The 268873-nt window shown below is 46.3% G+C and overlaps 5 protein-coding genes across 8 annotated transcripts; 2 read left to right on the top strand and 3 right to left on the bottom strand.

The window, feature by feature from the left end:
- Positions 1-16237: 16237 nt before the first annotated feature.
- POFUT2 (protein O-fucosyltransferase 2) lies at positions 16238-51129 on the bottom strand. The gene is made up of 9 exons (XM_065413225.1): positions 50978-51129; positions 49830-50080; positions 42282-42426; positions 36805-36915; positions 28705-28771; positions 21686-21811; positions 19785-19965; positions 18614-18737; positions 16238-18387 (listed from the first exon to the last, which is right to left on the bottom strand). The coding sequence occupies exons 1-9, from the start codon at positions 51127-51129 to the stop codon at positions 18234-18236; spliced, it is 1311 nt and encodes a 436-aa protein (XP_065269297.1). The 3' UTR covers positions 16238-18233.
- Positions 51130-58098: 6969 nt separating this feature from the next.
- YBEY (ybeY metalloendoribonuclease) lies at positions 58099-72893 on the bottom strand. Of its 3 annotated transcripts, none has more exons than XM_065413361.1 (5): positions 72820-72893; positions 71433-71668; positions 66254-66385; positions 61050-61118; positions 58099-58373 (listed from the first exon to the last, which is right to left on the bottom strand). In XM_065413361.1, exons 2-5 carry the CDS (start codon positions 71640-71642, stop codon positions 58287-58289), a joined length of 498 nt encoding a protein of 165 aa, XP_065269433.1. In that variant the 5' UTR covers positions 71643-71668; positions 72820-72893; the 3' UTR covers positions 58099-58286. The 3 variants fall into 3 exon arrangements, with proteins under 3 accessions (XP_065269433.1, XP_065269432.1, XP_065269434.1); XM_065413360.1 differs by lacking the exon at positions 72820-72893 and adding an exon at positions 72633-72699; XM_065413362.1 differs by lacking the exon at positions 72820-72893 and adding an exon at positions 72296-72517.
- Positions 72894-75487: 2594 nt separating this feature from the next.
- On the top strand, positions 75488-151430 carry MCM3AP (minichromosome maintenance complex component 3 associated protein). The gene is made up of 28 exons (XM_065413441.1): positions 75488-76734; positions 79692-79912; positions 80421-80499; positions 85593-85740; positions 87116-87312; positions 90022-90161; positions 97889-98086; positions 98329-98597; positions 100693-100855; positions 101651-101811; positions 107018-107259; positions 108131-108321; positions 109486-109586; positions 112895-113026; positions 114989-115102; positions 117610-117762; positions 129484-129681; positions 130056-130124; positions 131921-132055; positions 134555-134708; positions 135776-136034; positions 136451-136548; positions 138353-138743; positions 139146-139403; positions 140904-141033; positions 143741-143935; positions 150464-150614; positions 151272-151430. Exons 1-28 carry the CDS (start codon positions 75519-75521, stop codon positions 151428-151430), a joined length of 5922 nt encoding a protein of 1973 aa, XP_065269513.1. The 5' UTR covers positions 75488-75518.
- Positions 151431-166377: 14947 nt separating this feature from the next.
- On the top strand, positions 166378-251866 carry LOC135885431 (2,7-anhydro-N-acetylneuraminate hydratase-like). The gene is made up of 14 exons (XM_065413121.1): positions 166378-166462; positions 167820-167936; positions 186900-186984; positions 191615-191688; positions 200186-200245; positions 201815-201922; positions 215530-215586; positions 218632-218762; positions 220931-220985; positions 230069-230161; positions 238039-238173; positions 238805-238906; positions 241318-241482; positions 251482-251866. The coding sequence occupies exons 2-14, from the start codon at positions 167844-167846 to the stop codon at positions 251629-251631; spliced, it is 1308 nt and encodes a 435-aa protein (XP_065269193.1). The 5' UTR covers positions 166378-166462; positions 167820-167843; the 3' UTR covers positions 251632-251866.
- Positions 251867-255148: 3282 nt separating this feature from the next.
- Positions 255149-260298, bottom strand: LOC135885674 (small ribosomal subunit protein bS16m-like). 2 transcript variants are annotated; one of them, XM_065413567.1, is made up of 4 exons: positions 260209-260298; positions 257392-257422; positions 256779-257039; positions 255149-255434 (listed from the first exon to the last, which is right to left on the bottom strand). In XM_065413567.1, exons 2-4 carry the CDS (start codon positions 257402-257404, stop codon positions 255319-255321), a joined length of 390 nt encoding a protein of 129 aa, XP_065269639.1. In that variant the 5' UTR covers positions 257405-257422; positions 260209-260298; the 3' UTR covers positions 255149-255318. The 2 variants fall into 2 exon arrangements, with proteins under 2 accessions (XP_065269639.1, XP_065269638.1); XM_065413566.1 differs by lacking the exon at positions 260209-260298 and having other exon boundaries at positions 257392-257443.
- Positions 260299-268873: the final 8575 nt, after the last annotated feature.

Genomic DNA, 268873 nt, shown 5'->3' on the forward strand with positions numbered 1-268873 from the left:
CAGGACAAGAGGCAACGGATTCAACTATGGCATAGCAGATTTAGATTAAATCTCAGGAAAAACTTCCTAATTGCAAGAACAGTAGGACATAACATAAGAACGGCCATATTGGGTCAGACCAAAGGTCCATCTAGCCCAGTATCCGGTCTTCCCACAGTGGCCAGTGCCAGGTGCTTCAGAGGGAATGAACAGAACAGGGAATCATCCAGTGACCCATCCCCTGTCACCCACTCCCAGCTTCTGGCAAACAGAGGTTTAGGGACACCCACAGCATGGGGTTGCATTCCTGACTATCCTGGCTAACAGCCATTGATGGACCCATCCTCCATGAACTTATCTAGTTCTTTTTGAACCCTGTTATATTTTGGCCTTGACAACATCCCCTGGCAATGGAGCAAACTGACAAGGGAGGTCATGGAAGCCCCTTCACTGAAGATTTTCAAAAGGAGGCTGGAGCCATCTGTCTTGGATGGTTTAGATGCAACAAATCCTGCATCTTGGCAGGGAGTTGGACAAGATGACCCTTGTGGTCCCTTCTAAGCCTGTGGTTCTATGAGGGCCTTTGTAAAAGAGGAGCAGAATTGTCAAGCACGGTTTTCATCCCGGAGCTTTAAGTTCTTTTAGATACCCTGGGCCCAGGCCATGGAGATCCCCTGAAGGATCAGGGCCAAGCCATTGAACTCGATTTGGTATTCTATGGGAAGTCAGTGCAGGGAACGGAGAACACATTTGATGTGCTTGTGGTAGCCTATGTTACTGAGGAGTGTTTTCCTTGCAGAATGCTCATGATTGGGGGTTGGACAGCTTTGGAAATTTCCCATGTGTTTAAGGTGCCCATGCAAAGGGGTGTGATCCCCAATCCGAGCAGAACTTCTCTGAGGAACTGCTTGGGGATGAACTTAGTGCTCTTTTACTGTCTGACAAACTGCAACCAAGACACAAGGCACGGGGCTCAGACTGGATGTGATGTAAATGTGCAGTAATTAGCTGCTATTTAGCGATCTCTTTGCAAATAATCTGTGAACAGATCCTGATTCCTGCCATTGTATTAGCTGTCTATAAGTGTTTGCAAATTGTTTGGGTGCCCCACTCCAGCCTTGCTTTAATCTCTCCTGCTAATTATTTGGGATCTTATATTCAAATATAAGCCTCCTCACTGATAAGCTGATCAGTAAAAGTGACAGGATCTGTCTATGGATCAGACGTGACTTACTTTCTATACAATCAGCAACTGAAAAGGTCCTATTTTGTGCATGTGTAAGACTGAGTCACAACCAGAAACAATGAACAGAACCCATCTGGGGCCGGGGGGGCGTGAATCCTCTTAGAAATGGAGTCCTCGAGGTGATGGTGGGTCTTAGGACAGACTTGTAGCCAATGATTTTATTGTTCATTTATTGTGTGGTTATGATTAACTAACATGTTGTTATGTCATATATAAGCATTGTACGTTAAATAGAGTTACATTGTAGGATTATAGAAGTATAAGATTGATTAATAGTTAGAAGGGATAATTATGTATTAGGTATCTAAGTAAGAAGGGCTGAAATGCAAGACCTGTAGGCCTGCAAGATTTTAGCTTAGCTATTTTAGACCTTGAAGATAAGAAATGCTTGACATAAGTAAGTGACTAAAGAATGACCCTATGCCACAAGATTACATGAAAGGATGTACCAATGGGTGATATTGCGAAAAATTAACAGCAAAAGTAATTTTTTGCTTACAAGATACCTGGTAATCACATTTTCCTAACAGATGCCCTAACACAGGATGAACAATGTGCAGAAATGCTAATGAGGTCTACTCAGAATCACACTGTAAAAAGAGGAAAATGGAGCTCCCTATGGAAACTCCAGCAGGAACCATCCCTCAACCGATGATCAATCCATGAGAGCCCATCAGACCCTAACACTATCTAGGAGGATGTGAGTATAATTATATTTGTAACTTGTGCATAGGTGTGTATAGAATTTCTATATGGTTGGGTAATCATAACTTTAATAAAACTTATAAAATAGACTAGACCTTGTATTTGTGAATGTATATGTGTTCCTAGAGCCTCTAACTCTGAAGCAAGTAGCAGAGGTGACTTTCACTCTCCTAAGCTTGAAACTGTAGCCACCAGCGCCGAACCCACAGTGATGTAATACCACATTACAAAATTCGCTTTAAATAAAAAAAGGCTCCAGACTCCACCTTCCAAAGGCAAGCCTCTGCTCCTGCTCCATGGGAGCAGAACCAATCATTCAATCTTGTCACCCCGGGCGTCACGCAGACTCTTCCAAAACAAGACAAGTGCCTTTAAATGTTCCTAATTCAGTGCCACCCCTGCATTGTCTTGGCACCTCTTGCAGGCCATGTGAGGTCCTGACAGGCTCACTGACACATGGAAGGGTCTCCGTTCCCCTCCCAGCACTGCCAGTGCTGATCAAGCATTGGTGGACACTGGTTAGCAGGATCAAATACACTTGTTGTTGTACTGAGCAAGACTTGCACTTCATACACTGGTGTAAAGATTTTAAGTGAGGCTTTAAGTGTGGTGGCTAAGGGCAGTCAGGAGGAGACTACCAGTTTATTTTTTTCTGTTTGTGAGAAGACTGAAACAAAGTAGGCATTGAGCAGCTCTGCCTTCCTATCATCTTCCGTTACCAGCTCATCTTCTCCACTGAGCAGCCAGCCCACACCTCCCTGGTCTTTCTTTTTTGTCTGACATATTTGTAGAAGCCCTTCTTCTTGTCTCTAACATTCCTTGCCAGCTGTAACTCATTCTTTGCCTTGGCTTTCCTGATTTTGTCCCTACACACTCACACTATTCCCATGTCTACTTCCTTGGTGACATGACCCTCTTTTCATTTCCTGTATGGATCCCTTTTGGTTTTTAGAGAGCTGAAAAACTCCTTGTGCAGCCACATCGGCCTCCTGTGGCTCTTCTTCTTTCCTCTGCGTCAGAGCAGCTTGATATCGAGCCTCTAGTATTACATCTTTTAGGAACTGCCAGCCCCCTTGGACTCCTTTTCTTCCTAATGGTTCTTGCCATTGGAGCTTGCCTACTGTTTCTCTGAGTTAGACAGATTTCAACCTTCTGAAGTCCAGTCTCCTTTGTTTGCTGTTCTCATGTCCTCCTTTCCTTAAGATCTTGAATTCTATCAGGTCATGATCACTTCCTCCCAAGTTCCCGACCACCTTCACATTCGCAATTAATTCATCCATATTGGTCAAAACCAGATGCAAAATGGACACCCCCCTAGTTGTTTCCTCAACATTCTGAATCAGAAAGTTGTCCCGTACACATAGCACCCTTTATCTTGTACATGTTGGTTTGATTAAAACATCGCTATTCATCACCCTGTCATCCTGACCATCTCTTTAAGAGGGGTCAGTGTGTCCCTGAATCATCTTTGGGGAGTGTGTTTACACCATAACCTTGTATTATTATTGTTATTTTGATAGATCTTTGTTTGGCCTGCACAAGGACTTGGGGAGGACTAACTCAAAAAGTACCTGCTCATCCACCAAGAGATAGGATTCCCAGTCCTGTCTCTGTGCTATTTGATCACTGAGAAGAGTTCAGAAGGGCATTGGCTTGGTGGGTGGGGCTTAAGCTCCATATATGATACTGATTGGTGAGAGGTAGAGTTATTGCAGAACTTCCCACTGTGCCCCAAAGGGTTTGCGCGCGCACACACACACACACACACACACACACACACACACACACACACACACACACACACACACACACACAGTGTTTTCTCAACCAAACTTAGCAAGAAAGGCTCAAAGCCAAGCCTGAGACAGTAATGGGAAACAGGGCTGGGAGAAAACGGTGGGACTTGTGAATGGAACTGTGATGGACTCATGTACTTGGATTCTGGGCAGGGAGAGGAGAAAGGCAAAAGAAATGATCCTGCCAAAGATTGTTGGCTGTAAGGAACGATCGACATCCTCTGCCCCAGCAGATCTCTTGGTGACAACTGCATTGGAGGCAGAATGGGTGCAGTGCGGTCAGCACAACAGAGCAAGGGAGAGACTCAGAAAATGAGAGAGGGCACACGAGCACATGTTGGACATGGAAGGCAAGCGTGCACTGGACAGGAGAGAGATGGGGCACATGTGCTGGATGGGAGAGAGAAAGAGCTATCATGAGCATGCACCATCAGATGGATGAGATCAAGGGGGAGTGTGCCTGAGAGTGCATCGAAGAAGGAATATAAGAACGTAAGAATGGCCAATCTGGGTCAGACCAATGGCCCAGGTAGCCCAATGTCCTGTCTCCCAACAGTGGCCAATGCCAGATGCTTCAGAGGAAATGAAGAGAACAAGTGATCCATCCCTTGTCGGCTGGTCCCAGATTCTGGCAGTTGGAGGTTTAGGGACACCTGGAGCATAAGGTTGCATCCCTGACCATTTTGGCTAATAGTCACTGATGGACCTGTCCTCCATGAACTGATCTAATTCTTTTTTTTAAACCCAGTTATACTTTTCATCTTCACAATGAGTGCCACAGGGAAGTGTGAAGAGGTACTTCTGTTTGTTTCAAACCTGATGCCTATTAAAGTCATTGGGTGACCCCTGTTTCTTGTGCTATGTGAAGGGGTAAATAACACTTCCTTATTCCCTTTCTCCACCCCATTCATGATTTTAGAGACCTCTATCATATTACCCCTTAGTCATTTATTTTCTAAGCTGAACAGTCCCAGTCTTATTAATCTCTCCTCATACAGAAGCAGTCCCTGTCCCTAATCATTTTCATTGTCCTTCTCTGTACTTTTTCCAACCCTAATACATTTTTTGTGAGATGGGGCACCCAGAACTGCACACACAATTCAAGGTGTGGGCGTACCACGGATCTATATAGTAGCATCATGATATGTACTGTCTTCTTATCTATCCCTTTAGTAATGGTTCCTAACATTCTGTTAGCTTTTTTGACTGCTGCTCCACATTGAGCAAATGTTTTCAGTGAACTATCCACAATGACTCCAAAGTCTCTTTCTCAAGTGGCAACAGCTAATTTAGACCCCCTCTTTTCATATGTATAGTTGGGATTATGTTTTCCAGTTTGCATTACTTTGCATTTAACAACACTGAATTTCATCTGCCCTTTTGTTGCCCAGTCACCCAGTTTTGTGAAATCCCTTTGTAACTCTTCATAATGAGCTCTGGATTTAATTATCTTGAGTAATTTTATATCATCTGCAAACTTTGTCTCCTCACTGTTCACCCCCTTTTCCAGATCATTTATAAATATGTTGAGTGGCACTGGTCCCAGTACAGATCCTTAGGGGACCCCATTATTTACCTCTCGTCACTGTGAAAACTGACCATTTATTCCTAGCCTTTGTTCCCTGTCTTTTAACCAGTTACTGATCCATGAGAGGATCTTCCCTTGTATCCCATGACTGCTTAATTTGCTTAAGAGCCTTTGGGGAGGGACCTTGTCAAAGGCTTTCTGAAAGTCTAAGTACACTATGTCCACTGGATCACCTTTGTCCATGGTTGTTGACCAACTCAGAGAATTCTAGTAGATTGGTGAGGCATGATTTCCGTTTACAAAAGTCATGCTGACTCTTCCCCAACAAGTCATGTTCATCTATGTGTCTGATAATTCTGTTCTTTGCTATAGTTTCAAGCAATCTGCCTGGTACTGAAGTTAGACTTACCGGCCTGTAATTGCCAGGATCGCCTCTAGAGCCTTTTAAAAAACTTGGTGTTACATTAGCTACCTTCCAGTCACCTGGTACAGAGGCTGATTTAAGCAATAGGTTACATACCACAGTTATGAATGAGAGCGCCCGAGGAGGAGAGCGCATGTGAGCACGTCGGAGGAGGGACAAGAGCAAGGAGGAGCGCAAGAGAACGTATTGTTGTAGGAACGAGAGCGAGCAATGGGGAGAATGCACAAGAGTGTGTCGGAGGAGAAATGAGAGTGAGCGAGGGGGCATGCACACAAGAGCGTGTCGGAGGATGAATGAGAGCAAGCGACAGGGAGCGTGCACGAAAGCGTGTCGGAGGATGAATGAGAGCAAGCGACAGGGAGCGTGCACGAGAGCGTGTCGGAGGATGAATGAGAGTGAGTGACAGGGAGTGCGCAGGAGAGCACGTTGGAGGAGGAACGAGAGGGAGCGCGCAGGAGAGCGCGTTGGAGGAGAAGGAATGGGAGCAAGCGGGGGGGAGTGCCCACAAGAGCGTGTTGGAGGAGAAATGAGAGTGAGTGAGGGGAGCGGGTCGTTGAAGGGCTGAGATGATGACTCCACAGGAAACACATGTAATATATTTATTACTCCATGCGATCCGTGCCAGAGTTACTGCCCTGGAGCCTTCTATTTATGGCCCATCTGCATGGCCCATTCAATCGCTTGGCCTCTCTGCTGAGATGGACAGCAAAGGGCCCATTAGCATTGGCTCAGCGACGCAGTCGCTGTGCGGAACCAGACCAAGAGCTCGCTGCAAAGGTGAGGAATAATGGAAAGGCAGAGGGGGTGCTGGTCACAGAGATGTGTCACAAGGCAAAGCCCCAAGGGTTATGGCTAGGGCCCTACCAAATTCATGGCCATGGAAAACACATCATGGACCATGAAATCTGGTCTCCCCCTGTGACATCTGGTCTTTTTGTGCGTTTACCCTATACTATACAGATTTCATGGGGGAGACCAGCAGTTCTCAAATTGGGGGTCCTGACCCAAAAGGCAGTTGCAGGGGGGGTCACAAGGTTATTTTAGGGAAGTCATGGTATTGCCAACCTTACCTCTCCATTACCTTCAGAGCTGGGTGGCCGGAGAGCAGCGGCTGCTGACTGAGGGCCCAGCTCTGAAGGCAGCAGCGCAGAAGTAAGGGTGGCAATACCATACCACGCCACCTTTACTTCTGCGTTGCTGCCTTCAGAGCTGGGCGGCCGGAGAGCAGCGGCTGCTGACTGAGGGCCCAGCTCTGAAGGCAGCAGCGCAGAAGTAAGGGTGGCAATACCATACCACGCCATCCTTACTTCTGCGCTGCTGCTGGCGGCGGCTCTGCCTTCAGAGCTGGGCTCTTGGCCAGCAGCCACCGCTCTCCAGCTGCCCAGCTCTGAAGGCAGCGCCACCGCCAGCAGCAGCACAGTACAGAACTCCCCTCCACAATAACTTTGCAGCCTCCCCCAACTCCTTTTTGGGTCAGGCCTCCTACAATTACAACACCATGAAATTTCAGATTTAAATAGCTCAAATCAAGAAATTCATTATTTTTAAAATCCTATTGTACGGGGAGACTTTGGCAAACCAGTAAAGTGCCTGAAACCACTATGGCTTATTGTTAAAAGCAACCTATTAATCAGTCTCAGCTTGACCAAGGCAGGAGGGGAGGGGGTTTGGGGTGCCACAGAAAGGGCAGCTTGACCCCACATCCTTCCTGATAAGAATTGTGTTGAAGTTGCTGATACATGCATTTTAAAAGAGCAGGATGTGCCCCAGGAATGTCTATTGGGGTCTCAAGGCTGCAAACTCTGGAAAAACCCACCCCTGGCTAATCAGTAATCAGAAGGAGCCTCTTGCTTGCCCATTGGAACTGCTTGCTTAACAAGTTTTCTTTAAGGGACATGTCATTCTATTACTAATATATAAATAAGGGGAAAAGTTTGAGGTAGTTGGACTCTTTTTGGACTCTCCCTCTGGATACATCTTGCGGTCCCCACTGGCAGTCAGAAGATTTGGCCACCGGAAGCCTGCCGCTGTGTCACTCGAAAGCCACACTCAGCTTTGGTAATTATCAAGGGTTGGGGGTGTTTTACTAACCTGTTGCAGATGTGTGTAAGTGCTTGAGACTAAGTAAAATTTAGCTTTAAGTGAAAGCACTCTTGCGTTGTCCTGTTTGTGCTGGCATCTATCGATCGGACAACCGTGTCTCCCCTGATTTATTTCCTGACACCTCCTTGCACAGAGTAAAAGTTATCAAGAGCTTTGGGTTGAAAGAACCCCGGGTAACACTATGACTGTGAAATTGACCAAAATGGGCTGTGAATTTAGTAGGGCCCTACTTATGGTCCTTACTCAAAACTGTTTTGTCATGGAAAAAGGGGTAAACAGTGATGTGGCAAAATTTGCAGATGATACAAAACTACTCCAGATAGTTAAGTCCCAGGCAGACTGCAAATAGCCACAAAAGGATCTCTCAAAACTGGGTGACTGGGCAACAAAATGGCAGATGAAATTCAATGTTGATAAATGCAAAGTAATGCACATCAGAATACATAATCCCAACTATACATATAAAATGATGAGGTCTAAATAGCTGTTACCAGTCAAGAGAGAGATCTTGGAGTCATTGTGGGTAATTCTCTGAAAACATCCACTCAGTGTGCAGCGACAGTCAAAAAAGCTAACAGAATGCTGGGCATCATTAAGAAAGGGATAGATAATAAGACAGAAAATATCATATTGCCTCTCTATAAATCCATGGTACGCCCACATCTTGAATACTGCGTGCAGATGTGGTCGCCCCATCTCAAAAAAAAATATATTGGAATTAGAAAAGGTTCAGAAAAGGCAACAAAAATGATTAGGGGTATGGAACGGCTTCCGTAGGAGGAGAGATTAATAAGACTGGGACTATTCAGCTTGGAAAAGAGACGACTAAGGGGGGATATGATAGAGGTCTATAAAATCATGACTGGTGTGGAGAAAGTAAATAAGGAAGTGTTATTTACTCCTTCTCATAACACAAGAACTAGGGGTCACCAAATGAAATTAATAGGCAGCAGGTTTAAAACAAACAAAAGGAAGTATTTCTTCACACAACGCACAGTCAATCTGTGGAACTCTTTGCCAGAGGCTGTTGTGAAGGCCAAGACTATAATAGGGTTCAAAAAATAACTAGATAAATTGATGGAGGATAGGTCCATCAATGGCTATTAGCCAGGATGGACAAGGATGGTGTCCCTAGCCTCTGTTTGCCAGAAGCTGGGAGTGGGCGACAGGGGAGGGATCACTGGATGATTCCCTGTTCTGTTCATTCCCTCTGGGGCACCTGGCATTGGTCACTGTTCGAAGACAGGATACTGGGCTAGATGGACCTTTGGTCTGACCCAGTCTGGCCGTTCTTATGTTTTTATGGGAGGGTAGGGACACCACCACCTGTCAAAATAAGTTTGGCAAGTAGCATTCTCCCTAACTATTTCTGGGGAAGGGTTCCGCTCTATTGCTGCTAAGAAAAAGACCTTACTGCTGCAGAAGAAGCAGAACTCATGGGGGTTTTTTCTGCTGGGCTGATTATTATTATTTTGCCAGTTGTGCTGTTCCCTTCCTGCCTCTTATAGACTCATAAACTTTAAGCTCAGAAGGGACCATCAGGATCATCTAGTCTGACCTCCTGCACACTGCAGGCCACAGAACCTCACCCAGCCACTCCTGTAATAGACCCCTAACCTCTGGCCGAGTTCCTGAAGTCCTCACATCATGGTTTAAAGACTTCAAGTTACTGATAATTTACCATTTAAACTAGTTTAAACCTGCAAGTGACCCATGCTGCAGAGGAAGGTGAAAAATCCCCAGGGTCTCTGCCAATCAGATCTGGGGAAAATTCCTTCCCAACCCCAAATAGGGCAGTCAGCTAGACCCTGAGCACGTGGGCAAGACCTTACTTTTGCAGGCAGTAACAAATTGTCAATGGCAGATTCCATCCAGTTCATTTTTTAGCTCCTTAATGCAATGAGGAATCTAAACAAGTGCCCAAAATACTGTTTGGGTGAAGGTGGGGAGAAAAAGCTGAAGACAAGTGCCCTGTAAACTGTTCAGGAACATTTGTAGTTTATTCAGCCATTTGTGGAAAATGTATCAGAGCATCTTTGCTGAATGACGCCATCCCTGCCTGAGCAGCACGTCCAAACCAATGAGCCAAAAAAAATAAAATAAATAATTTAAAAAAAAAGAGTGTATCTGAGTTCATGGCTATTCCAGTTCACTGCTCAAAAGGAGTAATTCTCTGCACATCACATGGGAAGGAACTTCAGTCTCTTGTGTGATTTGGTTTTTATCTGACTGGGGTCAGAAATCCATTGATGTAAACACTAAAATGCACTTTCCCAAGGATCCCTGAAAAACTGCAATATTAAAATGTCAGCCATAAATACAATCACGCAGGCAATTGCTGTACCATTACAGCACAAAAAGCATCAGTCACAGATCTAATCACGCAAGCCAGCACTGTACAATTACAGCATAACTGCCATCCGTCGGACACCGTTGCTTAGGCTAATTCCATATTATTACTGCATAAAAACATCAGACATCCAGATCCGAGCACTGCAGCATTACGCAGTCCAGCAGGACAGGCCAAAGGCTACTCGCTAGGAAAATGCTTTTGGCTCTAATACCATCTGCACTAGATACTCACCAGAGCTCAGTGGCGCAAAGCTGCTGGTACGCCCCGTCCCCCTACGGTTTTCACCCTTGAAGACAGCAGTCCCGAGGCAGAATGTGAGTCAGTCCCCTTTCCCCTTCGGCTGGCGCAGGCCACCTGTGTGGGAAGCAAAGACCTCAGAAAGAAAAGCCAGCTCTGGGCTGGTTGCCATTTTTCATCTCGAAAAGGATTTTTTTTTTTTGTCAAAAACGACTGTTTTTGTAAACAGGAAATTGTGTGTGGAAAATGTGTTTTCCTTGAAATTTTTTAGGCTTTGAGCAAAACAAAAAACAACACAAAAAAGCAGAGACCCCTCCAGAATGAAAAATTTCCAGTTTTAACCAAAATGGTTGAGGAAAAATTCCTATGAAAACCATTCTCTTTTCATCCAAAAGTTTGCACAACAACCTGCCCCCCCCTCAGCCCCCACATGTTCATTCAACCAGCTGTAGCACCAAAGACTCCAAGCCATGCCTGAGAGCACTGGGAAACCAGGCTGGGGGGAAGCACCCCACCCAGAGGGAGGGAACGTCCTGCCAGGCCATGGCTGCAGAGAAGCAGAATTACAGCTCAGCAATTTTCTCTGCTCTAACTGTCCCATCTATGCAGGACTCTCCTCCTGAAGAGACAGCAGCTCCAGGGCATCCCAAAGGAACAGGAGAGGGAGTGGTGCTGGATCCTGCTCAAGAACATGGTTCCTTTCAGGCCCTGTTCCTTCACAGCCCACTTACACACCTCCACCCCCCACCCCAATGCTCTTCGAGTCCTCCCAGCCCACTCCCTGAAGCTCTGTTAACACCTTTGCAGCTGCCCAGCGGGGTAGCAGTAGAGCTGCCCAGAAAGGGGCTGCGACATGAAGCGTGTCTCATGGCAAACTCTCTTAGCGCTACTACTTCCCAGCGCTCTCCCTCTCAGGAGATGTGTACTTAGGTTTGTTTTTCCCGGGTGTCCCTGCACTTTCCCCCGCTGAATCTAACTTTTCTTTTCAGCCCGTTTCCGATGTCCCAGCTCTCTGCGTATTCTCTTTTGTCTGTACTGGGGCGCAACTCCTCCCGATTTACTGTGATCCGTGGGGGTCATTTATGTCGTGGGGAGAGGAGTTACGTCCAAAAGGGCCAGGGAAAGGCAACCGGAAAAGAAGGAAACTGCAGGGTTAGAGCATGCTGTCTCCCAGCCACAACCAGGCCCACCCTGAGAACAGGTGCCAGGGCCATGCAGGCTAAAAGGGGGCATGGTCAAGAGGGCAGGGGAGGAGTCGGGGGACAGCCTCGACAAAGGACACATATCTCCCCCGAAGGAGTGGATGAGCGCTCTCCAGTCCAGACTACTGCTGCCCAAGTTAATGCTACAACACATGGACCAGCCTGCTCTGGGGGCTCCGGAAACATTCTTGCTGCAATCTGGCACTATAGCTGCTCTGAGACTCTGAACAGCTGGAGCAAGATAGCCACAAGCACCCTCCCCACCCATCTATAGATAGCTCTGTGTGTTGGCCACGTGTGTCCGCAGATTCTCCAACAGCACACCATGGAAATGGCCACCCTCATGCAGGGGTTTCAGCCAGTCCATGGCTTGTTCCAACAATTTGTGAAGTATTGTAATTGAAGGACATCAGTCTCGTCATGCCTTTGGCATCCTGCTTCCATGTCTGACAGCTCCAGTGCTATTCCTGTGGTGATGTAACCATAGAGTGACTGTCTCTCTTTTGATCATCAGTGCACTCCAGTGAGTCCAAACACCCTAGCCAGAATTTTCAGCTGTCTCATCCCTCTGAAAATCAGGCCCCTCTAAAAGTCTCTCTGCGTATTCTCTTTTGTCTGTACTGGGGCACAACTCCTCAGGTGGGCACCAAAAATGAAGACACCCCAAATCACTAACATTTCTGAAAATCTTGGCTACTGGTAACAGCTGAGGTCTTCAGATCCAACCCCCTCTCCATCAGCCAGATGATACACCCGGAGAGTTCACATGAAAGCTCCACAGCAGCTGCTACAAATGCACACAGGGCAGGTCCATTTGTAACCCAGGACTGTATACTCAGAAGCACGAGTTAGCACATAGATTGGAAACTCCATGGCAACGCCACTAGGAACTAGGATAGTTCTCAACAATGCCACTTCATTATCTCTTGATCGCTGGATGCTGAGCTCCTGGCACTGCTGTAGAACATCTCAGATGGGAGCGTGGAGTGTTATATGTTCAGTTCTTATGATCAGCAGAGTCTATACTAGTCCCTGTACAGTCTCTAGATAAATTTGACCAAATAGTGCATCAAGAGATGTTCCAGTCCCAGCAGCTTTGAGGTGTCAGGTTTACACTGTAGGCCAGAGCAGCCGAACAGGATTTTATGCAGAAGAGGCAAAGCACCCAGGCTGTCTTCAAGCTGCCCCCAGACCTGCACAGGACATTGTAACTGACTACTCACAACTGCAAAGTGTGTGTTGAGATGGGTTGCATTGGCGTGGGTATAATCCTTCAACATCCTGGAGGTCTGTGTTAAACTGTGTAAATGGTTTGTGAGCGAGAAGGAATCTAATGGTCCCACTCCAGTCCCTGCTTTCCATACCACAGCATCACCGTACTATTCAGCATGACTGGCACTCCCTGCTCAGGAGAGGGTCATCTGCAACATGGGGTCATGCTGTAGAAGATTACAGCAGGTGAGTTCCAGCTCTGCCAATTAGCTGCATCGAGTGTTGTTAGACCCTCCAACTGATGAGAATGAAGCCCATTCATAAATAACAATGTTGTAACAAATTCATCCACCTACCCTTAAACACTGAAGATGATTCTATTCCACAACCATAAAAAAAAAATGCAATACAGAAGGGTATATGCCCTGGCAAAGAACAATTAAGTCAATGTCCATGAGGTGGGGTAAAGTCCACCCAAGGACATTCATGCACTCTCATATATTGCAGGTGTGAACATGGTATGTGCTTTCTTCACAGGATGTTGTACTAACAGCATCACACACACATCTGCTGTAACAATGAAGGCTTATTATGCTCTAGTACAGATGGGACCTCAAAATCACCATGCTAAGACGTTCTGCTTCCTATGTCTAAATAAACTGAGCAGGATACGAGATTTAAGTCTGATTAAAGTCACTGGCATGTACTAATTACACCAGCATCATTAAAACACCACCCTTAAGGTTTTTACGCTGAGCCATCATCCGTATCTGAGGTGCTGGTTGAAATGCAAGCAGTTGTTACTGCTCTGTGTACAGACACAGCTCAAAGGCAGTTTGATCTCAGACTGTCTACTGTCACCACCTTGTGGCAAAAAGACTGTATGGCCATTCACTGGTCTAAAGCAACCACACAACCCATTGCACATCAAATCATTTTTAGGGGAGCGATATTCCACTGGCCCCTGTCTGGTACGTTTTCCTCAAGGCTTTTATGGGATTACTATTCCTTTTATGGTGGTGGTGAGTAAAAGATCACAGATTAGATTAGGGTTCCTTTCCATTTTTGTATCTTCCTCTGGAGTAACTCCCTTGGAATAAGGATGCAAAATGTTAACTGGTTAACCGATAAGCATCAGTATTGGTAAAGTATTCCAGTTAACATTTAAGCTCCAGCTGCGGGACTCTGCTGCTGCCCCACCCCTGGGGTCCCAGCTGCCAGCCCTGCGCCCGGGGCTGTGCGCGGGGGGCCAGCCGAGTCCTGGGCGTGCGGGGGGGTTCCAAAGAGGATGGAGCTCGGCTGTTCTCAGTGGTAGCAGATGACAGAACAAGAAGCAATGGTCTCAGGTTGCAGTGGGGGAGGTCTAGGTTGGATATTAGGAAACACTATTTCACTAGGAGGGTGGTGAAGCACTGGAATGTGTTACCTAGGGAGGTGGTGGAATCTCCATCCTTAGAGGTTTTTAAGGCCCAGCTTGATAGCCCTGGCTGGGATGATTTAGTTGGGGACTGGGCCTGATTTGAGCAGGGGGTTGGGACTAGATACCTCCTGAGGTCTCTTCCAACCCTAACCTTCTAGGATTCCTTGACCCGTGGCAGCAGCAGAGCCCCGGGTGCACAGGGTGGCAGCCAGGACCCGTGGTACGGGGCCAGCAGCAAGCGGAGTCTCGGGGCATGGGGGCGGGAGCCAGGACCCCGGGCATGTGGGGAGGCAGTGGAGCCTAGCGGTTAAACTTCTAAGTAGTAAAATTTTAATAGCTTAAGCGTTTACTATTTTTAAACATTAAACAAGAACAGGCATAAAGGCTGATTCCACAGTCTTCTCAATAGTGGCATTTTCATTATTTTAAACTTGGTGGTGGATATTTTTGTGCACTTTTCCCTTCCCTTTTATATTTTCAGCAATGGAAATTCCTACTTCCATTTTTCCCTGAGTGAAATGCAGAGAATGAATTAACCTTTGAGCTGACATTTTCCTACCCATCACAGAGGAGGAGACGGTATGGACTGCAAGAAGCACAGCTGAGTTTTGGGACTAAGTTTTCTTGTTTTGAAGCCAACTGTGTTGGCAAAGCACCTCCGAGGTGGAAACACGGTGCAGCCTGCTACATGGACACATCAGTGTAAACGTATTTGGTTCACGGCTGAAAACCACCCTGTTTGTGTACTGAAATTAGCTACTGAGGCAGAACATATCCATTATAGCAGCAACTCACAGCCTGTGGCTCTGGGACCACATGGACTGCTTTAGCCCTGCATGCAGCTCTCATTTTGAGTTGAATGCTTCCCATGACAACTGTGCAATGATGCGCTCCATCAAGAATGCTGGCTAAGTGCGTTCCACCTGCATGTGCCGTGGGAGGGGCAGGGAGTGAAGACACCTGCTCTAATAGGTTAGTTCATAGAACACTGCCAGATTATCATCATCTACACTCCGCATTTGCAGAGGGCTCCTTCCTCACTGCCCAGCACCTTGGATAGCCATTCACACCTGTGCAGCACGCAAAGGGACCATAAATGGCACCAAGTCAGAAGGGGGTAATGGCAGCACGAGGAGCCAGGCAATCACAACTCTGCCACCCTTGGATGGTGCAACAGCTTGTTAGCTCTTCTAAGTGGATTGGCTCTGCATGAGAGCATATGACTTATAGTCCCTTCCTGGCCTTAAAACCTCTTATAACCAACATTTTGAGAGGGATAGCTCAGTGGTTTGAGCATTGGCCTGCTAAACCCAGGCTTGTGAGTTCAATCCTTGAGGGGGCCACTTAGGGATCTGGGGCAAAATCAGTACTTGGTCCTGCTAGTGAAGGCAGGGGGCTGGACTCGATGACCTTTCAAGGTCCCTTCCAGTTCTAGGAGATAAGGTATCTCCATTAATCCAGGGCAGAGAATTTCACCCAGTCAGTCCTGCAGTGAGTCTAATAAGTTGAGGTAGAGCATATTTTTAAAAAGACACATCTGATCTCAATTTAAAGACTGCAAGTGACAGAAAATCTACCACCTCTCTAAGTAAGTCGTTCCAATGATTAATTCCCCTGTCAAAAGTTTGCACCTTAATTCAGTCTAAACTGTCTAGCTTCAGCTTCCATCCATTGGATCTTGCTCTGCCTTTGTCTGCTAGGTTGAAGAGCAGGGCCGGCGCAATCCATTAGGTGACCTAGGCGGTCGCCTAGGGCGCTACAATTTGGGGGGCGGCGACCGCGGCAGTATTTCGGCGGCGGAACCTTCCGCCGTCTCTGTGGGGGGCGGCATTTCGGGGCAGGACCTTCCGCCGCCTCGGGCAGCAGAAAAGCTGGCGGCGTTCCTGTTGAAGAGCCTTCTACTAGGTGGTCAGACTAGATCATAATGGCCCTTTCTGCCATTAGAATCCATTGATCTGACATGACAGAGCTGGGTACGTCACGTGAGGGAACCAAGAGCAGTAAGAAACATGGAAAATTCACATAAAAGATACTACAAAGTGTTTTATTTTTGATAAGAAATTGAGGTATACAGTTATAGGTATGCTTTGCACAGCACGCAGGCTACATGACAACAATGTCCAACTCAGCTGGAAAAGGCACTGCTTGGCCACAAGCTTTGTTTTGTCACTGGAAAGAAACCCTTGCTGTACAGAGATACAAATAAATAGCTGGTAACAACACAGGAGGCCTGAAATTACTCACTTTATGAGGAGACCGTACAAGTTTTTCTGCACACAGCACAGGACAAGCCTGGCTGGCTGGCTGAGAGCATACAGTAAGATTCCCAGGGAGAGCACAGGAGGGGGGTATTACTGAGCCCCAGCGGGCAGGCGTTAGACATGAGAAGAAGCCCAATGGGACACAGGAAGGAACCGAGAAAAATGCTGCTGAAATCATGAAAGAGGTGGGGGGTGGGCGAAGGGCACAGTAACAGCACACTTGACAACATGAGGAAGAACCCATTAACTGCAGGGTGTTCTGTTCAAATTTAGAGGAAAAACATACTGCTGAACTCTGAAAATTACGGCTCCCCTTTTTCTTAAACAGACCTATCGGAGACCTCGCAGAACCATGAGCCAGATTAAAATTGCAAGACAGAAGTCTACCTGATGCACACCATGAACAAAATATTGCATGTAGCCGACTCTGAACAGTGAGAGTGTCAAAGGCTTCATATTTGTGAAGTGTTTTCTCAGACGGCCATTGCACTCTCCTCTGCCCACGCTGCAGTTAATGGAACAGCTCCCCATGCCACAATGGCTGACAGAAGGGGGTACCCCACTACTCTGCTTCCATGTGCCCTTGCTGAGTGTGACATTTCAGTCCCAAGGGAGAGTGTCACCTGCCTGCAGCTGTACAGGTTCACTTGGGAGATTTGATGGTGACGCAGAATTAAGGGGAAGAGCAAAGAGTCCGATGACCTTTATAATGGCTGGTCAGTTTTAGCATGTCTGAAACCAGGGATGAAGTCACGCCCTGTAGCGGTTCCAATGTGCACCAGGCCAGGAGTGGAGGGGGAGAACGAATATGCCATTCTGCTCCCCTATGCAGCTGCAAAATACCCTCAAGCCTGAACAAGCAGCTCCACGCTTTGAGAAGTTCTTCTTGCGAAGCAGGACACTCCCCAAATGCTGTTTAGATTGGCCTCGATTGGAGAGAGTTTAACAGGGGAGAGAGGTGCTGAGGGACAGCTCTATAAAATGAAGTGTCCTGTTTAGAAAGCATGTGCACGACAGGCAGTGCACGCTTTCCCTCGCAGCCCCACTAAACAGAACCCAACCAGCTTTGGGGTTGCCAACCTAGTTCAGTCTTTATATATTTTAGCCACTGACCTCTCTGCCAAGAATTGCTATTAAAGGTGCTAGCTGGGACACTGGTCTGTGTTCTGGTAAAAATACCCTTTATTATGAATATGAAATGCATTTTTGTACCAGTTTGACATGTTAAAAAATTACTATTTGATTTTCCCTCCAGAACTGCACATTCTGTGCACAATCTGCAGCCCTCACAAAGTGCAGGTTACAACACCTAAATGTCCTCCTTGTAAACAGATAATACTACAGTGAGACAAATAAAGCTTACAAAAGAAAATAACCACCTGAACATAGGAATGTGGTACAGACTATAGCTATATTATAGATACTTAAAAAACAAACATTGAGTGAAAACATTTTTGCTGCCTCCTAAAACAATGCTTGGCCTCTTCAATCTAAATTAAACATTTAGAGAGTGAGTATATTGTCCTGGCATACCAGCTATACCAAGAACCGAATCCTTACCTCACTTCATTTTGACCAGTTATATCAGTGCCTGGTCAGGAGAATGACCATGGTATTGCTACCCAGTTGTGCTTAAAACCCAGACTCAGAGCTAACACCAAGAAGAGGAGGAGGAAGTGGTAGCTTGGCTAGAAAGAGATGTTTCCTGTGAGTGTTCTCTTGGTTTGGTGAGCTCGCCACTTACTGCAGTCCTTTGGAGTGGTTTTATTAATAAACAATTTTCCAGTGGGTTGGCTGTTCACAGTTTCTCTCTTTCTCACCACAAAATCGGTTGTAAGTGGTCTTAGGGTCAAATCCCAGGATCTCCCTTTCCTCGTGAATCCGGAAGGAAAATGTTGAAACTGAGGTGCCTGTAAAATACCTATGAAGGAAAACAGAACTGGTTATTGGAGAAGGGTTTCTTTTTAAGATAAAAATAATGGCCTTATCAATGTATAATCTGTTTATAATGAGTTATCTGTAATCAGAAACACAGACATTACTGCATCTCATTCAGTCGCATTATTTAGGTTTGCAAGATTCAATAATTTTAAAATCGGACTTCACATACAAACCTAACAGACACGGACAAAAATCAAACTAGCTACCTAGCATGTGCACAGATCCACTGGTCAATAATTGCTATTCCTCCATCTTTGTAGAGTTCTAGCTCCTCCCAAGTGGGTTCAAACCTCACCATCTCAGGCAGTAATTTCTTGAGCTCTTCAGTCTCTGAGAGAAAAAAAAAAATACCATAAGCCACCCGGCACAGTACCGTTCGAGAAAGTGACTAATTTTGTCCTATACCTACATTCCACTGAACAGCTGGACAAAACTGGCAGAAAGATTACAAAGCAGAGGAAGCTCAAAACTGACCTAGGATTTGTAAAACACTTCTTGCTACATGACTGGGCGGTTTTGGGGACAGGTGCCAATGAAGGCGTGTTAGACACACATTGCATGGATGAGATAGCAAATGCTGATGGAGTGAGGGGGCCTGGAATTGATGGGCCTGGGAAACAGGTGGTACCACTAGTCTCACTTTCTAACCCTACAGAAGCAACAGACGGAGAATGATTGCACATCTAGGTTATATGCCACAATGGCCTCCCCTCTCAGTGCTTTTTTAATGTCACCCGTGGAATCATATAAAGAAAAGTTGCAGTGGAAATGGGAAAGAAGAGGAAGAAAAGACAAAAATAGCCACCCCTTACCAGGAGAGACTATTAAAAACAATGTGAGAGGTTTTCCTGTGAATTTAATGCATATGAAAGGTGCTACTTTGACTGGTCTGGAAAAAGAGTCTTATGCTTTCCCAGAACAGGTACAGCATGGACAGAACCTCCCTCCTTTACCAATGGGCCTCATCCCTACCCATAAGAGGCCAACACTATGGCTGATGAGAGTTCAATCTCCTCACCCATATACTCTGATCTCCCAAAGCTGCCGGTTATAGCTAGTCATGATGATAGCTATGTGGACATCTGCTCCTGGGAACTGGACCAGAGCATCACGCTTGTTTCATGCAGATGGCCAAACACCCTGCATGAAACACCCAGTGACTATTTTCTAGGCACTACCTATTTGGGCTGGATTTGAACGGTCAGCATGGAGATGAAAGGCTCCAGCCTCCCTTTTAATTTCCTGAGCTGTTCAGTCTCCCAGGAAGGCTATCAATATTCAATAATCCATGAACATGAAGTGACAACTGTTGCCACAATGACCAATCTCTATTGTGAAGTACGACCAAGGATTAGGCAGGGTTGGAAAGCTGCATACCCTCCACAATGGCATCAGTAGCTATGAAAACTCTCTTAAGTTTATGCTTCTCCATGAGGCTGCGGATTTTCTTCACTGCTCCATGAAGGCTTGGTACATCTTCTCTGTGACCCCAGATGAAGTCTTTTCTTCTGAGGTGAACCCCAAGGTATGGCCCGCCTACAGCAGTGCCCAGCTTTACCTGTCAGAGAACAATCAGCACATGGTGTAATCAAAATACGCTGGTATCAACTCGGAATGAAAAGGGTCTTGAGTACATGAACACTTGCGCTGCAGTATGTAAAGCTTTGTGTTAATCCAACTAAAGCGAGGTGTTGTAAGGTGTGTCTTGACAATATTTTGTAGCACTTACAGCTGATTACTGTGTTTTGATATCTGGCAGCAATGAATAAATAAAACAGGCAAGACGGAGAGAGCGGTTTATAAAGATCTCAAATTTATCATCCAAGAGGGTCCTCATTAGACTAAAGCAGCGACTGACAGTTCTGAAGAGAACATTGCTCCATCCAACAATAGACAATAGGGAACAAGCAGCCCGTCATGGAAGTGGGTGTGGCAAACTGTGCTCAAAGCGGCACCCTGGGATCCCCATATTCACCACTGTCCTAGAACTAGGATGTGTTCTGTACAGCGTATGCCTTGCGAGGTATCATTTTAAAAGGCTTGATCTGTTGACCATTAATATCCTGTGGATTGTGTGTGCTGTCAATGTACGGGAAGTTATGGAGTTTTGCTGTGTGTGTGTTACTGAAATATGTTGTGAGGCTGGGAACACCCACAACCAGCCTTTCAGGTGCAACAATGGAGGAGCCAGATGCTGCTGACAGCTCATTAAAGGACTCCACACTTCCAAGGACTATCGCAGGAACCGTATACAATGGAGACTTCTCAGAGATAGCACAGCGACAATGGAGACTGCTTCACTCACCTCATAGCAAAGGATCTTCCCAGCAAGCTGGAAGAAACTATAAAAGAGGGGAAGTGACATCACTACTTGGCCTCACTCCCCACCAACTCAACATGTGGAAACATCTGAAAGACTGAACTGGGGAGGCAGCCCCAGGCTAAAGGAGAGTTCCAGCCTGTGTGTGGAGATCTGTAACCTGCTTGTATGATCTATCAGGGTGAGACGGCCGGATTCAAATCCTGCCTAGTTTATAGAACACAGATTGGGATTTTACTTTTATTTCTTAGGTAACCAACTTTGAGATGTACGCTTATTACTTATAATCACTTAAAATCTATCTTTCTGGAGTTAATAAATCTGTTTTATGTTCAGCATTTTGGCTGAAGTGCTTGGGAAATCTGCTCAGGAACAAGAGCTGATGCATGTCCTGTCCACATTGAAAGAGCGGTGGACTGGGTTATAAACCTATACTGGTCAGGCTTCTGACCAGAGCAGGTCGGTATAGCCCTGGGGTCCTCAGCTGGGGAGCTGGGGGAATTGGCTGGAGCGTCTCTATTGTTTGTTCATGTGTGGCTAGGAGAAGCATTCATGTAACTCAACTGGGTGTGGCCCTGCCCGTGGTTGTCTGTGTAAGTGCAGTACCTGGAGAGGTTTGCAGCTTGTCACAATATCACAGTGTGAGAGGGACCCCAGGTTGGTAAGCCAGAGGGCTCAGCGGTAAGCCAGTTCCAGGTTGCACCCAGGGAACCCATCACAGTGGGATCATATGAAACCTTGCAGTGCTGCTCTCTAACACAGAGTTCAGTCAACTGACTGGGCAAACTTCATCCCAGAGTGGGGAAAACCTTGGAAGGGCAGAGAGACTACAGGTGCTGAGTGCTAGAGTCATCACATTCATAGTTACTTCCCAATCCCTCTCAAAGTGCAGACAAAATACTAAACAAATCTATTGGATACATCTGTTACAGGAAAAACAGACTACAAACTACTTTACCTTCATCTGTGTCCAGTCCTCATTGTAGTCTGTCCTGTCTGCCTCATCAGTGGAGTGAAGGTATTTCCTCCTAAACTCATCCCCCACCACACGCAGGTGTTTAGCAAACACCATACTTCGACGGGTCTGTCAGGATGAGAGGAGATACTGAGTGACTGTCTGGGAGTAGGGAGAGAGCTATAAACACGTGCATGTGAGAAGCTGCTTCCATTTAGAGCTCCTGGAATGGGGTTACTTTTAACACATTCCAGCAATGCTGCAAGGTAACAATTTCCAGCATTTAAGGGTACTTTTTACCAACCTGTGGGTAAGTGCACTTACATCCCATATACACAACTCGTCACTGCAGGAGTGTTTCAAAAGTGCCTTTTAATAGCTAGACCTATAAACTGGGGAAAGAGTAGAGATTTATCTACCTTGTAGTTTAAATTTAGTAATTTTTAATTTTTGAATAACACATTTCAAAACAGATCAAGTATAGTATTTATTTTACTAACAAATGTGTGATCAGCACCCAGCCAATGGCTAGTGCATCTGTTACACAAGTGTCCATAATGTTTATGTTCCTTGTGCCAGCACAGGGTCTGTCAGCCATTCCCCATGGTAGCAGAAAGATCTAAGTGTTAACACACTGGTCATTAAACTAGGAAAGCTCAATTTAGAAATAGTTTTCAGTGAGGTTCCTTTTCATTAAATCCAGTTGAAAAGCTGGTTAAGTAAGTATTCTGAGGACACAAGTGATTTGTCCAGGGTCACACAGTGAGTCAGTCAGTGGTTTAGATGGGATTAGAACATACATAGCTCTCCCTTCCTTACTCTAGCCACCCCACCATATGGCTGCCCTGTTAAGTGAAGGCGGCATTTCTGTATCAGATCAAGTACAGAAGTAGTGCAGCTCATCTTTTGGAAAGAAAAATGTGGAAAGACCTGTTAACTTGCAAAATTACTACTGGAATTAAACAGGCTCTACGAAACATGCCTTTAGCCCCCCAAAACCCCAATCACATTAAAAGGGAAACTGGCAAAACTGAAGTGCTTCCCCATACCGGAGGGTATTAATACATTTCAGATGTGTTTGGTGATACAGTTACCATCTGGAATCGAGGCAAAGCGGAAGCATCCTTGTTAGTACAAGCGTACAGTACTTAGGAAATTCTCTGTTACTGACTTCAGTTAACCACAATAATCTGAAGTTTGATCAAATTCTTGATTTACAAGCACAATGATTTTTTCCCCATTGAGCAATGAACATTGCATGAAGATGCACCGAGGATGTTTGAATTTATTTTCAAGACAAAAATCCATTGGCACTTGGCATAAAAGCTTCTCTTCTCTCACCAGAGTGGTGAGATTCAGACAGGACTAGTCTAACCCCGCAGGCTGCCCTGAGTAAGGGACCGTGGATAGCTGCACTACTCCAGGAGCAGAGCGAGAACGGCCTGGCATTCTGACGAACAGTCGCTCAGGCTCTCTTTTCCCCTTGCTCTAGCAGTGAGGGGGGCTGGTACTGCCTCCCTTTTCCTGTTACAGCTGACTGCCCTGAACTCCAGCCACAGTAGTGGGCTGGGCACACAGAGAGAGCAGAGCCAGGGCTCCTTCCCCTCCATACGCCCTGCTCGCAGTGTGGAGAATCAGGTGAGTAGCCCCTGGGTGAGCACTCTGCTAGTGCTTCTAATGGAGCACGATGAAACAGCACTGCCGGGGGATTGTTCATGTGTGTGCCCCGCTCACCACACCACCACCGAGCAGCAGCCTCCAGTGCCAGTTTTTTCTCCACCTGTTATTGCAATAAATAATTAAGCACAACACAAAGCTGAGACACAGGCCAGCACAAAGCGGAAACAGAGTGTTTTACTCCAAGAGGCATGCAAGACGTATACATAGAAGTCAATGTAAACATCCCCCCACTGGCTGTGGCAGTGCAATACATCAGTGAGAGAGACTGATTAGAGAATCTGTGGCCTCCCTACTCCCACTAACGATGCCAGTGCTGTTATATCTCTGGCACTTGCATATTACATTGTGACAGCTTAATTCTGTACATACAGCACTCATGTACTGGGAGATTAATTTATCAATGATCACATGGTATGTGTGTGCTCTCAGTGTTACAAAATACATAATAGAGAAGAAAAAGTGTGAACCTTCGCTGTAGTAATTTCAGAAGTTCACCTCCTCTGTGTAACTGGTTATTCCTCGTTTACTAGGAGTATTCGTTGCAGACTTGTGGACATTGTTAGCAGTGCAGTCATCTTTGACACCTAACCTAGCTTCTTTTCTCTTTCCTTCTAGTTTGCTAAGGTCTTTAAAAGAATTCCTTTTGTTGGGCTGCTCTCCATTAGTGAACATGCGAAGGGACTCAATCCCACCAATGTTCTACTTCAACACCTTCCAAAAGAGGAGACCACCAAAAGGGCCAGAGCCGGAGATTGTTGGGTTCCCCAGAATCATCTTCAGGAGAACTCCCTGCCTCCATATTACCTCTACGGCCCAAGGACTGCCTTCATGGGATAGCATTTCTCTTTACAGGACTAAACACCGTTACTTCTAACCCACCTTGGGACGTCTTTCCTGGTACAGCACCATATAACCCACCCTTCAACCACTAAGATCCTTCAAACTAGAGTTTCCGGCAGCAAACTCTAACCAACTTCCACTGAAGTCAACAAGCGTCTTTCCCTTGACTTTAATGGGAACTAAATCCAGAGTTGTGAAAAAAAACCAAGTGCATATTATTCAAGTGTCTCTTCTCTGACCCCCTTGTTTTTGAAAATTAATGGAGATATCCCATCTCCTAGAACTGGAAGGGACCTTGAAAGGTCATTGAGTCCAGCCCCCTGCCTTCACTAGCAGGACCAAGTACTGATTTGGCCCCAGATCCCTAAGTGGCCCCCTCAAGGATTGAACTCATAAGCCTGGGTTTAGCAGGCCAATGCTCAAACCACTGAGCTATCCCTCCCCCCTAAAACAACATCACTGAAATATTTACATGAACATAACATATATAAAAGTATTTTGAGACTAGAAACATTAGACTCCAATTTCAATTTGAAAAAGAAAGCTATTCTAAACGGTTAAAAAGGACATGATGAGAATACTAAAGTTCTCAGTCATGCCACTTAGGAAACAATAAAGCAACGAGGAGTCCGGTGGCACCTTAAAGACTAACAGATTTATTTGGGCATAAGCTTTCGTGGGTAAAAAACCCACTTCTTCGTTGCATCTGAATAAGTGGGTTTTTTACCCACGAAAGCTTATGCCCAAATAAATCTGTTTCTCTTTAAGGTGCCACCGGACTGCTTGTTGTTTTTGTGGATACAAACTAACATGGCTACCCCCTGATAATAAAGCAACTGTACCTTCCAGAAGCCCAGAAGGAAACAGGAATGGGTGGAGTAATGAGTGACTGGAGACAGCAGGGTGACTCATTGATAAAATCAAATGTCATTGGATGTTGAAGAGGGAAGTGCGTGGAGTTGCATTGTTGGGGATGGGGGGCTGATTTGTTACAATCTAGAAACATCTAGAAGGTGGGTAGGGCGTCTGTTACCATGGTTGCTATACAAAGTGGGCGAGTCATCTTACTTTCCAGTCTTCATGGAGTTGTATTTATTTCATAGTAGTGTCTCATTTCAACTATAGTAAACGTGAAAGCTGCTGATCAATACTGCAAATGGGTGATTAGTGTTTAGGGATCTTCATATCAATGAATTAATTTATCTGACTCAACATGCCTATAGATGAAGGAAGTGATTGGATGACTGAAATAATGAAAATAGACTATTTTTCTAAGTAATTCTTCTAAATGGAAACATTGTCAAGACACGTCACTCTGCAAGAAAAATGAAGTAAACTCATTTCTTTGGATCCTTCATGATCAGATGTGTCACTTAACAAAATCTTGGCTATTGAAGTGGAAGAGCACAACACTGATGATTCTGATGATTGTGCAAGTGAGACATTTACAATACTGCCATCATCATCAAAATGTAGCCACAATTATTTAAGTCCCTGATGCTGGTATTCCAGCAGCTCTTCAATGTTCTTCTGAAACCACCCTCAGCCTCAGGGATGGATGACTGAAAAAAGGATTGATGCCCCAGTTCTCAGGGAACTCTCAGGAAGACTGTGCGACTGTATTTGCATTCAACGAGTAAGTTGAAATATAAGACTAGCACAAGGAGGACTTTCATCAAAACACAGCACACATTTTACACAACCAGGGACTCTACAGAGAGCACTACACTTACAAAAGGAACTGAAGGAGGTTTGGACAAGCTGCTGACACTACTGTCACAGGTTTCAGAGGGGGAGCCGTGTTAGTCTGTATCAGCAAAAACAACGAGGAGTCCTTGTGGCACCTTAGAGACTAGTGGGTTCTAGCCCCTGAAAGCTTATGCCCAAATAAAGAAGTTACTACTGTCACAGTTGCCATGCAATTCTGCCTTGACCTAATTAACTGGAATCACACAAGGATAAAATCAAAAGGCATTTCAAAGACGCTATGTAACCTTTCCATTGTTTAGCAGGTGCAACTGATCCCAAATAAAAAGGTGACAGGAGGAGCCCAAAACAGGATGAGGAGGATGGAAAAGTGCTGATCGAATGTAATCATTAGTTTCCTTTTCTTCCATCATTTAAAAGTGGAGATCCAGATTTCTACCTAGAAACTACGTTAGCTAAGATGTTTGTATCTCACAAGTTTGTTGCTTCAAAATGGTGGAAAACTGTGTGAGTAAAATCACAGAAAACTCGTAAAAGACCTGCATGCCTGCCTAGCCAGCACACAATTTATCATGCAGGTTTTTAGCACTTAGCGAGGTCAACACTTGGTAACAGAATATAGTAGGTGCAGAAAAAAAAATGATACACAAAACGGTGGTAAGTATCAGAGGGGTAGCCGTGTTAGTCTGAATCTTTAAGACTAACAGAAGTATTGGGAGCATAAGCTTTCGTGGGTAAGAACCTCACTTCTTCAGATGCAAGAAGTCGGTGGTAGAAGTTTTTCAGATGCAAAAACGGTGGTAGAAGTCTAATTAGTTAGCAGATACGAGAACCTGTTCTTTTTGTAAGATTGCAGGCTCTTTGCTTTGGCCAACATGTACAACTTTTTATGTGTGAGAAATAAAGCAGCTGATGATGGGAATCACATAATATGAGTTTTGTGTTCATTGCATAGTCATCAGCTGGATTCTGTTGGTGAAAAAAAAAAAAAAAAAAAAAACCTCTTTGGATGAGGCTCTTAGCTATTGAAATGTTACGAGCGCTAATACTTTGACTGTTGTCCCATTTACAGGACCTGGATATCTGCGCTGTAACCCACACACAAGTTCAAATCTCATGCACTGGGATCATTTTACACCTCTTCTATATTTTGCTACTGTGATAAAACGAAGAAACAACTTCAAGTCAGATGTTTTATCACAAGAACAGATACTGTCATAAAAAAATTATAAAATTATAAAGCAATTTATTCAAACAACTGCCCAGCCATAATGGGACAAGCATTTTAAAATTTTTAACATTTAAATTTAATATTTTTATTATTTGCATTTTAATACTAAATTTCTTGATGACTGAAAACATCCTTTGTTACTGATTGTATTATATATGGCAAATATTGTTGTACAGTATTTTGCTGCATAAAATAATCTTCACAAATTCTCTGTCTATACATATATATGGAGATATACCTATCTCCTAGAGCTGGAAGGGACCCTGAAAGGTCATCGAGTCCAGCCCCCTGCCTTCACTAGCAGGACCAAGTACTGATTTTGCCCCAGATCCCTAAGTGGGCCCCTCAAGGATTGAACTCACAAGCCTGGGTATAGCAGGCCAATGCTCAAACCACTGAGCTATCCCTCCCCCCGTAGACATCTATATCTAGGATATCAGCTGGAATTAATACAGCTAGAACCACTACTCCAGAAGCGTAAGGGAATTCATATGGTAAACATCTCTCTAATTAAAATTATGGTTATTAAAAAAACTGTTTAAAATAAGAACATTCTCCAGCAGATTATGAATTTTGATCAAGCAAATTTAGGCCTTAAAAGTCTATAATGCCTGTATCAGAGAAGATACATTATGACACAAATGGGTTTTATGTCCTGTTTTTACAGATTAGTATTCAGTCTTAGAAATTATGATCCATCCACATCTCTTTATTATGGGGGAAGTTTTCCCTCACAAGTAATTCAAGGTTTACTTTTTCTGAATTACCCAAGAAAATAATTTGTTAACTGAGCTGATAGGACTACTCATGGGTTTAAGTCAAGCGCCTGTGTGTTTGCAGGTTCAAGGCCTAGGATCATAATTTGTTTGCTCTCTCCAGCAAGCTCACCTCCTCTTGAAAATTAGAAAGCAACTGTAATCATCTGTAAACCAAACCTGGATAGATTTTTTTTAACTCTAACTCATCTTCAAGATCTAAGAAATTCATGCACCCATACCAGCTGAATTGTACTCTCTGAATTGTGTACATAAATCTAGTTCAGCTTCACAAGAAACAGGGAAATAGAGAACATTCAGTCCATCACAGCAAAACCACTGATTCAGTGATAAAAATCTTAAACTTCCAACCTTGATGCCTCCTATTAAAAGGCTATTGTTTGGAATTTCTGAAACCCTCGGGGTTGACCTAACTCTACTCCCGATGAAGTCAGGAATTAGGCCATTGTTAAGCATTTTGGAAAATCCCACCTGAAATGTTTACAGTCTCAGGCCTGTACCTGTAAGGAGCTCTGTGATCAGCACCCTACTGACTTCAACTGCGCTCCAAACAGGAGCAGAAGTCCACTCACAGACAGCTCCTTGCAGGAGCAGGTGAACATTCTATGTCGAATACAGCAGCTACACATCCTGCTCCATCAGCTGGCAATATACAACGTGCAGATCATCTACGAGATTGGCTGCTTCTCGGACTTCACAGCAAAATCATTAGCAACACACACAGTCAATACTAGGTTTTTATTAATATCAAATAGAAAATCTGGAGAAGCTAATTAGAAAATACTCACATTCCAATAATCTCTCCCTCCGTAGTGGTCATGAAGGAGGTTTTCAGCTCTGTCTAACATCACTGACCTGTTAAAAATGGTCAAGTTGAGTACAATTCCCTTAGAAATATAACTTGCATTACTATGTTTCCTTATACAGTAGCGAGGGAAGGAAAGACTGCCTGCCCTCTGTGTGCATAGTAAACATTGAGAGTGAAACACTTTCCTCAGCAGGTTATATTTACAGTAACAGGACCCTAAGCCTATTTGGTATAAGGAAGGCATTTCCAAATTGTGGCCCAGGGACCACTAAGGGCTGTCTTGTCACACAGTGCTGGCTCTCCTCATTATTGACTGCTAAAATTAATTAAGGTAATTAAATATAAACTCTCCTAATATTATGTCCCATTTAGGCACTTTACTCCTGGGGGGATTCTTTGCCAAAAAAATTAAAAATTCTGCATATTTTATTTGTCAAAATAATGCAATATAATCACACCAGTTTCAATTGTTTTGGTAATTTATTTAAATTACGATACAGAAAAAAAAGCCACAATAACTATTCAGCATTTATTAAATACATGAAAGTTAAGTTACAAACACTTGGTAGCTAATACCCTGCACTCCAGTTATAATCCTGGATTTTCATTTAAATTATATTACAGAACACCAAACGGGAGGGAAGTAGAATCTCATTTTAAATTGCTCAGACTTTCACACATGAAAGTCATATTGTCCTGGACCTGGCTTTGGGAAGTGTTGCTTCTAATAGTCCCGACATTTTATGGACTGCTTGGTAAATGTTTTATTTGCCCTCAAAGTCTTTTTTTTTAAATGGGTAAATAAAATAAATCCTGAGCTTTAAACTAACCCTATCGTGCCACTTTGGCACAGGAAAAAAGTGAGAAAGCACATAGCTCTTCCGAGCTGATTCCCTTACTCTGGCAATGTAGGGATGTCATAACTATAAAGGGAAGGGTAACAGCCCTCCTGTGTACAGTACTATAAAATCCCTCCTGGCCAGAGACTCCAAAATCCTTTTACCTGTAAAGGGTTAAAAAGCTCGGGTAACCTGGCTGACACCTGACCCAAAGGACCAATAAGGGGACAAGATACTTTCAAATCTTGGGGGGGTGGGGGGGGGAAGGCTTTTGTTTGTGCTCTTTGTTTAAGGGGTTGTTCGCTCTTGGGACTGAGAGGGACCAGACATCAATCAAGGCTCTCCAAATCTTTCTGAACAAGTCTCTCATATTTCAAACTTGTAAGTAAACAGCCAGGCAAGGCGTGTTAGTTTTTATCTTTGTTTTCTCAACTTGTAAATGTACCTTTTTGCTAGAGTGTTTATCTCTGTTTGCTGTAACTTTGAACCTAAGGCTAGAGGGGATTCCTCTGGGCTCTTTAAGTTTGATTACCCTGTAAAGTTATTTTCCCTCCTGATTTTACAGAGATGATTTTTACCTTTTTCTTTAATTAAAAGCCTTCTTTTTAAGAACCTGATTGATTTTTTCCTTGTTTTTAGATCCAAGGGGGTTGGATCTTGATCCACCAGGAGTTGGTGGGAGAAAGGAGGGGGATGGTTAATTTCTCCTTGTTTTAAGATCCAAGGGGTTTGGATCTGTATTCACCAGGGAATTGGTGAAGAGTCTCTCAAGGCTACCCAGGGAAGGGAATTAGCATTTTGGGAGTGGTGGCAGCGGACCAGATCTAAGCTGGTAGTTAAGCTTAGAAGTTTTCATGCAGGCCCCCACATTTGTACCCTAAAGTTCAAAGTGGGGAAGCAGCCTTGACAAGGGACCTTAAAACTTTTACAGGTTTTATGTTCCTGGGGGAACTGACTAAGTATGGCAACAGTTATCTAACAATAGGAACATTAACAATGTTATTAAGCAGGCAGACTGCTACATTTCTGCCTCAGAGAATGAGAGCAATTAACAAACAGGCAGGCTGCTACATTTCTGCCTCTGGGACAGAGCCTTCCTCCTGGATAATAAAAAGACCTACCCCTCCTACGCCCCCAGCAAGCCCCAGGAGAAAGCAAGAGGGCAGAGTCTGGAACAGACGCGCTGCCTGGGCTGCCGGGGAAGAGGCGCGTGTCCCACCCCCAGATTTCTTTTGTATTTTTCTGTGAGGGGGGCACAGAAATATGCAGGCCATGTGAATTCTGCGTCCCCACAATTCTGTCAGGAGTATCATGTGTGGTCCCCTCATAGCCCTATGGCGGCTACTATAAGCGCTACTCCTAACAGAATTCTGCGCCTCTGTGGGAGGATTGGGGGGGGTGTCTACATTTGTGGACAGGGTAGGGAGTGAGCCACACACATCTCTCTAAGGTACAGTCTATACTCTAAAAACATTTGTGAGCCCCTTGTGTGACAGGACCAGCCCTCCGGAAGCAAACAAGAGAACATCTCCAATGCAGAGAGGATCTGGCCACCCTTGTACATTTTAAAGGGACACTGAGTAAACTACCACTAAATAACTGGACAAATTCAAACTGGAAATAAGATATAAATATTTAACAGTAAGAACAATTAACCACTGGAACAACTTACTGAGGGGCGTGGGGGATTTTCCATCACTGATCATTTTAAAATCAAGATTAGAGTTTGGGGCAGCCAGAAATATATGGGAAGTAGTTTAGGTTTGTAGAATGAGCACACTAAGTCTGATCCAATTCCCACAGAAGTTTTTCCACTGAGTGGGATTTTTCTACTAAAACGATAAGCAGGTAAATAGTTTATCTTAACATTTAAATTTGAGTCATTAGGTATCAAAGTTAAAATCCAATTGAGCAGTTCACATCCCTGACAGTCTTTGTTTTAGGCCTTCGACAAACTCAGGAAGAGAACACAGCATCATTTCTGCTTGGCTTACATTTGAAAGGTTGTCTTCTGAACCATAAGAGGCAGATATTTAATTTCAGTTTTTAAACAAAAGTTGAGATTCTGGGAACAATTCTGTGGCAAAGTGGTAGTGTCTGTGACAAAATCCATGACTGCAGAAACACACGGGGCCACAATTATATATATTTTAACCTGTTCATAAACTTATGGTAAGGTTCTATTTTAGCTTAAATTGACCAAGTTTTGTATCAGCCCAAAGGTGATTTAAAATAAACTGGAACAAAAAAATCTGTGAGTTATGAAAGAGTAACAAAACAAAACCAATCACAACCTCCCCCTATTTCCTGCTATAAACAAATGTAAGATCTTTGAATATTACATGGCAGCTGACTTTTACAAGTTTAAATTTTGTGGCTGACTAGTCCTTACTTAGGATTCGTCTCCCAGCTAGTTTGAAACAAAGTTGTATAAAACTAAAAAGATGTTAGACACATAGGTGACAATTTCAAGTTATTATTTACAGTACTACATAACAACATGCATCATATCAACATTCATTAGTTATATAGGCATGGTTTTGTGATGTTACTTTGTTGTGAACCACAGGTGCATAAGATTTCAAATACAGAGCCGTAGAATCTCATAGTAAAATCAGTAAAGAGTTTAGTTTTAGTCTTACCATTTTCAAAGAAAAAAGTGAAATGTGTTAATATAATATTGAGGTTAAAATTGTAAACATCCTAAAGAGAGAAAACACAAGAGTTAAAGCTCTGCTTGTACTACTGGCTCACATAGGACTTATGGAGTATTTTGGATTGCTAATTATGCTGTTAAAGCCAACATGAATACATACAGAACCAGTTCTGTCCTTTAATACTTCTATGCAACTCCCATCGCAGTCTGGGGGAACTGTACGTATTTATCTACACACAGAAGGAAAATGTGAAGATGAAAGTTGAGAAAAGCCTTGAGCCTTACTATATTTATCTTTACATTAGTGTGTCCTTTTATGAACTGCATGTCTTTAACTATGAGATTAAAGTAAACTCATCCTGTGTGTGGTAATCTCATTGTACAAATTCTACAACTACTGTTACCTCAACAGCAAAGCCAATCAGAGATGTCTCTATGCAGGATCACTTACGTTCTAATATTGCCCGGTTATATCTAAGGGTTATTAGTAAACTTATTGTGCATGTTGATCCAGGAGGTGCCTGGCAGCATCCACGATAGTTAAATCACTATCTGTGGTGCTTCTTCATGAGTGCCTCTTACGGAGGAGGAGGATGGCCTCCTGGATAAGGCACTCGATGGGAGGCAGGAAGACCTGGGCTCCATTCCCAGCTCTGCCACAGATCCTCTTGGGCAACTCATGCAGTGATATTTTCCAAAAGTGGCCAGTGAGTCTTGGTGCTAACTTTGAACCTGCTTTGAACTCTGCAGTTCCAACTGATAAGGACAGGAGCAGCAGGCGTTCTACACCTCTGAAAATCAGGCCCAAAGCAACTCAAGTCAGCCATCTGAAAATTACCATTCATTTTTGAAAATGTTGATCTTACTCACTGCTCAACTGTTGGTCAGTAAAAATGGCGATAGTTATGTTTCTTAACTCCCAGGGTTGCTACAGGGATAAATTCATTATTTACCAAGTACTCAAATACTGGATGATGGTGGCTACAGAAAGGCCTATAAATAAAAGACAGATACACTATTGCTATTATTCAATATAACTGAATACTTAGCATCAGGAAACCCATGCCTATGTCTTGTCAGCTTGTTAGGAGGGGAGGGAAGGAGAGACAGTTTTCACTTTACTTGTGAAATCAGCAACATACTGATAATTGTTGAGTCAGCAATGTCCAAGTAATATTTGCCTTCTTGACTCATGGCACCTCATAGAACATGGTCAGAGGGATGAGACAACCTGCTCCCACAAAAGAGATGGAAGATGAAGGGAGGGGCAGTAGAATCTGGTTGGGAAAGAGGCACTAGGTGAGGGCAGGTTAAGCACTGCTCCTGGGAGCTCAGGGCAACCACATGGAAAGAAACTGGCCCTGAGCTTCCTCCTGCTCCCCTTCTGACACATCAGTCTACAGTGCTGCTAACCTCAGCTGTCCTCCAATCAGGCTACTGCTGGGAGGACATCATCTACTGCTAGGAAAGAAATGGACATGAATTTCTTGGTCTGCCCAGCCCCATCTCTAATGGTGGGCGGGGAGGAAACACACCAAATCTGAGATATTGCATCTCTGCCTCCCAAGCCTGCTGTGTTAGTTCACTCCTGACAGCGGATCAAACGGCTACTGCAAAGACAGCTGAGGACAAATGGAAACAAGGTGTATATATATACACCTCAACAGGGAGAAAAGGAAGGAGCTCAGGACTGCTGCTTTGCACAAGTGCCTCAGAGGATGTTCCCAAATTATGGCTACCTCCTCTTAAATGCTACAATCAAGGTGAGTGCAGTGAGCAGGGCTGAGAAATGAGGCAATAATATCACGAGTAGTAAGTGTGTATTCAGATTGTAAATTGTCTGTGGGCAGGGTATTTATCTCCTTGTTCAGTACAATGCCAAATATGGTAATGACGCCCAAACAAACAGCAGGAACCAACACTATGGAAAAAAATATGTGCATTTTTAGTCTTCAAGTCAGCTATAATTTGGAGTTCTGATAATAGAAATGTAGAATATTGGGTTGGAAGAGACCTCAGGAGGTCATCTAGTCCAACTAAACCATCCCAGCGACGGCTTTGTCAAGCCAGGCCTTAAAAACCTCTAAGGAAGGAGATTCCACCACCTCCCTAGGTAACCCATTCCAGTGTTTTACCACGCTCTTAGTGAAATAGTTTTTCCTAATATCCAACCTACACCTCCCCCACTGCAACTTGAGACCATTGCTCCTTCTTCTGTCATCTGCCACCACTAAGAACAGCTGAGCTCCATCCTCTTTGGAACCCCCCTTCAGGTAGATGAAGGCTGCTATCAAATCCCCTTTCACTCTTCTCTGTTGCAGACTAAATAAGCACAGTTCCCTCAGCATCTCCTCATAAGTCATGTGCCCCAGCCCCGCATCATTTTTGTTGCCCTCCGCTGGATTCTCTCCAATTTGTCCACATCCTTTCTGTAGTGGGCGGCCCAGAAATGGACACAATACTCCAGATGTGGCCTCAACAGTGCTGAATAGAGGGGAATAATCACTTCCCTCGATCTGCTGGCAATGCTCCTACTAATGCAGCCCAATATGCCATTAGCCTTCTTGGCAACAAGGGCACAGTGCTGACTCATATCCAGCTTCTCGTCCACTGTAATCCCCAGGTCCTTTTCTGCAGAACTGCTGCTTAGCCAGTTGGTCCCCAGCCTGTAGCAGTGCATGGGATTCTTCCGTCCTAAGTGCAGGACTCTGCACTTGTTCTTGTTGAACCTCATCAGATTTCTTTTAGCCCAATCCTCCAATTTGTCTAGGTCACTCTGGACCCTATCCCTACCCTCCAGCATATCTACCTCTCCCCGCAGCTTAGTGTCATCCACAAACTTGCTGAAGGTGCAATCCATCCCATCATCCAGATCATTAATGAAGATATTGAACAAAACCGGCCCAGGTCTGACCCCTAGGGCACTCCCTTGATACTGGCTGCCAACTAGACATTGAGCTGTTGATCACTACCCGTTAAGCCCGACGATCTAGCCAGCTTTCTATAAACCTTATAGTCCATTCATCCAATCCATACTTCTTTAACTTGCTGGCAAGAATACTGTGGGAGACCGTATCAAAAGCTTTGCTAAAGTCAAGATATATCATGTCCACTGCTTTCCCCATATCCACAGAGCCAGTTATCTCATCATAGAAGGCAATCAGGTTGGTCAGGCATGACTTGCCCTTGGTGAATCCATGTTGACTGTTCCTGATCACCTTCCTCTCCTCCAAGTGCTTCAAGATGGAGTCCTTGGGGACCTGCTCCATGATTTTTCCAGGGACTGAGGTGAGGCTGACAGGTCTGTAGTTCCCCGGATTCTTTTTTTTCTTTTTTAAAGATGGGCACTATATTTGCCTTTTTCCAATCATGTGGGACCTCCCCCAATCACCAATTGGCCAACTCCCAATCAGCCAATCACATCAGCCAACTCCTTCAGCACCCTCGGAAGCACTGCATCCAGCCCCATGGACTTGTGTATGTCCAGCTTTTCTAAATAGTTGTTAACCTGTTCTTTCACCACCGAGGGCTGCTCACCTCCTCCCCATATTGTACTGCCCAGTGCAGCAGTCTGGGAGCTGACCTTGTCTGTGAAGGCCGAGACCTAAAAAACCATTGAGCAGCTATTCAGCTATTTCCACATCATCTCTCATTAGGCTGCCTCCCCTATTCAGTAAGGGTCCCACACTTTCCCTGACCTTTTTCGTGTTGCTAACATACCTGTAGAAACCCTTCTTGTTACCCTTCACATCCCTTGCTAGCTGCAACTCCAATTGTGCTTTGGCCTTCCTGATTACACCCCGGCATGCTCAAGCAATATTTTTATACTCCTCCCTAGTTGTCTGTCCAAGTTTCCACTTCTTGTAAGCTTCCTTTTTGTGCTTACGCTCCCTGAAGATTTCTCTGTTAAGCCAGGCTGGTCGCCTGCCATATTTGCTATTCTTTCTGCACATTGGGATGGTTTGTTCCTGAGCCCTCAATAAGGCTTCTTTAAAATACAGCCAGCTCTCCTGCACTTCTTTCCCCCTCATATTGGCCTCCTAGGGGATCCTGCCCATCAGTTCTGCTTTTCTGAAGTCCAGGGTCTGTATTCTGCTGCTCAATTTTCTTCCTTTTGTCAGGATCCTGAACTCGACCATCTCATGGTCACTGCTGCCCAGGTTGCCACCAACGTCTACTTCCCCTACCAATTCTTCCCTGTTTGTGAGCAGCAGGTCAAGAGGCGCACGGCCCCTAGTTGGTTCCTCCAGCACTTGCACCAGGAAGTTGTCCCCAACACTGTCAAAAAACTTCCTGGATAGTCTGTGCACTGCTGTATTGCTCTCCCAGCAGATGTCAGGTGATTGAAGTCCGCCACGAGAACCAGGGCCTGTGATGTGGAAACTTCTGTTAGTTGTCCGAAGAAAGCCTCCTCTACCTCATCCTCCTGTCTGATGCCAGACATTTTATAACACTTCTAATGAACTATACTTCTCCAGTGAGGAGATCCCATCATAGTGTAACATGCCAGAAGCTGTGGCCACCTTTCTCCTAGTGTGTAGACAGGTTTTCGAACACACACAAAAATAACATAGAGGCAACTCACCGTGCTGAAGTGTTTTTCAAAAGAACAGGAGCTATGATAGAGGCTGATCCTTGGACAGACAGACAAGAGACATTTAGGCCCCGTGTTTCCTCATAACCCCAGAACCATCCCCTGTAAGACAGTAAAAAAGTCTCCAATTAATAGATCACCATTTTAAGATGAATTTGCTGTGTACAGTAAGTTTAGTTAGCAGCACATCCTAGAGGAAAAAACAGTCTTTGGTCTCAACAAAAATGGACATGTACTCCTTAAAAAAACATAATATCTTTATAATCTGTACGCAATAATGATTGATTTAGATCTCTTGATTTTCAGAGTATATTTTGTTATTACTGGGGTTAAAAAAAAATCAAGTGAAAAAATGGAACAGCTTTTTTCCTGATCAAAAGTAACTATTTGTAGAGCTAAAGTTACCAGGTTTTATATGAAAGTAAGTTGGTAATTTCTCCAACAAACTAAACAAAAGCATCTCTAACTCATTAGAGCATAAGAACAGCCAAGTGGTCCATCTCTTCCATCTGTGGCCAATGCCAGATGCTTCAAAGGGAATGAACAGACCAGGGAAATTATCAAGTGATCCATTCCATTGTTCAGGCCCAGCATCTGGCAGTCAGAGGTTCAGGGGCACGCAGTGCATGGAGTTGCATCCCTGACCATTTTGGTTAATAGCCATTGATGGACCTATCCCCCATGAACTTATCTCATTCTTTTTTGAACCCAGTTATAGTTTTGCCCTTCACAACATCCTCTGGCGACAAGTTCCACAGGTTGACTGTGCGTTGTGTGAAGTACTTCATTTCATTTTAAACCTGCTGCCTATTAATTTCATCCTGGTTCTTGTGTTATGTGAAGGGGTAAATATCACTTCCTTATTCACCTTTTCCACACCAGTCATGATTTTATGGACCACTATCATAGCCCCCCATTAGCTGTCTCTTTTCCAAGCAGAAAAGTCCCAGTCTTTTTACTCTCTCTTCATATGGAAGCTGTTCATACCCTTAATCATTTTTATTACCCTTCTCTGTAGTTAATATACATCTTCCTAGAGATGGGGAGACCAAACTGCACACAGTATTCAAGATATGGGAGTACTAGGGGTTTATATAGCAGCATGATGATATTTTCTGTCTTATTATCTATGCTTTTCCTAATTGTTCCTAACAGAGGCGGCACCAGCCTCTTCCCAGTCCGGGGGCTGAGGTGGGCTAGACAGAAAATCGGGGAGGTGCACACGAGGCCCTGCCCCTCTTTGGGGCCCCACCCGCTGCGCCTCCTCAGGTAAGTTCCGGCCACCCTCCTCCTCTCCCCCCCAGTCACCGGCCAGGGCTGCGGCTGCTCCTGAGCTCCCTGCCGCCCTTCGATTGCTCGCAGCCAGTAGGGAGGGAAAAGCAGTAATCACAGAGGCGGGGCCCAGGAGCCCAGGCTGGAGAGCGTCAGTTTGGGCAGCTGTGGTGAGCCCCAGACCCTCCACGTGCCATGGGCAGCATGCCCTGGCAGGCATAGACACAGGCCAGGCACTGTTCTCAGGCACCCCGGCCCCCTGCCTGGCCGTACTCCTGTACTGTTGCTAGTGCTGCCACCTTCAGAGCTGGAAGCCCAGCCAGCAGCTGCTGCTGCTCTCTCCGCTCTGCCTTCAGAGGTGGGCAGCCGGAAAGTGGCGGCTGCTGCAGGGGGACTGAAGCAAATGTTGGGGTGGCTATAGTCCCCACAACCCCCGAAGATTTCTCTGTTAAGCCAAGCTGGTCGCCTGCCATATTTGCTATTCTTTCTGCACATCGGGATGGTTTGTTCCTGCAACCTCAATAAGACTTCTTTAAAATACAGCCAGCTCTCCTAGACTCCCTTCCCCGTCATATTGGCCTCCTAGGGGATCCTGCCCATCAGTTCTGCTTTTCTGAAGTCCAGAGTCCATATTCTGCTGCTCTCCTTTCTTCCTTTTGTCAGGATCCTGAACTCGACCATCTCATGGTCACTGCCTCCTAGGTTCCCATCCACTTTTGCTTCCCCTACTAATTCTTCCCTGTTTGTGAGTAGCAGATCAAGGAGCACGGCCCCTAGTTGGTTCCTCCAGCACTTGCATCAGGAAGTTGTCCTCAACACTCTCCAAAAACTTCCTGGATTGTCTGTGCACTGCTGTATTGCTCTCCCAGCAGATGTCAGGGTGATCCCACTTCCCCACTTACCTCCGGGCTTAGGTCACCATCCCCCAGCGAACCTAGTTTAAAGCCCTCCTCACTAGGTTAGCAAGCCTGCCTGTGAAGATGCTCTTCCCTCTCTTCTTTAGGTGGATTCCATCTCTTCCTAGCAATCCTTCTTCCTGGAACAACATCCCATGGTCGAAGAATCCAAAGCGCTCTCTCCGATACCACCTGCGCAACCACATATTTACCACCACAATGCGATAGTCCCTACCTGGGCCTTTTCCTTCAACAGGGAGGATGGATGAGAACACAACTTGCACCTCAAACTCCTTTATCCTTCTTCCCAGAGCTACGTAGTGTGCAGTGACCCACTCAAGGTCATTCTGGGCAGTATCATTGGTGCCCATGTGGAGAAGTAGGAAGGGGTAGTGGTCTGGGGGCTTTATCAGTCTTGGCAGACACTCTGTCACATCCTGAATTCTAGCTCCAGGCAAGCAGCACACTTCTCAAGTTTCCCGGTATGGATAACAGATGGATGACTCCATCCCCCTTAGGAGTGAGTCCCCGACCACCACCACCCGTCTCCTCCTCTTAGGATTGACGGTCGTGGAACCCCCATCCCTAGGACAATGCATCCCATGCCTTCCTGCCGATGGGGTCTCCTTCTGATCCCTTCCCTCTGATGACTCTTCCAAACCATTCTCTGACTCATGGTACTCTGACATAGAGCCTGAAAACTGTTGCTTAGCTCAATCTGCATTGGGGGTACATGGGTTCTCACCTTTCTTCTTCTGGAGGTCACATGCTGCCAATTTTCTTCCCCGTTCTGCACTCCCCTCTCTGATTCTTCAGTATGCTGTGCCTGCAGGACCAAACGCTGACTTCTATCCAGAAAAATCTTCATTTTCTCTGATGAAACGCAGGATTGATACTTGGGTCTCTAGTCCTTTAACCTTCTCTTCAAATATGGAAGATCTCTTTCTTGAGTGGTAACAGCTAATTTAGACCCCATCATTTTGTAGGTAGAGTTGGGATTATGTTTTCCAATGTGTATTGCTTTGCATTTATCAGCATTTAATTTCATCTGCCTATGAGATCACTTTGTAACTCTTCACATTCTGCTTTGGACTTAACTCAGTTGCATTCCATCATGTTACTCTATTCACAGTCTAGACTGATTTCTAAACAATAATCATATGCAGCGGTTCTTTTGTGACTATGGCAGTGGCAGAGGATGGCTCAATGACTAGCACAAGGCCTTTTGTTTGCAAGTTGGCTGACGGACAGTACTGAGTGCAGCTCATCCCAATGACCAGTGACTCGGCATCTCAAAAAGCCACCAAGGTAAGAGAGTGGTAGCTAACGGGTGGAAGTTTCCATAATGCATTTTTTTCAGGTTTCAATCTAGTTTTGTAACAAGGAGTTGGGGAAGCCCACAGTTCAGGTCGCAGTCCTAGCACCCCTCCCCGATACAAACCACCAGAGGCACCTCTGCTGTCACTGAAAGAGACACTTGCAGATTATTATGTACCACACAGAGCCAAAGGAAAATAGACTCAGATGCTCATCTCTAGGCCGCAGGGCTGGATACCTGCTACTCACATAACAGGCATAGTATACACAAGAAAACGAGCGTACAGTAAAGGGCTTGATTTCAGATCTGTTCTAGTAGACTTCCTGTGTTTTCTGGGGAAAATGGAGAGGCCTTCCTCCTGACAACCTAGATCGCCTTTTATCCGTAAAGCCCCTTTATTAGTAACTGCACAGCTACCTTTCCTAGTGACTAGACTCCCAGAGGGAATAAGGTGTTCTCTCTCAACTCCTGAATCTTAACTTCTCCAGGAGCATCTAGGCTGATGACAAGTGGTGTCATAGTGATGCTTCAGGACTAGGAGAACCCTCCAGGACTTTACTTGTTATAAGTAGAAATCAGGTTTAACGATAAAAACAGATCCTTAATTAATGAGATCTGAAATATATGACAGGAAAACAATTCAGGAATTGCACAACTAGAACTTTTTACAGAATTTGACAGAAACATAGAGATCCCATCTTGCTTGGAGTTTGTAATCAAAAGTACTGTTTGTCATATACAGATGTCACAATATATACTTGATATAATCCAGAGGGATAAATAGCTCATACTGAAAATATGACAAATAGTGATAGTGCATCGCAGTTAACTCACGCGATTAACTCAAAAAAATTAATCGCGATTAATCTCACTGTTAAATCATAGAATATCAATTGAAATTTATAAAATTTTTATGTTTTTCTACATTTTCAAATATATCGATTTCTATTACAACACAAAATACAAAGTGTACAGTGCTCACTTTATATTATTTTTTATTATAAATATTTGCACTGTAAAAATGATAAAATAAAGTATTTTTCAATTCACCTCATACAAGTACTGTAATGCAATCTCTTTGTCGTGAAAGTGCAACTTACGAATGTAAATTTTTTGTTACATAACTGCACTCAAAACCAAAACAATGTAAAACTTTAGAGCCTAGAAGTCCACTCAATCCTACTTCTTGTTCAGCCAATCGCTAAGATAAACAAGTTTGTTTACATTTGTGGGAGATACTGCTGCCTGCTTCTTATTTACGTCACCTGAAAGTGAGAATAGGCATTCGCACGGCACTTTTGTAGCCGGCATTGCAAGGTATTTATGTGCCAGATATGCTAAACATTCGTATGCCCCTTCATGCTTCAGCCACCATTTCAGAGGACATGCTTCCATGCTGATGATGCTCATGAAAAAAACAAATGTGTTACTTAAATTTGTGACTGAACTCCTTGGGAGAGAAAAAAAACAAAATCCAAAACAGAATTAAACAACTGAGCACAGACCTTGCCCCTTGAGATTCTTCTAGAGGGTGTCAAGAGCAATAACACATTGCTTTCAATCAGGAACTGTGCTAGAAAAATATATTTCCAAAGTGCCTTTTCCAGGGTCAGCCTCACCTGTTCAAAGTGTTTTCCCCCTGAAAAGCAGGGGAAAGAAAAACCACAATCAACTAATATGGCAGCAATAAGAAGACTGCTGTACTGATTTTCCTAGGTGTCCTTATAAAACCTGTAGGAAATATAAATTTTCATCCTGCTACCACTATTGTACTACTTTATGCTGTCTCCTACCATTCCTTCCCCTAACCAAAACAACAGCTTCAGTGCTCTTTAAAAATGTAGCAAAATCATCCTCAAGCACCCAGATACTCATGAGCAAGTTCAATAAACAAACCAGACTGCATGTGGAAGGAAGGCAAATGTCTCATTGACTGAACTAAATGGGAAAATGAAGGAGTCACATATCTTGTAAAATATTACCTGTAGTATTCATGTTTGTCTTTTGAGTACATGAGCTGATCAATGCATGGCCTCTCATCTATTTTCTCTTCCCAAGTTCCTTCTTTCCATCCTTCTGCATAGCTTTGTAGGACATATACCTGGTCTATAAAGGGTCCACCTGACTCTGAATAGGAAGCAAAGAGAAGTAACTATCAGCATGTAAGTGTACTTGATTTATGTATATAGCAGCATTGCTTCCAGTTTCCAAGTTCTCAGGTAAAAAGTCTTCTTCCTAATCTACTTTAGCCACACAAGCTTTCACACAGATTGCCCTTTTCCATCAAAATTTAGGAGTGTGGGTGTGGGTAGAAAATATAACTTACACTGACAGTCTCCATACAACCTTGACTATGGAGGGCCAAATTCATCTTTGTTGTAACTCCACTGAGGAAAATGGATTTACTCTAGGGATGAACTGGCCACAAAGTCTCTTCTGTGCATCCATATTTTTTTTTAAAAACAAGCACAATGGGACTCCCAGAAGAAGACCGGCATGTCATTCACCTAAGAGATGGTCTTCAGAGCACGCATGTGAGAACTGAGCGCAGGCTGGCCATGCTGTTTGCAACAGGGCTGCTCCCAAAGGCCAGCTCAGTGAGTTTTCTCAGAAGGGGCCTTGTCCAACTCTCCCTGAAGTCAATAAGAATCTCTCCTTTAGCTTCCACAGGCACTGGATGGGCTCTAGTACTGTACTAGGAGTAAGTACAGCTGCTACCAGGTAAACTGGCTTATTTTTTCCTAAAGCTTTATTATAAAATATGAACATTTTCAGAGTTGGTCTCTTCCATCCCTTTGCTCTTACCTTTAATATTTTCCTCTCTCCTTCTCCACCCACTCCCCACAAGCCCGTGTCTTCTCATGCCAAAGTCTGGAGTCTGAGTCCTGATCACTCTTTAAATATAAGAAAATTTCCAGCCCTGCCATTTTCACGTGTTTAAAGTCCTAAGGGCTATTACGTTGTACTACGAAGTTCAGGGAAATTTGGCTATGTTTTACTTAGGAGTGTAAAACAATGAAAGTTTAATCTTTCAGATGTCTTCTGGGCTTTTACAGTTAAAGAGTGGTCTTGTTTTTTCAAACCAATGTGATAAAGTCAGTCTGTAATTGCTTTTACTACAGCATTTTAAAAAAAATATTTAAAACTATTTAGACTTGGGCATGGAGGATGAGGATCCTATTTCATACCTGGAATTATATATGTTCATTAACATCTCTTCACGTACTTACAGTAATTAAGTCAAATATTTTTATAAGACACTCAATTTTGCCAAGGCCTGAAATTTGACCCTCCTTGAAATTGTCATAACTTCGTGGAGGGTAGATTGTCAGTAAGACTGAACTCAGCCAAAAAGCAATTCATCATTCAGAAAAGCAGACTTTGACTCCCTCAGGGAACAGATGGGCAGGATCCCCTGGGAGAATAACATGAAGGGCAAAGGGGTCCAGGAGAGCTGGCTGTATTTTAAAGAATCCTTATTGCGGTTGCAGGAACAAACCATCCCGATGTGTAGAAAGAACAGTAAATATGGCAGGCGACCAGCTTGGCTAAACAGTGAAATCCTTGCTGATCTTAAATGCAAAAAAGAAGCTTACAAGAAGTGGAAGATTGGACAAATGACCAGGGAGGAGTATAAAAATACTGCTCAGGCATGCAGGAGTGAAATCAGGAAGGCCAAATCACACTTCGAGTTGCAGCTAGCAAGAGATGTTAAGAGTAACAAGAAGGGTTTCTTCAGGTATGTTAGCAACAAGAAGAAAGTCAAGGAAAGTGTGGGCCCCTTACTGAATGAGGGAGGCAACCTAGTGACTGAGGATGTGGAAAAAGCTAATGTACTCAATGATTTTTTTGCCTCTGTCTTCACAAACAAGGTCAGCTCCCAGACTGCTGCACTGGGCAGCACAATATGGGGAGAAGGTGACCAGCCCTCTGTGGAGAAAGAAGTGGTTTGGGACTATTTAGAAAAACTGGACGTGCACAAGTCCATGGGGCCGGATGCGCTGCATCCGAGGGTGCTAAAGGAGTTGGCGGATGAGATTGCAGAGCCATTAGCCATTATTTTTGAAAATTCATGGCGATCGGGGGAGGTCCCGGATGACTGGAAAAAGGCTAATGTAGTGCCCATCTTTAAAAAAGAGAAGAAGGAGGATCCGGGGAACTACAGGCCAGTCAGCCTCACCTCAGTCCCTGGAAAAATCATGGAGCAGGTCCTCAAGGAATCAATTATGAAACACTTAGAGGAGAGGAAAGTGATCAGGAACAGTCAGCATGGATTCACCAAGGGGAAGTCGTGCCTTACTAACCTAATTGCCTTCTATGATGAGATAACTGGCTCTGTGGATGAGGGGAAAGCAGTGGATGTGTTATTCCTTGACTTTAGCAAAGCTTTTGATACGGTCTCCCACAGTATTCTTGCTGCCAAGTTAAAGAAGTATGGGCTGGATGAATGGACTATAAGGTGGATAGAAAGATGGCTAGATCGTCGGGCTCAACGGGTAGTGATCAATGGCTCCATGTCTAGTTGGCAGCCAGTTTCAAGCGGAGTGCCCCAAGGGTCGGTCCTGGGGCCGGTTTTGTTTAATATCTTTATTAATGATCTGGAGGATGGTGTGGACTGCACTCTCAGCAAGTTTGCCGATGACACTAAACTAGGAGGCGTGGTAGATACACTAGAGGGTAGGGATCGGATACAGAGGGACCTAGACAAATTAGAGGATTGGGCCAAAAGAAACCTGATGAAGTTCAACAAGGACAAGTGCAGAGTCCTGCACTTAGGACGGAAGAATCCCATGCACAGCTACAGACTAGGGACCGAATGGCTAGGTAGCAGTTCTGCAGAAAAGGACCTAGGGGTCACAGTGGACGAGAAGCTGGATATGAGTCAACAGTGTGCTCTTGTTGCCAAGAAGGCTAACGGCATTTTGGGCTGTATAAGTAGGGGCATTGCCAGCAGATCGAGGGACGTGATCGTTCCCCTTTATTCGACATTGGTGAGGCCTCATCTGGAGTACTGTGTCCAGTTTTGGGCCCCACACTACAAGAAGGATGTGGAAAAATTGGAAAGAGTCCAGCGGAGGGCAACAAAAATGATTAGGGGTCTGGAGCGCATGACTTATGAGGAGAGGCTGAGGGAACTGGGATTGTTTAGTCTCCAGAAGAGAAGAATGAGGGGGGATTTGATAGCAGTCTTCAACTACCTGAAGGGGGGTTCCAAAGAGGATGGAACTCGGCTGTTCTCAATGGTGGCAGATGACAGAACAAGGAGCAATGGTCTCAAGTTGCAGTGGGGGAGGTCTAGGTTGGATATTAGGAAACACTATTTCACTAGGAGGGTGGTGAAGCACTGGAATGCGTTACCTAGGGAGGTGGTGGAGTCTCCTTCCTTGGAGGTTTTTAAGGCCCGGCTTGACAAAGCCCTGGCTGGGATGATTTAGTTGGGAATTGGTCCTGCTTTGAGCAGGGGGTTGGACTAGATGACCTCCTGAGGTCCCTTCCAACCCTGATATTCTATGATTCTATGATCAGCACTTGTGGTGGGTTTGTTAATTATATAGACACTTAGAATCCAGAAGGGGACAGACAACTGTCCTCTGCCCTTGCAAAGGCATCAACTAGATCTAATAGGACATTTTCATATCTACTTACAATGATTTATTGCTGTACGTTATTTAGCTTTACTGAAAAGGCAGCAGAGTGAGCACAAAACAAGACCCAATACCTACGAGTGTCAGGACAATGATGGAGCGGACTTGTTTTGAGCAAGAAAGAGTATACCTTTTTCCTCTCAACTGCATAAAGATAGCGACAGTAGGGAAAGACATTTCCAAAGAAGTAACCAAAAAAAAAAAAAAAAAAAAATCACAAGCAACGAAGGTAAAACACAAAAATTAAAACCAATGAACACTGTGACTTTTACTGAAATCACATTAAAATAACACGTGTCTAGAAAATAGCACAAAAATTCAAAGGCAAGTTATGTGGTGGGACTGAGGATCTATTGTACGCTGTGTGCCACAGTGGAGAAAGCCTCCTGAGAGGTTTTATTCGGGTAATGCCTACATGAAGGAAGAGTCCAATCAGCTTCATTATAGCATAAAGTTATTACACTTTTGCCTCGGTATCATCACCCCTAACTTCATCTATCGCATTCACTCTGACCCTACAACAGTCACCGCACCTGGTGGCTGAACTTTGTCCTCACCCACAACTATTTCACATTTGGGAACATGTATACCTTCCAGTCAGCGGCACTGCTATGGGTACCCGCATGGCCCCACAGTATGCCAACATTTTTATGGCTGACTTAGAACAACGCTTCCTCAGCTCTCGTCCCCTAACGCCCCTACTCTACTTGCGCTACATCATCATCATCTGGACCCATGGAAAAGAAGCCCTTGAGGAATTCCACCAGGATTTCAACCATTTCCATCCCACCATCAACCTCAGCCTAGACCAGTCCACACAAGAGATCCACTTCCTGGACACTACAGTGCTAATAAGCGATGATCACATAAACACCACCCTGTACTGGAAACCTACTGACTGCTATACTTACCTACATGCCTCCAGCTTCCATCCAGACCACATCACACGATCCATTGTTTACAGCCAAGCTCTAAGATACAACCGCATTTGCTCCAATCCCTCAGACAGAGACAAACACCTACAAGATCTCTATCAAGCGTTCTTAAAACTACAAGACCCACCTGTTGAAGTGAAGAAACAGATTGACAGAGCCAGAAGAGTACCCAGAAGTCACCTACTACAGGACAGGCCAAAGAAAGTAATAGAACGCCACTAGCCATCACCTTCAGCCCCCAACTAAAACCTCTCCAGCGCGTCATCAAGGATCTACAACCTATCCCGAAGGACGATCCCTCACTCTTACAGACCTTGGGAGACAGGCCAGTCTAGGGTGACCAGACAGCAAATGTGAAAAATCGGGACGGGGGTGGGGGTAATAGGAGCCTATATAAGAAAAAGACCCAAAAATCGGGACTGTCCCTATAAAATCGGGACATCTGGTCACCCTAGGCCAGTCCTCGCTTACAGACAGCCCCCCAGCCTGAAGCAATTACTCACCAGCAACCACGCACCACACAACAAAAACACTAACCCAGGAACCTATCCTTGCAACAAAGCCCATTGCCAACTCTGTCCACATATCTATTCAAGGGACACCATCATAGGAGCTAATCACATCAGCCACACCATCAGGGGCTCATTCACCTGCACATCTACCAATGTGATATATGCCATCATGTGCCAGCAATGCCCCTTTGCCATGTACATTGGCCAAACCGGATAGTCTCTACGCAAAATAATAAATGGACACAAATCAGACGTCAAGAATTATAACGTTCAAAAACCAGTCAGAGAACACTTCAACCTCCCTGGACACTCAGTTACAGACCTAAAAGTCGCAATTCTTCAACAAAAAAACTTCAGAAACAGACTCCAATGAGAAACTGCAGAACTGGAATTAATTTGCAAACTGGACACCATTAAATTAGGCTTGAATAAAGACTGGGAGTGGATGGGTCATTACACAAATTAAAAACTATTTCCCCATGCTAATTTCCCCCCCCCCCACTGTTACTCACACCTTGTCAACTGTTTGAAATGGGCCATCCTGATTATCACTACAAAAGTTTTTTTTCTCCTGCTGATAATAGCCCACCTTAATTGATTTGTCTCATTAGAGTTGGTAAGGCAACCCCCATTTTCATGTTCTCTGTTTGTGTGTGTGTATATCTATCTATATATACTTCTTCCTACTGTATTTTCCACTCCATGCATCTAATGAAGTGGGTTTTAGCCCACGAAAGCTTATGCCCAACTAAATCTGTTAGTCTCTAAGGTGCCACAAGGACTCCTCGTTCTTTTCACTCTGTCACAAACTCTCAAGCTTTAACACTTCCCATCACCGTGTCAACCAAAGCACACCTACCGGACTGAAATGAAAATATGCTTATTCCAGTATATCTTAGAAAGCCATCCTTAATAATTATGATGATAGAAACAAAACTCTACTATGCCACTTGGAAAGACCAAGACCCTTCACCTTCAATTCCCCCCTGGGGAATGGAGGGCTTGTTCAGCAGCATAACACACTGAACCTGAGTTGGGAAGAGAGCGTGAATTGCACCAACCCCTCCACACAGAACAGGATTACCTGGGATTTAGGCAGATGGAGTCAATTTCACTCAAAGTGAATGAAAGCACAAGATGTTTTCATGTTTTACAAACAGCTCGGGCAGGGGCACACAGCACCCCTTTGTGCTCCCTTCATCCCGAATCACCTACCTGGCCATTGTTCTGGCCCCCAGTGTAAATTAGAACAGACTCAAACACACACAATGACCTGTTTTGGTCATATGAGCTTCTCTGTAGTTACATTTTAGAAAGAGAGGAAAATCAGGTTCTGAACTTACCGTGCCTGTTGAAAGTCACCACTTCTGAATGAGGTGATAACAAGATTGTCAGTTTTCTTCTCTCCGGCCTTCCTTGGCCCTATACTCTATATAACACAGGTACTCCTGTTTAATTCAAATTTGCTTCTCATTTCTCAGATTAGTTTCATGGTGACTAGCTTGAGGATACTAAACTGACAGAAGTGCAGCAGGGGCGGCTCCAGGCACCAGCGCTCCAAGCGCGTGCCTGGGGTGGCAAGCTGCAGGGGGCGGCCTGCCGGTCGCTGTGAGGGAGGCAGTCAGGCAGCCTTCAGCAGCATGCCTGTGGGAGGTCCGCCGGTCCCGTGGCTTCGGCGGCGGGTACGCCGAAGACGCGGGACCGGCAGACCTCCCGCAGGCATGCTGCAGAATCCGCATTACCAGCGGACGTCCTGCAGGCACGCCACTGAAGGCTGCCAGACTGCCGTGCTTGGGGCAGCAAAATACATAGAGCCACCCCTGAAGTTCAGTTACACTAACAGTGCTCTTTGGGTTAGAAACAGATCTTTCTTTGCAATGACACATGGTAACTTGTTAGAAGTAAGTTTTCCTACTGTCAAATATAAGCATCCGAGAGGAAACTTACACAACTTGCTCAATCATTGAGCAAAGATTTCAAAACTCCTCTTTAGGGCTGGTCTACACTAACCCCCCCACTTCGGACTAAGGTACGCAAATTCAGCTACGTTAATAACGTAGCTGAATTCGAAGTACCTTAGTCCGAAGTTACCGCGGTCCAGACGCGGCAGGAAGGCTCCCCCGTCGATGCTGCGTACTCCGCTCGCCGAGCTGGAGTACCAGCGTCGACGGCGAGCACTTCCGGGATCGATCCGGGGCACTTCCGGGATCGATCCGGGATCGATTTATCGCGTCTTAACCAGACGCGATAAATCGAACTCAGAAAACCGATTGCTTACATCCGGACCCGGATGTAAGTGAAGACGTACCCTTAGAGTAGCAGAAAAAGTAATACTGTACACACCTTGTTCTAATGCATTCATAAACAGAAAAACCTGTGAAGGAAACACATTAAAGATTTATTAACCCCTCACAGGTAGTAGAATAAATGTACTTTACCTGCAAGAAACTGCTCATACTCAATAACAGGGATGTTTTTATTGAGGCTTGGAAGATCAAAGAACTCAGACCAAGGGATTCGGACCTGATGAATGTCAGGACTCTGCCAGTGATAAAGACGTCCCCAAGGAGGCAGGACCAATACCCAAGCTTCGCTTTTCAGCAAGGTCTTTAGAAGAGAGGCAACACGAATATAGACATCTCTGCGTAGATTGAACCCTTCAGGAGGATTTACATCATACAAAAGATACCTGGAGAGAGTGAGAAACTAGAATCACTTTGGGGAGGCTTCAAGCATTTACACAGAGAACTTATCTGTCGCTATTTTGGAATCACTTTACTAGGCTCCCCATTTCTCTCTTATGACTCCTTACCTCCAGGGCAAAAGAAAGGGTAGTTTGGGCAATATCTGTAGAAGGCTGCAATATACTGCCTCAGATAGAAACAAAGTCAAAATTTCCTCAGCTCACCTCAGTAAGGGGGCAAGGAATCGAAGGTCATTAACAAACGTGAATCAGAGCTGCACGGCACAAAGCGGTGTCATGACCAAGGCAAGTGCGCAAGTATCAAGCAAAAGATTCATGGGGGCATTTGCCTCAAGAGATTGTGCAGCAAGGAGATTGGGAGCCAGAGCTGCTGCCCAGGTGTGCTGGATGACAGGAGGGGTGAAAACGGAGGTGGCAGGAAGGCGGCTCTCCCCAGCGAAAGAGGACTGGATCGCTGCACCTCGCACTGTTCCCAGTTGCTCCAGCCAGCCTTGCTCTCGCCATAGAAAATGGCTTTGATGCCGGGCTGTAGCACCACCCCCGGCAGCGACACCCCAGCCCTGCCAGGCGCTCGCAGCCGCGCTTTAGGCAAACGGGCACCCAAAACTAGCCGCCCAAATCCTCCGGGCGTGGCCTGCTCTGCTGAGGCGCCCGCAGCTCGCCCAGCGGGACCAGCGCAGGGGCGCCTCGGGGCCCGGCCTGCCGCGCCGGGGAGAGTCCCGCACCCCGCGGCCGGGGGCGGGTCCCGCCTGCACAGGCGGCGCGGCGCGGCACAGCCAGGCCCCCGGGGGCTCCCGGCCCGGCAGCGCCTCACACTCTCCTCACCGGCGGCGGGGCTCCGCGCCAGGCCCCCGGCCCGGCAGCCCCGAACACTCTCCTCACCGGCGGCGGCCCGCGGCGGCGGCGGCGGGGAGCGAGGCGGCGCCGTGCCCGGCCTGGAAGGCGCCGGGGGGCGACTGGGCGGCCCGTGGGAGGCAGAGCGCGGCGGCCAGGCCCAGCAGGAGCAGGAGGCGGCCCGGGCCCCGAGCCGCCATCTCCGGGCAGTGGGAGGCGCACGTCCGGGGCCGGGCTCCGGGATGCGGCGCCTCGCTCGCTCTGAGGGGCGGGCTCCGGCCGGGCTCCCCTGGGGAGCGGGCCGGGGCCGGGCGGTTCGCGGCGCTGTGCGGCCCCTTTGCCTTGCCCCAGGTAACAGCGTACAGGACACGGGACTCCTGCCTTCCCCCCCGTTCAGTCCGGGAGACACGGGCCGCCCTTCCCCGCGCAGCCCGGTTTGGTCCTGGGACGTGCGCGCGAGGATCGGGGGGTGTTTGGGTTGGGAGGAGGCAGCAGCAAGAGGCCGGGGCCTGTTTGCCTCACCCCAGCAGCCCTGCGCGGACAGAGCTCCCCCGCCTGCGGGAGCGCACCCAGAGGCGCTTCGGACCACGTCCCGTCTTCCCACCCCCCGGCAGGGCTTGCAGCGGTGGGCTCCAGCCACCTGCCCGTGGCTTGTTAAAATGTTGTTGAAACAGTTCCCCTGGGGGCAAAGGCCAACACGGCAAAGGATCAGCCCCCAGGCACGGCAGGGATAATAATCGGGAGCATAGTTCGCTTGCTGTGGCCTACATCATAGGCCTGGAAGGGACTTCCAGCGGTCTAGTCCAGCCCCCTGCTCTGTATTATGTGACCTGGGTCGCTGGAGGGGCTATACTGAGAATGCTCAATCAGGACAAACTGCAAAGAACAGGTATCAGAGGGGTAGCCGTGTTCGTCTGAATCTGTAAAAAGCAACAGAGGGTCCTGTGGCACCTTTAAAACTAACAGAAGTATTGGAGCATAAGCTTTCCTGGGTAAGAACCTCACTTCTTCAGATGCAAGTGAATCTGAAGAAGTGAGGTTCTTACCCAGGAAAGCTTATGCTCCCAATACTTCTGTTAGTCTTAAAGGTGCCACAGGACCCTCTGTTGCTTTTTGCAAAGAACAGGGCAGACAATCCCCAGAAATGGTGGTATATTCTCATAATTAGACTCACCAAGGCAGTAACAAAACAGCTTTTCCAATACTATACTGCTTACCAAGGAGCCAAAATACCGTTCCCTTTAAGCAATCCAGCCTTTGGCCCCCACCCAGACAACCAAGTCTATATAGTGAGGGTTACTTAAAATCTATTCACCATATATAAAGTTCTACCAGCCCCAAGAGATCAGACCCATTACGCACCAGGGCAATGAATATTTCAGATCTTACCCCAATACATGCTTATAGCCAATTCTTATTAACTAAATCTAACATTTATTTTAAAAGAAAAGAGAGTTACTGTAGAAAGAGTTCTATTCCTCTCCAGGGGAGGGAACTCCTGTTATTAGGAGCAGCCAGGGAATAGTTATGGGGAATTCAATCATTAGAAACAGATAGCTGGGTTTAAGATGACCAGGAGAACTGCATGGTGACTTGCCTGCCTGGTGCGAAGGTTGTGGATCCCTCAAGACATCTAGATAGATTTATGTGGTCGTAGTACATGTAGGTACCAATGACGTAGGGAAGGATAGGAGAGAGGTCCTGGAGGCCAAATTTGGGCTGCTAGGTAAGAGATTGAAGTCCAGGAACTCCATGGTAGCTTTCTCTGAAATGCTTCCAGTTCCACGCGCAGGGCTAGGCAGAACTGCAGGGTCTCACTATGTGTATGAGACAATGGTGTAGGGAGGAGGGGTTTAGATTTATTAGGAACTGGGGAAACTTTTAGGAAAGGAGGAGCCTATACAGGAAGGATGGGCTCCACCTAAACCAAAATGGAACCAGATTGCTGGCATTTAAAATTAAAAAGGTTGTAGAGCAGTTTTTAAACTAAGGTCTGGGAGAAAGCCAATAGGAGCAGAGGAGCATGTGATGATGCAGATGATACGAAACTATTCAAGATAGTTAAGTCCAAAACAGACTGCAAAGAGCTACAAAGGGATCTCACAAAACTGGTTGACTAGGCAACAAAATGGCAGATGAAATTCAATGCTGATAAATGCAAAGTAATGCACACTGGAAAACATAATCCCAATTATACATATAAAATGATGGTGTTTAAATTAGCTGTTACCACTCAAGAAAGAGATCTTGGAGTCATTGTGGATAGTTCTCTGAAAACATCCACTCAATGTGCAGTCGCAGTCAAAAAAGCTAACAGAATGTTGGGAATTATTAAGAAAGGGATAGATAAGACAGAAAATATCATATTGCCTCTATATAAATCCATCATATGCCCCGATCTTGAATACTGCATGCAGATGTGGTCGCCCCATCTCAAAAAAGATATTTTGGAATTGGAAAAGGTTCAGAAAAGGGCAACAAAATGATTAGGGGTATGGAACAGCTGCTGTATGAGGACAGCATAGTAAGATAGGGACTTTTCAGCTTGGAAAAGAGATGACTAAGGGGGAATATGATAGAGGTCTATACAATCATGACTGGTGTGGAGAAAGTAAATAAGGAAGTGTTATTTACTTCTCATAACACAAGAACTAGGGGTCACCAAATTAAATCAATAAGCAGCAGGTTTAAAACAAACAAAAGGAAGTATTTCTTCACACAACGCAGAGTCAACCTGTGTAACTCCTTGCCAGAGGATGTTGTGAAGGCCAAGACTATAACAGCCTTCAAAAAAGGACTAGATAAATTCATGGAGGATAGGTCCATCAATGGTTATTATCCAGGATGATCAGAGATGGTGTCCCTGGCCTCTGTTTGCCAGAAGCTGGGAATGGGCGATAGGGATGGATCATTTGATGATTCCGTTGCATCTGAAGAAGTGAGGTTTTATAAATCTGTTAGTCTTTAAAGTGCCACCAGACTCCTTGTTGTTTTTGATGATTCCCTGTTCTGTTCATTCCCTCTGGGGCATCTGTCAGAAGACAGATACTGGGCTTAATTGACCTTTGGTCTGACCCAGTATGGCCGTTCTTATGTTAAAAGATCATTGTACATAAAGATATGAATAAAGTTCTTAGGTCAGTTTCATAGCAGAGCAGGTGTTGCTGCTGATTCATAAAAGTCCTTTTAGAATCAGTTCAATTGATTATAGTCCAATAGGCAGTCCATGTGTAGAGTTTGTTCAAATTCTTCCAGAAGAATTGCAGGGATAATCCAGAATAGATCTAGAGACCTCAGTCTTGGGACTTAGACTTCCCCTGACAAAGTTTTAGCAGATCTGAGCTAGTAAAGATCAGGCCTAAAAGATCCTTTCTAGCTGAAGTTCAGATGATATGCCTTTTGGCAGCAAATGATCACAGCAGCCATTTCTTGGATGAAGAATAGGTAGGGCCTTACCAAATTCACAGTCCATTTTGTTCAATTTCATGGTCATAGGATTTTTAAAATAATAAATTTCACTATTTCAGATATTTAAATCTGAAATTTCACAGTATTGTAACAGTAGGACTCCTAACCCAAGACAGGGTAGAGTGCGGGGGGCCACCTCACTCTCTGCACTGCTGCTGCTGGCAGCGCTGCTGCCTTCAGAGATGGGCTCCCGGCCAGCAGCTGCCACTCTCTGGCTGCCCAACTCTCTGAAATCTGGTTTCCCCTACAATAGTCAGATTTCACAGGGGAGATCAGATTTCATGGTCCGTGACATGTTCTTCATGGCCGTGAATTTGGTAGGACCCTAAGAATAGGTAATGTACATTGTTGCTTTGAAGTACATCTCTGTTTCCTAGGCATACACCAATAACTAGTTGCATTAATTAGCATAAGGCTATTCACCATTCAAACGTTCATAGGTAGTTTACTACAAACTTCAAAGAGAAATAAAGACACATATTACACCACAAGTTCCATCTAATTGTTAATATCCCTTTTTGATCTCTGAATCAATAGACTATAGTAATGAAATATTTTAGACAGGAACAGAAGTTTAGCATCTACAAGCTAAATAGATCACATTGTTAAACTTTAATAAGATATAGGCACACAGACAAATACAATTAGTATCTACTTCTGATTCTCTATCAAGAACTCTAGTTTGTTAACTATCTATAAGGAATGGCCGTTTACCATTTCAGTACTCTTCTAAAATATTCTTACAGGTTGTTTTCAGGTCACACAGCCTGCCGGTTGCTTAACACTTGCTGGCTTAGCATCATAATTATCTAGACCATCCCTGACAGATGTTTATATAACCTGCTCTTAAAAACCTCAAATGATGGAGATTCCACAACTGCCCTAGGCAGTTTATTCCAGTGCTTAACCACCCTGACAGGAAGTTTTTCCTAATGTCCAACCTAAACTTCCCTTGCTGCAATTTAAGCCCAGTTTCTTGTCCTACCTCAGAGGTTAATGAGAACAATTCCTTACCCATGGCACTTTCAAAGTGCCAGACTGACTGGAAAAGGGGATATGACTGTTCAAATTTTTAAAATATGCTAAAACTGTAAAATAATGGATGTATAGGTTTGCATTCCTTTGGCCTGCTATCAGTAAGAAAGACTATGGTGTTAGTTTAAACGCCATGCCCATTGCATTGTTTTTGTATTTTTCTTAAAATAATAAATGAAGTAAAGCCCCTCATAGAAGACCTAATCATTTTTGATCATTTTGTTGATCTTGGAGGTGATTTTTTTTTTTTTTTAAATGTAAGGCTCCGCCTAAGGGCTTGGCTACACTCAGTGCACCTCTGTAACGCTTCTATCTACGCCTACCAGAGAGTTTCTGCTATCAGCCCCCTCCATGAGAGGTGGTAACTATGTTGAGGGGTGAAGCCTTCAGCCCCATGGGAGTTTGGTCGGTATAACCGCGTGGCTCAGGGTGGTGGTGATGCAGTTATACCAACATAAGTCTGTAGTATAGATCAGGGCTAGGGAAATGGAGCCACACTTGCTTGGCCTTCAAACCACTTTTCATCTACGTTGCTCTAGGTAATACAATTTTTCACCCATTGAACTAATCCCATTGTTTGCTGTACTGTTGACTGCTCATTTGTTAATTGACAAAGAGTCTATCATGTAAATCAAAATAGACTGCAAAAGCCTGAGGGAGCTAACACTTTTCTTACCTATTGTATAAAGAGGAAAAGACTCACTGATTGTGAAACATCGTTAATTCAAGTACAATACTGATGAAGTAGGATAAATAAAAAGCCTAAAAAAACCAAACTATTTTGAAAGGCACTGATTCTGCAAGATGTTCTATGCGCGAGGACTCGTGCCCATTGAGATCTACACGGGCACTGAGATGTGCCCAGGTGGAACAACTTGCAATATGGCCCAAGATTCTCTCTCCATGGATCGGAAACAGCATTAGTAGCTTTCTAATGAACTGTGTTTGAACACGGTTCTTGCTGTAAGGACGTTGACAATACAAATCGCAGTGTAGACTGGACCTTAGATGCTGATCCTGCCAGTTGCTCGTGTACATGCAGACTGCAGTGCCTGCACAGAGCTCTCTGTAAGATCTTTAGGGCAGGGTCCATGTCATCTCTGTGTTTCTCCAGCCCCTAGCACAGTAGGAGCCCATTCCTGAACGAGGCTTCCACATGCTTACCACAAAATAAACAACAGTACTAAAAGAAATTTTAGTTTCAGGGGGAATAAAAGTGGAATGTTTTTGAAGCTAGAGCCTACAGAGAGCAACTGTTTTTCAGTGCCCAACTGTAAAGGAAGGTCAGTTCAAGTGGCTTTTATTTGAGAAATATACACTGACACTTTTCAGGGTTACCCGAGCTGCCTGGGGTGAATCACTACCTCACAGCAGGAGGGGGCCCTGTCTGTGGTCCAGCAGAGGAAACTCTCCCCAGCCACTGTTGCCTGGCAACACAGCTGCTCCAGGCTCCCCGAGCTCTGCTCTTCCCCTCTGCAGGCTAGCAAATTTACACACCCTGCTTTGTTGCACTTATCTTCTGGACACCTGCAATGCACACCAATCCCCTGCCTCCATGGACATGGTGTACCCCAGTTCACCACTTTTATCTTAGTTCAACATGCTCCTTAGCACAAGGCACTAAGACACCAAATTAAACCCGAACAGTGTTTAAGATTAAGATTCAAAATAAAGGCAAGTAAAAGGACTTGGAAACATAAAGTTACCAGTAAAAAAAAAAAAAAACGCCTAAGATGCAAACTATAGCCTGTACTTAACAAGTTACTGTCCAGTCCAATAAAGTATTTCTCACCCAACGGTTAATCCTTCGTGCTTGTCCAGCCCAGAAAGCTGAGATCTACTGTTCATGAGACACACAGCCCTGTGTGTTACGTACACCATATTTTTAGAAGATTTCCCATTGTGTGTAAGACAGTTATATTATTCTAAACAGGGTCCAAATGGGCAACGCATTATTCCATAGGAGGGTCCATGAGTGTCCAGAACTAAGATTTGATACATGCAGCTAGAGACACGTTCCCAGGTGCAAGTTAGTAGGAGAGATTTTACAACTGTGAAAAATAAATATTCAAAAGAAGTGGATGCAACAGTACTACTTCCCGCAAAATTAGGACCAGACTGCGATACCTCAGTCATGTTAACTAGGACATTATTCCATAAATAGTCCTACTGAAGTCAATGGGACTACTTATGGATAAAGATGCTAGGTGCTTTTTACTTTGAATAAGCAAAGATTTTGGCCCTAAATGAGTTAACACACTTACCTGAGGTCAAGAAGAAAATTTCTTGTGGAGCTCTACAGCAACTCATGCATGAAATAATGATTTAAATCACTGTTACTTTTATATGTCTACATCAACCTCGAAGGAAGACTCTCTGGGTAGCATCTTTCTCATCTTAAGTCTTTTTCAAAGCCAACTTCAGATATTAGACACATGACTATATTTGAACAATTTAATGAATTGAAACTCAGATTCCATTTTTCTACCCTCTTTCCCACTAAGGATATGGTGGGAGGAGGACAGCAGTATAAAGGAGTAAGCACTGTAGTTTTCAGCTGCTTCTGTGGGTCTCCAGTAGATACTTCAACATACATTTGTGTTGTTTGATATTGGAGTCCATTGCTGGTTACAAGTTACATATACAACTGCACTCTGCTTGAGAGATAAGCTGTTTGGCTGAATTTTATTACACACTACAATGTAAGGCATTCTGTTGACACTATATGAAGTTAACATAGATATCTGTTAAATAAATCACTTAATACTTAAGTTAGTTGTATCCATGCTACTTGGTTTCTTAGTAGAATAAGGATTTATTTTTCTGGGTCTTCTTTCTTTTTTTTGCGACGTGATCAGAAATGGTTTTTAGTCAGTGGCTGGAGGTTTGCACCGGTGATTCCATTTAGCTCCTCAAGAATTTGTTTTTCCTTCTGATACATCTATGAGTGGGGGGGGAAAATCAATAAGTATGCTCATTTTCCCTTCATGTACATTCTTTATAATTTTAAGCATTAGACATTAAAGTGCTGTTCTAATCCGAAAAGTAAACTATGTAAAAATGGCAACTTCTTTAAACAGATCTGCCCGTGTGTGAATTCAAAGTCGTACCAGATGAGTTATGGACAAAAGTAACCGCAGAGCCAACACAGTTCAGATGAAGTTAGCTAGATTCTCTTCATGCAACTGGGCTGCACAGGTGTCACATAGGACATAATTTCACCGGCAGAAAATAAGTACTGTGATGACCAAATGAGAAGGAAAGAGCCCAGTTTGAGTCTGCAGAGCTAGCAGTCAGGACACCATGTCTTTGCCTGACATCCACCCACCCATCTGATACAGAATCAGTGAGACACAATAAATCCAGAACCCACTATGCCAGATTTACAGTCACATTTCTGACCAGAACTGCACTTTACAAGAATGGGCACTAAAACTGCATCATGCCTTTCCTTTTAAACCCTTGCTTACATGAGAAATGTTACCTAGGAACTCAATAAGACGTCTCACATGAGCACACAGAGATTCACATGGATAAGCATGTACAGGACTGGGCTCTTACCCAGACCCTTTCATTCAAGGATTTCAAAGCACTTCTAGTGCTCAGTCCTTCCAGATACACAGTACCCTTGTGGGGTGCTGACTGTCCTTAGTTCCCACTGATTGCAGTCACATTTAGCTATGGTTCATTAAGAAAACTGGAGATATGCCTGCAAGCATGCAACCTCTGCCTATGATCTTGTCAGCTCTCACAAACCAAGCTAGGCTGAGCCTGGTCAATAATCGTATTTGAAACCAAAGGAAATCCAGGCAGTGGTGGCTACTTAATCATAGAATCTCAGGGTTGGAAGGGACCTCAGGAGGTATCTAGTCCAAGCCCCTGCTCAAAGCAGGACCAATCCCCAACTAAATCAACTTCTGCTGCAATAGGCGATTCTTCCCCCTGAGTAAGTATCGAACTAACACCCCAAATTGGAGTTAGGGCATTAGGCTGTTGGAGGTCCCAATTTTCAGAAAAGATGTAAAAAGCAGGCCCTGATTAGATGGGCTATTAAACAGCTCATAAGGCTTTTTCCACAAGAAAAAGGTGTGAATCCTGATGTTCTGGCAAGATTCCAATGTGGTTAATTACACCTGCTTATGGGAGGTAGTATACATATTCCAGTTGTCAGAACAGGGAACGGCCATACCGCGTGTGGCAAGGCACCTTCCTTGTCTCACCAACCTCATCACTTCTCCCTTTGGTGAGATGGGCCTGGGTTAAATCAACCCGTCTGCCGCACTGGGGCAGTCTTTGTCTTCCCCCTTCTGTGTTCCTTCGGCCGTATTTTCTGAGTAGGTCTAAGGGGTGTTCCTCCAACAAACAGAAGGGACTACTTCATTAGACCCTAATACAGAGGGAGATACCTTCCCCGCCTCCTTGTTGGGGTGGGGTATCATCCTGTGGTTTGCCCCGGGGAGTCAGTCCTTCCCCTGACAGGCACTCAGGCTTGTCTGTTTCCCCTACGGGAAGGAGCACAGCCTCTCCTCCTGGAGATGCTTATTTCCCTGCTGCCACTAGGCTAGTAACAGCCTGCATGTGTGTCTCAACAGGGAGGGGTAGGTGGGTGGGTTTGTATCTCTCAGCAGGAGAGGGGCTTTAAAAGGTCTCAAGCAGCCCTTAATTGGAGTCAGGTGTTCCTAATTGACCTGAGGTAACCCCTTCTCAGCTGATAGGGAAGAGGGTCTTTAATATTCTAGAGTTTACATATCTGCCTTCCCACACCCTCTTGCAGCCATCCGGCCTGACTGTCACACTAGGTTCTGTTCTCCACTCTAAGTAGTCTTCTGTGTGAACTTGCACAAATAGTTAAAACTCTGTCTGTTTTTACATTTGTAAAATGAGGAGAACACCTCTAAGATGCTCTGATGGAAGGCTATACATAATTGCACAGCATTAGTTCCTAAAATTCCAGCTACAGTTTCAATTAGATATTTTTAAACCACTTCCTCTCCTAACGTATTGTAGCCTTGCAGTTATACGGCTGCTGCGCGGATTCCTGCCCCATGGAGGCACAGTTGTGTCTCCACAGTTAAGGTTGAAAGAGTCCATACTAAGGCCTGTTTTTGAACCCGCTACCCTTTTAAACACAGATGTAGTTCTTGAGGATTCTCTAAGATGAAAGGCACTATTAGAACTTTGCACTATTACTTTCACGGTTTGAATGTATGTATGAATGACTGGCTGCAAAGTGCCCCTGAGAGCATCAGGATTAGAAGGTTATACAACAATATGTACGAATAGTCAGGAAAATGTCTCTGCATTTACAATAAGGTTTTGAATTTGATGTACCATCACTGATGTACTTTGGGCATTCTTAATATATACACCTCTACCCCGATATAATGCGACCCACTATAACACGAATTCGGATATAATGCGGTAAAGCAGTGCTCCGGGGGGGGGGGGGGGGAGGGGGGGGGAGAGAAGCGGGGTTGCGCACTCCGGTGGATCAAAGCAAGTTCGATATAACACGGTTTCATCTATAACGCGGTAAGAGTTTTTGGCTCCCGAGGACAGGGTTACATCAAGGTAGAGGTGTATATATATCTCAGCTTAGGTAAGAACATCCTTTTACCTGCTCCCACTCCGCTTCTGTGTTGTGCTGGTATCCCAGCAAATGGCACAGTCCATGAGCTGCAGTCACCTGTCCAAGGAAACAAAAATGGTTTTAGTATTTTACAAATCTCTAAACATTTATTCATGTGTGCATCACTGTAGTAGGTAGGGGCTACCTTGCAATATTTAGCACAGTTCTTCACAAAGAAAGTGACAGTAATAAAGTTAACTACTTTTACTAGCCAGTACACGAAGATCAATAGTCTAATGCACATGGTCCTTGCATACCTTGTACTGAGATGGGAAAAGGGGGCAAGAGCAGAAAAACTACAAGAATGACTAACTTTAATCTTCTGAATATAGTCTAGCTTTCTCATATGTTGTCAGCTATATATATTCTATTGCTTTTGGGAAACTTTCAGAGGAAAACCAGTTAATACTCCAAAAATTACAGGAACAGGTTATATCTAAAGTCACCAACCAAAAGAAAACAGAAATTCCAGAGGACGGTGTTTGTAATAATAGACTCCTCTGACAAGTCAGCCACAAGTTTGTCTTCAACCTCTTGTAATCGAAAAGGACATTTTCAAATGGTAAAATACCTTGTCTATGGTCAAGTCCAAGAAAATACACCTGCTGCTAATCAAAATAACCAGATGGGTCACTGGGAACACAACTCCATCTCCTGCTCTAATCTTCAAAAGTTATCAGTCTCAGCAACTCCACTGATTTCAAATGGAACTATGCCCGCTTACGGCACCAGTGGATCTGTGGCCATTTTCAGAGGTGCTGAATAATACAGCTCCCACTCACCTCAATTAAAATTGTGGGCACTCAGAGCCTTGGGGACAAGGCAGGGAATTGTTCTATGACTTCAGTAAATCAAACTTATGTCCCCTGGCAGAAGATACATGAGGGTACACAAGAATAGGTTTAAATAAAGAAGCATTCTTGCCTTCAGCATCCCTTTCCTCTTTGGGGCAAAACTCACCCTTTTCCTCTCTCCAAAACAGAGATGAAACAGTAAATAAAAAACAGTTTTAAAGAGATCAGAAAGTTTAAGGCTTATGTCTACACTACAGAGTTTTGTTGGAAAAAGTTATGCCACTTTAATTAAACCGCTATTGCATGTCCACACTATGCTCCTTGTGTCGGCAGAGTGCATCCACATTAGCAACTCTTGCATAGACAGAGAGCAGTGCATTGTGGGTACCAATCCCACTGTGCAACTGGCCACAGGGTGCTTTGGGAAGCGTTTGCAATGCCTCATGGGGCAGGTACAGCATCACGTGATGCAGGTTTCTCAATCCCATCCTTCCATGGGCATCCTACTAGATTGCCAGCTGTTTTTCAACTGAAGCGTGTGTGTGTGTGGGGGGGGGGGGAGACAGAGTGTGTGTGTTGGGGGAGAGTGAGTGTGTCGGCATGCTGTCTCTAAGTTCAGACAGCTGCCAGAAGCAACCAGCCCTGAGGCAGGGTAAGGACGACAGGTGCTGGCCGCTGCTTCCCACAGATCCCATTGGCCGGGAACGGCGAACTGCAGCCACTGGGAGTTGCAGGTGGCCGTGCCTGCGGACGGTCAATGTAAACAAACTGTCTCGCGGCCCCCCAGTGGATTACCCTGATGGGCTGCAGTTTGCCCACCACTGATCTACACTGACACTTTGTTGCTTTAAGTTTGCCGTAAAAAACTTTATGCCTCTCATCGAGGTGGTTTTATTTTGTCACTAAAACAGGGCAGTTTTGTTGTCAAAAGTGGCATTGCAGTGTGTACACTTCCACTGTTTTGCCTCCAAAAGCTGCAGAGTTTTGTCAGCAAAAGGCAGAGTAGACAAGGCCTTAGACTGCAAGAGCAATTGGGGACCTGCAGCAAGGACTGAAAGCCATTACACTCTTTCTATGTTTAAAAGGTGGATCAAACTTATCTTTAAAATCTTTAAAAGAATCGCGCTAAGTCCCTGAATTCCATATCCATGATTTTATTGCCAGAAGGTACCATTAAGATCACCTAGTCTGACCTCCTGTGTAATAGGCTACAGAATTTCACCCAATAATTCTCAAACCAAGTCCATAAGTTTTTGGTTGAGGTACAGCAACTTTTTAAAAACAGCTCTAAATCAAGATTGAATGTCAAATGATCCACTACATCTATTGTTAAGTTGCCGTTAACCAAATATGCACCTTTGTTCCAGTTGGCATTTCTCTAGTTTCAGCTTCCAGTCGCTGGATCTTGTTATGCTTTTGTCCATTAGATTATAGAGCCCTCTACTAACAACATTTTCTCTTCTCTGTGTTAAGCTAAACAGATTGAGCTCCTTGAGTCCATCACTATAAGGCATGTTTTCTAATTCTTTAATTATTCTTGTGGCTCTTTTCTGAATCCTCTCTAATTTACCAATATCCTCCTTGAATTGTGGATACCAGGACTGGACAGAGTATTCCAGCAGCGATTGCACCAGTACCAAATAGACAGGTAAAATAACTTCTTGACTCCTACTAGAGATACTTTTATTTATGCGTCCAAAGATTACATTAGTCCTTTTTGCCAGTGTCACACTGGGAGCTCATGTTCAGATGATTATCCACCAAAACCCCCTATCTTTTTCAGAGTCACTGCTTCCCAGGATAGAGTCCTCCATTGCATAAGTGTAACCTACATTCTTTGTTCCTTGATGTATAAAGCTAGGGCTAGCTCACAAGGGGAGGAATAGCTCAGTGGTTTGAGCATTGGCCTGCTAAACCCAGGGTTGTGAGTTCAATCCTTGACGGAGCCATTTAGGGATCTAGGGCAAAATCAGTACTTGGTCCTGCTAGTGAAGGCAGGGGGCTGGACTCGATGACCTTTCGGGGGGGGGGTCCCTTCCAGCTCTATGAGATATGTATAGCTCCATATATTATTTAAACGTAAATGTATATAACATATTGTTTGTTTGTGCCCAGTTTACCAAGTGATCCAGACCAGGCTAAGAGGTCAAGTCACCTCAGCCCATCTTATTCCACAGCTAATATCTAGAGATGCTTAGCCCCCATTACTTTCCTAGTTTTTCCAAGTTATATTTTCTTGTTATATTGTATTTAAAAATAACCCCTATATGGACAAAGAGAACCAGGAACAGGAACAGTCCTGGTCTCCTTAGTGTGGAAGTTACTTTAATTCAGCTCAGAGAAGCAACCGCTCCTGGGTAAGTTATGGCAGCTGTTGCTTCTGCTCCTTCATGGGAGCAGTTTCTGCTGTTAAGACTATTGGTGAGACATGCTTGCTGCTCAGCCTCTACAGTGAATCTAGGGAGTATAGCTCCTAAACGGTCTTTTAATTCCCCACAACTACCCCTCACTGTAGATTAATTCCCAGCCCTCAATGCAGCCCAGGTGACACTGGCTAAACAGCAGTTCTGCAGAAAAGGACCTGGGGATTACGCTGGACGAGAAGCTGGATATGAGTCAGCAGTGTGCCCTTGTTGCCAAGAAGGCTAACGGCATATTGGGCTGCATTAGTAGGAGCGTTGCCAGCAGATCGAGGGAAGTGATTATGCCCCTCTATTCGGCACTGGCGAGGCCACATCTGGCGAGGCCACATCTGGGGTCCAGTTTTGGGCCCCTCACTACAGAAGGGATGTGGACAAATTGGAGAGAGTCCAGCAGAGGGCAACGAAAATGAATAGGGGGCTGGAGCACATGACTTATGAGGAGCGGCTGAGGGAACTGGGATTGTTTAGTCTGCAGAAGAGAAGAGTGAGGGGGGATCGGATAGCAGCCTTCAACTATTTGAAGGGGGGTTCCAAAAAGGATGGAGCTCGGCTGTTCTCAGTGGTGGCAGATGACAGAACAAGGAGCAATGGTCTCAAGTTGCAGTGGGGGAGGTGTAGGTTGGATATTAGGAAAAACTTTTTCACTAGGAGGGTGGTGAAGCACTGGAATGGGTTACCTAGGGAGGTGGTGGAATCTCCATCCTTAGAGGCTTTTAAGGCCCGGCTTGACAAAACCTTGGCTGGAATGATTAAGTGGTGTTGGTCCTGCTTTGAGCAGGGGATTGGACTAGATGACCTCCTGAGGTCTCTTCCAACCCTAATCTTCTATGATTCTATGACACTCTCCTGATTTTATTCATCACTTGTAAGTTTTCTTGACTTAAGTTCAACCTACCCTTTGGTTATTCACAAAAGTATTATTCTACCACTCAGTCTTTCCTCCAAAGTTGTAACAGCACTGAACACAGTTACCAGAGACATCCTAGCCACATTTAAGAAAAGACTGCAATTGGAAATGTATTTTAGCATGACTTTGTGCTTACATGGAGCATATACATTTAAATTCCTTTACATCAGGGGTGGGCAAACTACGGCCCGCGGGCTGGATCCAGCCCATCAGGGCTTTGGATCTGGCCCACGGGATTACCACCCCTGTGGCGCCGCGGGGCTAAGGCAGGCTCCCTGCCTACCCTGGCCCTGCATTGCTCCCGGAAGCGGCGGGCACCACGTCCCTGCTGCCCGGGGTGGGGAGGGGGGGGAAGAGAAGGGCTCTGCACGCTGCCCTTGCCTGCCGGCACTGTCCCCCACAGCTTCCATTGGCCAGGAACGCAAGGATGTGGTGCTGGCTGCTTCTGGGAGTGGCGTGGGGCCAGGGCAGGCAGGGAGCCTGCCTTAATCCTGCTGTGTGCCGTTGCCACCTTGGAGCCCGCACCCCAAACCCCCTGCCCTGAGTCCCCTCCTGCACCCCAACCCCCTGCCCCGAGCCCCCTGCCCCAACCCCCTGCCCTAAGTCCCCTCATGCACTCCGCACCCCACCCTGCACCCCAATCCCTTGCCCTGAGTCCCCTCCCGCACTCCGCATCCCCTCCTGCGCCCCAACCCCCTGCCCTGAGCCCCCTCGTACACCCCGCACCTCTCCTGCACCCCAAGCCCTTGCCCTGAGCCCCTTCCTGCACACCGCACCCACCCTCCCACACCCCACATTCCCTCCTGCACCCCAACCCCCTGCCCCAGCCCTACATTCATGGCCCTGCATGCAATTTCCCCACCCAGATGTGGCCTTCAGGCCAAAAAGTTTGCCCACCCCTGCTTTACATTATAGGTTTGGATTCAGGACATTTTTCTGTAGATTAATCTTTGCAATGTCCATAAACTGGCAAAAAAACCTCCCCACCAGTGAATATTAGCATTGTTTCAACCATGGTTCCCAAATCGTGTCTGTGATGAGAAATCTGTATTAGTAAGCAACACTTACTGTAAGAATGCTGTAGTAATCCTCCCCATTTTCTTGGCACTGTTGATAGATATACTCTACTCCTAGGAAAACATCACCGAGATTGTATTCGTCTCGAAAACTAGGCTGAGGCAGCTCACCTGCTTTCAGATTCTGAAATACAGAAGCCCTTCCAAAAGTTAACAAACGCGAGAATCTGGTTAGACAGAGTACTTCTCATCCTCAAGGCTTCCCAAAGTTGTTACAAAGTAATGAGCTAGGCACTGGTACAGCAAGGTGGTTCATGCAAATGGAACCTTAGACACTAAAGGCTTTTTACTGACAGAGGAAATTAGCTAGGGGCTCTTTAACTTCCATTAGAACAGTAACCAGAAATGGACAGAAAGGGACTTTGATTTGACTGTATGATCCAAAGGATGAATCACCAAGCTGTGAAACATTTGCTATGTTCAGTCAGCCAATATGTATAGGTCCAGCACCTAGTGTAAAATTTACACATGTCCTTGACTTGCTTAGGGTAGGCCGACACATCCCATGGCAGCAAGCCTCCTAGCCTAGGTTGACAGACTTGGACTAGTGGGACTTGTGCTAGCATTCTAAAAAATAGCTGTGTTACTCCTGGGGGAATCCTGCGCCAAAAAAATTAAAAATTCTGCACAAAATATTTGGAAATTCTGCATATTTTATTTGTCAAACATAAGAACAGCCATACTGGGTCAGACCAAAGGTCCATCTAGCCCCGTATCTTGTCTTCCGATAGTGGCCAGTGCCAGGTGCCCCAGAGGGAATGAATAGAACAGGTAAATCATCAAGTGATCCATCCTGTCTCCCATTCCCAGCTTCTGGCAAACAGAAGCTAGGGACACCATCCCTGCCCATCCTGGCTAAAAGCCATTGATGGACCTATCCTCCATGAATTTATCTAGTTCTTTTTTGAACCCTGTTATAGTCTTGGCTTTCACATCGTCTGGCAAGGAGTTCCACAGGTTGACTGTGCATTGTGTGAAATACTTCCTTTTGTTTGTTTTAAACTTGCTGCCTATTAATTTCATTTGGTGGCCCCTAGCTTTTGTCTTATGAGAAGGAGTAAATAACAAATCCTTATTTTCTTTCTCAACACCAGTCATGATTTTATAGACCTCTATCATATCCCCCCTTAGTCATCTCTTTTCCAAGCTGAAAAGTCCCAGTGTTATTAATCTCTCCTCATACAGCAGCCGTTCCATACCTCTAATCATTTTTGTTGCCCTTTTTTGAACTTTTTCCAATTCCAAAATATCTTTTTTTGAGATGGGGCGACCACATTTGCACGCAGTATTCAAGATGTGGGCGTACCATGGATTTATATAGAGGCAATATATTTTCTGTCTTATTAGCTATCGCTTTCTTAATGATGCCCAACATTCTGTTCGCTTTTTTGACTGCCACTGCACACTGAGTGGATGTTTTCAGAGAACTATTCATAATGACGTCAAGATCTCTTTCTTGAGTGGTAACAGCTAATTTAGACCCCATTATTTTATATGTATAGTTGGGATTATGTTTTCCAATGTGCATTAATTGCCATTTATCAACATTGAATTTTATCTGGCATTTTGTTGCCCAGTCACCCAGTTTTGTGAGATCCTTTGTAGCTCTTCGCAGTCTGCTTTATACTTAACTATCTTGAGTAGTTTCGCATCATCTGCAAATTTTGCCACGTCACCTTTTACCCCTTTTTCCAGATCATTTATGAATATGTTGAATAGGACTGGGCCCAGTACTGACCCCTGGGGGACACCACTATTTACGTCTCTCCATTCTGAAAACTGACCATTTATACCTACCCTTTGTTTCCTATCTTTTAACCAGTTACCAGTCCATGAGAGGACCGTCCCTCTTATCTCATGACAGCTTACTTTGCTTAAGAGCCTTTGGTGAGAGACCTCGTCAAAGGTTTCTGAAAATCTAAATACACTATATCCACTGGATCCCCCTTTTCCATATGCTTGTTGACCCCCTCAAAGAATTCTACTAGATTGGTGAGGCATGATTTCTCTTTACAAAAACCATGTTGACTCTTCCCCAACTAATTATAGATTCATAGATTCTAGGACTGGAAGGGACCTCGAGAGGTCATCGAGTCCAGTCCCCTGCCCGCATGGCAGGACCAAATACTGTCTAGACCATCCCTGATAGACATTTATCTAACCTACTCTTAAATATCTCCAGAGATGGAGATTCCACAACCTCCCTAGGCAATTTATTCCAGTGTTTAACCACCCTGACAGTTAGGAACTTTTTCCTAATGTCCAACCTAGACCTCCCTTGCTGCAGTTTAAGCCCATTGCTTCTTGTTCTATCCTTAGAGGCTAAGGTGAACAAGTTTTCTCCCTCCTCCTTATGACACCCTTTTAGATACCTGAAAACTGGTATCATGTCCCCTCTCAGTCTTCTCTTTTCCAAACTAAACAAACCCAATTCTTTCAGTCTTCCTTCATAGGTCATGTTCTCAAGACCTTTAATCATTCTTGTTGCTCTTCTCTGGACCCTTTCCAATTTCTCCACATCTTTCTTGAAATGCGGTGCCCAAAACTGGACACAATACTCCAGCTGAGGCCTAACCAGAGCAGAGTAGAGCGGAAGAATGACTTCTCGTGTCTTGCTCACAACACACCTGTTAATACATCCCAGAATCATGTTTGCTTTTTTTGCAACAGCATCACACTGTTGACTCATATTTATGTTCATCTATGTGTCTGACAATTTTGTTCTTTACTATAGTTTCAACCAGTTTGCCCGGTACTGAAGTCAGGCTTACCAGCCTGTAATTGCCAGGGTCACCTCTGGGTCCCTTTTTTAAAAATTGGAGTCACATTAGCTATCCTCCAGTCATTTGGTACAGAAGCTGATTTAAATGATAGGTTAGAAACCACAGATGATAGGTCTGCAATTTCACATTTGAGTTCTTTCAGAACTCTTGGGTGAATACCATTTGATCCTGGTGACTTATTACTGTTTAGTTTTTCAATTTGGTCCAAAACCTCCTCTAATGACACCTCAATCTGGGACAGTTCCTCAGATCTGTCACCTAAAAAGAATGGCTCAGGTTTGGGAATCTCCCTCAAATCCTCAACTGTGAAGACTGATGCAAAGAATTCATTTAGTTTCTCCGCAATGGCCTTATCCTTGAGTGCTCCTTTAGTATCTTGATTGTCCAGTGGCCCCACTGGTTGTTTAGCAGGCCTCCTGCTTCTGATATACTTAAAAATGTATTTGCTATTACTTTTTGAGTCTTTGGCTAGCTGTATTTCAAATTCTTTTTTGGCCTTCCTAATTACATTTTTAAGCTTCATTTGCAAGAGTTTATACTCCTTTCTATTTTCCTCACTAGGATTTAACTTCCACTTTTTAAAGGATGCCTTTTTGTCTCTCACTGCTTCTTTTACTTTGTTGTTTAGCCACAGGGGTACATTTTTGGTTCTCTTACTATGTTTTTTAATTTGGGGTATACATTTAAGTTGAGCCTCTATTATGGTGTCTTTAAAGTTTCCATGCTGTTTGCAGGGATTTAACTTTTGGTGCTGTACCTGTTAATTTGTGTTTAACTAACCTCCTCATTTTTGTGTAGTTCCCCTTTCTGTCACCTCACTAACTCCTGAGCCCATGCTCCAGTCTGTCCCCCCCACTAGCCATTCTGAACCCCAGTAATCCTGTGTGCCCCACTCTGTCCTAACCTGGCTCTGCAGGCAGTGTGCTGTGAGGAACTCTACTCCTGGGGGAATGCTGGAGCACTGGGCATAGAATGTTGTATTTTCCTGCATAAAATACATTTTGCCTAAGAAGTGCTGCAGTCCTGCATTTTGCCCACCAGAGGCTGCTGTGGCGCCAGAACAGCCGGCACGAGCGCAGCGATATAGAGGAATTCTGTGTGTCCGCAGATGTGCAGAATTCCCCCAGAAGTACTGTGTCGACAGTGCTTTGAAGTTGCAGCTTGGGCGGAAGCTCAGGCTCGGAAGTCTATCCCACTTCCCTAGGCTTCAGAGCCCAAGCTCCTGCCTGAGCCACAACTTCAAAGCACTATCTTTAGAGTGCTAGCATGAGCTCTGCTAACCCAAGCCCGTCAACTCGGACTGCAAGGCTAGCTCCCCCAGGCTGTGTAGACATCCCATTAGAGGCCAGAGTTCTGCTAAATAAACACCACCACCTTTAGACGTCAACATAGCACAGCTACTGAAAACTAGATCTGAATGTGGCAAAAACCGAGGAATTCTTTAGCTAATTATTGTTTACCTAGGAAATATTCTTGCCACTCCTATGACCCTAGGTGAGCAATTATACTGTTCTCATGTCAGCAGAAATCAAATGGGATCCAAAAGTGTTTAAACATGTACATTTGATGGAAAAGTTACATTTCCAATGCCTTCTCTCCCTATCCCTAGTACCTGATGGTAGCCGAATGTGTGAGCCTGTACCTTTTCCCTTTTAAATCTTGACTGCTTTCCATAAGAGAGCAACAGAAAGACATTTCGTTATTATCAACAAGTTACCTAATGTAAATAATCAAATTTCTTACTGGTTACTTTGAAGATTTAAATAACACTGACCAAAAAAGGCAAAAAAGCAGGAACATAAGAATGGCCACACTGGGTCAGACCAATGGTCCATCTAGCCAAGCATCCTGTCTGCCAACAGTGGCCAGTGCCAAGTGCTTGAGAGGGAATGAACAGAACAGGTAGTTATCAAGTGATCCATCCCGTTGTCCACTTTCAGCTTCCCAGTAGTGACACTTTAACTGCTGCCAGCTGCCTTGTGGAAGTAGAATTTCTGAAATGCTGGGGAACAGGCAGTGTATGTATAACTTGACTCATGGCTCTGTTTTCATGCATTTATGGAGCCATGGAAGGAAGAACGTATAAAACATCTAATGAGGATTGCTGAAGATGGTTTCAAAGAAGATAACCTCTGAGAGCCCTGAAACAGGTCCCAAATCACCATCAAGTTCCACAACATGTCTGGGATCCCCTGAAGCACCGTGTCCTAGTGTATCAGCACAGAAAGCCACTGCAACGAAATATGATATCAAATTACTTTAGGATTTATTTAATAAGGGTTATGGTACTTTCTCTAACGGCTTGCAAAGAAGTCAGTTGTGTCAGGCAGACCAAGAAAGTAGCTGTGGAAAGGAGAAGAAAGGGAGGGGGAAAAAAATCAATTTTACCTCATGAAAAGGGAAGGAAAGCACATCAGTGGGGACATTTTTTTGCCTGTAGGTGCTATTGAGAAGTTGAATGTTTCTGTTATTAACACAGATAACGCCCAGGTCGAACTGCTGCACGTCCAAAATCTTCTGAAGGATTTCTATTCTTCTGCGAAGTGGAATTCGCCTGAGGGGGATGACTTTCTGCAGATTTCGAATGACTAAACTCATCTCATTAGAAACTATTCAAGGGGGCCCTGCAAATTAATTTTAAAAAATGAGTATTAGGCAATGGTAGCAACTAATAATCCAGTAGCAGCTATGAGACACTATTGTTGCTTTAGGATCTGTGAAAGGGTAGACAAAGATATGGTGGAGGGTAAAACACGTAATTTTAGAAGCCAGTTGCTTTGATCTAGACAAAACAGCCTATATAGCCTATTGCCAATCATCTGAACCATCCAAACCCCTTACCATTTCAAATCTAGACCAAATCAGTCCTATCAGTAACCAATCTGTTCCGTCACATACATTAGATAAGCTAAAACTAGCAGACAGCTGTCTACCTCACATTGGCAATCTCAGTAAAAATGCTGGAGCATACGTCAGGAGGCTGAAACAACCCTCTCAGCTTAGAGAGGGACCCTCCAGGCCGGGCTTAAAGTACATAAACTGCACAGTACAAGGAAGGGTTACATGGCTCTCATCCATGGTTACACCCAAGTCCATTGGATAAAGAGAGGCCTCCTGTATAGTGCTGTCTATGTAGCAGCTTTCACATCTCAAGGAAGATACTAGAGGGGGATTCAGAGAAGGACAGAAAGAATGATCAAGGGCCTGGAAAAACTTGTCTGAATTGCGATTGAAAACGCGAGGTCTGTTACCTTCGAAAGGAAGCAAAGAAGAGGGGACAGCATAGCAGTATATAAAATCACACAAGCAAAACATGATGGTCAAAACACGAAGAAGTTGTAAACTCGGGCCCGCTCAAGTTAGGAGATGCCAACATGAAGGTTGTCTGGGCAACTTTCACTCCGCCCCTTTGGGCACATCCATTGTGATGTAATCGTTAACGACAGGACCCATTGCCCCCTCCCCACCTCGGCTTCATGCCGGGCCTGGCCCGGAGCTGCCCGGGGGGGACGCAGGCTGTTGAAGGAGCGGGAGTGAACAGGCGGGCAGCAGGGACGGGCTCCGGGAGGAGAAGAGGCGTTACAGCACCTGAGGCCGCCCTGGGAAAGCGGCTTCTGTCCCGGCCCCGGAGCTCGTGCGTGTCACTGCACAGCCCGGCGCCGCTGGCCCCAGCTGGGCGCCCCGGGGGCGGGTCTGCAGCAGCAGCAGCGCTGAGCACGCGGGGCCCGGCCAGGCGAGGCGCGCGCCGCCACCCGCCCCTGCAGCTCGCGCTCACCGGGCGGGGCTTCCGGCGGACGGTCCGGGGCAGACCCGAGCAGCACGGACCGGAAACGGGTGAGTCCTGGTCCCGCCCAGCTGGTGCGCACGCGCGGAGGAGCCATCCGGTTTCCCCCCCCGCACTGCGATGGCGGCGGCGGCGGCTCTGCTGGTGACCCGGCCTGGTGAGATTGGGGGCGGGGCCTGGGACCGGCTCCCGCGGCGCGGTGATACCGAGCCCGGTGCCTCCCCTCAGCGCCCGACCCGTTCCCCTGCGCCCCTTCCCCTGGGCACCGCCCCCCGGGCCCCCTTCCCCGCCTGTGGGCACCGGCCCCCATTCCCCGCCGCCCGCGGGCACCGCCCCCGGCCCCCCATCCCCTGCCCCCATTCCCCTGTCCCCGCCCTCCTTCCCCGGCCCCCCGCCTGTGGGCACCGCCCCCGGTCCCCCATCCCCTGTCCCCGCCCCCATTCCTCTGTCCCCGCCTGTGGGCACTCCCCGACCCCCATCCCCTGCCCCCAGCCCCCCTTCCAATGCCACCTGCCCGGGCACTGACCCACCTGCCCACAGCCTTTGTCTATGTGCATCACCCCTCCCCCATCCTCATTCCCTGGCTCCTGCCCACTGCCCCCATTTCCCTGTCTGCAGGCACTGCCCTATCTCCATTCCCTTGCCCAGGCACCAACCCCCCTCCCCCAAACCCTATTCCCTGGCCTCTGCCCACCGCCCCCTGGCCCCATTCCCCTGCCCAGGCCCTGTCCCTGGGCACTGACCCCGCCCCCCAGACTCCTTTCCCCTGTGTCCAGGCACAGTCCCCATTCCCCTGCCATGAGTTGCCTCTGTCCCAGTAAGGGTCTGGGGTCTCTCATTTGGCTACATGTGAATTATTGCTATTCTTTGTTCACTTTACACCTGCTGTCTCTGAACAGGCAGTTCCCATTCAGCTGGGGGGCAGCGCTGAAATGAAAGTGCAGGTTAGGCTGCGTGGGCAGAGGACTACAGATGCACCTTTGCAGTTTGAATTTATGGCTTCTGTAGTAGGTTCAATCCGGACGCCAGGAATTTACGGAAAATGATTTTAAGCCCCCAAATTCAGGTGTGTCCACGCTGCTAGGTCTGGCTCTGTCCCATATGGAAAGATGAGTTTCAGAGCTAGGGTTTTAGTTCTGGCTCAGCTGTAGCCTGGTTGTTCCTTGGAGTGAGTAGCTACGGTATATTATTCTGAGCTTTTTGCTCAGACTTCCTTCCTTTTTCTTGTGCAGCAGTCTCTTGAAGGTAGTGCATAGGAAATGGTTCAAAAACTAGTTAATCTATTCAGTATCAGTAAGTGCAATAAAATTAAGCATAACATTTTCAGGGAGGGGGTAGAACCTAAAGCTAACACTGTACACTAGATTTTTTTTAAAGGCAGATAGTCACAAAGCCTTTACAGTCCAAAGTAGGGGAAAAAAATCCTTTGAGTCAGCACTGATGTTAACAAATTAGGGCCTGATTGTGCATCTGGATCTGTATGGGCAGAACCTCCTCATGGGTAAAAGTGCCTGCAAGGATGCAGGTGCGGGATCAGGGCCTTAATTGTACCATAATGGTCACATGTATAGTAGATAAATTCCACCTTATGGTTTAAGAAGGCTAAGGTATTTAGAAAAGTAATTGAAAAATAAGCAAAATACACAGAATTGTTCCGGTATATCAGAATTGGGAATCCTATAAGGAAAGCGGTGGTGCACTAGACTACAAAGGAATAAAGGGAACAATTAAAGATGAAAAGGACATTTCAGAGAAGCTAAATAATTTCACCACAGAGTATGTTAGGGACATATCTATCCTGACCTACTCTCTTCAGGTAATAAAGAATAAAGCATTGTCAGAGACTGAGCTGTCAAAAGAAGAGGTGCTGAAACAAACTGATTAAATAGCATCAAGTCATCAGGACTGGATGAGACATCCATGAGTTCTGAAGGAAGTGAAGAATGAAGTGACTGAGCTGCTAACAAAGCTATGCAATCTATTATCACATTCAGCTACTGTGTCACAGGACTGGAGAATAATACCTATATTTGAAAAAAGCAATAGAAGCAATCCTAGTGAACCTTACTATGGTGCCAGCTTAAATGGCTGAAAAGCAATTACAGACAATTTTAACACACCCATGAATATGATACAGTAGGGGTGAAATGGTATGCCTTCTGTAAAGGGAAGTTCTCTCTCTCCAATATATTCAAATTGTTTGAGGTTATCAGCAAAATAATGGATAAAGAACTGGTAGATTAGGACTTTCAAAAAGTCCCTCGCAAGACAATTAAGAAAACTGACTAACCATAGGATGAGAGAAAAAGTTATAGAGTAATAGTATTTAAGGCCAGAAGGGAGCACCAGATCATCCACTTTGACCTGTATAGCACAGGCCTCCATAAATCCAACAACCGTTATTTCACAGATTAGAAACCACAGAAGAGAGAAAACAAGATGTAAGAATAAATTATTTTTTTAAACATAGTAAAAAGTTAATAGGATGTTGCAAAGATGTAGGATAAAGCAATTAATAATTGTCTTGGCTGAACTTCCCTATTATAAATGGAAACCAATTAGAAAATGTAATGTAATGTTACACATTTGTATTTCAGATTACTAGAATGACTGGCTGGAAACTGAAAGTTAACAGATGTTCGAGGCGTGAGCTCTCTTTGGCAGATACTCACTAACTCCTACTTTTGAAGATGAACCCTAACAGTCCTTTTCGCGGACAGCAGCCTGCTGTTTTCCCAGCACCTTCTAATAGTTCTGTAGGAATGTTTCAGGCTCAAACACCATTTCGATTTGGTCAGCCCTCTATGTTTGGACAGAGCAATGGAGGATCTGTACAGAACCTTGGGTTTGCCCAGCCATCCAACTTTACTCAGCCTTCGGGATTAAGCCATCCCACTTCAGGGCAAACCTTGGGATTTGGGCCGCCCTCTGGGTTTACACAGTCTTATGGTCTTGGACAACCTACACCTTTTGTGGCGTCTTCTGCACCAACTACCTCCTCTGTTGTTGGAAACCAAGGATTCAGTTTTAAACCACCTACTAACCTTGGAACATTTCAGAATGCTTCTAACTTTGGAGTTACATCTGGAGAAGTTTCAAGTAGTGGCTTTGTGGGATCAGAATTCAGCTTTAAAACACCAGAAAATGCAATATTTAAACCAATCTTTGGTGCTGGTTCCGAGCCAGAGAAAACACAAAGCCAGATCATCCCAACATCTTTCACATTTTCCCATCCAGTTAGTAGTGGGCCTGGAGTACTGGCCCCTTTTGGCCTTTCTCAAGAGACCAGTAGCTCTAGTACCAGTACAAACTTCAGCTTTTCAAAACCAGCTAGCAGCAGTAATTTGCCATCTTCCTTTGCCTCTTCTGTACCAAGCAAAACAGTAGAGGATGACAAAAAAGGAACAAAGCCGCTCTTTGGAAGCCCTAGCAGCAGCTTCACTACTTTTTCTAGCTCATCTGGGTCCTTGGATTTAGGAGGAAACTTCCAAGTCAGTATAGCGACTAAATCAGAACATGACGAAGCTCAGAGTGAGCCACTTGTCAGCCTTGTAAAAGGAATGAAAAGAAAAGAGGAACGAGATCGTTCCCCAAGAGGGCGGGATTATGATGTTGCAGAGGAGTCAGAGATTGTATCTAGGAGCGGTTATCCTCCAGATAAGCGGCCTGTTCGATTAAGCCGGCCACGTGGAGCAGCTGGCTTGTTTAGCCGAACATTGCAGGATATGATAAAAAGCAATAAAGATAGTGGACGTGTTAAGAAAGAGTCGAAAAGGGAAAGAGTAGAATCTGGAGAAAATGAACAGATGTTGGGAGCAAGTAAGTCTCTGTTTGCAGCGCCACGGCTCTCAGCACCATTACAAGAAGGAGATGGTAAAGAGAAAACCGAAGCGAAAACTACGGAAGGTAAGTGCTAGGAATCGGCACTATTCAATAAATCGGGTAGTGGAAATGAATGCACTGGCAGTGGAAGTTAACAGGATGGCTTGCTCTCTTTAAAGTTTTGCCTTTCCAAGGGATTTTTTGTTTTCCTTTTTGGAGACTTAATGATTTCATTTTACATCCTACCCTGGAGGTGCCCTTTGCGATTGTTGCTCTTGTGATTAAAGAGGATTAAACAGTGCATGCTTTCAGATACGTCAGTGTTGCTTCTAAATTGTCTGAGGTGGTCACTGTGAAGACAGATACTTCTTCCTTTGGTTAGTCAAATGTCGGTGTAGTGGAGGCTCACCTCTGTGGCATTAATTAAGTTAATTACTCTTCTCAGGGGTTGAAAATGAGTGACATTTAGTAGAGGTTGTGGGTCAGTAAGGAAAACATGAGCTACAGTTTAAAAAATGGCATTGAGAAGTGTATAGGGCACACATCATCTCTTCTCTCAACTCCTTTTGTGGTTGCTATTGTATTTAAGCCAATCCAGGTATATGTTTTGCTATGCTTAGTTTATTTAAGCTGATGCATAATTGTGCTGCGCTTTAGGCAGAAATTTCTGGATAATGTACTTGGTGTTTGATTTTTGTTTTGCAGGGTTGATTGTTTTTCAGAGTTCCTTCTTGTATTTCTTTCTCTTGTCTCGCAGTCTCCTTTGTGTACTTTTATCTCACCTTCTTCTTCTCCCTCGTGTTCCCACTCCATGTCAAATTCATATGGTTCTTCCATCCAGTTTTCTCTTTTCGTTCAGTATCTCTCTTTTGCTTTCTTCCCTCCTCCCTTTTCCATTCCCTAATTACCTTATTCCTTTACCTTCCACCACCATCATCATGGTTCTGTACATGCTGTTTCCTCATTCTGGGGATTCAGGAGAAAGAAAACGGAACTCTTGCAAGTCTTATCAATACATACTTCTTAACCCAGGGGTTCTCAACCTTTTTCTTTCTGAGGCCCCTGCAACATGCTATAAAAGCTCCACGGTCCAGCTGTGCCACAGCAACTGGTTTTCTGCATTGTCAGGGTTCCCCCCCCGAACTCTGGGGTACAGATATGGGGACCCACATGAAAGACCCCCTAAACTTATATTCTACCAACTTAGGTTAAAACTTCCCCAAGGCACAAATTTCTTTCCTTGTCCTTGGACGGTATTGTTGCCACCACCAAGTGATTTTATACAAAAATTCAGGGAAGGGTCACTTGGAGTCCCTATCCCCCCAAAATAACCCCCCAAGCCCCTTCACCCCCTTTCCTGGGGAGGCTTGAGAATAATATACCAACCCATTGGTTAGCAATGTGAGCACAGACCAAACAAACCCTTGTTCTTTAGGACACTGAAAATCAATCAGGTTCTTAAAAGAAGAACTTTATTATAAAGAAAAAAGTAAACGAATCACACCTGCAAAATCAGGATGGAAGATAACTTTACAGGGTAATAAAAGATTTAAAACACAGAGGATTCCCCTCTGGACTCAGTTTCACAGTTACAAAAACAGGAATAAAACTACCTTTGTAGCATAGGAAAATTCACAAGCCAAAACAAAAGATAACCTAACGCATTTCCTTGCCTACTTACAATTTTTGTAATTTTAGATGGATCGTTCCAGGTATATTTTCCGCAGATGTTGTCCCTGCTTAGCTTCTATCTCTGACTGGAGAGGGAACAACACAAAGAGAGCCACAAACAAATCTCCCCTGCCCAATTTGAAAGTATCTTCTTTCCTCATTGGTCCTTGTGGTCAGGTGCCAACTACATGATTTGAGCTACTTAACCCTTTACAGATAAAGCAATTCAGTACAGCTGCCAAGGAGAGATTTTATGCTACCCTTATCTCTATGTTTATGACATGCATATAAAAGCCCAGGCTGGTGTTAGGGGGTAGCAAGCAGGGCAATTGCCCGGGGCCCCATGCCACAGGGGGCACCGCGAAGTTAAGTTGCTCAGGCTTCAGCTTCAGCCCTGGGTGCCGGGACTAGGGGGCCCCGGGCTGCAGTCCCATGCGGCAGGGCTTCAGCTTTCTGCTCTGGGTCCTAGCGAGTCTAATGCTAGCCATGCTTGGAGGACCCCCTGAAACCTGCTCGCAGCCCCCCAGGGGGCCCTGGACCCCTGGTTGAGAACCCCTGTCTTAACCTTTGCACTGGCACCTGATAATTGGCACTTTCTAAATATTTATATAGTAATTCTGTGTAACCTTTCCATCCCCTCCTACCCTGACACCCCCAAGCTTCCCTGGAAATTCAGAGATGTCTTGATTTCCTCCTTTGCAAACCTCCCCATCTCTTTCCTTATTCTGTCTCTCTTCTTCCCTTCCCCGCTTTCTTCTCCTCCACTGCCTTCTTCAGTAATGTGGCTTTTTGTAACGAGGACTACATCATAATGTATACTAACAGTGGGATGTAAGGCTGCCTAGCATTTCCTGAATTTTGAGTGCTTCACTCTGCAGTCTTAATGTTCTTTTAATGTAGCTTTTTTCTGAAATATACATTTCACTTTGTTAGTTTTGTGACTTTCCATATGCACAAGAGAACCTAACTGTTTACATCTTAATTTATTTACTCTCACTTCATAACCAGCTGTATGAGATTGTGTATTGCATAGTCCATTTTCATGGCTCCACATAGCTGAACAATATTTTTAAAATACAGAATTGCACACTTTGCCAGTTGTAATAAAGGACTCTTCGTTACAGGGGTTAGTTAAAGTTGCCATGAGGACTTTGAATTTCCTTGCTTTGCTAATTCAAAATTTCAACCTTAACATTGAATTATGGGAGTGTTTTCATTAACTAATCTAGTGTAAATATGGGCTGCAGGTGTCAGTACCCCCTGCTTAATGCAAACTTCTGACTTAACGTCTGTGCTGTTGAGATCCAAAATGAGAAACCACAGGCAGGTCTAGAGACTGATCTCGGGACTCTTTCAACACTTTCTCTCAGATTCCGCTATTGTGACTCCTTCACGTCGAAATCGAAGCAGCGAGAGTGTGGACAGTCTCGGTGGCTTATCGCCAAGTGAACTCACAGCAATCCAGTGCAAAAATATCCCTGACTACCTTAATGACGCAAATGTGCTCAAGAAGCATTTTGGACAGACGAAAGTCCAGCGCATCCTTACCAGGCGCAGCAAAAAGCTGGCTATTATTTACTTTTTTGATCATGTGAGTATTTAACGTACATTTAAAAATAGATGTGTAGTATCTAAATCTTTGTTTGGGATGTGTACAGCCATTCACTACAGTGGAGTTAACGGATTTCTGCTCTAACCAATCAACATCTAGAGACCAGACTATATTCTAACCAGTAAAGGTGATCCCATCAGATCAGGATTGGGGTATATTGATGGGACAGCATGGGGAAGCCTATGTTGCTAGCACATGCTGTACCTGTTCTGTGGTCAAAAAGAGGCCTTCAGTCTCAAGAGCTATCAGCCTGATACAGTACTTATTAGGGTACCACAGAATTCAGCTTTATGTGACCTCCATCACAAGGCAATCTTCTGCTGGGGCAGTCTGCTTGCCACACATGGCATTCGGGCTTTTAGTGACATCTAGGGAGATCGTTGAACTCCCGATGAAACAAACAAACATATCTTTGTACATGCTGTGTAGACTTCTTTACATCTCGTTCCGATGCTAATTGTCCCTGGTATTGCATGCTGTTTTTCAGGCCTCTGCTGCTCAGGCAAGGAAGAAGGCAAAAGGGTTACACAAAGATATAGTAACATTTTGGCATAAGAAGAAAACAAGTAAGCTTTTATTTTCTGTGTTTCTTCTAGGCATGATATAAGAGGGTGACAGTCAGTTGATTTCAGTGGAGTGGCACCTGTTTGCACCAGATTGGAATTTGGCTCCAGAAGTAAAACACTGTTTCTATGGTTGTTTCTCCCTTTGTGATGGGCACCAAATGCAAAGGGTGTGCTTATGTACAGCATCTGATTTTTACAGTCTGTTTGTAAGAAAATAAGATGAATGTACTTGGAGTAAAAATTCAAAAATAAAGCAATTCTTGGTGGTGTCTGCTAACCTTCAGCTTTTTAAAGTCAAAAATTGTTCATCAGATGATGATTATTAAGTGAGAGTGGTTTTCTTCCAAGCACCTATTATTAAGACTCCATGTTTGTCACGAAGGTCATGGAAAGTCACGGATTCCGTGACTTCCCATGACCTCCGTGACTTCTGCAGCGGCCCGTGGGGCTGGCCCGGGAGCTGCCTGAGCAGCTCAGGCAGCCCCTGGCTCAGTCGCACCAGTTGCTGCTGGGGCCGTCTCGAGGAGTTTTGGTGTGGGGGGGGGCTCAGGGCTGGGCATTGGGGTGCAGGGCAGTGCTTACCTGGGGAGGTCTCTCTGGAAGGAACTCCCCTCCCTCCGCTCCTAGCTCCAGGTGCTGCCTCTGTCCACAGACGCCATCCCCCGCAGCTCCCATTGGCTGCGGTTCCCAGCCAATGGGAGCTGCAGAACCGGGGCTTGGGACGGAGCGGAGGCAGCACGTGGAGCTATGAACTGGAGGTCTCCGCTTCCCAAGAGCTGGGGAGGGGGAACCTGCCCCCGCCCTGCCAACCCCTCCAGCACCTGCGGAGGTGACCCGCACCCCTTCCCAAGCACCCGCAGCGCCCCCAGGGCCGTGCCCCCTCTCCCCACAAGTTTTAGTCAGGGGTATATAGTAAAAGTCATGGACAGGTAGGTCACTGGCTGTGAATTTTTGTTTACTGCCCGTGACCTGTCCATGACTTTTACTAAAAATATCTGTGACGTAGCCTTACCTATTAGATATCTAATCTGCTGTCCTCCTACTTCACTTCCCCCTCCACCCCCCCTTAAGGATTAAATGTAGGTCTTGAATTTAACTGTCCCACTTACAAGCTATAATGCCTTTATAAAGCATCCATGGATAACCAGGCAATTAGGCACTAGCTGTAGTGAATGTTCCTAACATTGTGGTTTTATGAGTAGCAAGAGCCTCATGCTGCAAAATAAACTTTTTATATTGGTTGGGTAAAATTTTAATTTGAGAACTATCTGCATAATAAAAGAGATGGTCTTTTCTCCTTCTAGTATCCTTGCAAACTAGGAACCATCTGGAAAGCTGACTTCTGGGGCAGATATACTCTCCCTTGCTGAATTTAATGTTTGATGTAAGGTTACATGAGGAGCCATGGTGCTGAGTTCTTCAGTTTCTTTCCTGTCCCTCCTTTCCTCATGTTTTGCCACTTAGTTATGTCTTTCTCTTTTAGTGTATTCTGTTAAAATAAGTGTTTAAATGTAATAGATTTGTATGGGTCTGTCAGACGCGAGTCGTAATGAACAGCTCCCCCCCCAGATGGTGGTCCAGTTTGGAAGTATACCTCCCGTGTTAACTTTGTTCCCATGGAACAAAACACTCTAGTTAACCCTATTGTAAACATACTCCTAGGATCTGAGTATCACTACACGGTACTCTGCACGGGGTTTCTCACAACACATTTTTTGGTGGCCTCTTTGACAATTTTTCCTAAAATACTTAATTAACTTTAGGAAAAACAAATAAATATTCACATATACATGTCTAAATCATTATCATTTATCTATGTAGGGTTTGTTTGGGTTTTTTTGCAGACTCAATAATACAAATAATGTACAGTTGTCTCTATTCTTTACTGGACCAAAACAGAATAGAAACACAAATAAGGTGCTTTGAACATTCTTATAGATTCTAGGACTGGAAGGGACCTCGAGAGGTCATCGAGTCCAGTCCCCTGCCCTCATGGCAGGACCCAATACTGTCTAGACCATCCCGGATAGACATTTATCTAACCTACTCTTAAATATCTCCAGAGATGAAGATTCCACAACCTCCCTAGGCAGTTTATTCCAGTGTTTAACCACCCTGACAGTTAGGAACTTTTTCCTAATGTCCAACCTAAACCTCCCTTGCTGCAGTTTAAGCCCATTGCTTCTTGCTCTATCCTTAGAGGCTAAGGTGAACAAGTTTTCTCCCTCCTCCTTCTGACACCCTTTTAGATACCTGAAAACTGCTATCATGTCCCCTCTCAGTCTCCTCTTTTCCAAACTAAACAAACCCAATTCTTTCAGCCTTCCTTCATTGTTCATGTTCTCAAGACCTTTAATCATTCTTGTTGCTCTTCTCTAGACCCTCTCCAATTTCTCCACATCTTTCTTGAAATGCGGTGCCCAGAACTGGACACAATACTCCAGTTGAGGCCTAGCCAGCGCAGAGTATAGTGGAAGAATGACTTCTCGTGTCTTGCTCACAACACACCTGTTAATGCATCCCAGAATCATGTTTGCTTTTTTTGCAACAGCATCACACTGTTGACTTATATTTAGCTTGTGGTCCACTATAACCCCTAGACCCCTTTCTGCTGTACTCCTTCCTAGACAGTCTCTTCCCATTCTGTATGTGTGAAACTGATTGTTCCTTCCTAAGTGGAGCACTTTGCATTTGTCTTTGTTAAACTTCATCCTGTTTAACTCAGACCATTTCTCCAATTTGTCGAGATCATTTTGAATTATGACCCTATCCTCCAAAGCAGTTGCAATCCCTCCCAGTTTGGTATCATCTGCAAACTTAATAAGCGTACTTTCTATGCCAATATCTAAGTCGTTGATGAAGATATTGAACAGAGCCGGTCCCAAAACAGACCCCTGCGGAACCCCACTCGTTATACCTTTCCAGCAGGATTGGGAACCATTAATAACTACTCTCTGAGTACGGTTATCCAGCCAGTTATGCACCCACCTTATAGTAGCTCCATCTAAGTTGTATTTGCCTAGTTTATCGATAAGAATATCCTGCGAGGCCATATCAAATGCCTTACTAAAGTCTAGGTATACCACATCCACCGCTTTTCCCTTATCCACAAGACTCGTCATCCTATCAAAGAAAGCTGTCAGATTGGTTTGACATGATTTGTTCTTTACAAATCTATGCTGGCTATTCCCTATCACCTTACCACCTTCCAAGTATTTGCAGATGATTTCCTTAATTACTTGCTCCATTATCTTCTCTGGCACAGAAGTTAAACTAACTGGTCTGTAGTTTCCTGGGTTGTTTTTATTTCCCTTTTTATAGATGGGCACTATATTTGCCTTTTTCCAGTCTTCTGGAATCTCTCCTGTCTCCCATGATTTTCCAAAGATAATAGCTAGAGGCTCAGATACCTCCTCTATTAGCTCCTTGAGTATTCTAGGATGCATTTCATCAGGCCCTGGTGACTTGCAGGCATCTAACTTTTCTAAGTGATTTTTAACTTGTTCTTTTTTTATTTTATCTTCTAAATCTACCCCCTTCCCATTAGCATTCACTATGTTAGGCCTTCCTTCAGACTTCTCGGTGAAGACCGAAACAAAGAAGTCATTAAGCATCTCTGCCATTTCCAAGTTTCCTGTTACTGTATCTCCCTCCTCACTGAGCGGTGGGCCTACCCTGTCCTTGGTCTTCCTCTTGCTTCTAATGTATTCTTGTCTTTTTTCTTGTTGGTTTCTTTTTTGTTTGTTTTTTGGGGGTTATTTTTTTAGACTTGCTAGCTATAAGTAAGTCTGCTGTGAAAAGTGATATTTGTATGTTTGTTAATATCACTTTTCACAGCAGACCTACTCAGCCCCGGCAAGCCCGGGGACAAATTAACCTTTGGATGGGGAGGAGGGTACAGAGGCAGCGGGAACTGGGGCACTGGGGGAGGCTGCAGGGGTCATAGGTGATGTGGGGGGTAAGCTCGGGGACAGAGCCCCCCCACCACATAGCCAGGGAATGGAGCCCAAAGCCCCACACCCGGGACTGCCTGGGGACAGAGCCCAAAGCCCCGTGGCTGGAGTCTGCTGCCCGCCGCCCCAGAGCTGAAGCCCAACCTCACCACTCCCGGGAAGGTGGGGAACTCACTAACTGCCTGCTCCTCCAGAGGGAGGCGGGGCCCAACCACTGCTAGTGGCCCCTGGGGAGGGGCCGCTGCTTTGCCCCCCGCTCTCCCAAACCACTGCCCAGGAGGCTTAGACCGCAAGAAAAGCCCCTGGTGACCACATTTGAGTAACGCTGGGACAAACACCAGTACCAAAAGTATTGCCTCATCATTCCACAGCCCTAAACTTCCCCACAAAAAACGAATGCAAACTGCTGCAGTGTTGTCTTCCTGAAGCTCTGAGAGTGCTTACTTGCCCATGCTCATCTCATTATGTTGTTAACTTTGGAGCCTGATTATGAAAATGACTTCATCTTAAATTATTTCACTTCTGATCATTTTAGCAGAACAAACTAGTTAACATACCAGATGTGTGCTGCTGCTGCCAAAAAGCATGCACATGGGCCCCATCTTTCCACCAAGTTCAGATTTAAGTTCTGAGGACACATGTGCATCCAAGAATGAGTCTGTACAGGTAAACCTGATTATCCAAATGTCTTGGGAGACTTCGATAATCACAATTTCTGATAAAATTCATATCTGTACAAATTTCTGATTTGGGAAACATCCAAAATTTGGTAAATCCAAAATTCAGATAATCAGGCTTTACATTTGCTGACAATCTGCCAAACAACTACAGTTATTGCTAAATAAACCTTTTGTCGTTTCATATTGAACTACATAACAGTATGGATTGTAGTGTCTCATTCTGTCAGTCTGCATCAGAACCAATAAGTTTCATAGTCCTACATTGTGGAATTGGATTCGTGCATGACACATCATCTAATGCAAAGTAGCTTGCAAACACTGTATAAATTCATATGACTGTGACTTCTAAAACCATAAGGAAATTTAAAACAAATTAGAACACATTTTTTCAAGAAGTAAATTTAAAAACGTTAGTTGCATGATTTGGCAAGTATCTGACCTCACTTGGTATATTATTCAGGTCTTGGTAAGGAAGAATTTTCATCTAAGGAGAAGAAGGCAGATGAAGATGAAGGGAGACAAAGCAAAGAAGAGCAAAACTATCAGCATTCCCCTCTTCGCAAATCTTTAATAAGACCCTCCACCAGTAGCAACCTGTCTAGTAAAAGGTATGTTCATTTCTCTAGGAGTCTGGCTGATAGAGACTTTTTCCATGACAAGGATTTCCTATCAGAATGTGTGTCTAGTAGCCACAATCATTTTGTATTGAATAAACAAGAACAAAAATCAAAGTTCCCATTTATTCATGGCAGTTTTGTTTGCAGCTTCTGATAAGTTCTTTTAACTGTATTGTATATTTATTGTTTACCTTCTCTGTTGTTCATTCCAGTTGGAATGTGAGTGTACTTAGGAGCCTCTTGGTCGTGTTAAAATTTAAAGGTTGAGACATATGTTGAACAGATAATTTTCCCTTATATGTGCAGCAATGCTTCTGATTTCATGCATGATTTGGATCTTAAGATGCTTTATTTAATTTGCCTGTTAAGTTATATATCTGTGGCTTTTTTTCCCAATGGGGCCTCACACTGTTTTGGCTGTAAGACCATAAAGCAACTGCTCTTCTGTTCTTTTCATTTGTAATAGGCTTAGATAACAACCACTATAGTTAAGATTACAAACCATTATAACTTGTGTTTTCAGATGTTCGTAGCTTGCTGAAGTTTTCCAAGCTTGTTCTCTTCCCAAAGGTGAATTTTGCTTAGCTATTTCAGCAAAATCCCTTCAGCCACTTTTGTTTTGTGGGGTGAGAAAAATAAAATGTTGTACATTAAATGATTATGGCAGTTCATTTTGCTCAGCTGCATTTTAAAACTTGAAGCTCACCATGCAAATAAATCTCAGTTGTAAATACTGTTCTAATTGTTTATAAAAATCAATCGTTGGATAATCAATTCTTATAAAATGGTTGCAGGATTGGGCCTTTCATAGTCTCTTGATATATTTGTGTTGGTATGGAGTATGGCCCTAATGGAACAGCCTGTTGTGTTTCTGGGGAGCATTCCAACATGTAAGATACCATCTATTCAAGACCAAATAGTCCGTCAAGCGATTTGACTAGCCAAACACTCTAGTTCTTTAGTATTATACAAAAAAGTTTATCACAAGCAGGAACAGATACAGACTACCGTACTGTATACTGATATAAAACTGCTGTAAACATTATGTCCAATGGCTGTCCAAATTTGAGATTTTTTCAGAGCTGTCTAGGGGATTTAGATACATAACTTCCACTGAAATTAATTATGCATTTATGTAAATGAGTTGGCTAAATGCTCAAGACTACATTGACAGTCATAACTGTAATGTACAGAAGTATAATATTGCTGACAGCATCACATTTCCATAATAGTTTTAGACAACAAAGTGAGATGTACGTTAAGAGTAGAAATCCAAGCAAACTTATATTCTCTTTGACCTGCAGTCCCTCTTATTTTCACAGTGTACAGTAGTGTATCACTGATCAAATCTGTTGTTTATTTCTAGTTCTCCAGCTAAGAAATCTGCTCTTACAAAGTCGCTGCAGTTTGAGGCAGACCCATTTGATTCTGGGACTGAAGGGCAGAACTCTGAGAGTTTGGCAGTATCAGCATCCTCTCTCAGTAACCTGATAGGCTCAGTGGCAGAGACCTCTGAAGACAAATATCGCCTTCTGGACCAAAGGGATAAAATCATGCGACAAGGTAACATTTGTAATTATGCATGTGTAGATGAGGATTATCAAATTGTAGGAACTAGGAAGGAATTCTTTCTCTGTCAAAATGTAGCCTTTTTCTATGGCATCCAGTATTGGCCACTACTAGAGGTAGGACCTGATGGGCCAATGGTTTGATCTGCCATAGCAAATCTCGTATCCTACTTTTCACTCTTGAGAATCCAAGTTTAAAATAAGACACTACAAATCTAGAAGTTCAACATCTATTAAGGTGCATCTTAGGGGAGCCAGCTCAACTACTCGAATGACAATAATATACCTGAGCTCAGATCCCAAGAGGGGAAACTTTTATCTTTATTTTTCATTTATTTTGTTGTATTTAATAAAACTAGTTTATGATAAAAATTACACATTGCTTCTGAAACGTTAGAATGTTATTTTATAATTTTGTAGAGTTTTTTCCCATTAGTACATTTTGTATTAGCTAGATTCTTATTAGGCTTGTCTGATGAGATCAACACAATCTCTCTATCATTTACTAGGCAGTAAAGTATTATGAAATCTGCTTACATTATTTAAAATCTTTTTTCTGCTGGAAAGGGACTCGAGTCGGGTAAATGAGTGTAATGTCTGCGTATGAAACCAATGAGGTTAGACTGGATGCTCAGATACCATGGTGGATGGGTGTGCTGCATAGAACAGCCTATAAAATAGCATGGTTTTCCCCTCCTGTCAGGGAGACTGATCTGTTTAGGTAGACTTGTTTCACATAGTCCTTACAATGTTCTGTGCGTCTTTATTGCACGTGAATATCTGTTGTGACGAGTAAGTATCAGACAGTATCCCTGTCAAAAGAATGTTTATGCATACTTTATTGACATGTACTGTATAAAAGAGGCATTAGTTTAGGGATATTTTAATCATTTCTCAAAACACGGAGTTGTATGGGAGCTAACTTTTGACTGCAGCTACAAGGCTAGAGTGCATTGAAGGAGTAAAGATATGTATTACACAGATTAGAAATTGTAAGAGAGTCCATTCTTAAAAGCCTATCTTTCATATGTCAGAAGGAATCAGGGGATTCCGTAGGGAACTATCTAGATGCTATGTTTGTAGTTTCATATTAAACTTGTTTCACTACTGTACTTGTGTGATGTTACTGGAGTAAAAGTCTTAGCAAATAGGCACTAGTTTTTTTGTTTGATGTGGAAATCTTACATTGGTAAGCAATAAATAGTCAGCACATGGGTGTATAGTGACATGACTCTAAAATTAATTTGGAGCCATGCATTGAAATCCCTGTACTTTGGTTTACCTGATATGGATTGAGCTGCTTCATGGTGCTATGCAATACCAGTATCTTTCTGGTAGCGCCATTAGTTTCTGAAAGATCTGCACATTTAAAGAAAAAGCAACCTGCATGTTTTTAGTTACAAAGATATCCTTTTGAAAGTGGATTGTTACAGTACTGAGTGCAGACAGTGAAAAATGTCTGTGTTGCTGAAGAGTTTAAATGCAGTAAAACTGCTGAGTAAGGAGTATGTCGTTCAAGTGGACTCTGCAAGGAGAAGGGGTATGTTGGCATAGCAAGATTACAGGAATGGGGAGCAGGACAATGGATCAAGTACTACGTGCTTGGCCCTAAATTACAGGGTTCCCTGAGGCAGAGTGACTACTCACCAATTTCTTATGCATGTAGATGCCTTTTCCCTTAGATCCTTTCTATAATCTGGCTTTGCATGGGGGGAAGATGCATAATTTAATTTTAAGAGTGGTGTGAGCTGCCATTTCTCTCTCTGTTGTGTCAGCTCTGCAGCCTAATGATTATTTGAATATGACCTATTACTCAACTAATCATATCAAAAACATCCATCTGCCCTTGGATTTTGTCTAGAGGAGTGGGTCTCAATCAGGGATACATGTATCCCTGGAGGTATGCAGAGGTCTTCCAGGGTGTACAACAACTCATCTAAATATTTGTCTCGTTTTACAACAGGCTACGTAAAAAGCACTAGCGAAGTCAGGACAAACTATGCAGTGGCTTGTTTTTACTTTACACTACAATACAAGTACAATATTTGTATTCCAATCGATTTATTTTATAATTACATGGTAAAAATGAGGAAGTAAGCACTTTTTCAGTAATAGCGTGCTGTGACACTTATGTCTGATTTTTGTAAGCAAGTAGTTTTTAAGTGACGTGTAACTTGCAGTACGCAAGACAAATCAGACTCCTGAAACGGGTACAGTAGTATGGAAAGGTTGAGAACTACTAGTCCAGAGTACCTCTACCCCTTTTTCCCCCACATGTCCCAGTCTGGGCCTCCCAGTGGCTGCGGGGGGCCGTGCCTGCGAACGGTCAACGTCAGCAAAATGTCTCGCGGCCCGCAATGAGATTATCCTGATGGGCCGTATGCAGCCCGCGGGCCACAGGTTGCCCACCGCTGGGCTAGATAGAGGAATCCTCTGTCAGGTCACTCGCTGTTTGTGGCTGAATGATCTTTATAGACTGTAAGCTCCTTAAGAAAGTGACCATGTTACCCTCTCTGTTTGTTCAGTACAGTGCACTGTCAGCACTCTCCTAATAGTAAATAATAAAGAGTGGATGTTTGGGCTCCTGCTGGAACACGGCATACCTAGGGCTCTAGTCTGATTTGATTATACCTGGGTGATGTCCATCAGCTGGAAACGAATGAGCAGGGCACTTAACACTTGTTTTTGTTTAACACCTGTTTAGCTCGAGTAAAAAGGACCGATCTAGGCAAAGCTAAAACATTTGTTGGAACGTGCCCAGACATGTGTCCTGAAAAAGAACGCTATATGAGGGAGACGAGGAACCAGCTCAGTATCTTTGAAGTGGTCCCAGGATCTGACAAGGTACCAGCCTCTATGTACTGACTGCTGCTGTTGTGATTGTTTATTTGCTGTCATTGAATCGTCAGTTAAGCTGTCAACACTGTGCAATATATCTCTGGTTAATTCTGATGAAAATTTCTAGGGACCAATGACTCTAGATCCCAGAACTTAAATACGAACTGGATTTTTTACAAAGAAATCCCATGTTTGTTTGTAGACGCACAGATAGGAACACCCTTTCCAAGACTGCAGTATAGGTATATAAAATTCCCCGTTAGAGGGGGAAGCTCTCTTTTAAATTGATAATAGGTTATTGTAACAATTATAGACTCATAGGTGTGACAGGTTGTCCCCTCTCCCCCGGAGTGCCACCTGATGTACTGGGGTCCCACTGAGCCCGCCCGTTCCTCCAGCCTGGGCTCCCTCGCTCTGTCCTGCTGAGCCAGGCCCTCAAGCCTCCTCTAGCACACACATAAGTAAGGCAACACCCAGCTGCAAAAGGACACAGACACAGACACTGAGAACTGCTCTGTATGGGAAGACTCAGTTCAGGGATTGCCCAGAACTCAAGTGCACCCCCCCCCCCCCCCCAGGAGTGTAAACCCAAAATTGTATTGTCTTGTGCTGCACCCAAATCTGTACAGTGTAAGCTCATGAAAATCACCCCCTCCCTCAGTGTGGAGAAAGATGTGCACAGCTTTTTGCTCCCCCAGTTATGAATTGCACAAACTGGTTTATAGGAAACAAAAGCAAGTTTATTAACTACAAAAAACAGATTTTAAGTGATTATAAGGGATAGCAAACAGATCAAAGTAGATTACTTGAGCAAATAAAGCAAACATGCAAACTAAGCTTAATACACTAAAGAAACTGGCTACAAGAAGTAATTTATCTCCCAAAATGTTGTTTTAAGCAGGTTGCAGAGATTCTTGAAGACCAACTTCTTTTGCTTGCAGCTTAGAATTCCAGATATTCACAGACCAGACGCCTTCTAGCCTGGGTCCAGTTCTTCCCTTCCCCAGATCAGTCTTAGGTGTTCCCAGCAGTCATCTTGGGCAGGGATTCAGTGAAGAACCGACCCTGATTACTTCACTTCCCTGCCTTAAATAGGATTTACATGTGGCCGGAATCCTCTGTCTCTGTGTGATTTCCCCCCTCGGTGGAAAAATGCTAGTAGTCCAAGATGGAATCCAGTACCAGGTGACATGATCACATGACGCTGCAACCTCAAAGCAGCATCCCAGGAAGCCTCTCAGGAAGGTGGGAGATTAGCATCTTCAAAGTCCTATTGTCCTCCCTAATGGCCCATTGACTAACCAGCCAGACTGATTGCATTTTGTCTGGTGGGTGTTCTCCAGGTGCAAACACAGTTATAATTGTTACATAGTCAATATTCCTAACTTCAGATACAGAAATGATACATCCATACAAATAGGATAATCATAGTCAGTACATAATAACCTTTCCAATGATATGTCACATGACCCATCTTGCATAAAACATATCTTAGTTATGCCATATTCATATCATAAATATATCTCCATGAAGAATATGGGGCATAGTGTCACACAAGGGTTAGAAGGGACCGCAAGGGTCATCTAGTCTAACCCCCTGCCAAGATGCAGGATTTGTGTGTCTAAACCATCCAAGACAGATGGCTCCAGCCTCCTTTTGCAAACTCCAGGGACGGAGCTTTCACAACCTCTCTAGGCAGTCTGTTCCATTGTCCTTTTTTCTTAGTTAGAAACTTTTCCCTGAGATTTAATCTAAATCTGCTATGCTGTAGTTTGAACCTATTGCCTCTTGTTCTGGCCTCTGGGAGGAGAGAACAAGTTTTCTCCATCTTTTTTATGGCAGCCTTTCAAGTATTTGAAGACTGCTCTAATGTCCTCTGTTAATCTCCTCTTTTCCAAACTAAACATACCGTGTTCCTTCAGGTTTCAGAGAGGTAGCTGTGTTAGTCTGTATCAGCAAAAACAACGAGGAGTCCTTGACTCACCTTAAAGACTAACAAATTTATTTGGGCATAAGCTTTCGTGAGCTAAAACCCACTTCATCAGATGCATGGAGTGGAACATACAGTAGGGAGGTATAAATATACAACACATGAAAAGATGGGAGTTGCCTTACCGAGTGGGGGGGTCAGTGCTAATTGTAACATTCAAAATGTTACAGTGTTAATTGTATCATTCAAAAACCAGTAGGAGAGCACTTCAGTCTCCCTAGACCAGGGGTTCTCAAACTGGGGTTGGGATCCCTCGGGGGGGTCACGAGGTTATTACACGGGGGCTCGCGAGCTGTCAGCCTCCACCCTAAGCCCCGCTTTGCATCCAGCATTTATAATGGTGTTAAATATATTAAAAAGTGTTTTTAATTTATAAGGGGGGGTCGCACTCAGAGGCTTGCTATGTGAAAGGGGTCACCAGTACAAAAGTTTGACAACCACTGCCCTAGACACTCAATAACAGACTTAAAAGTGGCCATTCTTCAACAAAAAAACTTCAAAAACAGACTTCAACGAGAAACTGCAGATCTGGAATTAATTTGTAAACTGGACACCATCAAATTAGGCCTGAATAAAGACTGGGAGGGGCTGGGTCACTACAAAAAGTAATTTTCCCTCTGTTGATATTCTTCTTGTCAACTGTTGGGATTAGGCCACATCCACACTGATTGAATTGGCCTCGTTAGCACTGACACCCCCCCACCCCCCGCACACACACACACTTGGTAAGGCAACTCCCATCTTTTCACGTGTTCCTTCAGACTTTGCTCATATGGCTTGCATTCTATACCTTTGATCTTCTTTGTCGCTCACCTCTGGATCCTTTCCAGCTTCTCTACGTCCTTTCTATACATTGCTGACCAAAATTAGACACATTTCTCCAGCTGAGGCCTAACCAGCACTGCACCTCCCGTGACTTGCATGCTATGCCGCTGTTAATGCAACCTTAAATTGCATTTGCTTTTTTTGCAATAGCATCACACTGCTGACTCGTGTTGAGGTTGTGATCCACCACAACTCCCAGATTCTTCTCAGCAGTGCTGCTGCCAAGCCAGTTATCCCCTATTTTGTATTTGTGCATTTGGTTATAATATATCCCGATCCGTTTTTATTCCTGTAGTCCAAATACAGCCGCTTTGTCTTGTCGGTGGTGTAAGCAAGAGCTCATTCATCCCACTGAATCTGACCAAGACACACGTGTGAGTCTCAGGAGAGCATGGGCTTTTATACACCATTTCATTCTGGGATGAATGCTACTTTTTCCTGATGTACTTGACAAGACACCCTGCTGATTTGGGGATGAATTTCTCCCTTCTCAAAACAGTTCTTGCTCACCATGTTAGCACTGCAGCCTCCTCTTCAGGCAACAAAGAGAAGTGCTGTAGCTGTGACTGAAGCCACTCTGGATATTTTAGGAGGAAAGATGGTTTGTGGTTCACGCACTAGACTGGGACTCAAAAGATCACAGTTCTGTTCCTGGTTCTGCCACAGACTCCTTGTATGACCATGGACAAGTCACTTAGTTTCTCTGTGCCTCTGTTCCCCACCATTAAAACAGGTACAGTAGCACTGCCCAACCTCACAGGGGTGCTGTGAGAATTATCCATTATCATTTGCAAAGTGCTCAAATACTATAGTGGTGGGGACCATACAAAAGCCTTTATATCAGGGGTCTCAAACTCAAATGACCATGAGGGCCACATGAGGACTAGTACATTGGCCTGAGGTCCGCATTACTGACACCTCCCCCCCCCCCCCCGCTGCCCTTGGCCCCGCCCCCACTCCACCCCTTCCATGAGGCTCTGCCCCTGCCCCGCCTCTTCCCACTCCTTCCCTGTCCCCATTCCAACCCCTTCCCCAAAATCCCCACCCCAACTCTGCCCCCTCCCTGCCCCTAGGGGGTGTAGGAGGGGTGTGGGGTGTGGTGGGGGCTCAGGGCAGGGAGTTGGGGTGTGGGGTGCAGGAGGGGTGAGGGGTACAGCAAGGGTGCAGGGTGGGGCAGGGGGCTCAGGGCAGGGGGTTGGGGTGCAAGAGGGGTGCAGGGTGCAGCGAGGGATCAGGGCAGTGGGTTGGGGTGCAAGAGGAGTGTGGGGTGCAGCAGGGGGCTCAGGGCAGGGGGTTGGGGTGCAAGAGGAGTGCAGGGTATGGCAGGGGGTCGGGGCAGGGGGCTGGGGTGCAAGAGGAGTGTGGGGTGCAGCAGGGGGATCAGGGCAGGGGGTCGGGGTGCAGGGTGCGGCAGGGGGTTCAGGGCAGGGGGTCGGGGTGCAGGGTGCGGCAGGGGGCTCAGGGCAGGGGTCAGGGTGCAGGAGGGGTGCAGGGTACGGCAGGGGGTCGGGGTTCAGGAGGGGTGCAGCATGGCGCTCAGGGCAGTGGGTTGGGATGCAGGAGGGGTGCGGGGTGAGGCAGGGGGTCGGGGTGCAGGGTGCGGCAGGGGGTTCAGGTCAGGGTGCAGGAGGGGTGCAGGGTGTGGCAGGGAGTTCAGGGCAGGGGGTCGGGGTGCAGGTTGCGGCAGGGGGCTCAGGGCAGGGGTCAGGGTGCAGGAGGGGTGCAGGGTACGGCAGGGGGTCGGGGTGCAGGAGGGGTGCGGCATGGGGCTCAGGGCAATGGGTTGGGATGCAGGAGGAGTGCGGGGTGAGGCAGGGGGTCGGGGTGCAGGGTGCGGCAGGGGGTCAGGGCAGGGGTCAGGGTGCAGGAGGGGTGCAGGGTACGGCAGGGGGCTCAGGGCAGGGGGTTGGGGTGCAAGAGGAGTGTGGGGTGCGGCAGGAGGTTCAGAGCAGGGAGTCGGGGTGCAGAGGGCTCAGGGCAGGGGGTCAGGGTGCAGGAGGCGTGCGGGGTGAGGCAGGGGGCTCAGGGCAGGGGTCAGGGTGCAGGAGGGGTTCAGGGTATGGCAGGGGGTCGGGGTGCAGGAGGGGTGCGGCATGGGGCTCAGGGCAGTGGGTTGGGATGCAGGAGGGGTGCGAGGTGAGGCAGGGGGTCGGGGTGCAGGGTGCGGCAGGGGGCTCAGGGCAGGGGGTTTGGCTGCAGGAGGGGGTTGGGGGGCAGGATCTGGCCCAGCGCGTACCGGGGGCAGGGCAGACAGGCAGGCAGGCAGGGAGCCTGTCCTGCCCCCGCAAGAGGCTGGAAGGGGGGGTGGAGGGGCTGTGCGTTTCTGTTGCTTGAGGCACTGCCTCCAGCAGCTCCCATTGGCCGCGGATCCCTGTTCCCAGCCAATGGGAGCTGCTGGGGGCGCTGCTTGAAGTAACAGCCCCACACAGCCCCTCCGCCCCCCCTTCCCCATGTTCCAGCCTCTTCCCGGAGCTGCGCAGGGCAGGGCAGGCAGGCAGAGAGCATGCCCTGCTCCCGGTGCACGTCCGGCCGCCGCTCTGGTAAACACTAGGGGAGGGCGGGGGGGCTGCGAGGGGCTCGCGGGCCGCAGAAAATCATGGGCCACGGGCCGCGTGTTTGAGACCCCTGCTTTGTATCAATAAATTAATACCATCAAGTCAGTAGTTATGGCACTGCCTGCAGAAATGACAGATGGGGGACAACTGGTATAATATACAAACACTAGAAGTTTAAATAGTAAGATGGGTGAACTGGAGTGCCTAGCATTAAATGGAGATATTGATTTAATAGGCATTACGAAAACTTGGTGGAATGAGGCTAATTAATGGCACATGGTAATACACCTCTACCTCGATATAACGCTGTCCTCAGGAGCCAAAAAATCTCACCGCGTTATAGGTGAAACCGCGTTATATTGAACTTGCTTTGATCCACTGGAGTGCGCAGCCCCCCCCCCCCCCCCCCCGAGCACTGCTTTACCGCATTATATCCGAATTCGTGTTATAGCGGGTCGTGTTAGATCAGGGTAGAGGTGTACCAGTGTACAAAATATATAGGACTGACACAGTAGGTCAGGCTGGTACAGGAATTGCACTATATAAGAACATAAGAATGGCCTGACTGGGTCAGACCAAAGGTCCATCTAGCCCAGTATCCTGTCTTCCGACAGTGGCCAGTGCCAGGTGCCCAGAGGGAATGAACACAACAGGTAATCATCAAGTGATCCATCCCCTGTCACTCATTCCCAGCTTCTGGCAAACAAAGGCGAGGGACACCATTCCTGCCCATCCTGGCTAATAGCAATTGATGGACCTATCCTCCATGAATTTATATAGTTCTTTTTTGAACTCTGTTGTGGTCTTGGCCTTCACAACATCCTCTGGCAAGGAGTTCCACTGGTTGACTGTGCGCTGTATGAAGAAATACTTCCTTTTATTTGTTTTAAACCTACTGCCTATTAATTTCATTTGGTGACCCCTAATTCTTGTATTATGAGAAATAGTAAACAACACTTCCTTATCTATTTTCTCTACACCAGTCATGATTTTATAGACCTCAATCATATCTCCCCTTAGCCGTCTCTATTCCAAGCTGAAAAGTCTCAGTCTTATTAATCTCTCCCCATGGAGAGAGGTAAATAATGGTGTCCCTCAAGAATCTGTATTGGGATCTGTGCTGTTCAACATATTCAGAAATGATCTACAAAAGGGGTGCACGTTGAGGTGGCAAAATTAGCAGGTAATGCAAAATTACCCAAGATAGTTAAGGCCAAAGCAGACTGCACAGAATTACAAAGGGATCTCACTAAACTGGGAGACTGGGCCCCAAACTGCTGGATGAAATTCAATATTGATAAATTCAATGTAATGCACGTTGGGAAACATAATCCCAACTATGCATACAAAACGATGGGGTCTAAATTAGCTGTTACCACTCAAGAAAGAGATCTTGGAGTCATTGTGGCTAGTTCTCTGAAAACATCCACTCAATGTTTAGTGGCAGTCAAAAAAGCTAACCAAATGTTAGGAACCATTAGGAAAGGGATAGGTAATGCAACAGAAAATATCCTAATGCTGCTATATAAATCCATGCAACACCCACACCTGGAATACTCTCTGCAGTTCTGGTTACCTGATCTCAAAAAACATACATTGGAATTGGAAAATGTGCAGAGAAGGACAACAAAAATGATTAGGGGTATGGAACAGCTTCTATGGGAAGAGAGTTTAAAAAGACTTAGACTGTTCAGCTTAGAAAAGAGATGACTGGGGGGGCATATAATAGAGGTCTCTTAAAATCAAGAATGGTATGAGGAAGTGAATGGGGAAGTGTTTACTTATCCCTTCAATGAACAAGCAGGGTTAAAACAAACAAAAGGGGAAGTATTACTTCTCACAATGTACAGTCAACCTGTGGAACTCATTGCCAGAGGATGTTGTGAAGGACAAAAGTACAGCTGGGTTCAAAAAAGAATTAGATACATTCATGGAGATTAGGTCTTATCAATGGCTATTAGCCAAGATGGTCAGGGACACAGCCCCGTGCTCTGTGTATCCCTAAACCTCTGACTGACAGAAGCTGGGACTGGATGTTGGGATGGATCACTCTAAATTGCCCTGTTCTGATAATTTCTTCTGGGGCACCTGGCACTGGTCACTATCTGAGACAGGATACTGGGCTAGATGGACCATTGTTCTGACCCAATATGTCCATACTTAAGTAAAAGATACTGTTCTCCACAGCAAGGGTTGATAGTGGTTTGGCCACTAGTGTGGACAATGTCAAACTCTTTTTCAATAGCCTACTCTGTTCTGAAAGTAGATATTTGGCAATGGTTATGTTAACACAGTCAACTTAATACTCAGGATTTTAATATACACTCTGTGTTTCTTTGATTGCTTTCTTCCTGCTCTCTCAGGTAAACCATGCAGCTGCAATAAAGGAATACAGCAGGTCTTCGGCAGACCAGGAGGAGCCTTTGCCCCATGAACTGAGACCTTCAGAGGTGTTGTGCATGACCATGGACTATTTAGTTACCCAAATCATGGACCAAGGGGAAGGGAATTACCGAGAGTGGTATGACTTTGTATGGAATAGGACACGTGGAATAAGAAAGGTAACCCTTGGCACTTGGACCCACTTGACAGCTAGAATCCAAAATACACCTGTGGCAGTTTAAAAATTAAACAAAAAGTAGAAAAGAGACTCATCTTTTCAAAATTAAAGAGTTTTGTCTAGAATGCTTGTGTGAACAATATAAAAGATGAATTCCAGCTGGAATTCAAAATGACTTATTTATTTGGCTAGGTTTGTAACTATTGCTAAATTTACAAATGTTTTGTTTTGCTTTTTGGCCAGGATATAACCCAGCAACATCTCTGTGACTGTCTAACAGTATCCTTGATTGAGAAGTGCACTCGTTTTCATATTCATTGTGCCCACCACTTGTGTGAGGAGCCCATGTCCTCTTTTGATGCCAAGATCAACAATGAGAACATGACTAAATGTTTGCAGAGCCTGAAGGAGATGTACCAGGACCTGGCTAATAAGGGTATTTACTGCAAGAGTGAAGCAGAGTTCAGAGGCTACAATGTGCTGCTGAATCTCAACAAGGGGGATATTCTCAGGTGAATTGTCAGCTTGTCACACTTGCCTCATCTTCTGCCTTCGGAACATTTTTATAACATAGAATTCATATTTAGAAGATCTTAGGTGAAGGCTTTACTGTTACATTTTCAAAAATACAAATTGTCATCATGGAGATGTTACATTACTATATATATTCAGTTTTTGCATTTCATTTCCTGTAACTTAACTTTTGAGAGAGCGGAGAAGAAACTGTTTATGCGCTAATCTTTTTAGCATTTGAATCATTCCCATTAGGTGTTTGTTTTTCCTCTCACTGAGGCAAATGTAGCGGGTGAAGGTCACTTTCAGGGTTCCCTCTAAGCTGTGCACTCGCACAAGAGTCAGTCAAGTGCCGCGCACATCCGGCGACTTGTGTTCAGGTGCCCCTTCCCCCTGCTGCTGCGCTTCTCCTGCCCTCAGCCTTGGAGCCTCTGGCCAGCTGCTTGTTGTGCAGGGGGACAAGGGGGGGCGCTGATGTCAGGGTCTCTCCTCCCCAACTCCCCCCGCCCGTGTACCCCATCTCTGCAGAAGGGGGAGGGGAGACAGAGCTCAGGAGTTAGAGGGAGCTGCTGGTGGCTGCTGCAGTCTGAACGAATACACACACGCTTGCTCGCTCTCTGCCTCTTTCACGCCCACTTCCCAACACATACTTGCATTGTTGTTGGTACTTCTTGGTACTTCCTGCAATGCACATATATTCTCTGTAATTTTACTCTTTCAAAGTTCGGTTATTTTAGTTTTTTGACTGGTCTGTGCATTTCATCATTTTATTTCTCTCTTATGCTTAAATTTAATTCTTTGAGTAGTGAGTTCTAAAATGCCTAACTTGTCCTGGCTGGAGTAATTATCCTATGGTAACTTTAAAAAAAAGTATATTATATCTAGGTTTTTGGTTTCTACTGGTGGCGCACATCCACACATTACCTCGATATTGCGGCACATAAAATTTATTCTGCACATGGATAGAAAAAATTAGAGGGAACGTTGGTCACATTCACACCTTTCCTGGAATTAGTTTTCTGTATGTCTGGGTTAGCAGGTCAGCATCACATTGATTTATATTGTGATGTCTGTATCATTGCCAATGAAAACTATAGATTTTTACATGTAAGCTTAGAATTTGCCAAATATCACAGAATGGAACAAAAATTACAGAGAAACCCTAAAACTGCTGTCTCTCTGCAAGGTTTTTAATCTGCGTTTTTGCTGTGTTAAGGCACTGGTTGTGGGTAAGGTGTGGAGATTGTGTGTGTTCTAATGCAAGCCTCGTGCATCCTGACCACCCCAGTGCAGGGTGGACGGGGGAAATTTGCAGTGATGTCATAAAACAGGCAGGGCTTCTTTACTCTGCAGATGCTCAGTGAAGATGCTCAGAACTTATTTTTCAGTTGCCTAAAACATATTCATTTTCACTTCACTTTCTTTCATTAAGGACTATTTATGGGACAAATTTCAAACTTCAGCCATTTTTCCTGCAGTATGTCGTAAAGTGTTAGCTTATTTTAGTAAAAAGAAAAACTCGTATTTTTACCAATCCCAAACTGAGTGAATGGAATTTACTAAAGTCTTCTTCCTCACCCAAAAAATACCTAACCTTTGAATATAAACATTTGAATAAATGTCTTTTTGAATATCGAATTACTGAAATAAACAGCCCTATTTTAAATGCATCAGAAAAATATTAAATTTCTTCAAGTGCTTCAATACTACCTTTTTTTTTTTTCACCATGTGCAAGTAACTCAAAAGTCACCTTTTGGGCTGAGAAAAGCACGAAACTTTAGTCATGGGATTCTTTTTTCAGAAAGTGTCCAAATACATACATTTTATAATGAATTAGCTTCCCCAACCATAACAACAATACCATTATGTTAATGCTAATTGAACTATTACATAAGAGCATAAATGATGAAAGGATACTGCTACTAATTTAATTTACATGCATTAGAGTTATGCTATCAAGGCATCAAGACTATCTTTAATTGTGTGAGTGTTTTAAAAGTGGCCATTTTTAAAAATACATTCACAGAGATCGCTGTTGAGCTAAGGTCATTAAAGTTTTGGTGAAAAAACTCCCATCTTTCTTGTCTCAACAGAGAAGTGCAGCAGTTTCAACCTGCTATCCGAAACTCAGCTGAGGTCAGATTTGCAGTTCAAGCCTTTGCTGCATTAAACAGCAATAATTTTGTAAGGTTTTTCAAGTTGGTGCGAGCAGCTTCCTATCTGAATGCCTGTCTCTTACACTGTTACTTCAACCAGGTAAGAAAAAGGAGTTTGTGTGTTCTGTACCAGTATCTAATAATACAGTGTGGGCCAGGGTTGATTCAAAGAGCACCAAGCCCAATGCATATCTATTAAACCCTAATAGTTCTGCCTGCTGTATTCTTTAAGAAAAACCTCAGATTTAGAAAGGAAACAAACAAAATGCCTTTCCACCACAATGCAAAATAGAAAAAGCATTAAAATACAGGATTTGCTTTCAGAGTGAGTGCATAACCATTTTAAAATTTGATATTCTTACATCCCACAAAATATGCAAAATATGGAACATATTTTCAGGGTGTTCTTTTTTTATTTTGGGGTCTCATTTATTCTTATTATTTGTACTGTCATAGTGCCTAGAAGTCCAGGTCATGGACCAGGCCCCATTGTGCTAGGCGCAATACAAGCAGAGAACAAAGAGACAACCCTTGACTTGTTTTGGGAAATGTCAGTGCTCCAGTGTTGGAAACCCTGAGGCACTTGTGCTAGTGCATGAGAAACCAAAGAAAACACTTGTAAGGGGCCAGGCGTGGTTCACTATCCACAATGAGTAAAAGCTAAAAAGCAAACAATGCAAAAAGTGAAAAGAAAATTTAAATATAAACAATTCTTTCCACTTGAATGATTGAAGGTGATGGTAATGGTAATGTATAATTTTTCAAAACTGATTTTCCTATTGAAAGTGCCCTCCTAATTTTCTAGGTGTGAAGAGCAGCTCTGTCTAATTCATATTTTCTGAGGTCTTCCAGAAGTTTAACAGCTATTTGGCTTTTTTTTTTTTTTTTTTTCCAGATACGCAGAGATGCTCTCAAGTCTCTCAATATTGCCTACACTGTGAACACTCAGAGATCCACTGTCTTTCCTCTGGATAACTTGGTTCGCATGCTACTGTTTAGAGACTGCGAAGAAGCCACTGATTTTATAAGTTATTATGGCTTGAGTGTGTCCGATGGGTAAGAGCAAGGAGAGTTTGTATTTTTGTTAGTGCCCAAAAACTTCGTTCAGGGTCCTCTTGTGCTCGCTGCTGTACAAACACATCTTTGATCCAAGATGAGAGCTGCAGCTTGGCAACAGGAAAGCGACATGAGCTAAATCAAGACTGGATTTTTTTTAAAGATCTGTTCTATTTCAAAAGGAATTATTTTTGGGGAAGTTTTGTAGCCTTTGTTATACAAGAGATCAGACAGGCTGATCACAGTGTAGTCCCTTCTGGCCGTGAAATCTATCCCTTCCAGTGATGCTAGAGCTAACAAGGCAGACTACTTTGTCACATTACTACCAGTGATGGTTAGTAAAATATGCAGAAGATTGTCTCAAAACCTCAGCTGCATGAATTGAAGGTAGGGTTACCATACGTCCGGATTTTCCCGGACATGTCCGGCTTTTTGGTCCTCAAATCCCCGTCTGGGAGGAATTTCCAAAAAGCCGAACATGTCCGGGAAAATAGGGAGGCATGGTAAGGGGACCGCCTCCTCCCTGGGGTTCAACTTTCCCGGCTCCCGCTGCTCTCCCCAGCGCAGCAGCTGCCGGAGCCCAGGAGGAGGCGGCTGCGAGCTGGGATGCCGCCGGGTGGCGCCGCTCGGCCAGGGCCGGGGCTGGGGGTGCTTGGCCGCTGGCCGGGGCTGGGCTGGGGGTGCTCGGCCGGAACCGGGGCCCGAGCCGAGCCGGAGCCGCTGGGGCTGGGGCTGCTCGGCCAGCGCCGCTCGGCCAGGGCTGGGCCGGAGCAGCTCGGTGGGACCGGGGGTGCTCGGCCGCTGGCCGGAACCGGGGCCGAGCCGAGCTGGGCCGGAGCGACCAGGGCTGGGGGTGCTCTGCCAGGGCCGGGCCGGAGCTGCTTGGCTCCAGGGCTGGTGGGGCCGGGGGTGCTTGGCCGGCGGCTGGAACTGGGGCCCGAGCAGAGCCAGAGCAACCGGGGCCGGGGGTGCTTGGCCGCTGGCCGCAACCGGGGCCCGAGCCGAGCCGGAGCGACCGGGGCTGGGCGTGCTCGTCCGCTGGCCGGCGGCCGCAACCGGGGCCCGAGCCGAGCCGAGCCGGAGCGACCGGGGCTGGGCATGCTCGTCCGCTGGCCGGCGGCCGCAACCGGGGCCCAAGCCGAGCCGGAGCGACCGGGGCTGGGGGTGCTTGGTCGGTAGCCAGAACCGGGGCCCGAGCCGAGCCGGAGCGACCGGGGCTGGGGGTGCTTGACCGGCGCCCCAGGGCCCGAGCCGGGCCAGAGCCTCTTGGCCGGCCGCCGGAGGGAGCCGCTCGGCCGGAGGGGCCGGACTGGGCCACATCTCCTCGCGCTCCCCCCAGCCCCAGCTTACCTGCTGCCTGCCTGTTTCAGGCTTCCCGCAAACATTTGATTCGTGGGAAGCAGGAGAGGGGGAGGAGCAGGGGGGCGGAGTGTTCAGGGAGGGGGTGGAGTTGGGGCAGGGAAGGGACGGCGTTGGGGCAGGGAAGGGGCGGTGTTGGGGCGGGGCCGGGGCCCCTTGGAGTGTCCTCTTTTTCAGGGGCTCCAATATGGTAACCCTATTGAAGGTGACTTGCAGCTCTAAATGAAATAACTATCCAGTCACTTGTGGCACCTTAGAGACTAACAAATTTATTTGAGCATTAGCTTTCGTGGGCTACAGCCCACTTCATCAGATGCATAGAATGGAACATACAGTAAGAAGATATTTATACATAGAGAGAACATGAAAAGGTGGAAGTAGCCAAACCAACTGTAAGAGGCTAATTAATTAAGAGAAGATATTAGCAGCAGGGGAGAAAAACTTTTGAAGTGATAATCAAGATGGCCCATTTCGGACAGTTGACACAAAAGTCTGAGGATACTTAACATGGGGAAATAGATTCAATTAGTGTAATGACCGAGCCATTCCCAGTCTCTGTTCAAACCTAAGTTAATGGTATCTAGTTTGCATATTAATTCAAGTTCAGCAGCTTCTCGTTGGAGTCTGTTTTTGAAGCTTTTCTGTTGCAAAATTGCCACCTTAACGTCTGTCACTGAGTCATTAGAGAGGTTGAAGTGTTCTTCTACTGGTTTTTGAATGTTATGATTCCTGATGTCAGATCTGTGTCCATTTATTCTTTTGCGAAGAGTCTGGTTTGATCAATGTACATGGCAGAGGGGCATTGCTGGCACATGATGGCATATATCACATTGGTAGATGTGCAGGTGAACGAGCCCCTGATGGCATGGCTGATGTGATTAGGTCCTATGATGGTGTCACTTGAATAGATATGTGGACAGAATTGGCAACAAAGTATCCTCACACCTTCGTGTCAACTGTCCGAAATGGGCCATCTTGATTATCACTTCAAAAGTTTTTCTCCCCTGCTGTTAATAGCGTCTCTTAATTAGCCTCTTACAGTTGGTTTGGCTACTTCCACCTTTTCATGTTCTCTGTATGTATAAATATCTTCTTACTGTATGTTCCATTCTATGCATCCGATGAAGTGGGCTGTAGCCCACGAAAGCTTATGCTCAAATAAATTTGTTAGTCTCTAAGGTGCCACAAGTCCTCCTGTTCTTTTTGCTGATAAGGACTAACACGGCTGCTACTCTGAAACCTATCCAGTCACTGTTACATTCTGTGCTTAATGTTCCTAATAACCAAAACACACGATTTGTGTCATTAGAAACCTTCAGAAAACAGGCTAGGATGTAAGGTGGGACTTTCCAGAGTGTTTAATGTTGGCCCTGCTGCTGCCATTGAAGTCGGGGCAGTTTTACCATTGACGTAAATGGAAAATAAGTTAAGCCAATGCTGAGCACTTTGGGAAATCCCACCCTTCATATAGGGACATTGGGGCATTAACTACATAATCCTAGAGTGCATTTGTTTTTATAAATATATGTGTTTGAAGTTCATCTTTTGTAGCACCGTGTGCTATGGGTGCTGTGAAGGCAGCACGCTCAGCCCTTGGAGGGAGCGCTTTTCAGTGCTGTTCAGTAACTCTGGTGGCTGATCTACTGTGAGCTGGGCAAGGTGGGAGAGAGTTCTGCCTTAAAGCTGGAGGTTGTATAGCAAAACTAGAAGGATCTACATTAGGGTTTTAATGTGGTTTAGCTTGCTTCAGTCAATTACTGAATTAAGTTTTAAACACATCTGCATTGCAGGTTTGCACCAGTTTAACTAGATCCATTTAAAATTGATTTAGTTACACTAGTGCAACTTTTGTAGTATAGACAAGGCCATGAGAACTAGGGTTTTGTTTTTTAAAGTAAGCCGAGATTCTGGCAAGTAAGATGGCAATCTCAAAAAACAAAAAAAAGGGCGGGGGAGAGAGGGGGTTCTGGGTTGCCAACCTGGTGTTACTCTGCCTCATCTGAGCCCTGGTTTCACTGGGCTAGCACTTGGATAGGGTACACGGTACTGTATATGCTTTTTTCATTTTAAAGACCTCTTTGGGCTGCGGTAGGGGAAGGGCATGCCGTATGGCATGTAGTGTAATGAAAGGCACTGTGTTAGGTACACAGCCCAGTGGAAAAGTTGCCTTTTCTTTTTTAGTCTTTTCTGAGGCTAGGACCCCTCCAATGGGAGAAGTGAATTTACAGTCAATATCTAAGAACTGCAAAAAGTGCTTTTATATTCTGAGACTACTCCTGAGGGCATTCTGCACCAAAAAATAAAAACTTCTGTGCACAATATTTTAAAATTCTGCAAAATTCTGCAAGTTTTATTTGTCAATAAATAAATGCAGAGGCTCCAGCATGGCAGTGGGGAGCACAGGCCACTGGCTGCACAAAGGTGGGAGATCACCCTGTAGCCCTTCCACCCCTGGGACACGGACTCAGTGGTGAGGCTGCACCCAACCCTGACACAGCAGAAGGCCTGGGTCTGCCCCTCAAACATCCTAGGGCCCTGCCCCTCTGCACCAGGCACACCAGGTGTGGGGCAGGCAGGCTCAGCTAGTCAGGATCCAAGTGTGGAAGGGCTCAATGAGGGGGGATCCAAGTGTGGGATGAGAAGATTCTGTGTGGGACAGTCTGAGTGCAGGTAGCTCAGTGGGGGGCCTAGGTGTGGGGGGATCTGGATGCACAGAGGCTCGTTTGGGGGAGTTTCAGGTGCAGGGGCAATGGGACTCTGTAGGGGCTTTCAGGTGAAGGTGGTTGGGGCTCAGCAGAGGGATCTGGGTGTGGGGGAGTCTCAGTGAGGGGGTGTGTGGGTGCTGGTGGGTTGGGGGTCTGGGTGCAGCTAGTTGGTCAATGTCATGGAGGTCTGGATGTGGGGGCTCATGGTGGTGCAGAGGGTGGGGCATCAGGGTGGGGGTTTGAGTGCAGGGAGCTCAGTGAGGGTGCAGGGGTGGGGGTCCAGAGGCAGGGGATCTGGGTGCAGGGTGGCTCCAGATGCAGGGGTTGAGGTTCAGTGGGGTTGGGGTCCGGGTTTGGATGGCTAGCGGGGTTCTGGATGTACCGGGTGAGGCTTGGCAAGGGTGTCTGGATATGGGAGGTCCGGATGCATGGGGGTTGAGTGGCTGGGGGAGCAGCTTCCCGTACAGTTACCCCTCCCCCCACAGCTGAGGAGCGATGGGGGCAGGAAGCAGGAGAGGATGCTGAGCTTCCTGCATCTGGGGGAGGTTTCTGGGGTGGGTCTGACACAGCCCCAGCCACTCCTTGCAGAGGAAGAGGAATTCCCATGCTCTCCTGCCTTCAGCCCAGCCAGGACTAGCAGCTGATCCTGGCTCAGGGTAGGAGCCACCACTGGCTGGGGTGTCTTCAGCCCCGCAGTGATTTACCTGTCTGACGGCTGCTCCGGGTGCCTGAAACAATGTACTTGCGCTGCTAGGGAGTAGTATGTGACTGCTCTTTGTTTCCCTGTCAGAAAGTTATTTTTCTGCAGGGAAGCAAAGAAATCTGTGGGGGACATGAATTCTGCGCACGTGCAGTGGCACAGAATCCCCGCAGGAGTACTGAGTGTGGAAGGCTTTCATCAAAACCACTTGTTGTTTTATGTTTATCATCCACTGTCATATTTTAAGCTTTTTTAGTGAAACAAAACAGAAATCTTCAGTGAAGTTAATTGTATTTTTTTTTAACAATTATAAAATCAGGTGCGTGAAGAAAAGTACAATAATAAATCTGAATGTTTTACGTCATTCCCTGTGTCCTCCAGGATTTGTACAGGCTCCAGCTGTCACAACATTGATTGTCTCCTTGTTTGTTTTTTTCACTAGTTATGTGGAGCTGAATCGCTTAGCTTTCCTGGAGTCTGAAGGATTGCCCAAACCAAGAAAGTCATTGTTTGTTAAGCAGAAGCTAACTGCATCCATTGGAGAAATTGTAAATGGAGGAGCATTACCTCCAGTAACTCGCCATGTACCTGTATGTAGCTTCAATGGGCAGAACAAGTACACAGGAGGGAGCACTCCTGGGGAGCCAGCCAGCAGCATCCAGAAAGCCAGTGTGAATGTGACAGGTAAGAGCAGGTGGACGTAGCCAACCTCTGAACTGCTGCTCAGAGACCTCAGGTCTCGTCAAATTTTGTTTTGTTGGTTTTTCCCAATTTACTTGGGTTAAAACTGTGTGAATTTTTCATGGATGTTCAATGAAATAGAAACCACAACTTGCTTCAGTGGCTGCTTTCCCCGTGTATTCTAGCAAACAAGCTTTGTGGCAAAAGTGTCATCAAAACAGCAAATGTATTAATGGAAATCAAATTTTGAGCTCCCCACCATGAATGTTTGTAGTGAAACTTGATTCTAAAAAGTTTCACAGAAACCATACCTTGTTTCCAGTCCGAAACTAACCAACAAAAGTAGACCCTTGAATCCTGAACATGTGCAGCAAAATGCTTGTGAATGATTTATAAACTGAGAATTGGTTCAAGAATGTAATGAACTTGCAGACAAGTTGCAAAGAGGAAATGAGGCCCAGTTTGTTAAATAAATGTTACGATTATTTGCCCAGTTCTAAAATGAGTAAATATTTTGGGTTTACGCTTTTGCTGTATCAGACAGACAAAATACAAAAATATCACATTGATTAACCATAACCACTTAAACCAGGCTGTGTGTGTAAGAGAAGGAAGTGTGCACGTGTAAGTGCCAAGCTCATGCCTTCTTAGTCCTTGTATCATAAATAAATTCTCAATACAGTGTGTAATGTGATGCAAACTAGAATGTCTACAGTTAATTACAGTGCACTGAGCCTTCATAAGAGCTCATTTTTATGACTTAATGCGATTTATCAAACAAGCCAACTTTTGAAGAGAATTACTTCAGTCAGTTAACAGTTATGCAGACTGCTGCTGTTCTGTTTTTTGTTAATGGCTGGATGTTTTCCTACAGAAGGAAGGATAGAAGAGAGAGGTTTGGAGTCTGAAGAGACACTGATACAAGTCCAGCCTCCAGCTCAGCCTTTGCCTTCACTGTTACCTCGTCCTCCAGCACCATTGCCTCCTGCAGCACAGTTCCCCTTTCAGCCGATTGTGCAGCCTGAGCTTCCACCTTCAAAACCTCAGCCTATGTACACAGACCTGGTAAGAGACCTTGCTCCTGGGAACCACAAGCTCTGGAGAAATGCATATTGAATATTATTTCAGTTGCCCTTTTGTTACATAACTGTCAATACTGGAGTTAGACAATTTCTTTCCTGTTTCTGAATCTTTGTATTAAGATAATAGAGACCACAGAAAGTCACCTGCTCCAGATAATTGTTATCTCAAACGTTCATAAGCAAAGGGAAACTTGGGTACAGTTTCATTGTGGCATTTGGGGAAACTTGGTTCCAGTTATTAATGGGAGCCGAATGTCTGATGAGCCATGCTGAAAATGTCACCTACTACTATGACCTCGTCAAAACTCTCAGGCTAAGCAAGATTGCGTACGGTCAGTGTTTAGATGGGAGACCTCGAATGAAAACTTACGATGATGCAAAAACTACTGATTGTGATTCAGCAAGTGGCACTTTTTTTTAGTGAATCAAGTACTAAACCAGTCCCCAGAATAGCAGTGTGTCATCTTCTAGATGAGACCTAAAACAGAGGTCCTTTTCGCAAGAGTAGGGGTGTTGACTTTGAGTTATGGACACATCCCAATTTGGGTGATTCTGTGCTATGTGCCCTCACTTCCTCCTGCAGTTTTAATTGGATTTGGTGGCATTCTTCAATGAGTATCCGAAACGGTTGTGTAAAGCTGCACGGTCTAGTGCTATTGCTGCTGTGCTCCACCTCAGAGGTGGCTGCATTTCAGTGAAGGGTAAGACGAGTCCATTGAAATGAAAGTAGCTATTTAATTAAATTAGATTCGTTTTATTAATAGTAACCATTGAAACTGTACCCCTTGGAGAAAAATTTGTCATACATAAAAATATTACATTTGAGATATTAAGAAAAATCAATTATGTTTTATACTCTTTTTTGCAGGTTTAATTCAGGAGTTGCTTTTCTTTTTTGGGTGGGGTTAATGTTTTACACTTCTGTTATTTTGATAGTGACGGGGAAAAATGGCATAGTGGGGTTCCATATTGTTTCGACTTCCAGATTGTTTGCTCTGTTTACAAGTAAAAAGATAGGTTTTCTAACTGCCAGCCACATACATTCACCAGTTCTAAAGATTCCTTCCCCCAAATGACACCTATGTGCAATGCTATATAAATATCAAACACTCAGTCTCAGTATTTCCTCCTGTATGTATCTTTGTAGGACATTGCAGAAGTGTTGGAAGGCCTGGTGCATGAAGTTCTCAAAGGAGAGTGCAGAGAAATCGGCAAGACAGGAGCAGCTTACGTGACTGCAGCTATGTGGTAAAAGCAATTATTATTACTATTATTGACATTTTAGGGGCCTGTCACCATCTAGGTGTCACTTTGCCTTACTAGCAATTAGCTGAAGATGGCAAACTGTCATTTATATTGGGGAGGGGGAGGTGTCCAAGTGGCAGGATATTTTCATTTTATTTTTATTTAAAGTGATAATGTCAGGATTGATAGGGCCAGTATTGGTCCTCTCCCCATGCTTAAAATGACACTTTCCTGAAATGTATCTTGTGTGTATATTTAAAAATAAAGCATCTTGATAGTCCTTCCAGACTGTAGGCTGTGATAGTTCTAAGGTCCAAGTGATTAGGCTGAGTGAAAACCATATGCAGTCAGTCCACTAGTCTGGAAAGGACTATTGGGTTAACTCCATCCATCCATCCAGGGCAACAGAGGCATCACATTGATCAAAATTCTCGGTTGCCAAACAACTTTCCTACATAATCCAGGCTACTGTGTTTCAGCTCCAGTCTGCTCTTTCTATTGCCACAGAAGTAGCTCAGTTTGCTGGTTCTGCTTTGATCTGATAGTGAATGCTGTGGACGTTGGGGAATTCTTCAGCACTCCTTCCCTTCTTTCTCTTCTCGTCCTCCTTTCTTCTGCCCCACGGTCGCTGAGAACCGTGGGAAGTAGGGAAAGACGTTTGGAGGGGTCCAAGCAGCAACCCCAAGGCAAATCAGTAACTTAGCAGGCACTAGCTCTCACCCCTGTGGCCGCAGTCTGGCTGAAGGGGAACTGTGGTGCCCACTACTCTCCCCCCAAAATATGTTGTTGGCAGGGAAGATGCCCAGCTTCCCCCACCCCCCTTACAGTTCTGTTCTGTCAGTGCTTCCCAGCGAGCAAAGGTTCCTTTGATGAGTCCTTATTTGTTGAGGAATCACAGAAGAACTACACTTTTTGGAAACCCAGGTCTTCATCAAAGTTCTATTCATCAAACTAGGTTTTCAAAAATCATGTTTGAATGATCTCTGATGCTGCTCATTGTCGTTCTCTAGGGGAGGGCTGTCCCCTCGGTGGCTGTGCCAGCGCTCAGGTTCAATGGCCAGACCATGTCCGCGTTAGCCACCCACTTACTGGGTCACCAGCCGGCCTGCAAACAGAGCGCTAGTCTTGCTGCACATGCACATTTCACTTTCTGGTTTGTCTGTTCGGGTCAGTCCATGTTGGAATAGTGAACTTTATTAGATTTTCGTATTGCCCGCCCAAAGGGGCAGCAGGTACCATGCACTAGCTGATATCAATTCTGAGTGGGTGAGCTCAGCTTGGGGAGGGTCAGAGTGACAGTTTGATCACCAGGTATGGGCAAAAAAGTTAGCAAAAGCAGGTGATTTTGTAAACATGCCTTTTTAGAGACCGTTGTGACAATCTGCTGGGGTTCTCAGAACTGAGAGCCACTGGATCACCCCTCTCAGCCTCTGTAAGCGAGAGCTTTGCTTCTGCTGAGGGATGTGTCCGCTCCCTGACACACCAGCCTCTCTGCTTGCCAGCCAACTCTTCAGCACTCTGCCAATCCAGGCCATGCCTAGCAGGTAGCCAGCAGTGAAGCCCAATTCTTGAGTTCCTCAGAGACGTCTCCCTGTAGTGCTCAGACCCTCTCATTGTAGCACCCACAAAACCTTACCAAGTTTGCTGCTCCTTTAAAGAGACCGTGCCAAGTAGCCTATTACCTTAACCAGAGTGAGCAAACACGCTGTTTCTGTCAAAGCACTGAGTTGGTTTATAGTAAAAGTAAAGTAAGTTTATTAATAACAGGACAGTTTCAATGATATCAGGTAGAAGGAATAAAGATAGAAATGGTTACAAATAAACAAAAGTAAGAATACACTTCTAAGACTTCTCTATAACTTAACACATTAGAGTCCTTTGTTCAGAGAAGTTTTCTCTCACCACTCCTTTCTTCCAACATGACTGATCAGTTTTTTAGCCAGGACCCTTCACAGAGCTCAAAGTGCTCGGTTCCTTTGTCTCCTGAGGTGAAAGATAACTTAGGGGTTCTCTTCCCCTCGTTTTATAGATCAGTAAACCTCTGAAATGTATTCTTCTGAAAGGTCTCCCCAGGTAAAGTTCCTTTTCCCTGCTGTGTGTAGATGCCTTGCTGTGTGGTGGAGGCTCCAGGCTGGTTCCTCCCCTGCTGGGGAGTTTTTGCAAATGATCTCTTTCTGCAGCCATACCTCGTTTGAGATGGTGGCCTCTTTCCTTTGACTGGAGAAAACGTTTTTTTCAATTCCCTCTGACATGCCTGGTTTAAACACGTTTTAGTCACATTTCCAGCACATCTGTGAAGTTCTGTGTGGGTTAACTGCACATACACCATTCAAGTATATTAATGACCTGTGAGTTATTAGTTTTCCGGTGATATATTACAATGCCACCTGTTGGCTAATTGTCATGACAGTAGTATGTCATCTCTCATTAGGGTACTCTGAGGGCACGTCTTCACTACCCGCTGGATCGGCGGGTAGCAATCGATCTATCGGGGATCGATTTATCGCGTCTAGTGTAGACGCGATAAAATCGATCCCCGATGGCTCTGCCGTCGACTCCGGAAATCCACCACGGTGAGAGGCGGAAGTGGAGTCGACGGGGGAGCGGCAGCAGCCGACTCGCCGCCGTCCTCACAGCCAGGTAAGTCGACCTAAAATACGCAACTTCAGCTACGCTATTCACGTAGCTGAAGTTGCGTATCTTAGGTCGACCCCCCCCCCCCCCCCCCCGTAGTGTAGACCTATTAGGGTCATAGCTGTATCACAGGAATCCCTTGCTCAAATGATTCCAAAATTTGGAGCACTAACCCTGCCCTGTATTTTAATGAGGCACAACATAATTCAAGACAAGCATGTGGGTTTTAGAGCACTTACAATAGTTGTCTTGTAAACAGTGACTCAACCCTAATTAAAGCAGAACTTCAGCTTCTCTATAATGAGATCCCTAAGGGTGAAAGAAAGAGATTTTCTTACCATAAATGGTCATCTTATTACAGAAAATCCACTAGTCCTTACTTCTTCCCACCCTTGTAATTGTGGGCTGGCAAGTTATAAATTGGATCTGATATGCAGTAGCCAGGAATGTATCTGACAAGCTGAGTGCCAAGAATTTTGATCAGTCAGTTGCCTCAGTGGTCCTGGATGGGCAGTCAACCCATTCATCCTTTCTATTGAGTGGGTAGTCGTCTTTGCTATCAAATCAGTGTTTGATATGTCTGATTTAAATAGATTTAGGAAACAAAAATGGGTCTGAGCTGGAGTGTGTCGTTAAAGGAAAAGAAAAACACAAAACCGCTGCCTTTCTTCATGCAGTGCCTCTGATGCCACCGTAGAGGAACTCTTGACCGAAGTAATGATGGAGCTTCTCAGGCAAGTTGCAGCAGATGTAGTCAGTGCAGAAAGAGAGCGAGTCAAAGAGGAAAAACGCAGAGCAGAAGAAGAGAAGTGAGTAGTCTCGTTTCTTACAGATGTAGTAAATGGAAGATCAGCAGGTGAAAACTTGAAGGACTGGATGGTTCAATGAACTGGTAATGGGTGTACTCACTAGGGATGGAAATATTGGTTAAAAAAGTTAACGGTTAAATGATTAAAATTATTTCATTTAACCAGTTAACCGTTAACTGAGGTAGCGGGGGGATTGGGGCCAATGCGGCCGGGGCTGGGGTCCGGTGCGGCACGGCCGGGGCTGGGGTACCGCCCGGCGGCCCAACACAGGTTAACTTTGGTTAACAGGTAAACCTAATGCTTACTGGTTAACCTTTTACATCCCTAGAAGTCACCCTTACTTTGAGGTCGTCAGCATGAATCAAGTCCCAGGATAGTCATCAGTCAGATGGCTTCTTTCTGTTAAAAAGTCTAAATTTACCTAGGAGTGTGTGTCTTTTCTCTTCTTTATTTAACTCTTCTCTAATATATTTTAGCTGTAAATTGTAAAAAGATCTTTTTAAAAAAATATTGTTTTATTGTATCTCTTTTTAAAACTGATTGAATCAGAGCGATACTTAATAACGACACCCAAAGTGAAGAATATGGCTGCCACGCCCCAGGGTGAGCTCTACCCTTGCTCCCTCACTAGTTCCTTCCTTCCAAGTGACAGAGCTAAGCAGGGAACCCTGCCCTTCATCCCAATCTTAGACTGGGTCCACAGGTCACAGTACCCCTGCTCACCAGCTGTGTTCCCTCAGCAGGTCCAGCTGTGTTTGGCACCTGCTGTTGACTTTGCGGTGGGAGCCTGTGACCACTATGAAAATGCAGCGACAGAGAATAGTTGTTGTTTTTTTTTTTTAAATATTATTTATCCATAGGAATGAAATAAACAGAGGATGGGGTTAAAAGAACAAAAGGCCTATCTACATATTATCTTACCTAAACCTTCCTTGAAAGTTTAGGTGGTCCCACTTGTCCCAGACACACACACACACACACGCCCCCCTCCAGCCTTAGGGCAGGACAAAGCAACACAGTCTGCACTCCTGTAGCCTCCACCTCTCAGTCTGAGCCTCAGTCAGTGTCTCCCCCTGAATTCGCAAGCAGTCTTTTATCTATTTCAAAGTCCCTTTATTTGACCTGGGACCCCGGGCATCTTGCTGAGGCAGGAGGTTGCAGATAGACTTCCAGCAGTAGATTCACTGTCTTGTCTGTTAAACACTGGCAATGGTCTTCCTTCCTGGAGATGTGTAAAACTTCACAGCATTGAGTTAGCTCTTTGTCTGCCATGTAGCAGATAGTCTGAGAGTAATTGTATCTTTCCACCCTTGGAACAAATAACACAGCAAAGGTTTTGCCAAGTACCTAGGGATGTTCTGGCACTCCTTTTCTGGATAATGTATCTACAGTTACCTCTTAATGATTTTGTTTCATATATTCATATAATAAGCATTCCCATAAAGAAACCAACATACAGCATTCGTAAAACATTACAGAGCAGTTTCTCCTTGTCCCATGTACCATATGTCTCCTGCCTGTAGAACACACTGGGTGGATATGCAGCGGGAGTTCTCATGTGCCCCCACATACCACTGTCACCCCAAAACTTCTGAGTGTGAAACTGGGCCCTAGTCCTGCCACTTCCTCCTCCCTTCTGGCTTCTAGGGGGTGAAAAGGGTGGCAACCCCTCATCTCTCACGGTGCCAGCTGCCCTGGCAGTGGCTTAGGAGTTATCTCCCATTAAGTATTGTAATGGTGCAGGGGGACAGGTCTCACCCCCTACAAAGCTGGTCGTGCTGCAGAACATTTACCTCTGCTACTTTTAGAAAGAAAAGCATGAAAAATTGGACTAGCCCAATGTGGAGGTTAATTATTCTGTTTCAAAATTATCTGTGGTGTTGATATGGCATGTGTGTGTTACAGATCATCAAACAGGTTTTGCCAGTCCTTATTTGTGTATAATTTGTTTCCATCCTTTAGGCAGAAGCAGGAAAGAGAACGGTTGATAAAACAGTTGAGCCATTCACTGGGTGCAGAGCTGACAGAAGAAGTAATAAAGGAAGGTGTTCAAGAGACTTCAGCTAGTGAATTAAAGTAAGTGCAACATTAGCTATGTAGAGTGCACAGTATGTTATATAACACAATGCCTGCATTGTAAACTTCTTTCCTGAGAAAGTAAGACTCTGGCAAGCAGACATCTCGCTGCTCCTTTTGTTGGACCCAATACAGGGTGAATGGAACCATTGTGAAGAACATCATTTGGTTAAATTTTCAAACAATTAATCCTGTGCCCCACCCAACTCCCCTCGGTTCAGCCCCATCCTCAGTTCAGTCCCCCAGCCCCTATCATCACCACCCCATTAATTCACCCTCCCACCACTCACCCTGTCTGCCCAGAACCTACCATTAATTCAGCCTTCACCCTCCTCACTTCAGCCCTCCTGCAGCCACCATGCCATAGTTCAGTCCTCCCAGCCTCACCTCTGCTCCTTAAGATTCTTCACCCTTCCCAGGCCTGGGGGGGTTGCAGTGGGATCCCCTCTCCCACTTTCCACACTGGCAGGGGAGCAGCCGCCCAGGGCTGACAGCTACAGCCCCGGCCGCGCCCCTGGCGGCTGACAGGATTTCTAAATAAAATTAAGCCTCATTTTTAGAACTCTCAAATGTGGGGATTTTTTCCCCCCAATTGATTCAGGGCTTGTCTACACTGCGATGTTGTTGACAAAACTTTTGTCTTTCACGGGTACTTAAAAAAGCCCCCCCATGAAAGACAAAAGTTTTGCCGATGCAAGTGGCAGTTTGAACGCAGCTTTGTCGCTCCTGCCGACAAAGCTACTGCCGCTTGTGGGGCTGGAAGTATTTTGTTGGCAAAAGTGCCAACAATATACCAACAGAGAGCGTTCACACACGCTGACTTTTAGCGACAAGGCTGTGTCGACTCAGCCTTGTCGCTAAAAGCTGCGTAATGTAGACAAGCCCTCAGTTGCTTATTTGAGGTTTGGCTCTCCCCCTCTTCTTTATACCTCAGATGAAGTTTCTTTTCCCTGCTGGGGTGTCTCTCCCCCCACCTCCACTTGTTAGCTTGATAACTTTGTTTGTCTGATATATAAATGAATTCTCATTGTCTTTTAAAGTACTTTGGGATTAACTACCCAGTGGAGAAACCACATTCCTTTGTTTGTCCTGTTTGACTGTAAACCCATTTTAAGCATGTGTTGCAGCTGAAAAAAATCCTGACATTTGAGAGTTTTATATCAAGATCATGAGTGAGGTTTAATTTCACTCAGGGCTAGTCTACACTGGCAACACTAAAGCGCTGCTGCGGCAGCGCTTTGACGTGCCTTGTGTGGTCGTGGTGCAGCGCTGGGAGAGAGCTCTCCCAGTGCTCTAAAAAAACCACCTCAACCGGGGGTGTTGCTCCCAGCGCTGAGGCACTGTTTACACTGGTGTTTTACAGCGCCGCAACTTGCTGCACTCAGGGGGGTGTTTTTTCACACCCCTGAGCGAGAAAGTTTTAGCGCTGTTAATTGCCGGTGTAGACAAGCCCTCAGAAATCATGACTCTTGTATCAATTAAGAGAGTTGGCATGTCTGTAGTTAGGTCCCACTTGTGCCAGGCTCAGGGTTAGGAGAGAGAGCCTACAGTCTCTGCCTTATTCTGTCCCCTGCTCTGAGTTCACAGGCAGGCTTTACCCATTTCAGAGTTCCTTTGTCTGTCCAGGAACCCCTGAACCTGTTCAGTCTGGTCAGTGCTGGCGTTAGGCATAAGCAGACTAAGCAATTGCTTTGGGCCCCGAGCAGCTCAAGGGGGCCATCTATTCGGTTTTTGTTATTATTACGGGCTGGCAAAAAATATTCCTGCTTAGGCTCCCCAATGGGCTAGCACCGGTTCTGAGTCTGGTACCATTATGCATCTCACCAGGGGATTGGAGGTCAATTTCCAGAAGTGCATTCAGTGCATTGTCCATTAAGCACCAACAATTAACTTAGTTATCGCCTGTATGTATGTGGAGAGCTCTAGCAGGAATTAACCCTTAGTGTTCTATAGAACAAGCCTCACCACAGTACTCTAACAAAGAGAGATGCTTTTATGAACATGGTGTGTAGTACAGATCTCCCATGCTCTTCTTCCACAAATCAGCACTGACTGGAAAGGCAGTGGCCATGAGTAGAAGAGGATGAGTTAGAAGTGGAGGAAATATGAGGGGATGATTAGGATTCTGGATGGGTACTTGGGAATGTGTGTGGGGGGGGGTTGTGTATGTGTCCTTGAACAGGGACTACAAACCCCTTTGAAGACTAATACTTGCATTCTTTCCAGTGTAAAGGCCTTGAATTCCCCACCCCCCTCACAGGTGCACAGCTTCTGTTCCCCTAGATAAGAAAGGTCTATGCTTTTTCTTTTCAAAGGAGAAACTTACAGAAGTCCAGTGACTTAGAAATCTAGTGGCTTCCAGAAAGTGGAATGATTTTAAATGACTATTTATCTGTGCTAGAAACACCTACCTTTTCCACTACAGCTGTTTTTAGCATTTACTGTCATGCGTGCTGCTTAGTGAGCATTTCTGCCTTGGAATCTCATTTTGGTTCATTCTGCACCAGGTATGCTTTGGAAAGAGACCGAAAAGCCCGCATTGCCCGTTGCTCAGAGGAAGTCTGTGCTGATGTAATGCAGCTGTTTCTGGAAGAGGAGATTTTCCAGAGTGCCAAGGAGACCCTCCAGGAGCTCCAGTGTTTCTGTAAATATCTGCAGCGGTGAGTTGTCAAACCATACCACAGACACTGTTCTTGAGAAGACCATCAAGTGGTCTCTAACAGGATCAGTGGTAGCATTTGCTAATCCGAGTATACGGTTTCTCTCTGATAGTCCCTATTAGGTGCTTTCCAGACAGAGAAGAGGGAACCCAGTCCCTGCCTGAGGCGCTCCCAATCTAAGGAGAGACAAACAAGTAAACAGAGGTTGGGGAAAGGGGAAACAACACGTTAGATTAGACTATTTAACAAGCTCTACGTCCGGGGATCTCAAACTGGGGGTCGGGACCCCTCAGGGGGTTGCGAGGTTATTACATGGGGGGTCACAAGCTGTCAGCCTCCACCCTAAACCCCGCTTTGCCTCCAGCATTTATAATGGTTATAATGGTGTTCAGTATATAAAAAAGTGTTTTTAATTTATAAGGGGGGGGGTCGCACTGAGAGGCTTGCTATGTGACAGGGGGTCACCAGTACAAAAGTTTGAGAGCCACTGCTCTACGTGGACAACAGCTTAAATCTATCTGGAAACTCATGCTGGTACAGAATTTAGTAGCTCATGTTTTACACTGTTTATCCTGCCAGGAGCACATGATACCAGTGTTTTTTTGGTTTACATTGGCTAATTATTAAGCACTGATTAGTATTTAAGACTTTTTTTGGGGGGAGGGGGTTAATAAAGCTCTAAATAGCCCAGGACCTACTTATCCAAAAGCTGTCTCTTTCCCTGTGCCATATTGCCAGATCAGTGGGGTGCTGGCTTGGAGCCTCACTTAGACAAGAGAGGGTGGGGGGTGAGACGCTTTCTAGGGCCACCCCCAGAACCATAAGCCTTGTGTTGCCCCCACTGCCTCAACAAGGGAGAGTTTTGCTGGAGTTTAAACTGTGTGTCAGCTCCCTGCCACACCAATTTGTCCTATTCCCCAGAAAACTCCTTTGGACTCTGCCAGTCTTAACCTTGCCTTGTGGGTAACATTCGGTGAATCCCAGTTCCTGAACCTCCAGGAAGAGCGTTCCTCTGTAGAATCCACTCTCTATTGCTGGACATTCACAGAAATTACCAAGTCTGCTGCCTCCAAAGAGAGTACACCCACCAGCCTGTCAGTCTAGCTGAGGACCCACACTTTAATACACTGCACTGAGATGGCTTATAAAACCACACACACGTTTATTAATAAAGAACTTGGATTTTAGTGATACTAAGCAAGAGAAAAAGATGTGGTTAAAACAAAACAAAACAAAACAACAATGGGAAGTTTCTAATATCTAAAACTTGACTTTAGCAAGCTCCAATCTTTACGTAAGCAGCTTTCTCAATCGCATCAAGCTCTCAGCAACTCCAGCCCCTCAAGAAGGAGGATTAGCTGTTCACAGAATCAGGGGGCACTGATCCCTTTGTTCCATCAGTGTTGGATAACAAATGAGGAGTTCCCTTTCTTCCCTAAAAACCTTTGAAATATATTCTTTGAAAAGTAAACCCAGACAAAGTTCCTCTCCCTTGCTGTATGTTCTTTGGGGAGCAGGCACCAAGCCCTTTCTTCATCCTCTGGTTAACTTGCTTTCTCCATTGTCTTGATCACTTTATTTACCTTAGAGTCAAATATCCTTTCATTGTCCTTTGCTTGTAATCAAGCCATGCTGTTTTCTCATCCAGGGGTTAGCATGATCCATGCAGACAAGTAAATCCACAATCCTTTGTCTAGGGCAGGCTTGTTTATCAGCTGCCTCCACACCTTGTTTTATGAACGTATTCCCAGCACACACACATAACTCCGTATACACAACCCATACATACATCGCACCCTGATATTCATGACCAGCGTGTCACCGGTTTACATATGATACCTTACAAGACTCTGTTTAACTATTTTGACAACAGTGTGAAGGCGCCGTTTGCCGGTAGCCATAAAGGGACTCTTAGCGTCACGGGGGGGTGGCAGGGCCTTCTTTGTGGAACTTTGGAATTCCCTCACCCCAGTTGGAAATAGCCCTGGGGTATTGATCCTTCAGGGCACACTGCGAGGCCCATCGGCTTTCCTGCACGTGAGGGAGACTGTAAAGATCTCATAGACTTTAAGGCCAGAAGGGACCATCACAGTCACCTAGTCTGACATCCTGCATGTCGCAGACCACCAAACCTCACCCGCCCACTCCTGTAATAGACACTTAACCTCTGGTTTAGTTACTGAAGTCTTCAAATCCATCATTTAAAGACTTCAAGTTACAGAGAATCCAGCCTTGACACACTAGTCCAGGGGTCGGCAACCTTTCAGGAGTGGTGTGCCGAGTCTTCATTTATTCACTCTGATTAAAGGTTTCACGTGCCAGTAATACATTTTAACCTTTTTAGAAGGTCTCGTTCTATAAGTCTGTAATATATAACTAAACTCTCATTGTATGTAAAGTAAATAAGGTTTCAAAATGTTTAAGAAGCTTCATTTAAAATTAAAATGCAGAGCCCCCCGGACCGGTGGCCAGGACCCGGGCAGTGTGAGTGCCGCTGAAAATCAGCTCGCATGCCGCCTTTGGCACGCGTGCCATAGGTTGCCTACCCCTGCACTAGTCTAAACCTGCAAGTGACCAGTGCCCCCTGCTTCGGAAGAAGGGGAAAACCCCTCTCTGCTAATCTGACTTGGGAGAAAATTCCTTCCTGACCCCAAATATGGGGATCAGTTAGACCCTGAGCACGTGGGCAAGACCCACCAGCCAGACACCTGGGAAAGAATTCTCTGTAGTAACTCAGAGCCCTCCACATCTAGTGTCCAGTCACCAGCCACTGGATCTGAAATACGTTCTCAATGGATTGTGTGAAAGAAGATGACTGGGAAGATTACTAGGGAAGGGTCAGTGCTCCTTGTTATGGACTGAGGGTGTAAATACAAAAAAATTATTTGTATATTGTCAGCTCAAATGTTTTGAAACTGATTTAATGTAACAGACAAGACGAAAGCCCGTGCTGTCACGCAGGTGTAATTTCTAAAGTGTAAAAATGCCACTAGTAGCTGAAAATTTAAGAATTGGACAGGAACAGACCCCAAATCCCAGTGATGATTGAGCCTGATGCTATTCTGAACAAAAAAAAGCTCTCAACTGTGCTTGTAGCTATTTCCATCACTGCGCATAGATGTTCTAGTTTACAGAATAGCAGACCTGGAATCTTAATATATAGATAGTCTAACTTCTGATAAAGCATCTTTTAGGTAGCATGTTCTATAGATTTTTAGAATTCCTTTCAAAAAATATTTAAGGTGTATTATTTTCAGCAAGAGGGAAGCTGTTTTATAATCCAGAGGAAAGCAATTAAATGGATTATACACCAAATGCTGTACAAGCACAGAGTAAACACTGAAATTAAGAAGAATATCTAAAGATGCAATCGGAATAGAATTCTCACTTCTGGGAATCAGCTCCTTAATGTGTGACTGCCAGAACACTCTAGCTCTTGTGACTTTTAACTGTTGATGTTAGTGGTAGCAAGTCAGAGCAAAAACCAGGCCCCCTAATTGTCAGTGTGTGCCACCCTGTCCAGGTTTTTGGTAGTGGGTGACTTACTGCTGTCATGCTGGCATAGCCAATGTATGTTATGGGACAACATTAGTTCTTCAAGTACACGTCCTTATAGGTGCCCCGTCATAGCATGTGCACACACCTGTGCACTCTTGAGTGGAGACTGGAAAGTAGTATTTGCAGGTCTGTGCCTGTGTAGAATGGCACCTCCGTGCTCTGAGTGAGGGCATATTGGGATGCACAATCTTGCCATCACTCAGTTCTTTCTCTACCACCTGCAACTTGAGATGGAGACTACTGACTGTTGTATTTGGCTTCCCGCCTTAACTTGTGCATTATTGTTTTACTTCTTTGGTTTGATCATTCTTTCTTTGAATTATTCTATTTCCATATACCTTTATTTCACTTCACTTCACTTTATTTTGTGTTGGTTGGGAAAGCTCCATCCCCTCCTTTTCATTTTCTTTGATTTTGTGTTGGAATATAGTTGCTATGCCCAAGACCCCAGGGTTTAAGGCCTGTGAGACTTACCAGAGGTCCTTTCTCCGCAGCGATGGACATTCCAGCTGCCTGTGGTGCTTGGGGAAGCATGTGTTAGCTCCCGAAGGATCTGCCTCCCTCCTTGTACATTGGCCTCTATGTCGCAGACATAGATACTGTTGCTGCTTTGTCTGCAGCCCCAGATAATAAGACCTCAAAAAAAAAAAAAAAAAAAAAAAAAGGAAGCATTCCTCTCCCAGGAGGAAAACAAAGAAGAGGGGCAGTCTCCCGGATATGTCCTGCTTTCAGGAGACCTCTCATTCCTCTAAGGCTCTGACGGAGTCCAGTACTGAGGTAGAAGCCCTGTTTGAATGTGCTTATCACAGGAGCAATTACTGCCGTGGCACCGTCTGCTCCCTTGCAAAATAGCGAGATCTACAGGGCTACCACTCACACCCCTTTGAAAGGGGACTGGACACTACAACTATCCCAGTAGTGCAACAGCGACCATCTCATCACCCAGGACCAACTCTAGTTTTGGATGAAGGATTTCCGAGCCCTCCACTTTTTTTCTAGGTTCCTTTCTTCAGAAGATCTTATTATCTCTCATGAGCCTGAATCGCCACTTATAGGAGGATCCACCAACTCCACCTCCATGGTAGTGCCACAAAAACAGCACGTCGGGATTGACTTACACCTCCAACCTTTGTTACTGATTAGAATATTGGAGCCCCCCTCCCCCCCCCTTCCCGCTTAGTTCAGGGGAAGACTCCTTGGCCTCAGAGATCTCAGGACAGGGATCCATTCGGGTACCATACTACCCTACCTCCATGAGCCCCTTGCATGAAGATGGGCCTGGGGAACCTTCCAGAACATCATAGACCCAGAGGTTATGACTATCATTGGCATCCCTTCCCTTATCCCTCTCCCCAGTGGGACTACTGGTACCTAAGAGGCCACTACGGCGAGCAACTTAATATAATGTCTAGGAAAAAGCACAGGTACCCATCAGTACCATACCAACTACCAGCTTCTACAGAAAATCCTCTAGTACAGTGCACATTGGTACCATGCTGCTCTCCATTATCAAAAGATGTATAAGAGGAACAGGAGCCTCAGACAGAGGAGATCCCTCTGGAAAGTCATCTTCATATCCAGATGAGGTGGTGGTGCCACCACCTCCCTCCTATGCAGGTGATTTTAAGACATTCCAGGAACTCATGAAAAGGCTAGAGAACTCCCTTCAGTATTCCACTAGAGGAGGGGCAAGAGTCCAAACACTCCCTGGTGGACATCCTGAACATCAATCCTCAGGGAAAGGTTGCCTTACCTATCAATGAGGCACTGTTATCTCATGCATATATAACCTGTGGTAAATACCTACCACAATTCCACCGACCTGTAAGCAGACGGATGAGAAATACTACATCCCACCCAAAGGAACAGAGTGCTACTTCTCCTACCCTAACCCCAACTCCCTTGTGGTGGAGGCTACCAATGAGAGGGACTGTCAGATTCAGTGTAGGCCCTCTCCATCAGGTAAGGAATCAAAAAGGCTGGACTTCCTGGGAAGGAAGAGCTATTCATCAGCCACTCTCCAATTTCACATTGCCAATTACCAGGCCTTAATGGCGAAATATGACTTCAATACGTACTCCAAGTATACACATTTTAATGAGCATTTGGCACAAGACCAGAAAGATTCATTTCAGTCCATTATCACTGAAAGACAATTGGTCATCAAAACTTCTCTGCAGGCTGCATTAGATGCGTCTGGTACAGCTGTCAGGTCCATGGCCACAGTGGTGCTCATGAGAAGAGCATCCTGGCTCCAATCCTCAGGACTTTCAAGAGAAGTTGAAAACACAGTGGAAGACCTTCCGTTTCAAGGGCTCTTTGGTCAGTATACAGACTCCTCTCTCCATACTTTCAGGGACCCCAGAGTGACGTTGTGATCACAGGGGATTTGTGTGTCTGCAATGAGAAGAGAGTTTTATAGATCCCAAACTGCTCAAAGATTGAGACCGTTCTACTACAATCAGCGCACCTCCCACCCCTACTTCTACCCAAACAGTCTAAGAAACTTTTGACACCTCGGTTGGGGCATCAAGTATTCTACTCCAATAGATCACCGATCATGTGAGTACCTTCCCCCCTTTGGAAAACAACTATCTTCCTGCCTGAGACAAGTGCATACAGGAAGTTGTCAAAGTGGGCCATTCTATTCACTTCCATGCTGTTCCTCCTTCTCACCCCCCTCTCTTCAGGGACCCCTCTTACAAGGAACTCTTAAAACAAGAGGTCCACTCTCTTCTTCTGGGAGCTATAGAACTGGTCCCACCAAAGTTCTTTGGAAGAGGGTTCTATTTGAATTACTTCCTGGTGGTGGTCCCTACTGTATTCCACTGCGGGAATGTGCCCTTGCTCCACCTCATGGTTTTGTTGGAGACGATAAAGGGCAGGGCAGACCAACCACGCCCTCAGTTCCTTCTCACCACCGCATGGTCCAAGTTGGAGCTGCTACTGTCCTCTTGTCTCTCTCTGATGCACTTAAAAAAAAAAAAAAGCCATTTTTAGAATTGTAAATAGTTGTTGTTTTTACTGTAGGTTTATTGTAGTTTTCCCTCGGGAATCCAGAATGCACATCAACATTATGGAGCTTCAGGCAGTCCAAAGAGCATGTTGCGCATTTCTTCCATCCATGCTTCCATCATGTCCAATAACAGCACCACCGTTTATTACATCAACAAACAAGGGGGCACGAGGTCGTCTTTGCTCTGTGTGTAAGTGATTTGTCTATGGGATTGGTGCCAAGTGCCTGTTGTTGGCAGCCTATCTTCTGGTGACTCAGAACATAATTGGAGAGTCTTTCAGCAGGAAATTCATGGCCAACCACAAATGGGAGCTCCACGACACCTTAGAGACATTTTCACCTGATGGGGGACTCCGACCAGGGACCTTTTTGCATCCTGCTCCAACAGCAAGTGCATCACGTACTGCTTCAGAAGTGGTCTCTATGCCCATTCCCAAAGTGATGCTCTCATTCGCCGCTGGTCGGACCAGATCAATTATGCCTTTCCCCCATTACTGCTGCAGTCACGAGTCCTCCACAAGATCAGGTGGGAGAGAGCACCGGTTATTCTGATTGCCCCATTCTGGCCATGCCAGTTCTGGTTTCCCCACATGTCAACGCATCCCCTGCTTCCCCTGCCATCTTTCCTGGAATTGCTCATGCAACACACAGGCAGGATCAGGCATCGCGATCCGCAGATACTTCACCTCGAAGGTTGGTTTTTGGATGGGATCTTCACTAGAATGGGATTGTTCGCTGGCAGTACAAGACATCCTCTCAAGCATCAGGAAAGAATCCATAAGGCGTTCCTATGGGCCAAGTGGAAGCACTTCACTTCTTGGGCCGCACAGAGGAGTCTTGCCCCCAACGATGTGGACATTCCCCTTCTTTTGGACTACCTTCTGTCCTTGAAATGTCAGGATTCTCTCTCAGTTCTGTCAAGGTCCACAGAGCAGCTATCACCGCCTTCCACCCCCACTTGGAAAGTCACTCTGTATTTACCCATCTATTGACTACCAGGTTTTGGAAGGGTCTCCTCAGAAGCTTTTCACCAGTTCAACCTGTTGCTTCTCAATGGGACCTCAGCCTTGTCCTCTTGACATTAATGAAATCACCCTTCAAACCTCTGGCCTCGTGCTTCCTGTCTCCCCTTTCCATGAAGTTCACCTTCCTGATAGCTGTTACTTCTGCAAGAAGGGTGGGCGAACTGGGGACCATGATGGTGGACCCCCCCTTTAACCATGTTGGATAAGGACAAAGTTTCCCTGTGCCTGCACACCAAGTTTGTGCTAAAGGTTGTATTCTGCTTTCATCTCAACCAACCCATACGCTTACCTGCTTTCTTTCCGAAGCCTCATGTGTCAACAGAGGAGTAGCACCTTCACTCCCTCCCGGAGTCTGCAGGGCCTTGGCCTTCTACCTGTAAAGGACAAGAGAATTCAGGAAGTCCCCCTAGACCGTTTATCGCTATAGCTGAAAGGATTAAAGGGCAGATGATCATAAAGCGGATATTCGGGTGCATTACGCTCTATTGGTTATCGGAACTGTCTCCATCCCTTGCAGTGAGAGCCCATTCCACAAGCATGCTCACATTGACTACGGCTGCCCTGCACGATGTACCGCTTCCAGATATATGTAGGGCAGCCACATGGAGTTCGGTGCATACCTTCGCTGCACATTATGCCTTGGTGCAAGACTTAATTTTCACGCGGCACTGCTGTGCGTCCCTGTTATGGCCTCTGTCCTTCATGGCCTTTGAGACTTTTTCTAATATTTTGCCATTTCGTTTACTGCTACGGAGTTCAGCTAGCACTGATTCGTCTCCCCATATGGTGAGCAGATCCCGTACCTCCCATTCGGTCCATGCTGGAGCTCTTTTGCGATCCTGGGACTCCATCATGGTTACCTGTGCTGATGAGCTCTGCGTGGTCACCTGTGCTCTCCACGCTGGGCAAACAGGAAATGAAATTCAAAAGTTCGCGGGGCTTTTCCTGTCTACCTGGTCAGTGCATCTGAGTTGAGAGTGCTGTCCAGAGCGGTCACAATGAAGCACTGTGGGATAGCTCCCAGAGGCCAATAACGTCGAATTCCGTCCCCACTACCCCAAATCCGACCCGCAAAGGCCGATTTCAGTGCTAATCCCCTCGTCGGAGTTGAAGTAAAGAAACCGGTTTAAAGGGCCCTTTAAGTCGGAAAAAAGGACTTCGTTGTGTGGACGTGTCCACACTTAATTCGATTTAATGCTGCTAAATTCGACCTAAACTTGTAGTGTAGACCAGGCCTCTGTGACAGACACGTCATTTGACATGGCTGTCCTTTGTTCAACCCTTCCATTCTCTTTCTCGCACCCTTCTCCGAATTAGGCACTGTCACTTGAAGAAGAAGAAGAGGAAGTTATTTACTCGTAACTGGAGGTTCTTTGAGATGTGTGGTCCCTATCTGTATTCCACTTTCCATCCTCCTTCCCCTCTGCTGCGGATCTGTTTGATTTGCGGTGGAGAAGGAGCTGAGGGCATGGCCACTCCACCCCGCCCTTTATCACCTCAGACAAAACCATGAGGCAGAGCAAGGGCACATGCATGGACCAACAGACAACTTTCCAATTCTCCAGCTCTGTCCTCAGTGGAATTCAGATAGGGACCACACATCTCAAAGAACCTCCAGTTACAGATAACTAACCTCCTCTTCCCAAGAAAGGCAGAGGGTGGAAACCAATCCTTAACCTCAGGAACTTGAACATCTATGTTCTAGCACAACACTTTAGAATGGTGACACTAGCCACCGCAATTCCATCCTGAGTTCCAGGAGACTGGTTCGCTGCCCTCAACCTTCAGGACGCCTGCTTCCATGTAGGAATCCACCCTCACACAAGCATTTTCTAAGATTCATGGTAGGGGCAGATCACTGTCAGTATCGAGTTTACTCCTTCGGACTCTCCACATCCTTGAGGGTGTTCACAAAGATTCTCTGAGTGGTAGTCTTACAGTTTGACTTGTCTATGTCAGTGGGAATAGCAGTGTTCCCATATCTGGATGACTGGCTTCTCAGGGTCCAGACACCTCAAGAGGTACAGGAGGCAACATCCAGGGCATTAACCTTATTCCAATCTCTGGGCCTCTGCATCAACCACAGAAAGTCCATACTGTCTCCTGTTCAGAGAATAGACTTTATAGGCACTACCTTAGACTCCACAACAGCAAGAGCGTAGCTACCCAAAGAGCGATTCTTCACCCTATCCAACCTAATCTCAACATTACATTGCAGCCTGCCAACAATAGGGGGGACCTGTCTACAAGTCTTGGGCCACATGTCAGCCTCCACATATGTGACTCCCAACATGAGGATGTACCTCAGATGCCTCCAGATATGGATAAGAACAGAATACACCCCAAACAGGCAGTCTCTCCAAGCACATCACAGTGCCTTGGAAGGTGTTGAACTCTCTTACATGGTGGAAAGATCCACAGAAGGTCTTGCATCCAGCACCTTTGAAAACCCTCACAACGGATGCATCTCTGTTGGGATGGGAGCTCATCTACAGGGAGACACAGCACAAGGCAAATGGTTGGCACAGGAATCGGTGCACCTTATCAATATCTTGGAGCTAAGAGCAGTATGATATGCTTGCCAACACTTCCTTCATGTCCTACTAGGTCACTCAGATTAATACTAGACAACAAGGCAACAATGTACTATGTAAAGTGACAAGGCGGAGCAAGATCCAAATCCTTTTGTTCAGGGTCGCCAAGGTTGTGGAAATGGGGTATTGCCCATCGGATAGAAATATCAGCAGTCTATCTCTGGCCTCCAGAATACAATTGCGGACTCCCTGAGCAGATACTTCTGGCAGGATCACGAGTGGGAGTTCAAGGACTCTGTCTTTTGCAGCGTCTGCCAGACCTGGTATATACTGTACCAGGGTATACTCTTTGCCACCCCAAACAATGCAAATTGTCACCTGTTCAACTCCAAAGGATGTCACGGTAATGGATCTCTAGGAGATGTTCTTGGAATACCATGGCCCTTCTTTATACCTGTTCACCATTAATTCTCAAGACCCTTCTCAAGCTGCATCAAGAAGGAACAAGAGCTATCATCATAGCAGCTGCTTGGCTGAGACAGGCAGAGCCGTCCCTAGGTTACTGCAAATCGAGGCGACCGCCCAGGACCTGCGCTTCGTGAGGAAGCGTGGGGGGGGGGGCAAGGAGGAGCCCCTCTACCAACCTCCTCCTGCCCCCAGCGCCTCCTGCCTGCCTGCGGGCCCCACTGATCAGCACCTCCCACTCCCTCCCAGTGCCTACCACCAATCAGCTGTTTCAGCGTCTGGAGGTGCTGGAGGGGAGGGGGGAGGGGAGGGGAGTGGAAGAGGCAGGGTGGGGTCTCCAGAGAAGAATCTGGCCTTCATTCTTTGGATGTAATGAGATCCCTTGCCTTCTATCTGAATAGGGTTAAACCATGCTGCACCTCTCCTAGACTATTTGTGTTGATTTTTGGATTGGATGAAGGGACAACCAGTTTCCACACACGGACTGTCTAAGTGGGTTTTGGGTTGCATCAGGGCTTGTTATGGGAATGCAGGGTTACATGCCCCCCTCAAGAAGTGACAGCACATTCTACTAGAGCTCGGTCCATGTCCTTAGCTTGACTGAAAGATCTGTAGGTCTGCTACTTGGTCTTCTAGCCATATCTTAGCCAAACACTGTGCCATCTTCCCTGCTTCCACCTTTGGTGGTGCAGTCCTTCAAACTGTCCTGGACTTACCTCCTCAGCACCCATCTCATTGAATTCCTGCTTGGGAGTCTTCTACAGTGGAGAAGGAACTGAGTGGTGGTGGGCTCACACCTCTCTAAATGCCTTCACTCGCCGCATAAGGTGCTGTTCTGCATGGGCCTGCAAATGCTACTTTGCCGTCTCCAGCCAAGAGCGCACAGGCACATGCCCATCCTGTGGAGTGCCCATAGGGACAAAACATCTTGAAGAACTCAAATTACTGTAAGGTAAGTGATCTCTCCTTTTCTACTTTGCACTGCTAATAAACCTAAGGTGCCAAAGTAGCTCCAGCAAGTTAATAGTGAAGAATAACTCTGAACAGAAAATCTGTGAAAATAATGTGAGATTTAGCAAGCACCATTCATTAGTATAGCATATACATATTTTCTCTTTTAAAGATGGAGGGAAGTGGTAGCAGCGCGGAAGAAGCTGAAGCGTCAGATGAGGGCATTCCCAGCAGCTCCCTGTTGTGTGGATCCGAAAAACAAACTGAAGGCATTATCCCCCAGTGCAGAGTGTCCTATTGCTGAGGAGAACCTAACTAAGAGAATTGTAAACCTAGGACACGCAGGAAATCTGGGAATCTCCTGCACCAGGTAAGAGCACTCTCACAGCTAACCTGAAATCTAGTCAGTTTCAAAAGGTAAATTAAAATAATTTCACATGATCACAGGTTCCTGACCATATAAATTTTGTTTTACAAGCACATCTGTTTATATCACTTGTCCTGTGAAGGACCCTCACAAAAAAGACACTGGCTGTACACATTGCAGTCAGACACACACGAGAAACAAACTGAAAACCCGGAGAGAATTTTTCTCTGATCTTCTTCCATTGTAGTAAGTCTCCGAAGTGTTCTGGCTTGCTTGGTGCACAGATGAGCACTCATAGCTCTTGCAGACCTACACGTGTTATAGAGGGGACTCAACACCTTTGATACCTCCTGACCAGACTTCCTCTTTGTTTCCAGGTTAAGATGGCTGAGAAACAGGACGAAGCACCAAATGAAAGTTCAGTACTTTTACCAGCAGTTGCTATGGTAAGTTGGAGTTTCATTAAAGCTACATTAGTACAAAGATGCTGTGTGCCCTGAAAATGTTGGTGCAGAGTGGTGAATCGGTCTCTGGCAGACTTTTCAGACTAGCCCCCATGAATATATGTAACTGAGGGTGGGTGAAGGGTGGATCCTCCAAAATATAATAACCCTGATCTTGTGCCTGTACCTGTAGAGTGTCTGACTGATACTGGGAGAGTGTGTGGAGTGGCAGATGGGGCAGAGTCTAGTGTGGCTCATATGCAGAGAGCAATAAGTGAGATGTGGTCTCTGGCCTGTAACCTAAGTGCAGAGGACCATCAGATCTTTGTCTTCAGTGAACTGGGATTGTAGTTTAAATGCTGGTAAGTACTGTAGACTTCTCTGGGAGAGAATAGTGATCTGAAGCCCATAGTTGAAGGTTAGACAGGTAATGATGGTTGCGGAGGAGGTGGGCAGAATTTCCTTAGTTTTAGGAGGCCATTTCTTTATGACTTTGGTGTCTAGAAACCTGCTGTAGCTGGAGACACCACTGCTCCGAGCAGAGATAAACCAAGGAGAGAGAGCACTTACAAGTCTAAAACCAGGATCCCTGCCAGTCCGTGTGGATATTTTAAGAAGTCATTAACATGCAGCTGCAGACATCTGTAACTTAGTACATACAAGGTGGAATTCGTGAACTCTATGATGTTCCCCGCTGGTTGACAAAAGAGAATTCAGTAACTCCCAAACTAACTCAACAAAGTGGACAAAAATAATCAAAGCTTTTCATCCTTGCTGAGGGGAACAGAATAAATCAAGTTGGAGTTTGGAAGCAGACTGCTTCCTGAGACATGGCAAAAAAGCTAGGAAACTTTTCCAGATTAGTAAATGACGTTTTGAACAATCCCAAGATTTTTGTCCAGTTAGCCCCAAAACTTACCCAAAAAATTCTTTTCTGCAGCCAGATCACTCATGAAATTTCAGACAATTTGACATGTGGTGAAATCTGAAATGATTGAGGGGGTGAAAAATGATAAATATAGAACTTTGATAGGATGCTGGAAAGTTGGATCAGTGAGTTTAAAGGCTTCTTTACTGGTTCCTGGGAAAATTCCATAAACTAATAGCCAGTTTTCTCAATGTTGTTTGAAAGGATGCCAAAAGAACCTACTCATTCATTGCATTCTCTAAACCCACAAGCACTTGCCTGTGTGGGCTTCTTATGAACTTCAAGCCCTGGCTTGTTTACAACATCAAAGTAGTCAGGCACAGTGGGGAAGAGAGTGGGGGTGTGCATGTGATCCCGCAAAGCAAGACAAATCTTGTGGGCCAGATTCTCAGCCGGTGTAAATCAGTGTAGCCCTTGAAGTCAACTGAGCTGTGGCGATGTACATCGTCTGAATATCAAGTCCTGTAGGTCTAACTTTAGACTTCCTTGCTTTGAATGTCCATGTAACTCCTTGTAACTCCTTTATAGAAAGCAAAACGTTTTAAGAAAGCATTTACATTAGCTCTTAATTTCATCAGACTGTAACTGCATTCATTGATTCAATGTTCACAGCTTCAAAATGTTGCTTACCTTAGCACGCAGCTGCCCAAACAGCCACACTGACCTTTCAAGAACATGAGATCTGCCTATAGTCCATCTAGCCCAATACCCTGTATTCCAACAGTGGCCAATGCCAGGTGCTTCCAAGGGAATGAAGAGAACAGGGCAAAAATCACCTTTTTTTTTAAATCTAGTTTAGGGCGAAAAGGAAGAGTAATTAAAAAATTCAAGATATTTAATTATTTTTCATATACTTTTCACTCTCTTTAAGTGATGCAGCATGGACACCCCTGGATCTGCCTTCACTGATCCTTGAACATATTCCAGTTCAGCGAGAACAGATCTTTTGGAAGGTGCTCTTGGTGTTGCCAAGTTACGAAGGATGTCCAGCAGAGGATCCCAGCCAGTAAGCAGAGGAGCCAACTGGTGTTTCCTTGCATGTCATGGAGACAGAATGGAGGCAGGGATGGGTTTGTACTGTCACTGAAATGTAGCTCCCCATGTCCTGGGTAGAAAGAAAGGCAATGAATGACAGGACAAAGGGGTGAAATATTGGTCAGTAGAATGTCCCCGATTTATTTAGCTAAATCTTCAATGTGTTCTAGCTCCTTTCTAAAGTTAGTAACTCTGCTGCAGAGAGGTGAAATTCCTTACCCTTTGCTGGCGATGGACCCACATTCCCTTTCTCACCCCTCACATCCTGTCATAGATAAATATCTCCATACCCTAGGACTGTTGTTACATACCCCATACATTAAAAGAACATTAACATTGCAAAGTCAAGCACTTGAAATCCAGGAAATGCGAGAATTGAGAACTTTAATCCTGCTCCAGGTGTGTATGGGTTTTGACGCAGTCTTGTCCAGCTTCACATAGGAAGTCTGTGGCAGAGAGCGGGAGTAGAACCCAACTCTCTTGGGTCCAGTCCGGTGCCTTCAACCCAACAGAATCTCCTCACAACTCTGTGCCCCATTCACTGTCCACCCTGTGCACTGAATGAGGCAGGGGTCTATGGAACAAACATGGGATTGTTGGTAAGACTGTATCATAATGCATATGCAGAAGGGGGATGAATTAAGGTGGCATGGGAAACCTTTATTTTGACATTTACTAACTTGGAGTGTTTGACTTTACAACATTAATGTTCTTTCATTATAGTTTTCTGTGATATTTTCTGTTGATTCATTCATTCGAAGGACAGAAGGAGCCATCATGATAATCTTATCTAACCGCCTATGCAACACATGCCATAGAATTTCACCCAACAGTTCCTGCATCATGCCCAGTAATTTGTGGTTGAACCTGGAGTGTATCTTTTAGAAAGATAGCCAATCTTGTTTTCAAAGCTTTAAAATGATGTAGAATCCACCGGGTCCCTTGGTAAGCTGTTCTATTGGTTGATTGCCGTCCCTGTTTAAAAAAAAAAAAAAAATTAAATTGCACCTGTATGAAACGCATATGTAATTTCCTACCTTTTTAAAAAAGTTAACTGTAAAAACAGAAATTCCATCATGTGGGACAATAGCAACCCCATATTGACCCCTGCAATGGTCATCAACGAGTTTGCAAGCAGGACAGTTGGATTCACAGCATGGGCCAATAAATGGTAGCAGTAATAGTCTGTTATCCCCTTTATGAATCAACCACTAGCAGGAGATGTATGACTCTAAGAGCCCTTACTACCGAGGCATACAGTGCACTGACTCTCAGCAGGCCAGCGAACTCACTGCACCCAACACTCTGCTGTCATGATACTTATCCAAAAGGTATTGTGTTAAGGTATCGTCTGAAGGCTGGTGATTAGTATAATTGTAAAATGCATGTGTCAGTGTATTATGTGAAGTTATGAACTCCCTCTGTATGATGTTACTAGAACACGTTCAAGACCAGATTGTCTAGTCCAGGTAAAGGTGATTAACAGATCTGGCCCAGACAGAGAAATGTAGGTTTACCTCAGTTTATATATTACAGTATCAGTAAATGAAGCCAGCGGAGGGTTATCCTGATTCTGAGACAGAGAGTTAGCATAGTTCCTGCACCCAAGAGAGAGACAGGAGACTGAATCCGCGGGAGGCCTTCCTGACTTGTAAAACAAAGCCAGTCCCTTTGGGAATGTCAGCAACAGAGAGAGACTCCATCTTTGTCCTTCACCTTAGGAGACAAAAAAACAAGCGATTTGATCTCTCTGATCTTCCTATGTGATGTTGGCCAGTAAAAGCTGGAAAGGGGTCTGTGTGTGAGAGACATCTTGAACAAAGACTATCTTTCCAGATTAAGTTTAGTCTTTTAGATGCGTGTTTGCTTGTAACCATTTCTACCTTTATCCCTTTTACTCGGTATCATTTAATCTATGTTCTTTGGTTGTTAAAATATTTTGCTTTCATTATAACTCATCGGTGTTGGGGAAGTTCAGTGAAGTGTGTGCTTCGGAAAGCTGACAGGTTGGAGTGTTTCACTGTCTATGAAGAGGCACAAATTTCACACTTTTTCTGGGACTGGTCCCTGGAGGAGGACGATTTTAGTAGCAAGCTTCCAAAATGTTCAACTGATCATGTGCAAATGGCAATTTTCAGAGGCTTATAACTGAGATAAATCTGGATGGATTTTCCTGGGGACCTGTAGGACTATCTCCCTGCTAAACTTCAAGTTGGCAAAGCTACCTATTTTCCCCTAGCTTCATTCACAGAAACAGTTGAGCCATTTTGCATGAACAAACAAACAAACAAACAAACGTGAGGCAGACATCTGGCATGGAAAGTTTTAACCCAAATAATTAAACTTTGGCAAAGTTGTAAGCAACTGGAAATTGGGGTTTATAATGGAGAGTGGTCGCTTAACTATAGACTTTGCTGCGAGTGCCACTGATCATATCAAATGAAAAAGATGGTTTCTTTTTTGTTCACAGGGTACTAGCGGATTGGTTGAAAGCCAAATTTATGGGAGATAAAAGATCGAAGGATATGATCTCCAACACAGAGGAGAGAGTCCAGACACTTGCACTGTTTAACTCTTTTGGAATGCAAGGAGATCGGGCTGTTTGTGTCAACTTGTGTATAAAGGTATGTTAGAGCATTCTATTAGCTGTGTGCTGCTTCCTGGTCCCATCACCTCTCGGATGCTAAGGAATGCTTTGCCAAGGCTATCAGTGTGTGGTGTCATCTGCAAGCGCATCACCATTTACAAAGTCGTATCAGTCAGGGAGTCTCAGTAGTTCATTTTTTTTAACCCTATTCAAAGCTTTATAGTCCGGTTTAGCAGAATTCAGTTTTTATTTTTTCTTTTGTAATTTTGATGGATAATATCAATGTTTATTTTAAAGCTTTTAAAAAACAATTTCATCTATTTAAATCTTCACAGTTGTGGCAAAATATGGGGGCTCAGGCAGTGGGGGTGGACAGACAATAATTATTTATTTACTGTAGACATTGAGACTTAAAACTTTATAATCGTTAAATGCAAATTTTCAGCATAATATTTCAAAATTTTAGCCTTAAACTCTAGTAGGTTCTCAAGCAGCATTTTTCTTACTTGTCTATCTGTAAATTTTGATTATGGATGGAAATATTTTCCCATTGGTTTGTGTACAGCGAAATCTATCTTTAGAGACATTTATCGATAAAAATATTATTCTAAATTGTATCTTTTTGTGAAAAATGGTTTGAAATTGAATTTTTTTATTTTTTGTTTTCCCTATTTTTTCCTTTCCTTTTCCTCTTTTTTCTTTTCTGTTGTGATTTTTCATTTATTTTTTTTCAGTCCTTTTCAAGAATTGAAAAGTACTATGTGATTGGATAATGAGGGTGCCAAATTAAGGTTTCACGGGCAGCTTTAATCCTGGTGTTTCCTAGCTTTTGAGTGCTTGACTTGGCAACCTAAATAAAATTCCTTTTATGAAGTTTTTATGTGATATGTGCATGTGTGTGTATGTGTGTGTGTGTGTGTATATATATATGATGTGCCATTATTCAATGTCTCGCTCATTTTTCTCTCCCTCCCCCACAAGCTTTTTTTCCCCTTCCCATAAAGTTCCCAGGAAGGAGCCTCCCATCAGAAACGCTATTGCTAGCTTGGTCTTTGAACCCCTCTTGTTTGTTGTAACTGAATTGTCTCCTTTGTGCTTGCGCAGGTGGCCCATGGCACCCTCAGTGACTCGCAGCTTGATGTGGCTGAGGCACAGAAGGATCTGCTTGGAACTAGTGGTCTTGTTCTCCTGCTGCCCCCTAGAGTGAGGAGCGAAGATATGGCTGAGGAGGATGTTTACTGGCTTTCAGCTTTGTTGCAGTTGAAACAGCTCCTTCAAGCGAAGCCTTTCCATCCAATAGTACCTCTGGTGGTTCTAGTCCCTACGCGGGGAGAAGAGGCCACAGAGAAGGAAGTAGAAGAGGGTGTGTGATTTTCTGTGCCTTGAAATAATTATTAATATTTAGGATTATGCCCAAGGCAGAGAATGAGCAATAAATGTGTTCCTCCAAATGCAGCATTTGGCTAAGAGCTATAGATGTGAGATGGAAGGATCCTCTGATCTCTAACACGAATCCAGAGAGCCTTTGGAAAGAGACTGTAAACTGAAAAGGAAAACCAAGTACTAGGATTTTTTTTTTCTTCAAGGATTTCAGTTTTACTTTGCATGTAATGTTTTGTTGCTACAGTGTGGGAAAAGAATGGGGCAGTCAAGAGAAGTAGTAAATCTCTGCTCTCAATGGGAATAGGCTGAATAGGAGAATTTCATTTTTTTTCTGCTGTTGTCTGTGTATGAATAATGAAAAATGCTGCTATTTCAGCTATTGCTTTTCCTTTAAAGGTTTGATGCTGCAGGATTTGATTTCAGCTCAGCTTATTTCAGACTACATTATTGTTGAGATTCCAGATTCTATCAGTGACTTGCAAGGCACCAACAGGGTAGGAGCAGTAGTTCCAAAATTAAATATTCAAAAGCTTATCCCTAAGGTCTCTACTACCTCAGTTGTTCACATCGGGTGAGGAATGTTCTCCACATGGTCAATAACTCTGCATTTTAAGCTACCCCTCTGAGTTTTGTTTTGTGGGTTGTTTTTCCCATTGCTAAAGCTGAGCTTTATCATAGTTTGTGCACAGAAGACTGAGGTCCTACTGAACCAACCTTTGGCCAGAGTGGCTAGAGTTATGTTTCAGAAGATATTGTTATTTAAAATATTAGAAAATAGCACAAATATTTTCAGCTAAATATTTCCAGCCCCAACCTTAACTCTGCCCATCTGCCAATATTCCTGCCTGTCCTCTACGTGTGGTCTGGAGACCATATGTATGGAGTCTGTCTTCAGTGGCAGGATAATATAATCCACAGCTGTCTCCACCTTATATTGGCAAAAGGGGGTGTCTCTGCTATTTAACCAAACAATGTTATGGTGGATTAAGGGCAAACCTTTGTATCATAGAATTGTAGGAGTGGAAGGGACTTTGAGAGGTCATCCTGTCCAGACCCTTGCCCTCATGGCAGGACTAACTATTATCTAGACCATCCCTGACAGGTGTTTATCTAACCTGCTCTTTAAAACCTCCAATGATGGAGATTCCACAACCTCCCTAGGCAATTTATTCCAGTGCTTAACTACCCGGACAGGAAGTTTTTCCTAATGTCCAGCCTAAACCTCCCTTGCTGCAATTTAAGCCCATTGCTCCTTGTCCTAGCCTCAGAGGTTAACAAGAACTATTTTTCTCCCTCCTCCTTGTAACAACCTTTGATGTACTTGGAAACTGTCAGTGTTCCTTAGGATTTGCATCCTGAGCTGGAAAGGATCCTGTGCAGGTCATGCTCAGCTGATAGTTCTGCATACTCTGTTCACCTCCCAATACCCTCTACATTGAATGGGAGAGGTGCTTTTGTCCTTCTCCCCACACAGAGGAAAGGGGATCTTGTCTGGCCACTTCCATAACTGAGCCTAAAGGAGTCAGAATGTACCCAGTACATTTCCTGTTCTTCCCGTCTGCGTTTTACATAGATTAATAGACTCTGAGTCTAGAAGGACCATTAGTCTAAACCTTCTCTGTAACACAAGCCAGAGGAAGCCACCCAGTGGTTCCTGCATGAAGCCCAGGAGCTTACATTGAGCTAGAGTGTGTCTTTAGGAAAGACACAACTCCAAGTGACAGAGAATCTGCCCCAAACTTTGATGATCTGCCTCAATGGCTAAATTAACTTTTCATAACATCTGCACCTTTATTTCCACTGTGACCATGGCTGAGTTCAACTTTCAGCCATTGGATCTCATAATGCTTTTGTCTTCTAGAGCCCTTTGCTATCAGATAGCTTCTTTCTGTGTGGGGAATTTCAGACTATTCCAGTCACCAGGGCCGAGGTTCAGGGAGTCGAGCCATGCTGCCTGGAAAGCAGAATGCAAAACCCCATTCTGGAAATCATCAGTTGGGAACAGTCACTAATGGATTCTGTGCCAATATCTGTTTTCAGCTCTGACCATGGTGTGCTTGTGTGGGGTGGGAATTAAGGTTGTTTCATGGAGGTAGAGTAAATTAATGGTGCTGCAAAATTTAGCAGTTGCTGCTGTGAATGTCACAGTTGTTGCTGTGGGATTTGTTCGCATTGTACCACGGAGTATGAAACCAACGGGGCTGCAGGATTGAGTCCTTAGGGTCACTAGTTAATATTGAGCAGAGCTTCTGCAACGGCCTGGCTGACTGGTTTGTCCTGTCAATGTTTGTGCCATAGCTCTCCGAGGCAGTGCGATGGCTGCTTTCCCAGTGCCCCAGCTCCCCACAGCTCGGCTGCCAGACCCTCCAGCAGTTCATCGAGGATGGGGTTAGCCGTGAGTTCAGCGGGCGCTTCTACCATGACCAGCGGGAGAGACGTTTGGCCGGCCTGCCCTCCCAAGAACCCAGTGCTATCGTTGAGCTGTACAACAGCGTACTGCAGTTCCTGTCTGGGGTGGTTTCCTCCGAACAGCTCTGTGACCAGTCCTGGCCTGTCACTGAGTTCGTGGAGCCTGGCGGCAATAAGCTGCTTCCTCACCTCCAGTGGAACACACTGGATCACCTGGGCTGGCTGAGGAAGGCCGTGCTGTCCTTCCAGATCCCGCACATGGACCTTCCTCCTCAAGGGGGTATGTAGTTCGCACTGGCAGAAAGCTGCATCTCAAGGTGCTTTAGTATCAGGATACAAAGTCTGTCCCTTTGCCAACAAATGTCTCTCCCCTTACATTTAAAATGTGCTTCAGCCTTTTTGTATCCAAATCTAGCCATAAATCTCATGGTTTGTTCTGTACCCTGAGTGCATGCGTTTCCTGCATTATGCACATTAGCCTGATCATGATCTTGGCTCAGTCCTGGAGGGAGGGGATTGCAGCAGGTTCAGACTGCGGTGTATCAGCATAGCTGAGTTTGGGAAAGCCTTCCCGCAGTGCGGTGGACTGGCCATTGCTGCTCCTCCCTGACTGTAATACCCAGTCCAAACAATCACTCGGTGGAGATTATGCTAACCGGTTGCGTATGCTGTCTTTGTTCAGCTCCCTGGCGTCCTGTCTGCTCCATGATTTTCCAGTACGTGTCCCAGATCGCCAGCTCTCCCCAGACCCAGCCGATACTCCAGTCTCAAGTGGAGAACCTGCTGAGCAGAACCTATTGCAAATGGCGGGGCAGGCTGTTTGCCAGCTCAGAAGATGATGGACCTGCAGTTGACGAAATCCCCTGGGATGAGATCTTTGCGCTGTGCATTGATCATAAACTGAGAGACTGGAAACGCCCCCGGCTGCCTGTCATACCAGGTATTCAGTGTTCTGAGGTGGGCTGGTCTGTGCTTTGTTACATACTGCTCTCTTGTTCTGTTACACTTAACACCGCGTTGCTTGTGGACCCATCCCCATGGTATCCAGAGGCAGTGTATAGCATTAGCATGGCATGTTGTCTGGGAGCTCAGTAGTTTGAGCATTGGCCTGCTAAACCCAGGGTTGTGAGTTCAATCCTTGAGGGGGTCATATAGGGATCTGGGGCAAAAATCTGTCTGGGGATTGGTCCTGCTTTGAGCAGGGGGTTGGACTAGATGGCCTCCTGAGGTCCCTTCCAACCCTGATATTCTATTCCCGCTGCTCTCTGCGGTGGGATGATTGTGGGTGTGTCTGCATTTGCTGCACATCCATTGGCCAGCCATGGGACTTGCTCTTCCTGAGCCCATGGCAAGCTAGAACTCTGCCCAGCATTGCTCCTCATGCTTGCATGGAGGAATATGTCCAGAACCTGTCCAGTCCAGTGCAAATCTGATTAAGCTATAAGCCAATTTTGGCCTCATACACTTAGCTCCATTCAGATTAGCAGAGGTTCCATGCACCTTTCTGAGGGCAGAATTTGGCCCCAACGTTGAAATTGCCAGGCATTGTTTTGCCCAGTGACATTGTTCAGCTCTTGCTCAGACCTGTAGCCAGTGACCTTTCATCTACCATGCCTCCCTGAAATCTGACTCCTGGGTTCAGGCACTGAGGATGTGCTCTGAGAATCGATGATGGAGATATAATAATATTAGCACACCCTTAGAATTAGTAGTATCACCGTTTTGCCGTATTCCAGCAAACAGAAATAAGGACAAAATGTGGATGGTTGTTCAGTGTGGTAAGCGAAATGCAGAAAGAATGAACTCATTGGTGTGCTGTGGGGCCTAGGTGTGAATATCCTCCCTGAAAGGTGTGCAGGCTGTTGCAAATAGAGCAGGCTTGAGAGGCTGATGTGTCTGCGAGTACACGGCCGACACATCTCAGCCTAAGGTTCAGAGCAGGTAGGTAAACTCTGGCCACTTGCTAGTTTTAGATAAACCAGTAAAACCTGCTGCTATGAATAAGCATTACTGGCGAGAGGAGTTGAGGCACAAATCTCCTTGGGCCGACCTCCTTCCAGAGAAATTGCAGATGGATTCAAAGTAAAAGGTGTTTTCTTCATGAGAAACACCAGTCTACATTTCAGTGTAAAAATACCTGTTGCTGAATTGAGCATTGATGCCTTGCACACGGTGGGGTTGGGTGCGCTGGGATGTTAAAAGTGAAGATAAAGCAATATTTTACAGTAACCCCAACAGTCCCATCTGGAATTGCCTGGATATTGAATCAGGCCCAAAAGGCACACCACTGCAAGTTCTGTCTATTCCACACATCTAACTCCTCGCAATCTTCAAAACTTAAGGCACAGTTTCCATGAGCTATGTTTTAATGTTGTATTTCTCTTGACGCTGAAAGCCTGTATTGATCCTGACTTGATCTTTAATGTTTGTTTGTCTATAGAAGCAGTGAGTGAAGATGGCCAGATATATGTCTATTTCTTTAAGGAACATTTGAAAACCTTCACTCTTCCTTTTTCATGGGAGCGGGCCAGACTGCAAACACAGAAAGAGATCCAGCAGGGACACACAAGGCAAGATGATTTTTTAAATTTGTCATGATAAATAGCATGACTATATCTTCATAAATTGTACTGACATAGCTATTTGAGTAGGCGCCGTGCAAACTGGGAAATTGCACAGGATCTTCAAGGTTGCATAGGGTGGTTTTTTTGTTTTCCCAATGCTCTTCATATTTCTATAATGAAAAATGGATACTTTCTTTGGAAAGACATACTACATTACAGCCCTATCCAGAAATCACAGTGCAGACTTGTTAGGTTTTTCCAAAGCTTCTCTCATGTCTTATGATGAAATAGATTAAAGCATTTTAACTCCTACTAAACATGAAATGATTTACTTCTGGCTGCACAAAACATAGAGGAAGATAATGTTAATTAGGGGGTCTGGTGACATTATACACCACGGAGTAATAGCCTTGATAGAGTGCTAATTGTATGTCACTATTCTATCCAATGTCAATCCGTTACATGTCTGTTACAGGCTCTGCTATGTGTAAAGGAACCGTCCGTGCTGTCTTCTCCAGCAAAATGAATTACAGGTTGTGTCTTGCAGCACCAGACTCTTTGGCCTATTCAGAAGAGTGAATGCCTTTAATGAAGTGTTGGAAGGCAGGATGCCATTGTGCTGTTTGTCAGCCTGGGTCAAAAGCTGCTTTTTATTCACATCCCTTATTTTAAATGCATTTCCCAGCAGTTGCGTCCCAGAGGAGGCTCTGTCCCTTGCTTGCAGGGTGGAGTGGGAAAGGCCCTTTGATAAGAAAAGAGCCAGAGGAGCTGACTGTAGGAGCAAGTGTGTCAGGGGCACAGAGCTGGTGTCTGGGGTGGGTGGTATCCCTCTAGAGGAGCGAGCCCCTAGCAATCTGCTCACCACTGTCTTGCTGTCTCCAGAAGGGATAGGATGAAGCCAGGGGCTAGCGTTTCTCGTCAGAGCGCTGGCTGCACTCGGGTGTGGTCTACACTACAAAGTTAGATCGATGCATGGCAGTTGTGCGTGTGCCTATGCTGAAATTTGTCTCTCACCAGTGTAAGCACCCCATTACGCTGACATAGTAACACCACCTCCCTGAGCGGCGTAGAGTCACGGTCAATGGACTTTAGTCAACACAGTGCGAGTGTAGACACTGTTACTTAGATCAACCTTCACTGTCCTCCAGCAGCTGTCCCACAATGCCCCCCACTGACTGCTCTGGTCACCATTGTGAACGCCACTGCCCAGGGGTCACGGAGACAGAACCTCCACTTCCCCGCCACCATTTAAAGCCTTGCAGATTTTTGAAGTTCCTTTTCCTGATTGCCTGGTTTAATGAGCACACTGAGCAGCTCTCCATTGTTGAGTTCAACTACCTAGCTGACCATGCTGGCTACATGCTCCAGACTCGCTGCTGCCTGGAGTAGTCAGGAGATATTGGCTGTCCTGCGCCTGTCAGGAGAAGAGGCTGTGCAGGCATAGCTCTGAACCGGGTGAAGAAACATTGACACCTACAAGCAGATTGCTCAGGGGATGCAGGAGAAGGGGTATGACAGGGACCAGCAGGAGTGCCGTGAGAAAGCCAAGAAGCTGCAGCAGGCCTACCAGAAGGCCAAGGAGGTCAACAGTCGATCCAATGTGGAGCTGCAGACCTGCCACTTTTACAAAGAGCTGCACGTCATACTTGGCAGAGACCCAACCACCGTCACCTCAGAGCATCCTAAATATCTCCAAGGAGCCCAAGTCATAGGCCCTTGCTGTGAACAGAGAGGAGGAGGTGGTGGTTGGTAAGGAAGAGGAGGAGTGTGCGGGACAGGCGACCACAGGATCCAGCTATGCATTGAGCCAGGACCTGTTTTTGACTCCACTGCAGTCCAGCCAATTGAGCCTGGGTGAGCCTGATGCAGGTGAAGTGGCTCCATGAACGCCACCAACAGCCTTGAATTGGTTCGCCACAGCCATGTGTCCTCCAAGGAATTGTCCTGGGGCTTGCGGCTCTGCAAATACTCCAGGATCATGCGTCCTGTGCTCGCAATGCTCATGACAGTAGTGCAGAGCTGTGCGGGCTCCATGCGTCTGTCAGAGATGACAGACAGAGAGAGGCCACCCGGGTTTCTGGCATTTTGAAAAAAAGAGTGCAAAAATTATAGGAAACGGACAATATTATGGAACAGAGACCGTTGCAAACTGGGAAGCAGACCCCTGCGTGGCTCATTGAGGCCCCACCATGCATTGCCAAAACTTCCTAAAAGACAGTGCGCTGAACGGTGGCGAGTTGCACACTGAGGTACCCACCCATGGTGCCCTGCACTCTGCATCGACACAAGCACTCCTGACGAGTATGTGCACCGCCAACAGATGGCGCCAAGTTCGCATACGCACGAGCACTGTACTAACCGTGGGGGCTGAATGCCAATGTAACTTGAGTCAGAATAAGTTTGTAGTGTAGACATGGCCTCAGAGTCTAAGTAGCATGCGCTGCCTCAGGTATCTTTCCTTAGATGAAACCCACTCCTGAGTTGGGGCCTACAGACTCCTTGCCCCACTCAGATCCCAAGTTCGCTTTATTTTCAGGGCCTAAGTGGCATATGGGTTATGCAGAGGACTCGTGCTGAACCCTCCGTACAGGGGGATTTCATCCCCAGCGAATGTGATTGTTTCCTTAGTTCCTGCTATTTCTGAATTCCAGCCAGCCAGGAGCGTACTGGCTTTGGCTTTCCTCCCTCCCACTAAAATACTTTCCTCTTCCAGGTCAAGGATACGCTCTCCTCAGTCATTTGCAAAACATTATCCCATTTTGCTGCCTCGAACCGAGCGTGTCGGCCTGGGGGGTCAGGAAACGAGGATTCCCAGTGCAGCAGATCTAACGCACGTGGCCTCGGCCCAGGAGCGCCTCCCAGAGCGCCTGGCTGCTAAGCTGGAGCTGGAGAAGAGAGAGCACAGGAGGTAAGTGACAGGAACTGCACAGACCTTTCCTAGCAGACTCATTGCTGGCTCGGCAGGGTGCTGGGGTTCATGAACAGAGTGTTGGCGTCTCTGTTGTATGACGCTGAGCTTTAGTGGTTTCATGGAGGAACCCAGATTATTGCTGACAATCTCTCCTTTGCGTAAAGTTGCTGTGTCCTCCTTCCCCCTCCCCCTCCGCTCCTCAGCTATCCGAAACAGGGCTGGTTCTAGGGGCAGGCAAGCAGACCCTGGGCACCAATTTCTTGGGGGTGCTCAGCTGTTTTTTCCCTTCAGCTGCTTGGGAGGTGGGTGCCAAAAACGTTTTCTGCCCGGGCCAGCAAAACAGCTAGGGCCGTTCCTGATCAGAAACATAATCATGTGGGCACTGTGGGGTTTGAGGTCCAGCTAATGGCTGTCACCAACAGTAAGACCATCGGTACTATAGCAAGGCTGAGTGCAGCAAAAGAGGAGGAATTTCCATGAGCCCGTAGGGTACCAGGAGCGAAATCATAAAACTTAACCCAGGATTCTTTGAGAGGTGTGAGCCTACCAACCAAATCTCAGCACGAGCCCTCATGCTATTGCATGCAGTTCTGCCAGTCATCAAGCCAGGCCTTCAGCTCTTCTTCCAGCCCTTCTCTGTAGCTATGGGAACAGTTTGACAGCTGAGGCTGGATCCCAAAGCAAGGCCCTCCACAATGACGTGTCCTCACCTTAGTGGGTGAAGCACTAGCGCTGCTGTGTCAGACACAGGCAGGGGTTGTTTGACCAGTGAGAGCGCTCCATGCTGCATATCAGTCAGTTGGAAGGGATTTCTAGGGTAAAGGCAGAGTGCTGTGTACATTGCCCCTGTCACTTCACCTTGCCATGTGCAGTTCCTTGCCTGTGAGATCAGGAGAAGATTAATGTATCTCCCAGTTGTCTCCCACTGATCTTTTCTGTCTGGGATCCTGGAACAGGTTAGATAGTACATTGGGCTGTTTCCCACGTTTAACTGAAGGGATCCATTTCTCTAGAAGTTCCCAGGATTTGGCATCTTTCATTGCTTCGAGGAAGCCAATAACTTGAGCTCTGATCTGATGGCTAAGTAATACCCCAAGAATTTGGATTCCTCCAGTGGCATTGCTAATCCTGATTCTGAGCCCTGCTTTTTTGTTCTTCTGGAGTGACTCTACCCAGCTGAGCTGATGGTTGTTGTGTGTTATTTGCTAAGGTTTGCCAAGTGAGGTGTTACTCTATATAGTTTAGGATCTATTGGTATTAAAGCTTGTTGTATGAGCATCTGTTCTAGGATCAGATGTTTTCCCTTCCCATCTTATCTACCTATGCTGGCGTGGACAGTCAGTGTCTCTGGAGTATGCTGTCTACCCCTGCTCGGCCGTTGGAGTACTGATTGGATTGGTGCCTTTTCTCAGGATGAGTGGGAAGAAGGGGGGTGGTCTTCAGATTAGCCGTTTTACAGGGGATTTTTTCCTTGCAGCTTTGTCTGCAGTGCGCTTTGCTTGAATTGAGCTACACTGTGTGTTCAGAACATGATGGATGGAATGATTGATTACAAGCAGAGCCCACCCTCCTCGTGCGGTTAACTCTGCTCTCATCCCTGCCTCCTGGATCATTTTAAGGGGAAGTTCCCACGTTTTTCTACATCAGTGTTTCCATCATGGTCTGTAAACTAAGGGGTCAGAGGCTTCTCTCTGAACTTCATCAAACAGGAATGCATTGAATGGGGTCTCTGTAACTCAGGGTATGTCTACACTACGGGATTAATCCGAATTTAGATAATTCGAATTTGGGAAACAGATTGTATAAATTCGATTGTATGTGGCCACACTAAGCACATTAATTCGGCGGTGTGCGTCCATGTACCGGGGCTAGCGTCGATTTCTGGAGCGTTGCACTGTGGGTAGCTATCCCATAGCTATCCCATAGTTCCCGCAGTCTCCCCTGCCCATTGGAATTCTGGGTTGAGATCCCAGTGCCTGATGGGACAAAAAACATTGTCGCAGGTGGTTCTGGGTACAGCCTCACCCCTCCCTCCCTCCCTCCCTGCATGAAAGCAACGGACGGCAGACAACCATTTCGCGCCTTTTTTCCTGGGTGAACACTGCAGACTCCATACCACGGCAAGCATGGAGCCCGCTCAGCTCCAGACAGCAGTCATGAACATTGTAAACACCTCGCGCGTTCTCGTGGAGTTTATGCTGAGCCAGGACCAGAAAAACGAGGCGAGGAGGCGGCGGCGGCGCGAGCGCAGCGACAAGCGTGATGAGGACATGGACATGGACACGGACACAGAATTCTCTCAAACCGCGGGCCCCGGTGCTTTGGAGATCATGTTGTTAATGGGGCAGGTTCTATCCATGGAACGCCGATTCTGGGCAAGGGAAACAAGCACAGACTGGTGGGACCGCATAGTGTTGCAGGTGTGGGATGATTCCCAGTGGCTGCGGAACTTTCGCATGTGTAAGGGCACTTTCATGGAACTTTGTGACTTGCTGTCCCCTGCCCTGAAACGCCAGAATACCAAGATGAGAGCAGCCCTCACAGTTGAGAGGCGAGTGGCGATAGCCCTGTGGAAGCTTGCAACGCCAGACAGCTACCGGTCAGTCGGGAATCAATTTGGAGTGGGCAAATCTACTGTGGGGGCTGCTGTGATGCAAGTAGCCAAAGCAATCACTGAGGTGCTGCTACACAAGCTAGTGACTCTGGGAGATGTGCAGGTCATAGTGGATGGCTTTGCTGCAATGGGATTCCCTAACTGTGGTGGGGCGATAGATGGAACCCATATCCCTATCTTGGCACCGGAGCACCAGGGTAGCCAGTACATAAACCGCAAGGGGTACTTTTCAATGGTGCTGCAAGCACTTGTGGATCACAAGGGACGTTTGACCAACATCAACGCGGGCTGGCCGGGAAGGGTTCATGATGCTCGCGTCTTCAGGAACACTACTCTGTTTAAAGGGCTGCAGCAAGGGACTTACTTCCCGGACCAGAAAATAACCGTTGGGGATGTTGAAATGCCAATAGTTATTCTTGGGGACCCAGCCTACCCCTTAATGCCATGGCTCATGAAGCCATACACAGGCAGCCTGGACAGGAGTCAGGAGCTGTTTAACTACAGGCTGAGCAAGTGCAGAATGGTGGTAGAATGTGCATTTGGCCGTTTAAAAGGTCGCTGGCGATCGCTACTGACTCGCTCTGACCTCAGCCAAAGAAATCTCCCCATTGTTATTTCTGCTTGCTGTGTGCTCCACAATCTCTGTGAAAGTAAGGGGGAGACCTTTATGGCAGGGTGGGAGGCTGAGGCAAATCGCCTGGCTGCTGATTACGCGCAGCCGGACACCAGGGCGATTAGAAGAGCACACCAGGAAGCAGTGTGCAACAGAGAAGCTTTGAAAACCAGTTTCATGACTGGCCAAGCTACAGTGTGAAATTTCTGTTTGTTTCTCCTTCATGAAAACCCGCCCCCTTTATTGACTCATTCTCTGTAAGGAACCCACCCTCCCCCTTCCCCAAGCTTGCTTTCAAACCAAATAAAGTCACTATCGTTTAAAAATCATTTATTCTTTATTCATAGATTATAAAAAGAGGGAGGGAACCCGGGTAGGGTTTGGGAGGAGGGAAGGAAAAGGCCATTGAAAAATGGTTAAAAAAATGACAGCCTTTTGCTTGGGCTGTCCACTGGGGTGGAATGGGAAGGTGTACGGAGCCTCCTCCCCCCCCCCCCCCCCCCGCGTTCTTACACGTCTGGGTGAGGAGGCTATGGAACATGGTGAGGGGGGTTATACAGGGGCTGTAGCGGCACTCTGTTATCCTGCTGCCGTTTCTGAAGCTCCACCAGACGCCGGAGCATGTCTGTTTGCTGACGCAGCAGCCCCAGCGTTGCATCCTGCCTCCTCTGATCTTCCTGCCGCCACCTCTCCTCACGTTGGTCCCTCCTGTCCTCACGTTGGTCCCTCCTGTCCTCACGTTCACTGGCTTCTTTCCTATACTTTGAAACCGTGTCCTTCCACTCATTCAGATAAGCTCTGTCACTGCGGGTGGATTCCATGATTTCTGCGAACATGTCGTCTCGCGTCTTCTTCTTCCGACGCCTTATCTGTGATAGCTTTCGGGATGGAGGAGGGAGGCTTGAAGAATTTGCAGCTGCTGGAGGGAGGGAAAAAAGGAGAGAATTTTTTTAAAAGATACATTTTGCAGAACAATGCTTATACTCTTTCACGGTGACCAACACTATTCACATTACATAGCACATGTGATTTCTGTGCAAGGTCGCATTTTGCCTCTTAATATTGAGTGCCTGTGGCTTTGCTGCTAGAGATCACAGACGCAGGTCCGGGCAACAGAATTCGGCTTGCATGCAGCCATGGTAAGCCATTGTCTTTCGGCTTCTGCGCCCTCCTTTTCCACATACCAAGCAAAGCCCGTTGAGTGCTGCGGTTTTCCTGTTAACCTTCAGCAGCAGAAAACAAACTAACACCCCCCCCCCCCCCCCATCCAGTTCTCTGGATGATCGCTTTATCCCTCCCCCCACCGCGTGGCTGGTATCAGGGAAGATCCCTGCTAGCCAAACGCGAAAAGCTCTGGGCCAATCACCCCCCCCCCCCCCCCCCCCGCGCTCGCCTAACTGCAGGGAAGGATTTCTTTTCAGCCACAGGCAAACAGCCCAGTAGGAACGGCCACCTCTGTCCCCTTAATTAAATTCCCGTATTTCAACCAGGTTACCATGAGCGATATCACTCTTCTGAGGATTACACAGCAAGATAAAGAACGGATGTTGCTTGAATGCCAGCAAACACCGGGACCATACGCTGCCAGGCTTTGTCAGGCAATCATACCAGATTACTTGCTGCAAGCATGGCGTGGTCAAGTGTCCTACCATGGAGGACGGAATAAGGCTGCACTGCCCAGAAACCTTGTGGCAAGGCTTTTGGAGTACCTCCAGAAGAGCTTCATGGAGATGTCCCTGGAGGATTTCCGCTCCATCCCCAGACACGTTAACAGACTTTTCCAGTAGCTGTACTGGCTGCGAATGCATCCCAAGTCCTCAGGGCAAAGTAATCATTAAAAAACCTTGCTTTTAAACCATGTTTTATATTTTAAAAGGTAAACTCACCTGAGGTCCCTTCCATGGGGTCATGGTCTTGGATACTGGGTTGGGAGGGTACTTCAGTCAGGCTGAGAAAAAGATCCTGGCTGTTGGGGAGAACGGAGTGCTGGGTGCTCTCCGCAAGCTCCTCCTCCTCCTCCTCTTCCCCCTCCGCAGAATCCTCAGGTGTAGCTGATGAGATTATCCCCGCCTCGGAATCCACGGTCAGAGGTGGGGTAGTGGTGGCGGCCCCCCCTAGAATTGCATGCAGCTCGGCGTAGAAGCGGCATGTCCGCGGCTCTGACCCGGAGCGACCGTTTGCCTCCTTTGTTTTTTGATAGGCTTGTCTGAGCTCCTTGACTTTCACGCGGCACTGATCTGAGTCCCTATTGTGGCCTCTCTCCATCATGCCCTTGGAGATTTTTTCAAAAGTTTTGGCATTTCGTCTCTTTGAACGAAGTTCTGATAGTACTGAATCCTCTCCCCATATAGCAATCAGATCCAGTACCTCCCGTACGGTCCATGCTGGGGCTCTTTTTCGATTATCGGCCTGCATGGTTACCTGTGCTGATGAGCTATCTGTGGTCACCTGTGCTCTCCATGCTGGGCAAACAGGAAATGAAATTCAAATGTTCATGGGGCTTTTCCTGTCTACCTGGCCAGTGCATCCGAGGTCAGATTGCTGTCCAGAGCGGTCACAATGGTGCACTGTGGGATAGCTCCCGAAGGCCAATACCATCGAATTGTGGCCACACTAACCCTAATTCGAACTGACAAAATCGATTTTGGCGCTACTCCGCTCGTCGGGGTGGAGTACAGAAATCGATTTTAAGCGCCCTTTATTTCGAACTAAATGGCTCCGTTGTGTGGACGGGTGCAGGGTTAATTCGAATTAACGCTGCTAAATCCGAATTAAAGTCGTAGTGTAGACCAGGCCTTAGACTGCAAACCTTCAAATGGAGACATGCAGAGAATCCCAAATCAAACGCCTTCTGGATTGGTAGGAACAAACTCACTTATAACACTCAGGCCTGATTGAGTCTCATTAGTTAATTTTGGGAAATGGTCACTTAGTTTGGAATCCAACAAGCTACTGTTTTAACTGATTTTCTTTCTGCATATTGCCATTTTCAGGAGCCATCTGTTAGATTTAAACTTCCTTTGAAAAAACTGCCTAGGCTCATGGCAACTGAGCATCTATCAATGCCGTCATGATTTAAAAAGAGAAACGGTGCAGTTACCCCTTTCCTGAGCCATGCTGGGCTCCCTGAACTTCTGATTTGTGTAGTGTCACTGGGGCACTTGGGCTGTCGGTCAGACCTGATTTCCGTTTGTGCTTACATCAGCCCAGAGAATGGGCATGCTTTGGGCAGAAAAGCACAAGGTGTATAAAGCCGAGCTGCAGTTTGACTTGTGCCTATGACCTTGTTTCTTTCTAGGTTTGAGGAGCAGCTACACCAGTGGTTAGCAGAAGACTCCGAGCAGCTCCCATGCTCCTTGTCTCTTCCCCTCTACCTCCCTCAGAGCCTGGTCTGTACACCTCAGGTTATCCATCCACTGAGTGAAACGCCCACGTCTCCACGTCCACAGGTAAAAAAACAAGAACTTGCCATGGGAATAACAGATGTTTTTCATGGTAGAATTTCCAAGTCTGTGAATTTCTGCCTGCCCGGGAGATGGGCTCCAGCTGTCCTGGACAAGTGGGCTGCTGTGAGCATATTTCCCAGAAACACAGGGCAGGCCTTGTGTTTATATGCGATATTAAACATGAGTCCTTCTGATCAGTCCATCACATTGTCGCTGGCCCCTTTGCTATTGTGCATAGTAACAGTGAGCTGAGATGTGGCACAAGAGAATCAGCCAGCCAACACTCCGCTCCACCGAGTTAAAGGGGGGAGCTGGGTTGTGAGAGTGCTAGCTAGGCCCCACCCTCCTGGGAAGGGAAGTGCTCGGCAGGGACGGCTCCGGCGATCGGCGGCGGCTGTTCGGCAGCAGGTCCTTCGCTCCTAGAGGGAGTGAGGGACCTGCCGCCCCCAAATTGCCGCAGGTGCCGCCCCTCTGCTTTGGCCGCCCCAAGCACCTGCTTGTTAAGCTGGTGCCTGGAGCCAGCCCTGGTGCTCGGCCAGCACCCTAGGAGAGGCTGGTTCCGAGGTCAGGCTGTCTCCAGAGGTAGCAGAGGGCTAACTTTCCCTTGTTCCTGTTGGACAAGTGATTCTTTGACAGTAGTGCATCTTTCCCTCTGGACAGGCTGGAAGTCATGTGGAGCATGGGCATCTGGTGGAGGAGCCCGGCACCTCTCTGTCAGACAGACTGAAACGCTTACAACGGCTGATCAGAGCTAACAAGGAAGAGGAGATTGCCTGTGAGCTTCATCTATCTACCCTGCTGGACATGGTGGATGTTTAATGGGGCCCAAGCCAGCATGTAGAGCAAGAGACCTCACGGCGAAAGATTGTCCAGGATGTGGGGGTCAGACAATCAATGTCCCGAAGCAGGTGCCTATGCCAGAAACCATGCCTCTCCGCCAGGGAGGAATCGTGGCAACATACACTGGACAGGGATGGATCTTGTGCACCAGTCCCTCCCCTAGCGGAGGGGGTAACTATCCACAGTCCCTCGCCTGCCCAGCCCTGCGTTTCTTGCAAGCCCATGTCTGGGTTTTGCCTGATGTCCTCCAGCGCTATAATTCCTTCACACCAAGCTGCCCTATCCCACAGGTGGGGAAAATGGTTGCATCATGACAAGCAGTGCTTCAGGCTTGGTCTGTACATTAATGTTCTCTATATAAACTCCCCCTCGCTTGCGTCCCTAGGACAGCCCCAGCAGAGAGGGGTAAACTGATTGCCGTTCAGACGCTCAGTACCTGCTCAGCTTCACCGCTGTAAGGGAAACAACGCAGCCCGCCCCCTTCTTTGACTGCCAGACTCCCTGCACTGCCAGCGTCTTGGCTGGGCTCCCTCTTGATAGTATAGTAAGGCTGCTAAGAAAACTGTAGGCCACCAGGCTGGCAGAGTTAACACTTTAGCCTGGGATTGGATTTTGGTCTTTGCTGAAATGAGAACAAGAAAATACTGCCAGTGGGTGTACAGGAAGAAGAGCCATTCTGCTGGAATCATACAGCTCAATTTGGTTTCACTAAAAGAATGTTGTAAGGTAGGTTAGTCCTAAAGTCAGTGAGGATCCTTAGGTAGAAGAGAACAATGTGACTCTAATCTAAACACCATCAGAATATAGCTAGAAGTCACAGGCTGAGCAGTTTTGTAGTCTGTGGAAGTTGTTCTGTTCTAGTATGCTTGTTTTTTATTCACTGTTCTGTTGCCTTTTGAGCCTCCTAGCTGCCCACGAATATTTCCTCCCTGTTTAAGAAACATTTGGAGCATTGTTCTTGTTCTCAAGAATCCATAAGATTCCTGGACTATTGACTCTGAATAATGCTCCATGCCAGGGGATTCTGTACTTTGTGGCCTACGTTTCGTTATGGTGACTGTTTATGGCAGATATGTACTGGAAGAGCTGCTCCCCTCTTGTGTGGAATAGTGTACTGCTGAGAACCGAGTGCCTGGGATTTTGTTTTTAAATAGCACAGGGGCACTGAGGAATTCTTTAGCAGCTGCTGTTTCTCAGCTTCTCATGAGGTTCTTGTTTTGAAAGTTGCATCGTTTTTATTTTAAAATAAAAGTATTATTTGCAGTGAACTCATGGGACAGTGTGTTTTATGACAGTATTCTAATGGAAGGGTTTGTTCATGTACGAAAACCAGATTGTTTCGAGCTTGGATTGATCAGGTATCCAGAAACAGGGGTAGCGACAGGTTTAGCAACGAGCAGCTTCTCCTTCTTGCTCACCAAGCAGAAATCAGTTGCCTATTTAAACATTTGTATTTAAAATTCTCACTGCTCCCCAAGCATTCACCCCCTGCTCCCAAGTCCCCACATTTTTCCCAGTCTCTCTTTTTAAAGTAAAGCTTTTTATTTGTCCTTAAAATGCCAATAGTAAATTTGGTTTTATCTTTTAAGCTAAAGATCTGCTGATAAAAATTGGAATATGAGGCTTTAAAAAAATGTAAGGGAGGTTGTGCTCGAAGGCTGTTCTTGCTAGTAAACTCTTCCTGCAGACCATGGAGCTAGTTTTGAATTATTTTTGAAACAGTCTAAAATGAAATTAACCAGTCCACATGCATTGTGCTCTCAGCAATGGCTCACGGGTAATGCTGTGGTTGATCTGCTCTGCATTTACAGTTAGTGTTGTAAGACTGTAAAATGGAATCAAGAAACCTGGGCACTGTTTTTGAGATCATGCTTTCAACTACGTACCAATGTAACCTTTCTATGTATATAATAAATTTTGAATGGCTTAAATTATATTGTCAAAATTTATCACTACAGAAAAATGCTTCGTACTCTACATCGAATGGATTTTCTTTGCATTGAAGACTTGCAGTGTCTACACTAGAAATGCTGCAGTGACACAATTGCAGTGCTGGAGCTGTGCCGCTGAGTGTAAACGCTTCCTACAGCAACGCAAAGGGTTCTTCCTTCACTGTTATGAATCCATCTCTCTGAGGCTGTAGCTAGAGCGATGGAAAAACGACCTAGCAGTGTCTACACCAAGGCTTAGGTTGGCTTTACTACGTTTCACGGGGTGTGAAATTTTTCACAGTCCTGAGTGATGTTGCGAAGCTGACGTAACTTTGCAGTGTAGACGAGACCTTTGAAAAGATCCCCCAGAGTTTTAAGTGTGTTGACTATGCCTAATTGCTGAGAGATGATAAAGCAAATAAGTCTCTTAGCATATATGCTGCAGATGTTTGTGTTGCTGTGTTGGGAAGTAAAAGGGAAAGCTGGTCCAGCTTTCCCATCAATTTTCAGGACTTGATAATTGATATTTAAATAAAAAATAACCTAGGACTTGTCCGAAAGCCCCCCCCCCTCCCCCCCCCAGCCCTGTGTCGGCTGGACTCCTCTGGCACTAGAGACCTCCTGGCTTAGCCTGAATTGTTTCCCAAATATTGTCAGTTACGTTTCTGTCTCAACTGGTGACGTTTTCAGGGTTCCTAATGCTCACCTGAGTTCAGGGGAGTGTGAATGGTCAGCTCACTCTTCCAGTGTGACTCCTGATGTGAAAAGCACCTCTGTAACTGATACATTCGTACTCACAGTTCTGTCACTGCGGAATTAGTCGTGTCTGTTTTAATTTAGTGACTAGCCATTATTACAGCTATTGGCTTCTGTTAGTGCTGCGGAGTAACACAGTTCAGAAAAAGTGAGCTGGATTCTTTTCTTCCACATGCTGCTGATGCACAGTTGCTCACTAAGCTAAAAGCAGTTGTGTCTGTGTAAAGCATTAACATCACTGGGTAATTTGGAGACAGTGGGGTTGCATCTCAGGGCCTGATTTGTCCTCCATTACGTTGGTTACTGATGACAAGGAAGGAGAAGAAGTGAGCCCAACTTGACTCCCAGAACCCAAGCTGTGGCTAGCTGGCAGTTATGAAAACCTTAGTTTTGAAACCATGTCACTTTGTATGGAATGCTCGGAGAGACTAACATGGCTCCCCACGCACTCTGCCAGATCTGCTGCTCTTGTGAGACTGAGCCCATGGATAAAGCCTTCCTAGGTGTTGCCATCATCATTGTGAACGTATCTACTTGGAACAAGTTTGCACCTGCACTGGTTGTACTTGTTCATCATTAACTGGTACAATGCCAGCACCCCGGCAATGGAAACTGGCCAAGCAATGCTTATGTGCCAGAGTGACAGACCTCTTAAATCCTGCTGATAGTTGGAAATCACTGCATTGAATGGTTCCCAATTGCACGTGCAGTCTGGGTGCACAGTCATTAAAGAAGGCTGATGCAGCTCTGGAAGGAGGGCTGTGTGCAAGGAGGACAGGCGTAAGAACACCCAGCCCAGAAACTACTCCCCATTCTCTCCAGCTCTGGTAGGAGCACACGGAGCTTCTGAGCCCTGAGAAGCACCGTACTCAGCTGGAGAGGATAAACTGAAGGGACCTGAGTAAAGAGGGGGAAGGTTTGAGCACTCAGCCTAAAATCAAGATGTTGAGAATAAAAATCAAGGAACTGAAGGACATGAAGAGAAGAAATTCTTTATTTGCTTATACACCAATGCTAGGAGCCTGGGTAACAAACAAGAGGAATTAGAATTAGAATTGCCCATTTATGAGCATACATTTTATCTAGTTGGTGTTACTGAAACTTGGTGGGATGATTCCCATGAATGGAATGTTAAAATCAATGGCTATCACCTATTTAGGAAGGATTGATTGGGCAAAAGGGGAGGGGGAGTGGCACATTGTCAAAAATGACATTACCTTTTTCCATGTCACTGATAACTCAGAAGAAAATTATCTAGAATGCTGATGCATCAATGTCCTAACCGATAAAGCACAAGATTGGGTACCAGCTGGCATCTACTACAGACCATCCGATCACATCAGAGAGCAGGATAACCAGGAGTCTGTACTGGGACCAGTGCTGTTCAGTATAGTCATACATGATCTGGAAAAGGGTAAACAATGAGGTGGCAAAATGTACACACTATACAAAATTACTCAAGATAGTTAAGTCCAAAGCAGACTGTGAAGAGCTACAAAGGGATCTCACAAAACTGGTGACTGGGCAACAACATGGCAGAGGGCATTCAGTGTTGATAAATGCAAAGTAAGGCACATCGGAAAACATTATCCCAACAAAATGATGGGGTCTAATTAGTTGTTACCATTCAAGAAAGAGATCTTGGAGTCATTGTGGATAGTTCTCTGAAAACATCCGCTCTATGCACAGCAGTAGTCAAAAAGCTACCAATGTTAGGAAATATTAGGAAAGGGATAGATAATAAGACAGAAAATATCATATTGCCTCTCTATAAATCCACGGTACTCCCACATCTTGAATATTGTGCACAGATCTCGTCACCCCATCTCAAAAAAAGATATATTGGAATTGGAGAAGGGCAACGAAAATGATGGTATGGAACAGCTTCTATATGAGGAGAGATTAAAAAGACTGGGACTTTTCAGCTTGGAAAAGAGACGACTAAGGGGGGTATGATAGAGATCTATAAACTCATAATTGGTGTGGAAAACATGAATAAGGAAATGTTATTTACTCCTTCATATAACACAAGAACTAAGAGTCACCTAATAGTATTTATAGGCAGCAGATTTAAAACAAACAAAAGGAAGTATTTCTTCACACAACTCTCAGTCCGCCTATGGAAAACTTTGCCATGGGATGTTGTGAAGGCCAAAACTATAACATGGTTCAAAACAGAGCTAGGAGGATAGGTTCATCCATGACTATTAAGCAGAGTGGGCAGGGATCGCAACCCCATGCTCTGAGTGTCCCTAGTCTCTGTTTGCCAGAAGCTGGGAGTGGGCAACAGGGGATGGAGCCCGTGATGACTACCTGTTCTGGTCATTCTCTGAAGCACCTGGCATTGACCACTGTGGGAAGACTGGATACTGGGCTAGATGGGCCATTGGTCTGACCCAGCATGGCAGCTCTTATGTTCACACACAATTGCTGTGATCAATCCATCCCCCAAGACTCATCTATACCTGAGAAGGGAGAGGGTAGTTTTGGGTGCACTTAATCATCTCAGAGCCATTTTATTGATCATTTGCCCTCTTGATAGCTGGTATAAATGCACCCCTTGCTGGTGGCAATTTTTCTCTCTGTTTGCCTGCCTGGAAACATCCACCAAAGTAATTCTGGAAGTGTTGTAGTGTTGGCCTTCAAATGGTAAATTTGGCATAGGAATATCTCCAGTGCATTTATAACCTCATCAGTGACGGTCTCAACTGTTCCACCACCTGCACAGTGAGGGAGGAGAGTCTTCTGCAGCTGAATCATATGCCTGCCAGTAAGATAATTTGGTCTTTTCTAGCCAACCTTCCAGTAGTGTCTCATCCTGAAAGGGTGCAGTGTCTTTTTTTTAATGGTCCAAGTGATAGGAACACATCTCTGAGGGACACAGCAATTCTGTTTCCCAGCAGCAGGCACAAAAACAGAATCTTGCTGAAGACTTGGGTAGCATGTCTCAGAGAGCACTACAACATCTGTGTCTTGTGCAAAACTCTAGAGTTCAGTATCACCTCAGGAGGGATAGCTCAGTGGTTTGAGCATTGGCCTGCTAAACCTGGAGTTGTGAGTTCAATCCTTGAGGGGGCCACTTGGGGATCTGGGGCAAAATCAGTACTTGGTCCTGCTAATGAAGGCAGGGGGCTGGACTTGATGACCTTTCAAGGTCCCTTCCAGTTCTAGGAGATGGGATATCTCCATATATTATTAGTGGCACTGATGGCATGCAAGATAATTTCAGTGTCAGTCTCCTCATGGGAACTATGAAGAAACTCCACTGAACAGTGCAAGGCAGCAGATACATTGTCTTGCAATGAAGAAATTCTTTGAATAATTCTTCACATGCTGGAGCATTTTCCCTGCAATGTATGTGGTTAACTTGTCCTTCGTGCGAGTATGAGACATTAGTTTCTTCATTGTGACACTGGAGATGTTCATAGAGTCAATGATTTTGTATTGGACAGCTGCAATACCATGGAGTCTCTTCTTTCTGGTAACATTTTTAATTTATTCCTCTGTATTCATGTCAAACACAAGGTGGACTTCATCATAGGTCCAGTATTTTCTTCATAGCCATGTCATAAAGTGTTCAGCCAAATCTCAGAATGTGTTCACAGTTTCTGATTTGTCAAGAGCTTGAGCTCAGCCATACCATCTATGATTGCTATGATGAAAGGCCTCTACTGGCATAAGATACTGGTCACGTCAGTAGGTGCTGACTTAGGAAGATGATGCAAGATGTGCATTAGTTTGTTTTTTGCCTGGCACATATTCATTGTTCTGTTGCATTCGAACATCAGTTGTGATACCACAGAACACTTGTACTTTCCCTAAGTCTCATATAAATCAACATCATGCTGAGCTCTGGACACAATCACGAGACAAGCAAACAATGACACGTCTGTGATTAGCTGTGTCAGAGTCCCTTCCACCTTCATTCTGACTTTCCTCTTTGCATTCGAGCACAGCTTTAGTCTGTTCTTCTTGAGTGGAGCTCCTAGACTGACAGAGCCTTGGCTAATACCTTTACCATCTGCTGTATCAGACTTACTTCTGTGATAAGGTATTGGAAGCAGAAACTATAAACCTACCTTGACAAGGTCTGGGGGAATGTGCATCCCTTCAGTCAGGTCCATGCAGCGAAGAACCTGGTTTGCAGGTGTAGTCAGTGGAGGAGCCGATGCATAAGCTGCACGAGGAATTTGCTACATGATTTGGAATGAATTCTTCAACCAACAGCCACTTGTAGCAGTAGATTACACATATGCTGCACTGTTGTTGTGAATGTGTTGGAAACCTCTTGTGACCAATGTGTTACTGATGCCAAAAACTGTAAAAATGTACAATGTGTATGACTTATGGGAAAATCCTCAAACATGCTGAAATGGTACATGGAAACAAACTATGTAACAGAAACCCTTATACTGATGCTGTTTGGTTCAGTAAGAACACCCTTTGCATTAGAAAGCCTAATAATGTTGAGGTTTCTCAGCTAATGCCCATCCACACTCCTAAAACTTTCCATAGCAGAAAAACCATTACAAGCTTGGACTGCTGTGCAAAAAGGGAAACTGAGGTACAACAGCTCACAGCCTTCCTGGCTGAATGCCAGAGTAAGTGCTCTCTGAAGAACATTAATGGCTATGATAAGTCAACACACAGACCAAACCCTGAAATCACTGAACTGTTTCACAAAGTACAGACTGTTTTTAACTTGGACCAGAGCATGCATCACTAATTTGGCCTTACAAAGAATTCAGTATAAACACAGCTCCTGTCAAAATTGGAACGTACTTAAGGTGTATCCAGGAGCTCTATTTACTCCCTTCTACACCAATCTCGTGTTAGGGGTGTGACGTTATCTAATTAAAATATGACCATGCAAATCATTGTTGCTACCACTGTTCTATAATTGCAACAAATCTTATACAAAGTGTCATGTATGGCCAGAAAGGGTTAAGCATCCGGCAGGATAATTGACCCAGAGTCACCCATTAGAGAGAAAGGTATGTAAATAGTAATTAAGGCCATTCCATGGTAGATAGGCTAGAACTTTGAAATGCAAACCTATATTGTTAGAAATTAGAGGTGATACTAATTGTATGTGTGTACTGTACTCATCTCTTGTTTGATGCTAACCGTGTAAACAGACAGTTCCTGTCTGTCACTGTTGCTATTGATTCAGAGATCAAAAGGACATGTTAACATTTAGATGAACTGTAAACATAGTAACATCACTGGGTTCATCTCTCTTTGAAATGTGCAGCGAATCACTTGAGAATGATGGAAAACGGGCAACACTGCCTTGTGTTAATCTGTGTGGTAATTACCGGCGAAGTTTAGGAAATGGATCTACTTCAAAAGTCCCCATAATTGCCTATTGTTCGCCGAAAGACTCCGAGCTGTCATGAGAAGGCTTGAAACTGAATAAAGATGCCTGGGGTCCCAATCCTTTTTATCTCAGATCTGCTTGATGCTTCATACAGGGAAGCTTAAACCCAAGACTGAGCTCTCCAGTCCTAATCTGGAATCACCTTGAATATGAACATTGGACTATAACCTCTGGACTATTTCTGACAGAACTCTTTGTAACTACAAAGTTAATCATCTCCACTATGGATCTAATCTCAAGAACTGTACTCCTATCTGTATGTAGACTGATCTTTTAACCAATACATGCTTACAGCCAAAAGAAGAGAGTGTATTTGGGTAAAATCTGGAATATTCATTAACCTGGGAGGTAATGTGTCCGATCCTTTGGGATTGGTAGAACGTTTTTATCTGATGAATAAGATTTTTCCGTAATCCTCCTCATATTTGATTTGGGTCTCTGAGTGGCTGGGTTGCTTTAAGGCAGTGGTCACCAACCGGTCGCTCACGATCGACTTGTCAATCCTAGAGGATCTCCCAGTCGATCGCGATCTCCGGCGGTGCAGTGTGACTGCTGCTAAGGCAGACTCCCTGCCTACCCCGGCCCTGCACCGCTCCCGGAAGAGGCCAGCGTGGCCCCAGGGGTCTCTCTCCACGCACTGCTCTGGCCTGCAAGCACCGCCCCTGCAGCTCCCATTGGCCGGGAGAGCTGCGGGGGCGGTGCTTGCAGAGAGGGGCAGCATGCGGAGCCACATGGCCCCTTCCGGGAGCGGTGTAGGGCCGGGGTAGGCAGGGAACCTGCCTTAGCCTCGCTGCGCCTGCCACTGACCAGGAGCTGCCGGAGGTAAGTGCTGCCCAGCAGGAGGCTGCACCCTAACCCCCCTCCCAGAGGCAACACCCCGTACCCCCTCCTGCATCCCAAATCCCCTGCCCCACGCACAAGACCACAACAGCTTACAAAAGAATGGGACGGAGTCTGGTGTGGTCTTAGTTTCATAACAAAACTTGAGTGACTCCCCGGTGGCACTCTGCGTGCAATTGGCAACGCTTTCCCAGGGGCAACCCAAGGAGTTGCCGACAGCATAGAACTGGTAGCGACGCTGCAGGGCCAGGGGGTTGCTCCCATTCCCATTGAATCCATGCATGTGGCACAGCAATTTTACTTCCTGGGCTCCAGCTGGCAAGCACCTCCAGAGGTTCTGAGGGATCACAGGTACAGCATAGAACCTGAACCGCATCAGACTCCAGACACTTATGACCATCAGGGTGCTGGTGCAACAGTGGGATGTCATGGCTCGTGTTTGGGACCTGTGAGGGGGCACAGAAGAGAGAATAAACTCCCACACTCCCCCCATATACACTGGGAGAATCTGGGGCCAATATTACAGGGTGAACATGAAGCAGTGACCTATGTGGGGGTGGCCATAATAAGTTGAGGACATCTCTGGCCTTTTCCTGCCTCAACATCGTGGTAGGATGACAAGCCCACCCAACGCATATTTTCCAACGGCCCCAAGCCGTTCCTCCTTGCTAGCCAAGGAGGATGGCTGGCAGGATGGAGAAGACAGTTATAACAAGACAGTTATACTATTCCTTGTCGGTCAGGTGGTTTACCCTTCCACTCTTTGAGCTGTGAGAAATGAAACCATTTCTGCCAGGGTTTCCCATTTTTTCCATTCAGGATTTCTACCTGCTAAACTCCGTGGGCTCTGGGCTCTACTACTCTGTGGGCTCCAGGATCATCTACTCCGTGGTGTTGGTGATTTTATATAAATGATTTAAAATGTTTAGGATAAGGTTTTTATATTGTTTCCCCTCATCCATATGGGCTTCAATATGGAATCAAATTTCCATTTTGTCCCCAAAGGTGGGAAAATTAAGGCACCAAAGCTGTGGCATGAGGGTTGGTTCAAAGCAGTTGGAACTGACGTGTAACTGCCATCGCCTCAGCACTTTCCCGCCACTTCTAAGGAACTGTGCCACATCATCACGGCGCTGTCCGTCCAGGAGGCAGCCGTGGGGGATTGGGCTTTTGCGCAGGTCTCCGGATCAAGAGCTGTAAAGGATTCTGTGACACTATCGACTTACCTGCCATCCAGGGTCCTTTGGTCCACCAGTCAGCAACTTCAGTTCCAGCAGCCGAGACCCAGTGTTCCTCCCCAAAGGCCAGCGTTTGGCCGAGGGTAGAAGGTCCTGGACCCACTTCTCACTACCATCTGACCTGCCCATACATGACATCTGACTAGCAATAGGCTATACTGGGGATTTGTTATATTCTTGTTGCCAAGGGAGGGGTATATTAGGTCTGAGCTTCAAGCTCCTTTGTTGCAGTCCACTGTTTGCCGAGTTTTGTGTGTTTACTTGTGGCTTTCCCCTTACCCCTTTCCTGTAACCAACCCTTAATACACTACTTACCTGTTTCAACATAATTTTTGTCTCTCCTCCTCTTTCCTACACCACACTTGTGAGGGAGGGTGGGACACAGGAGCTGCTTCCTCAGGTGATAGACCCTGATAACAAGACCAAGAACCTGTACCTGTAAAAGGCAAACAGAGAGGCATACTGGGGTTCATTTAGTTTTGATTTTCCCTGGTTACAGTGAGCTCCGAGCAAACACCCTTTCCCTGTGGACTCAGAGCTTAATCTTTTGCGGGTTTATGGGATCTCCCACCAGTGAAAGAGCCCCACACAGCAATACCCCACTCAATCTCCACCTATTAACAATTATCAAAACAGAATGTACACGCCATACACACAATGCTCACCACTCCCAACAAGACAGATGAACCCTTCCTGATGGCTAGCCAGGATCAGATCCATCTGGGGGACTCCAGCCTCTGCATGGTGCCACCGGCAGAGTGCCAAGGTCCCAGGGCTGTTTCCTGGAGTTGGTTCCCTGAGAGCACCCCCTTTCCCAAGGGCATTTCCTCTTCTTCATTACCCATTTCTAACCTGTTGGTTTTCTCCTGTCTCAAGCGAGCAGCCAAGGGGTTTTTATTCCAGCCATCTCTGCTTCCCTTATCTCACTAACGATCCCCACCAAAAGCCCTTTCACGCAGTCACAGTATTGCTCTAAAATCTTTACTTTTAAGGCACAACTCTTTAACTCCTTATTGCACGGTCCTACAGTTATTCTAAGCACGATTCTTAACTTAAAAGTTACAGGACATTACCAAATATTCTATGAGAGAGAGACCTCGCTAAAGGAGCTTAATCTGAAAAAGGAAGAGACAGTTTGCGCAGGTCTGTGCCTCAGTTTCCCCACTCCACAGCAACTACTCAGCAAGTACCACATGATTAGGGTCATGTGCTGCCCCCATTATCCACTAATTTTTTACCAGCTTTGCCCATTATTTTGGGGTATGTTCATTTATTAGGGTTACTCTTCTGGGGGCGGGGGGGGGGGTGTTCTGTACTTTTATCAATGTACTGCTTGTGTCACTTGTCTTTTCATATGGAGCTCTCGTTTTCCCTGCTGCAAGTTCCCTCCCAGTGGAGCTATCCTGCAGGACCTAGGTTCCCTAGGGCTGGGCTCCTCCAGACAGACAGACACACACACACACACACACACACACACACTCTCTCTCTCTCTTCCCCCCCCCCCCCCTCCCTCAGAGGACCGGGTTAATCAGCACTCTCAAGCCAACCCCTTCTATGTGCCTGGACTCAGTAGACTGGGTTGAACAGCACCTTCAAGCTGTCACCCCCATATGTCCCAGGTTCAGCACATCTCTATCCCCACTTTCACGTTACAATTGTTCTGGTAGTAACCCACTTGATGAGCAAACCCCACAGGATTTTTGGGCGCTGCAGGGATCTTTTAGCTTAGGTACGAGGAGCGTTGCTGCAGAGCGAATGAGGAAACCAAAAAACACCCACGAGGGGGGGAGAGAGAGAAAAGCAACCAGCTTAACCATGAAAGTTATTTATTGCCAGGTAAAAACCACAGGGGAGCCAAACAAACCAGTTATAATATTAAATCTAACTTAAACTTGATTATAAAAGTCAGGTTTAGAAAACTCTAACTGATCACACAAGTCAGGGTCAGAAGGCTATACTTGGGGTGGGGGGTGTTCTCACCACTCCATGAAGCTTGAATCGATTGGGGGTCCCAGGTAGTGGTGGTACCTGAGGGTCCGGAGTGCTGGAGTCAGGCAGAGCCCCCAGCATGATCAGTCAGGAGAAGATGAAGTCCCAATTGAACTTATGCAGATTTTGGATCCAGGCATCAGAACACTTACTTGAGCATGGGTAGGGGGTTTTGTAGAGAAAACAACAATGGTTCAAGGGAGAACACTAGATTTGTTAATGTGTAAACAAGGGAGATACCAAAGTTGTTTTGTTCAGGCTAGACCATGGGAGCTGATCATTCCTGGCTTTGGACGGTGTTCCTTGGAGGGAGCTCACAATGCAATTAGGGAGCTTCACTATTTTGGATCCCAGTAAAGGATTTATTACTAGAATTGGTCTGATCACTGCTGAGCTGGGTGGGTGCAGGCGTGGGTCCATTAACATCTGGAGCAGAGATCCCCCATCATGCAGTGCTTCCCTGCTTTCCTGGTCCCAGAGTTCTGTGCGGTTCTTGCCTTGGAATCTCTGTTCTCCATTCTGTAGCTAATGGAGACGCCTCCCTATCCCAGCTTTGATTCAAGTGAGGCCAGGGGAGTTTCCTTAATCCTGTCCTCCTTATCCCCGGGGTTTAGGTGTGTCTCCCACGGCGTTTTCATTGCTTTTCGTAAGTCTTTCTTCTGATGCAGATTTGGTCCAAGCAGAGGCTGGGGGAGTGGGGGTGGGGAGGTCTTTCATGAGTCAGACAGGCTGGGTACTGCATCCCGGTTCCCCAAGAACACAGAGCTGCTTGATAACACCAGGAACTAGAACCTGCATCTACAGCTGATATTCCCACAATGCCACTGGGAGGCCATGCAGAGGCACAGCCAGGGAGCAGTGTGGAGAGTTGGCACTGCAGGACGTACCGCCCAAGAGACTCAGAGTCACAGCACCCTGAGGCCCTCCGATTGGCCAAGTGCCCCTACTTAGCCCCAGGGAGTTGTCTGGTTAACCACACATACTTTGGCCTGCGGCAACGTCAGACTTGGTCTTGTCTTCTCATCTCTGACTCCAGCCTGATTTTGACCATGATTCCTACCCCTCGATTCTAGCCCGGTACTGCCTTTGATCTCTGGTCTCTGACCCCGGCCTGACTCTGACTCTTGTTTATGGGGCCTGGCCTTGTGATTCCTCCAACCCTGCCCGGCAATTCCCATTCCTGGTGGGCAGACCTCAGCCTAGCTGTGACTGCTAGGGTAGACTGCCTATGCCTTGGTCCCTTACAGGTATTCACTCACTGCACAATAGATGATTCAGTTAGTGTTCTGCTTCTTGGGGTTTGCTTTATTAAGCCAAAACACACTGAAACATTTCACTTGGCCCACCTACAGCAAGGTCCTTCTCTGGCCAGCAAGGTTTCACAAATCAGTCCATCTGCCCTTCCCGGGGCTTACAGTCCTTCTAGCCCTCCGAAAATCTCCCAGCATTTCCTTTTCTCTCAAGGGACTTGTTGCAGGCTTTCCACCTAGGTGTTAGGGAGAACTTCCCTCCAGATCATATCCTGACCTTGGGTCTCACATAAACTAAGACGAAGCCCCCCCCCCTTTTTTTAAAAAGGTACTCAGCTGATCCTAGTCCAGTGACTTCAGCCTGTTCACTTGCTCCCTTGGGTCCAGGTTTCACGTAGTGTTTCTGTCACATGCATTAGGGGAAAACTAGGCACATGTGGAACTGTGCCCAAACTCTGTTAATGGGGCCCGCTCACTCTGTGACATTAAGGTGCCCGCCTCCAAGTTCCCAGCAGACTGTGACATTAAGTATCAGGGGGGAGCCGTGTTAGTCTGTATCTACAAAAACAACAAGGAGTCTGGTGGCACCTTAAAGACTAACAGATCTGTTAGTCTTTAAGGTGCCAGCAGACTCCTTGTGACATTAAGGGTCATCGGGCCCAATAAATTACTTACCACGTGAAATATGCATACTTTTTGGTTACTCACATGGTTGGAATGCCAAATACACATTGGACAGCTTTCCTGTATGCCCAGTCCCATTAAATAAGGCAATTGATCTGTACATCACTAATTACAAACAAACAGACAATATCAACCATTTTCCGTTAACTCCTATTCATGATACTAATTCCTCTCAAATAATGCCTTAAGACCCAATTCTGCCAACCCCCCTTTCTCAAACTGGGGAGTAACAATACCTTACCCCACGAGAAATGCCATTGATTTCAACGGGACTACTTGCAAAGTAAGGCATTACTCATCAGGAAGAAAGAGGGCAGAATCTGGCCCTTATGTATTGATCAGTTCTCCACTGAAGAGCTAACATGTCACGCATAGTCCTGTTGAAGTTCACAAACCAGAGATCGGTTCGGAGAACATGCGGCTCTGCACCGACACATGCCCGGGAGGGGCACGGGACGGACGTGCCCTGGGGGGGGTGACAGGTCTGGCGCTGTGGGAGCTGCACCGACACATGCCCGGGAGGGGCACGGGACGGACATGCCCTGGGCGGGTGACAGGTCTGGCGCTGTGGGAGCCGGAGCGGGCCCCGCCCGCGGGATCCCGGGCGCGCACGTGACAAGTATTTGCAACGAAGCAGAATTCAAAGCAACCGGCAACGGTAACGCTGGTGACACCCGCTTCAGGCAGAGCCAGCCCCTCCCCCCAGCGCCAACGCTGACAACAATCAATACGGATTGACGCTCCTGAATTCTATTGGCCAGCCGCAGGCCCGCCCAGCCAACGGCCCCGCCCCCTCCAGCGGGCCGCCCGCCCCGGTGGCTCATCGGCAACCAATGGGCTCCCTTGCGTGCTAGGGCCTCCCCCCGATTGGCTGATGGCGCTGCGCGAGCTGCCGCGGGGCCGATCTATCGGGCGCCCTGAGGCCGCGCGGCCCCAGCTGTGGGTGAGTCTCGTGAGGCCGGAGAGCGGGGCCCGATCCGGCTGCGGCTCTGTGCCCGGCCCCGCGCCTGGGGGCGGGTCTCTGCCCCTCTCCTCCCCCCCGCGGGGCGCTGGCCCCGCGCCTATGGGCGGGTCTCTGCTTCCCCTCCGCCCCCCCGGGGGGGGGCCGGCCCCGTGCCTGGGGGCGGGTCTCTGCCCCCCCTCCGCCCCCCCGGGGGGCGCCGGGCCCCGCGCCTGGGGGCGGGTCTCTGCCCCCCCTCCGCCCCCCCGGGGGGCGCCGGCCCCGCGCCTGGGGGTGGGTCTCTGCCCCCCCTCCTCCCCCCGGGGGGTGCCGGCCCCGCGCCTGGGGGCGGGTCTCTGCCCCCCCTCCGCCCCCCCGGGGGGTGCCGGCCCCGCGCCTGGGGGTGGGTCTCTGCCCCCCCTCCTCCCCCCGGGGGGTGCCGGCCCCGCGCCTGGGGGCGGGTCTCTGCCCCCCCTCCGCCCCCCCGGGGGGTGCCGGCCCCGTGCCTGGGGGCGGGTCTCTGCCCCCCCTCCGCCCCCCCGGGGGGTGCCGGCCCCGTGCCTGGGGGCGGGTCTCTGCCCCCCCTCCGCCCCCCCGGGGGGTGCCGGCCCCGTGCCTGGGGGCGGGTCTCCCCAGCATGGATGTCGTGGGGGGATGGGTGTCTGCTTCCCTCCATGGAGGTCGACGGGGGACGGGGATACGGGCTCTGTGGCCGAGGGAGCGTCTCTTCTCCACCCCAGGGAGGTTGTGGCAGGAGGGGGTGCCAGCCCTGTTACCGAGGGTAGAAGTTGCCTGTGGCTTGGTATGGCTATGAGGAAGCGTGGCCGAGAAGGTAGGTGTTGGCCTAGGGCTTAAGAGATCCGGGTTCTGTTCTCTGCTCTCACACAGACTTCCGATGTGACCTTGGTTGAGGCATTTAGGCTCAGAAATTTCATGGTGTTTAGGAGTTGGTGTGCTCAGCATTGCAATTCCTAGCTAGTTTAGGTACCTAAATCTTATTGACTGTCTAAATGAGAGATGTAAGTTTCTAAATCGTCTAGGCATTGATGATAACATTAAAGACTATCCTAACGCCTGCATACGAAGGAACAGAATTTAGGTTCCATGCATAACTTCAGTGCTGGTACTTCCTGACTTTTTAGTGTATAACTTTGTGACTTTAAAGTTCAGCTTGCCTGAGGAAGAAGGAAACAAAATGTGCGGTGACAGAGAAGGGAAAAGGACATGTCTGAGAATTCATGCTCTATAGGTTTACGTCAGATAGTGCTGACGTAAGCCTTAATCACAATAAAAATAAATACACCTAATATTGGTGGGTGTTTTTTAACCTAGATGATTCTAAAACATGTCTTATTTCTAGTTCCAGGTAGATGACTGAGCAGAGATGCCTCCTTGTGTAACTGTTCTGATTATTGGAGCTGGATGCCGGGGAAAACACTACTCTTATTTTGCTGTGCATTTTCCCAATCGAATGAAGGTAAAGATGTCATATGCTGTCAACATTTTTCAAGGGGTCTCGTGTCTTATGGTTGCTGCAATTCAAGAACTCTGTTAAAATTAACAATCACCATATAAAATGTGAGGCAAATTACTTTAAGTGTTTGAAAGTAGTTAATGAGAAAACAGATCGTTTCCCAATATTTTACTACTTTATTGGTTCATAACTCATAACAGCAGGAATTTTAAATTTCAAACATAGCATTCGCAATGCCTTGGGTTAGAAAAGGGATGGTTTTCAACTACTATATTTACCTTCTGAAAGTGCGGTATTGAGTGTGAGCACTTTGTTGCTTTTCCTTAAGTTTAAAGTTCAGAATTGCAGCTAGAGCCACTGGGCGTGCATGCGCTGCTGGGGAACTGCAGCATGTTTTTCGAGATTGTTAAGCTGGAGCATTTAGAAGCCATCTGACAAAACTGAAGTTGGACTCTCTTCCCTCCTCTTTCACTGTCCTACAGGATTGGTGTTTTGATTTACATCACACTTGCTAAAAAAACAAGTCCACTTTGAGCATTGGTACTTACCTGCAGCAGTTCTAGATCCGACTGCAAGTGAGCAATTGGTGAAAGAGGAAGAGAACAAGGGACGCAGAGCTGGTGTTCAGTTACACTACTAGAAAAATGCTTGACGTCATATTCTCCAACTATTAAATTACATTGAGCACAGTCTAAAGAATCTCTTGACTAAGTCAACAGTAAACTTAAGACTTAAAGGCCAAAGTCTGGGCCGTGCCCACAGCATCTTCTTAGTCCGTGGTATAGTACATGGGGTTTTGGCTGGTGGATCAGAGAGCACCCTTTCCAACAGCTAGCAGTGCTGTAATTGTCCTCATATCCCTTTAAAGTAGCAATAGAGGTGGTGATAATCAAGGACATTGAGGAGCAGAGTCTAATCCCAACTCCTTATTAGACACATCAGGAGCCTACTCTGCCATCATGCCCTCTTCAGTTTAACTGTGTCAGTAAACCAAACTTTGTTATACAAATGCCAAACTGCTCCCCCCCCCCCCCCCCCCATCATGGTACTATGAGAATGAGATTTCCTGCACTTAGTTTTTGCTCCGCTGTCCACTTCTGATTAGTGCTGACAGCAGTGGGTGGTGGAGGAGTGACCATGGCACAGGATCCTTCTGTGCAGCAAGGTGCCTGCAGTTGTTAGCTTCTCCTGCCAGGACAGTGGCTATCTTCAAGGTGTGGCGCTTGCTAACTTCACTTGTGGAATGTCCCACTGATCTTGCTAATGACTTCATTTTGGGAGTTAATCTTCAACACATGCTGTTTAACAAACAGTCAATTGCTAATAAGACAATTGCCACCTGTATTCTGGTAATGGATAAGATGCTTGGCCTTTTGTGTATTACTAAAACAAGCTGGAGGATTCTGTTAGTCCTGTGATGACTTGGTTTGCTCCAGTAGACAGAGCCTGGACTCCAGTCTGAGATCAAACATCTACACCACAGTTAAAAAGCCCCACAGCCTGAGCCCGAGTCAGCTGACATGGGCCAGCTGTAGGTGTTTAGTTGCAATGTAGACATACTCTCAGACAGCAAGGACAACTATTTGTGTACTAGAAGAAGGTCTTCCACGGGTGGTTAAAGTCAGTAACAAGACTTTAGACCCATTATTACAAGAAACTGTTAATGATTTTCTTGTTGAGGGCAACAGGCTGTCCAAAGTCTTACAAATAGCAGTTTGACTTGCTCTGGAAATTCACCAACTATATTGCAGTCTTGAATATTTTTTTAAATGGAAGATTGAGAAGGTGGTGGTGGGTTTTGTTTTGTTTACAGCTGCACTAAGCTCAGTCAATTTCCAGGGTCCCTATCAATCTGGCTTCAGATTTGTGAATGGAAGAGAGACTTATTGTATTGACAGTTGATCTCAAGTAAGATTCTACTAATTATTTCTGCCTTTTGATGCCATTCACTACTGACATTTTTACTCTCCTGTAGGTTCTTGTAGGGATAGACAAAATGACCCTTCAGTGGTTTGTTCCTCCCTCTGTACAAGATACAGAGGGTAGTGTTGGGCAACTGCTGCTCCTTCCGAAGGGCTCTTACACAGAGAGTTCTTGATGCCCCTCCTGGTCAATGTGTATGTGAAAAGCCACCCGGGAAAATAGTGTAACATATTGGGCTGAAATATCATCACTAAGATGTTGGTGATAGTAGCTAGAGGAGAGAGTCTGGTCAATGTCCATGCTAATTGAATGGGTTTTGCCTACTTCTTGCCAATATGCTTTGCAGGCCTCTGGCAGGCCTATTTGGCCCATTGCTGTCCTGAATTCTTAGTGCTTTGAGGCGACAAGAGTCCCGAAGTCCCTTCGGATCCGTGGCAGGGCTCTACTGCTTCCGGTCCGGTCCCGAGTTTAGCATGCTCTTACATTTCCTTGTTGGTACTCCTGACCTGGCCGCCAGTCTCAAGATTTATACCTTCACCAAGATAATACCATGGTTCCATAAAAGATATTTGCCTCTTTGTTTTGCCATTGGCTGTTACTCACTCACACTATCTCACTCGTTCCTTACATTAATCGATTACATATTCATAAGCATGAATACAATTGATGATATCGAGTTATGCAGCTTTAAGCAATCATCTAACATCCACTGGGGACGTTCCTCTGCTTGTAGCTTAGTAACGGCATAACAGGATACTGTTCAGACTGCACCTGAAAGAGCAAAGGGGGCGGGGGGCACTTCTGGTTACAAGACGCACAGTTTGTGACTGGTTGGGGAGTTTAACTTCAGTGTTACCCACCAGTCTGCTGCTCTTCTTTTGCAGCTTTCCCTGACCTTGGCATTTCCAGTGAGGGCTGCCCCAGGCACCTCTGTGCCACAACGTCTTTGACATGCTTCCAGGTCCAGATCAAGTTGGTCAGGTTTTTTAAACCTTGAATGATCTGGGATCAAGTTGTCTGAGACACCTCTTGTCCTATACTCCATCACAGCAATGGAAATCATTTGGGATATTGTAAAAAGCAACAGAGAGTCCTGTGGCACCTTTAAGACTAACAGATGTGTTGGAGCATAAGCTTTTGTGGGTGAATGCCCACTTCATCAGACGCATGGGAGGGTGTCCTTGGTAGAGGGTCTCCATCTTTTGAATTTGCTCCACTTTATGGTTCAACAGAGCTTGGGTTTGTTGAGCTACATGTTCAATGTCAGACTTAATTATCTGATCTGATGTTTGGTTAGTTTTGTTTGCTAGCTTGGTTTTTATTTTCATTATTTTTGTTGCAATTTAAAGATAGTTTCCTACAGTAAGTGGTGTGGTGTTTTATTCGGTCAAGTTTTAAATACCCTAAATGATGTGGCTTTAATGAGGAGATATTTCCACAACCTATTAAATGATTGTCAGGATTTTTTTCCTGAAATTCAGCCTAAAATTTTCTTTGCTAAGTTTTCTTTCCTGACTTCTCGGTTAAAGTGTTTGCAGTGTTTTGAATATGTAAAATGCTGTGTTGTTTTTATTTTATTGTTGCTAATAGTGACCCCTTGATTTAGGCTTTCTAAAGTTACCCATTATGAAAGATTTTTGTGGTCTCTTTGAGGAAACACTAAGCCCTCCATTGTGAGCAGCAGGTCTTTGGAATTTGGCATGGCAAAACCCTGGGCTAGAGATGTGCCTTTCACTTGTCCAGGGTGGATAAAAATTGCTGATTTTTTTTTTAAAGGGGGGGGTATTTAAATCAGATTTTTTAATTTGAATATTTAAAATTAAATTTGAAATTATGATGAACTAGGGTAAACCCTTAACTTACTATAATAATTTATTGTAAACTTAAAAAAATTAAGCAATATGTGTTTTTGTTAAATTTTAAAGAAAGTCAAATCGCTGAACTGGTGCAAGGCACTAGCTAAACACTTGAACTAGAATTAGCTGAAGTGCTAAACCAGCTGTTTACAGCAGTAGTCTTTTCTGCAAGTGTGGAGAGAATATTTTCAGTTGATGACTATAATTCATTCAAAGAGGCCAGTGGGAGTTGAAAAAGCAGAAAAGCTTGTTTCCTCTTCCAATCTATGAATAAAAACTAGCTTTGAGAGGAGATCGAATAGTTCTAAAATCTTGAAGGATGTTTCTGGTCATCACGATCAGTTCAATTCATTAACTACAGATGATACCTTTTTTAATTAATCATGTAGTCTTAAATGCAAAACGTGTTTTGATAAACATTCTTCTTAAATGTGCCAGATACATAAGAGACTTTCTTATTAGTTAAATAAAACTAAATTGCTGTTGTTTTTGTGCATTTTAATTGAATTTGAATTTCAGCTTGACAAAAATCACAAGTAAAAAATGAGGGCATGTCTACACTACAAAGTTAAGTTGACGTAAGGCAGCATATGGCGACCTAACTATGGAGGTGTACGCACCGCAATGCTCTTCCTGCCGCTTTAACTCGCCTGCTACACTGACCTGGGTGAGAGGCAGTGCTTTTTGCAACCTAGTTAGACTGAGGCAGTGTCCGTTAGACGTTGCCTTAAGTGGTCTCCAGGAGCTGTCCTGCAATGCTCACTGTGACCGCTCTGGTCACCATTTTCAACTCCTCTGCCCTGTAGCCAGGTAGAACGTCCCATCCCCTTTAAAGCCCCAGGAAATTTTGAAATTGCTCTTCCTGTTTGCTGGGCATGGAGAGCTCACCTAGCAGCTGCCCAATTGACTGCTGGCTCCATGCAGCAAATGTGCTCCTGCCTGGAGTACACGGGAGATGGTGGATCTCCTGGGTCTGTGAGGAGAGCGGGCTGTGCAAACACAGCTCCGCTCCAGCCGCAGAACTTTGATATCTACAGCAAGATCGCTTGGGGCAGGGGTCTCAAACACGCGGCCTGCGGGGCTGTTTCCTGCGGCACGCTGAGCGGCTGGCGCCAGCCCCCCCGGCCTACCTCCAGGCCAGGGGTGGGCAAACTACGCCCGCGGGATTGCCCTCCTCGAGCCCCGCGCCGGCTGGCATCACGTCCCTGCGGCCGAGGGTGGGGGGGAAGCAGAGGGCTCCGTCCATGTGTTGCCCTGGCTTCCAGGCACGCCCCCCCGCAGCTCCCATTGGCCAGGAATGGGGAACCGCGGCCAATGGGAGCTTCGGGGGAGGTACCTGGAGGAGCGGCAAGCAGCGTGCGGAGCCCTGTGTCCCCCTCACCCAGGGGCCGCAGGGACATGGTTCCAGCTACTTCCCGGAGCAGGGCCGAGGCCGGCAGCCTGCCCTGGCCCCGGTGTGTGCCGCTGCCACCCCGGAGCCCGAAGCCCTCCTGCACCTCGCCCCCCAACTCCCTGCCCTGAGTCCCCTGCCTGCACCCCAGCCCTCTGCCCTGAGCCCCCTGCCACATCCCACACCCCTCCTGCACCCCAACTCCCTGCCCTGAGCCCCCTGCTGCACCCCACACCCCTCCTGCACCCCAACCCCCTGCCATGAGCCCCCTGCTGCATCCCACACCCCTTCTGCACCCTGAGCCTCCTGCCTGCACCTCAACTACCTGCCCTGAGCCCCCGACACACCCCTCATGCACCCTCTGGGGGCAGGGAGGGGGCGGAGTTAGAATGGGGGCAGGGAAGGGGTGGGAAGAGGCGGGGACTTCAGGGAAGGGGTGGAGTGGGGGCAGGGCTGGGGGCAGCGAGGGGGTGTGTCAGTGATGCGGCCCTCAGGCCAATGAACTAGCCCTCATGTGGCCCTCGTGGTCATTTGAGTTCGAGACCCTTGGCTTGGGGCATGGTGGAGAAGGGCTATGGCAGCAACACGCTGCAGTGTGGCGTAAAAATCAAGGATCTGAGACAGGTGTACCGGAAGGCAAATAGACACTCTGGTGCGGAGCTGTAAACATGCTGCTTCTACAGGGAGCTTCATGTCATCCTTGGCAGCGCCCCTACCTCCACCCCCAAGAGCCCTGTGGGTACTTCAGGGCTGGAGTCGCTGGTCACTGGAGTGAACACAGAGGACGACGTGTTGGACGAGGACGTGGAGGCAGAGGAGAATGAGGGACAGGCAACAGGGAGACCCAGTGGCATGGAGAGCCAGGATCTCCTTTGAGTCCTGAGCAGTCTAGCCAGTCTCAGCAGTCCAACCCTGGCAAGCCGGATGCAGGGGTGGGAAGCTCTGGTAAGCACTATGCTTCAATGCTGCAGGGACACATCTGCTCATGTACTGCTTTTGAAATTGGGCTACAAGAGGTAGTGAAATAACCAGCGCAGAAACAGTTGCTATCTGCTTCTCATTCTCCTGTACAGCTAGGCAGAGGGGGCCCTGTGGAAAAGTTTGTTTATGCACAATGGGATAGCCCATGAATCCTCCATAGAGATCGCTAGGAAAGTTTCCTGGAGGTAATCTGCAATCCTCTGCTGAAGGTTTTTTGGGAGGGCTGCTTTGTTTCTTCCCCTGTGGTGGCCACTCAGCAATTACTTCAGCAGGCAGGATAGCAGCACATAGTCCCCTTCTGCAGCTGGACCCTTGCAGCGTCGGTTAACCTTAGGAGTGAGATCAGCTGCGATCCCCCCACCTCTGGATAACAGTGCCAGTATTCAGTACAGTAGCCTTATGCATTGGTACTGATACCCGAGGGGTACCACCCATTCCCCCCCCACACACACCTTTGTCCCAACTCACTCCTTTCCCCTGGGTCATACCATGGCTGGGGCTACCACCATGCTGTGAGTGCACCAAGGGAAAGTGAGAAAGATGCGCTTGTTGCTTGTTTGGATCAAGGGTATAAGTGCACAGACAATAACACCTCTATTGTTTCTTTAGCAGCTGCAGATGTGCCCTTGACGGTCTCCCACACACCAGCTGATCACCTCTCTCAGATAAGGAGGAGTAAAGCAGACATGTTCAAGGAGGTGCTGCAGTTGTCTGGTGCTTCGGATTGTGAGCAGAGAGCATGGAGTGAGGCAATCAGCAGCATGTAGTGGATGGTTTTGTAGCAATGGGGTTTCCCAACTGCGGTGGGGTGATAGGGATGTGTGTACCATCTATCTTGGGACCAGACAACTGTGCCACAGAGTACATCAACAGAAAGGGCTACTTTTGTATGGTATTGCAAGCGCTGGTGGATCACCAGGGACATTTTACCAACATCAATGCAGGAATGTCAGAGGAGGTGCGTGATGCACGCATCTTTAAGAACACAGGCTTGTTCAGAAAACTGCAAGCAGAGACTTTCTTTCCAGACCAGAGGATTATTGGGGATGGGGAAATATCAATAGTGATCCTGAGAGATCCAGCCTACCTCATGCTCCCATGGCTCATGAAGCCTTACAGCGGCCACCTTGACAGCATCAAGGAGCACTTCAGCAACAGGCCCTGCCGGTGCAAAGTGACTGACTGTGCCTTTGGCCGCTTGAAAGGCTGTGGGCATCAGTGAAAAAAATATCCCTATGGCTGTAGCTGCCTGCTGTGTGCTTCCTAATATCTGTAAAGCAAAGGGGGAGAAGTTGCCGCCAGGGTAGAGGCCCTAAGAAGAGCTCAGCAGGGAGCTATACAGCTCAGGGAGGCTTTGAAAGACCATTTTAATAATGAGCCACAGTAATGTGTGTTGTTTGTTGTGTGCCTGTCATTGTTTGTTTTTTTGTTTTTTTGCACCTCAGTATGAACCTTGTAATGACTGCTTTTTGTAGTAGTAGTATAACATTGCAAATGCACCTATTGCTATTATCTGTGAATGTCAGCCCAACCCACTGTGTTGTGAACTAATAAAAGTGAATTACGTTTCCATAAATAGACTTTTATTCCAAACACATGCAAACAGATATACAGTAGAACCTCAGGCCTGGTCTACCCTAGGCGTTTATGTCGAATTTAGCGCCGTTACATCGAATTAACCCTGCACCCGTCCACACCACGAAGCTATTTAGTTCGACATAGAGGTCTCTTAAATTCGACTTCTGTACTCCTCCCCAACGAGGGGAGTAGCGCTAAATTCGACATGGCCATGTCGAATTAGGCTAGGTGTGGATGGAAATCGACGCTAATAGCTCCGGGAGCTATCCCACAGTGCACCACTCTGTTGACGCTCTGGACAGCAGTCCGAGCTCGGATGCTCTGACCAGCCACACAGGAAAAGCCCCGGGAAAATTTGAATTCCTTTTCCTGTCTGGGCAGTTTGAATCTCATTTCCTGTTTGGACATCGTGGCGAGCTCAGCAGCACTGGCAACGATGCAGAGCTCTTCAGCAGAGATGGCCGTGCAATCTCAGAATAGAAAGAGGGCCCCAGCATGGACTGATCGGGAAGTCTTGGATCTGATCGCTGTGTGGGGCGATGAATCCGTGCTTTCCGAGCTGCGCTCCAAAAGACGGAATGCAAAGATCTACGAGAAGATCTCTAAAGCCATGGCAGAGAGAGGATACAGCCGGGATGCAACGCAGTGCCGCGTGAAAATCAAGGAGCTGAGACAAGGCTACCAGAAGACCAAAGAGGCAAACGGACGCTCCGGATCCCAGCCCCAGACATCCCGTTTCTACGAGGCACTGCATTCCATCCTAGGTGCGGCCGCCACCGCTACCCCACCACTGACCGTGGACTCTGAGGATGGGATATTGTCAACGGCCGGTTCCTCGGACATGTTAGCGGACGGGGAAGATGAGGAAGGAGATGAGGAGGACGAGGCAGTCGACAGCGCTTACAACGCTGATTTCCCCGACAGCCAGGATCTCTTCATCACCCTTACAGAGATCCCCTACCAACCGTCCCCAGCCGTTAACCCGGACACAGAATCAGGGGAAGGATCAGCCAGTAAGTGTTTTAAACATCTAAACATTTATTTTTAACAGAACAGGAATATTAACAATAATAACAATGGGTTTCTCATGATTAGTTTGCCCTAGGCGCTTAACGTTTCAGTCCTGGGCAGTGCAACTATTGAAAAAAAATCTAACAATGTCCGGTTTAGCATGATTGTTCTGCCCAAGCCGCTCTACTGTTTAGTCCCTGCCAGTGCAGCTACAGTAAAATGCGGTCTATATGTCCGGGGATAGAGCTGAAATCCTCAATGGACATCTCCACGAAGCTCTCCTGGAGGTAATTGGAAAGCCTTTGCATCAGGTTCCTGGGGAGAGCGGCCTTATTGGGTCCTCCGTAGTAGCAGACATTTCCGCGCCAGGAGACAAGCAAGTACTCCGGGATCATTGCCCTGCAGAGCATGGCGGCATACGGCCCTGGTCTTTGCAGGCTTCTTTTTCCGTGTCTGAGATCCTCATCAGGGTGATGTCGCTCATGGTGACCTGCTTTGAATTAGGTAGGGGAATGTTAGTATTGGGACTGCTTGCCCGTTCCTTTACAGAACTGTAACCGGCGGTTTACAGCCACGCGGTGGAGGCGGGAGAGGGGCAGCATACAGGGATCTTTCCCTGGGACAGCCGCAAGGGGGTGGGACAGGGGCAGAGTTCATGCTTGCCGGATTGCTGGCAGCAGGGACTGGCATTGCTTTCAATGTGAAAGGAGGCCAGTGCTACTATTAAAGTTTTAAGCAGCCACAAGTCTACGGCTTACCATGTCGGCCTGCTACACAAATTCCGGTGTCCTGCCCCGCTTCTCTGATCTGCACTGCAAGACCCCAGGCACTGAATGCGAAGGCCGAAAATTCGACCTTGTCCTGAGTGCGCATGTGATAGGTGCTGTGCATGGTCTTGTTCACAGAGAAAGACTATGTTCTTTGTTCACAATTAAATTTATCTTTCTGAGGAATTCACTCCCTTTTTCCCATTCCCACAGCTGCGACTGTCTCCCAATGTAGCCTGGCATCACACTCCCAGAGGCTAGCGCAGATTAGGCGTAGGAAGAAGAGGACATGGGAGGACATGTTCTCAGAACTTATGGGCTGCTCCCGAGCCCAGGCAGCACAGCAGACCCAGTGGAGGGAGAACTTGTCCCAAATGCACCGTTCACACATGGAACGGGAGGAGAGGTGGCGGCAGGAAGACCAGCAAGCGACTCAAACGGTGCTTGGACTAATGAGGGAGCAAACGGATACGCTCCGGCGCCTTGTGGATGTTCTGCAGGACCGGAGGCAGGAGGACAGAGCCCCGCTGCAGTCTATCTGTAACCGCCCTCCCCCGCCACCAAGTCCCATACCCCCCTCACCCAAAGTCCAAAGAAGGAGGGGCGTCAGAGTCCGTGAAAACTCTCACTCCACCCCTGCAGAGTGCTCTAGTACTAGAAGGCTCTCATTCCCCAAAATTTGACAAGTCCTTTCCTTCCCGCCTCACCCAAGCCCCCGTCCAAGTTTCACCCCCCAGTTTCATGTGTAGTTGCTAATAAAAAATACGTTTCTGTTAATTACTGTTTCCATCATGTTCTTTTAGAGGAGAGTCTGTCTGAAGGGGGGGAAGGGGGTTGGTAATTGGACAGGACAGTCACCTTTACCAGGGTACAGAGGCGGGGGCAGGTTCAGCAGCAGGGCACACACACATTGCAGTCACTAGTTACCCTGGTCAGTCTGGGAGGTGGTTTTAGTGTTCTGTGGGGGGTGCTCTGTGACTTTGTGGCGGGGGAGGGCAGTTACAGATCTTATGTAGCGGTCCTTATCCTGGATCACAGAGCCACGCAGCAGGGGATCTGTAACCGTCCTCCCCCTGCCACAAAGTCACATAGCCACCCCCCCCACACAGAGTCCCGAACAGGAGGGGTGGCAGGGTCCGTTGAAACCACCAGTCCACCACTGCGGAGCCTGTCATTCCTGGAGGTTGGAAGCGTCATTTGCATCACTACACTACACCCGCTCCCCACCACAGTCTGCGTCCCAGGTTCAACACTTTCCCACGAAAACAGTAATAAAGAAAACGGTGTTCATTAACAAAATTCAAGTGATTTTATTTTTAAACGTGTGTTGGAAGGGGGGGAACGGAGTATGTAACTGGAGAGGATATTGAACATTTAGTGGGTAAAGAAACGGGGGCAGGTTCAGCTTCTCTGTACACAAACTGAAAAGTCACTGGTTACCCTGCTCACTCAGGAACCTAGCTTTCAAAGCCTCCCGGATGCACAGCGTGTCCCGCTGGGCTCTTCTAATCGCCCGGCTGTCTGGCTGGGTGTAATCAGAAGTCAGGCTATTTGCCTCAACCTCCCACCCCGCCATAAAGGTCTCCCCCTTGCTCTCACAGAGATTGTGGAGCACACAGCAAGCTGCAATAACAATGGGGATATTGGTTTCGCTGAGATCACAGCGAGTCAGTAAGCTTCTCCATCTCCCCTTGAGACGTCCAAAAGCACACTCCACCACCATTCTGCACTTGCTCAGCCGGTAGTTGAAGAGTTCTTTTTCAGTGTCCAGGGCGCCAGTATAGGGCTTCATGAGCCAGGGCATTAGCGGGTAGGCTGGGTCCCCGAGGATGACTATAGTCATCTCCACATCCCCAAGAGTTATTTTGTGGTCCGGGAAGTAAATACCTTCCTGCAGCCGTCTAAACAGACCTGAGTTCCTGAAAACACGAGCGTCATGAACCTTGCCCGGCCGTCCGACGTTGATGTTTGTAAAACGTCCCCTATGGTCCACCAGTGCTTGCAGCACCATTGAAAAGTAGCCCTTTCGGTTGATGTACTGGCTGGCCTGGTGGTCCGGTCCCAGGATAGGGATGTGAGTTCCATCTATAGCCCCACCGCAGTTTGGGAATCCCATCGCGGCGAAGCCATCTATGATGGCCTGCGCGTTTCCCAGGGTCACTACCTTTGAGAGCAGTACCTCAACGATTGCGTTGGCTACTTGCATCACAACAACCCCCATGGTAGATTTGCCCACGCCAAAGTGGTTCGCGACTGACCGGTAGCTGTCTGGCGTTGCAAGCTTCCAGAGGGCTATGGCCACTCGCTTCTGGACAGTCAGGGCTGCTCGCATCCGGGTGTCCTTGCACTTCAGGGCAGGGGACAGGAACTCACAAAGTTCAAGGAAAGTCCCCTTCCGCATGCGAAAGTTTCGCAGCCACTGGGATTCATCCCAGACCTGCAGTACTATGCGGTCCCACCAGTCCGTGCTTGTTTCCCGGGCCCAGAATCGCCATTCCACAATATCCACATGACCCATTGCCACCGTGATGTCCTCGGCGCTGGGTCCCGTGCTTTCTGACAGGTCTGTGCTACTCTCAGACTTCAGGCCCTCACCGCGGTGCCGTAGCCTCCTCGCCTGATTTCTCTGCATCTGCCTCTGGGAAAGGTGGATGATAAGCTGCGAGGCGTTGACAACGGCCACAACTGCAGCGATGGTCGCAGCGGGCTCCATGCTCGCAGTGCTGTGGCGTCCGCGCTGTCACTGACCCGAAAAGTGCGCGAACTGATTTCCCACCGGCGCTTTCAGGGAGGGAGGGCGGTAGTGACGGACGGATGACGACAGTTACCCAAAAGCACCCTCGACACATTTTTTTACCCAGAAGGCATTGGCGGCTCGACCCAGAATTCCAGTGGGCAGCGGGGACTGCGGGAACTGTGGGATAGCTGCCCACAGTGCACCGCTTCCAATGTCGACGCTTTCCCCGTTAGTGTGGACTCACAAAGTCGAATTACTGTCCTTAGTGTGGACACACACGTTCGACTTTGCAATATCGATTCCACATATTCGATTTAAGTAAAATCGAACTACTCTCATAGTGTAGACATACCCTCAGTTATGAACACCTTGGGAATGGAGGTTGTGAATAACTCTCAGAATGTTTGTAACTCTGAACAAAATGTTATGTATATTCTTTCAAAAGTTTACAACTGAACATTGACTTAATACAGCTTTGAAACTTTACTATGCAAAAGAAAAATGCTGCTTTCCTTTTATTTTTTTAATAGTTTGTTAAACAAAGTACTGTACTTGCTTTTTCTTTTTTTGGTCTCTGGTGCTGCGTGATTGTGTACTTCCCGTTCCAGATGAGGTGCGTGGTTGACTGGTCAGTTTGTAACTCTGAGGTTCTACTGTATTTATAACTGAATGAAACTTTAAAAATACAGGGAAAAGTATCTTTAAAGGGGAAAGAACAAACACATTCACCGACCCTGTCTCACAGATCAGTGTACATGCAGCTGTGATTGTTTATACTCTTTCCCTGGGGTGGAGTGGTAGGGGTATTGCAACAGCCCTGCACGCTGTGTGGAATGTAGGGAGGTACCAGAATGCAGTTCTCTGGCCACAAAGGGAGGCGAGCATTGATCTGTTGAGCTTGAAGGTCAGTAAGAGCTTGAAGGTCTGGTAAGACTGACCAGACAGCTACCGGTCAGTCGCGAACCACTTTGGCGTGGGCAAATCTACCATGGGGGTTGTTGTGATGCAAGTAGCCAACGCAATCGTTGAGGTACTGCTCTCAAAGGTAGTGACCCTGGGAAACGCGCAGGCCATCATAGATGGCTTCGCCGCGATGGGATTCCCAAACTGCGGTGGGGCTATAGATGGAACTCACATCCCTATCCTGGGACCGGACCACCAGGCCAGCCAGTACATCAACCGAAAGGGCTACTTTTCAATGGTGCTGCAAGCACTGGTGGACCATAGGGGACGTTTTACAAACATCAACGTCGGACGGCCGGGCAAGGTTCATGACGCTCGTGTTTTCAGGAACTCAGGTCTGTTTAGACGGCTGCAGGAAGGTATTTACTTCCCGGACCACAAAATAACTCTTGGGGATGTGGAGATGCCTATAGTCATCCTCGGGGACCCAGCCTACCCGCTAATGCCCTGGCTCATGAAGCCCAGAATGTCTATTTGCTGCTTGAGAAATACTTTAATCTCCTGCTGCATGTCACTCTCCATTTCCTGCACTTTTCTCTTGTATGCACTACCTCTGTCCATTCTGTCTGTGAGCATGATCCTCCAAGCCCTCTGCTTGGTATCCATAGCATCAGAGGTTTGCAGGATCTCTTAGAACATGTCATCCCATGTCTTCTTCCTTCTCCTTACCTGGCTGAGCCTTTCTGTGGGTGTGCATGGAGAGCCACTTAAGGCTATGTTTCCAGCTGTAAAAGCTACAATTAGGGCTGACAAGTGATTAAAAAAATTAACTGCAATTAATCACATTAAACAATACAATGCTATTTATTTGAAATATGTTTGGATGTTTACTACATTTTCAAATATTAATATCAATTACAACACAGAATACAATGTGTACAGTGCCCACTTTATATTTTATTACAGGTATTTGCACTAAAAAAATGGTATTTTTCAATTCACCTCATACAAGTACTGTAGTGCAATGCCTTTATCATGAAAGTTGAACTTACAAATGTAGAAATGTAAAAAAAAAACAAAAACCCACCTGTATTCAAAAACAAAACAATGTAAAACTTTAGAGCCTACAAGTCCATTCAGTCCTACTTATTCTGCCAATCGCTCAGCCAAACAAGTTTGTTTACATTGATGGGCGATACTGCTGCCTGCTTCTTTACAATGTCACCTGAAAGTGAGAACAGGTGTTCGCATGGCACTTTTGTAGCCAGCGTTGCAAGGTATTTACATGCCAGATATGCTAAACATTTGTATGCCCCTTCTATGCTTTGGCTGCCATTCCAGAGGACTGCTTCCATGCTGATGATGCTAGTTTAAAAAAAAAAGCGTCAATTAAATTTGTGACTGTACTTCTTGGGGGGAGAATTGTATGTCTCCTGTTCTACCCACATTCTGCATATATTTCATGTTATAGCTATCTCGGATGATGACCCACCCCATACTTGTTTTAAGAACACTTTCACAGCAGATTTGACAAAACGCAGAAAAGGTACTGATGTGAGATTTCTAAAACTAGCTACAGTACTCAACCCAAGGTTTAAGAATCTGAAGTGCCTTCCAAAATCTGAGAGGGATGATGTGTGGAGCATGCTTTTAGAAGTCTTAAAAGAGCAACACTCTGATGCAAAAACTTCAGAACCCAAACCGCCAAAAAAGAAAATCAACCTGCTGGTGGCATCTGACTCAGATGATGAAAATGAAAATGTGTCAGTCTGCGCTGCTTTGGATCATTATCAAGCAGAACCCATCAGCATGGAAGTATGTCCTTTAGAATGGTGGTTGAAGCATGAAGGGACATACGAATGTTTAGCACATCTGGCACGTAATTACCTTGCAACACTGGCTACAAAAGTGCCATGCGAATGCCTGTGCTCACTTTCAGGTGACATTGTAAATAAGCAGGCAGCAGTATCTCCCGTCAATGTAAACAAACTTGTTTGTCTGAGCGATTGGCAGAATAAGTAGGACTGAGTGGACTTGTAGGCTCTAAAGTTTTACACTGTTTTGTTTTTGAGTGCAGTTATGTAACCAAAAAAAATCTGCATTTTTAAGTTATACTTTCACGGTAAAGAGATTGCACTTCAGTACTTTTATGAGGTGAATTGAAAAATGATAAAAGAAATAGTATTTTTACAGTGCATATATTTGTAATAAAAAATATATAGTGAGCACTGCGCACTTTGTATTCTGTTTTGTAATTGAAATTAACATTGAAAATGTAGAAAAACATCCAAAAATGTTTAATAAATTTCAGTTGGTATTCTATTGTTATGTGTGATTAATCACGATTAATTTGATTTAATCGTATGAGTTAACTGTGATTAATTGACAGCCCTAGCTCCAATATACAGAAGTACTGTTGTGAGTGTATTCACTCCCCTTGATCCACAAGATTTACAAGCACTACATCCTCACCTACTTAGGATTCCTAAAGCACAGCGGCAGTTCCAGCCATGGTGCGTATGGCCTGGAGGGTAGGGGGCAAGGTGGCACACTAATGAGGGAACTCATGGGCATGAGTATATGTGGATAGGGCAATTACACTGAATACTGGCACAGTTTGCCACAGGCACTGGTGACTTTAGCTGATCTCACTCCTAAGGGCACGGAAGCTGAAACGGAACAGCTCCTGCACCATGTGGCTGCAGACCAGGTCCATATGCTGCTAGTCTGTGTGCTGTAATGATCCCTGCTGAAGTAATTGCTGAATGGCTTGGGAAAATGTCCTACCGCTGCAGAAGAAATAAGGCTGCTGTCCCCAGCAACCCTCAGCAGAGGATTGCAGACTACCTCTGGGAAAGTTTCCTCGAGATCTCTATGGAGGACATCCCAGAGCACACAAACTGTTCCACAGGGACCTCTCTGTGGCCTGGGGTAGCCCTCACTGGAAATGCTAAGGTAAGGGCAGGCTGCAAAAAGGAGAGCAGATACTCCCCAGACTGGTGGGTAACACTGAAGTTAAACTCCCCAACCAGTCACAAACTGTGCTGCTGATCCCCCACACCAGTTATCAAGAAGCAAAAAAGAAATCACACAGCCCCCTTTATTGCATTCCAGTTCTCTGGCTCCCAATCAGCACCTAGGTCAGGGCCGGCTCCAGGGTTTTTGCTGCCCCAAGCAGGAGTGAGGGACCATCCACCGAATTGCCGCCGAATAGCTGGACGTGCCACCCCTCTCCGGAGTGGCCGCCCCAAGCACCTGCTTGGCAAGCTGGTGCCTGGAGCTGGCCCTGACCTAGGTGCAGTACAGTGAGAAGTTATTTTAAACTCTGCTCACCTATACAAAATGTTCTGACCCCAAAGGGTCAGCCATGTTACCAGGTGAGTATAGGTTTGGATCTTACTCAAAATACCATGCTGCCAGCCACTCCTTTAGTGTCTAAAACTAAACATTTATTATAAAGAAAGAACAAGAAGAGAGTTGTTAAATGGTAAAACCGTCACATACATACAAAGACTTCAAAGCCCATATATCAGGTTCTTCACAGTATTGGTGACTTTGCTGGCTTGGAAGTCCATCTGGAATACATCCCTAGTTTGGATGGGTCATTCAGTCCTTTTTTCAGAGCTTAAGTTTGTAGCAAAGTTCCTCTGGAGGTAAGAAGCAGGAATGAAGACAAAGTGGAGAAGATGTAGCTGCCTTTTATAGTCTTTTGCCATGTGGCCTGTGCTTCCTTTGTTTTAAACACAAGCTGCCTAGCACATGGCTTGAAAGCCTTAGAGTTCTGTCCATGGGCATGTCCCCTGCATGCCTTGCTGAGTCATAAGGGTATCTGCCTTCTCTCAATGGGGCAGTTGTATAACTGATGGCCCTTAATGGGCCGTCAAGCAGGCTAGGCAGTTCTGTTGCCAAACTGCCTAGGGGTATCACCCAGAAGCATAGCACAAGTTTTGTAATACAGACATACATATCTATAATCCAAAATACAAAGGTGATATGAACACATAGCCCTTGAGATAGCCCTTCTCTTGCTGCCAGCTAACCTAGGCAAAACTTGCACTACAGGACTAGCTAAGGTTCAGGGTTCAAATCCTACTGATGATCATGTAATTGTACATAATAGAATTTGTTTTTACCTTTTAAAAATACTCTATGAATTTACATACAGGGGAGGGGGGAACACTTTAGGTTGCCAAGTTACGCGCTCAGATGTTAAAAAAATCCCAGATCTATGGCGGCCTCTGCAACCTTAATTTGTCCACCTTGTGTTTATGCATTATGATCTTTAATTACAATGATAGCACACTATTATCACTTACTCCTGAGGGAATTCTGAGCATCAGCGGACGTGCAGAATTCCTCGGTCTCACATAATTTTGTATTTTCCTGCATAAAATACATTTTGCCTAAGAAGTGCTGCAGTTCTGCCTTAAGCCGCTGTGGTGCCAGAACAGCTGGCTGCGTTCATGCCGGCTGTTCTGGTGCCAGAGCAGCTTCTGGTGGGCAAAACGCAGAACTGCAGCACTTCTTAGGCAAAATGTATTTTATGCAGGAAAATACAAAATTCTATGCCCCCAGTGGTGCAGAATTCCCTCAGGAGTAGAAGTTGATCACAGCACCCTGCCTGCGGAATCAGGTTAGGACAGAGTGGGGAACACAGGACTGCTGAGGGGTCACAGACTGGGGTTCAGAATTAGGGTGACCAGATGTCCCGATTTTATAGGGACAGTCCTGATTTTTGGGTCTTTTTCTTATATAGGTTCCTATTACCCCCCACCCCTGTCCTGATTTTTCACACTTGCTGTCTGGTCACCCTATTCAGAATAGCGAGTGGGGAGGGCCAGACTGGGGAATGGGCTCAGGAGCTAGTGGGCTGACACCATTGAGCCTGGGGACGGGGTGGGGAGGGCTTCAGAGACCCATGGGGATGGGGGGGTGCAGGGACAGGGGCAGATGTGCCTGACTGAATGGGAGAGGCTTGAGGTCAGGCAGGAGGCTTCCCAACTCCCCAACAATCCCACCCCCACCCCCTCAAAAAATCCATCACACCCAACACCCTCCAGGTTCACTCCTAGGCACCTTCCCTCTCCCTCTGTTCCTCCATTACCCCTGACTCCCCCAAGCCTTTGCACTGCTTCTGACAGGTGCAGGAAATACAGTTCTGTATTATAATTTAAATGAATTACACAACATTCTGTATTAATATGCCTAGTAAGGAATCTATTTGTCAAAAAAAAAAATTACCAGAATCTTTTTTGGGGGGTCTGTATTGTTACAGACATACTTGCTGACAGATATTTTGAAATAAATTACCAAAATAATTGAAACTGGCATGATTATATTGTGTTATTTTGACAAATAAAATATGCAGAATTTTGCAGAATTTTCAAATATTGTGTGCAGAATTTTTAAATTTTTGGCACAGAATTCCCCCAGGAGTAACCACTGCACAAGATAGATGCATAGGGGAGCCAAATTAAGGTTTCATGGGTGACTGTAAATCTGGCATTTACTAACTTTTGGGTATTTAACTTTATAACTACTGAACTTGGCTTTTTGTATGTAATCTTAATTATGCTGTCCTAAATAATTCCTCTTCCTCCTTAACGTGTAAACCCTATGTATACTTGTAAATGGTTATCCTCTTCCCATATAGCTATTAAGCCAGGTTGTACTTAGTTCCTGGAATATTTTCACTTTAGTCAATGTCTTCATCTGCCTAATCACTTTGTTGCTGTTCTCTGAATTCTTTTGTTGACATCTTTCTGGTATTGACACTCCCACAGCTGTTTGCAGAACATAACAATGTTCTTCTTTTTTTAGGTAGTTGGAGTTGCAGATCCTCGTGCTTTTGCTAGAAATGACCTTCAGAAGATTCACAGCATTGACAAGAAAAATGTATTTAATGGTAATATTTGCCTCGCTGTCTTGTTCTATAGGCCATATTATGAAAGACTAAATTAATGAAATATATTTCTCTAAATCCAAACACTAATATTAGTTCATATGCAGTGCCTTTTAGGACATACATCTGGGGATTGTATTATGGAATATAGTATTATTTTGTATTTAAAAAAATAATCAAAAAATGCCCATTCAGGGCTTTGAGCAGTCTTGACATAGTTTAAAAAAACTATAACTTCTCATCTTTAGAAGGATGATGTTCCCTTGGTGACTGTACATGTTAGAGCAAAATTACTTATACCGGATCATAGAAACAACCACTGTTGCCATTTTTAGGTAATCTGCTCATGTCTTTCTTTTGGGACATTTTATTCTACAGTAATAGCGAAATGTTTTTGCTGTGAGAACAATAAGACCTATAATGTGATATCTACCATTGAAATCTAAACACTTTTAAATACAGTAGAACCCTGCTTCACTGAGTCTCCATTTACTCCTTGGAGAATTCTGCACCAAAAAATTAAAAATTCTGCACACATTTTAAAATTCTGCATATTTTATTTGTCAAAATAACGCAATATAATCATGCCAGTTTCAATTATTTTGGTAATTTATTTAAACGACTATATGATGGATGGAGAATAGGAGTGGGGAGCACTGGAGGAAATCTCCAAATTGCCTTTGTCTAATAGTAATGTAGCTAAAGTTTACTCCTTCAGGAGTAAAGAAATAAAGAAATAAAGTTTTGACCCTTTATTTCTAGTTATCAGTCAATAAATATATGCAGCCATATGCTCAGAATTACATCATAGGCAACTGAAGCGCCAGTGAGGGTTGGAGAATCAAAATTTATATTGGCTACTCACCATCGCCAAAAAGGTCAGTAGCAAACAGTTCCTGGAGCACATTTTGATAAGAACATTTTTCAGTCCAAAAATTTAGACCAGTTCTATTGACTAAAGCACCATAAGCATTTATAAGGCCATACCATCGTTTACAATACAGCTCCTTTACACCATTCTGGCAATGTAAAGGACCTTTAAATCTTTTACACCTGTTTTATACTCCTGGGGGAATTCACTAAGAACAATGGGAACAATTCACAAAGCAGGCAGGCTGCTATATTCTGCTCTGCCTGACAGTGCCTGCCTCATGCCTACCTCCTCAGAAACACGCCAAAGCCCTGCCTCCCATGCCAGGTGTGCCACAATAGCAAGCGAGAGGGACAGAGTCTCGTTCATTGACAGGCCAAGCTCTTCCCCCTCCCCCCGGCATTGATTGATGTCTCCTCCTGCATGCATGCCTGCCAAGCCCACCACACACACCCCCAGTGGTGATTTCCGTCTCCGCAAGCTGCTCCAGGTGCCTGAACAATGTGCCTATGCTGCCAGGGAGGGGCGCATGACTGCTCTTGTGGCTTCCCTTCCCTGTCAGAAGTAATTTTTCTGTGGGGAAGCAAAGAAATCTGTGGGGGACATTAATTCTGCGTGTGTGCAGTGGCACAGAATTCCTGAAGGAGTACTCCATTTTCTGGCTCTCCTTATTAACTGAACCACTGTGAGCCCCCGGCTGGCTGGGGCTCGGGCTGTCAGCCCCTGGTGGCCATTATCTGGTTTACTTGGATTTTTGGTTATCTGATCTGGATAAGATTGGATAATTGGAGTTCCACTGTACTGAATAAAAATAGTGAACTACTGTTTTGAAGGAAAGTGTGTGAGTTAGGATGGGATCTGCTTAGTGAGGGAATCGTTAGATCTTGATAAAGTGATCATGGAAAAATCATGGAGCAGGTCCTCAAGGAATCAATTATGAAACACTTAGAGGAGAGGAAAGTGATCAGGAACAGTCAGCATGGATTCACCAAGGGGAAGTCGTGCCTGACTAACCTAATTGCCTTCTATGATGAGATAACTGGCTCTGTGGATGAGGGGAAAGCAGTGGATGTGTTATTCCTTGACTTTAGCAAAGCTTTTGATACGGTCTCCCACAGTATTCTTGCCGCCAAGTTAAAGAAGTATGGGCTGGATGAATGGACTGTAAGGTGGATAGAAAGCTGGCTAGATCGTCAGGCTCAACGGGTAGTGATCAATGGCTCCATGTCTAGTTGGGAGCCGGTTTCAAGCGGAGTGCCCCAAGGATCGGTCCTGGGGCCAGTTTTGTTTAATATCTTTATTAATGATCTGGAGGATGGCGTGGACTGCACTCTCAGCAAGTTTGCAGATGACACTAAACTGGGAGGAGTGGTAGATACACTGGAGGGTAGGGATCAGATACAGAGGGACCTAGACAAATTAGAGGATTGGGCCAAAAGAAACCTGATGAGGTTCAACAAGGACAAGTGCAGAGTCCTGCACTTAGGACGGAAGAATCCCATGCACTGCTACAGACTAGGGACCGAATGACTAGGCAGCAGTTCTGCAGAAAAGGACCTAGGGGTCACAGTGGATGAAAAGCTGGATATGAGTCAACAGTGTGCTCTTGTTGCCAAGAAGGCTAACGGCATTTTGGGCTGTATAAGTAGGGGCATTGCCAGCAGATCGAGGAACGTGATCATTCCCCTTTATTCGACATTGGTGAGGCCTCATCTGGAGTACTGTGTCCAGTTCTGGGCCCCACACTACAAGAAGGATGTGGAAATATTGGAAAGAGTCCAGCGTAGGGCAACAAAAATGATTAGGGGTCTGGAGCACATGACTTATGAGGAGAGGCTGAGGGAACTGGGATTGTTTAGTCTCCAGAAGAGAAGAGTGAGGGGGGATTTGATAGTTGCTTTCAACTACCTGAAGGGGGGTTCCAAAGAGGATGGAACTCGGCTGTTCTCAGTGGTGGCAGATGACAGAACAAGGAGCAATGGTCTCAAGTTGCAGTGGGGGAGGTCTAGGTTGGATATTAGGAAACACTATTTCACTAGGAGGGTGGTGAAGCACTGGAATGCGTTACCTAGGGAGGTGGTGGAATCTCCTTCCTTGGAGTTTTTTAAGGCCCGGCTTGACAAAGCCCTGGCTGGGATGATTTAGTTGGGAATTGGTCCTGCTTTGAGCAGGGGGTTGGACTAGATGACCTCCTGAGGTCCCTTCCAACCCTGATATTCTATGATTCTATGATGGGCTTTGATTTAAGCAAACCTGCAGTGGTGGGAACTTCATAGTAATGATTATTGTGGCTTTCTGCATTTCAGTATGTCTGACAGAAGTTAGGAGTATAAGGGGGAAAAATGTATTTGATTGTCTGATCTCTGAAATAACACAACTGTGCCTATTTCAGTGTGCATCTGGAAGAGTGCATGCAGTCTGTGTCTCTATTGATAAAGTGATTGTGAATCCACATTATGTGACGTTCACTGCATCTGATTCTATTTAGCAATGTCTTCAAATATAGCAAATTATATATATAGTATTTACACATATAGTAGTTCTCAGTAGACCTGCATACAAGCCAAATTTTAAGTTCTAAAGTGGAGTTGTTTTAAGTTGAGTAGAAAAGAAGCATCTGAACACTTCTTAAAAATCCATTTTATTTAAGTACAGGCCTACAGTGAACACTTTGAATTGCTTATCAAAAGTTACTATTTTTGGGGGTGCCCAGTGGGTCAATGCATACAAAAATATAAAGGTATTAAAGGTACAGTTGGCAAAATAAGGGAGAAACTGGCTAATATGCGTATTTTATTTTCTGCATACCTATTAAGAGTTGCCATCTATGAATTGAGATGGCATAGGCATTATTTTTTGAACTTCCTGTGATAATCTAATAACAGGAATACTGTTGGACAGATTTCATTCTGAGGCAAGTACTACATATATCAACTGCAAGGAGTAGTTTGTGCAAAAGATGAAGAGAGTCACTGTAGACCATCACAACCCTCTAAAACAAATACTGGAGTGAGGTGGATTTGTGTTACAAAAATACCGTTAATGGGATATCTGCCGCCAAAACCAATACGCAAAACAATATTTCTACTACCTACAGTTACTAATTCTATCACTGGCTTTTCAGTCTAATACACTTGCTTTCAAGAGCAATTTCAGAGTAATCCTGTATGAAATGATCCTGTGCAATTAAGTAAGCATGCATGTAGAGGCTTTGTGTATATTTAAATATATTAATATTTGTTTTGATTGAGAAAACAATTGTTTTACCACATTAATATAATTGTCCTTTATTTTGGGACTTTTAGAAAGTAACAATGAAACATTTTAGAAATGTGGTGAAACATTTTAAAAAAGAGCTCAGTAGGATTTGTTCAGACCTTCTAAAAATTTCCTTTGGGCTGTAACCTTTTGTCCCTTCATATGTCATGTTAATTGCTTCAGAAAGTTAAGTCTCTGAAATAGGATCTTAGGCTCAGTCTATTTTAATTGACTTCGGTGAATGCAGAGAGGGGGCACTAAAATACTATCTCAGCCTTAATTATAGAATCAGTTTTAGTATAACAGACTACTTGGAATTTAGCCTAGAATTAATTCAAGAGGTGTATATAAAACTTGCACTGTAGTAACAAATAGTTTGTTCTATTCTTTTTAATGTGAAATAATATTTTTCCTTTTTTTATACTTGCTCACTTTTTGTAACATAAAGGCTGTCTCAACTACTGACATTAGTTGACTCACTATTTTAAATCTCTTTTCCTTCAGACTGGAAAGTAGCCACAGAGAGAGAGAGGTTTGCGGATGCTGTTATAATAGCAACACCAGATAGACTGCATAAGGTACTATCGACTTGAGCATTACACAAAAATCATAACTGGAATAACAAAGGAGAGCCCCGGATTATAAAATGTACATCATTCACCTACCTCTGTCTTTCCAATCTTAGTTTGTTCACTATTTTGATCCATTCTTTCTCACAACAGGTTTGATATGCACTTCGAAAATATGAACATGCATGAATATCAATGCTCTACAGCCAAAATGCTTCTGAAATAAATGTAGTCAAACTTTACTAATTCTGGGTCACTGAGAACGAAAATGATGCTTAAAATTGTTGATTGGCTCTAGTTTTCAAGATATGCTATTGGGTCAGTATATACGACCCTTGACTTGGGAATGGCGGAGGATAAGTGAGTTATAAAGGGAAGGGATCTCAATTTAAACCAGAAATGCCTAAAATACATCTTTGACTGGATCTATGAATAAATCTATGACTGGGTTTGGACAGTACTTGCTTTTAGGCAAAACAATGAATGATGCAATCTGAAGCTGGTATTGCATCATACATGATATGAATTGCATCATGTTATTCCTAGAAGTCATGGATGATGCAATCATAACAAAGCTTACATCACTCTGCTGAACAAATTGCCCTATATCAGCTCTAGAAATCATACAGTGTCGTGCTCTCTTATTTGTCAGTGTTTGATTTTGCAAAGGGACACATTTCTGTTTAGCCAAAGTGAGCAGAGATGCCTCGTACTTGTGTGAACAGTGCAGATAACTTCTGCTATGTTTGTGGTGAAGTGACTTTTGCATCACAAAAGCGCAGTATAACCACTGTGGTTAAGAAAGCCTATCACCTTTATTCTGGCTGCAAAATTGGAGATCAGGACAAGAGGTGGGCCCCACACATATGCTGCAACACTTGTGCAACAAATCTTCGCCAGTGGTTGAACAGGAAAAGGAAATCTATGCCTTTTGCAGTGCCAATGATTTGGAGAGAGCCAACAGATCATACCAGCAATTGTTACTTCTGCATGGTGCCTCCAGTTGGGAAAGGTGTGTCAAAGAAGAAAAAGTGGACTCTGCATTATCCAAACGTTCCATCAGCTATACGCCCAGTACCCCACGGAGAAGGACTGCCGGTTCCTGATGCACCAGAATCATTCTCACTTGAGTCAGACGAGGAAGAGGAAGAGGATGAAACTTCTGGTCCTGAACCATCAATGTCACAGGACCCACATTTTCTCCCATCCTCCTCCTCTGAACCACACCTCATAACACAATGTGAACTGAATGACCTTGTCAGGGATTTGGAACTACCCAAGAGTAAGGCAGAGCTGTTGGGCTCCAGACTACAGCAGTGGAATCTCCTGGCAGGTGATGTTAGGGTTTCCATGTTCCGTGACCGTCAAAAGGACGATCCAGATGAGTGGAGACTGTTCATTGATTCATCGAAGACGAGTCTTAAAGCTGTTTTACTGCATAATGGCAATGTTTTGCCATCAATTCCAGTTGGTCATGCAGTCCATATGAAGGAAACCTATGACAACATGAAACAACTTTTGAGGTGCATAAACTATGACCAACATCAGTGGCAGCTTTGTGGCGATTTGAAGGTTGTTGCTCTCTTGCTTGGTCTGCAGACTGGATACACAAAGTACTGCTGTTTTCTCTGCGAATGGGATAGTCGTGCAAGAGATTCCCACTACATCAAGAAAGATTGGCCACTCCGACAGTCATTGGAGCCTGGGAGGAAAAGTGTTCAGCATCCACCACTTGTTGAATCAAGGAAGATTTTGTTACCACCCTTACACATCAAGCTAGGTCTGATGAAGAACTTTGTCAAGGCCATTGACAAAACACAAGCAGCTTTCAAGTACCTCCGTGGAAAATTTCCAAGGTTAAGTGAAGCTAAGATAAAGGAAGGTGTCTTTGTTGGTCCTCAGATTCGTGAACTTCTTCGAGATGATGCATTTGACCATGCACTGCGTGGCAAGGAAAAGACGGCATGGAAAGCCTTCCAGTTAGTGGCAATAAATTTTCTCGGAAACAACAAGGCAGACAACTACAGGTTGTTGGTGGAAAACCTCCTCAAGGCATACAAAAGCCTTGGTTGCAACATGTCACTAAAGATACATTTTTTGCACTCTCATCTAGATTTTTTTCCACCGAACTGCGGAGCAGTGAGCGACGAGCACGGCGAGCGATTTCACCAGGACATTGCAACAATGGAGAAACGCTATCAGGGCAAATGGAGCCCATCAATGCTTGCAGACTATTGCTGGACAGTGACAAGAGATGCTCCATTTAATGAGTACAAGAGACAAGCCAAGAAGCGCCGAGTAGACACTGAATAGGACTAAACTATGTACAGAATAGTTTTTTGCCTTTTGTTTCATAATACATTTTATTTATATAACCCTTTTGCTGATTTTTAAAGTGTTACATAAACAGGACAGGTGAAATATTATCATGTAAAGCAACCATAAACACATGAAAAGACCTAGGTTTACAATTTATGATTAAAACTCTACTATCTACACAATATACAGAGACATAAAATGTAAAAACTTAAATATCTTAGAAACAGTAGCCAATCAGTTGTTTTAATTGTCATATTTGAATTCAGCACATCAAAATACATAATAAATAGCACATTTTATCTCTGAAGCAGACGACTTCTCAAAAATTGTAGACCAGTGTATTCAATGCCAGGACTTAAGTCATTCTCTACCAATAGCGTCTTAGCTAGAAAAATTAAAATCCAGAATTTAACACCTAACGCATTAAATGATGACAACCTTGTCCAGTTGAGTGTCTCCCCCCCCCACTCACCAGATTGCTGTGAGGGAATCCAGCTGCTGAATCCTTAGGTGTTTTAAACCCCCAGAGTTTTAACAGAGTTCTACTAGTGCTGCTGTCTTAGGGCCTCTGGTCTCATTCTCAAGCTGCCAGTCTTCTATCTGGCATTCACAGCCAAGAGCCGAGGCCACTCATTCCCTGGCCCAGCCCCTAGAACCAGTGCTGACGGAGCCCTCAGATTCCTCCTCCCATAGCTTGAACACACAACACACCACCTCCCAGATCCCTACCCGAAGGGGACCAGGTGGTGGGTGTCATTTATAAACTCATAAACACTTTGCACAGGGTTCTCCAACGCTTTTGCTCTTTCTTCGTGTATTTTTCATGCCACTAATCTATATTAAAATAATAAACCCTACCTGCATTTCCCTTTTCAGTTTCCTCACCACACTGGAATGTTCTCTGGGCTGGGGTCATGGTGTCTGGGGCAGTTGCGTGGCTTGGGTTCTGAAAGCTGGAGTGTCTCTCCCAGTTTACCTCCTCCCCTTGACTGGTTTGTCTCCTTCCCCTTTCTTGCCCAAAATTTCCTGTGCGTTTCCTGGAGCCTTCCTCCAGTTAATGCCTTTGCAACCTCTTGCTTGGTCACTTCTCTCTCTTCTATCATTTCCACTCCCTCCATCACTTCAGAGAAGAGCAGCTTGAGCAAGCCCATTGTCCCGAGGTGCTTCATCCCGAATAGATGGTCACTGAGTTCCGTCATTGTACCTCGCAGAGGAGGAACATAGTTGTTGGCTATGGTGGATACACAGATTTTGTTCTCACTTCGAAGTTATGTTGGCATATCTGTGTCAGGGGGTGTGAACAAAAATACACCCCTCACCAACGTAGCTATGCTGACAATATAGATGCAGCTACGTCAACAGAAGAGTGCTTCTGTTGATGTAGCGAATGTCGTTCACGGAGGTGGTGATCATATGCCAAAAGAAAAATATGTCATTGTAGAGTGTGTCTATACTAGGAGGCTGTGCTGGCATTCCCATGCTGCTGTAGGTTCTGCAGTGTAGACGTGGCCAGAAACATAGAGGCCTTACATGATACAGCAGTTTCATAATATCAACCAGAACGTATAAGTTGTACAGAGTCCCCAAAGTCATCACATTGAGGAGAAGCTATCACTGGCACAATCAGGTTTTCATGTTGGTAAGTGTAGAAACAAAGCAGAATCAAAAGGACGGGAATTAAGATGAGGGTTTTTAAATTTTAAACAGAGAATTGTAGAAGTGTAGGGCTGCAAGGGACCTTGAGAAGTAATCAAAGCCAGCCCACGGCGGTGCATCAGGATCAAGTAAACATAGACTGTCCCTCACAGCTGTTTGTCCAGCCTGTTCTTAAAAAATCTCCAATGATGGGGATTCTACAAAAGGGGTGGGCAAACTATGGCCCGTAGGCCACATCTGGCCTGTCAGCCATTTTAATCCGGCCCTCGAGCTCCTGCTGGGGAGCAAGGTCTGGGGCTTACCCCTTTCGGCGCTCCAGCCAGGGAGCAGGTTCGGGGCCGCTCCGCATGGCTCCCAGAAGCAGCAGTATGTCCTCCCTCTGGCTCCTATGCGTAGGGGCAGCCAGGGGGCTCCACTTCGCATACTGCCCCCACCCCAAGGGCCACCCCCGCAGTTCCCATTGGCCAGGAACCATGGCCAATGGGAGCTGCAGGGGCGTCGCCTGCAGATGGGGCAGTGCGCAACAGAGCTGCCTGGCCGCTCATCTGGGTAGGAACCGGAGGGGGGACATGCCGCTGCTTCCGGGAGCCGCTTGAGGTAAGCGCCGCCCCGAGCCTGCACCCCTGAGCCACTCCCCCCCCCCCCCCGCGCCCCAACCTCCTGCCCCAGCACTGATCCCCCTCCAAACCCCTCGGTCCCAACTCGGAGCACCCTCCAAACCCCAGAGCCTGCATCCCCAGCCGGAGCCCTCACCCCCCTATGCCCCAACCCCCTGCCTCAGCCCTGATCCCCCTCCCACCCTCTGAACCCCTCGATCCCAGCCTGGAGCACCCTCCTACACCCCAAACCCCTCATCCCCAGCCCCACTCCAGAGCCTGCACCCCCAGCCGGATCCCTCACCCCAACCCCACTTTTGTGAGCATTCATGGCCAGAAAGTTTGCCCACCCCTGTTCTACAACCTCCCTTGAAAGACTATTCCAGTGCTTAACTACCCTTAGAGCTAGAAAGTTTTTCCTAATACCTAACCTAAATCTCCCTTACTGCAGTTTAAGCCTGTTCCTTGTTCTCCATGTCCACTGAAGGTAGGACAGTTGGTCTTCTTGTGAGTGTCCGCCCCCATGCCTTTGATTGGAGAATTTTGGTAGCAGTGCCCATTTTACCCACACGTGCACCCCACACATCCTCATGACCCATACTGGGGATACATAGGGCTGTGCGGGAAATCTGCACTCAGTTCCTTCTCAACCACCTTTGGCCTGAGATGGAGCTTTACTTCTACTTAGTGCAGTTAGTTTAGTTTGGAGTTTGTTGTTTCCCCTTTGCTGGTTCCCCATTTGAAGGGCTGGTTTGGGATTTTAGTTAACTAGGGGATCCCCAGGCTTTAAGCGTTGTCTTTTCTGCTGACAGGCTGCCCCAGTAAGTGATGGACACTCTCATGTCTGTTTGGGAGACACCTATATACAGGCTAAGTGTATGGTCTGCTCCTTGTTCAAGAGCAGCTCTCGTAAAAACAAGGAAATAATGTTCAAGCTCTTGATGAAGGAGCAAGCCTGAAGCCTGGCTTCTGAACCGGGCTCCGAGAACTCCTGTCCGTATGCCCCAGACTATTTGCCTTTTTTTGCAACTGCACTGCATTGTTAGCCCATGTACAATTTGTGACCCACTATAATCCCCGGATCCTCTTCTGCAGTTCTACTGCCTAACCAGTTAGTCCCCATTTTATATTTGTGCATTTGATTTTTCTTTCCCATGTGTAGTACTTTGCAACTGTCTTTATTGAAGTTCATCTTGTTGATTTCAGACCAATTCTCCAGTTTGTCAGGGTGGTTCTGAATTCTAATCTTGTCCTCCACAAATGTTATAAGTATACTCGCAACCTGTGTTCCCTCTAAGCTGTGTGGTCGGGCAGCTGCCCAGGAGTGATTCAAGTGCCGCGCTCTTGATTAGCACATCTGGCAGCTTGTGTTCAGGTGCCCCTCCCCCCACTGCTTTGCAGCCACGTTGCTCCTGCCCTCTGCCTTGGAGTCCCTGGCCAGCTGCTCCAGGGACCCTCCTGCTGGCTGTGCAGAGCAGGGGAGGGGAGGGGGCACTAACGTGAGGGTGTCCCCCGCCCCGTACCCCATCTCTGCAGAGCAGGGGTGGGGGACAGGGCTCAGGACTCAGAGCAGGAGAGCTTCTGAGGTCTGAACGAACCTTCTGGGCAGTGAGTAAGTGCCTTAAAGAGACAGCGCATGGTCTCTCAGAGACTTCCCCAGCAGCCAGCACATACAATCTCTCTCTGTCACACACACACACGCTGTCCCTCTTCCTCCTTCCTATGTACCCCATCTCCACAGAGCAGGGGAAGGGGGGACAGGGCTCAGGAGCAGGAGAGCTTTCAGTGAGAGTGCCTTAAAGAGACAGTGCATGGTGTCTCTCAGAAACTTCCCCAGCAGCCAGCAAACACACTGTCTCTCTGTGTGTGTGTGTGTCTCTCTCTCTCACACACACTCTCTCTCTCTCTCTTTCACACTCACCTCCCAACACATACTTGTATTATTGTTGTTGTTACTTCTTGGTACTTCCTGCAATGCACATATATTCTCTGTCATTTTACTCTTTCAAAGTGCTGTTGTTTGAGTTTTTTGACTGGTCTGTGCATTTCATCATTTTTATTTCTCTCTTACACTTTAATTTAATTCTTTGAGTTCTAAAATACCTAACCTGTCCTGGCTGGAGTAATTATCCCTATGGTAACTTTTAAAAATATACATAGTATATCTAGGTTTTTTGTTTCTACTGGTGTCGCACTTCATCTCGGCGCACATAACAAAATTTATTCCACACATGGATGAAAAAAACTAGCGGGGACCTTGCTCGCAACTCCATTATCCAAATCATTAATGAAAATGATTGAATAGCGCTGGACCCAGGACTGACCCTGTGGGATCCCAGTAGACACGCCATCCCAATTTGACAGCAAACCATTGATAACTACTCTTTAAGTATCGTCTCTCAACCAGTTGTGCAACCACCGTATAGTAATTCCATGTAGACTTCATTCCCCTAGTTTTCTTATGAGAATGTCATGTGGGACTATGACCAAAGCCTTACTAAAATCAATATATAGCACATCTACTGCTTCTCACCCCTGTCCCCACTAACTTGCTGAAAGAAGGAATACCCCCTCCCCTAAAAAAATCAATCTGTAAATTGCCCTTAGAAAATCAACTCTAGTATTATTCAAGTTATAACATCATAAGGACTTTGGCAACATTGTCAGTGAACTAAAACATGGAATATTCTATTAGTAATAATCATACTTAGCATTTATAACCCTTAGAGAAGATATGAATATCCCTTTTTAACATAAAAAATCTAGAAAATCACTTTTTGAGATTATGTATTTATAGAACGGGTTATATAAAGAGTGCCAAAGAGCTTACAGCTGAAGGACCTCGTCCAAAGCCCACTAATACCAAGCCGAAAAGGCAGTAAAACAGTACAATACACTGCAGTATCCAATTAAATAAACAAAGGGAAGACTGCTTGATAGTCCGAATGATCTACAGACACAGGGGGTCTTCAGAAAGTTGTTATATGAAGCAGGAAGAGGAAGGCAAATAAAGAATGTAAATCAGAAGACAAACCTTAAGTGGCTGCATGCAAAAGGCATGACATTAATTCAGTCACTACTGAAAAATAAAAATTGTTTTGGATCAACCCAAAATGAATTTTTTTTCACTTTTCTTAGAGAAACAAATATCGGAAGGAAAAATATTTGGGTTGAATTCAACACTTTGTTTTGATTTTATCCAGCTTTTTATGAAGAGCAAAGGAAATACAAAAATCCCATTCAGACAACCAAGCCTCCCCTGTATATCCTACAGCCTTTTGGTTAGAGCACTTCCCTGGGGTGGGGGACACCTGGGCTCATGTTGCCACTCTGCCTGGTTTACAGCAGGGATTTGAACGTTAGTCGCTCACAGCTTAATACTTTATTGGAGGAGGGAGTGGGATGCAGGTGTCTCCCTCCGGAGAGTCTCCTAACCAGCAGGCTGTCGTGTCATTCTCTGTCTCCACCCCAGTGACTATTTAAGTATTTTATACCAAGTGTAACAGCTTCCGTAGGAGTGACTGAGTTGATGCTGTCCCAGGATACTCAGTGCCATAACACTGGACTATTCCGTTGGAAGTGGGAGTCCCTAGTTCAAATCCCTCCTCTGAGTGGGGACTTGAACCTGGGCTCAGACATCCTAGGTAAGTGCTGTCACCATGGGTCTATGGCCTTGGGGAGGCATTTCCACTTCTGTTGGTTTCGTGAATGGCATCTAACGCCCCTTGCAAATCTAGCCCAAAAAATGTTGTGGGCCAAAACTATTTGGCAAAGTTGTGTGAAATTCGCAAGTAGTTTTGGTGGACCTGAAACTGTATATTTTGGTGAATAAACTGTCTGAAAAATGTTGTTTATTTCTAATTGTGAGTAAACAATGATAGGGAGAAACGTTTAGTTTCTTGTAACTTGTCTCTTTGGTTTCTTTCTTTTCCTAGGCTCCAGCGATAGCTTTTGCTAACAAAGGCTACCACATTTTGTTGGAAAAGCCCATGGCAGTAAGTTAAGCAAGATCATAATATTAAAGTTTAAACAGTTGGGGTAATTTTCAAATATCAGGGTAAAATCTTCAATCAATTTTCCTTAGTATCTTTTCTGCTACATTTGCTAATTATCAAAGCCCTGATCCATATTCTTTTATATTTAATAAACAGAAAATGGAAAAAAAATTGTACATAGTCTTCCTTTCCCTGATCCTTCCTATTTTCATTTAACTTAGAATATAAACTCCTCAGGGTAGAAACTCCCTTAAAGTGGGTGTGTGTTTGTTCAGCCCTAGCACATGTAGGTGTTAATGTAATAAATAATATTCTGCCTGTGTGTAAATATAAGGTGGGGTTTGCTTCCTTACAGCACATCTCTGGCTTTGGGATCTTGCAGTAAGGTGGTCACGTTAAATTCATGATATCATGTAATTTCTCTGGCAGTAGAACATCATGTTAGGCACAGGATTTTGACTTCATTGCAGAATCCAGAAGAACAAGAAATGAAATTTTTGGTTTAATACTGTCCTGCTCTCTGCAATAAAGTGCCCTGAACCTGCACCTCTGATGTCAGTGGGAGCCTTGCCATTGACTTCAGTGGGCTCAGGAGCTAATTCTGAGAGTCAGAGGAACACCAGTCCCTGCAATCTACCTGTCTTTCCACATAAATGTTTTTGCACTTCCAAGTTTGTACTACGTGAAAGTTGCTTTACAGACAGATTAAATCTTTGGGGTGCTGTATAAATAATATATTTTATTATTGTTTATATTTGTATTAGTGTGCTCTCAGTGCTGTACATAAATGTAGTAAGAGACAATCTTTTACCCCAAAGACTATAGACAAGATGGACACAGTGTAGGAGAAAGAAGGAATATTATCTTCATTTTATAGATGGAAATTGAGGCACAGAGAAGCAACATACTCATGGTAACAGAGTCTGGCAGAGCCTAGGAGTTGATTCCAATACAGGCAGTCCTCGGACTTATGGCACAATTGGTACCTGAAAAATTGCGTCGTAAGTCGAAACGTCGTAACTTGGAACCGCAATACACTCCATTGTGGTACCAAGCATTGTAAAGTTGAAACCAACTGTCGTAAGTCGAATCGGGGTCAATTCAAAAACGTCGTTAGTGCCGTTCGTCATAAGTTGAACGTTGTAAAGTCGAGGACTGCCTGTATCCTGGAGACCCAAGGCTAGTGCCTCAACCATAAAACCACCCTTCCTTTAACGTCTTTATTTAAAAAAGTAATGACACACATTTTACATCAATAAAAACTATTTGCTGCTGTGCTGAAATCTTGGATAAGTTTCACCCTGCAGGAGCGTGCTTTGGTCTAGTTAAATGTAGTTTCTAATAATAATGCAAACATACACATAACTAGAGTATTATTGGTGAGTGCCATTTTCATACAGTTGAAGATGAAATTTCAATTTAGCACATAAGTGCCTACAAAGATATTTAATAAAACATATTTTTCAAATCGCTAGTGTTGTGACAGTTAGCAGATTCATGCAGTAACTGTGGTACATAATGCAGTCAGAATAGAAATGACTGACTGGGTTGTTTTCTCTGGTTTATAAGGTAACACCTGAGGACTGCAAAGAAATTGTGTCTGTATGTACAGCTAACAATGTCATGCTTGCAGTGTGCCATGTCCTGCGGTACTATCCAGCCTCACTGAAGATAAAGGTATTCTTATTGCTTTCACAGTAACCAGTTGAGTCAGTAAATGGTCATTCCTGCTATGTGATATAGATATTAACTTTTGTGACCTTGACATTGGTCATGGGAGTACGGTCAATAAATTTCTGTACTATGTGTCACACTCCTAGTACTACTGTGATTGGTTGTCAGAGCATAAAAAATAATCATTTAGAATTGCAAGAAGCAGCTGTGAAAGTTTAGACCAGGACTTTAGGTGTTCGGTTACTGAGAAAATAAGGTTGTAAATGAAATTCCACAAGAATGCTTTCACTGCCACAACTTAAAAGCTCGCCCCAGGAAAACAATAGATTTAAAACTTAAACTTATTCTAATGGAGAAGTCACTGCGCCTGGCATCCGACCCCGGTCAGCAGATTCCCTCTGGACACGGGTGTCCAACAACCACTTCTGACAAACAGACTTCACCTGTGTCACAGAGGAAAGCTCACTCCTCTAAAAATATGGCAAGAAAATGGGCACCAACTTTTCCTCTTAAAGAGCCACCGAAAAAGAAATAGTCTCTGGCTTGTTCTAGGTTCTCGGTACCAACCGCACCATGGCTGAGTACATACAAAGCACCGGGGTCCTCGGGTACCGCACGTACCAAGAAAGCCAGTGACCACAAGCTTGCAGGCTCAGAGTCAAGAGGCAAAGAGAAGCCTACCTACTCCACCACAATACCGACGGGGCTGCCTAAACATGTGGCACCAATACGCTTTCCATAGCGCAGGGTGCTCCGACATCAGCATAGATGTCTACAACTATAACAGCACAGTGATTATTGACCGCCTTGGTACCGAAACCATCTGTACCACACCAATTTCTTCACAATAAGGACTTACTAATCTTGTCAATGTCGGACTCACAACTCCTCAGCACACGTTACTTCAGTGCACATGGTACCTACGCCAACTCACCTCAGCTCTGGCCCCTCCATTTTCCAGCGAAGGTGAAGGTGATGAGGAAGAGGGTGCTTACTCATCACGCCATTCCTCTCACATTCAAACGAGTACGGTATTAGGTCCACCTGTACAGCCCAAATATCACCACTGGGCTGACACCTAGATACGGTATGGGCACCCATGGATGCCACCATCTATGCCATTCCCTACATAGTGGTCCTACTGGGACTCCTGGGGGACATACAGGAGACAATACCCTAGACCCCCGAACTCTACAGAGAGAGGACTAGATCTCCCCCACCACTCTCAGTGAAATTTTTGAATAACAGGAAGAAACCCTGGAACAAACTACCCCAACAACCAACATTTTCTCTTCTTCCTTAGACGAGGCCATGATGCCTCCATCACCCACAACAGCCAATGACTTCAAATACTTTCAAGAGCTGTTCAGAAGAACTGCCAATTCCCTAGAGATTCTCCGAGAGGAGGTTCCAGAGTCCCAACATAAATTACTAGACATTCTGCAAACATCATCAAAGATTGCACTTCCTGTAAATGAAGCACTTATGGAACCAGCTAAAAATATATGGCAGACCCAAGCAACTATCCCGCCCACTTAAAAGAGAGCGGATAAAAAATATTACATCCACTCAAAGAAAATGGACTTTTTATTCTCTCACCCCACACCGAACTCCTTAGTGGTTGACGCCATCAGTGAACTGGGCAGACAACACCACTGCAGATCCACTCCCTACGACAAAGAGTGGAAACGGTTAGACTGCTTTGGCCGCAAGGCCTGTTCATCGGCCACTTTCCAATTTCAAATTGCTAACTATGCTGCACTGATGGAAAAATATGACCATACAAATTACAGTAACTCCTCACTTAAATTCATCCCGGTTAACATTGTTTCATTATTAGGTTGCTGATCTATTAGAGAACATGCTCGTTTAAAGTCGTGCAATGTTCCGTTATAAGGTTGTTTGGCTTGCCCTGGTCCGCCCGCCCGCCTGGCATTCCAGTCGGGGCATGGGGGCTTGCCCCGCTCCGCCCGCCCAACACTCCTACTGGGGAGTGGGGTCGGGGAGCAGGGTCAGGGCGTGGGGACTTGCCCAGTTCCACCCACCTGGCGTTCCAGCCAGGGAGTGGGGTCAAGGCACAGGGTCTTACCCCACTTTTCCCTCCTGGCATTCCAGCCGGGGAACAGGCAAGCCCCCGACCCCGCTCCCCGGCAGGAGTGCCAGGCGGGCAGAGTGGAGCAAGCCCCCACACCCCGACCCCGCTATGCCCCTGCCTCAGTCAAGCTTCACAATCATCATTGGTAAGTACAGTATTAAACTGTTCGTTTAAAATTATTTAAAACTTGTACTGTATATGTATACAATGTCTTTTGTCTGGTGAAATTTTTTTCCCTGGAATCTAACCCCTCTATTTACTTTAATTCTTATGGGGAAATTGGATTAACTTAACATCGTTTTGCTTAAAGTAGCATTTTTCAGGAACATAACTACAACGTTAAGCGAGGAGTTACTGTACTCCAAAATGTCAGACTTTATTGAATACATACCAGAGGACAAGAGAGAACAATTCAAAGTGGTGATCACAGAGAGTCATCTCCTAGTCAGAACTGCTTTACAGGCATCTCTAGAAGTGGCAGATATGGCGGCACGTTCCACAGCTACCGCCGTAGTCATGCGTCAGGCTTCATTGCTTCACTTCTCCGGCGTCTCAAGGGAAGTACAGTCGGCTGTGGAGGATCCCCCTTTTAATGGTCTGAAGTTGTTTGCCACGACGACTGACGAGTCCCTTCACACCTTGAAGGCCTCTAGGGCAACTCTTGGTTCCCTCAGGATATACGCATCTGCACAGAGGAAAAAAACAGGGAAATACTATTCAACCCAGCTTGCAAGAGCTGCCCCCTACGCCCAAGAACAGAGACAATCTAATACACAAAAACGCAGACAGAGATCTCCAAGGCGTCATCCACTCCCTGCTCAATCATCAGCAACCCTCTGCAAAACAATAATTTTGAAGGTTTGGTCGAGGGCCTGAGACACCTCCCCCATTCCTCAGTGCTGACACCATTACTGACCCCCATTTTGGACACCATTTGACCCCTTTCTACTCAGCATGGAAGACCATCACCACGGACAAATGGGTTCTAGAAATACTCAGCACAGATTATTCAATACCATTCACCTCCATCCCCCCTACCCACTCGCCCTCCCTGTCTCTCTTCAGTGACCCCTCTCACAAACACCTTCTATGGCAAGAAGTAAACCACCTCCTACATTTGGTCGCCATGGAACCCGTACCATCATAACACATAGGGAAGGGCTTTTATTCCCACTACTTCTTAACCTAGAAAAAGAACGGTGGCTGGAGACCTGGTCTCGACCAGTGCACAAAGAGTGGTTACTTTGAGATGATTGCCTGTGTGGCTCTGGAGTCCCTGCCTTCCTTGCCCACTATTTCAGAGTCCTGTGGGTGCTTGATTTCGTACTGAATTGAGTGTGTGGGGCCTTGTCAGTGCTTGTAATTAGATGAAACATGTATTTGTAAGGCTTTAGTTGACAATCAGATTTAATGACAGATTTGAGCTGTGGAAATGTGTATTATGAAAGATTATCAAATGGGCACACATATTGTCTAGAAATGCATGGCAGCTGAAATATAGGATTACAAAAGTATCATATTACCTGGAAGGGTAAAGGGGGTATGGAGTTGGAACAGTTAATTCCCACTTTGAGGAAAGATACCACGTCTTTATTTCCAAAAAAAATGCATAATGGTTACACCTGGGTAAGATCTCATTGTGATGCTTTGGGTTTCAGCCCGGCCCAGTAAGGAGTTCTGTCCCCACCTGCTTTGCACCCTTGGTTCCTTGGTGTAGCCTTGGCTCAGAGCCCTGATACTAGTATCATGCTTACAGCACAGCAGCCTCACCCTGACTTCCACCAGCCCGGTTACTCCTTGCAGGGTGACACCACCAGCCCTTCCAGCTCCAAGCTTCTCCCAAACTGGCTCCCCTGCAGTATCCAGTCCTTCTCACTGGACCCTCACAGAAGATACTCAGTTCACTGCCTCCAAAGCGACAGAACAAACACCAGCCTGCTAGTTTAGTTGAAAGCCCACACTCGGTTGAAATGTACAGCACTGAGCTGGTTTGTAGTAAAACTAAAAATAAATTGGTTAGCAAAGACCACAGGATTTAAGTGACTTCTAGTAAGAGGGAAAGATATGAAAAGTTACAACCAAAATAGGCTTCTAGTGACTAAATTTAACTTCAGCAAGCTACAGTCTTGGTCTGAGCAAGTTTCTCACCTATGTTCAGTTTTCGGAGACTTTCAACCCTCTTTGTTAAAAGGTTCCACTTTTCTGAGATGTACAAGAGCTCTGACATTTTGCATCTGCTCAGTAATGGATACCCAAGATGGCTCTTTGTCCTTGCTTATATCTTCCAAAGTTCAATGGTATTGCTTCAGGAGGCAGGAAGGTTTCCTGGAGCTGCAGCGTCCATCCCGCGCTGAGAGAATTAAGTGGCCATCCCCCACACTGGTTTGCCTAATGGCTTTTTCTGTCTTGCGTGTAAATGTAATTTCATTGTCTCTCATGTTCAGTTTACATTGGAGAAACATCCAAGCAAGAGTAACCACATTCCTTTGTCCAGAACGGGATGACTTAAACCCTGCCTGCCAAACACATTTTGAGAATGTATTTCCGGCACATATTTATAATTCTTCATACACCCCGCAATAATATTAATGACCAGCATGTTACCAGTTTATATATGATACCTTACAAGACATCTTTTAGATATAGATTATGACTATAGTGAGATGGGGCAATGAGTGTGTCAGGCCTCGTATGAGTTATGTTATGTTGTGCCCTTTGCCAGTTGGCATTGAGAGGCTCCCGGGGTCACAACGATCTTGACAAGTTAAAAGAGATGCTGTTAATTTTGACTTAAATTGATATTTAGCTATAAATACATTTGATATTACAGAATAGTGAGACTGGAGAGAGGCAAATGAGATATACCATGAGCCTAAATTTGGCCTCCAGGACCTTTCTCCTATCCTTCCCTTTGTCATTGGTACCTCCATGTTCCATGACCACCAGCTCCTCCCCATGTCTTGAGAGATCTGCAACCTTCCCACTTGGAATGCAAGTCACCATGCGGTTCTCCCAGTCATTGCAAACCCAGCTATCTATGTTTCTAATGATCAAATTCCCTATTACTATTACCTGTTTCTTCCTAATAACTGAAGTTTTCTCCCCTGGAGAGGTATCCTCAGTGCGAGAGGAAACCACATCATCATCTGGAAGGAGGGTCCCAACTACAGGATCTTTCCCCTCTGCTCCAGTTGGATGTTCTCCTTCCCTGGGACTTTCATCCTCCTCAGCAGCCCAGAGGCTGTCAGACTGGGGGTGGGATCGTTCTGCTGTGTTCTGGAAAGTCTCATCTCTGTACCTCTCTGTCTCCCTCAGCTCCGCCAGCTCAGCCACCCTGGTCTCCAAAGCTCGTACACGGTCTCTTAGGGCCACGAGCTCCTTGCACTGAATGTACACATACGATAGGATAGGTAACCATACATGCTGCATTGAGTGCAATAAACTGGATAGCCCCACTCTGTTGCTGGTCTTCTGCCTACATTCTCTTTGTACTCCTGCAGCTCTTTCCTCTGTCGTTGTTTTGTTTTTATCAGGGGGTGTTTATTGCCTTAAAGAATGTTAAGTGTATCTAGCCTCTGCCACATACACCTCCTCTAAACTCCCTCGCAAATCTTCCCTGGTGGCTGCTTGTGTTCCCTAGCTCCTCTGGTCGCTTAGGAGCTGGCTTTTTAAACCCCTGGTCTCCCTGAGTAGCCCCACCCCCTGGTTTAGGGTTGATGGGTGCTAAGGGGCTTAGGGATCAAAGCCTGGTTAAGAAGCTCTCAGCCTTGCTAGACTCAGCTCACAGTCCCCCAAACAAACCGACCACACTATATACTTCAGTCAAGCAGCAAGCACACCACAAACACAAACACACACACTACAGACAACAGACTCACCCCAAGGCTCATGTAGTTGCTCCTCCTTAACCTGGAGAACTCCTTCGCAAAACTCCTCTGTTAGCTGCTCCTGTTCGCTAGCTCCCCTGGTCACTTAGGAGCAGGCTTTTTAAACCCCTGGTCTCCCTGAGTAGACCAGCCCCCCCGGTTTCAGGGTTGTTGGGTGCATCAGTCCACACCTTTGCAGAACATTATGCAATCACCAGGGACTCTGCCTCTGATGCCATCTTTGGCTCCACAGTACTTTCATCTGTGACTAACCGAACTCCGAATTCCCAGCCCTCCAAGGGGGGTACTGCTCAGGAATCACCTACAGTGGAACACCCATAGGGACACTAGTCGAAGAAGAAGTTACCTTGTGCAGTAACAATGGTTCTTCGAGATGTGTGTCCCTGCGGGTGCTCCACTACCCGCCCTCCTCCCCTCTACTTCGGAGTTCTCGCTATGACTCTACGGGCCGAACAGACACTGCTACTGAAGTTCTCCGATCAGCAGCGCACGTACTCCTACAGTGGAACACCCACAGGGCCACACATCTCGAAGAACCATCGTTACTGCACAAGGTGAGTAAATTCTTTTTTTCCCAGCTGATTCAGCTGCTTATTTGAGGTTTGGCTCTCCCCCTTCTTTATACCTCAGATGAAGTTTCTCTTCCCTGCTGGGGTGTAGCCACGGTGTCTCTTCCCTCTCCTCCCCCCCATTAGCTTGATAGCTTTGTTTCTTCTTCGAGTTCTTGTTCACATCCATTCCACATTAGGTGTGCGTGCGCCGCGTGCACGAACGTCGGAAACTTTTTCCCTTAGCGGCTCCCGGTGGGCCGGCGGGGCCCCCGCCAGAGTGGCGCCACTGCGCTGTGCATATATACCCCTGCTGGCCCGACCCTCTCCAGTTCCTTCTTACCGTCCGTGGCAGCGTTGGAACAACCTCTTGCTCTCGTAAGAGAAGCAATCCCTTAGCCTTAGAGTTGCATAGCTGTTATCAGTTAGTTATCAGTTAGTTAGCATTTCATTGTTGTTGGACACTTAATAGATTAGGTGCTTGGAGGATTCCAGCACCTGCCACGGGCTGCGGGGAGTGCCGCAGGCCCAAGGGTGTAAGGCTTGCGCCACGTGCCGCAAGCCTATGCCGGTTAGTGACCCCCACGACTCCTGTCTACGTTGCCTGGGGGAAGTTCACCAAGCAGAGAAGTGTAAAATTTGCAAGGCCTTTAAGCCGAGAACAAAGAATGAGAGAGACTTTCACTTAAAGCAGTTGTTGATGGAGGCCGCGCTGCAGCCATCGGGCCCGGAACGCCCGATGCCAGCCTCAGCCTCCTCGGTGCAGAGCGCCCCTGGAGTCATCAAGAGACCCGGTACCGGCCAAACACCGCAAGCCGTCGCCTCGGAATGCCAAAGCACCGCTCATCCTCCCCGGTACGGCCCAACGCAAAACCAAAGGAGGGGCGCGGACGCTCCCCGCAAAGGAGACCGGCGCTATATCAGGCCCCAGATACCGGGAAGAGCGGAATGGACACCGCACCGACTTTGGCACCAGTAGCACCAGCGCCACAAGTCCCACCGAGTCCAGCCATAAGCGAACTCAGTGCGGACGAAGGGCTCGAGGGCGTAATAGATCAGCCCTCCATGCCTGACACCTTTGAGGCGGCAAAAGACCTCATCGGACTGGTGGTGGCGAGCCCCCTCCTGGCCAGGGAGAAGCCTCCGGCACCCGGGCCCAGGGTGCTGTCGAAAGGAAAGCCAGCAATGGTGCGCCGTTCGAGGACACCGTCCTGGCACTGCTCCCGGCATTGGTCCCGGTCCTGGTCCCGATCCAGAGAGCAGCGGTACCAGTCCCTCTCCCGATCAGCAAGAAGCCTGTTCATTGGCCACTTTCCAATTTCAAATTGCTAACTATGCTGTACTGATGGAAAAATATGACCATACAAATTACAAGTATCAGAGGGGTAGCCGTGTTAGTCTGAATCTGTAAAAAGCAACAGAGGGTCCTGTGGCACCTTTAAGACTAACAGAAGTATTGGGAGCATAAGCTTTCGTGGGTAAGAACCTCACTTCTTCAGATGCAGAAGTGAGGTTCTTACCCACGAAAGCTTATGCTCCCAATACTTCTGTTAGTCTTAAAGGTGCCACAGGACCCTCTGTTGCTTTATACAAATTACAGTAACTCCTCACTTAAATTCATCCCGGTTAACATTGTTTCGTTATTAGGTTGCTGATCTATTAGAGAACATGCTCGTTTAAACTCATCCAATGATCGTCAACCTCCCGCCAACACAGATCGACAGCACCGCCGTGGCCCTCGCACTTGGCGTCGCCGGGGTCCGGCGCTGACTCAGGCCAATACAGCTACCCACACCGGGCTCCGGACAGCAGGGAACAAGAAACTGGTTGGCAACTACAATGGGGACCGCCAGGACACTGGCCCTTCTGGACCCCTTGGGCCTACCACCAGCGACAAGGTGCTCCCTCCAGGGCCAGCTACTCGGTGCAGCAGTCCCGGTCCCCGCACCGACGCTCCTCCATAAGGGAAGCTACGGTGTCCAAGCCACCTGCAGCCGTGCTGAGCGAGAGACCAGAGAGTCTGGCACCATATCCGGTGCCGCTCCAAGGCCACCGCCCACGGCTCGAGCCGGAAGCCCCTCCCCTGGGGGAGGGGGACCAGGGAGACCAGCCGGAGGAAGCTGAGCAGCTGCTAACTTCCTCGTCATCCCCGGATGAAGCAGTAGCAGGCACGGCGGTAACAGGACCTCCGCCAATAGACCACAAAGCCCACCAAGAGCTGCTATGTAAGGTGGCCCATAACTTGGGGTTGCAAGCCGAGGAGACAGTTGAGCAGGAGGACCCCATGGTGGACATCCTGAGTCCAGAAGGTCCATCCAGAATAGCGCTCCCGCTCATTAAGACCATTCAGTCTAATTACATGACTATATGGCAGACCCCGGCATCCAGCACACCAACAGCCAAAGATGTGGAGTGCAAGTACTTCACCCTGTCAAAAGGATACGACTTCTTGTTCTGCCACCCGAGCCCATGTTCCCTGGTAGTCTCGGCGGTAAACGAGAAAGAGTGCCATGGGCAACAGGCTCCGGCCCTTAAGGCCAAGGAAGCAAAACGCCTAGACCTGTTCGGCAGGAAGGTGTATTCGTCAGGGGGCCCCCAGTTGAGGATTGCTAACCAGCAGGCCATCCTCAACAGGCATAACTTTGGGCTGGTCCACACTAACCCCCCAGTTCGAACTAAGATACGCAACTTCAGCTACGTGAATAACGTAGCTGAAGTCGAAGTACCTTAGTTCGAACTTAAAAGTACTTACCAAAGGTCCACACGCGGCAGGCAGGCTCCCCCGTCGACTCCGCCTACTCCTCTCACGGAGCAGGAGTACCGGCGTCGACGGCGAGCACTTCCGGGATCGATCCCAGAAGATCGATTGCTTACCGCCGAACCCGGAGGTAAGTATAGACGTACCCTTCAACTCCTGGGCGGCAGTGGGGAAGTTTAAGGACAACCTCCTGCAAGGCTCCCAACAGGAGTTCACGGCCCTGGTGGAGGAAAGCAAGGCTGTAGCGAAAACCTCCCTCCAAGCGTCCTTGGACTCGGCAGACACAGCAGCCAGGACAATCGCGTCGGGCGTGGTCATGCGGGGCTCGGCGTGGCTGCAGGAGTCAGGTCTGCCGCCTGAGGTCCAGAATTCGCTCCAGGACCTCCCCTACGAAGGGTCCGGGCTCTTTTCGGACCAGACGGACGCAAAGCTGCATAGCCTCAAGGACTCTAGAGCTACACTCAAGTCGGTGGGTATGCACACCCCGGTGACTCAGAGGAAGCCCTTCAAACCACAGCCTCCTCCCCAGCGCCGGTATCAGCCTCGTCCTCGACAGGAGCCTTACCGCAGACGAGGCGGAGACAACAGGAGGTGGCGCAATAATAACAACAACTCCAATAGGCCGGGCCAGAGCCAAGGCCAACATAAATCTCAGCTGAGCCCTAAGCCAGGCTTTTGAAGGTGCGCTCGAGGACAGCGTACCAGATCAACTACCGGATCCATCCCCTTGTTTCCTCAACCGCCTGTCCCGCTTCTCCCTGCGTGGTCCAGCATTACATCGGACCGTTGGGTGTTACGCACGGTGCGAAGCGGGAACATGCTACAGTTTTCCTCCCTGCCTACCCCCCACCCCCCTTCCCCATCCCTCTTCATGGACCCTTCTCACGAGCATCTCCTAGAAAAGGAGGTTCACTCACTCCTAGAGGCGGGAGCGGTACAGCTAGTACTCTTAGACCTCAGGGGGAAAGGGTTCTACTCCCGCTACTTCCTCATCCCCAAGGCCAAAGGGGGCCTTCATCCCATTCTAGACCTGCGCGGGCTAAACAAGTTCCTGGTCAAGGCCCGGTTCCGCATGGTCTCTCTGGGCACCATCATCCCTTCCCTGGATCCAGGAAACTGGTACGCTGCCCTCGACATGAAGGACGCATACTTTCATATTGCCATCCACCCAGCTCATTGCCGATTCCTGCGCTTCACCGTGAACCAGTTCGTGGTTTTACCATTTGGCCTAGCTGCGGCCCCACGGGTATTCACAAAATGCATGGTGGTAATGGCGGCATTCTTGCGGAGGCAGAGGATTCGAGTTTACCCGTACCTCGACGACTGGCTCCTGGCGGGTCGGTCCAAAGAGGAGGTTTGGTCCGACGTGCAGACGGCCTTGAGCCTATTCCGCAAGCTGGGGCTCCTTGTCAACATTCCCAAGTCCACTCTCGTTCCAACGCAGAGAGTGGAATTCATAGGGGCGGTCCTAGACGCGGTACAGGCAAGGGCAAGCCTTCTGGAATCACGATTCCTGGCCATCCAGCAAGCAGTGAACTCCCTGTGCCAGTTCCCCACTACAATGGCCAGATGTTCCCTGCGGCTGGTAGGCCACATGGCAGCTTGCACACATGTGGTCAAGCATGCCAGACTGAGACTCAGGACTCTGCAGGCTTGGCTTACCCGTGTATACCGCCCTGGCAGGGACCCCCTAGACTTGATAGTGACAGCCCCGGGGGACGTGCTGGGCTGGTCTCCTTGATGTGGTGGCGGTCCCAGACTGTGGTTTGCAAAGGCATTCCCTTTGCTGCACAACAGCCGGACTTGACGCTGGTAACAGACGCATCAGACCTCAGATGTGGGGCTCATCTGGGGGACCTCAGGACTCAGGGCTTGTGGTTGGGGCCGGAGCAATCGCTCCATATCAATGTGAAGGAGCTCAGGGCGGTTTGTTTAGCATGCCAGACCTTTCACGCCACTCTGAATGGTCACAGCGGGATAGTTCTGACAGACAACACGACCGCCATGTTTTACATAAGCAGGGCGGAGCCTGTTCCTCCCCGCTCTGCTACAAGGCTCTCCTCCTCTGGAACTTTTGCATAGCCCATGCCATTCACCTCGAGGCGGTGTATCTCCCGGGGGAGCGGAACGAACTGGTGGACCACCTCAGCAGATCCTACCGCATGCACGAGTGGACGCTCAGAGCAGACCTCGTGCTTTCAGTCTTCCGAAAGTGGGGGTTTCCCCGGGTGGACCTGTTTGCTACCAAGGGCAATGCCCAGTGCCCGCAATTCTGCTCGTTCCAGGGTCGCAGCCCGGGCTTAATAGCCGACGCATTCGCGATCCCGCGGGGAAGGGAATTGAAATACGCCTTCCCCCCGCTTCCTCTGGTGCACAAGGTACTGCTCAAGGTGCGCAGGGACAGGGCATCGATCATTCTCATCGCCCCGGCCTGGCCCCGCCAGCACTGGTTCACCACGCTCCTGGAGCTGTCGGTGGAGGCCCCGATAACTCTGCCCCTACACCAGGACCTCATTATGCAGGACAGAGGGCGGCTTCTCCACCTCGACCTGCAATTGCTGCATCTGAGGGCATGGAAGCTATGTGGTTACATGCTTTGGAGAGCCAGTGCTCCCTTCCTGTGCAGCAGGTTCTACTTGGTAGCAGGAAGTCCTCTACCAGGGCGACTTACTTGGCCAAGTGGAAGAGGTTCTCGTGCTGGTGTGGGCCACAACAGGTGCAGCCACTCCAGGCCCCGGTGCCAACCATTCTAGAATATCTACTGCACCTCAAGCAGCAGGGGCTGGCCCCGTCCTCGATTAAGGTGCACCTGGCGGCTATCTCCGCCTTCCACCCAGGGTTTTCAGGTAGCTCAGTTTTCTCCCACCCAATGGTGGGGCGATTCCTCAAAGGTCTGGAAAGGGTGTTCCCTTACACATGCCCCCCAGTCCCACCATGGAATCTTAACTTAGTCTTTTCTAAGCTCATGGGGCCCCCGTTCGAGCCCCTGGCTACCTGCTCCCTTCTCCACCTTTCCTGGAAGGTGGCATTCCTGGTGGCTGTCACCTCAGCCAGAAGGGTATCTGAGCTGAGGGCTCTCACCTCGGAGCCACCATACACTGTTTCACAAAGACAAGGTGCAGCTCCGCCCACACCCTAAGTTCCTCCCAAAGGTGGTCTCACAATTCCATCTGGGCCAGGACATTTGTCTGACGGTGTTTTTTCCCAAACCCCATGCGGACCCGAGGCACCGCAGCCTGCACACCCTAGATGTCCGCCAAGTGCTGGCATTCTACTTGGACCAAGCCCTTTCGTAAATCCACGCAACTGTTCGTGGCTGTAGCTGAGAGGTTGCGAGGCCTTCCGGTGTCGCCGCAGCAAATCTCGTCATGGATCACGAGCTGCATTCGGGTGTGTTATGACCTCGCAGGTGTCCCAGCTCCAGCGATCATGGCCCACTCGACCAGAGCACAGGCAGCTTCTGCGGCCTTCCTGGCACAGGTCCTGATCCAGGAGATCTGCAGGGCGGCCACCTGGTCATCGGTGCACACCTTCACGACCCACTACGCGGTCAACCAGCAGGCATGGGAGGACGCGGCAGTTGGCAGGGCGGTCCTCCGATCAATTGTTTCGTGACTCCTACCCTCCTCCAAAGGTAAGCTTGTGATTCACCGAATGTGGAATGGATGTGAACAAGCACTTGAAGAAGAAAAAACAGTTACTTACCTTTTCCTGACTGTTGTTCTTCGAGATGTGTTGTTCACGTCCATTCCACCACCCACCCTCCTACCCCTCTGTTGGAGTCGCCGGCAAGAAGGAACTGGAGGGGGTCAGGCCAGCGGGGGTATATATGCACAGCGCAGTGGCGCCATTCTGGTGGGGGCCCCGCCGGGAGCCGCTAAGGGAAAAAGTTTCCGACGCTCCTGCACGCGGCGCGCGCACACCTAATGTGGAATGGACGCGAACAACACATCTCGAAGAACAACAGTTACGAAAAGGTAAGTAACCGTTTTTTATCTGATATGTACATGAATTCTCATTGTCTTTCAAAGTACTTTGGAAGTTACTGTCTAGGTGCGAAACCACATTCTTTTGTTTGTGGGGGGTAACTCCTGTTTGACCAGAAACCCATTTTAAGAATGTGGTGCGGCTCAGAAAAAATCCTGACATTTGAGAGTTCTATCGCTAGATCATGAGTGAGACTTAATTTTACTCAGAAATCACAACTCATGCGATAAATTCGCGAGAGTTGCCATGTCTGTTTGTGGTATCAGAAAGAGGCTTTGTGTATCTGGATAGGCAGAGCAAACTGAGTTATGTTTCCTCGCTGTCTGTTAATATAGGAGCTACTAGATGCTGGAGCAATTGGAGACATCTGCCACATACAGCATCTGGAGCCCGTAAGTGTGTGTGTCATGGTATTATCTGAGCTTAGTTATACCTATTAATCAGTGCCTTAGTAGTAAATAACACTTAGCATATATGCTATTCAGCATCTTCTCAAGTGTGCTAGACGCAACTAAGTGCTGAATACTATTGTTCCTTTTCCTTCTTTGTTACAAAATGTAATTAGTTAAATAGGATTTGAGACAACAGACTTTTTTATTTTACTATTTTTTAAGTCTTGTGTATTTTTTATATTCTTTATTAATCATCTATTGTGAACATAAAACAACTAGAAATATTCCTTTTTAAATGCTTTAGAAAACAAATTGCTTAATCCTCTTGTTGCCAAAACTCGGGGGTAAATTATTGGAGAACTGCTGACTTCACGTCCATGACCGTTGTAATGAGAAGCACCCCTAAACAAATTTTTTGTTTTGAACTTTCTGCTGACTGTGATTCATTTTTAAAAGTATATGTGTGTGGGCGAGGGAGAATCTCTCATATTTTGTCCCATCTTATTTGGCAAATTTGATTCTCTTTTCCCCCACATGAATCTAGCTCCTTCTCATGTATCTCCTTGTTTGTACACCAACAGCATCTGTTGAATCAGCGGGAATGGGCAATATCTGGAAATAGTTTGTAGTAACTTCTAATCAGAGCTATGAAAAGGCGCCAAGAGCATTATTTTGTGGGGGCCTTACCAATGTGTTTTTTTAATTTTTCAGCAAGATGTTGGATTTTTATTTCTAAAGTTGATATCAGTCAGAAGAAATTTACTGTCAGATCATCCCTATTTAAAGTTAGTGAAAACTTAAAAATTCAAGCATTGAAATTAAATTTTATTTAAATGTCAGTAATGTTTTTTGCCCTACCATGTCAGTTGTGGTTTAATATGTAAGAAACTAATGTGGCTTATAAATTCCAAGCAGACAAACATTGTCTTTGTTCACTATTCCTTTTTAGGAGGAATACTTCAGTTTCCAAGAACAGTGGATAAATGACACTATATACTTTTCATGTATAGGAAGCTACGGTGTCCAAGCCTTGGGACGGCACCGGATACGGTGGCAGACTCTCCGGTCTCTCGCTCGGCAAAATTAAAGTCACATAAATTGTGTCCCCAGTTTAAGGCATTTTTAATAAACTGGCAGGAATCGGGTATTTAGAAAAGCAGAATTTTCCTATGATCTTTTTACATTAATAACACTCAGGAAATTAGCCTCCTTTTTTTAGTGAAAAGGATTTTAGATATTCAACAAATTCTGCTGTGACACTTAGCCAAACAAATCTGGATTGGATCATTCACAAGGAAGATGCCAAATTGTTTGTTTATACTTAAGCAGATTGGGAGGGACTATGATTTTTGTTTTGTTTCCTGGAACTCCATTTTTGGAGTTTATAGGCAGTATAAGTTGTTACCGTCTGGCCCAATACCCCTTTGTATGGACACCAGTCTGAGTGGATCCGTATACTGGCTCTCATGTGTTTCCAAGCCAGTTGGGTCTGGGTAGAGTCTCATCACCATTTCTGGGTCTGGGTCTTTAGGACACACTCCAAGACTTAGACCTCTTTGTGCCTTTCCTTGGGACATGAGGCATTGCTGCCCTAGACCTCAAAATCTGTGTCTGAGACCTCCTGAGCCTCACAGTTGCTTACTCATGCTCCCACTGAACTCCACTGAGGCTGTGGATGCTCTGGGCTTCTAGTTTAAGCCCTGTGCGGACAAAGGAAAGCAAGGAACACAGGGTTAGCAAAGATAACAGGAGTACTTGTGGCACCTTAGAGACTAACAAATTTATTAGAGCATAAGCTTTCGTGGGCTACAACCCACTTCTTCGGATGCATAAAGCATAAAGGGTTAGCAAAGGAATTTCTTAACCACAGAAACTTCACTCTTGAAAGAATTCAAGAGTTATAGATCTTTTAAAACAAGAAAAGTCCTGAGCCTCCCCATCTCACCCCTTCTGGGAGTGGGGAATTTTTCAGCATTATAGGCAGGGCAGAGTCTCTCCTATCCTCTTTCTCCTGCAAGTCCTCCTTGAGTTTGGTGATATTTGATCCCCTGCTTAGAGTAGCACTAGTCTCTGTCTTCCTGCCCTGTGCTTACCTGGAATGTGCTAGCTACCATTCCCCTGTCATTCTTGTCCTCCCCACAGGCCACTGTGTAGAAAAAAACATTGTTCCATGGGGATGGACCAGCAGTTGAGAGACATTCAAGTCTGATAGGTCCAAACTGCCATCTTGATGGCTTCTCGGTAATAGTTCTTCAATGAGGCGTTAAGCAACTTTCCTGGGCAGGCCAACTGTCTGGAAAGCAATTCAATATGTACTTGCCTTAGGCAAGTTTAGATATATCTTCAACGCATAGTACAAAATGGAGCCCATTTCTGTCACTGAAGTATAATGAAGAAGTTAGTGAAATGTGTGTGACATTTCAGATGGAAATATTGTTGACACAATTTAATGTATTTTGCTAAATTTTCCCTTTTTACCACAAACTTTTCACTAAGAAAAAATGGAAAATAATATAATTTTCAAACTATCTGATGTATATAAGTGGTTGAAATCTGCATTATTTGCAGGATCTTTAATTGTGTTTTCTGTATGTTAAGATTATGCAATATACAAATTTCAAACATGTTTTTGGAGGATGCACCAAGGTGATGTTTTTCTAGCTGAAATGAATTTGGTATCTTCATTCAAGTTTCTAGTAAACAGGGGTCCATATTATAGAAGACAACCACGGTTAGCACTAATTGGTAATAGTCTCATAGGGAAGCCAGGGATTGAAAGCCAGGGTCACTTGAGTCCCTAAAGTTCCTCCTTCCAGGTCCAGAGTGAGAAACACTTGTAGGGCATAGGGCGAGGTAAGCTTGCACTTCTGCTTCTCTTGCTGTACCTGTTCCTTGTAATAAGACCTCAGTGAGCCTGTCAATCTAGCACCTTCTTAGCTGTCAAGCCCCTTCTCCTTCCAGATTTGGGATTATTAATTGTTTTAAACTATAAATTACTTGTATCTATTCATTTCATTAATTACTGTTTATTTCTTGTAAGCATAGGTTGGATTCTGGCATTTTGCCCACTCGTTTGTGAGAGGAAATTGGAGGAATGAAGCAGAAAGTACATTTTCTTTGTTAGCCAAGTCCTGCCATGACATCGACCTCATTAATTTTTGGATGGGTGATAAAAGGTTTACAGCATCTTTTTTATCATATTTGTTCTAAGAATAAACATGTGCAAACACAAATAAGGGGTGCTATAGTTACACACGTTTTATGTAACTTTCCCCTTCCGAGAGACTAAGGCCGTGTCTAGGCGACAGATGTTTTGCCAGTGTAGATGCAGCTTATGATGACAGAAGGAGTCTTTCTGTCGGCACAGTAGCACCACTCCTCCAAACAACAATACTTATGTCGTCAGAAGAACTCTTCTGTCAGTATCACTGCATCTGCATTGGAGGTTTGCTGACATAGCTGTGCCGACAAAACTTTGTAGTGTAAACCTAGCCCCAGTTAGCTCTTTTCCCCTCTGCGTGTCATTGACCATCACCCTCCTAGAGAACAAGAAGCCTGAACCTTCTTCTAAATGTAGATCTCCTGCAGTGATACAAAAAATGATAGATTAAATTACCTTGATTTAAATATTGGCGTTCACATTATTTAAAGGAAAATGCCTGTAGTTGTTATTACATCCTGGCAGGAAGAATAAACCAAAGGCGGTAATCAGATTGTGGGGGAAAGTATCTATCTCGGGATATGTATGTCTCCATCACTGTAGTATCTGAATGCACTGCAAATATTAATGAATTTACCCTTACAATGCCCTTGTGAGGTAGGGTTTTTTTTTATATCCATTTTATGGATTTTGAACTGAGGCAAAGTCTGTGACTTTTCCAAGGTCACACAGTGAGTCTGTGTGACAGAGCTGGGAGCTCAGCCCAGATCTCCTGAGTCCAACACTAGTACCTTAGCCACAGGTCATTCTTTCTCTCCTGAAACTTAGTATTCCAAGAACGGTATAATTTCTTTTTTAAATTGAATTCTCCAGTCTGTCCAAAATCACCAACCTAGGCAAATTAGCTAACTAAACCATTATAGCTTCACTGGTGAGTTAGTTGCAAGTTGGATGTAAAACTTGTATTTATCAGAAAAGGATGGAATCCTCAAAAATGGAGGAATTGGAATGACAATGGCCCTGGGTCTGGGACTCGCTGTGTCTACTTCTGAACCAGTGGCTAAGAGCCCCAGTTCAGCAAAGAACATAAACATGTGCTTAAATGGGACTTAAGTGCTTTGTTGGACGTCACAGTGACAATTTCAAGGTGTGATAATTTTACTTATCTTCAAGACTAGAAATATTCCTTGGAAGGTCAGCTTGTGGAAAGCGAGGCATTTCCATTTCTCAATGACATACATTATTTTTCTATCCTGACAGATTGAGATATCAGACCTTAATATCTTATTTTTATTATCCCTCTTTTATTTTTGTAAAATACTTAGTTTCTGTAACATTATCTCTAAAACCACTAGAATTAGCCAAGTTGGATTACATCTTTTAAGTGTTCAGATAGTCTCCGTTACTGTTGTGCAGCTCCTGTTGAAGTCATTTATCTTCACTGGTCCATAATCTCGAACAGTCTGTGAAATATCAGTTTCTAAAAATCATGCCAGAATTGAAGTGGGTGAGGGAGGAAAAGAAGATGAGAATCAGAATGATGTGATTTTTACTGTTTGATAGCTCCTCACCTCTCAGAACATCCAGTGGGACCAATGCTAACACTTTCAGGATCAGTAAATATTATCCAGCACTGATCCTGGACTAGAGGTCATAAAGAAATTGTGATCCTTGACTTAAAAGTATAAACATAGAGATGTTGTATTTGTATTCTCGGACCCATTTTAGTCCCATAACTTTTTTAGTATAGAATTAAAGACATATTTTTTCCAGTTCCTTGAAGGCAGCCCAGACAGTTATTGTTTGTAAATTCTTATAACAGAAACTGGAGACAAGAGAAAAAAATCAGAGCTCTTCTGACATCATTCCGTTGACTAGGACCCTGCTCAGTTAGAGATTTCCTGAGTAATAAAATTATTCCCAATACTAAGACATGTCATCAGAAAAAAATCGTAGGGAAAACAGTTGCGCCACTAGTGCAACAGAAAACCAACAATTAATCGGTGTTGAAGGACTTTGAATATCTAAAAGCCCAATCTAGGTTGGATTGAAATTAGTTAGACTTCTGTAGACTTCGGTGTGTGTTGGATCAAGCCCAAAATGAATGGTTAAAAAAATGACCATTTTTACACTTTTTTATGTTGATATGTTTGTTTATTTATGAAAATGTCTGTTTTATTTCAGGTGCTTAAAGGTGTCATCTTTTGGCAGTCTTTCTCATTTTACTAATGAGCATAAGGTTTGTATAAATACACCTGTATGAAGGAATACTCAAAGTCTCTAGCCTTATTTCAGCAAAGCATTTAAGCATGTGCTTAAGTCACATAAGCACATGCTGTAAATTAAGTTCACACTTCTTTGCTACATTGGGGTCTATATTATCATTTAATCTCCATTTTATTTTCTTTCCAGGAAGTGTGTGACCATTTTAAACATACCTGTAGTTATCAGTAGTTTTCCTGCTAAAAATGTGCATTTTGAAATATATAGGGAAAATGACATAAACATTCCAGGAAATTCCTTGTTTTATGTTAACAGAAGCCTATTCTTACAGTAGCCAAGGTCCTGAAGCCCTAGTGAAATAACTCAGTAGTGTAGAGAGCCTACAATGAAATAGCCCAAGCAGAAATTGCTTATGATGTTTATTTAAATTTTTTTTTAATCTCAGTATAATATGCATTACTTCTAAAGACACACTTAGGCCTGGTCTACACTACGACTTTAATTCGGATTTAGCAGCGTTAAATCGAATTAACCCTGCACCCGTCCACACAACGGAGCCATTTAGTTCGAAATAAAGGGCGCTTAAAATCGATTTCTGTACTCCACCCCGACGAGCGGAGTAGCACCAAAATCGATTTTGTCATTTCGAATTAGGGGTAGTGTGGCCGCAATTCGATGGTATTGGCCTCCGGGAGCTATCCCACAGTGCACCATTGTGACCGCTCTGGACAGCAATCTGACCTCGGATGCACTGGCCAGGTAGACAGGAAAAGCCCCGCGAACATTTGAATTTCATTTCCTGTTTGCCCAGCGTGGAGAGCACAGGTGACCACAGATAGCTCATCAGCACAGGTAACCATGCAGGCCGATAATCGAAAAAGAGCCCCAGCATGGACCGTACGGGAGGTACTGGATCTGATTGCTATATGGGGAGAGGATTCAGTGCTAGCAGAACTTCGTTCAAAGAGACGAAATGCCAAAACTTTTGAAAAAATCTCCAAGGGCATGATGGAGAGAGGCCACAATAGGGACTCAGATCAGTGCCGCGTGAAAATCAAGGAGCTCAGACAAGCCTATCAAAAAACAAAGGAGGCAAACGATCGCTCCGGGTCAGAGCCGCGGACATGCCGCTTCTACGCCGAGCTGCATGCAATTCTAGGGGGGGCCGCCACCACTACCCCACCTCTGACCATGGATTCCGAGGCGGGGATAATCTCATCAGCTACACCTGAGGATTCTGCGGAGGGGGAAGAGGAGGAGGAGGACGAGCTTGCGGAGAGCACCCAGCACTCCGTTCTCCCCAACAGCCAGGATCTTTTTCTCAGCCTGACTGAAGTACCCTCCCAAGCCAGTATCCAAGACCACGACCCCATGGAAGGGACCTCAGGTGAGTTTACCTTTTAAAATATAAAACTTGTTTTAAAAGCAAGGTTTTTTAATGATTACTTTGCCCTGAGGACTTGGGATGCATTCGCAGCCAGTACAGCTACTGGAAAAGTCTGTTAACGTGTCTGGGGATGGAGCGGAAATCCTCCAGGGACATCTCCATGAAGCTCTCCTGGAGGTACTCCAAAAGCCTTGCCACAAGGTTTCTGGGCAGTGCAGCCTTATTCCGTCCTCCATGGTAGGACACTTGACCGCGCCATGCTTGCAGCAAGTAATCTGGTATCATTGCATGACAAAGCCTGGCAGCGTATGGTTCCGGTGTTTGCTGGCATTCAAGCAACATCCGTTCTTTATCTTGCTGTGTAATCCTCAGGAGAGTGATATCGCTCATGGTAACCTGGTTGAAATACGGGAATTTAATTAAGGGGACAGAGGTGGCCGTTCCTACTGGGCTGTTTGCCTGTGGCTGAAAAGAAATCCTTCGCTGCAGTTAGGCGAGCGCGGGGGGGTTTGGCCCAGAGCTTTTCGCATTTGGCTAGCAGGGATCTTCCCTGATACCAGCCACGCAGTGGGGGGAGGGGTAAAACGATCATCCCAGAGAATTCATGGCGGGGTGGGGGGTGTTAGTTTGGTTCCTGCAGGGATCTTCCCTGATACCAGCCACGCGGTGGGGGGAGGGATAAAGCGATCATCCCAGAGAATTCATGGCGGGGTGGGGGGTGTTAGTTTGGTTCCTGCAGGGATCTTCCCTGATACCAGCCATGCGGTGGGGGGAGGGATAAAGCGATCATCCAGAGAATTGGATGTGGGGGGGGGGTTAGTTTGTTTTCTGCTGCTGAAGGTTAACAGGAAAACCGCAGCACTCAACGGGCTTTGCTTGATATGTGGGAAAGGAGGGCGCAGAAGCCGAAAGACAATGGCTTACCATGGCTGCATGCAAGCCGAATTCTGTTGCCCGGACCTGCGTCTGTGATCTCTAGCAGCAAAGCCACAGGCACTCAATATTAAGAGGCAAAATGCGACCTTGCACAGAAATCACATGTGCTATGTAATGTGAATAGTGTTGGTCACCGTGAAAGAGTATAAGCATTGTTCTGCAAAATGTATCTTTTTAAAAAATTCTCTCCTTTTTTCCCCTCCCTCCAGCAGCTGCAAATTCTTCAAGCCTCCCTCCTCCATCCCGAAGGCTATCACAGATAAGGCGTTGGAAGAAGAAGACGCGAGACGACATGTTCGCAGAAATCATGGAATCCACCCGCAGTGACAGAGCTCATCTGAATGAGTGGAAGGACACGGTTTCAAAGTATAGGAAAGAAGCCAGTGAACGTGAGGACAGGAGGGACCAACGTGAGGACATGAGGGACCAACGTGAGGACAGGAGGGACCAACATGAGGAGAGGAGAGACGCTCGAGATGAGAGGTGGCGGCAGGAAGATCAGAGGAGGCAGGATGCAACGCTGGGGCTGCTGCGTGAGCAAACAGACATGCTCCGGCGTCTGGTGGAGCTTCAGGAACGGCAGCAGGATAACAGAGTGCCGCTACAGCCCCTGTATAACCTCCCTCCCCCCTCACCATGTTCCATAGCCTCCTCACCCAGACGTGTAAGAACGCGGGGGGGGGGGGGGGAGGCTCCGTACACCTTCCCATTCCACCCCAGTGGACAGCCCAAGCAAAAGGCTGTCATTTTTTTAACCATTTTTTAATGGCCTTTTCCTTCCCTCCTCCCAAACCCCACCCGGGTTCCCTCCCTCTTTTTATAATCTATGAATAAAGAATAAATGATTTTTAAATGATAGTGACTTTATTTGGTTTGAAAGCAAGCTGGGGGAAGGGGGAGGGTGGGTTCCTTACAGAGAATGAGTCAATAAAGGGGGCGGGTTTTCATGAAGGAGAAACAAACAGAAATTTCACACTGTAGCTTGGCCAGTCATGAAACTGGTTTTCAAAGCTTCTCTGATGCACACTGCTTCCTGGTGTGCTCTTCTAATCGCCCTGGTGTCTGGCTGCACGTAATCAGCAGCCAGGCGATTTGTCTCAGCCTCCCACCCTGCCATAAAGGTCTCCCCCTTACTTTCACAGAGATTGTGGAGCACACAGCAAGCAGAAATAACAATGGGGAGATTTCTTTGGCTGAGGTCAGAGCGAGTCAGTAGCGATCGCCAGCGACCTTTTAAACGGCCAAATGCACATTGTACCACCATTCTGCACTTGCTCAGCCTGTAGTTAAACAGCTCCTGACTCCTGTCCAGGCTGCCTGTGTATGGCTTCATGAGCCATGGCATTAAGGGGTAGGCTGGGTCCCCAAGAATAACTATTGGCATTTCAACATCCCCAACGGTTATTTTCTGGTCCGGGAAGTAAGTCCCTTGCTGCAGCCCTTTAAACAGAATAGTGTTCCTGAAGACGCAAGCATCATGAACCCTTCCCGGCCAGCCCGCGTTGATGTTGGTGAAACGTCCCTTGTGATCCACAAGTGCTTGCAGCACCATTGAAAAGTACCCCTTGCGGTTTATGTACTGGCTACCCTGGTGCTCCGGTGCCAAGATAGGGATATGGGTTCCATCTATCGCCCCACCACAGTTAGGGAATCCCATTGCAGCAAAGCCATCCACTATGACCTGCACATTTCCCAGAGTCACTACCTTTCGTAGCAGCACCTCAATGATTGCTTTGGCTACTTGCATCACAGCAGCCCCCACAGTAGATTTGCCCACTCCAAATTGATTCCCGACTGACCGGTAGCTGTCTGGCGTTGCAAGCTTCCACAGGGTTATCGCCACTCGCCTCTCAACTGTGAGGGCTGCTCTCATCTTGGTATTCTGGCGTTTCAGGGCAGGGGACAGCAAGTCACAAAGTTCCATGAAAGTGCCCTTACACATGCGAAAGTTCCGCAGCCACTGGGAATCATCCCACACCTGCAACACTATGCGGTCCCACCAGTCTGTGCTTGTTTCCCTTGCCCAGAATCGGCATTCCATGGATAGAATCTGCCCCATTAACAACATGATCTCCAAAGCACCGGGGCCCGCGGTTTGAGAGAATTCTGTGTCCGTGTCCACGTCCATGTCCATGTCCTCATCATGCTTGTCGCTGCGCTCGCGCCGCCGCCGCCTCCTCGCCTCGTTTTTCTGGTCCTGGGTCAGCATAAACTCCACGAGAACGCGCGAGGTGTTTACAATGTTCATGACTGCTGTCTGGAGCTGAGCGGGCTCCATGCTTGCCGTGGTATGGAGTCTGCAGTGTTCACCCAGGAAAAAAGGCGCGAAATGGTTGTCTGCCATCCGTTGCTTTCATGCAGGGAGGGAGGGGTGAGGCTGTACCCAGAACCACCTGCGACAATGTTTTTTGTCCCATCAGGCACTGGGATCTCAACCCAGAATTCCAATGGGCAGGGGAGACTGCGGGAACTATGGGATAGCTATGGGATAGCTACCCACAGTGCAATGCTCCAGAAATCGACGCTAGCCCCGGTACATGGACGCACACCGCCGAATTAATGTGCTTAGTGTGGCCGCATACATTCGAATTTATACAATCTGTTTCCCAAATTCGAATTATATAAATTCGGATTAATCCCGTAGTGTAGACATACCCTTAGCTAGCTCATCTTGGCTTTCCCATTGTGCCTTCCATTCCCTTTAGCACCTTCCATGCTATAAAATTGTTCCAAGCCACTTTCAGTATCTAGCTCTACTTTAGATTTGGATTTTAATTTGTGTCAATAGGACTACTCATGTGAGTAAAATTACTCATGCGCATACGTTTTTACCAGATTGGGCCCACAGTTTGTAGAATATTCAGATTCAGTTTGGGACCTTGGATTTTTTTTTAAATGGAAAAACTATTGACTTTCTAATGTTAATTTAAAACATCTATTAATTGTAAGCTAACTTTTAAGATAATAAATATTCAGCTAAATAATCTGAATTTGTTTTAAAAAATAGTCAGGACAAAAGAGTTTGTCCGCATAGGTGTTCATTCCTAACAGTCATGTTTCATGTCATGATCAGTTTATAAAAATGCAAAGGCTATGTAAATGTAACAGTCTGGTTGTCTGTTTGGATTCACCAAAAAGGAAATGCAGAACATAAAAACTACTGTTGCAGCTTTGCTTACAAAACATGAATACACTTACATTCAAAAATCAACCAACCAAAAAAAACCTAAACCCAATATGAAGCTAACAAGATGTGCCTGCCATCATCCAGATTACTTTTCTTGTGTAGTGTATCCCTTTCCCCTGTCCTGCATATGTTCAGTTTGTTTGCAAAGTATAAGCTCTTTGGGGCTTGAAATGTGTTTTAGCAGATTTTGGGCACTACCACAATACAAATAATAAACAGTAAAATAATTTAAGGATCCACCAGCAACATTGGGGGGGGGGAGGGATAGCTCAGTGGTTTGAGCATTGGCCTGCTAAACCCAGGGTTGTGAGTTCAATCCTTGAGGGGGCCACTTAGGGATCTGGGGCAAAAATCAGTACTTGGTCCTGCTAGTGAAGGCAGGGGGCTGGACTCGATGACCTTTCAAGGTCCCTTCCAGTTCTAGGAGATGGGATATCTCCATTAATTATTAATTATTATTATATTATTATTATTTTTATTATATTATTATTATTATTTATTATTATTATATTATTATTATTATTTTATATAATTATTAACATTAATTTAGGCATCTTATAAATTCTGTGTCTTTTAGTATACATATTGTTACTTAAACTGTAATATGAATCTCAGGTGTGGGTAATATCAACATTGGGCATTTCTAAGGTACCTATAATTGTGGGTCTCTAAACACCATTGTTGAGTTACATGTTTAACCAGACGAATAGGAATAGATATTAGTACATCATACATGAGCAATGAGGCTGAATTCTTGTGGCTGGTGGAGCCTTCGCATTTTCCAGGTCTTGACTTTTTGTAATTATAATTGTGCAACCTCAGTGTTTCATGAACTTAGCCATTTGCACTTACTTTCTTTTTCTTTCTTTTTTAAGCGGGGGATGGGGAAAATGCCTGTATTTAAAGTGTTAGCATTTAAATTGTCCCAGTTGGACCTTGATGGTCACACCTTGCTGAGGCAATTGTTGTTGGGTTCACATTTTTGCTGCTTCTTTTAATTGGCTGATGACAGTTTTTTGCAAGGCTCCCTTAAAAGAGCACCTACATGTTGTTTTTATTGTGATGGTGTTTTAGGTGATGGGACCGGGCTGGGCAGAAACTCTGTTACTACTCCATTCATGGAAATTGTAATCTCAGCAGTCTGAGACCAGCTTCCCATGTGCCTGTAAGGCTGGGGCAGTAAGATTGTGGATTGTGGTGGTAAAAAAACTTTGACTCTAACAAAAATATTATGCCAGGTCTACACCACAAAGTTGTGTCAGCATAGTGATGCCGGTTAGGGTGTAAACCCCCCCCCCCCCCAGCAACATAAGCTATGCCGATAAAACTCCCAGTGCAGACACAGCTATGCCAACAGAGTTCTTCTGTCAGCATAGCTAACATCGTTCAAGGGGGGGGGGGTTCCTTTAGTGACAGAAAAACTCCTTATAGTGTCATACGCTACATCTACACTAAGGCATAAACCTATGCTATCATAGGCTCTGTAGTGCAGACGTAGCCTTAGGCTGGGATTTTCAAAAGAGCCTAAGTGCGTTAGGCACCAAATGCCAATGATGCCAATTCAGAAATAATTTTAACTTTCGTTTTGCCCTCAAACCAAACACAGTGCTACTGTATGTCCATTTTAACTTCAAAGTTTTACTCCCTGGTCGCTTCTGCTGTATCTTCAGGAATGTGTAGATTTAATTTTGTACAATGAATATTTTGCATAATTTTTTCTGCTGTCCCATACCTTAAAATGAGGGAGAAGATTTGCTCAGACTTCAAAAAAATCATTTTTGGGCAGAGATCAAAGGTTTCAACCCCAAAGGTGAATTCTTGGAAGACTGTGAAGATGTGAAAATGGGGTAAAATTAAAATTGTTTTCCAACTTTAACTACCAATTACTTGCTGCATGAGCATCTTATTTAGTACTGTTAGCATATACTTATCTCGCTCCCTGGTGACAGAGGGCTAGCTGCAGCACCTTGCACTGCAGGCTCAACTGGATGGCTGTAAACCACTTTTTCTTGGGAGATGATGAGTAAGGCTGCGAGTCTGTCACCGAGGTCATGGATGTCACGGATTCCGTGACTTTCCGTGGCCTCCGTGACTTCTGCAGCGGCTGGTGTAAGTCGTAATTTGTAGGAGTTTCATTTGAACAACCCGTGTTTTTAAATGATTTATGTAGATACCTTTATTCCTAATGGAGAAATAATAGGTAGCACTTTACATCTTCATAGCTACTTTATAAATATTATTAAATCAAGCCTCCCAACAATCCCTCTCTTTTAGAAATGTGAAAACTGCGGTGCAAAGAAGTTATTTGACTTGTTCAAACTGCCAGTCACTCACAGAGCTGAATATCCTTATTTGCAGGATACTGTAGGGTGCATATTAACAATGACCAATGCTAACATCAGGTTATCTTGATTGTATTAATAATACAGTAAACACTGTTTTATCTGGCACTTCACCAGCCGGAAAGCTCTATAAACCAGCATTTCTGATCTTCATTGAAATTCCGGTTTATAATCCAGTTGGCGTGGGGCCGGCAGGGGGTGGAGTGCGGGAGGGTGTGCAGAGCACAGGCTCTCAGAGGGAATTTGGGCACGGGAGGATGCTTAGGGCGTGGGAAGGGGTGTGGGGTGTCAGATCCAGGGGCCTCTCACCTCGGGCAGCTCCCCGCAAGCGGTGACCTGTCCCGGCTGCTCCTAGGCGGAGGTGTGGCAGGTGGCTCTGCACACTGTCTCTGCCCACATGCGCTGCCCCCACAGCTCCCATTGGACGTGGTTCCCGGCCAATGGGAGCTGCAGAGCCAGCGCTCGGGGCAGGGTGAGGGCAGTGCGCAGAGCTGCCTGCTGCACCTCCGCCTAGGAGCAGCTGGGACAGGTTGGTGCTTGCAGAGAGCCACCTGAGGTAAGCGCCCCCCAGATCTGGCACCCTGAGCCCCCTCCTGCACCCAAAGTCCCTACCAGAGCCTGCGCCCCGCATCCCCTCCTGCACCCCAATCCCCAGCCCTGCACCCCCCCACACACACCCAAACTCCCTCTCTCTTAGTTAACCAGCATTTTTCACTTACCGGCACCCCCCATTCCCCCAACGTGCTGGATAAAACAGCTTTTACTGTAGTAAGTACTTGTATAGTGTCTTTCCTCCAAGGATATCAAATCACCTTACATATATTAGTTATACTCCTCACAACACAGTATTAGGTTAGTAGTATTATCCCTATTTTGGCCCCGAATCAGCAAAGCACTTAAGTAGGTGACTAACTTTAAGCAGTAAGTAGTTTCATGACTACTTTACAGATTGAAAACTGAGAACCTGGCTGTGTCTAGTTCAAAATCACACATTGAGTCAGTGTAAGAGGTGGTGTTCGGAAGGAGGTCTTGTGTGCCAAACACGGGACTGTGTTGCCTCCTTACCATGAGGAAAGAGGAAGGTTACTGGAAGAACAGGGGGATCTGGTTGGACTTGTCTCTGTTAAAATGTGTTTGGGCTAAATCTTCCTAATATTGCAAGAAGTGTCTTTCTGTGGATGAAAATAGATGAGTAAAATTAATAAATAGTAAATTGTAAATAATAAACCATTGTAAATTTGTTTTAGCCCAAAGGAGCTGCCAGTCAGTGCTTAGACTGTTCAGTTGAACAAACCTGTCCATATTCAGCCAAGAAGATTTATCTGCAACGTGCAGAGAAGGTGAGTACAGTACTGTTTTCAAGCAACATATCTTCCAAATATTGACTACATTGATCTCAAAATGTGTTCAGTTTCCAAGCAAAATGAACTCATCTTTTGGTTTTCATAAGATCTTGGTGAGACGGGTTGGATCACAGAACCCCCTCTTGGGAGCTGCCACCTGATGTGCCAAGCCTACCTCTGCCCCTGCTTTCCCTGCCAGCTCGGGACCTCAGCACACTGTCTTGCTGAGCCAGACACGCCCGTCTGCTCCAACACAGACCCAGGGTCTGAATTACTTGCCCCAGAGCTGCAGGTTTACCTGAAAGCAGCTAACAGAAGTGTTCCTGTCTTTAACACTCAGATGCCCAACTCCCAATGGGGTCTAAACCCAAATAAATCCGTTTTACCCTCTATAAAGCTTATGCAGGGTAAACTCATAAATTGTTCGCCCTCTAACACTGATAGAGAGATATGCACGGCTGTTTGCTCCCCCAGATATTAATACATACTTTGAGTTAATTAATAAGTAAACAGTGATTTTATTAAATATAGAAAGTAGGATTTAAGTGGTTCCAAGTAGTAACAGGCAGAACAAAGTAAGTCACCAAGCAAAATAAACTAAAACACGAAACTGAATACAGATAAGATCCTCACCAGTTCCAGAATGCTCCCTTTTACAGACTAATCTCCTTTTAGCCTGGGTCCAACAATCACTCACACCCCCTGTACACTGTCCTTTGTTCCAGTTTCCTTCAAGTATCCTGGGGGGAGGAGAGGCTCTCTCTTTAGCCAGCTGAAGACAAAATGGAGGGGTCTCCCACGGGCTTAAATAGACTTTCTTTTTGTGTGTGGAGACCCCCTCCTCTCTCCTATGCAAAGTCCAGCTCCAAGATGGAGTTTTGGAGTCACCTGGGCAAGTCACATGTCCCTGCATGACTGAGTTCCTTACCAGCCAAGCCACATTCCTGGGAAAGCCCAGATGTGTATTGGTGCCTCCAAATTCATTGTTGGCTTAAGTGTTTCCGGATTGGGCACTTACTGAGATGAGTCTTTTCTCAGGAACTGACTAACTGCTTCACTACAGCCTACTTAGAATCAAACAAGTAGGCAGCCAATATTCATAACTTCGAATACAAAAGTGATACATCCATACAAATAGGATTAATAGATTCAATAGATCATAACCTTTACAGAGATGTTACATGGCATATGTAGTGTAAAACACATTCTAGTTATGTTATATATATACATTCATATGCATATTTTCATAAAGCCTTATGGGAGGTACCATCACACTTGGAACATAAAAATTACTGTATAACATCAAACCACTGAGTCATCAAGGATGATATCTTGCTTCTGGTGGCCAACACTTGATATTTTGGAAGAAACAAGAAGCCAAAACATACCTAAGCTGTTTGTTCAGTGTTCAACATGGGAAGGAGATGATTTCTTTCTGACTCCAACTTCGTATAAAAGTGAATTTTAAAAGGTTTTATAAATAAATGGGATCAAAAATTAAAGAAAAGTTAGGAGGGAGCTTCACTAATAGTTTTTAAGGCCAGATGGACTATTGTGATCATCTCGTCTGACTCATAACATGGGCATAGGACTTGCCTGAATTAATTTCTGCTTCAAGTCCAGTAGCTGTTGTTGAACTAGAGTAAATCCTTTATCAAAACATCCAACCTTGATTAAAAATTTCTAGTGATGGAGAATCCACCACAACCCTTTGTACATTATTACAGTGATTACCTTCACTGTTAAAAAAAATTGCACCTTATTTCTAGTCGGAATTTGCCTAGCTTCAACTCCGAGCTGTTGGAAGATGGAGAAGGCTGAAATACTCAACCATTAGATTTCAGCCTTCAACAAAAAGGAAGCTGGAGATTAATTTACATTGTTGAGGATCTTAGAAAATTGGGAAACAGCATGATTAGGAAGCAGATAAGAGAATACTTGGCTTCCGTAAACATATGTAACTCAGCAGGGCCAGATTAAACTCCTAGGAGGTTCTTAGAGTGGTGGCAGACACTATATTAAACGCAACAGAGAGTCCTGTGGCACCTTTAAGACTAACAGATGTATTGGAGCATGAGCTTCCGTGGGTGAATGCCCACTTCGTCGGATGCATGTCTCTTTACAAGGACATAGAAATATGAAAGTGAGGAATTGGTGTGATGGGGTTGCCCCCCCCCCCCTTTTGGGGTGCCACCCAGGGCCAGATTAAGGTTATGAGGGGCCTAAGGCTAATGGGAGGGAAGGGCCTAAGTATGAATTACATATTGCAAAAACAATATGAGGTCATCAAACATTTATCTACATACATATTTACATAGTTGTTTATGTAAAATTAACAAGTTTATTCTATTCTCACTACACCCAATTCTTCAAACACATTTTTTCCCTAGCTTTAGCTTTGGCAAAGTCATGAATGATATCACCGTAATTCAAAGACCTGAGGATTTCATTCTCAGTGCTCAAGAGGGACAAAGCACTGAGATGCTCTTGAGTCATGGTGGATCGAGGACATTTTTGACCCTTGTTAGAAGACAGAAGGAATGTTCTCCACTACAGTTAGTGATCGTTAGTGACAAATGCAGCCGTAATGCACTTTCAACATTTGGGAAACATTCTGTCACTGGATTCAGTGATAACTCGGTACATCCAAATAGATTTGCTTTTGTCATCTTTTCTCTCTATATCTGAGAGTGATGTGAATTCAGCAAATTGAAGAAATTCTTTAGTAAAATCTACCAGGAGATCATTTGGCTACTTCTGACACAGACATTTGATACCTTCACTGAGTTTGGAACTTGAAATGTTAGGCGAAAAATTTGCCAGTACTCTAAAGGTTTTGTCAATATTTTCGTAAGCCTCGAGCCGATGTTCTAATGCACACTACAGTTTGTCGATGATTGTAATGAAGGTATTAACTGTGAAGGCCTCCTTGTCACTGAATGAGTGGGCAGTTGCATCGTCACGTCTTCTGTCTTTTGCGGCGTTTGGCTGACTTATGCTCATGGTTAGCAGTCCTTGCAGCCCCCTGAATTTCATAGTCATCAAAACTATCCCACATTTCCTGAAGAACAGTTCCAAGACTCCTCAATAGGTTTACAGCACTGGAAAGGTCAATTTGAGCACTTTGCAAGCTTAGACTGCACTTGGTGAATGGCTGAAGTACATCATTACAGCCCTCACACAAAATACCAGTTTCCAAAGTGTGCATTACATCCTTCAGGATCTTCGCATCTTGCTGATTTTTGAGATTCATCATCCTTGATGCTCTCTAGCATTTCAAGGATGTTGGGGTATCCCAGAACAACTGCATTCACAGCTTCAGCATTGACACTCCACTGTGTCCCTGAGAGTGATTTTGGCACTGGGCATCCCTCTGGTAGTGAATCTCTAAGAATCATCCAATGACTGGTTGATGCAGAGAAAAAATTGTAGAATTCTTGGACAAATCCAAAGAAAGAAACTGCTTCAACACAATAATCGACGGCAGACTGGCCAACAAGGTTGAGTGAGTGTACAGCACATTGTATGGAATCCACCAAAGCATTGCGCTCTTTTATCTTTGCCTGCATCCCTGAATATTTGCCATTCATATTATTTGAATTGTTAGAGCTTTGTCCATGACAAAGTCTGATATCAATCCCATTTTCGGTGAGGAAATCGAGTGGGTACGAGGCAGGTTTCTCCCCTGTGTGGCTGGTGATGTTTATGAAGGTCATGAAACACTCAGCTGGTCTGCTGGTAGCACATAACGCAAGATGACAGTCAGCAGATCTACATGTGACACATCCGGTGTTGAGTCGACGGACACTGAAAAATATCCCACATCTTTGATCTCATCTACAATGGCTGATAGCATCTTCTTCGCCAGCAGTGCAATGAATTCATCACAAATAGTCTTTGATAGATATGATGTATGGCCTTTTCCACGATTTGCGTGTTCATTGATGTGCTGAGCTAAGAAAGGGTCGAATTTAATGATTACCTCTAGAACACCAAGATAATTGCCATTGTGTTTCGATCCAACAGTCTCATCTGAGCCATGGAATGGCAGACCACGCTCAGCAAAAAAAACTATGGTTTCAACTACTTGCCTGAGAACGTTCTTCCAATAAGCACGAGCTTCCAAAACTGGTTTTCCATTTGGGTATCAATTCTGCCACTAACTTTCTTTCGGGCATGGTTGCTGCTAACTGACAATGTATGCTGCTCACTCATTGCATGATTGGTAATGTATGCAGTATTCTTCCAATCACCGAAGCCTTCGCAGAACATTCCCCGCTTTTTGGTATCAGAAAACAGGCGGCAATAAAAACAGTACACTTTCTACTTAGAAGGCGAATAGATGAGCCATTCTTGCTTGGCAATCTGTTTTTTAGGCTTCACATATTCAAACATTGATTTGATCAGATAACGATTCTGATTGGTGTACTCTCGCTTTGTCAATGAAAAGTCAGCATCTAGATCCTGGCATTTCTGTGGGCCCTTCTCAGTCCAATATGTAATGAGCTCTTGAGAAGTCATGTCCCACTCGCCTGGACCGCTGGAGAAGGATATGTTTGTATTACTATCACTGGGAAAGTCTTCAGAGGGGTGGGGTGAGACTGCAGCTAGAGAAGTCACAGGAGGCTGCTCCTTTCCATCAGGTGCAGGCGCAGCGGGTTCACTTGGGCTGGTATCGCCTGGACTTCCTCACCACCAGACTTAGCAGGAGGAAAAAACGTTAGGAGAGAAAGAGTTCCTATCAGCACTGCATCTTGTCTTTGCCGTCTTTCTTGGGCCTCCTTCAATTTCGGCCATCCTCCTTTTCTCTACATGGTTTCCATTGTCCAGTGTAGGCCTACTGTGTACAAAGTTCAATATTGCTTGGGCCCACAAACACTTACTTAGCCCACAATGACAAAATCACAACCACCATAAATTGAATTCACAATCTTGATGGATTAATTTGTACAAAGCAATATCTAATGAGACAAAAAATTTCATATGGCCCCGCTACCATCGCTCAGCTGTTACTTCAATATGGAATGGAGGGCCTACAGTGGGGCCTAAAAATAGGAGGGCCTAAGGCTTTAGCCTTATTAGCCTATGGGTTAATCCGGCCCTGGTGCCACCTGATGTACTGGGGTCCCCTGAGCCCGCCCGTTTCACCAGCCTGGGCTCCCTCACCCTGTCCTGCTGAGCCAGGCCCTCAAGCCTCGTCTAGCACACACACAGGTAGGGACACACCCACCTGCAGAAAGACATAGACACTGAAATCAGCTCTGCCTGGGAAGAATCAGCTTGGGGATTGCCCAGCATTCAAGTGCACACACCCCTCTGGGGTGCAAACCCAAAATTGTATTGTCTTGCGCTGCACAGAGAACTGTACAGCATAAGCTCAGGAATATCGCCCCCTCCCTCAATGTGGAGGAAGATATGCACAGCTCCCCCCCCCCCATTATGAATTGCACAAACTGCAAAACAAAAACAAGTTTATTAACTACAAAGGATAGATTTTAAGTGATTATAAGGGATAGCAAACAGAGCAAAGCAGATTACTGAGCAAATAAACACACAAACTAAGCTTAATACTCTAAAGAAACTGGCTACAAGTAGTAATTTCTCACCCTAAATGTTGTTTTAAGCAGGTTGCAGAGTTTCTTGAAGACAAACTGCTCTTGCTTGCAACTTAGAACTCCAGTTATTCCTTTCACAGGCCAGACACCTTCTAGCCTGAGACCAGTCCTTTCTTCCCCAGATCAGTCTTGGGTGTTTTCAGCAGTCATCTCGGGCAGGGATTCCATGAAGAACTGACCCTGATTGACTCACTTCCCAGCCTTAACTAGGATTTACATATGGCGGGAATCCTTTGTTTCCTAGTTTGATCCGCACCCTTTATTAGTGGAGAAACACTAGCAGTCCAAGATGGAGTCCAGTACCAGGTGACATGATCACATGACCCTGCAGTGTCAAAGCAGTCATAAATACTCAGGAAGACTTCCTAGGAAGTTGGGAGATTAGCATCTTCAAAGTCCTATTGTTCTTCCTAATGGGCCATTGACTGATTGCATTTTGTCTGGTGGGCATTCCCCAGGTTCAAACCCATTTGTAATTGTTACATAGTCAATATTTCTAACTTCAGGTACAGAAATGATACATGTATACAAATAGGATAATCATATTCAGTAAATCATAACCTTCCCAATGATATCTCACATGACCCATCTTGCATAAGCCACATCTTAGTTATGCCAAAGTCATATTATAACAATATTTTTATGAAGAATATGGGGCGTAGTGTCACAGTTGGGTCCATAAGCAGACACAAGTGACTGACCCAGTGCACACTAGTGTCAGGGAGAAAAGGGTCAAGTATCTCTGTAACTGTATGTTCACGTTGCTGGAGGAAGCTGCAGACAGTACTGACTCCCGTTAGTGTCAGTGTGCAGTAAGGCAGGGGCATGACCTGAGCAAAGTTGTGCATGGTTTGCCCACTCCAGGAGTGCTGAACTCCAAATCCAGCAGGACATTTAGCCACTGCGGACACTGTGAGGATATCCGTGCTGTTTCTTTAAATCAGTAGCAAGAAGCCAACTGGTAGGTAATTGCGGAAGGTTGGAGGCAGAAGCTCTACAGTGAAGCAGAGAAAGAGAAGCTTGTGGGGTGGTATTTTTCTCCTTATTCTAAAAGTTACTTGTTCATTGTTAAAAGAAGCAACTCTTTGATTCTTTACCATTGTCACTAGGCAAGCACTCTTTCCAGCTGCAAGCTACAATAAAGCAGCCTGGAGTCCTGCTGCTGCCTGCTCTCAGGTAGCCTGCCAGTGTGAAGTGGAGGCATAGGAACAGCACCTTCACTGATGTTGGTTGTGATTCAGGGGTGACCTGAGGAGGCCAGTGGAGAATCCCAGGGATAGCAAGAATTCATAAGACTTTTCAAGGCTGGAAAGGACCATCATGATCATCTGGACTGATCTTTTTCATACCACAGGCCATGGAATTTCACCTTCCTCAAGCTCATACCTTCTCAGTTGAGCTATAGCTAAGGCTACGATTTAATCACGGGTATTTCTAGTAAAAGGCATGGACAGGTCACGGGCAAGAAACAAAATATCACGGCCCATGACCTGTCCATGACTTGTACCACAAATAACCCTGACTGAATCTTGGAGGTCAGGGGGTGCCCCAGGGGCCCCCAGCACCAGCTGCAGGGAGGGAGCCCTGGACTCAGCCACACTGGCCGCTGCAGAAGTCAGACACGGGTGGACAGACAGACAGACACGGAGCCCTAGCTATAGCATATCTGTTAGAAAGAATTCCAGTTTTGATTTAAAGATTTCAAGGTGAATCCACCACCTACCTAGGTAAGTTGTTCCAATAGCTAATTACCCTTTTAGTTTAAAAAATATAATTTTATTTCCCATCTTAATTTGTCTGGCTTCTGCACCCAGACATTGTATCTTTTTATGCCTTTGTCACCTAGAAACCCCCCAACTATCAGAAATCTTCTCTTCACGTAGGAAATTAGACTGATCAAGTTGCCTACTGACCTAGAGTCACTCCTGTAGCTCTCTTCTGAGCTCTTTCCAATTTGTTAACATAATTTTTAAAGTGCGGACCCCAGAAGTGGACCCGACGTACACAGAGATAATACCACCTCTGGACTCCTACTTGAAACTCCCGTTTATACCTCAGTGGATCATGCTAACTCTCTTGCCACAGCATCACGCTGAGAGTTCATGTTGTTTACCTACAGGAACAGTTTTGTGACCCAGCTGTAGCAAATGGTTCTGATTTCTGTACATATAAATGAGAATTTGGTCCAAGATGAGAGGCAAGTTTGAGATAAGAATACAGTATGTCTTGCATAAGTAATGTTGTTGTTATTTTTTGTAGGGTTATTTTAATTGGCCAGTATCTGTTGTGTGCAATAGTGGTGTTTGTGACATAGAAGCTGTGACAGAGGCCCTGCGCAGCGGTCCATATGGAAGATGTGTTTATGAATGTGACAATGATGTTGTCAGTAACCAGGTATGATATTTTTTGTTCATCTAGCTAGTGCATGTAAAAAGGTATTTATTTACTTACATTTTTAAAAATTGTAGAAATTAGTTCTGAGTATGAAACCAGTACACTTCAATTTGTATGTCTTAAAATAAACCAGTTAAGTTGTTTTATTTGGTTAAAGTTTTCCCTGTTTGAGATTTTGTAAGGAAAGATTGGCCCTTGAGAAAACTTTTGTGTGTAAGCTCTAGTCTTTTGGAAGTGCTTCCATAAGCATAGCTCTAATAGCACCACTCTGAGACAGTATGAATCTGCCAAGAGTCCTGCTGCAAAAAGTAAACTATTGAAAAGTATCTTGTGTGCAGCACAAGATAAAACAAAGTAAAACTCTCTGACAAATAGAGCGCGTACAACACGTGAATTCTGTGCTGCTCTAGTAGAAATGCTCACAGCACACAACTCATGGATTTTACAGCTTGCCTCATGTGCGAGATATGTAACTTCTGTTAATTTCCTCTTTCAGATGTTTGTGCTGTCTACTTTGTAACTCCTAGTTATATGATAGATGAGAGGAAATACACCGTCACCCACTCCTGCAGGACTCCTCTCAGCACTTCTAGAGCAGCTGTATGTTTCTTAACTTCTTTACTCTTTCCAGGTTGTTAATATGGAGTTTGAAGGAGGAGCAACAGCTGCTTTTACTATGATGGCCTTTACGGAGCGGCTGGGTACAAGGAAAACCACAATCTATGGGACCAAGGTAAATGAATGGGTGATTGCCACACTATTCACCATTACTAGTTACTGGGCACAATCTTGTTCCCACTGAAATCAATGAGAGTTGTGGATTAGGCCTATTATAAGGATATTATGGGTAAGGCCCTTTGTAAATCACAATTTCATGGACTCCATGGAAATCATGGAATTAGCCCTTTCCAACAGCAGGGAGGTGGAAGTGGGCATCCCTGCTCCCACCTCCCTGCTGAGGTTGCTCATGGGGGGGGGGAGGGTAGCAGGCTGGTCCCATTCAGGAGGGGGGCAGGAAGATGGTGAGGGCAGTGCGGGGAGTGTCTGACCACATGGCACTCGATGGTCCGGGGCAGGAATCGGGCTGGCTCACGCCGCACTGAGATCTGGCTCAGGCTGCCGCTGCTGTCTCCTGTCTGGCCAGCAGGCAGAGAGAGGCAGCACTGACAATGCAGCAATGAGGAGTGGCCCATCCCAGAGCAGCCCCTGGCAGCCTTGGGGGAGACAGCGCAGGAGCCGAGACCAGGATCCATCCCCCCACCGTAGCCAGCACAATGTCTAGCACTGCAGCCACTTGTAATATGAACAGCTGTGTGAGGAGGCCTTACCCTGATGGAGAGATCGGGGCGTGAGGTAGCCCTTTCCCCTGCAGGGTGATCGGAGTGTGAGGAAGGCCACGCCTTGGCAAGAGGATCAGGCTGGCCTCAGCTCCCCACCAGCTGGGGCTGTGTTGTCTCCTCTTGGGCTGCCGGAGGTCGCAATGGGGCGGACCAGGCCAGGGAGCTTAATCGTGGTGTTGTCAGTGCTGCCCCCTTCTCCGCACTGGACAGACAGGAAGCAGCAGCAGTTGCTGGAGCTGAACATGGAGCTAGCTGGATCCCAATCCCTGACCTGGGTCAGGCTGGCCAGCACCATGTGGTAAAACACCAACACTCCCTGGGAGAGGACCAGCCCTCCACCTCCTACCACAGCCTGGGATGGGACTGACCCGCTAACCCTGCTTCTTCCTTGCCACTGTTGGAAAAATCACAGCAGTTCAGGGGTGATCAGCGGCCATGCGTGTCCCATGAAATGCAAATATTTACCTGAGATGCTACCGTGAATTTAAAAAAGAAAAGAAAAAGTCTGTTATTTTCTTAGGGCCTTAGTTATGGGGACACTACCTCATTCCCATTAAAGGCCAGAGAGACAGAGATACTGAGGGCCTGTATTCAGAGTAGAGAGATTCTGAACAAAAGCTAGAGTAGTTTGGAAAGGTAGGAATGTAGAACAAGGTAAGTAGAAGCAGCACGGCTTGGACATGGCCTGGATGTGTGAGTGAAAAAAGGGGGACAAATCAAAGATGATGCCTGGATTATGGGCCTTAGCGATTTTTGAATTAATATCTTGCTATAAACACTAACACTTCAGCATACTATGTGTGTAACTGCTAACGAAGTGTTGTTACGGGGAAAAGTCCTGCTGAGTGGGGGGAGGGATAGCTCAGTGGTTTGAGCATTGGTCTGCTAAACCCAGGGTTGTGAGTTCAATCCTTGAGGGGGCCACTTGGGGATCTGGGGCAAAATCAGTACTTGGTCCTGCTAGTGAAGGCAGGGGGCTGGACTCGATGACCTTTCAAGGTCCCTTCCAGTTCTAGGAGATGGGATATCTCCATTAATTATGAGTGCAATAGTTTTCATCTGTGTTGCTGCACTAGTTTATTGGACACCTCTGTTACGCAAACAACTATGGTCTACAAAAAAATAACAGGAGTACTTGTGGCACCTTAGAGACTAACAAATTTATTAGAGCATAAGCTTTCGTGGGCTACAACCGTGGGTTGTAGCCCACGAAAGCTTATGCTCTAATAAATTTGTTAGTCTCTAAGGTGCCACAAGTACTCCTGTTATTTTTGCGGATACAGACTAACACGGCTGCTACTCTGAAAACTATGGTCTAGTAATTCAGTGCTATGTCTGCTAACTGCCCCTTAAAAACTATAGTATTTCCTGCTGTTTTACGCTGACTTTTGAGACACATTTTAAAGGCCTGTGCCCATATGAGGCCTTTGTCAAACTGGAGGTCAGTGGCCAGCAAATAAACAAGTGCAATAGCTCTGTCATGCATTTTTGATCCTCCTGCTGATTAAGCTAGCCATTATTTTCATACCAGGTAGATGCTGTCCATAATGAAAAATATTAAAAACATACAACGTAACTTTTCTAGGAGTGGTCTTAATATCTTGTTTAGAGATTTTAATACATTTTAATTGTGATAGAAACTCATTGTGGACATTACATTTAGGGTGTGTCTACACTGCCCATGTTGCAGTGCGGCTGCGCTGTGGGCAATGTAGACATGTTTTAGACACACTAGAAACACTGTCAAAGATTCATAGTGATGTGTTTAGTAAGGTGTGTTTTGTGCTTTACTTTGGACTCCTAGGGAGAACTATTCTGTGATGGGGGGGGACCAGTGCAAGTTTTTGACTTTTGCACAAGAGAGAAAACTGCTTATCCAACAAACAAATCCGCATTCATTCCAAGCCATTTAATGGGGCACGATGGAGCTGACTACTATCTGATGGACAGCTTTATTTCAGCTTTAACTGTAAGTTCTCTTTGTCAACCCTGCCACAAGTGTAGGGATTTCCACAATAACAGACATTCAGTAAAAGCAGCAATGGTAGCAAAAGTCCCATTATTTAGACATCTAATCCACCATTCTACAAGCCCCTTCTGAGAACCTTCTCCAGACTGTAGTCACATTGCTGGGTGATGCGGGGAGAATTACATCTTAAGTGTGGATTTGGAATGCATTTACAACTTAAAATGACAATATGTTTGTATTGTTGGCTGTCCCTTATCTCCTAATTCAGAAAAAAGACTGCAAGATAAAATGTGGTTTATAAAATGGCTCTTCCTTCAAATGTTAAAACTTTGAGTGTCAGAGGAAGCTGGAACATCAGCTAAAGTTTGTCTTCCGAGGATGCAAAGTTTCAAGTAAACAACACAGCCCTCAGGCCTCAGCCCTCACATTTACTTCTGTTTTTATTTTTTAAAACGATGACAATCCTATGTAAAAACCCCTTGTGAATTAGGGTTGCGCAAGTGCATGAAACACAAACATTAGAAAGCACGAAACACGTACGTTAAAGGAACATTCATTCTCAACACAATACCGATCTCCAAGCATTAGGTTACTACCATTGTGCTACTCAACTGCTTCAAAAAGAATGCTGAACAATTGGCGAGAGTTAAAGCTACAAGAATGCTGTGTGGTCTGACAGCGTACCCCGCAAAGAGAAGCTTTGGCTCAATCCATTTAGTATACCTCAGAGAAGGTTAAGAGGTGAGTTGATCATGGTGCTATAGTTATCGACATAGGGAGCAGATATCTGCTACTAGAGGACTCTTTTTAATCTAGCAGACAAAGGTGTTACAAGATCCACTGGCTGGAAGTTGAAACTTGCAATAAGATGCCACCAGTTCTGTCAGGGAGGGTAATTACCACAGTTCTTGGTCATCTGTTCCAGTGGTTAAATTACCACACTTTGTCTTTAAATCAAGGCTTTGATGCTTTTCTAACATATACGGTTTAGTTCAAACACAAATTGTTGGACCAACTGCAGGGATTTCTGGGTAAACTCTCTGGCCTGTGTTATGCAGGAGGTCAGACTGAATGATCATAGTTGTCCCTTCTAGCCCTGGAGACTCTGAAGCCACCCCAACATGCTAACTGAAACAGCCCTGCACAGGGGTAATGCTAACCTGTTCATTCGTTGTGTTGTGTGACGTTGTGAACATGCACATGCGATGGTATGACTGTACATTCCAGTCGTGTTTGTGTACACGAGGGTCAGCAGCAGAGACTGAACTTGCACCTCTGGATCTAAAACTACAAGCCTCTATTTATTGCCTGAGCTAAAAGGCTGTAGCGGACAAATACACATCTCTGTGGCCCAGTCGCTAGAGGCGGGACAGAGAACTACACTTTGTCATTCTGGGTTATGTTTGGTGTTGTGTGCTGTGTAGCTGATCCTGTCTCTTTAAAGTCGTAGGGCTCAATACACAGCCACTGGCGGATTACCGTATGGGCCAGCGGGGGCGTGCCCAGAGGCCCCGACCAATTGGGGGCCCCACAGGAGCAGCTAGAACTCTAGCCGCGGCCCCTGCTCCTTCTCTATCCCCCTCCCGCTCCTCTTCCCCCTGAGGCTCCGCCTCCAGCCCAGCCAGAGACACCTGTGGAGGTGGTGAGCAATTCCCCCCGCCCCAGGCAGAGCTGGCCCTAGCCCCCTGCCTGGCGCTGGAGCGAGGGGCCCCCTGTGTGAGACTGGAGCGAGCCCTGTTACCCCCCACACTGCGCGGCATGGAGCTCACGCGAGCCCCTCCCTTTCCCCCTCCCTCCCCGGCGTGGAGCTGCTCTCAGCCCCTTTCCCCCTCCCCTCCCCCTCCTCAGCATGGAGGTGCTCTGAGCCCCTCTCCTGTCCCTTTCCCCCTCCCCCGTGTGGCGCTGAGCTCCCCCTCTTCCCTCTCCCCCTGTACAGAGCTGGCCCTCTTCCCTCCCCCTTGTGGGGCTGGCCCAAACCACTCAATGAAACCCCCCACCTTCCCCCTCGCTGGGCTGACTCGAGCCTCACTGCTCACCCCCCCCCCCCCCAAGCCCTGCCACTCACCCTCCCTCCAAGCTCCTTTTTGGCAAAAGTGGGCATTTGTTCCATTTGCTCTTGCCAACTGATCACCAGTTGGCAAGAGCAAATAGGACAAATGCCTGGTTTTGCTAAAAAGGTTGGGACGACTGGGGTCAAAATGGGACGTCTGGTCATCCTAGGCCGGGGTCCCCGAACTTTTTCAGTCACGCTCACCCCCCCCCCCCCCCGAAGCCAGGACAGGAGTGGGGCCGGGGCCCACAGTCAGGGGCTGTGAGTGGAGATGCAGCGAGGAACAGAGTCACAGCTGGGGCAGGGCTGGGGTGGGGTGAGAGCAGAGCTGGGAGTAGGGCTGGGCCCTGCCGCGCCCCCCCAAACGTTCCTCCATGCCCCCCTAGTGGGGCGGCCCCACAGTTTGGGGACCCCTGCCCTAGGTTGTGGTAAGAGCTACCCAGGGAGTCCAGGCAGCTGTGGGGAGCCCCGGACCCTGGCTGCACCTGCCTTGGGCAGGGGGCCAGAGTGCCTGACAGCAGCCCCTAGCCCTTGTCCATGCCCCCCAGTGCATGCCCCCCAGTGCATGCCGCCCAGTGCATGCCGCCCAGGGCAGGCGGAGGGTCCAGGCTCCCTGGGCAGTTCTTACCGTGGCCCAGCTTCTGGCCAGACCAGAGGGCGGGGCCTTGGGGGAAGGGAAGGAGCAGGGGGGGGCCCCACGGTGGGGGGCCCAATATATTGTAATCCGCTTCTGTACGCAGCTTCATCTAGTTAAGTCCAGGGCGCTGCAAAGGATCCATTTGAATTACCCCAGTAGTGCCCCACACTGGGATCTAGAAGTAGTGAGGGGTAGGAACCCCCTCCTATCTACTGATGCTGGGAGAATCCCAATTCTGGAAATGCCGTTTTTTCTGGTCCTTTTGCACCAAGGATCTGGCTCATCATGTGAACATTGTGACGTTCAGGTGTGTTTTTGAGAAATATGTTTGTGTGATCAGTGTTATGTTTTTTCTTTATCTAGGGCATAGTATATGGAGATGCTAAAAACTGCAATTTTAAGATTATAATGATTAACTAGCATTGGAAGGTCAGAGCTAAGGTTGTGCATTGCAGGTGATCAGTCATTTGATGTGTTCATTTGAGGATGAGGCGATAGCACTAGTTGAATCGAAGGTGAGTGTGTTAGAGTGTTACTATCTTGGCGAGATTAAATAGCATGATAGTGGGCCAGTGCTTGGAAACTGATACGTATTGGCTATGTATGTTGCCTTCATTTATGCTTGCTTTTTAATGCTTGAGGATTGTTTCATTAAATGTTTTGGAGAAACTAACTCTTAAATATTTTTGTTTAGTTTGTGAGCCAATAATTTGCCCAGAGTGTGGATTGTTAATTTTGAAAGCAATTTGAGTATTTAAAAAATATACGTTTTAAGAAGTCACCCATTTATTTTTACCCTACATTAATTCTTTGGGATTTTTAAGTGAAAGACAAAGTGCATTTCAAAAAGTAGTTAAAACTCACATCACACCTGCGTTGTATGTAGAACTTACGTTTGTTTTACAGAACCTGTAGCAAAGAGAGGCTCAGTGGTTTCTCATGGTTTCTCAGCGAGTTAATGGTAGAACCAAAACCAGAACCCAGATCTCCTGACTACCAGTCTTCACACCCTGCTAAGCCTTGCTGTCTCCAGTGGTTAGAGTAAGTGTCTGGGAGTCGGGAATTATAGGTTCTGGTCCCAGCTTTGCCATTGGCTCCCTTTCTTTCAGAGCCTGGCAATATAGCAAGGAAGAAAATGTCCCTTACTTGTGGGATGCTTTCCCATCACTTTCTGCAGAATTGAAGCTTTACATAGAAACTTTCTTTTAAACGTTTATGGTTGTGAAGACAAGTTTTCAAATGTAATCGGTGATGGTTGTTACTTGTTCTGATTTTTCACATGGTCTGAAACTGAGCTGTGAACTGGCTGAAGCCTAAACTTTGTGCCCAAGGCATATCCCAAGCAGCTGGGCTGGTCCCTGGGGAGGGATTCTGGGACTGAGTGGAAAAAATCCTTCCCCCCCATGCCTCACGGTGGCAGCAGAGCTGTTCAGCTGCCTCGTTGCTACTTTTGCTGACATGGTGTGGGAGGGAAAGCCATTGGATTCATAGCCATTACGACTGGATCGATCCAGGTCTGAATCCCTAATAGCTTTCTTTGACAAGGTAACCAGCCTTGTGGACAGAGGGGAAGCGGTAGATGTGGTATATCTTTACTTTGGTAAGGCTTTCTGACCTTGCATAAACAAACTAGGGAAATACAACCTAGATGGAGCTACTACAAGGTGGGTGGATAACTGGTTGGAAAACTGTTCCCAGGGAGTAGTTATCAGTGGTTCACAGTCAAGCTGCAAGGGCATAACGAGTGGGGTCCCACAGGGATCGGGCCTGTTCAATAGCTTCATCAATGATTTAGATAATGGCATAGAGTTTGCAGATGATACCAAGCTGGGACGGGTTGCAAGTGCTTTGGAGGATAGGATGAACATTCGAAATGATCTGGACAAACTGGAGAAATGGTCTGAAGCAAACAGGATGAAATTCAATAAGGACAAATGCAAAGTGCTCCCCTTAGGACAGACCAATCAGTTGCACACACACACACACACACAATGGGAAATGACTGCCTAGGAAGGAATGCTGCAGAAAGGGATCTGGGGGTCAGAGTGAACCACAAGCTAAACATGAGTTAACAGTGTAACACTTGCAAAAATAGCAAACATCACTCTGGGCAGGATTAGCAGGAGCGCTGTAAGCAAGACACGAGAAGTAATCCTTCCGCTCTACTCTGCGCTGACATGGCCTCAGCTAGCGTATTGTGTCTAGGTCTGGGCGCCATTTCGGGAGGGATGTGGACAAATTGGAGAAGGTCCAGAGGAGAGTAACAAAAATGATTAAAGGTCTAGAACGGGTTCTCAACCTTTTTCTTTCGGAGGCCACCCACAACATGCCATAAAAACTCCAGGGCCCAGCGGGGGAGGGGGAGGCTCTGGGCCGGGGGAGGGTGGAAACGTGGGCATAGTTTGACTTCTGTTTTGGGTGGGCAGGGGCCAGTGAGGCTCAAGCCAGCTCCGCACGTCGGGGTCTGGGGAGGGAATGCCACCTCCACCCCCTGACTCACCTCAGCAACTCAAAGATGGGGGGGCTCAGCTCAAAAAGTTTGAAAACAGCTCAGGGTGCAGGGAGGAGGTAACTAGGGGCTGTGTGCAGGCAGGGGTAGCTGAGGGTGCAGGCCAGGGGTAACTAGGGGCTGTGTGTGTGAGGGTGTAGCTGAGGGTGCAGGCCGGGGGTAACTAGGGGCTGTGTGCGGGCAGGGGTAGCTGAGGGTGCAGGCCAGGGGTAACTAGGGGTTGTGTGCAGGCAGGGGGTAGCTCAGGGTGCAGGGAGGGGGTAGCTAGGGGCTGTGTGCAGGCAGGGGGTAGCTCAGGGTGCAGGGAGGGGGTAACTAGGGGCTGTGTGCAGGCAGGGGGTAGCTAGGGGCTGTGTGAGGACAAGGGGTAGCTCAGGGTGCAGGGAGGGGGTAGCTAGGGGCTGTGTGCAGGCAGGGGTAGCTCAGGGTGCAGGCCAGGGGTAACTAGGGGTTGTGTGTGTGAGGGTGTAGCTGAGGGTGCAGGCCGGGGGTAACTAGGGGCTGTGTGCGGGCAGGGGTAGCTGAGGGTGCAGGCCAGGGGTAACTAGGGGTTGTGTGCAGGCAGGGGGTAGCTCAGGGTGCAGGGAGGGGGTAACTAGGGGCTGTGTGCAGGCAGGGGGTAGCTCAGGGTGCAGGGAGGGGGTAACTAGGGGCTGTGTGCAGGCAGGGGGTAGCTAGGGGCTGTGTGAGGACAAGGGGTAGCTCAGGGTGCAGGGAGGGGGTAGCTAGGGGCTGTGTGCAGGCAGGGGGTAGCTCAGGGTGCAGGGACGGGGTAGCTAGGGGCTGATTGCAGGCAAGGGATAGCTGAGGGTGCAGGCAGGGGGTAACTTGGGGCTATGTGCTGTGAGGGCTCCCCTGCGGTCCCTGTACCCTGAGGGCTCTGCCAGCCACAAAGCCGGGTCCCCCCGCCCAGGCAGCTCTTACCAGCTGCCTGAGCAAAGGGGAGCAGGTTCAACCCCCTGCAGCAGCAGGAGACGAGGGAACGCTGTGGCTGCCTGCTCCATGGCACCAACCCAGAGCAGTAGCTGGCCCACACTTCCGGGCTCTGGCTTCCCACCTCCGACGTAGCCACGGGGTGGGGAGAGAAGGAGGTGGAGGGGGGGGGGTGGAGCTGCCCCAGGACTGCCCTGCTCTTGCACTGTAGTTGGGGGGCGTGTAACACCCCTGTGTACTCCCATGGGCTCAGGGCTTCTGCCCCGTGGGGAGCACCGTGGCTCGGGGCTCCAGAATTGAACCCTGCTGCTCCCAGCTTCAGCCCTGTGGGGGGCCCCAGGGATCAGGGCTTCAGCCCTGCGGGAGGTGCTGGGGTTCGGGCTCTGGATTTTAGCCACAGGGCCCTGTGGCCCCCCTGAAAGGGTTCACGGACCCCCAGTGGGCCACAAACCCCCTGTTGAGAACCGCTGGTCTAGAAAACATGATCTATGAGGAAAGATTGAAAGAACTGGATTTGTTTAGTCTGGAGAAGAGAAGACTAAGAGGCGACATAACAGTTTCCAAGCACATAAAAGATTGTTACAAGAGGGGAAAAAATTGTTCTTCTTAACCTCTGAGGATAGGACAAGAAGCAAGGGGCTTAAATTGCAGCAAGGGAGGTTTAGGTTGGACATTAGGAAAAACTTCCTGCCAGCATAGTTAAGCACTGGAACCAGGGGCGGCTCTAGCTTTTTGGCCACCCCAAGCACGGCAGTCAGGCGGCCTTCGGCAGCACGCCTGCGGGAGGTCCCCGGTCCCGCAGATTCGGCGGCATGCCTGCGGGAGGTCCCCGGTCCTGCAGATTCGGCGGCACGCCTGCGGGAGGTCCCCGGTCCCGCAGATTCGGCAGCACGCCTGCGGGAGGTCCCCGGTCCTGCAGATTCGGCGGCATGCCTGCAGGTGGTCTGCCAGTCCCCTCCCGCGCCTTCGGCGTACCCACCGCCGAATTGCTGCCGAAGCCGCGGGACCGGCGGACCTCCCGCAGGCATGCCACCGAAGGCCGCCTGACTGCCGCCCTCGGAGCGAATGGTAGGCTGCCCCCCCGCGGCTTGCCGCCCCAGGCACGCGCTTGGTGCGCTGGGGCCTGGAGCCGCCGCTGGCTGGAACAAATTGCCTGGGGAGGTTGTGAAATCTCTGTCATTGTAGGTTCTTAGCAGGCTAGACAGTCACCTCTCAGGGATGGTCTTGATGAGGGTAGTCAATTATTTTTTGTCAAGGTCCAAATTCTTCATCAATGTATAGTCAGGGGCCAGACTGCAGAGAAAATCATTTAAAAAAATAACAATATGTAAATAAAAAGATTTTGGGGTCCTTTCAATCCAGATTTGGCCCATGATCTGCCTATTGACTACCATGGTCTAGATAATACAGTAGCACCTCGGAGTTACGGACCCCTCGCGAATGGAGGTGGTTCGTAACTCTGAACAAGCCGTTATGGGATGCTCCTCAGGGCTCACAGCTCTGCAGCTGCTGCCCGACAAGTTTCGGATTCTAGCCCAACTGCCAGGGTGATGCGTGAGGCACCCTGGGGCACTGGGGCATCAGTGGGCGCGCGGGGCAGGCTGGGGCCCTTTAAAAGTGAGCTGCTCCTCCAGAGCGCAGCATGCAGGCAGGAGTCCGGGCTCCAGCAGCTCACCCTCTAGGCCAGGTTCCAGCAGCAACTCGGGAAGCTTCTTTCCTGGACTGAGACTAAGGTTGCAAGCTTGTCCCGCTCCCGGCCAGAGGGGGAAACAGCCCCTGTGACCAGTGCAGACCCCAGCACTTCTGCTCGGGAGCTCACAGTTGTGCCTGTGAACCTCAGCGTCTACACCTGTAAGTGGCTGGCCTGCTGCGTGGCAAGTAGGGGGTAGGGGTAGGGGTGGGGACAGGCAGCCCAGATGTGCCTAACTTTAAGATGCAATACTGGCACGGCACAGCAGAGTATTTGTTGGGTTTTTTTTGTTTTTCATCTCCGCTGCTGCCTGATTGCATACTTCTGGGTCCACGTGGTGTCTGGTTGACGGGTCAGTCTGTAACTCTGGTGTTCGTATTTTTGAGGTTCTACTGTACTTAGTCCTGCCTTGAGCGGAGGGGACTGGACTAGATGAGCTCTTGATGGCCCTTCCAGTCCTGTGATTCCATGGAAAGGACTAATGTGGTTTTTCTAATCTGACCTGCATTATACCAACAATAGGATTTTACCCAGAAATTCCCACAGTGGAGGGAATATTCATCCCTACTATTTAAGAGAACACAAAGGATCCACTGATCAAGTTCCAAATCTCAGCTGTATAGTGATGTGCAGTGAGCCCCTGTGCAGCCGAGCGCCTGGTCTAGGGTGACCAGATGTCCCAATTTTATAGGGACAGTCCCAATTTTGGGGTCTTTTTCTTATATAGTCTCCTATTACCCCCCACCCCCATCCCGATTTTTCACATTTGCTGTCTGATCACCCTATCCTGGGCAGTAGGAAGTATGCATCGCCTGTCAGTGCTCCTTAAACGCTACCCCAAACCTTTGCAGTCCAAGACTAGGTCTTTTAAGAAAGAGTGCTCCACAGCCGCCAAGAAGGGGCCAGGCTTTACCTGGGAGCTGTGTTCATACTGAAACCTGCCTCTGTCAGTCTTCTTTTACTTCCAAATCTTCTACTGGACGATTTAGACATATAAGCATCACTCCTGATCCCTTCCCAGAACCCCACCCCCGAATGCTACATGCACATAAAGCAAACGTTGGCAGATGATCTGTTTTGGTCATGAGGCAGAAGCATAGCTAATCCTCTGACTCTGTGCTGCTCTCTTCAGAAAACCACGGCAGAGTGTTTATTTGTAAATGGGAAGAAATAATCTGCATTTCTAAAGTTCTTTGAGACCGTGATAAAAGTCACTTTTGAAGTGCGAAGTATTATTCACTGGCACTCTCACACTTAGCTGTACTCATTGCACACACCGAGGGCTCCTGACTTCCCTTCATCCCTCCCCCCGCCATGTGCCACCCTCCCATCCCCCTCTATTTCACAGATTCCCTGCATCTGCCTACCCCTCCTTCATGTCACAGGCTCTGTCCCATGTTTCTTCATCTCGCCCAGCCGGGGCTCTGTGTGCCCTCTATCCCTCCCATAGCATCCAGAAGTTCTGTATGCCTCCTCTCCCCAGACCAGGGTCCCCCCTTCTCCCCACCATTATTTCTTTTCTTTCTGTCTGAGAGAGGTGTCATTTGGGGCGTCACCATTTTAAAATTCTTTTGGGAAGACGAACAAAGCGGAGATTCCCCCAGCATTGGAGTGACTGAGTAGGACCTCTCTTCGTTCAGCCAGTTATTACTAGACAATGTTGCCTCCCCTAATTATCAAAAGCTTTACTACTGAGTCGACTGTCTTTATTGGCAATAGGCAACAGAGGGTCCTGGGGCACCTTTAAGACTAACAGAAGTATTGGGAGCATAAGCTTTCGTGGGTAAGAACCTCACTTCTTCAGATGCAAGAAGTGAGGTTCTTACCCACGAAAGCTTATGCTCCCAATACTTCTGTTAGTCTTAAAGGTGCCACAGGACCCTCTGTTGCTTTTTACAGATTTAGACTAACACGGCTATCCCTCTGATACTTTATTGGCAATAACATTCTAATTAATATCTACTCCATTGAACTGTATGATGATTGCCCAACCACTGTCTAACTCTTGCTTTGGTATAACTCAAATAGTAAAGGGACAAAGTAAACAATTTATTTCTGAATACTGCCTTGAGCCTGATCAGACAGTCCCCTTGTGAGAGGGATGCAAGGATCCAGGTTTATAAACCAGACTTCTGTCTCTAATTCCTGTAACACTAGAAATAATTTTGTTTTTTAAACAGGAGAATAAACCATCCCTCATTCAGACTGGTCCAGAAGCAACCCTGCAGACCCACCTCCTTGTATTTGAGGCCGAGAAATCCAGAAAAGAAAACCGTGTTGTGTTTTTAGAAACTAGAAAGGAACTCTTCCCGAAGCCCACATACAAATGAACTTTTAAATTTGCTCCTTTCATATTTAAGGGGACAGAATAAAAACTGGTCCCAGTTCCCAGGGAAATCATGTCTTGTTTATACTAATCTGGAATATATCTGGGGATGGGCACTATATAAAATCAAATTTTCCATACTACAAATCTGTAAAATGCAAAAGGTTTGTTTATAGAATTTTCTATATCGTTTCATTATTTTTTTTGGATAAAGAAAATATTAAAAATCATCTTCAGTATTTGTTTCTATCCTGGTTTCCTTTAAAGGACACGAAGCTTATTCTTCAGCAGCACTTCACTTAACCCTTAAGTACTCTGCCCTGAGAAACCAGCAGTTAGGAGGTACAAGGGCAAAGGGTTTGACAGCAGGGAAGTGAGTTTAAATCAGCATTTCTCGCATGCGGCCACCAGGGGCTTTTCGTGCAGTGATGGAGAGGCCAAAGCATCAGCCTCGCCCCCTCCCTCCCTGCTGCTCCTGCGTAAGCCGCCATGCACTGCCTCTGGAGACAGATGGGGCACAAAGCTGCAGGAGCAAGGCGAGTTCTTGACCCACCTGTGGGGTGGGCAGGGCACATTGGGGTTTGGGCTTCAGCCCTAGGTGAGAACCTGGCCGCAGGGTTTCAGCTGCACGGTTTGAGCCCCGGGCTCTGACTGTGCAGCAGAGGGCGCTGACCCCTGGCTCCGGCCATGTGTCCTTGGCCCTGGGCGCTAACCCCGGCCGTGCAGCAACAAGCGCTGGCTCCAGGCTCTGGCTGTGTAGTGGCAGTTGCTGGCCTCGGTCACCAACCCCCAGCCCCAGGGTGGTGGGTGTTGATCGACAGCTCCAGCCGCACCGCAGCAGCCAGCGACCCTGGGCTCTGGCCACTCACTCTGGACCCCGTGGGAGCTGACCCCCAGCTCCGGCCATACGGCAGCGGGGCTCACCCTTCCCCCGACGCCTCACAAACATGCAAATATCACTTTTCCCAGCACACTTACTAGCTCCCTGGGAGGCTGGGAAAAGTGATACTTGTCTGTTTGTGAATATCACTTTTCCCAGACTCCCAGCGAGCTACTGAGTGTGCTGTGAAAAGCACTATTACACATACAAATATCATTTTTCACATTATTTTTATTATTGTCTGAAAAAACCCGACATAAAGAAGTGACAATGATTTGGACACGTGTATGTGCATATTTATTTGTTTTTCCTAAAGTTGAAGTATTTTAGGGAAAAGTGTCAGAGCAGCCACCAGCAAGAATTGGTGGTCACACGCTGAGGCCACACAAGACTGTTGTGAGAACCCCTGGTTTAAATGTACTCCCAGGCGAAATCCAAACCCGCCATGTCTGCCTGAACCTTTGCAGGCAGGACTTCAGGTATCACCCAAAAGATCTTATTTGTCTGTGGTTCCATGTGTACATTTGCTGAGATTTTACTTCTCCATTCAAAAAGTAACCAATTCCCAGCTGCCTGGCAGCCGAGAGCTGGCGGAGTTGCCATGGTTTGCCGTAGGGGGGTGGTGCCAAGGGAGCAACACATAGGCCTGCAACGAATCTCAAGTGCTTCCATCTTGCCTGACTCTTCTCAGCCATTTCTCTTGCTCTGAGCTGCCCTCCTTTTGGGCCCCCACCAACTTCCTCACGTGCAGGAACAGCAGCAGATTCATCTTGGAGCAATAGCTGAGGAAGGCGACTTTTCTGTCAGCACTACAGGGGACTATTGCATTGTGCGCTTCTTAAATAAGCAGGATACTGTGATCTTCAAAAAGAACATGGAGTATTTGTGGCACCTTGGAGACTAACAAATTTATTTGGGCAGAAGCTTTCGTGGGCTAAAACCCACCCTAAAAGTGGCCTTTCTTCAACAAAAAAACCCTTCAAAAACAGACTCCAACGAGAAACTGCAGAACTGGAATTAATTTGCAAACTGGACACCATTAAATCAGGCTTGAATAAAGACTGGGAGTGGATGGGTCACTACACAAACTAAAAACGATTTCCCCGTGCTAATTCCCCCCCCCCCACACACTGTTACTCACACCTTGTCAACTGTTTGAAATGGGCCATCCTTGATTACCACTACAAAAGCAATTTTTCCTCCTGCTGCTAATAGCAGACTTTAATTGATTTGTCTCGTTAGAGTTGGTAAGGCAACCCCCATCTTTTCATGTTCTCTGTGTATATGCATCTTCCTACTGTATTTTCCACTCCATGCATCTGACCAAGTAGGTTTTAGCCCACAAAAGCTTATGCTCAAATAAATTTGTTAGTCTGTAAGGTGCCACAAGTACTCCTGTTCTTTTTGCTGATACAGACTAACACGGCTACCACTCGGAAACCTGTGATCTTCAAAAAGCAACAGAGGGTCCTGTGGCACCTTTAAGACTAACAGAAGTATTGGGAGCATAAGCTTTCGTGGGTAAGAACCTCACTTCTTCAGATGCAAGTGAGTGTGTCTCAGTTTTGTTACGTCAAGTGCTTTAAAAGGTGTGATGTGCTGCACTGTGTGGGCTGAGAAAGATCTTATGTGCTCCCCATAATTAATTCTGAGATTTGCACTGTGGCGTTAAGGCTTTTGGGGTGACGGTTCCATGACTCAAACTCAGTGGCTTTGTTTGGCTACCAGAGTCTGAGGTTGGTGATCTTTGGGGATGGTACAAGCCTTACCTAAGACATTTAAGCGAGTTAGAATTTGGATGGAAGACGATAGAATGAATGATGTTCGAGTTCCTCCAAGTAACAGTGATAACTGTCTGCCTCTGACCATAGCTCAATTCTTATTGTGCTTATCACACTGGAATATGAATGGCTGCTATTGGTGGCTGATAACCTATGAACATCGTGTAGTAATTCCTGGATTTTTACATGATTGTTTTAGCTGGACTCATGTATAATGTTTGAACAAATACTGTTCAGGGAGAAAGGTATAAAAACACCGAAGTATTTGCTGTGCTTAGAGTGGTGATGTTCTGTGGGATACCTTCTGGAAGAACAGTAGTGTGGGTAAATAATTCTGGTCACATTCTGTGCTGCACCCCGCACCGAAAAAAAGATTTTCTGCTGCTTACGCTATTTGCAGCTTAATTGGGTGAAGATAAAGAAGCAACAGTGGCTATGTCTGAGTGCCCCTCCTCTGCCCAAAATCTTGAAATAATTAACTGTAAAATTAAAAACCAACTATGGCTTAAGTAATGGTAAGATTACTTTTAGAAGGACGCCTACAGGGGCATCCAGCACAACTTCCTATACATTAGACTCTTATGACAGTCAGTAACACTCTCTCCACCTCCACACTAGAGCTATTTAGAAAACAGGAGTTTGTGTTCAATTTGTATAAATGCTGTAATCTGGAAGGCCCAGATCCACAAAGCTATTTTGGTTCTTGACTTCCAAGGAGGTACAACCTCCTAAGTGGAATTTAGGAGCCTAAATTTTACCTTTGTGGATCTGGGCCTAAGTAATTGCAGTTTGACATAAACATGAAAGATTAATAATTTGTATCAAAATAAGCAGTAATTAACAAATGAGGACAATCAGAATCCTTGTCTGAGGCCTCCTAAAGCCTCAAAATACTTTAATGTTCTTATGAAATAATTCACATCCACTATCTTTTTGCCTGTAGTAAATATATTGTCTTTTTAGCTGGCACACTGTTCTGATCCTTGTCTGTACAGTAATCTTTTGAGTAATTCAGTTCAGATAGATGTTATCAATCACCTGGAGTTTCTTCCTCAGAAGCTGTTATGGCCTTCAAGGCTCTTCTCTTCCTTAATCTTTCTGCATTTGTGATTGTCATAGGATGCAATGGGAAAAATCCAGAAAGACCTGAAAGAAAGATTATTTATGTTTATAGCTGGAGTTGCAATATTACTGTTCTACTCTCAGAGATTCAAAGGCTAGAAGGGAGCATTGTGATTATCTCATCTGACCTCCTATATAACACATGCTATAGAACAGGGATCTCAAACTCAAATGACCACGAGGGCCACATGAGGACTAGTACATTGGCCGCATTACTGACACCTCCCCCCACACCGCCCTCAGCCCCGCCCCCACTCCACCCCTTCCATGAGGCCCTGCCCCTGCCCTGCCCCCATTCCAACCCCTTCCCCGAATTCCCCGCCCCAACTCTGCCCCCTCCCTGCCCCCAGGGGGTACAGGAGGGGTGTGGGGTGTGGCGGGGGCTCAAGGCAGGGAGTTGGGGTGTGGGGTGCAGCAGGGGGTTGGGGTGCAAGAGGGGTGCGGCAAGGGGTTCAGGGCAGGGGTGCAGCAAGGGGTTCGGCTGCAGGAAGGGTTCGGGGGGCAGGCTCTGGCCCAGTGTGCACCAGGGGCAGGGCAGGCTCCCTGCCTGCCTGTCTGGCCTGCCCTGCACCCGTGCTGCTCTGGGAAGCGGCCAGAACCTGGGGAGGAGGGGCACAAGGGTCTATGTGTTGCTGTTGCTTCAGGCACCGCCCCCTGCAGCTCCCATTGGCTGGGAATGGGGAACTATGGCCATTGGGAGCTGCTGGGGGCGCTGCCTGAAGCAAGAGCAACACACAGACCCATGTGCCCCCCCTTCCCCACGTTCTGGCCGCTTCCCGGAGCGGCGCGGGGGCAGGGCAGGCTAGACAGGCAGGCAGGGAGCCTGCCCTGTCCCCGGTGCGCGTCGGGCCGGAGCCGCTCTAGGTAAACACTGGGGGAGGGCGGCGGGGGGGGAGGGGGCGTGAGGAGCTCGCAGGCCGCAGAAAATAACCCCGCGGGCCACGTGTTTGAGACCCCTGCTATACAACTACCCCAAAATAATTCTTAGGAGTATATATTTTAGAAAAACACCCAATCTTGAGTTAAATTGTCAGTGATGGAGAATCCACCACAAGCCTGGGTAAACTGTTCCAATAGTTAATGAGACTTAAGAAGTGAGAGTAACTGTCTCTCTCACCCACCCTCTAGTGACTTGAAGTGCCTTTTACTGCTGTCTCGACCAGCTCAGTGTCTCCATAAATGAGACCCATCCCATTTCCTGTGGCCAAAAGAAGGGTGATTGCATATATACATATTTTCAAGAATTCATGCAAAGAAATGAAGAAAGGGTCTTTGGTACTCCAAGTACGCGGAGAATCACCAAGGAAAATCTATTGTCGTTTAAGCGAAATAAGCAAATAGTTCAGATGAAAAAACACGTTGAGTTACCTAGAAGTTTTTCAGCTGGTTTTGTGACGTGTGCTCCACAACCAATCCAGTGTTTGAGTCTCTCGATGTTCAAGCCAACCAGCTTTTCGTTGTGGCCATTTGGGAGCGGGTCATAACAGCCCACTTGCTCCAAATACTTGCTGTCCCGAGCTCGCTTGTTATATGCGACCACTATACGGAAGAAGGGTCTGTTGGCACAGCCACCAAGAGCCAATCGGATAGCTACATGTCCTCCATGATAATTTTTCATAAGGAGGTGAGCTGAAGGAAAGATCAACAGGTATCACAAGAGATTTGATTATAACAGATGTGTATAGACGTCTAGCCAAAAAATTCCAAAAGGCCTTAGAGAAAAGTTTGGTTTCACTTAAAATTAATAAAACTGCTGTAACCGTCCCTTACACACCAACAATAGATTATTCTTTATGATAGAATTGAAGTCCGTACCCTGCCATGAGATTGCTTTAATAAATAAGACAGATTTGCTCTACCAACTCTTAAGAGAGTTCCGTGGAGAAGGCTGCACATTCTCCACTAACTGTGATTGATTTAGAGGGATGCAGAAACTAGGAGTCTGTGCATGCAACCCTTAACAAGCCCTGTCTGCACTTACCAAGGTGCACCATGATGACTCTTGCCAGCACCTGAAAGAGGAAAAAGACCATGAATGAATCCCCTGCCACTCCCAAACACAGGGCCAGCCCACTGCAGCTGTGAATGCTATAGGGTAGACATAGCCTTAGTTGACAGAGATGAGTTATAACTGAAAGTTATAGTTTGAAAATCCTGAGGGAAACATGGGAGTGGTTTTTGTTTGTTTGTTTGTTTTAAATGGAGATATCTATCTCCTAGAACTGGAAGGGACCTTGAAAGGTCATCGAGTCCAGCCCCCTGCCTTCACTAGCAGGACCAAGTACTGATTTTGCCCCAGATCCCTAAGTGGCCCCCTCAAGGATTGAACTCACAACCCTGGGTTTAGCAGGCCAATGCTCAAACCACTGAGCTATCCCTCCCCCCGTGAGCTATCCTTGAGTTGCAAGCCCTGCCCTGACCCCACAGAGTCTGTCTCTCATGACCCATTGGCCATGGCGATCCTGGGAATGGAAGTTTCAAAGCACCTGCCCCCGCTCCCACTTTTGTGGTTTGGGGTTTAGGTAACTTTCAACCTCTTAGGAGCACAGGCAAAATTAAAAGCATTTTTTTTTTCCTGGTAGCCCTGATGGGCAGCAGCTTCACTGCCTCACCCTGCTTGCCTTTCTGTTTCAATAGCTTTGTTGCTAGGGGAATGCCAACAAGTGCCACATGAGTACATAAAATCACTTGTCATTTTAAGGTAAGAATTAGCTTCCACATTAAATTGGTGTCCTGAGGATTTGGCGTTTATATATAAGGGCTGTCAATTAATTGCAGTTAACTCACACGATTAACTCAAATCAATTGTGATTAATTGCACTTATAACAACAGAATACCAATTGAAATGTATTAAATATTTTTGGACACATTTTCAATACTGATTTCAATTACAACACAGAATACAAAGTGCACAGTGCTCACTTTATATTATTATTTTTTATTACAAACATATGCACTGTAAAAATGACACAACAAAAGAAATAGTATTTTTCAATTCACCTCATACATACTAGGAGGGTGGTGAAGCACTGGAATGGGTTCCCTAGGGAGGTGGTGGAGTCTCCTTCCTTAGAGGTTTTTAAGGCCCGGCTTGACAAAGCCCTGACTGGGATGATTTAATTGGGGATTGGTCCTGCTTTGAGCAGGCGGTTGGACTAGATACCTCCTGAGGTCTCTTCCAACCCTGATCTTCTATAAGTACTGAAGTGCAAACTCTTTATTGAGAAAGCGTAACAAATGCAGCGGGGGGAGTTTGGTTGCATAACTGCACTCAAAAACAAAACTGTGTAAAACTTGAGAGCCTACAAGTCCACTCAGTCCTACTTCTTATTCTGCCAATCACTAAGGCCTGGTCTACACTAACCCCCAAATTCGAACTAAGGTACGCAACTTCAGCTACGTGAATAACGTAGCTGAAGTCGACATACCTTAGTTCGAACTTACCGCGGTTCAGACGCGGTCCACACGCGGCAGGCAGGCTCCCCGTCGACTCCGCGGTACTCCTCTCGCCGAGCTGGAGTACCGCAGTCGACGGCGAGCGCTTCCGGGATCGATATATCGCGTCCAGACCAGACGCGATAAATCGAACCCGGAAGTTCGATTGCCAGCTGTCGAACTACCGCGGTAGTGTAGACCTGGCCTAAGAGAAACAAGTTTGTTTACATTGATGGGAGCTACTGCTGCCTGCTTATTTACAATGTCACCTGAAAGTGAGAACAGGCGTTCGCATGGCACTTTTGTAGCCAGCGTTGCAAGATATGCCAGATATGCTAACATTCGTATGCCCCATCATGTATTGTGTTGTAATTGAAATTAATATAGTTGAAAATGTAAACATCCAAAATATTAAAAATAAATGGTATTCTATTGTTGTTTAACAGCACGATTAATCGCTTGACAGCCCTAATATATATACACACACACAATGAAAATTACTTGATTGGGTTGTAGTAATTGTTATTCTTGAGTATTAACTTGTTCAGGGAATCCTCAAATCTTGCTGCTCATTGCAAGTGGTGTAAGAACGAGCATCGCCAATGACTCCTAGTTCACAGGAAGTGTCTGTGTGTGTGTGGGGGGGGTCTGTCTGTGTGGCGGGGTGGGGTCTGTGTGTGTGGGGGGGTGTCTGTGTCTGTGGGGGGATGTCTGTGTCTGTGGGGGGGTCTGTCTGTGTGCGGGGGTGTGGGGGGGTCTGTCTGTGTGGGGGGGTCTGTATCTGTGTGTGGGTGGGGGTCTGTGTGGGGGTCTGTGTGTGTCTGTATCTGTGTCTGGGTGGGGGTCTGTGGGGGGGGTATGTGTGTGTGGGGCGGTGTCTGTGTGTGTGTGTGGGGGGCGATGTCTGTGTGGGGGGGTCTGTGTCTGTGTGGGGGGGTGTCTGTGTGGGGGGGTCTGTGTCTGTGTGTGGGTGGGGGTCTGTGTGGGGGGGTGTGTGTGTCTGTATCTGTGTGTGGGTGTGTGTCTGTGTGGGGGTCTGTGTGTGTCTGTATCTGTGTCTGGGTGGGGGTCTGTGGGGGGGGTATGTGTGTGTGGGGCGGTGTCTGTGTGTGTGGGGGGCGGTGTCTGTGGGGGGGGGGCGGGGCTGGAACGCAAATCCCCGGCTCTGGCGCTCCCGAGGAGTCCCGCTGTGACAAGCGCGAGCGAAGGCTCCCGGCGCTCCCCGCTCGCGGATCGGACCCGCTGTCGCCGCGCTGGTCCCGCCCGAGGGGCCCGGAGCAGACGTGCCCCCCCCCGGTCTGCCCCGGGGTTCGCGCGGGAATTCCGGCAGCCGGGGCCGAACCCGCCCCGCCCCCGCGGTACCTGCTCAGGCCCGGCTGGGCGCCTCTCCCCGCTCACGCGCTGAGCCCCGCCCCCTGCGGGTCCGAACCTCACGGGCCGCCGTAGCGCGGCAGCCGGGTCAGGCGGCAACGCTGCATTGTGGGAACGGAACCCTAGCGCGCCTGCGTCTCGCGCCTGCATTTTCCATCGGCCCCCGCGAGGGCTTCGGCCCCAAGGTAGGCAGCTGTCTGGGGACTATTCCCGTCAGCCACTGCGTTTCCGCCCCGTCTCTGTCGCACCGAGATGATGTCACAGCGGGCACCACCCCTACATTCGGAGGGGGCCACGCGCGCCCTAGCGAGAACAACCGCGGGGCGTGAGGCCGGCCATTGCGGGCGACCCTCCATTTCCCATCAGGCATTGCGGTGCACACGCTGTGGGTGTGGCCCGACCAGGATTTCCCGCTCTCCGAGCGAGACTGTCGCCGCGGGGACACGTGACCTCTCGGTGGCTTCCATGGGAGATGGAGTTCGCCTGCTCTAGGCCTCAGCGCATCCTCCACCAGCTCTCCCCACTGAGTGCGCCGGGTGCCCCAGGCCGTAAAACCGGGACAACGGCCAGTCCGCGGACTCCACGGGTCTTGATGGCACCTGCGTAATGAGATTATTATGGGGGAATAACTTCCGGTTACTGTTCGCGGGGGACAGTATTAAAGACCGCACCAGGTCGAATGATTTCCGCTCACTGTTCCCGGGGGGGACAGTATTAAATAGCACACCACGTTAAATGCGTTCCGGTCACTGTTCCCGGAGGAACACTAAGACGCGTACCGGGGCATTGGTACTGTACCCGGTCAGACACTACTAGAGAGACTACGCGGGCAAATAACTTCCGGTCACTGGGTTTAGTCGAACACAATTAGCGCTTTCACCAGGCAACTTAACTTGCGGGGGCGGCGGGCCGGCTCTGCCCCTGCCCCAAGCGGGTGGGGCGGAGGTTGCAGGAGACGGTGGCGCCTGCGCTGATTTGCTGGCGAGAGTCACGTGTCCCGGGCCTCCGTGCGGGGGTCTCGGGTTAGTTTTAGTGTTGCAGCCGCCCCTCCCCCCGGCTGCAGCCTGGGGCTGTGCTACGTGGGGTGCACTGAGCATGCGCAGTAACCGCTGCTGAAGCCCCTGCCCTTCCCCTGCCCGTACTAGCCATGCGGGCGGCTTGTGACAGGGGTTCAAGGGGGCAAATGGGAGCGGGGGGGGGGGGGGTGGAAATTGACTGGGCCGAGGGGTCAAGCAGCTGGAGGCGGGGTTAGGAGAGGGTGAAACCCGCTTCGGGGAGCCTGGGCCCCTGACCCCCCCCCTGCTGCCCAAGGCCCCTCTCCTAGGCCGCCCCTGCCACCCCCCTGGCCTGCCGGAGCCCTGGCTAACCCGCCCCAATCCCGGCGTTGGCCCAACACTGGCCCGAGCACCTGCCCAACCCCAGGCTGGCCTGAGCCCCGGCCCGAGCCGCCCCAGGCTATTGGCCAGCCCGAGCCCCGAGCTCCAGGCCGGTAGCCGGAGCTGAGCCCCCACCGGGGAGAGAGGGGGTGAGGAGAGACACGGCAGGTGGCCTTGTGGGGGGGGAGGGGGAGGTGAGGAGGTACGTGGCGGGTGGGGAGGGTCTCGGTGGTGAGGAGGGACTTGGCGGGCAGCAGGGATCTCGGGGTGGGGGGTGGGGGGTGGAGGAGAGCAGGGACTGACCAGGCAGCTGCAGGCAGTGGGGGCCTTGGGGAAGAGGCGGAGTAGTGGTGGGAAGAGGTGGGGCCACCACAGGCCAGGTGTCCGGCAGTGGGTCGGTGGCAGCTGTGCCAGGGGAGGCTTAGCCTTCCTTATCCTATTAAACCTGCCGCATCTGCCTGGCCTGGAGTTGCTGTAGGGGTTGGGGAGGCTGCAGTGGAGGGTCAGATTACAGCAATCTCCCCAGGACTGTTGAACCCCCTTGGCCAGTGACCCCCAGGAGGGCAGCATGCTTCCAACTCCAATTGACTCCAGCTTGGGGTCTCTCTGATCTGCTGAATGGGGCTTTGTCTACACGATGCTGTGCTGCTACAGCCGCTAAAAGGTGTGCAGTGTAGCTGCTGTTTGTCAGCAAGAGAGCACTCTCCTGCCGACAGAAAACTTCCACACCTAACGAGTGGCGTTAGGGTTGTCGGCCGGAGAGCTCTTCTGCCAATGTAGTGCTGTTCACAGCGGCGCTTTTCCTTGGTAAAACTTTTGTCATTTAGGTGTAGCTTTTTTTAACACCCCGAACGACAAAAGTTTTTCTGACAAAGTTCCAGTGTAGACAAAGCCATAGTGATCTAAGGAGGAGCTTTACGCCTGTCCTGGGCAGCTGGCTGTGCTGGGAGTGCCCAACCCCGCTTAAGCAGTTAGCTGGTGGAGGTGCTTTCTTCCCTGTTAGACCCAGCTGCCCCAGGGCACTGACACGGCCTGTTGGGTGAGTAGCTGTCCCCCTGGGGTGGTGCTGTGTAATCACCATGCTCGGATCCTTATTTAACTAGAGCCTCAAAGCACGATACTGTCCACATGGTGTGTCCCACAGTACAGTCTGAAATGGATTTCACATTGAGCTACGTTATGGGTACTACAAAAAGAGATTGTTGCCAGTATATATTTAAGGTACTCAGCTACTGTCTCTGATCCTCTAGTGTTGCAAATGCTCATGATTTTATTCGTGGTGTATTCGTTAAAGCCCCAGCTGCTAGAATCCTAATACAAGAGATTCTTAGATTTCATTCAATAGAGAAAAGTTTGGGGGTGTGAAGCCAGTACATCCTGGGGCATTATGCCCTGTATTCATCATCGTAAATATTATTGTGATAAGATTATGGCATAACTATGATGTATTTTAGGCAAGATGGGTCATATAAGGTATCATTGAAAAGGTTATGATTTACTGAATATGATTATCCAATTTCATATTGTATCATTTTGTATGTATCATTTTGGTATCTGAAGTTAGGCATATCGTCTATACATCGATTACAAATGTGTTTACACCTGGGAATGCCCAGTAGGTAGAATGCACTCAGACTAGATGCCTGGCTGGGAAGGGCCATTAGGGAGAACAATAGGTCTTAGAAGATGCTAATCTCCCAACAGGGAACCTTCCTGAGGACGCTACATGGCTGCTATAGCCCTACCGGCAGGGCCGTCCTTACCCATATGCAAAGTACGCAGCTGCGTAGGGCACCAGCAGATTTCCTGGTGCCCTGCGCAGCAGTGTGCTACTCCAGCCCCTGCCCACCTCTTCCCCAGGGCCCCAGCCTCTCCTCCGCCCCAGCCCCACCGCTTCCTGCCCCCACTCCACCCCTTCCTCAAAGCTCTTGCCCCGCCTCTTCCTGCCCCTGAGGGCCTGCACTCACCGGCGGCGGGAAGTGCAGCGACCCGGTCCCAGCCATGCTGCTGGTGAGTGCTGGGGGGGTGGTTCCCCCCTGTCCCCCTAAGCCAGCTGTGCCCCCCCATGCAGAGGCCTGGGGCCCCCCACCCCCCACCCACAGGGGGGGCTGCATAGGGCCCCAGAATAGCTAGGGATGGCCCTGCCTACCGGAACATGTGACCGAGTCACCTGCTACTGGACTCCATCTTGGAATACTAATGTTTTTCCACTGAAAGGTGTGGGAACTAAAGTTGGAGACAAAGGGTTCCCGCCCTATGGAAAAGCTATTTAAGGCAGGGGAGTGACTGTCGTCATGGCTCTTCAGTGACTTCCTGCCTAAGAAGATTGCTGGAAACACCTGAGAAGCGAGGACTGAACTGGGGGCGAAGGGCAGAACCCAGGCTAATCAACTGTTAGGGGGAGAATTTGCTACTCATCCAATTTCTTTAGTATATTAAGCTTAGATTGTGTTTTTATTTGATTCATTTGCTATCCCTTATTATCACTTAAAATCTACCTTTTGTGGTTAATAAACTCATTTTGGTTTGGTCTAAACCCAGTGTGTGGGGGAGTCGTTACCTGGGGCAGAAAGCTGTATCTATTCCTCTCCACGCTGAGGGAGGGGGCCAATTTCATGAGCTTACACTGTACAGTTCCCTGTGCAGTGCACGACGGTATAACTTTGGGTTTACCCTTGGGGGGGGGGCGGGGGTGCACTTGAGTAACTGGGCAGCTTCTTAGCTGAGCCTTCCCACGCAGAGCGGATCTCAGCATGTGTGTAGCTGCAGCTGGGTGTGTCTCTACCTGTCTGTGTGCGGGAGGGGTTAGGAGCTTGTCACAGCAGTACAGTGTAAAGGGAGCCTGGGCTGGTGGGTCAGGGGGACTCACTGGTACGCCAGTTCCAGGTGGCACCCAGGGGACCCGTCACACACCCCAATACCTTTTGTTACAGACAGTAATGATCAACAGCTGCATTTTGTTTATACATATTCCTTCCTGATATCTTACTTTCCTCAGCAATTTTCTGCTACAGTCTGTGTTCCATTCTTATCTAACAAGGTCAAAATAACCTCAGTTTTTCCCACTCGCCCAGGCCCTGCATTAAAGTCTCGCGTTATTAACTAGAAGAGTTAGCCTGACTCTTGCTCTTCCTGGAAGACTAAGATGTCTGCGCTTTTCCCAACTTCCACAATCGACAGTGTGCCTCTGATTTGGAAGGACATGTCTTCAACAGTAACCTCCTGTAGGGCCTGGACCACAGTTGCTTTGGGATCCAAATCCATGGGCCTTTTGCCAAGTTCCAAGTCACTGACTGGGGAATACACTTCCCAGATCATCTGAAACTATATTGCCAAGTGAACAACAGCATGATGACCAAACTACAGTAAAACCCACAATGCTTCCTAACACTAGCTGACAGAACTGGACCAGAGTGCTTTGCGATCTGACTATTGCGCAAACTGAGTCAGTATACTCCTTAGCTAAACTAAACACAAGTGGAAAAACACAGGTTGGGAAATCCCGGCAGTGCTGTTGTAATGACAGCTACCATGTAAGAACAGAATTTTACTGAAACCTGAGTTCTAACACGGAACTATTATTCTGGAATGTAATTTGCTTACCTAAGCTCTCACAATCAGAACTATTATTCAAGGATGTAATTGTTTAATTACAAAGTACCCGTTTGTCTGGATAAGCTATATTGGGAAATCAGTTTTTATAAACAAAAGGTTAAAAGTGTGATAACTGATAAAATGTAATTGATTATAGTAGCAAACAGAAGTGGAAAAGCAGTGTTATATAATCAAAAGAAGAAAGTAGTCAATAGTGCATATGTAAAGTAGATTAGATTTGAAGTCCTTTATATTCATGTTGCAGCCTCTGAAACTGTATGGTAGGTAGATGTTGTGACCTTTGTACGAACTTCTCCTTTGTATCTGTGCTGGAGAATACAAGCTTAGCAAAAATTAAGATACAAGAAGCTTGTAACATACACGTAAATACAACAGCTTCTAGGTGGTGTGCTATCCCTGGCTACTACACTATAGATGAAGTTAGGGGAGAGAAAGTCTGTTAACTTCTACAGTGTTAGCCAATATAGGCAATATTAACATTATACCGTCTAGAACATCACATGTGTTTCTTGATTTGTCCTCATGTTAAGATCTTCTAAAATGCTTTTTTATTTAGGTTACAGAAAGAGAGAGCTGGAGTATTGTCATTTCAGGGCTAGCAGAAAAACAGATATTAGGCCTGGAATGTTCAAAACTAAATTCTTGTCTTGTGTCCATGCCTCTCTGCTTTTGTTTAATGTGTGGGGACTGCATAACTCTCAAATCATAAAATATATGCCATGTTGAAACTTACAACATATCCCCTACAAGGAAGGTGTAGCAATTACTGTCGGTAAAAAACACGTCACAGAAAACTGAGAACAAAGATCTATTAAATAAAGTGATATGGGGGAAACTGTGAAATTCCCCCAGTTTGGTACAAATACAGGCGGGATAAGCACAGAATCTTTAAGACAGCGTGAGCTTGTAGAGGAGCGGACTTACCCCTGCGGCGCCTCCTGCTGGTGACTTCTGGGAATTAGCTTGTTCCAGCTCCAGAGCGCCCTCTGCAGGTCGGTGATCCACCTGTCCCTCCGTGGACCCCGGTGCTCTTTTACCTGGGGTGCTGCCCCCCGGCAGTAACCCCTCAGTCTTAGGGTCTCCCCTCCCCAGGGAACCCCCACCCACTATCCCTACCTCGCCTCAGGATAAGGCCACTGCCAGTCACCAACTAGCCCCCGCTCCCTGGGGCAGACTGCAGTATAGGCCACTCATCATCGGCATGGTTGGGTTTGGACCTGCTACCTTGGCCTAGCCCTGGGCTGTCCTCTGCAACCCCCAGTACCCCTTAGCCTTCTCCTAGGCCGCAGCCTGGGGCTTTCCAGGCTGGAGCTCCCCAGCCCTACTCCACTCAAGTACTCTGTCTCTCGCTCCCTGCAGCCAGGCCCTTCTCTCTCTGAATGCAGAGAGAAACTGCCCTGGGCCGCTGGCTCCCAGCCTTTTTATACAGGCCAGCTGGGGCTACTTCCCCAATCAGCCTAGTAGCTTTTCCTTCCCCCAGGGCTGTTTTAAGCCCTTCAGGGCAGGAGCGGGGTAACCACCCCGCTACAGAGCTCCACAAGCCTGTCTTCCAGAGCGACCGGTCATGTCGGGACCCTTCCTTGCTGTATTCAGTTGTATTCATCTTTGATTCATAATAATTGATTACTACATTGATTAAGCCTAGTGAGACACAGGGCTAGAAAGGGTTAAGCAACTTGCAGGCTAACTGACCCAGATTCAACTTTTAGAGACATATTGATAGATAATGTTTGTGCTTTTGTGTGTTTACATCTATTCTAACAATATTTAATCAAACAGTTCCTGTCTATCCTGGATTCTGTTAATGCAGAGATCAAAAGAAGATATGAACATGTAAATGAACATGTAAATATAGCGATATCACTGTCTCAATTTCTCTTTGAAGTATATAGCAAATCACCCGCAAACGATGGGAGATGGGCAACTGTTTTATGTTAATCCATGTAACTAATTACCGGTGATGCTTAGGAAATAAAGGTTACTTCAAAAGCCTATTCACCCAAGGACGGGTGCTGTCAAGAGGCTGCAAAAAATCTCTATTAAAAACTCTTGGGCCCTGATCTTTTCATCTCAGATCTGCTTAAGTTTCAATCAGGGGCAGTTCGATTTGTAAGACTGAGATCTCCAGTCCCATCTGGACCACCCTGATATTGAGTATTTGCATATTGGACTGAACCTATGGACTAATTCTAAAAGGACTCCTTGCAACACTAAAGCTCACCATCTCTACTATGAAACTCATCGAAGAACTATGTTAGTACCTGTATGTATAATGATCTTTTAACCAATAACTCTCTCCCTTTTCTGTTTTAATAAACGTTAGTTTCGTTAAAAAGAATTGGCTGTAAGCGTGTATTTGGGTAAGATCTGAAAGATTCATTAACCTGGTGGGTAATGTGTCCGATCTTTTGGGGCTGGTAGAACATTTTATATGACGAACAAGATTTTCAATAATCCTCCTCATATTTGACTTGGCTGTCTGAGAGGGAGCCCCAGGCTGGGTTACTTGGAGGGAACTGAGTTTTGGCTTCTGTGTAAGCAGTAAGGTATTGTGGAAGCTGTTTTGTTGCTGGCTTGGTGAATCTAACTATTGGAATAACCACCAGTTTTGACTGCCCCATTCTTTGCAAGAAGCAACAGAGAGTCCTGGGGCACCTTTAAGACTAACAGATGTATTGGAGCATAAGCTTTCGTGGGTGAATGCATCCGACGAAGTGGGCATTCACCCACGAAAGCTTATGCTCCAATACATCTGTTAGTCTTAAAGGTGCCACAGGACTCTGTTGCTTTTTACAGATCCAGACTAACACAGCTACCCCTCTGATACCATTCTTTGCAGTTTGTCCTAATTGAGCAATCTCAGTGTGCCCCCTGGAACCCTGGTCACACCTAGTTATTGGACATCTCTTGTTTTTAATTTATAATGCACCCACAAGTGTGATCGTGTGCAGTTACTTCTGTTAGCTGCACAATTTGTGGTATACCATTGTTCACCATTTCCGAGTAAAAATTTTAAAATGGTTTTGTTTCCTTGGGAGCATGCTGAACAGCTTGGAGTATTGTTTCCCGCTGGCTGAACTGCACTTGAACTTCCTCCATGTCATCATAGAGGGGTGGGGAAAAGACACAAATAAAATAAGATATTATCGTTTGAGCAAATGGTCACTTGTCTCCAAGTCCCCAATAAATCTGAGGTACATTCTGTCAAACAAAGGTAATATCCAATTGTGAGACCAAACCGCTTTCAGGAAAGAGAAAACTCCACAACACAGAGGGGTGGAAGGCACTTTCAGCTTCATATCAAATGAAATTCCAAAGCAGCTTATATCTGATAACTCAAAATGAAAACAGATTCTCCCTTTGTGTTCTCCTCTGACCCATTCAGACTCGCTTCACTCTGTGCCACCTCATTATTGAGGCACATTATTTACAAAAGATTTAGCTTCATCACAAGGGGGAAAAGCAGCCAACCTTCCCATCTGCAACAATCCCAGCTCAGCAGGAAAAAGCCCAGAAGTAGCTTTGCCAAGAGATGGAAGCAGAGATGAAAGCACAGAATGACAACTCTGTGTTTGGGATCCATTCAAATCCCCCCTCCAGGTCGGTGACACTTTCACATCTAGCCGCAGTGAGTCTGATTTAGGTTCAACGTGTGACACCTAAGT

The sequence above is a fragment of the Emys orbicularis genome, chromosome 11 (genome assembly GCF_028017835.1).
Source record: "Emys orbicularis isolate rEmyOrb1 chromosome 11, rEmyOrb1.hap1, whole genome shotgun sequence".
Taxonomy (NCBI): domain Eukaryota; kingdom Metazoa; phylum Chordata; order Testudines; family Emydidae; genus Emys; species Emys orbicularis.

Bases quoted from the DNA above. Each gene is read 5' to 3' on its own strand.
- POFUT2 (XM_065413225.1), bottom strand. From the start codon at position 51,129: ATGGCGGCTCGGGGCCCGGGCCGCCTCCTGCTCCTGCTGGGCCTGGCC. The intron at 19,966-21,685 runs GTAAAGTAGTTT...GTTCTCTGACAG, and splicing joins AGGACTGGACACAGATGAAG to GTAAAGCTGGGCACTGCTGT. The intron at 18,738-19,784 runs GTATGCAGCTTT...TTTTTCTCTCAG, and splicing joins TACTGATGCCATTGTGGAGG to AGACTGAAGAGCTCAAGAAA.
- YBEY (XM_065413361.1), bottom strand. From the start codon at position 71,642: ATGAGTTTAGTCATTCGAAATCTGCAGAAAGTCATCCCCCTCAGGCGA. The intron at 66,386-71,432 runs GTAAAATTGATT...TCTGTATTTCAG, and splicing joins TTTCCTTCCCTTTTCATGAG to AATCTGAAAGCAGGTGAGCT. The intron at 58,374-61,049 runs GTAAAAGGATGT...CCCCACTCATAG, and splicing joins CAGAAGCGGAGTGGGAGCAG to ATGTATCAGAAGGAAAAACA.
- MCM3AP (XM_065413441.1), top strand. From the start codon at position 75,519: ATGAACCCTAACAGTCCTTTTCGCGGACAGCAGCCTGCTGTTTTCCCA. The intron at 80,500-85,592 runs GTAAGCTTTTAT...TATATTATTCAG, and splicing joins TTGGCATAAGAAGAAAACAA to GTCTTGGTAAGGAAGAATTT. The intron at 98,087-98,328 runs GTAACCCTTGGC...CTTTTTGGCCAG, and splicing joins GGACACGTGGAATAAGAAAG to GATATAACCCAGCAACATCT.
- LOC135885431 (XM_065413121.1), top strand. From the start codon at position 167,844: ATGCCTCCTTGTGTAACTGTTCTGATTATTGGAGCTGGATGCCGGGGA. The intron at 191,689-200,185 runs GTACTATCGACT...TTCTTTTCCTAG, and splicing joins CACCAGATAGACTGCATAAG to GCTCCAGCGATAGCTTTTGC. The intron at 218,763-220,930 runs GTTTACAGCATC...GTTTTATTTCAG, and splicing joins TTTTGGATGGGTGATAAAAG to GTGCTTAAAGGTGTCATCTT.
- LOC135885674 (XM_065413566.1), bottom strand. From the start codon at position 257,443: ATGGTCTTTTTCCTCTTTCAGGTGCTGGCAAGAGTCATCATGGTGCAC. The intron at 257,040-257,391 runs GTAAGTGCAGAC...TCTTTCCTTCAG, and splicing joins AGTCATCATGGTGCACCTTG to CTCACCTCCTTATGAAAAAT. The intron at 255,435-256,778 runs GTAACTCAACGT...TCTTTCTTTCAG, and splicing joins ACCAGCTGAAAAACTTCTAG to GTCTTTCTGGATTTTTCCCA.